This window comes from Osmerus eperlanus, chromosome 6 (genome assembly GCF_963692335.1).
Source record: "Osmerus eperlanus chromosome 6, fOsmEpe2.1, whole genome shotgun sequence".
NCBI classification, from domain to species: Eukaryota; Metazoa; Chordata; class Actinopteri; order Osmeriformes; family Osmeridae; genus Osmerus; species Osmerus eperlanus.
In genome coordinates, this window is record NC_085023.1 from 14,843,987 (window position 1) to 15,117,453 (window position 273,467).

General features: G+C 44.0%; 18 protein-coding genes and 1 long non-coding RNA gene across 35 annotated transcripts in view; 12 read left to right on the forward strand and 7 right to left on the reverse strand.

Annotated features, from left to right (window-relative positions):
• Window positions 1-9,799: 9,799 nt before the first annotated feature.
• On the reverse strand, window positions 9,800-27,568 carry sgms1a (sphingomyelin synthase 1a). 6 transcript variants are annotated; one of them, XM_062463818.1, is made up of 6 exons: window positions 27,391-27,568; window positions 16,207-17,131; window positions 15,861-15,978; window positions 14,167-14,320; window positions 12,949-13,115; window positions 9,800-12,631 (listed from the first exon to the last, which is right to left on the reverse strand). In XM_062463818.1, exons 2-6 carry the CDS (start codon window positions 16,827-16,829, stop codon window positions 12,455-12,457), a joined length of 1,239 nt encoding a protein of 412 aa, XP_062319802.1. In that variant the 5' UTR covers window positions 16,830-17,131; window positions 27,391-27,568; the 3' UTR covers window positions 9,800-12,454. The 6 variants fall into 6 exon arrangements, with proteins under 6 accessions (XP_062319802.1, XP_062319797.1, XP_062319800.1 ...); XM_062463813.1 differs by lacking the exon at window positions 27,391-27,568 and adding an exon at window positions 27,159-27,363; XM_062463816.1 differs by lacking the exon at window positions 27,391-27,568 and adding an exon at window positions 21,207-21,403.
• Window positions 27,569-28,257: 689 nt separating this feature from the next.
• Window positions 28,258-32,560, forward strand: LOC134022336 (multiple inositol polyphosphate phosphatase 1-like). The gene is made up of 5 exons (XM_062463781.1): window positions 28,258-28,896; window positions 29,069-29,263; window positions 29,726-29,823; window positions 30,247-30,377; window positions 31,881-32,560. Exons 1-5 carry the CDS (start codon window positions 28,326-28,328, stop codon window positions 32,254-32,256), a joined length of 1,371 nt encoding a protein of 456 aa, XP_062319765.1. The 5' UTR covers window positions 28,258-28,325; the 3' UTR covers window positions 32,257-32,560.
• Window positions 32,561-33,064: 504 nt separating this feature from the next.
• Window positions 33,065-42,505, forward strand: LOC134022337 (bifunctional 3'-phosphoadenosine 5'-phosphosulfate synthase 2-like). The gene is made up of 12 exons (XM_062463782.1): window positions 33,065-33,294; window positions 35,604-35,718; window positions 35,873-36,108; window positions 36,262-36,400; window positions 36,595-36,713; window positions 37,411-37,524; window positions 39,522-39,633; window positions 39,737-39,942; window positions 40,629-40,764; window positions 40,986-41,254; window positions 41,330-41,559; window positions 41,728-42,505. The coding sequence occupies exons 1-12, from the start codon at window positions 33,103-33,105 to the stop codon at window positions 41,867-41,869; spliced, it is 2,010 nt and encodes a 669-aa protein (XP_062319766.1). The 5' UTR covers window positions 33,065-33,102; the 3' UTR covers window positions 41,870-42,505.
• A 1,312-nt stretch (window positions 42,506-43,817) lies between these two features.
• On the forward strand, window positions 43,818-52,647 carry LOC134022338 (phosphatidylinositol 3,4,5-trisphosphate 3-phosphatase and dual-specificity protein phosphatase PTEN). Of its 2 annotated transcripts, XM_062463783.1 has the most exons (10): window positions 43,823-44,714; window positions 48,122-48,206; window positions 48,334-48,378; window positions 48,473-48,516; window positions 48,756-48,994; window positions 49,161-49,302; window positions 50,690-50,758; window positions 51,401-51,567; window positions 51,856-52,152; window positions 52,295-52,647. In XM_062463783.1, exons 1-10 carry the CDS (start codon window positions 44,636-44,638, stop codon window positions 52,478-52,480), a joined length of 1,353 nt encoding a protein of 450 aa, XP_062319767.1. In that variant the 5' UTR covers window positions 43,823-44,635; the 3' UTR covers window positions 52,481-52,647. The 2 variants fall into 2 exon arrangements, with proteins under 2 accessions (XP_062319768.1, XP_062319767.1); XM_062463784.1 differs by lacking the exon at window positions 50,690-50,758 and having other exon boundaries at window positions 43,818-44,714.
• An 11,824-nt stretch (window positions 52,648-64,471) lies between these two features.
• On the forward strand, window positions 64,472-68,097 carry fas (Fas cell surface death receptor). The gene is made up of 9 exons (XM_062463785.1): window positions 64,472-64,653; window positions 65,112-65,247; window positions 65,352-65,486; window positions 65,615-65,732; window positions 65,897-65,991; window positions 66,074-66,166; window positions 66,356-66,393; window positions 66,536-66,554; window positions 67,420-68,097. Exons 1-9 carry the CDS (start codon window positions 64,609-64,611, stop codon window positions 67,740-67,742), a joined length of 1,002 nt encoding a protein of 333 aa, XP_062319769.1. The 5' UTR covers window positions 64,472-64,608; the 3' UTR covers window positions 67,743-68,097.
• Window positions 68,098-74,282: 6,185 nt separating this feature from the next.
• LOC134022774 (cholesterol 25-hydroxylase-like protein) lies at window positions 74,283-75,426 on the reverse strand. The gene has a single exon (XM_062464523.1). It carries the CDS (start codon window positions 75,424-75,426, stop codon window positions 74,617-74,619), a length of 810 nt encoding a protein of 269 aa, XP_062320507.1. The 3' UTR covers window positions 74,283-74,616.
• Window positions 75,427-76,049: 623 nt separating this feature from the next.
• Window positions 76,050-79,546, forward strand: itprip (inositol 1,4,5-trisphosphate receptor interacting protein). Its single transcript, XM_062463786.1, has 2 exons — window positions 76,050-76,146; window positions 77,243-79,546. The coding sequence occupies exon 2, from the start codon at window positions 77,309-77,311 to the stop codon at window positions 78,920-78,922; it is 1,614 nt and encodes a 537-aa protein (XP_062319770.1). The 5' UTR covers window positions 76,050-76,146; window positions 77,243-77,308; the 3' UTR covers window positions 78,923-79,546.
• Window positions 79,547-79,830: 284 nt separating this feature from the next.
• On the reverse strand, window positions 79,831-82,237 carry LOC134022342 (glutathione S-transferase omega-1-like). The gene is made up of 6 exons (XM_062463788.1): window positions 82,129-82,237; window positions 81,216-81,324; window positions 80,895-81,117; window positions 80,657-80,758; window positions 80,399-80,499; window positions 79,831-80,305 (listed from the first exon to the last, which is right to left on the reverse strand). Exons 1-6 carry the CDS (start codon window positions 82,154-82,156, stop codon window positions 80,155-80,157), a joined length of 714 nt encoding a protein of 237 aa, XP_062319772.1. The 5' UTR covers window positions 82,157-82,237; the 3' UTR covers window positions 79,831-80,154.
• Window positions 82,238-82,355: 118 nt separating this feature from the next.
• Window positions 82,356-93,256, forward strand: cfap43 (cilia and flagella associated protein 43). Its single transcript, XM_062463822.1, has 38 exons — window positions 82,356-82,441; window positions 82,705-82,958; window positions 83,059-83,155; window positions 83,287-83,454; window positions 83,563-83,713; window positions 83,836-83,980; window positions 84,087-84,169; window positions 84,277-84,408; window positions 84,499-84,615; window positions 84,711-84,791; window positions 84,892-85,040; window positions 85,153-85,256; window positions 85,359-85,517; window positions 85,726-85,889; window positions 86,007-86,171; window positions 86,277-86,407; window positions 86,611-86,782; window positions 86,898-87,002; window positions 87,654-87,731; window positions 87,822-87,947; window positions 88,027-88,131; window positions 88,253-88,369; window positions 88,472-88,672; window positions 88,807-89,013; window positions 89,244-89,333; window positions 89,451-89,531; window positions 89,672-89,800; window positions 89,911-90,030; window positions 90,109-90,216; window positions 90,471-90,557; window positions 90,649-90,737; window positions 90,873-91,089; window positions 91,284-91,396; window positions 91,564-91,723; window positions 91,917-92,081; window positions 92,479-92,559; window positions 92,684-92,837; window positions 92,936-93,256. Exons 1-38 carry the CDS (start codon window positions 82,413-82,415, stop codon window positions 93,109-93,111), a joined length of 5,010 nt encoding a protein of 1,669 aa, XP_062319806.1. The 5' UTR covers window positions 82,356-82,412; the 3' UTR covers window positions 93,112-93,256.
• sfr1 (SWI5-dependent homologous recombination repair protein 1) lies at window positions 93,125-94,681 on the reverse strand. The gene is made up of 3 exons (XM_062463821.1): window positions 94,238-94,681; window positions 93,664-94,008; window positions 93,125-93,566 (listed from the first exon to the last, which is right to left on the reverse strand). Exons 1-3 carry the CDS (start codon window positions 94,331-94,333, stop codon window positions 93,375-93,377), a joined length of 633 nt encoding a protein of 210 aa, XP_062319805.1. The 5' UTR covers window positions 94,334-94,681; the 3' UTR covers window positions 93,125-93,374.
• Window positions 94,682-96,567: 1,886 nt separating this feature from the next.
• Window positions 96,568-111,768, forward strand: col17a1b (collagen, type XVII, alpha 1b). Of its 5 annotated transcripts, none has more exons than XM_062463797.1 (56): window positions 96,568-96,739; window positions 98,296-98,366; window positions 98,726-98,767; window positions 98,896-99,006; window positions 99,127-99,519; window positions 99,610-99,657; window positions 99,774-99,809; window positions 99,976-100,026; window positions 100,131-100,280; window positions 100,480-100,671; window positions 100,757-100,839; window positions 101,050-101,125; window positions 101,214-101,357; window positions 101,583-101,672; window positions 101,815-101,859; window positions 102,037-102,195; window positions 102,416-102,718; window positions 102,935-102,985; window positions 103,118-103,144; window positions 103,309-103,335; window positions 103,448-103,510; window positions 103,621-103,725; window positions 103,834-103,896; window positions 104,012-104,047; window positions 104,181-104,234; window positions 104,348-104,383; window positions 104,496-104,531; window positions 104,625-104,687; window positions 104,893-104,928; window positions 105,062-105,133; window positions 105,239-105,265; window positions 105,420-105,455; window positions 105,548-105,583; window positions 105,722-105,802; window positions 105,922-105,957; window positions 106,056-106,148; window positions 106,309-106,371; window positions 106,496-106,546; window positions 106,634-106,696; window positions 106,844-106,903; window positions 107,048-107,074; window positions 107,205-107,255; window positions 107,361-107,438; window positions 107,524-107,571; window positions 107,654-107,767; window positions 107,867-107,983; window positions 108,136-108,264; window positions 108,436-108,552; window positions 108,681-108,797; window positions 108,973-109,134; window positions 109,251-109,397; window positions 109,558-109,758; window positions 109,976-110,140; window positions 110,251-110,331; window positions 110,480-110,560; window positions 110,946-111,768. In XM_062463797.1, the coding sequence occupies exons 2-56, from the start codon at window positions 98,306-98,308 to the stop codon at window positions 110,993-110,995; spliced, it is 4,884 nt and encodes a 1,627-aa protein (XP_062319781.1). In that variant the 5' UTR covers window positions 96,568-96,739; window positions 98,296-98,305; the 3' UTR covers window positions 110,996-111,768. The 5 variants fall into 5 exon arrangements, with proteins under 5 accessions (XP_062319781.1, XP_062319783.1, XP_062319779.1 ...); XM_062463799.1 differs by having other exon boundaries at window positions 98,299-98,366; window positions 100,757-100,840; window positions 101,054-101,125; XM_062463795.1 differs by having other exon boundaries at window positions 98,299-98,366.
• A 124-nt stretch (window positions 111,769-111,892) lies between these two features.
• slka (STE20-like kinase a) lies at window positions 111,893-130,125 on the reverse strand. Of its 3 annotated transcripts, none has more exons than XM_062463801.1 (19): window positions 129,585-130,125; window positions 126,530-126,694; window positions 124,610-124,658; window positions 123,672-123,821; window positions 123,012-123,084; window positions 122,356-122,550; window positions 121,935-122,016; window positions 121,505-121,636; window positions 120,118-121,356; window positions 119,792-119,922; window positions 119,308-119,431; window positions 118,935-119,114; window positions 117,139-117,231; window positions 115,024-115,153; window positions 114,673-114,797; window positions 114,321-114,512; window positions 114,018-114,143; window positions 113,795-113,908; window positions 111,893-113,588 (listed from the first exon to the last, which is right to left on the reverse strand). In XM_062463801.1, the coding sequence occupies exons 1-19, from the start codon at window positions 129,732-129,734 to the stop codon at window positions 113,442-113,444; spliced, it is 3,597 nt and encodes a 1,198-aa protein (XP_062319785.1). In that variant the 5' UTR covers window positions 129,735-130,125; the 3' UTR covers window positions 111,893-113,441. The 3 variants fall into 3 exon arrangements, with proteins under 3 accessions (XP_062319785.1, XP_062319786.1, XP_062319787.1); XM_062463802.1 differs by lacking the exon at window positions 117,139-117,231 and adding an exon at window positions 116,342-116,413 and having other exon boundaries at window positions 129,585-130,124; XM_062463803.1 differs by lacking the exon at window positions 117,139-117,231 and having other exon boundaries at window positions 129,585-130,124.
• A 2,673-nt stretch (window positions 130,126-132,798) lies between these two features.
• On the forward strand, window positions 132,799-171,424 carry LOC134022348 (SH3 and PX domain-containing protein 2A-like). 2 transcript variants are annotated; one of them, XM_062463804.1, is made up of 14 exons: window positions 132,799-133,191; window positions 134,878-134,958; window positions 139,983-140,058; window positions 140,791-140,867; window positions 142,054-142,145; window positions 146,067-146,098; window positions 152,827-152,955; window positions 161,080-161,193; window positions 163,647-163,730; window positions 165,521-165,638; window positions 165,819-166,150; window positions 166,306-166,355; window positions 166,468-166,587; window positions 166,696-171,424. In XM_062463804.1, the coding sequence occupies exons 1-14, from the start codon at window positions 133,120-133,122 to the stop codon at window positions 168,646-168,648; spliced, it is 3,330 nt and encodes a 1,109-aa protein (XP_062319788.1). In that variant the 5' UTR covers window positions 132,799-133,119; the 3' UTR covers window positions 168,649-171,424. The 2 variants fall into 2 exon arrangements, with proteins under 2 accessions (XP_062319788.1, XP_062319789.1); XM_062463805.1 differs by lacking the exon at window positions 163,647-163,730 and having other exon boundaries at window positions 132,800-133,191.
• A 1,120-nt stretch (window positions 171,425-172,544) lies between these two features.
• LOC134022351 (E3 ubiquitin-protein ligase NEURL1-like) lies at window positions 172,545-194,982 on the reverse strand. Its single transcript, XM_062463812.1, has 6 exons — window positions 194,776-194,982; window positions 191,329-191,570; window positions 190,433-190,754; window positions 180,189-180,929; window positions 176,054-176,233; window positions 172,545-175,662 (listed from the first exon to the last, which is right to left on the reverse strand). Exons 1-6 carry the CDS (start codon window positions 194,807-194,809, stop codon window positions 175,418-175,420), a joined length of 1,764 nt encoding a protein of 587 aa, XP_062319796.1. The 5' UTR covers window positions 194,810-194,982; the 3' UTR covers window positions 172,545-175,417.
• Window positions 194,983-201,706: 6,724 nt separating this feature from the next.
• On the forward strand, window positions 201,707-204,106 carry LOC134022890 (zinc-binding protein A33-like). Its single transcript, XM_062464632.1, has 6 exons — window positions 201,707-202,318; window positions 202,495-202,590; window positions 202,719-202,949; window positions 203,046-203,068; window positions 203,168-203,286; window positions 203,399-204,106. Exons 1-6 carry the CDS (start codon window positions 201,869-201,871, stop codon window positions 203,917-203,919), a joined length of 1,440 nt encoding a protein of 479 aa, XP_062320616.1. The 5' UTR covers window positions 201,707-201,868; the 3' UTR covers window positions 203,920-204,106.
• A 641-nt stretch (window positions 204,107-204,747) lies between these two features.
• LOC134022343 (zinc-binding protein A33-like) lies at window positions 204,748-209,457 on the forward strand. Its single transcript, XM_062463789.1, has 6 exons — window positions 204,748-205,317; window positions 205,707-205,802; window positions 205,927-206,157; window positions 206,256-206,278; window positions 206,362-206,483; window positions 206,653-209,457. Exons 1-6 carry the CDS (start codon window positions 204,904-204,906, stop codon window positions 207,204-207,206), a joined length of 1,440 nt encoding a protein of 479 aa, XP_062319773.1. The 5' UTR covers window positions 204,748-204,903; the 3' UTR covers window positions 207,207-209,457.
• A 1,065-nt stretch (window positions 209,458-210,522) lies between these two features.
• On the reverse strand, window positions 210,523-225,622 carry dlk2 (delta-like 2 homolog (Drosophila)). 3 transcript variants are annotated; one of them, XM_062463791.1, is made up of 6 exons: window positions 225,466-225,622; window positions 218,173-218,269; window positions 213,868-213,949; window positions 213,225-213,355; window positions 212,948-213,092; window positions 210,523-212,255 (listed from the first exon to the last, which is right to left on the reverse strand). In XM_062463791.1, the coding sequence occupies exons 2-6, from the start codon at window positions 218,249-218,251 to the stop codon at window positions 211,457-211,459; spliced, it is 1,236 nt and encodes a 411-aa protein (XP_062319775.1). In that variant the 5' UTR covers window positions 218,252-218,269; window positions 225,466-225,622; the 3' UTR covers window positions 210,523-211,456. The 3 variants fall into 3 exon arrangements, with proteins under 3 accessions (XP_062319775.1, XP_062319774.1, XP_062319776.1); XM_062463790.1 differs by lacking the exon at window positions 225,466-225,622 and adding an exon at window positions 221,256-221,392; XM_062463792.1 differs by lacking the exon at window positions 225,466-225,622 and adding an exon at window positions 219,476-219,555.
• Window positions 225,623-235,660: 10,038 nt separating this feature from the next.
• On the forward strand, window positions 235,661-255,523 carry LOC134022357 (uncharacterized). The gene is made up of 3 exons (XR_009930637.1): window positions 235,661-235,992; window positions 251,773-251,960; window positions 254,862-255,523. It is a non-coding gene; the product is annotated as an uncharacterized LOC134022357 (long non-coding RNA).
• Window positions 255,524-257,274: 1,751 nt separating this feature from the next.
• The window catches only part of tjap1 (tight junction associated protein 1 (peripheral)), a 25,022-nt gene continuing 8,829 nt past the window's right edge, over window positions 257,275-273,467 (forward strand). The window contains exons 1-5 of one of the 2 annotated variants that reach the window (XM_062463807.1): window positions 257,275-258,739; window positions 261,007-261,035; window positions 265,555-265,716; window positions 270,503-270,569; window positions 272,634-272,663. In XM_062463807.1, coding sequence (XP_062319791.1) covers window positions 258,590-258,739; window positions 261,007-261,035; window positions 265,555-265,716; window positions 270,503-270,569; window positions 272,634-272,663 — 438 coding nt within the window. In that variant the 5' untranslated portion in view covers window positions 257,275-258,589. The remainder of the gene's footprint in view (window positions 258,740-261,006; window positions 261,036-265,554; window positions 265,717-270,502; window positions 270,570-272,633; window positions 272,664-273,467) is intronic. The other variant, XM_062463808.1, reaches the window with a different exon arrangement.

Consider the following 273,467-nt stretch of genomic DNA (forward strand, 5'->3'; position numbering starts at 1 on the left):
AGAGAATGAATCACATGTAAAAATCACATTTTGACAAAAACTGCTGTGAGGGCAAAGCACAGTTGAATGAATGTGTTATGTAAGCAGGAGAGAATCCCGCACATATCCTAGGCTTAAGACAATAAGCAGACTTCTGTCATCTACCAGGGTTGGAACACACCGCTTACAACAAACTCATGTTGTGGTGGAGAGACATGGGTTTAAGTACAGGTTATGTGCAAAATGAAATTAACTTGTTGACACCTCTCATGTTCTTCTCAAGCATTTTTTTCTCACTATCTCCCTCTTTCTGTCTCCATCTGTATGTGTGAGTGTGTGTGTGTGTGTGTGTGTGTGTGTGTGTGTGTGTGTGTGCACATGCCTGTCTGGATAGAGTAAGAACCCAGTTGAAAAGGTCACCCCCCATACCATACTGTTGTATTCGGAGAGAGAAACTGACAAGAAAGACAAGTAGCTGTGTATTTTACCAGGAGCAAGAGGTATGTGGGGTGAGAAATGATGTGTCTTCTCAAGAGATTCCTGTTGCATACTAAAGCCAAACATACCTGATGAGTCACACAACAAGATCACCAGGTGCTCTGATACGGTTGTTACGCTTTTGAAAAAAATGTGCTAAATGTTGTCATGTCTGAGAATGTTTAGAAAAGGTTACAGAATAGTGCGTTAAATGTGAACGTGGCTTGGAGCCTAAATCTAATGATTCAAATGAATTACATTTAACTTCAGCTTTTGAAACACAGCCAGAACAACAGTTATGTTGGCAAGATGAGTTAACGAACATCCATTTCACACATGCACTCTCTTCTGAGGGGCATAACACGTCTCAGCGCGCACCATCCAAACATGGCCGCCTTGACACAGTTAAGGGGTTGGCATCTCGGGCATGTTTATCCAAAAGGTAGGAAATGTCGTTGGTCACGGCGCGGGCCTGTCGAGAGTGTCTGGAGTGAGCTCTGCCCGACGTCCCGGCCACAGCACTTCTTCACTTAAACACTCATAAAAGTCAATGCGGCTAAAGATAGACGCAAGCAGTTGGAGGGACAGCCGTAAATCAGTAGGCCCCCAGGGGCCCTGCGGGGAAGGGCCCTTAGAAGGGGTAGCTGGTGTTACTTTGACCCTCAGCCGCTGATCTGCTGAACACAGCCTGTGTCTGCCATGCATTAGCGAGCCTCCGTTCTTAAGTATTTTTCAGCCTCTGCTGATGCTCTGACTTTCCCTCGCCTCTTCAAACCTCTTGTCTGAAGCTTGGTCAACACTGATGTTCCCCTGTTCCTACTAGAGAACAAGCAGATGTATGGTACCGACTCTTCTCTTCCTCCCCTGGTCCCTGTGCAGTAGCCCTCCTCTCAGCTTTCTGGTGCCCACAGGGACGGCACATTCCTGGCTCAGCTGGACACTCAACAGGCCGCCACCTGCACCGTGTCAACAACCGGGCTGAACTCAGGCGAGGTTAACTATTTCCCCCTTGCTGTTAAAGCATTTTACTACCTACGCAACCAGTAGCAGTTATGAACATGTGCCTGGAAATGCCCAGAGGAATGTTGAAAATGTCACAACTTGATAATGGAGACAAGAGGAGAAAATGACATATTAGATGGAACTACTTGCACAACCCTAGGAGAATGCGCAATATTACTACATTCATTTGGTCCTAATGTTTCTCAGTGAGAGGTAATTTACTACAGATATCCCCAATACACCTTTGGCTGTGTGTGATAACGCTAATGAGTCAGAGACGAGCCCTCCTCTCTCAGCTGTCAGTTCACCGGAGGGGGAGGCAAAACTGCATCCTGATACGTCCCTGGGTCACTGAGTCACAGTCTAAGACTCTGGCACACACATGAGAAGGTTGAACAACCCAACAGAGAGACAATGTATAAGCAGGAGTCTGTTTATTTGTGTGTTTATGTGTGTGTGGGTGGGTGTATGTGCGATTGTGTGTGTTTACACTGTACATGTGTTTGGTTGGAAAATGTGACTATTTCTAACTTCCGGTAATATAATGGATAAAAAATCACTATATATCTAAAACATTGACTAGAATGCTCTCCCAGCATCAACAGTTCAATCTTAATTTGCCTGAGTATAGCACAAAAGCAGTTCCAGCTTTGATAGGGTACAACAAAGTCAATGTCACGATTGCTGGTTGCTGTTTACAAACAAAATTAAATGTATTATGCAAGACAAAATAAAGAAAACACTGATTTGTGATAGGGGTCGTGGTATCTTTAACTCCTTTAATGTTGATGCTGATTTGCGCTAGGCTACTGTTGCCTGGGAGCCAGTGGTGCTCACTTCTCCTCTAATAGCCATCACACAGAGCCTGAGGAGTTCACTATCTGCTATGTCCATGTTCCGCAATGAAGAGAGGAATCATTCCCTCATTAAAGCTTATTGCTGCTGTTATTATGGCTAAAGACTGTCTGAACTAACTTCATGTTGATGCTCATTGGCTTTGAGCCTGGTTCCTGTACCTAGGCAATCCATATGTTAAACAAAACACCACAGGAAGGCTCAGTGACTGGGAACGATGTCTCCAGACAACCGCCCCAAAATCTGATAAAACATAATAAATATGGACCGGCTTTCGTTTTCACTACAAATATCACTGAACAGCCGAAAGCTAGAAAGAGTGGAGAGAGTAAGAGGGAGGTATGGATGGATAAAAGAGATTATGTAGAGATGCTTGAGATAATTCTGTCAGTGCATTGCATAACACTCTCACGCTGAGTCCAGTCAAGAGTTGGTGGTCCTTGTGATTCTCCAGCTATGCAGTAGGACAATGTCCTATGAAGCCTGCTAACCAGTAAAGCCACAGTAATACACCATACTGGGGAATGACGACATGTGGATTTGGATGCTATGCAAGAGATCTACACTGATCACTATCTCAAAGGAACCCGTCCTTTGGTTTGTTTTCTTCCTGAAGTGTAGTAATTACAGACGTGATGTCACAAGTACGGGAGGGAGGTGGCTGAGCGGTTAGAGAATCGGGCTAGTAATCAGAAGGTCGCTGGTTTGATTCCCGGCCGTGTCAAAATGACGTTGTGTCCTTGGGCAAGGCACTTCACCCTACTTGCCTCAGGGGAATGTCCCTGTACTTACTGTAAGTCGCTCTGGATAAGAGCGTCTGCTAAATGACTAAATGTAAAGTACATAGTTCCTGTAAACCTAGTTAAGTGTTTTATTATCATTCCATAAACGCAGTGACAGGAGCAGTATTTATTCTTTAACAGAGGAGCAAAAGGTGATTTTCCCAAGAACAGTTTGGAATTGTCAGCTCACTGCAGTCAGCTAGTGGGTCAAATACATAAATTAGCTTCAACAACACTAAAGATGAAAGAGGCTCCCTAACCTGTCTCTTGCTACCAGTGCAAGAGACTTTCATTTAACCACAGAGCTGATACACAGCTTCATAAATTGCAAAACACAAGACAGTGTTCGACAGTGTAGATGATGATGCAAATGTTTGGCTTGCAGAGCCCCAGATACATCTACAAACACTGGCTTCAAAGGTTTGATGTAAAGTTTGATATAAAACCCAATCAATCATGTTTGTGCGATCAGTCTTTGTCAGTGAGCAGTCCCTCCAGGGGTATTTCGGAGCCATTGGTTCTGTTGAGACTCAGTCAGATCTCTAATGGAGTTGTATGAAACCACTGGGAGAAGAGGGCCTCATTGGACTGTAAAATCTTCATAGCGTTTCATCTCCTGTTTGTGAAGCTCAAACTGTTATGTGACATCAAAAGTCATTGGGGGGTCAAACAGAGCGTTGTTAGACCAATGTGGTCTGAATGCATTGGGGACATGTCCCTGCATGCTTGGTCTCTGACCCAAGTGACAGGCCATAGACCAGCCTCCACAACAATCGCTGTGACCAGACATGCCCAGGAAAAACATGTTCCATTACCAGCATTTATGTTAAAACCAAACATTTAGAAACGTTTTCCAAACTTTCAAATCGTCATGCATTTTTTAATTTGTTCTGTGCTGGGTCTGCATTCCAAACAAGACACTGTAGATACTTCAGATATTTCTAAAATGGTTTTTACACGATGAATGGTGATTACACGATGGAAATGTGCCAAAAGAGCTATCAGGAACATGTGACGATCAATACTTTCCGTGCACACAGAGATGAGCAGCTGCTATGCCATGGGCCGAGGTTGGAGAATCATTAATGAGGTGACAGTCTGACAGGCAAGCTCTGACAGGCGTCGCTGGAGAGCTAGACAAGCTGACATCTGCTCCATCAAAGTGTCAGCAACATGTCCCACTTTTGCCCCCCTGACCAAAATAAACTAGCCCAAAAGCCTGAGATGAGATCAGGGGCTTTTTGGGTCAAGGAGGATTGATTGAAGCTCCTCTCCCTAACAGAATGTTGAGATTATGAGCGTAAAAGAGTGTGTCGTGTGTCAGAAATTCGTTGACAGATGGATAACAGCTATTTCTGGGTATCGTAAGAGCTCTGTCACTCTACTCAAGTCCAAGACCTTTGGCTGTGTCACGTGAGCCGTGATGTCATTCTCAGAGCGATGCGTACCGATCTGGCACATCCAGGGACTCCCTTGCCTTCGGCTGAAGCCCCTTAGAAGCCCTACGCTTTCCAAGGTCGCCTGCCTCAAAATGTCATTATGCCTGTGCTGCGCATCGCTGTTAGGGTTAACACACCTGTATGACATTTTGACAGCACATGCTTCACATATACCTTTTACCTCACCAATAAGCCCTTTACTGAAAACCTTCATTGAGCTAAAGTGTATCAGCTGAAAGTGCTTCCCACCAAATCATGATTCAGATGATTGGTGTTTAGTTTTGTGGACTGGCTATTGCTTCAGTCATGCTTCAACACAGTGAGCGGGAAGGGATGGAGTTGTGGTTGGCACTGATAGCGCATGCTGCATGCGCATCCATTACCTTTAACCCCACTGTTTGTGTCCAGTAGTGGTTCTGCCCTTGTGATGTCACCCCTCGTTGGCTGGACTTCAGTGTGTGTGGTGAAAATCTCCCTTCTCCAGCTGAGTAGTCATGACTTCTTCACCATCTTCAGACAGGGTTTTTCCAGCCTTCTCGACTGTTGTCACACTGCTAAACAATTCAGCGCAAAGAAGAGATGTAGCACATCCTGACAGCTGAGAAACCCTTCTTTAGCTTTTTTCTGTGGAGTGTTTCTATTTGTGGCAAATGAGACCCCACATTGCAGAGCTGTCAACAGCGTCCATTCAGCCGCATACAACAGCCATCAGGAATAGATATTGATTAGTGGGAGAGCACTCTGATTCATGCACCCTCAAACCTCTCTATCAAGTAGTGCTCTAACAACAATCGGCGCATTTTAGAGAAAGAGGGAGAGAGGGACAGAGAGAGAGAGAGAGAGAGAGAGAGGGAGAGGGAGAGGGGGGGGAGAACATAAAAAAAGACAGATGTACAGGGACAGAGACAGACATGTACAGAGACAGACTGGGACAGTCATTGGATTCTGGTTCCTATAAAGTAAACTCCAATCGGCATCCTCCTCAACACTAACATTCAGTCAGGGGATCCATCAGTGAACCCAGCCAATGCATCTATGCTGTAGCTCCATATTTAGCCCCATCCGTACAGCTTTCAGATCATCGAAAAAGAGGGACAAAGACAGGAAGTCACAGCATGTCGGCTAAGATAAGCAAACAGAGAGAAACACGGACAGGACTACTCCATAGTCCTGTCTGTGCTTAACCCCGTGGTGGTTCTGACTGACCCACAGATGACATGTTCCCATGCTACCCCCTTTAAAATGTTGTCCATTAATAGATGTCTCCACTCGCTCTCCAAGAATTGGTCTCAGACTAAGTATGGTATTAATACTTACGGATAAAGACCTACTTAGAATAGAGTTGGCTTGTGAACAGTGTCATGTTAGCTTTGGCTGTATATTACTACGGAGGAAAAAGTCAATTTGACAGCAACCAGCCAGACTCACTATAACAACACTCATGAACAGTAAATTGATGTCTTTACATACAGATCGGACTAGTGAGTGGACGGCAGTAGAGTGTGCCCAGATTGATAGGCAGGCAGATTGATCCTGTAGTGTACAGTGCCAGGACAGACTGTCCTCTCTTAATGGACTGTTGCCATACACAAACATGAATAGTACACACGCGCACACACACTCAACTGAATACCGTACACATGCCGACAATATAAACATGTGAACCAACTGTGGAGTGGCTGCCTCGTCCTGAAAATGGTTCTCATGAATATACAGACTCCCCGAAAGAGAGCACGTACTGGCCTATTTACTGAAGTAGACTGAGGGTGTTTTGACGATGCAGCTCCCCTGCTGCCCCTCCCTCATCAGGCTGTGGTCGTGTGTGGGAGTTGTGCTTGTCTGGCCAGTACAATCTTTCCAGAGAGCCAGCAAATACTTGAGTAAGCTGAGGACCCAGCACTGTAGATAAAGTAAGTAAGTAAGTAAGTAAGACTTTATTTATATAGCACATTTCATACAAGGATTGTAGCTCAAGGTGCTTTACATAAAATCAATAAAAACAATAATACAAGTGATAAACAATTCAAACAAAAATAAAAATCCCAATAAGATCTCTGTTCAAGAGAGAAAACAACTTTAAAAAGTAGCCCTTTTGAGATAAAATTACTTAAATGCTTCGGTAAAAAGGTAGGTTTTAAGCTGTCTTTTAAAAATGTCTAGAGTGTTTGCTTCCCTAATATTTATGGGTAATTTGTTCCATAGTTTTGGGGCGTAATTGACAAAGGCCGAATCACCAATCTTCTTATGACTGCTTCTGGTGACCTCTAATAGGCCTGCATTTGATGATTGCAGTGTTCTAGCTGGTGTGTAGTTTATAAAGGAGTTAGCAATGTAGCTAGGTCCTTGTCCGTGTAGAGCTTTGTATGTTAGGAAAAGGACCGTAAAGTCAATTCTGAAGGTAACAGGGAGCCAGTGTAAAGTAGCTAGGACAGGACTAATGTGTTCTCTCCTTTTAGTTTTGGTTAATAATCTAGCTGCAGAATTTTGAATGAGCTGTAGTCTTTCAGTGGTTTTCTTGGGAAGACCAGTGAAAAGTGCATTACAGTAGTCCAGCCGGCTGGATATAAAAGCATGAATTAACTTCTCTGCATCATTTTGGTTTATGAATGGTCGTACCTTTGCTATATTCCTCAGGTGCAAGAAAGCTGTTTTGGTCACTTTATTAATGTGAGAGTTGAAATTCAAATCTGAGTCCAGGATTACACCGAGACTCGTCACCTCTGGTTTAAGACAGGGGGTTAAGCCTCCAAGATTCTTAATAAGCATCTCTCTTTTGGATTTGGGGCCACATAGTAGGACTTCGGTTTTGTCTTCATTTAATTTAAGAAAGTTATCATTCATCCATTTGTTTATTGCCAACAGGCAGTTGGTAATGGAATTGATGGCCGTTGCATCGTTGGGTTCAGTGGATATATATAGTTGTGTGTCATCCGCATAGCTATGGAAATCTATGTTATGTTCTCTGATTATGTCGCCGAGTGGTAACATATAAAGAGAAAAAAGTAATGGACCTAAGGAGCTTCCTTGAGCAACCCCGTAGCAGTTCTCATGTTTCTTGGACCTATGGTCACCTAAACTAACATAAAACTTCCTTCCTGTGATATATGATTTCAGCCAGTTCAATACACTATCCGTGAACCCAATAAGCTTTTCCAGTCTATTGATTAGGATGTCGTGATCAATTGTATCAAATGCTGCACTGAGATCTAACAGGATAAGGATAGAGACTTTATTTGCATCAGAGTTTAGTCTGAGGTCGCTAATTATTTTGGTGAGAGCAGTTTCAGTACTGTGATATTTCCTGAAACCTGACTGCGAGACTTCCAGGATGTTATTTTCTTCAAGAAAATAATTTAATTGGACTAAAACTATCTTTTCCAGTACTTTACTAATAAATGGAAGGTTTGATATTGGTCTGTAATTTGCAAGTAGACTGTTATCTAATTTGGGTTTCTTTAATAGGGGCTTTACAACAGCTGTTTTGAAGGCATCTGGGAAGACGCCAGTTCTAAGGGATGTGTTTATAATCTCTAGCACCGGACCTGAGACACTGTCAAACACTCGCTTAAAGAATGTTGTGGGTATAGGATCAATATCTGAGGTTGTGGAGTTAGATTCGCTGACAATTTTGGTAAATGTGCTCATGGTTATGTTGCAGAATCTACTGATGTCAGTTTCGACCCCACTATTAATAATACTCGCTCTGATCAAAGTTATTTTGTTCTTGAAGAACAAAGCAAGCTCTTCACATTTAACTGCTGAGGATGGAGGTGGGGCAGGGACAGTGTTTAGCAGCTGGTCAATGGTGGAGAAAAGAACTCTGGAATTTCTGGCATTTTCTGTAATAATGTTGGAGAAATATTCTCTCCTTGCTAGACGGATGGTTTTGTTATAGGTGGTTAGTGTATCTTTGTAGATATTGTAGTGGATAGTGATCTTTGTTTTCCTCCATTTTCTCTCTGCTGCACGGCATTTTCTTTTCGTTTCACTAACATTTTTATTTCTCAGCCATGGGGAGGTTCTGCTTGTGCACTTCTTTTTGGTTTTCAGTGGTGCAACAGAGTCTAACACAGATAATAGTGCATCATTGAGGTTCTCTACCATTTCATTCAGAGAGCAATCATGGTTAGTCGGCTCATATAGAGCAAATTGTTCAGAAAATGTCATCATAGCTGTATCGTCTAAATATCTTCTATGGACTAAGAATTCTTTTTTGGTTTTTGTTAGGATAATTTCCACATTAAAAAGTATATAATGAAGGTCTGAGAGGGGTAGATCAGTTATTGAAATATTATTGATATTTAGTCCAGTTGTTATCACTAGATCTAGTGTGTTTCCGTGCCGGTGTGTTGGGTCTGTTATGTGTTGAGTTAGATTGAAACTGTCAAGGAGATTTAAGAGCTCAATAGTTCTTGGGTCTGCTTTTTTATTTACTTGGATATTTAAGTCTCTGTTTAAAACTACTTTGTCATATCTAGTGACACATAGTGATAATAGTTCAGAGAATTCTTGTATGAATATTGGCGAGTGCTTGGGTGGCCGATATATAATAACAAAAAGTATTGATTCGGTTTTGAGCTCTATAGCAAGATATTCATATGATGTGAATTCACCTAGCTCAGTGATTTTGAACAACAGTTTAGAGGAGAAAATAGCTGCGACTCCTCCACCTTTTTTTGATGTCCTTGAAACTTGGTGAAAGCTGTAATCAGGCGGACACGCTTCTATCAAAGTTGCTGTTGCCGTGTCATTGTTTAGCCAGGTTTCTGTTAGACAGATGCAGTCTAAGTTGTTTTCTTTGACCAGATCATTAACTAGAAATGTTTTGTTATTTAGTGATCTAACATTTAGAAGGGCCAGTTTCATCTGTGGGGTATTAACAGATAAAACAGGGGTAGATAAATCTGTTGGAAGAATATGGATAGTTCTGTGACTTCTAACACTAGTTTCAGGTTTGTAACCATGCATTTTACCATGCCATTTTCTGAAAATGAAAGACCATCTCCTGTTTCTTTCATCCAATTAATTTGATTTCAGGTCTTTCAACCTTTTCCCAAACTATTAAAATGACAGAACATGAAAGATGCTACCTCACTGTGGTAGAAACCTGTATTGGATTGAAGCCATGCAAGTCTTTGTGTCCACCTAGTGGCTAATTAGTGCACTGTTCCATACTGGTCATCATGGCAGTGTCAATGGTCAATTCAAGAAACCAAACTGACATGAAAATTATCGACGGACACCATAACATAACACTGACTGAAATACAGAATAATAAACGCTTTATTGGAAAGCTTTCCAGGTAGGTTCCTCTGTCATATTCAATTAGCATACATCTTAAAAACATCTGGTAAACACATTATAATAAACAACAGAAATTACAACATGAATTGCTGATTCACATAAAATTAACATACAGAAATACATTAACTTTCATAACATTTTTTTCCCAGCTTGCTTGGCAAACAAGTCTGTCTTCCAACACTGGAGTTAGACATGTAGACTACAACCATTCTAAAACACAAAAATACATGCACACCAAGGTCATGATCTGGAAATTCTCTAGGTACCCATTTTCTGTCCAGCACATGGAGCAAACCTCTTATGGACTTCTGGCCCCGTGTGTTGGATTTGCAACACATGAATAAGGATTTCTGAAATGGTTTCAACATCCCAGCACTGGTGGCTGCCCTCTGTTAACAAAACAATGTTACAGGAAGAAGAACGTTATCCAACCTCGCTCACATCACATGTATAGATGGCTTTTAAGGGATCAGCATTAGGTTAGCCTCCAGTACATGTAGACATCCTTCATTGGCTACAGTAGGTTTTACATGTACTAGCAAGCGGTCAAAGTACAGTATACTGTATCTTCATGCCATAGATAACAAAACTAAGCCTAAACTAGGTTTAAGAGGGTTTATAACACCTTCCAAACCAACATTACATTAAGTATGTCTACCATACAGTCATTGCAAATTTCATATCATATCAATGCAGGATTCACCAATTCCTTTTAGTGATGCCTTTCTTTGGGACAACTGAGAGAATTGCAATCAATACCATTCAAATTGTTATACCTATTTGAAGGTAACTTAACCGTGACAATGATATAACTTGCTCAGGTTCAGCCTTCAGTTTAGTTTATAAAATGCTGTGTCATTAGTTGAGCCATAAAAAGGTAATTGAGCTTGGGCCATTTTTTATTACACAGCCCTATTGGAATTTCACGTGCAACTGTCTCCACAACCATAAACAAAGACCATAATTCCCATTCATGGAGATCATGCTACAGAAGGACATTGCCAGTCTTGTGTTCTTACACCTTACATTAACGTTTTGTCCTAGCTCTGATTTTTCCTGAACCACTTTGCAATTTTGGCAAATGACCAGCTCGTAGTAGTGACTGTAGTTGGTTTGGCATTGCATTCCACACAACTAACATTTTTCTCAGAGCCCGATACTAACCAATTTGGAGAGGGCACAAGTCACACCATGACCTGACTCCTATTAAACTAACCCTAGATGTGTAAAGACACAAGACTGATGACTCCTTACAATGACATGAGGATGACTGTTGTGACTGTGCCTGACAGCAGGATGGACACGCTGCTTTGCTCCCCTCATAGCTGCTAGACATCAGGGAAGGGACTGGATTTCTATCAAAGGCTTGCAGTAGTAGATCCAAGTCTTTAGCCCCAACCTTAAGCAACCAGGAACAGTCCATCAACTACACCATTAAGTTCCAGAGATCTGAGACAACCAACATGATAATTACATTAATCATAGGTTTGTTAAAAGTTAGTGAGAATTAAAGGAAGTACAACAATGACTCGCAAGGACCCGATTAGAACATCATCACAGTCAAGACTGGGTGATATTCAGGATATCACCAGGGTGTCAACAATCAAGTTAACAGTCAGCTGCTTCTGTCATAATAATCTTTGCTGACCAGGAAAAAAACTGATTTCAGTATGCTGCCATGAACAAACAGGACCTTTTACTCATCTCACTGTGGTTAATTGTGGGAAGACAAATTTGAAATAAGGCTGGCAATATTACTTGTACATTCATGCGAACAAGACTATGCTTTAAGTGCTCACTGCCCTAGACGCCACAGTGTGGACAGCCAGACAGAAACACGAGAGGCAGAGGATCACAGACACAGGTAGTACAATCAAGCTAGCTAAGGAAGGCACTAGAACAATGCTAAATACCACTTTAGATTCTTCTGTTCTCAGCTTTCTGTTTTGAAAAAAGTAGAAATCTAAAAATATTCTTTTGGACATTTGTTTTTGAAAAATAAAGTTGAAATATTTTACAAAAATCCTTTTTTGTTGTTTTTTTGGAAACGCACAAGGATATTTTACAAAAAAACAATTTTGTTAGAAAAGAAGTTTTGAAACTCTCAGTGACTGCTTATGGCATTTTGGTTATTAAATGTAAATGAACATTTCAGTGACACAGCTTGCACTTAGTAGTAGACCTTATAAGAACATGGAGGACCAAACATGCATATTTGCAACAACAACAAAGACCCCTAAAGGGAATGCCTAACCGAATAAAACAACTTAAACATGATATTCAAATGCTAACCAGATCTGCAAAAAAAAAAGAAAAAGTAATTGCATTGTGGCCCAAAAAAAAGAGAACAAAATGATGATGTAAGTAGTACTCTCAGTTTTCGTTAAAAACCACATTTTCCCCCAAAGACAAAGAAATAACAAACCGAAAGAAATGATGTTGAGAACCAAAGAGGAAGAGAAGGGTCACAGTGCTAGCCAGTTGGACATTAAATAGTCAGACAGTACAGCTACAGTGACGGGAACAGCGCCGGGTCGGTCAAGCCTTTTGCCATTGGTCAGAGCAGCACTTTAGTAGTCTTTTTGCACAGCCTCCACCTCTGTCACGTGACCCGGGTCACTGAGTGTCAAGTCTACTGTACTTCACCCCCCTGCTCCACAGCGGCGCTCGCCACGACACCGGCAACTGATAGTTCCGAGGGACGATGCCCTTGACGTTTTCCTCAAAGTACTGGAAGAGGCGGTACCACCAGACCCTGGAGAAGGGGTTGCTCTGTGAGGTCTCCTTCAGAGACTTAACACACACAAGAAAAGAAAATATAAGGGGTTATCAGGGTTAAGTGTTTTCTTGCTACAACAGTCAAAAACCTGTCACAAAACGATACTGTAACTTATAATATCAGAATAAGCATAACATTCCTGTTTGAGAGGTAGTGTATTACATGTCAATGTATGGCTATGTATATTGACTGCATCAAATGAACCACATTAAAAACCATGAAGTGAAAATGGATTCTACCATAATGGAATTCTGCCCATATTTCCATCTGAATGACTAAAACGTGGGATGAAAAGGGACTGGGACTGGTTGAGTCCAGTGGAAGTACCCACCTGCTGGTTGGCCAGGGTGTGATACCACCAGAAGAGGCGAGTGGTAATGAAGTAGGCCACCACCACATCCACAGTATAGTGGTCATGGGCCAGCAAGATACAGAAAATACCCACGGCACTCAGGCTCCAGCACAACCAATGGTACCACCAAAGCCTTTTAGGGGAATCTGGAACACAAACAGGAAGAGAGAGGATTATTGAAGTCATGGTGCCACAGTTAATCTAGTAGACACCAAATCGTGTAATTTATTAATTTAGCATATATTAATTTAGCATATGCACAGGAGGAATTTGCACGGTGACCTCTTGATCTAGAGTCGATTCATAACTTATAGTTAGTTATAACTATCCACCTGTCAGGAAACTATCATGAAAAGCAAGAAAAGCAATTCCTCTTCAATCCACTAGATGTCCCTACTGTACTGCACAACTCAACCATAGCGGCAGCATTATTTTGATTGCGCAAAAGCTTTTTCTAAAAAAACATTATGTGACACCGACAGCATTGTTTACACAAAATGCACACAGACTAAATCGACTAATCCTTCCTCCTGCTTGAGTAAGCAATGGCTTTCTCAAATCTTTGTAACAACAGCATAGGGAGGCCTACACAACGCAGGAAACACTGTGGATAAAGCATTGTGGGAGGAATCATTCTAGCAGAGAAAGGACCAAAACACATATTTGAGAGGAGACATATCTGTTGTGAATGGATTTAGGAGACGACTAAGGTGGAGCTTTGCCATCAAAGCTTTGCTATCAAACTGTTAGGTAATGGACTGCTGAACCTTCGATCTCCGCTATCTGAAATGTTGCAAAGAGGGCAATGCCGTACGTAGAGTCCATTCTTTATCATGGTCATATGATCAGCTTCTTACCCTCTATCCCTTTCTGAGGCCTCTGCGTTTCTATGCTGAGGACAGGAGAGAACAGGAGAAGACAAGAAAAAGAGCCTAGGGCCAAGGACTATTGTTATTCGAGAGAGAAAGAGGGCTCTTGCCTGGACAACTGACAGTGAGATAGACGCAGTGAGAACGCATTATCACGATGGTAGTTTTGTATTTCCCTCTCCTTTCACAGTACAACACGTGAAATACAAGTGTTCCTAGATTAGATTCGTATCTGTCTATTCGTTCTTTCTCCCCCCCCCCCCCCCCCAAAAAAAAAGCAGTAAGCATTTTCAGCAAACGGAGGAATGGGTTGAAATGCCGTACTCACACTCTTTGATGAAGAGGTAAGTTAGCGTTAGCATGACGGTGTGTCCACTGTACAGGTAGTCTCCGCACATGGTGTGAGAGCCGGTGATGGACAGGCCCCCGCCTGCAATCATCTTCATGATCCTCCGAATCTGAGCCTCCCAGTCTCCAAAGAGCTGGAATGACACACACACGCGTGCACGCACGCACACACAAACACACACACAACAGGCACTATTTAATCACCCTGGCAGCTATCTTTTTCAAAGCTCCAGTGACTTGGTCACGTGACAAAATAAGACGTTTACACAACATTAAACCAACAGGCATCGTCTAAGACTTAGCGGGAGCAGCAGGTGCAGAGTGCAAGATTAGTGAAGGTATGACTCAATCACAACAAAGCACACACACACACACACACACACGAACAGGAAGTTGCCACACAGCAGGTCTGTCCATGAAAGGGGGGGAAGGGGAGTTGCATTGATTCAGATAGAGCAGTGTTTCAACAGGAAACCAAACCCAGGGTGTACAGAGGGAGCTTTCTTTAGGTACAGGGGGCTGAACATCTACCCCCCCCCCCCTCCCCCCCGGCCTCTGGCAACACAGAGAGAGACCTTTTACACATGGACGATTAACTATGTGGATCTGGAGGTTGGTGATGGTTCAGATCCTCTGATACTTTCAAAAGAAGTTACTAGGACATGGAGATAACTCTTGTTTAAAAGGGATGTGGGAAAAAGCCTTCCATCTCTTTTTACGTTTCAGACACACACACACACACGCCAGCTCTTGTGAAGTTCTCTTAAGATCTGTGTACCGCAAAGAGGGACGCAGGGTAGGGATGGGGATGATGCGTGCGCAAACCAGATTTTTTTTTTTTTATGAGCACAGTCAGTGTGTGTGAGTAAAGACTAGCCTCCCCTGCCCCGCTGCTGATCATTCAAAACATAAGTCACCGGGAGCATGGCTCTGTGGGCTGCTTAAGCATCTTGTTAAACAATAACAGAGACAGAACAAAATAGGGATGAGATAAGGAAGGTTTGGGTTTGGTTAGCTGGTCACTTCGCTAGACCGCTAGCCTTTTGTTGAAACTTTTCATAAAGTCTTGAACAATGACGGCTTGTCAATGTCACTTTTTGTCGACCAACCAATCACAGTCATTTATACTACTTACTCATCCAGGTTGTGGATAGTACATCTGTAGTTGACAATTGTAGATTTAGCCAGAGCCAGGATCCATTGTGCCAATATGTGCTCCTTTTATCCAGCCTCCTCCTGAGAGCAACACGTTCCCCTTGTTCTATTTGACATCTGTTTTACTTAAGTTATTGTTATAAATGTTGTTCAGTAATTTTGTTTACATAAAGTGTCTTGTTTACATAAAGTGTGGCGTGGGTAGTATGGATGCTGCTATGTTTAACATTTGCCAATTTCATTCATTTAGATGGTGGTTAGCTCAAGCTCACCCCAGAAAAGTATCGATAGTGGTATCGATAAAGACTCGGATCGTTACGCCGTCTCGAAAATGGTATTGATATCTATTAAAATTAACGATCCCCATCCCTAACGCAGGGTCTGTCGACATCAGAATTCCACGGTTGTGCTGTGATTTTCATGAGATTAACGGCAGGCACCAGAGCCAGTTCGGAGCTGACGGTCTGACCCCTAGCTACGAAGACCCCCGTAGCTAGGGGAAAGAGCCGGTGTACATACCTTTGGAGAACACTTGAAGTGCATCCCTGGAACGGGCAGGGTGGTGATGTACATGGTGACACACCTGTACAGGTAAAGGGTCCCCACGATGAAGAAGAATCGACGTCCGATGATCGACCTGGACACAGGAGAGAATGGAGAAGGAGGCGAGAATGAGGGTAACTCACCAAGGCGAATCATTCAGAAGACTCTAGAAAGATCCACTGAGCCAAGTGAGCCAGACTTTAGAAGTACGACAGTTGTGGACAGTCGCTGCTCTGGAGAGCTGCTCTGAGCGGGTCCCTCGGACCCCCCCCACTCCCAGAAAACCCGCCCCAGAAGGCTTCCGGGGTTTCCTCGTTCGTACCTGTACTTGAGCAGGGTCCACTGCAGCAGCCAGAGCCCCACCAGCAGCATGCCGTTGATCTCGCAGATAGAGAAGGCCCACTCCACCCGGTCAAACAGGTCAAAGAACTTGTCCGGGAGTGGCGGCGTGTGCTCTTTCGCCGGCACCCTCTCGTGGACCACGGAGATGACCACGGTGGTGGTGACGAAGCACACCACGGCGTACAGGAAGGCCACGCCCGTCTTCCCCCACTCGGAGGGGAAGGCCACCAAGTATTCCGAGTCGCCCATGGGGATGGGGATGTGGACCATGTCCTTCCGGTAGCCGTTCTGCCCCGACGCCGACGACGAGCCGTTCCTCTGGGGCTTGCCGGTGCCGTTTGGCAGCCCCGCGTGCCCGTTGGCGTGCCCGTTCTGGTGGGCCTCCATGTGGGTCTCGACGCACAGCGTCTCCAGGCGCTCCAGGAGCCGGCGTCCGTTGTCGGAGGAGACGAGCGAGAGGGGCGGAGTCTGGAAGTCGGCCTCGGAGAGGCGCAGGAGGGCGGGGCCGTCCGCGCGGTGGAGGGCGTCGTTGTACTCTTGCATCCCCTCCTCGTTCAGCCAACGGGAGACTTCCTCCGCCGACCACTGGCCCACCCTCTTCATCTTCGTCCAATGGGCAGCGGGGGGGGGGGGGGGGGGGGGGTCAGAGGGGTCCCGGGATGGAGGGGGAGGGGGTGCAGGAGCGAGGGCAGTCTATGGAGTCGTGAGGGGGCCTCTCCAGGTGTGGCTCATGGCGCCTCTGGAGCATTTGAGGGATTTCACCCAGAGGACCCAGTCTCCTCCTGGGGATAGGACACAGGCAGTGGCTGCTCACGTAAGCCTTTAGCGGGTAGTAGAGAGCTCCTTCAGCCTCCTCCGTCCTCGCTCACCTCATCACTTTACTGAGCTTCCCGTGTGCCTCCGTCCTACACAAGGACATAAACAAAGACGTTAAACACAGACGGGCGGACAATTGTCTGAAAGGACGACCAAATACAGGGGTATAGCCTGAAAAGCCGACCTTGAATCTCTCTGGTCAGGTTTTAACAGGTAGGGTCTGCTAGAGATGAGCTAAATGAACTGTTTTCAGGTTTGCAGTCTTTTGTCTGTTTGATAATCTTGTAGGCTACTCCTGGCATCCTTAGATTAATCCGAGTAGTTCCTCTACCATAGTAAAGGGGCAGGTGATCTGTATCAGTCATTTATTTGCTCAGTTCAATCAATACAACATACTGAAGTCAACTGATATCCAGTACAAATATTGAATGTACTTAATAGAATTTCAGCTGCTTGATTCCTGTTAGCTAACTTTGCGGAAGGTCACTTGAAAGCAATGTCAGTTCCGATGTAAGATACATCAAATAGATACAAAGGCATCCAGCAGACGTTCCTCTTTGATCTCTCCAGTCGAGAGTTTTCAGAGAACTGATAAACATCCCGTGTGGCTTTGACCTTTATGAAAACCACTGACAAACAAGCCTGGGATATGATATCATGCGCTTTCATTGCAAAACCCGATTCTTGTTTTCCCGTAAAAAACACAAAGGCCAATCTCCAGGCCAAACCCAAACCCTGTTCTTTGTCCTGTTACCTTCCCTCAATATGAGTTTCCAGAATACTGTAAAACCATTAAAAAAGTATTTTCAACAATCCATTTTCAACATTGTGATAAAATGAAATCACACAGAAAGCATATCCATCCACTGTGGTTCCAATCTCCCAGCTGAGTTACCTCCCACTAAGTTCTCCCTGGGCCTTGAGTGCTCAGCTGCAATCAGGTCTCAAGACAGTTCACACACACACACACACACACACACACACTGCTTGTCCAGCTCCTCCACTCTGGCAGCGGTTTGTTTATAGAGCATGCTGACAGCGATGGACACACGCTGGTTCTGCTTGTGTTCCAGGGAGAGCCAGGTTCAGATGGGGGCCAAGGCTGATAGGCTGGAGGGTGGAACAAGGAGGCTTGTGGGGGCAGGAAGAACTCATAAATCAGCCAGCTGGACGATCCGTGCCGAGCACAGCTCAGCTCTACCACTCATGCCTGACAGTGGGAAACCAGCCAGCCAACCAGCCAGTCAGACAGCAAGCCAGCCAACCAGGCAGTCAGACAGCAAGCCAGCTAACCAGCCAGTCAGACAGCAAGCCAGCTAACCAGGCAGTCAGACAGCACAGCCTACAGGCTCCACAAGGCCAATCACAGCACAACAATTATTCATGGTGTTTAGATACACAGTGCATTTGATCCAGGGTCAGATTGAGGATCCCCAAACAGGGCCCACTAACAGATTCAAACTAAACTGATCTGAAGTCATCCGAGACCCAACGGAGGCTCCACTTGACAGAAAAGTCTGCAGCACCCAGTTTGAAGGTGAATGCAACGTTCGTTTCATTGTGTACCGCAACAATTGAAACTAGGAGGTGACCGTGTGAAATGGGTTCGAAGTAGGCTAGGTGTGTGTGCCCATGTGGGTATTTGTATGTGGATACACATACAAATACATACAGGGATACACATAGTGTGTATCCCTGTATGTTTGTCTGAGTGCGGGTACGTGACTGAGCGTGTGTATATTGAGAGAGATAAGACAATGGTTGTCATCGAGTCAGGGGGAGGATGTAGAGAACCTCTGCTCCATAAATCATCTTAAAGGGTAATCAGTGTGTTGATAATCCAGCAGACCTCAGCACAACTTGTAGGGGTGACAACAAACATGCTATTTATGTTACCCTTATTTCCCCAGTGGGACTCCAACACAGGAAACCTGCATACGGAGGATGAGGACAAACCTTCCACCTCACTCAACCTTAAGTCAAACTTGATTTGCCGACGGGCAGCTTTGATCCAATACCGCGGGCGCCAGGGTTAAGGACAGCCTACGGAAATATCCAGCGGGAGAGTCAGGATGCACACCAGGAAAAGACTCCAGACACAGTCAGCCTACTGTGTACCTCCTGGCACTGCAGAAAACCCCCAATCCTCTTGATATTTAGAGTCTTTCCGCAGGGGCTAAGATACTGGAAATGTGGGCCGGCACCGAGACGCAGTGAACTATAATGCTGAACACACCCAACCCCCGAGCTTTGGCTTCTCTGCCGGACTTTGTTGTGAGCACTACTTCCAGAATTCGTTGGAAACCATGACAACCGTTTTGTCATTCCTATTTACACAACAGTGGAGATAACAGGCTACGGTAACTAGGCAAAGGGTCCAGCTGACCCGTATGTTTGTGTGTGTGTGTACACATGTTGGTCAAGCGAAGAACCACACTGTCCCTGTTTACAAGCACTCCATTATTGACTCACAGATCACACATCTGCTGTGCCCTTGCAGTGGCGCTGCTACCATGAGAGAGCATGGAGAATCCCAAATGAATGAACCAGGGGATCGTAAATGACTTTAAAGCCCCAGAGAACATGTCATGCTACTTTAAATCTAATGGGAAATTGATTTACCGTCCATGTACATCTTTTGCAATACACGAGACGACACCCTCAAGCCTCCACATGATGCAAGAAAAACGCCAGGGACTTCTCTTGTCATGGTCTTAGACAAACTCTCTCGGGTCACCAAATAAGGGGGTTACCATGAGCATCGTCTGGGAAAAAAACAACGGTACAAAAACAACACCTGCTGCCCTGCACCCACCCCCCACCCCCCCACACCTCCTCCTCATACCAACTTCTCCTACCTAAATAGGAACACACAGACAGGAGGGAACTCAAAGGGTTAACGACAGAACCCTCACACACACACACAAAGCCATCTGCCTCTGAGAAAAAGTCACAAATTCTTTCCCTCATAGATATCGCACTACATCTGAAGGGTGGGGCATCATTCTCGTATCAACTCTAAATCCACGCTGTAGAAGTACGGCAATAAATGGTACTCTTCTTTCAACAGGTTTTACCACTCTAAAGATTATTTCTGTCAAAAGAAAAATAGTCAGGGAGCTTCAAACTGCATTGGAAAAAATCACATCACAATAACACACGTTCCAACCCTTCTGAGCTCTGTTGGACGGGAAACTAAAGGCAACATGTCTGACCTCACCGGCATGCCAAGTCTAAATAAGCACATACAGTTCACAACCCTGCTTAACACAGGCATCACCCTGCAAGGAAACAGACTGACTCACTCAGTTAAATGTGTACTTCACGGTGGTGGGTGAACTCCACTGAGAACACAGACGTGAAGCTGATTCAGTTGTAGAGTTCAGAACAGCTACAAATGTCAAAAACAAGTTGTAAAACAAAAAGTCTGGGAAAGAGGGTTGATTGAGGGTTCCTGGAGCAACGCCAATTCCCATGGCCCAAAGTTACAGGTCTGATGTCTGAGCTCAAACATGAATTATGCCAAGAAAAACCTTGAACCTTACCTACTTCTAGTCACCGCGCGTTCTCTTCAAGCTGCAGGTCCATGACACATGACACTGACAAAAGGAAACCTTCCAACCGAGACGGGCCACCTCTCTCTTTCTCAGTTCCCCTCCCTCTTCCCCTCCTCTTTGCAGTTTCTTTCTCTTTCGAGGAGTCTAAATTTTTCTCTCTGTCTATGTAGTCTCTGGAGATAACCCCACCCATTCCGGGCTCCACATGAAGGCTCTCTACACGCGCTTCACATGCATGCGCATGTCTCTGTGTGCAAGTTATCACAGTACTACTTGCCATATGCCCACTGCACCACTGTAAGGTCATTCGTGTTTTTATTCAGACATTCAGCCCCGAGCACCAAGTTACAGATAAGGTGCCACGCAAACAGCGAATTGACAGACTCACACAGGAAAGTTTGAAAGGTATCCATTGCTAATACAGTAAACAATAAAGTAAAAGTAAAAGTAAACAATAAAGTTTCATTTTTTCAAAGTCTGTCCCAGGTTAAAAAAAAATTTAATACCTGCCCTATTCCATCTCCTTATTGGAAAACTGTCACAGTAGTCTCCTATTACAGAACTCAACTTGTAATAAAAGGGTGAGAATATCAAGTTGTCACCTCACCTGTATCGTTTCACAACCGGTCCACTGCCTCGTGTGCAGACAATACTGGACAAATATTTACAGCCCAGGTAGCAGTTGGACATTAAATATTAACAGTCTGCAGCTGTAGCCTAGCGCCTAGCGTTGAGCCGTTGGCTTGAGCCCCGCGCAAACACATACATAGATACTAAACACAACACACACACACCACTGCAGAAGTAGGCTAACAGAAACATATCACTCATTACTGTCCTTCCTGGGTCACACCAAACCTACATCGCAGACCACAACTTAGACCGCCATGGACTGTGTGATGTTGTCATTCACACTTCAATGAAAACCAACATGAGAAAGTGTGTAGACCTTTGCTCTATGAACAAACAACAGATCCACATCCACCATTACAGCAAAGTACGGGGCAGTTCTACTGTGTGATTGGATTTCTATGGCATTACACTGAGGAAATAGGCAATTGAGGTCAATAAGGGGATGTTGAAAACAATGTGTACAAGGCATCACTGGAACCACGGCGTACAGTAACAACACATCTTCCAAGATAATGAAAAGGGAAACAGACAGCTTTTTCAAAAAGCTCTTCAAGCTCAGTCCAACAGGCGTCTTCTTTCCAACCTTCCTTCCTTCCTTTCCTCAGTGACACATTTGCTTTCCTCTGGCCAATCTGACTGAGACAGCCTCTTCCTCACAGTGGCAAAACGACAGAAAACTGACGACTGTACGTACTGAACAGGGACCTGTCTTTATCTTAAGGTCACAAAGCGATAGCCTACACTATTGTCCTTTGCACGCTTAAAGTAATTAGTCAGCACAGCCTACACGGTCAGTGGGCAGAAGTTATCTGACCGAAAACAAACAACACCAGTGGCCTTCTCATAACCGCTGCATGTCACAGATCTCTCCAGAAGCCTGGGGGGTGTACTCCATGTACTCCTGCTGTGCGGGTGGGCGGGCCAACCGACATGACTGAACGCATCACCTACATGGAGCTGTTCGGCCTGAATCCAACGCCTTTGTGCCAGCAGCTCTGATGACAGCGATGTGGGAAACCGTCAGAGTGGCGTTCTAATCTATCTCGTTCTAATGTCAGGCCCAACAGCTGACGACAGCAGGCCGGGGAGAGCGTGGCGAGTCTCGGCGCGCTGAACAAAGGCACTCTATTACAGATAACAGGGGTGGTGTGCGGGCTTTGAGGAGAGTACAGTTGGTGCCATGCTGAGGAACCTCAAACCTTTAGTCTTGACATAACACTGCAGTATTACTCACCTGTCACCTCTGGACCCTGAGAGATTAGAGGCAGCGATAAATCAACGTGCCCAGGCCTATCTACCTGGCTGGTCCAGTCTGGTTTGCAAACTCAATTGAAACGCTGCCTGTTTGGATTCCAATCATTAAGAGTCTGAGTGTGGAACCAAAGATAAACCTCATTTTTAAGTTGTGGTTTGGCAACACCGCAGTCTGCTGGTTAGGTGTCACTTGCTAATGAGGACCCACCTGTGGCTTCATGACAACTTATTATTACCATAGCAGATCGACACAGACCAACACAACTTAATATGAACACGGTAGGGGTGTAACGATACACTCAGCTTGATTTGATACGTATCACAATACTGGGTGTACGGGGTGACCCGGCAATTCAATCAATTTCCCGGCACATTTGCAATGTAATGCAATGCAGATGTGCACACCGCTCCCTACCGAACAAGATGGGTAGCTCGGTCAGCAGGGAGTTGAAGAAGAGCGGCTACTGACGTCACTCTGCTGCGCCGCTCAGAATGCTTTTTCGTTCATTTTGCATTTCTGCAAATGCATTTGAATTTGAATTGTGGTCACGATTTTACAGCCAAGTTCTTAAAATGAAAATGCATTTCTGGAAATGCATTTGAATTTGAATTGTGGTCACGATTTTGCAGCCACTTTCTTAAAATGAAAATGCATTTCTGGAAATGCATTTGAATTTGAATTGTGGTCACGATTTTGCAGCCACGTTCTTGAAAATGAAAATGCATTTCTGGAAATGCATTTGAATTTGAATTGTGGTCACGATTTTGCAGCCACGTTCTTAAAATGAAAATGCATTTCTGGAAATGCATTTTAATTTTCAAATTTTACATTTCAAATAGAATTTGGGTATCTATTTGCTGGGGCATGTTTTGAAAATTAAATCTCAAATGTCTATTTCTTTTTCATTTTAATTAAGTGAAAGATTGAGCACTCTTGAAGAAGAAAATTAAAATGCAAATAGGATGATTACTAATTTCATTTATGAGTCAAATAATGCAGCCACATTCTTAAAATGCAAATGCATTTCTGGAAATGCATTTGCATTTGAATTTTGGTAACGATTTGCTTCCATAATAGGCAAGGTAGACACTGCCTACCCTGCCAAAATTCAAACGTAAAAATGTTTTTAAAAAGCGATCCTGTATTCTTCAACATGTACGTTGAAAAGCACAACTCTGCTGTGCCTTTGCACGTAAATATGTTATGCCAGTAATCACCTACGTTACGTATCAAACATGGACAAATTAAAATCGAGATATTACTGGACATTTGCGCAGCTAACGTCATGACACCAGCTACAAATTCAAGTCAAAATGACATATCACGGAGTTGAGGAATTTCTCCAAGCTCGATTTTATTCAAAAAATTAGTTAATAGCAAGAGGGAGGTCTACGCCAGACCTAGATGGACTACTGCAGCAAAAGGGACAACATGTTCAAACAGACTGGTATGAAGAAAAGATTGGCTATGTGGCTGTGCTAACAGTCAGCGGCTGTAGGCTACTGCTTGTACTGTTTACTGCGTTTACTGTTTTTACATATTAGCCAACAATAAATTATGTAATCTGGCTTTCATAACTCAGTGCCTAGCCTCTTTCTGACATCACCGCACGTCACTGGTTGTGTGGTATGTGAGTGGAAATACATCTAACATGTTAACGCATAACGCATCATGGCGTGTGCTAAATGACTAAAAATATCCGACGCCATCACCCAGGTTTGCCAATCACTGGAACGAGACAAAAAAAACTGTCCAACTTCTCCTCCCTACAGTGCTTAACCAGCCATTAGATTCACATACAAATAGGGCCAAAAAAATCACTGACGCAATCGGAATTTACATGTCATCTTCAATGCGCCCGTATTCACTCGTAGAGGAACCTGGTTTGTTTTGCTTTTCCCTCCGTTGTACCAAACTCGTACCGAACCGTGATGTCTGAACCGCGGTATGAACCGTACCATGACTTCAGTGTACCGTTCCACCCCTAGTACGATACAATACGTATCACGATATTTTGAACATTTTTCATGAAACAAATTCAATTCACAGATTTTTTCCAAAACATGAAACATTTGCAATCACTTTCTTTGTTGTACATACAATTTAGTTCACTCAGTTCAAGCGATTTCTGTGAATGCAATGAATGCACGCATGACGCAGGTGCAGAGTAGGTCGCACACTGGTATCTCAACCAATAGGATCAAACGGACGTCATATTGTAAAATATTGCCATAACTTTACGATACATATTGTAATGTTTTTGTATTGCGATATATTGTTCCACAAAATATTGTTCCACCCCTAGAACATGGTCTACTCTACTGCACAAGCAGTACTGCTAGAACTAGTAAGTTAAACCATAGCGTTGGCAACGGAATATCACGCATCCACTACAGGCTACTTTATGGATACAAGCAATGTCAAATAGTTACATCCGGAAATAGGCTGGTAATAAGCTGCTAAGTCAACTGGGGATGAAATTGAGTTTATTTAGACAGTACACATTTGTCACTTGATATTTGAGATTGAAGGAAACAGTCACAGACAGATAGATCTTGATATGTGATAACCTTATTCTGGCCACAATCTATATTTGAGCTATCCATGTCTATGACCATTTTTGTTATGTAGGCCAAATCTGTAAAAAGAAAGAAAAATCAGGACATGGTGACCTGTACTAATAGCCCAACTGTTTTTATACTGTAGACCCTCAAGGATAAAGATGCAGAAGCCACAACATTTACCCCTTACCCCTTCACAGGTGTAAACTAATGACGAGATAGATGAAAATGTCCTACTTCCTCTTTACAGAAGTAGGCTACTCCACTTCAAATGTTCAATTTGCTGCATATTAAACACTCTCTAGGAGGAAACAAGAATGGCATGTAAGCAGGATAGAGCATCAGGAAAATAACTTCAGAAAACACAGGTGGAGAATAAGGAAGTATGGGGATAGCCTACTTACATACACTGTCATGGTGATCCGCATAGGCAAATATTTGTATTATTAGTTTTGCATTTTAAAGTTTCTAAAGCGTTCTGTTTTTCTAACCCCCCACAACATGACAATTACATTTACTGTGTGAGTTGGTTTATTAAATTACAGTTTTGTATCCAACAAATGTTTGTAGGAAATAGGTAGGCTGACATATTCAAGGAATAACAAAAAAACGTAACTCTAAATTTGATTAGATTTGCCAACATTCTGCATAGTCTAAATTCATCTACAAAAGGACATTCCTGGCAATTGAAACTAGGGCATAAAATGGGATTCACTTAAACAGGTTTTAAATTAAGAGGTGACCGGAACTGACTGTTATAATAGTATTATGTTCTCTTGAGAGAAGCCTGCTGTGTGCTGAAGTAGAGTCAAATCAATTGCTAAATGCTAAACAAGCCAGAAGTCAAATTTTTACTGAATACTGGCTGTGTTTGGGATAAGCAAGTTAGTGTGTGACAATGTTGGTTGGTTGACAGCTGGAACGTTTGCTCATGCTCATCTAAACTATGCTTACAGCAATCACATTTTTTCAGCAAGCATGCAAACATCCACTGACTTGTCAAGTCAGATGGGCCTGTTTGCTTGTTCGTAGTCAGATACACTTGGCAATAAGGCTTGGTCTGCAAAACTGGAACTGCTGACATTAACCAAATAACTCTTTCTAGTGTTTGTTGACATAATGCTGTCTGATCCCCCCAGCTCCATCTTTCCAGTTTTCTGTGTTTCTGTCCATATAGACTTGAACACTTAAAAACTTTTAGGTTTCCAATTCACAGCACAAACTGTTTCTAATATGTTCTTTTGTCTCGCTGTGTAACAGAGATATGTTTGGGACATTTGGATCTGTTAAAGTTCCTCTCCTCAAGGAAGAGGACCATATCGACACGAGTAGTAAATGATGTATTTCTCTCTCTCTTGTGTGTGTGTGTGTGTGTGTGTGTGTGTGTGTGTGTGTGTGTGTGTGTGTGTGTGTGTGTGTGTGTGTGTGTGTGTGTGTGTGTGTGTGTGTGTGTGTGTGTGTGTGTATAAACTTACGTTGGCTCAACATTCAAACCAGAATTAGATGCAAGGGTGCAAATTAGCACATTGGCCCGATGTGTGAGCAACAATGACCTAAGAAAATACGAACTAAAATTTGCGGATTTATTCTGACGCTATATGTAAGTTGACTGCCATCTTATCTTATCACTCGACCACTAGTATTGTAAAGCCTGGTGGTATACTGTAGTATCTCACCCAATATGCTAGTTTATTACACAGCCTACCTGTGCAGGCGTGTTGTTTACAGACATAAAAACGCTTCTAAAATAGTCTATTGTCTTTTACTTTTGTAAGACCACGGTGTATTTTGGTGACAAACCAAGTCAATACAAGATAATGCATTATCCGTCACAGTGTAAGACTTTACCCCGAATCCAGTCGATTCAGGACAGTTAGCTAACGCAGAGGCGAGGTTAACTAGGGATTATGTTAACAAGCAGATAATTACCATGTAATAAAGTACAGACAGCTAGACAAATGAATGATAAAGGGGACTACTTAGTTATAGAAGATAATACAAAATCATGCATAAATAATCAAATATATCTGGATGGTCCATTAGTTTTTTGGTGCTGATACTTTCCAGCTAGCTACTACAGTACTATAGCTAACGTTAGGTTTTTACTTACCGCATAACATCACATCGCGGCGACTTGTAGCTGTCACACACAAGAATTGAATATGGCAACGATGATCCAGCAAACAGAATTCCAGGGAAGATTTCTCCCTTGTATGATTCAAAATTGCTTAATCCTTTATCAAGGCTGTTTTAGTATTATACACACTACAACACAATCACCTGTACAACATAAACGTTAGTATGGTGTTGTTTTCATGGGAAGACGGTTTTATCTGACTCACTATTCGTTTTGAGTGTCCGGGTCGTCTCGCGGTGCACCGTTTATTGAACGCTTGTGTCCTAGGATCCTATATGGTGCAATTTTAATAGCATTGTGCTAACATGTGTAGGATACGCTCCCGTGTTATTTTTAAGTTCAAATTTTTTACCACAATTGGACAGTTAGTGGACAGAAGCCTGTCTAGGCATAACAGATGCCCCTCTTTCTATGATCAGCGTCTCGCCCGCTTTCGTTTAGCCTAGACACGTGATGGTCTTTCAACTATGATATATAAAACGAGGGTCCAACGATCTGCGTAAAGGAGGGAGGGGGAAATAGGGTCCGTTTTAGATCGTCATATTACGCAAAGCGTGCACTGTTGGAAGTCCAACCAATATTGTACACAGAACCAACCCATTGGGTTAGATAATGTTAGCCCTAAACCTACACTAAAGTTATTAAATACATGAAATATCAGGTATTAAATACTGCTGATTTGAGGGCTCTATATTCAGAAATGTATCTTGTTGTTTGTGTTGGTAAATTTCTGGCACAATGTCCCATTTGTATAGATTAATTAATAGATTAATTAAATAGCACAATTGGTCCGTAAATGATAGTCTGGGTTGTCAGCACTCTTAAAATAGTGATTTGTGAAGCTGACTAGAGTCAATGCACCAGCAAATAGGAATCATTATTTGCCTTCTAGGCCTGCATAACATTGTAATCAATCAATTAGTAGCTGTTCCAGTGTTTGTTTAAAACACTAACACCCCAGTATTCTATGTTTAAGCCCATTCCGGATCAAATCATTCTGAAACGACAGCTTGGTAGTCCATAGAAACACAGGGTAAAATACCGTTAGGTCATCTGATTTTTATTTGGCATTTACAACAACGTTATTTCCAAACGGGGACAGTAGGACTTCAGTTGTGAACAAGTAGCTACGCCATAGCCATGTGGTTTACTTTTTCTTTCACAGTGTGTGTCGCTAATTTCTTTTGTAGTATTTCTTTTGTTAATGCGTGCCATACGACTGGTACAAATATACCAGTGATTGCAAAATATTTTAGCACTAAAGGCAGGTATGAGGAAGTAAATCCCTACTTGATAGAGGACATACTGGCTGTAAACAAATCTCTTTTACAGCCCCCATCTCCAGAATGTCGCGGAATTCATCTGACCGCGATTGTAAGGCACGGTACACGATATCCAACAAGCAAAAATGTTAAAAAAATGAGGCAACTCCACAACCTGATCGTGCGCGAAGTCTCGGACCAGGAGGTGCAGCGTGAAATAAAGCAATGGAAAATGTGGTACACTGACGAAATGGACGGTCGGTTAGTACAGAAGGGTGTGGATGATCACAGGCATCTAGCAGTCAGGCTGTCAAAGTTATTTCCCTCATTGATAACCGAGGAAAAGCTTCGAGATGGTAATATCAAGTTTATGACAAGCTCAAAGCACAGATGTGTGAACAGCACTATGGCTTTCAAGGGAGGATTGACACAGCTGTGGAATATTAAAGGTAGAGGATGTTCGTTTGGGGAATTTGAGTTTACTATTGAAACGAAGTAAACAATTCAATTGCAATATCAATGCACACCCCCATTTACATTACAGATATCATTGTTCAGTTGTCTAACATGTTGCTTTACCTGTCAACTGCTGCTTTGACATTGTTACAATTTCCTCCATAGATCAAAATGTTGACCACGAGGTTAACGATGCTCTTATGAGATTCTTTGACCATTGTACCAAGTTTGTGGAGACAGTTGAGAACAACCCACCTGCTCTGGCTGAGTTGGATAAATTTAAGTTGGGGGCAGAGATGACAAGGGTCCAGGAGAAGATTGCAGACCGACTCACTGTCCCTTATTCACGCATCACTGCAGGTCAGTATAAATTGCAGTTATGTACAAGTTGCTGTTGAAATGCCGAATATGTTGGGTTGTCTCTCTTCTTTATTGTAGGCCTGTTCTCCCGTCCAACTGTCAGACTACAGTATGTGCAAAGACTGGTAGGCTATATGACGAAGTTCTGGACTATCTAGTCATTTACTGGATTGCAGGGGCTTATAACAATAGTGGATCTGTGTTTATATTGACCTATACATCTGTATTTTTATTGCAAAATCACACATGTATTACATAAGAAACAATCATAAGAACCACTTCCTTGAAAAATAGGAAGTGGGCAGTAGATGGAGACATTTTCTCATTTGTGGGTTAACTTACAAGTGTCACATGAAGTCACATGAACAAACAAGTTCTTAACAATTATTGAATCTGTGGAAATTCTGAACCTTAAAATATCAATTAGACTTGAATCTATATTCTGTAACCTTTCCCCTTAAGATATGGCTGAGGCTGCATTTTACCTGTGTGCGTACGAGTTTGCAATCAAGACGGAAAACTCTCCCTGGTGTCAACTGTTTGATGAGGTAGACGCACAGGTACTGTATCCCACCACATGCTTTGAGATCTCAAAGCATTCTCAATACATAACTCTGAGTAATGACTAGGTAAAGCAAATATGCTTGCTTGATTTAAACATGCTTAATCTAGTTATTAAAGTGAAAAAACAAACATCCACTGAGACAGTGGGAAGCATAACCAAATTCATTAGAGGAAAAAAATAATCTACTGATCCTCTTACAATGTGGCCTGTTCTCTTCATTATCTAGGCCTATGTCAGAAACTACTGGACATTAAATGGGGGTGTATGTAATGTTGATCTTCAAACTGACAAACTCAGATGGCCCACACATATCTAAATATTACCACATAAAGAAAGATTCACTCAAATCCCTGCTAACAATCTGCAATGTTGCACAGTATTATTATTAAATATAAGGCTGCATTTACCCTAACTTTAGGTTTTGGAGTATGCAAATGATCTGAAGCAGTTTTGGAAAAGAGGTTACGGTCACGACATTAACAGCAAGACAAGCTGCATCCTCTTCCATGATGTTTTTAGTCGTCTGGAAAGAGCTGCCGGAGAAAGCAGGTAATTGGCTGTTGGTAACCCAGTGAACTACACACTCAATCTTTGAGTATACACTCTGGATATTCATAGAAGGCACTGGGTTAAAGGGAAATGTACACATTCCTGTTTCTTCATCTTTTCATACAATGTGTGCAGTTAGAAATGTCATAACATATTTTGTAATGTAATTCTATTGGAATCCCAATGGAAAAGACTAGGTGACACACCAAATGGATAAACAGTGAAATGAGCTATTTAAAAAAGCTTAACTGTCAGATACAGTGTCTGTTTCGGTCATTAACGGCCCTATTCAGAGGCCTGTGCAAACCGGACACTCATCCTCATGTGCAAGGCAACTAGTGCAAATACTGTTAACCATATCTTGGTTGCACCGCAGTCCACTATCACTATACAACCACTAAGTCAAGTACAATTTGTTGAGAAAATGTATACATGTACATGTACCGACACTTACAGGAGAAAATTAGAAAAACATGGACATCACACACATCATTCCCCATTACTGTATGAAACTGGCTGGATGTTTCCCCATGATATATATCTTTGGTGTATTTGTGTGCATGTGTATTTTGAGTACAAAATGAACACATTTTCATCATGACACAACACCCCTGAACTATAGCAGTAATTTCACAATGATGCAGCAGAAATGTGTTATCTTTCTCAAAGAAACTGGATGGGTGAGTTAAGCATGCACATTGTGTGTGTTACAGAACATGCAATACCATACAGTACACAGAGAGCTTTTTTCCCCAAGTTTGTAGAGTAGTAAAACCTCAATCCACATTAGCGGTGCACAAATAACCGTTGGTTAAAACACACTGAGATAGATGATTGATGTTTTTGTATTGCTTAAAACATTAATGCATCAGGGCAAGTGTAGACACTAGAAAAAAAAACATTAAGTCTCAAAGAAAATGTAAATTCACAAAGTCTCCCTTGATGTTTTAAAGTGAAATTAAAGTAAAAAGAAAGAGGAATGTGTAATATTTTTTCTCTAGGGCACCAACCAAATAATTATAAGTGTAATTTGAGATTAATGAATCCAGTCACCAGTCAGTTGCGCACACTGTTCAAAGGGCAGGTGACTCTCCTCCTACCTGTGATTAACAGGCCAACTGTTCCCACAGAACAACGAGTTTTGCAAGTCATAGTGATGCAAGCATTGTGTGTATGTGCACTCCTCAGGTTGGTTGCTGTGTCAATATGAAGAAAATACATATTTTTGGCAGGAAGGTGGTAAGAAGTTCTGATAAAACCACTCAGTAAACTAGTAAATTATGCCGTTTAAAATGTATTTTTAAAATGCAGTAAATTCAGTGACAAATGACTTTGCTACTTCGTTTTTTTTGGTATAGACATAAATGTCAGAGGTTTTTTGGTACTAATTATTTAAATGTGATGTGAGCTTATTTATTATCAATTTGATGATCTTTTGATAAGAATCAACACTGGACATATAGGAGCACCCCCTCACACTGTATGTACCTTGTGATCTGTCAGATCCGGGGAGAAAGTGACAGAAGCTGTTACCATCCAGGTGGGCCATGCCGAGACACTTCTGCCCCTGCTTACCCTCCTAGGCTTCTTTAAGGACAGTGAGGCCCTGACCTCTACCAACTACGCCACACAGAGCCAGAGATCCTTCCGCACCAGCCAGATGCTTCCCTACACAGCCAACCTGCTCTTGGTGCTCTACGACTGTGGGGACCAGGGCCTGAGGCTGCAACCATTCCTGAACGAGAGGCCCCTAGCCTTCCCAGGCCTGGGTGCCAACAAGGGCTATGCCCCACTCTACAAAGATGTCAGAGAGCACTATAAGTATCTGCTAGATGGCTGTGACTTTGAAACAGAGTGCCAGCTGTTTCCACCTCATTAAATGGATCGAATGCTATCAGGCATCCCTATTCAGGAATTGAATAACAGTGTACAATGCTTCATGATAGTCTGGTTGAAAAAGATTGTTATACCTAAACATAAGTTAAACGTTAGCTACCATAAAATTATACAGGATGACTGAAAACTATTTGGAACTGTCCACAGATTAGACACATAGGTGACCAATTGAAATGAGTCCTTTCAGATCTTCAGGACGTGTTCAGACGATGCCAAATCCTTCCATTTTAAGTGTTATCAGTTGCTTTTGGAATGTAAAACTCCATTAAGTGATTACTATAATATACTATAACATGTTGGACATACTTTTGCTATTATGGCTATGTTTGTGCTGCTTTAATGTCCAAAGTAATGGTTATGCTTATGATCAAAGATAAGACACACCGTATGGAAAACCATATGGGAAAAGGCCATTTAATTATTGAGAATGGTTTCATCTAAATGCTTTGTTGATTGTTTAAACTGGTTTGGTGTGTTTTAAGAAAACCAAATACTACATAACAAGTGTTATTCATGGGTAATTTGTGTGGATATTAATACAAATAATAATCAAACTAACTAAATCTAAATGTCTACTTTATTTACAATACGGTTTGGAGTCAATGGTTCTTCTATTGTACAACCGCTTCTTACTCTTTGAAAACATCGCATAAGCATGACTTGGTTAATGGTCTAAGTCTACCCTCATTCTGGGTCAGCCCCACTACTGCACATTTGTTTGACTTTATGCAAAGTTAGTTCCGAAGCGAAACTACCATGTCGTGAGCTGAAAGTATTGGCTGGTATTCAGGAATATGCAGATTTCTGGACCTTGGAGAAGAAATGGAGGATGGGCCACAGAAATGCAACGTGTCTGGGAAGTCTCTGGGAAAAAAACAGTTCTATATATGACCGTCGGAGTTGTGATTTGAAAGCGACAAAACGACACCGGCAGTCAGCGAACTATTTATGCCCTAGGTCCAAAGTTCATTGGTTGCAGTTACTATTGTGCACCATGTCGGAAGTTAAAAAGCTGCGGACGGTAAGTTGCATAGAACTATAGAATTTGATGGTGGATTTTTTAAAAACTTTTTTTAACTTTAACTTTAAGCTGTTTAATAACCATCTACATTCAGTATGGCAATATCCTACTCTGGTTCACTGGACGATTATGAACCGTTTTTTCTTTTGTCAGTAACAAAATACTTGCACCTTACTCTGGTTCACTGATAATTACCAACACTTCTGTTCAGGTAGGCCTACATAATATTAATAATCATCATAATTGGCTAAATTTACCCATAGCACACACAATGTTTGATAAAACTATTACATTCTAGTTGTAACTCATGGCATCTTACATGACATACTGTGGTGTTACTTGTCTTGTGAGGAGGGATGCCATATCATATGGAGTCAGGTGGCTGAGCGGTGAGGGAATCGGGCTAGTAATCCCAAGGTTGCCAGTCCGATTCCCGGTCATGCCAACTGACGTTGTGTCCTTAGGCAAGGCACTTCACCCTACTTGCCTCGGGGGAATGTCCCTGTACTTACTGTAAGTCGCTCTGGATAAGAGCGTCTGCTAAATGACTAAATGTAAATGTAAATATGCTAGTAAACCAGTGAAATATGGGATTATCATTATTTCACTGGTATGGTATGGTATGGTATGGTATGATAAACAATCCAACGCAAGAATTTGATTGTTCACTTATTGTTGAAAACATTCAAAATAATCTTGTATATGAAGACAGGTAGTGACCATCAAAAGCCTGTTTCATAGACATTCAAGGTAGCTTTTACTTTTGAGGTTGGAATACGTTTGCTTTCATATAGTGTAGTATCTCGCTTAAAAAATCCCTGCAGGCATCCAACTGAATTTGTTTAGCGACCACATACAGACACATTTGTGTACATCCTTTGCAAGTCAACTGTGTCCACCAAGGGGATCTGGAAAATGTAACGTGTTACATAATATGGATTCATAGGCCTACACAGCAATAAAAAGACTGACAACATGATTGAAAAAGCTTTCAGTTATGGAGAGCAAGAGAAAGAAAGGCAGAGTCTAATGTGTACTGCTTCTCATACTGTATTGAATGCAACTCATGGAAGGATGGGTGATTAGAGAGTAGTGTTTGCTCAGGCTGACTGAATGCTACTAATGGTTTATTTTCCTTATATTCATTCTGCTATGCATTTTGGGTGCATATTGTTGGCTGGTTGATAATTTGTCAGATGTTGAAGCACATTAATCGGTGTGGGAATTGGACTATATTATTCAGAATTACGGTTAGGTTGAAGCAGTTGGCTTCCCTGCAGCTTATTTTGCATACTAAAACAATTACTCAAATCCACTTCATTCATAACAGAGACTGGGTTGTGTGTTATGTCCTCCTCAGAGACACACCTTAGTGTGTCAAGGTTGCTAGCATGCCGGTTCTGCCAGAAATGAGTGGTGCAAATGACGAGAGGATATGTGTAGCCCACACCCAGTGGGATCACTGTAGCTAGTGTAGTGGCTGGTTGTGAGAATTGACCAAAGAGGAGGAGGGATGCAGGGAAGGAGGGAGAGGGTCTACAGGAATGGGCAGGCGTGTGGACATTGGGTCTGCCACATAATTTCTGGGACTCGGCACACTGGACACATTGTCCAGCTGGTTCCCTCCCAGTCAGTAGGTAAAACAAGCTCCATCTGACTCTGCAGGAGTCCATTCAGCTGTGCTGAACTTACATTTACATTTAGTCATTTTAGCAGACGTTCTTATCCAGAGCAACTTACAGTAGGTACAGGGACATTCCCCCCGAGGCAAGTACGGTGAAGTGCCTTGCCCAAGGACACAACGTCATTTGGCACGACCGGGAATCGAACTGGCAACCTTCAGATTAATGTGCTGGATGAAACCCAGACACATCAGGTTGAATGGAAGATCATTTCATTGCTATGCTGTAATAAAGTTGTATCTGCCACACTCTGGATTATTTTAAGGACAGTCTGGTCCGGACACCACCTGATACATCAACATAGACTGTTAGTTTGGCGACCATAGATACTAAGTAAATAAAATAGGTTAATTTAATGCAATATGGAAGCGATTTAAAACAGAAGCAGATCTAAACCTATTGGATTCCCGTAACAAAACTTGCTGATACAGTAAATTGCAAGTCATTCATAGCACCAGCTCACCTTAAGCTACATGACTTAAACAATGCTGTAAAATGGAGAGAGCCACAGCTATAAACTTGAGCATCTGAGCTGATCATTTTCACATCTGAACTTCTACTGAACCTTTTTTTGTTTCTTTTGAGTTATAAAAACAATGTTCTGACAATGTGTTCTTTTGATTTCAGGTTCTGAACAAATCCACCAATGTGGTGTACCAGTCCCCAAATGTGAGCAGGGTCAAGAGAGGCCAGGTGGTGGGGACCAGAGGAGGCTTCAGAGGCTGCACTGTCTGGCTGACAGGTAAACACTCTTGGCCATCGCTCTCCCTCTTGAAGCTTGGACATGGGTTTCTCAGGGTGTACTTAGGACTACTGTACCCCTTGACACCTCCCTAAGAGAACTTGGCTTTCGTTTGGCAGGGTATCTTACACTCTATCTCCTCTCATGTGTCCAGGTCTGTCAGGGGCTGGGAAGACCACCATTGGCTTTGCCCTGGAGGAGTACCTGGTCTCCCATGGCATTCCCTGCTATTCTCTAGATGGAGATAATATTCGGCACGGCCTCAACAAGAACCTTGGTTTCAGCGCCATTGATCGCGAAGAGAACATTCGTCGCATCGCAGAGGTGGCCAGGCTTTTTGCCGATGCCGGCTTGGTCTGCATCACTAGCTTCATCTCCCCCTACACTAAGGTACATACAAGGCGTACACACTTTTCATTCTCCAAATCTTACTGTTGATGTCTATCTGAACTGCTCTTTCTTTAAGTTCCCACAGAGAATTTAAATAACATACCACATTGCAGCAAATAGATTCAGATACTCATGAGACTACTGTTTATAAAGGATCGTGATGATGCCAGGAAGATACATGAAAGTGCTGGCTTGCCTTTCTTCGAAATGTTTGTCAACGCTTCTCTGGAGGTGTGTGAAAACCGCGACGTAAAGGGACTCTACAAGAAAGCCCGAGCTGGGGAAATCAAAGGTATTTGTTAGGAACTGTCCTTAACTTTCTTTCTCCTCTGCAGAACTATGCCATCCTTAGATTTGAATTTCCGGCTTAAAATGTAACACACCTATAATATACCTTTCCTCTCTTAACTTGAAACATCTTCTTTCTATTGAGAATGTAATTTTCGGTAATGATGTGATTGATAATGCCTTCCACCTGTTTCTCAGGGTTTACCGGAATTGATTCAGAGTATGAACATCCTAACACCCCAGACTTGGTGCTGAAGACTGGAGACCTAACAGTCAACGAGTGCATTCAACAGGTGGTGGAGCTGCTTAGGGAACAGGTGGGTCTGACAGACAGACACACACCACGCACACAAGTCTTCCAGAAGAGAAACTTATTTGCATCTCATCCATAAAAGAGCCACAGAATGTCTAAAGCAGACCAAAGACGCTTTCCCACCACATAGTATCAGCTCATATCAACTCGACTATACTCTCTTAGTACCAGGTACTTTGCTTTTCACAGCAGATAGTACCTCTCAATGTAGCTGGTCATCATAGCGATGCAGCATGAAACTGCCGTGATGTCATCTTCAATGCGACAAACACCACTCTCACTGGATCCTTTTGTTGGCAACAAAATAAAGGATCATCTGCTCAATGTGGTTTGCCAGTTAATCAAGTACTCGGGTAAATGAAAACATTTGTGGAAGCTATAGTAGCAGCTTGGGTATTTAAAAATGGCAGATTTGTGCGGGATGTCCCGTTTCGCAATTTTCTCCCATAGCTGTCTGCAGTGTTTTCATGTCACCCCTTTGGTATCGCCTCAGTTCTCTTAGAACCTTGAAGGAAGTGACACTAAAAAAAGTAGCCTACCAGGTACCAGGTTTGCCTAGTAGAGTTGAGTCAAGCCGGCACCATGCAGTGGAAAAGCACTATATCACAAAAGCATATATTGACAGTTCACCAGAGATATATATTTAAAGTACAGTCATGAATACTATTTAATCATGTTTTACTCTATTGCTACTTGCACAGAATATTGTGCCCAATGGAATCACGGAAAACGTGAATGAGCTGTTTGTTCCAGAGAACAAGCTGAAGCTGGCACAGTCTGACGCTAAAACATTGCCAACCATCAGCATCACCAAGGTAACACTCTGACCCATAATCCATATCTTTTTATAGGGTCCCAGATGGACATGGGTCAATACTGGACTGGAGGCAGACCTGGCTTTTCACAACCTGCTGATCAGCCATTCTGTTTAGACTTTGTATTTTTTACAATGTGTTCTTACACACTGAAATCCACTTAAAGTATGCCCTATGCAGCACTGTTCAGTATAAATTGGAGCAAAGTGAAATCTAAAGAACATAATACTCAGAATACATTCTAAATACAGTATATATATATACAGTTAGGTCCATAAATATTTGGACATTGACACAATTTTCATCATTTTGGCTCTGTATACCACCACAATGGATTTGAAATGAAACAATCAAGATGTGCTTTAAGTGCAGACTTTCAGGTGAACGGTGTAGGAATTACAACACATTTTATATGTGCCCCCCCCCCCTTTTTAAGGGACCAAAAATAATTGGACAAACTAACATAATCATAAATCTAATTGTCACTTTTAATACTTGGTTGCAAATCCTTTGCAGTCAATGACAGCCTGAAGTCTGGAACCCATAGACATCACCAGACGCTGGGTTTCGTCCCTGGTGATGCTCTGCCAGGCCTCTACTGCAACTGTCTTCAGTTCCTGCTTGTTCTTGGGGCATTTTCCCTTCAGTTTTGTCTTTAGCAAGTGAAATGCATGCTCAATTGGATTTAGGTTAGGTGATTGACTTGGCCATTGCAGAACATTCCACTTCTTTGCCTTAAAAAACTCTTTGGTTGCTTTCGCAGTATGCTTCGGGTCATTGTCCATCTGCACTGTGAAGCGCCGTCCTATGAGTTCTGAAGCATTTGGCTGAATCTGAGCAGATAATATTGCCAGAAACACTTCAGAATTCATCCTACTGCTTTTGTCAGCAGTCACATCATAAATGTGATAAATACAAGGGAACCAGTTCCATTGGCAGCCATACATGCCCACGCCATAACACTACCTCCACCATGCTTCACTGATGAGGTGGTATGCTTTGGATCATGAGCAGTTCCTTCCCTTCTCCATACTCTTCTCTTCCCATCATTCTGGTACAAGTTGATCTTGGTCTCATCTGTCCATAGGATGTTGTTCCAGAACTGTCCAGGCTCTTTTAGATGTTTTTTGGCAAACTCTAATCTGGTCTTCCTGTTTTTGAGACTCACCAATGGTTTACATCTTGTGGTGAACCCTCTGTATTTACTCTGGTGAAGTCTTCTCTTAATTTTTTACTTTGACACAGATACGCCTACCTCCTGGAGAGTGTTCCTGATCTGGCCAACTGTTGTGAAGGGGTTTTTCTTCACCAGGGAAAGAATTCTTCTGTCATCCACCACAGTTGTTTTCCGTGGTCTTCCGGGTCTTTTGGTGTTGCTGAGCTCACCAGTGCGTTCTTTCTTTTTAAGAATGTACCAAACAGTTATTTGGCCACACCTAATGTTTTTGCTATCTCTCTGATAGGTTTGTTTTGATTTTTCAGCCTAACGATGGCTTGCTTCACTGATGGTGACAGCTCTTTGGACTTCATATTGAGAGTTGACAGCAACAGATTCCAAACACAAATACCATACTTGAAATGAACTCTAGACCTTTTATCTGCTCCTTGTCAATTAAATAACGAACTCCCATGAGGGAATAACATACACCTGGCCATGGAACAGCTGAGCAGCCAATTGTCCAATTACTTTTGGTCCCTTAAAAAGGGGGGGGCCACATATCAAATGTGTTGTAATTCCTACACCGTTCACCTGATTTGGATGTAAATACCCTGAAATTAAAGCTGAAAGTCTGCACTTAAAGCACATCTTGATTGTTTCATTTCAAATCCATTGTGGTGGTATACAGAGCCAAAATGATGAAAAATGTGTCAATGTCCAAATATTTATGGACCTAACTGTAACTTCATGATCTATATCACCTCTCATCATTCATGTGTAATGTAATGCATTGTGTATATTAGTGCCGTGTTTTAAGGGCTTTTCCATCCTTCCTCAGATGGACCTCCAGTGGGTGCAGGTCCTGGCGGAGGGCTGGGCCAGCCCCCTGAAGGGCTTTATGAGGGAGAGAGAGTTCCTCCAGGTCATGCACTTTGGCAACCTGCTGGACGGTAAGAGTGGGAAGGCGTTTAAAGGAAGACATATTATAAGAAGATTATGTTACCTAATATCCAACTCAGGTCACACATCCAATGACATCATTTCCTGCCGCAGGTGGAATCATAAACCTGTCAGTCCCGATTGTCCTGCCAGTTACCATGGAGACCAAGCAGAGCCTAGATGGCTGTGCAGTGGTAGTTCTTGAGTATCAGGGTTCCAGAGTGGCTATCCTTCGAAATCCTGAGTTTTATGAACATCGCAAAGAGGAGCGCTGTGCCCGCCAGTGGGGCACCACCTGCCCACAGCACCCCTACATTAAGGTGACTTTTAGCTTGTTTTTGTCTTTGAAAAATCAACTACTCTAAATAAACTACTGCAGCCAGAGGTAAAATGTACAGAGTTGAAGCCCTTATTTGTATATAACAAATGTTGGAACTATGTCTTTGTAGTATTATAACATAATAGCATTATGTAACGTGTAATTGTATCGGCCAAACATCCAAACTATGACCCTTGATCTAATGGAAGAGGGGTCAACACCGGACAGTGTATTAGTATTTGTTTAATCATTTGTTTCATAATATTGCAAATTAATTTAATCAAATACAAGACTAACAGGTTTAAAATTGTATTTACTTGAGCATGATTATTGTAAATCAAAGATAGAAAGAGTAAAAAGAGTAAAAAGATAGAAAGAGTAAAAAGAGATCAATGAGAAGTAGAAAGAGAAGGAACTGAGGGGAAGAACCTCAAGAGAAGAAGAATCTAGAGAACACTGTTACACATTTCCTTTTATACCCAACTATTATCCGTAAGAACAAACAATCAAACCAAATATTGACCCTTGCTTATCAACTGAATGACTACCAATGAAACAGTAAGCCACACAATGAGGTGTGAGAGTCATCAAGCAAAAGAAACTCCAGTCTTTAGGCGGGGGACAGAACATCTCCAAGCCTACATAATTGCATATTTAGTTAATTTAAGTGGCAAATACTTTTTCCAGATGGTGATGGAGGGAGGTGACTGGTTAGTTGGTGGTGACCTTGAGGTGCTGGAGCGAATCCGTTGGAATGACGGTCTTGACCAGTACCGCCTTACTCCACGGGAGCTGAAGCAGAAATTCAAAAAGATGAAAGCAGGTTAGAGGGTCCTCTGCACACTACTGGACATAAAGTCTCCAGGGAGGGAGGGTCAGTATGCAGAGGTTGAAGGATGAATGCATACATCTTCTGTATGTATAATCTCTTTCTACACTTGACAAACACTTGACAAAGCACCATATACAAACATACCTCAAATGGTCATTTAAAAAGGCATGGCTGATAGAGGGTTTCTCTTTCTGCCTCGGTCTTGTCTGCAGATGCCATTTTTGCCTTCCAACTGCGGAACCCAGTTCACAACGGCCACGCCCTGCTGATGCAGGATACCAAGCGTCGTCTACTGGAGCGTGGCTACAAGAACCCTGTCCTGCTGCTTCACCCTCTGGGGGGCTGGACCAAGGACGATGACGTACCTCTGGACTGGCGTATGAAACAGCATGCAGCGGTGCTGGAGGAGGGAGTACTGGAACCTAGCAGCACCATCGTGGCCATCTTCCCGTCGCCCATGATGTACGCTGGGCCCACCGAGGTATGTGTAGGGCCTGGACAGTTGAAGTGTGTAGTGGTGACTGCTGCAATCCTGGTATGTCGTTCTCTCCCTCAGGTCCAGTGGCATTGCAGGGCCCGGATGGTTGCAGGCGCTAACTTTTACATCGTGGGTCGTGATCCCGCAGGCATGCCCCACCCAGAGACCAAACAGGACTTGTATGAGCCAACTCATGGAGGGAAGGTCCTTACCATGGCCCCTGGCCTCACCTCTGTAGAGATCATTCCTTTCAGAGTGGCTGCCTACAACAAGTCCAAGAAGGCCATGGACTTTTATGATAATGAAAGGTAAGATGGATCTTTATTTGTGGAGAACACAATAAGAGGAGAACCAATAGACAATACCAACAGTCAAAAGTATTTCTCACTGTTTTCCTCGTTTCCTACATTCTCATTCAATCTCTCTTTGTTTCACGTTCACACTTGTGACCTCTCCTCTTCTCCTTTCTCTCTCAGACATGCTGAGTTTGAGTTCATCTCAGGAACCAGAATGAGGAAGCTGGCAAGGAGTGGGGAGAACCCCCCAGATGGTTTTATGGCTCCCAAAGCCTGGAAGGTCCTGACAGAGTACTACAGTTCTCTACAGAAAGACCAGTAGCCAGTCCAGCCTGGAGGAAACAGCACTTATTTCTTATACCAGGCTTTCCACTAGAACAGCCAGTGACCTATGCACCAGAGCTCTTAAACTAAATAATCCCAATGTTGTATAATGATTTGATAGATACCATGTTGTCACCTATCTTTTTACATTTTAAACTTCCATAATATTTATACTGTATGACTATCACTTGAATGAGGCATTTTATGTTGCATGTGAGATTAAATTGCATTTTAAAAACCTTTCCAGAAATCGATCTATATCAAGAGATCATGAACATTTAATTATTGTTTATGCATGTGTAGCCATACTTTTTCACTATCAGGAGAAAGTGCCTTTCCTATTGAATGTAAACAGTAAGGAGCTACTGCACTGTGGAAATGTTTCTTTAATCTGAAAGGACTGAAATGAAGACCCCATTACCTAATGGTATAAGTACTGTGAAGTGGCTTTCATCTCTCAATACATCATTGTTTATGTTTTGGCATGGTCTCTGTGAAGACTGACAGCAGTGGAGGGGAAATGTAAAATAAAACAACAATATTACTGCATTCAAACAAGAAAACTGCCCCTTCATAGAAATAATGTGTCAGTCAGTTATCTGTCTATACATCGATATATTCATTAAACATTGCAAAATAAATTATTAATCAATGTGATACCAGCTTAGAATATTTTGTTGAATTAATTTTTTTAAATTGTCCAGGACGTGTGGATCCAAAACCCAAGTTGAAGTTGAAATCCAAGATCTAAAATCAATGCAAGAAGAGAAACTGAAGGGTAATCCTGCCATCTGCTGGTAGTAAAATGTAGTGGAAATACAAGGTCGGTACACGTAAACTGCACCATGCTTATAGGTGCCTAGAGCTAAGAAACAGTAAGACTGGCTTTATCTTCAAAATTATAAGGGAAGGGAGGCTATATCAATACAGGAATATACAATGGTAAAGCATATTAATAACCTGACTGGAAAAAAGAAACAATCAGCAACTCTCATTATGATAACTGTTGGAAGTCACCTTTTCCCTCACTGTTGGAAGTCACTTTCTTTCCTTGAGATAGGATGGTTTTATTAAAATAACAAATTTCTCATGTTGACAACATCTGTGTATAAACAATACCACATACAATTTCATCAGTCTCTGTCATCAGATAGGCAGAGGCTGAAAATATTCGAATTACATCCTAGAGTCAGATTGAGGCAATGATGAAATATACGACTGGCAGTCGACTGCTAGTTGATGTAAGGTGAATAGGGGAATGGTCTCTCTTTTCCATTGGCTTTGCAGGGGATCAGATCAATGAATATGCTGTTCCAGGTAACCCCATTAAAATGTAAGTGCACCCTCAGTGCTTTACATTATAAAGTCGACATGCGGTGCATCAAATGTTTACATGATGTCTCATAATTTTGCTCTAGCCGTACGCATGGTGTTAAGAGACATCCTGTGATTCAGTAACTTAGGGTGTTGTCAGTTTTACCAAATAATTATAACCCATACGTAACTTTTAAAATGCCTACAAAGATAGAACTGCACATCACGGCCCCCGCAATCACGTATTTTTTTAAACTATTGAGCAAATCATGCAGATTTTTCCTTGAGCGTGTGCACGGCTCCAATCATAAACCCAGGTGATCTACAATTCATTTAAATCAATCGCAATCTGATTTGTTTTTTGTAAGCTGTTTCGGTAAAAACAAATATATAATGAAAAAGTGAAAGCGCTACAAAGTTTTTTTCAAATAGGCTATCTGACTACAGCAACGCAAAAAGTGACATTGATTGTTAGAAACTTCGCTAATTACAGACACACGTGATCACTTTGACAGGAGGGGAGTGTTGCATGCGCCGTAATTGTGTCCTTCCGCTGCCAACATTGAACTAGCTAAGCATTAAATATGATATCTGAAAGGGCACGTAAATATCAAGCGACCGTACATTTTTGTCTTTCCATGAATGTTTAATATATTTTGAAGTGGAGAAACCCGGTTTTGTTTTATTTAAAGGACTATATGTTCACGGCGGTAGGATATTTCTCCTAAAATCCTAGCCTGCTCTACATTATTTTTTCCTCTGTTGGAAGCCATGATGGGAGCTTGAGAGTTCAGCTGGAGAGAGAAACGAGAAGAGAAGATGATTCCCCGGGACTTAACTGTCACACGAATCTGTGCATATAATTGATCTTTGTATAGCCATTATACAGTGAAGGTGGAGCCTGTCAGATTTTCAGATGTATTTCTGCAATCCATTGACGACTATGTTGATTCGCTAGGAGGGTTTTGGATCAAAAAGCTAGCTAGCTAGTTAGCTAGCACTAGCTAGCTACGTCTGAGTGGATACTGCCTGCGAGGGTTGTCTTGCTGAAATTCTTCTAGCGCTGGAGAGTTTTCTATCCTTGCTGTCAATCACGTTGGCTGCTATTAAGCCAGGGGACTGGACCGTGTCTGGTATCTTACCGTTCGGCGGGAGGAGAACTGTATGCTTTTTCTTTGGAGGACCTGCAAGACAAATTCCAGGATTGGAAAGTCGGGCCTGCACAGAGGAGCAGAGCAAGGCCCGTCTTTATGATCCAGAAGAAGAAGCCATTCTAATCCTACTCACAACGACAACCACTGCTAGCTAGGCTAGCTAGCAGCTTGTCTGTCAGTGCGTGGAAGGGGCTGTCAAAATCAAGAGAGCAAAGAGCGATTGAGAGACAAAGCCATTGTCAGCGAAAGCAAGATTTCTTTTAATCATTTTAAAACCATAGACTCCTGTCACTACAATGGCTGCGATTATAAAAGAAATGGTCAGTCGGAACAAAAGGAGATATCAGGAGGATGGGTTCGACTTGGACTTAACATGTATCCTTTGCGCCATGTAACTGGCAATTTTTCTTGTACAATTGCAATGGGTATTTCCCTGCTGTCACGTTATTTTAATTATCTTTGTCAGTTAGACTAGTGTTTATGTTGTGTGCATCTTCACTTAGCTAATGAGCTAAAAAGCGAGTAGGCTAACGTCATTTCGCTAGCTACAGTACCCAGAGCAGGGTTTAGTTGTCTGGCTGTTATTACTACCAAGTTTAAACCAGACACCCAAACGCATGTGTGGGACACGTTGGATCTAGCTTCAAGAGCATGCCGAAATGCCAGAATCAGACTATTATATTTGGTAGAAAGCTAGACTAAGTGCCAGATATCATCAGAACTTTAGCTGTGCAAAGTCTATTGTTCCCCCCCCCCACACCTAGTACTGTACGAACTGGTTGACTACAGCTTCAGCAATGATAATGAAGTATAGGAATAGCAGTCGTAATAAGTGGACATTTGATTAACTTTTCTTCTTGGCACATATTGCATTTGTAGGTACATGATTAGGTAATGCATTTTCAGTTCATACACACACTGGCATGGATTCGATAATGTTTCAGTTGATATGTAGGGAGCAGGGAGTCAGGTGGCCGAGCGGTTAGGGAATCGGGCTAGTAATCCGAAGGTTGCCAGTTCGATTCCCGGTCATGCCAACTGACGTTGTGTCCTTGGGCAAGGCACTTCACCCTACTTGCCTCGGGGGAATGTCCCAGTACTTACTGTAAGTCGCTCTGGATAAGAGCGTCTGCTAAAATGACAAAATGTAAATGTATGTATTCTTATTCATACTTATGTATTTACTTAAGTGTTTGCATGCACATTTGACTAGATCCAACATCTTTCAGGCATGCCTGTCATGCTGCCTAACACCAGCCCAGAGCTGTCTACAGTATCGCAAGTGAAAGAATTCTAGCAGAGATGGATCCAACTGCAGTCCTGGATAGTGTATTTTCATTTTGCTGTAGTATTCACATGAGAAGAAACATAGTCTCTGCGTAACCAATTTCATATTGGTTGTGATCTCAATTCATTTGACGGTGTGAGTTGTATCACAGCATTGATTTGGTATCTGATTTTTATCTTTGGTGGGGTTGTCTAGTAGTGTTGTCTGGTAGTGTTGTGTCTTGTAGTAAATTAAGCAAGAAATGTGTCTGCAGTTAATAAGACTATGACCACAAGTGACAGTTTCCGCTTATCCATGTCTTGTCCGCTGGATTGAATAATCCTGTGTATTTTTTTTATTTTTATTTTTGGGGGGGGGGGGGGGGGGGGTTTCTTAAAACAATATGGAACCATCGCAGTTATCTAATACACTGTCACAGTTCTTAGAAAAGCCCTTAAAATAGAGCAGCAGTGATCTTTTATCAGCATTGTTGCCCAACTAAGTGCCCCCCATACACACACACACCTTACCCACCATTGCTCTTGCTCTCCAACGATTCTCTCTTTCCTTCCCTTGCACTCATCCCTTGCTCTCTTCTTGAGCTTTCTTTTTTTTCCCTGTCCTCCCCTTTCCTCCCCTCTGGGTTCTCCCTCCTGCTCTCTCTCCCACACTCGCGCACAGTCAAGAAGTTGGCCAGAACACTGAGTTGAGGCAGCCCTGACTTTGGAGAAAAGGCGTGCCTGAACACGGACCCCCCCACCCCCCGCCCTCCTTTTTCTTTTTTTAAGAAGCTTCCGTCGGGGGTCCTGCATGTGTGTTTCCTCCCAGCTGCAGAGAGCAAAGCCCCCATGCCCTGGACTGGAGCTCTCCTGGGAGCACTGGAGCTTTTTCAAAACACTTAGAATGGTTTGACTGGAATCACTCTGCCAGTATGACCAAAGGTTGAAGCCTATTAAATGTCGTAGAGCATTGCTTTTGGCTCCTAATTAGGTCTTTGAGGCATTAATGGAAATTATGTTACAGTATGTATAGACAGTCTGGTAGGATCAAGGCCACAGAGAAGTAGCCAGGCGTTATGCAAATAAAGTATCTCTGCTGTGTTCGTTATATTAATGCATTGCATTATGATTAAAACCTCAGATCTGTTGGCTTTAAAAGCTGGTCTTGTAGTTACTGCATTCGTCTTAACAGAGATAACCCCCCCCCATTTATAACAACATAGATACTCTTGAACATTTTTGCTAAAAGAATTGTGCCGTATTGAACCTTCTGAAAGGGAGTTCAGCTGGTTGGCATTCTGACATAATCACTCGTCCAGCATCGGGGCAGTTTTTTATCACTCCATCTACAGATGGAAGCACCCTCCATGACGTGAGGCAGCTGGGAGAGACAGTGCTCTTTGTCTGAGGGAGTGTGCAGGCAGCAGGATGAGGAGTCTGCAGAGAGACAGGCAGGAGGCTCACCTTGCTCACCACCACAGCTGTCAGAGGCGTGTGTCGAATCTTTCCGACCAGTTTGAAAAACGAATTTCTGCTCTCTTCTTTTTTTTGCCCAGAGAAGAAGTTGAACTAGAAATGAAAGACATATCCAATTAGAAATGTTTAGCCCTTCTATTTTTGACACTGTGACAGAAAATGTAAGAAAAGGCTGCCCTTTAGTCAGTGGTTAAAGTGCAAAATCCCACATCTTATGTAGACACGCAGACTGCAGTAACAGGTAGGCGTTGAGACTGAGCTGAGAGAATATGCATGCCAGCTCAATTATTTTTTTCCAGTGCTAACGCATACAATTGGACATGGGTATTATACATCATCAAGCTGTTGGAATAAACAGTAATTGGATAAGACATCTTTCCACTAACTGTGAGAACTTCAGTTCACCGATACGCTCCGCAGACTTTGCAAAATCCCGAAAGATCGTTGCAAGGGCAACAAGGCGCAGCTGAATGGGACCGCTTTAACGACCCTCTGAGGGCGGATACATGTCTGAAGTCTATACAGGTCGGCCTGTTGTGTCTTGTAGACTGCAGACCCACCAGACTTGTGTTTTCCTCTCCCCGCTAACGTCTGCGCGGTTAGCCGTGGCCGTCCTAGGCCTGCGTTCGATCCGTAGAAATATTCGGTGTGATTAGTCTGAGCTCGCGGGAGAGATAAGACCAACAATTTGTGATGATCTCAATATAACTTGGCCTCTAAAAATACATGCAGGTCAAGCAGCGGAGGCTCTCCCACATGTGGGCCCTGCTAAAGTAGGAAGAGAGTGCTCTGCATCGCACAGGCACGGCCATCTGTACAAGCTCTCTTCTGGCCTGCACTCATCTCACCTGTTGCTGAACAATGAGGTCCACGTTCAAGCAAATGTTATCCGTTTTTTTGGTGGAAGGAGAGTGGTGGTGGTGTTCTAAAGACACGCCCTTCCCATCGCTACAGCGACTTGGGTGTTGTTGGCGTGATGGGAATATGTGGGCTTGTGTCCAGCACATGAATGCATTTGTCCTTGACCCTGCAATGAACAGATATCTATCCCAATATAATTGCAATGGGCTTTCCTGCAGAGAGACTTGAAGGAGTGTACAGAAACAATATAGATGATGTTGTACGGTGAGTACCTGCTGCTCAGCACAGGGTCGACTATTGATTGACATGATTTGATTGACAACTTTAGTTGAAAATGTGGACCGAGTGTGTTTGGACTGAAACATGGAATAAACTTTTCTTCTTCCAACAGGTTTCTTGACTTAAAACATAAAAACCATTACAAAATCTACAACCTGTAAGTATTGTGCCTGTTTAATCTGTCTTTTGTGTTCAGAGCTGTTTAAATTCCCTTGTGCGAGCGCTGACATCAAATGTCCTTCCCCTTTCAGCTGCGCAGAAAGACACTACGATGCTGCCAAATTTAACTGCAGAGGTAGGCCATGGCAAACAGTACATGCACAGAAACGCACACCGCAGTCACCATGGCAATTGACCCTCACTCTCAGCCGGGCATACTTGTGCATGTTTCGGGGAGAGCAAACGACACACTTTGTTAAAAAGAAAAAAGAAAAGAAGAAAAAAATCTTGGTCTTTCTCCCGTTTTACTCCCCATCCCTGTGTCCCTCCCCCGTCTCTCTCCTGTCTCCCCCTCCTCCCCCGCCCCTCCATCAGTTGCACAGTACCCCTTTGAAGACCACAACCCCCCTCAGCTGGAGCTCATCAAGCCGTTCTGTGAAGACCTCGACCAATGGCTGAGCGAGGACGACAATCACGTGGCCGCCATCCACTGCAAGGCAGGGAAGGGCCGCACGGGCGTCATGATCTGCGCCTACCTGCTGCACCGCCGCAAGTTCCTGAAGGCACAGGAAGCCCTCGACTTCTACGGGGAAGTCAGGACAAGGGACAAGAAGGTCAGTCACCTGGGCTCGAGAGACATATTCTCGAAGTGGTAGTTTTTGCAGAGTAGGCAATAGTTCTCTGTCTCTCTCGCACGTGAAGGCCTAGTTTAAACTGATAACTTCCCTTTCCTTAGAACCGTTTTAAACCTGTGCCTGTTTTCCTGTGGTTGTTGTCCAGGGAGTGACCATCCCTAGCCAGCGTCGCTACGTCTACTACTACAGCTACCTTCTGAAGAACCAGCTGGAGTACAAGCCCGTGGCACTCCTCTTCCACAAAATGGTGTTCGAGACGCTGCCCATGTTCAGTGGAGGCACCTGCAGTGAGTTTCTCTTTCACTCTTTTCTTTTTATTGTTCTCTCTTTTTGTGTCTCTGTCGTTTGTTCAATTATAAATCTAACCGGGGCAAAAGCATATCCTCTTCAGATGGAAGAAAGAGTGTGTGTTTACGTACAGCCTTCCTACAATCTAGTGGTGCTCGTGTTAGTATGAGCAGTAATCATTGTTGGCTAAAGATCCTGGGTCATGTGTCGGAAGTGTAAATGGATTCTGTCCTCGTTGGTGGTCTTGGTATTGATTAGAATGAGGGAATGGTAAGCAGTGTTAACCTCTCTTCTGACAGCTGTATTTGCAGCAGGGCCTGTGACCTGTAACTGGAGCACGATCCTAAAAACCAAGGACAGAGGGTTGGTTTTTAAGACTGTTTTAGGTTTTCAGGTTTTTTCTTTCGGAAACGATCCATGCTTAGTCTACCAGTTATCAGTTCCTGTGGGGTGGTGAATAAGTGCCACAACTGCATGCCTCCTCGTTTTTGCTCAAGGGGAGTTTCAGACTTTTCTACTTGCCAGTCTAGTTCAGATACGAGGGTGTGGAACGAGGCTATGTACTTCTATAAACAGAAACCCTGGTGCAGACTACAGTCCTGTGTAGTCCTTTTGCCCAACCAAAATCTTTTTATCAAATAAATCTGACGTATTTCAATGTGCATCAAGTAAGCCAATCATTCAGTTATGTGCTTTAACTTTTTGGAAGTCATGGGTCATCGCTCTTTCTCCTCCTCTCTCTTTCTCTCTGGATTTTTTTCTGGAAGGTTCCACCGAATGTTGCTTGTAGAAAATGTACTTCTCTCTTCCTCATGTGTGGTATCTCTGTGCTCTCTTCACCCAGCTAACACCCGAATGTCCTCTTTCCCTCTTTAACACTCCCCGAAGGCCCCAATCTGAAGTTTGAAGTTCTCCTTTTTATCCAGGCGGACACATCACCCAGTTAGCATGCAGCCCCTAGCCACATCAGCACAGCCAAGGCTTATTGGAAGACGAGATCACTTTGAAAATATTAGTTTGCCACCCTTGGACAAGGATCAGACGCGAATGAATGCACAAGGCCGTATGTGGTAGATTTAAGAGCGGTCTAATCTACAATCTGGAGTTTCCATCTCTCCCCCCCCCCCCTTATAAAATCTGAATGTACAAGACCGAGTACCAGGATCCTTTCGGACTAGATTGAGTCAAGATGGCAATCTCCCTTTGAAAGCCATGTATGTTGTTTTTATCTGTGTGGATGCCTGCAGTATGTGCATAATTGATATCCTAACATTCATTTATAGAGATAGGACTGCTGTGCTGGGAAACCCCTGCTGGCCCTGTGTGTGTGAAATGTTTGCGTGTGTGTGGTGTGCGTGTGTTAATCTCCTTCTCTCTCTCTAAAAGGGGACAGTACCGTTAAAAACAGGAGCGAGCCAACCCCTCAGGGCTTCAAGAAAGGGAATTGGCATTGGGGTAAATGAGACTTTCATCCATTTTTCTTCATCCATCCACTTGTATTGCCCCTTCGATATCAGTACCAGAACAAGCCGACGGGAGTCTGATGGTAGGAAGCAGATGTAGGCCTAGCTTGCTCTAAGTTAACCCCACAAGGTGAAGGCCTGTGAAGCACTATCTCCTTAATTTCTCCAGCTCTGTTTGGGTCTCGCTACAGTAATGTCTCGGGGCCTAGAGAGCCAAACACCATATAGAAATAAAGACCCGCATTTTCCTTTTTGTTTTCGTTGCGCCTTGCGTGTTCTTAACTTAGCATACGGCCGTGAATCATCAGAATAGGGCTGTAGGCCTTGGTTCTTGGTCTCCCTGGGTGGCCTTTGTTTTCCCCTTCTTTCCTTATTTTTCCGTCAGAGGTTTTGACAGGGCAGTCCTCTCAAATCGCACAATCTTGTCAAACTGCTTACTTTACCTGGGGATGTGGCTGAAACTCTGAAACTAACACTGGTATCCTCTGTCTTCTACCTTGTTGGCCTCTCTCTCTCTGTCTCTCTCTCTCTCTCTCATATGCCCCCCCCCCCACACACTCGCGCACACACACCCACCATCATGCACTTTGATCTCTCCCTCACTCTCCATCTCTCTCTGGTTGACATGACTCAGACCCCCAGTTTGTGGTGTACCAACTGAAAGTCAAGATTCACACGTCCAACCCGGCTCACACAAGGCGCGAGGACAAGCACATGCTCTTCGAGTTCCCCCAGCCACTGCCAGTGTGTGGAGACATCAAAGTCGAGTTCTTTCACAAGCAGAACAAAATGATGAAGAAGGTAGGTCACCTTCGAATGAGTCAGTAGTCATTTTTTCGATTTTATTCTGGTCCAGAACTGCACTGTGGCCTAGCACGGTAGCTTGGACTTCCATGACTTTAGGTGTACCAAATGGATCACTCATGTTAGTCTCCTATGCCAGTTTTGTCAGTCATATTCTCATCTGGTGAACACGCAGTGTCTCTGATCCAAGATCCCAGAGAGGCTACAGACATGACAGCTAGTAACTTGCACATCCCTTCTCTCTCTTTCGCCGCCTCTTCCTCCGCCTCCATGTCCCATTACCAGGACAAGATGTTTCATTTCTGGGTGAACACCTACTTCATCCCCGGACCATCCCTGGAGGACATCGGGGAGAAGGTGGAGAACGGGTCTGTGGTGAACGACGTGGACCCCCTGACCACTCCGCCTCAGCCCCCGCCGCCGCCACCGCCGCCTTCCTCCCAGGGCCAGGGGCCGCACCCCCGAGCACCCCCTGAGCGCATGGACAGCGACAGGGACTACCTCATTCTGGCCCTCACAAAGAACGACCTGGACAAGGCCAACAAAGATAAAGCCAACCGCTACTTTTCCCCCAACTTCAAGGTGAGGGTGAGCAGGGCAACTTGTAAATGTGCTAGAACTGTGGCTTGGGGAATGATGATCAAATGTTTTGTGATACCTTCAAGTCATTCGAATTTTTACTAAATCTGCTTGTGCAATTGTCTTTTATCCCTCACGGCTGCAGGTGAAGCTTTATTTTACAAAAACCGTGGAAGAGCCTTCGAATTCCGAGGCAAGCACTTCGACATCCGTCACTCCGGACGTTAGCGACAATGAGCCGGATCATTATCGATATTCCGACACCACTGACTCTGATCCGGAAAACGAACCTTTTGACGAGGAGCAGCATACACAGATCACGAAAGTGTGAAACCTTTTAACAGCAAAGGAAAAGATACACCAGAGGAAAAACAAGGAGAAAACTTGAATATGAACATGAACTCAAAAGAAGAACCTTTTGTCCTTTCCCTCCTCCCCAACGGCAATAGAGTATCATCATGTCGAATGCCAATTTTAGGAGAAAAAAAAATTATATCCTGACCAATATATAGTTTTTAATATTCTTTTCTTTGGCACGGACGTTTACCATGTGCGAGGTATTGACACTGTTGCCCCGTGGGAAAAGGTGTTGTAGCTGTACAATGTGTGCATGTATATACATATGTATGTGTATTATACACACACACACATATGTATATACATATATACATGCGTAAACAAACTTTTTTGGGTGTCAAAGACAATGGAAAGAGTAACACAATCAGGAGATGAGAAGTTGACATGTGGGAGAAGTTAGCTAGAATGATATAGGACTATGCTGCTCCTTCTCCTGTTGAAACCAAGGCCAGTGCTGCAGTCACTTTGTTTCTCTCCCCCCCTCTTCTCCTCTCCTCTTCTCTCCCTCCCTCCACCTCCCCTCATCCTCCTTTACTGTGAATGCTTCTTGTGCTCTTTGCAGGCTGTCCCACGCAACTTTTTGCCTTTTTGCAGTGAAAACTGCATGCAGGCAGTGGTCGGGGGAGGGCAGGGGTTATGAAGAGGCTGTGATGTCTAAAGCATTGCCATTCCTTTTCCCACTGTGTATATGTTAAATTATGCAGAACAAGGCATCCCATGTAATTGTCAATGTTTTTTTTGTTTTTTATCCTAAGATAATAAAAATATAATACACGAAAAACAGCAGGGAGACAAGTGTTTGCAATAATGTCAACACTACATTTAAAAGACAGTGGTGGTGTGCATGTATTGGAAGTAGCGTCCATTCCTAATAAATGTATGCAATGTTGTCTTTTATTCTAAAAGAAGCTTTCAGATGTCTCAGCGTGGGGTTCCCCAATGCATTGGATGAGTCATAAAGACCTTCCTGGTGTGTTAAAAATGAATTACATCACAGGGTTTATGTAACCTGTTCCCTCTGCCCATAATAGTTAACCTGTATACAGGAACATACTGACTGACTTGGATGTGTAGGCTCAGATCTATAGATCACTACAGGTAAAGGATAAACTGTAGGTGTTTGTCTTAATGCCTGGACCTCACATTTTTTCTACTAGTTTACGATCTGTAGCAGTGTACCATGATGTGCTTCTACATATTTTATTTGAAGACGAGGGATTCTTTAAGGAGCATATTCCTTTTTATATCAAGTTCTTCTGGTTGTTGCTCATTTGCTTACTGACAGAATTGACTTGTTTGGAATCTATGTACTTTTGATGTGCGAGTTTGGGTGAGAGGAATGGAGTGTTGCACCAGAGGATGAGAAAAATGTTGTATAGCAGGTTGATATGGCTGCTGCAAGAAAGTCTGTGTGCTCACAGCAACTTCCTGCTTAAAGGTCAGAGTTGCAAATACTGGGTGTGACCTGAGGTAGCTGGGAATCAACTGCTGGAAATGTCTGTACAACAGTGACTGGAATAGTGGCATACAAGACAGACTGCAGAGTGATGAAAGACTTGAAATTGGCTTTTTTTTTTTAAGCCATCCAAAACAGAAAGTTGTTGATTATCAGAGGAGGAACGAGACCAAGCCTGGGTAATTATTTCCCATTTTGAGATTACCAGCACCTTAAAATAGCATTTTTGTATCTACAACTAGTTGATGTAATACCAAACCATCATAATGAAGTTGCTGAAGATTTGTTGCCATGCAGACCCACTCCCATCAGAGTAGAGGGATGAAATTACTGTAGATTATTGAGTCTTGACCTTGGAGACAGTGGCCCTGGGTCTAAGAAGCCCTGCTTCGCATACACACTTCGGTGCCTCCCCAAATGAAAGAGTAATGGGATTAGCTGCTGTGTCACTGTGATAACAGGCAGAGGCAGGTCCATGGCATAAGCAAGACCCCGGGTCCTCCGACTATAAAATAAAAATATGAATAAGAGTACCAAAAAAAAGAGTTTCTACCCCAGTGGCAGTCAATCCTCTAATCCTCCCTCTGCTCTATTAAGACTCCCTGCCCCAAGCCACCCCCCTCCCAGTCTCCTCATGTTGATAGAGACATCAAAGACATCCAGCACAGCAGCGAAGGAGACAGGCTACAGTCACTGGGGCCTTCCTGTAATTGGCTGGGCTGAGAAGGAGAGAGTGAGCAAGAGAGTCCCTGGTATGTTAGATTAATAATGAATGTGCAGTACTGTGCTGGCTTGAGAGACAACAGAGAGATGCCTCAGCCCTCTCTGGGCAAATAATACTGAAGTGATTGAGCACCCTGGAAGACAGAGCTCAATCTGGAAACCCACATGTTGTTTTTAATTAGGTCTACATGGCAGAGATCTATGTAGAATAGAATCCATCAATCCATAGTTTGTCACAGTATAGCCAAGCTAACTGCTCCAACATGCCGTTTGCATGGCTGTTTCCATTTCCTTGTATCATTGTGAACTACAGTAAGCTATTCCTGTGCTAGCACTGGAGCACTGGTGTACGGTAGAAACAACATAAATACAGATTTAAACACAGTATTATGTACAAATGGGGGGTCAATTTGGCCTACAAAGTGGAGATAAGCCCAAACTGGCAACCCCTTTTCCATCCATCTGCTGATAGCATTTGCAGAGCCTGGCTCAGCTCAGCAGGACCTGGCAACCCCTCCCCCAGTCCCTCGCTCTGGCTGAATGCACAGCTGTGTTGCGTTTGGATTAGGCCAAGAATAAAACAGGAAGTAGAAATTAAACAAAAGCTTTAAAAAAAACAAAAAACACGGGCTCTGTAAATGACCAAAGACTCGGCAGCACGACTCTGACAGCCTGTGGAAAAAACACACACACACACATACTGCTTGCATAACTACATGTTGCATACATGATCATGTTGCAAATAGTCACATATGCACACCACTACACACACTTCATCCAGCCAACTCAGAAAGTCATTGCATTACTGTTCTACTTACTCATGTATTCTACCACCAACTGACACTCATAGACACACAAGCATTCCCTTGCCCACACTCACACATATGGTCAGTTCACATGCAAAGTGCCTTTCTGTTTTTCTTCCCGGTGTAGTTTATTGTAGTAGCTGATGAAGGCCATAGCAGACTATCAGATGCTCAGAATAACAAATCTGTGTTACGTCTGTTGAGAATCACTGTCATGTATGTGAGTGTTTTTTAGAGCCTATAACTTCAATAATAATATACCTGTTTTGGATATTGATTTCATTATGACTATGGCTATGAGTAGTTCTATTTCATTCTTCAGAGTCAACTTCGGAGTTGTTAGGCTCTCAAATCTCTAGTTACAGCAGTTGAGGGAATTATACAAATCACAACTATTTCTGTCATTTCTGTTTCACGCCCTTACATGAAATTAAGTAGGAAGTAGAGTAAAAGAGGAAGTACAGATTATGTTGAATATCAGGGAAAGAGTAATGTATTGTAGCTTACAGAATATTGCCATAAAGTCGCCATAGAGCTGAGATTTCATTTCTGATACTGAAATTACTGTTTACAAATATCCAGTAAAAATGTTGTCTGTGGTTAGTGAAGCCTTACTGTAAAAGTACTAGTCACCTTATGACTCAAGTATAGTGAAAATGTGTAAAAGGCATATGGAAACAATTATGGCTGTCACACATACACACACACACGCACAAACACACACACACACCCTTCATCAGGGACAGGAACTTGCATTGTGTTCAGTTTGGCTGTCTCTGGTAGGAGTCAGGTCTCTGCTGAGTTGTGGCCTGGTGTCCTCCAGCTGAGCCTCGGCATTTATCAGCCTCTACTGTGACAGGACATGCTTTCTACCTGTCTTCCACCGTGACATCTTAGAACAGGCATAATCCTCCCCCCAAGCTCTCTCTCTCTCGCTCTCCTCTTTATCTAGTGTCTAATCCTCAGTGATAACTGATAGTTACCCACACTCTGTAGCCTCAACCCTCAAACTGAGATCAGCCAAGCTAGGCAGCCAGCCAGCCAGCCAGTCAGTCAGTCAGTCAGTCAGTCAGTCAGTCAACCAATCAGTCAGCCAGTCAGGGAGTCTGGCAGCCAGGGCATTTTAAAGGGCCTGTGATTTGACAGAATCCCGTGGGGTGAAAGGGGGATTAGGATTAGCAGCTGTTTCCCCTCAAACACTGGAGACGATATGCCATGGCTATGCCACACTGATGGCAAATTAATAGATGAATAGAACATGCGTGAGTCGTCTCAGATAACATACTAAAGCCCTCCGCTTCATAAGCAGCGAGGAAGGTGTCCTTTCCTTGAACCCAGCTGTGTGAATCTTCTGTCACACACGCAGTAAGGCAGAGGAGAGGAGAATCCATATTAAGACCGTGAGAAAAGGTTTAAAATATCATCTCTCTAATCTGGGAGCACAAAGCCAGCCACCAGATTATGCTGCTGGCACTTCTCCTTCCCAGCTACTCTGCTGCAGATCCGGTTCAGATGACCAACAGTAACACGCTGAGAGACAGGACCTTCCAACCCCGAACAATCTAATGACGGGAACCTGATGCTGCCTGCCTGTCAACAAATGCATGCACGCATACACACACACAAACACGCATAAACAAACTAAAAGGGGAAGACGACTCATGACCACATCAATTTAGTGTAGGTCATGTTCCTCTGAGTCGAACCTTTGATCTGATCAGCATCTCATCCATCAGACTCGGACAATACAAGGACTCTGTTAACTATTTTTAATTGATTACACTTTTTAATAAAAAATGTAAATGTAAAGTCAACATTATTGTATAGAATTGTCTGCCTTGTCAAATAGCAAGTTATGTGCAAAGAATAGTTTGGCAAACTATGAAGGGAATTGGCCTTTCTCTATGTTCAATCTACTTCTTGCAATGATAATGGGGAGGTTGAATAGCAGGATATCTGGATAATGAACTCCAGCATGTGCTGGTCTGATCTGACATATGAACTTCTGTATCTCCTTCCTCTTGACCCAGGCCATGAGCCAGACTGAGCAGTTCCAGTGGGCCAATTGATTAGCGACCTGAGACAGTGTAAGTCAGCTGATTCTAACCCTCCAGTTAGTGACCTTTGATAGACAAAACAAGCCCTGTTACCTGCATTAGAGAGCTGAGCCAGACTAAATGAGTTAGGGCAGATCCCTCACTCAGGCATGGGACTGGCAGGGCTTTGGTAACTGTCTTCACCTGAGTACGGGGCAGCGCACAAACGGCATATTGTGCACCTACTAGTCCTCTCACACAAATAGGAAACCTCAGCCAGACAAAATGAGTTTAAAGAAAAATGAAATTATAGTGTTTACTTAGAAATGACATGGCATGAAAGTGATTGCCTAATGATTTGAATCACTCTCATGGGTTTGTTTGTGATAAAGTGACACACTTTACTAGCTACAGTAGCATGCGGTTTGAGGTGCTGGAAACTGTCATAACTGAGTATAACAGTGTTTGAGACAATTCACTACGTCAGACTACTTTAGTCAAGAGATCATCTTTACTTTAAACCAATTCCTGCATGTTTAACTGTTTTCATGAATTAATCAAAACCATTATCATTGACCTATACTGTAGGTTGACCTTTTCCAAAGACAAAGAGAGAGAAGGAAAGGGTATGGTCAGAGTGCGAGATGACATGAGAGGAAGGAAGAAAAAAAATAGATAAAAAGAAGAGTGATTTGGACAGCAGTTCACCACAAAACACTAGAGACCAGTGAATGATGAGTCAGACTGTAGTGGGACACTTCAAAGAGATTAACTAAAAGAAAGAGGAAAATGTGTGTGTGTGTGAGAGAGAAAGACATAGAAAGAAAGAAGAAAGAAAGAAAGAAAGTAAGAAAGAAAGAAAGAAAGAAAAGAAAAGCAAGAGTTGGCTTGGGTTGTCATCTCTAAGGACAGTTTTTACCATCCTTATTCTGCAAAAATGGAAAAGATACTGTAAGCAAGACCAGAATAGAGCAAACCCTGACCATGAACTAGGTACAGCAACATTCACCCATTCTTCAGAGCAGACAAATGCTTCTCACGCTTCATAACTACAGTACCTAACCGTACTTGTTGAATGGAAAACACACACACCCTTTCTGCTAGTTGCTGGAGCTAGTAAGAGCACACCCTGACATTTCCTGTGCCTCCAACATGACCAACATTGACGTGTGCATGTTTGTGTGTCTGTGTGAGTGAGTGTGTGTGTGTGTGTGTGCGTGTGTGTGTGTGTGTGTGTGTGTGTGTGTGTGCGGTGGGCATGTGTATCTATATTTGTGTGATTGTGGATTTGACTGTGTGTGTACATGATATGCATTATGTGCAGTGAAATCTTTACACTGCTGCATAGCAATATGCTGTCAACCATTAGCATACACATGGTAGTTAGACAGTGCACTACAGTTCCCATTCATTTCTAACAAGATATCTATTTCACCAGTGACAAAATCCATTGTAACAAGCCAGGCATGGGTGTCATTTTGATTATGTTGTGAGCGTATATGTTTGCATTTATGGCCATGCTTGGATTAGGGTCAGTATGAACTCGGGATTCACGTTATTCTATTAACCATCATAGAAGGCTGAATCAGATATATATGAACACTGAGGTTTTCTATCTTCTGACTTCCTCTCTGATTTTGGAGAGAGCAGCCTGAACGCTCACCACCACCACAAATAAGTAAGATTCATCACTTCCTTCCTATGGTGTATGAATAGTGCTCAAGAACACATGGTGTTAACCCAGAGCTACAGAACTATCTCCACCCATCTGTGTGTTCGTGTGTGTGTGTACGTACATGTGCATGCGTGAGTTTGTGTGCGTATTTCAGCATTTGATTGTCTGTGTGAACAATGCTCCCATATATGCTTGGTACGGGTGAGAGAGGGGGAACTCTACTGTATGTGGAAAAGGACCTCGAGAAGCTGTGCTCTCGACCTCTAGTGCCATCTGCCAGTGACAGGGCAGAAATGCAAATCAGCTACAGGGCCAAAACATACGAGACTAGAACCATCTCTTTCCATTAGAGCAGCCTACACAACTAAAATAGGTCAGACAGACCAGCAGCCAGCTGTGTGTCTGTGTGTGAGAGAGTGAGTGTGCGTGTGCCTGAGTGTGTATGTGCATACATGCGTGTTCCTGTGCCTCTGTGTTTATGTGTGTACATGCGTGTACATGTGTGTGTGTGTGTGTGTGTGTGTGTGTGTGTGTGTGTGTGTGTGACTATAAGAAGGCACACGCTCATGGTCCCTTTGTGTGGGGTGGCTATACGTGTGTGTGGGGGGGATGGGAATTGGATTGGGCTGGATGCAAGCCCTTCAATATCCATGCTGTCTGTTTGTAAAGCAATACCCAGTGCTATCTGATGGAGGACAAAGCCCTGAAGCAGCCATAATCTGGCCCTCTTCAGGGAGTTTTTTGAGTCATAGAACACAATGCATATGGTCGCACACTGCATGAGACAAAGAAGGCGACACTGTCAAACAGCAAGTACGGTACAGCCTCTTATCTGCAACTGCAACAAGACCACATCCTCAGCATGACGGATGAGGAACGTGTTACAGTCCTGAAAACCCAACACCCAGGAGGATGATGCAACGTCGAGGCAACACGGGCGTAATGCAGGCAGACGCATCCTCTCTCATATCGGTGCGACGCCTCTGAATTATGAATGAGGCCTTGTGCACCTCCTCGTTGCGAGCGCTTTCTTCAACCCCAGAACACACATCTGTTTTCATTAAGCATCACACTTAAATCCACCGCCGTCTTGCCCAAGTTTTTGTTACAGCAACAAAAAAAACGGAGCAATTTCGGCACCACAGTTTTGCGACACTCGATCTTTCATTGATGACTGCACCGTGTTTAGCTTATCCTTCATTTTACCCTTCTCACTCAATTTTCTCGTTTCTCTTTCTCTCAACAGGAGGTGGATGTAGTCTTGGATGGACAACGTTTCTAGTTGACTGTGGTTACAGCCTATCCACTCGCGATAGCCCTCTAAGGAAGAAGGGCTGCATTCATTTGCTCTGTTTCCCATGTGTGTGTGCATGTGTGTGTCTGCATGTTCTTGCACATGCATGGGTTTACCATTTGAGCATGCATCTATGGTATATTTCTGTGTGTGCGTGCAGGGTGTCAGATGAGAAGGTTATGTGAGATGAAAAGGTTAATACTTTCCAGGCTCGTGGGTGGATGGTAAGAGGTGATAGGTTTGTGTGTGTGAAACGTGAAAAGGAGAGCAAGAGAGAATGAGAACTGAAAAAGAGAACAGAAAGTTTCGTGGGAGAGGTTTAATGGAGCAATCAATGTATTGACACCGGCTTCGCACAAAATAACTCCGGTACAAATACATTATAATGTGAGAACTATGGACTGTAAGTCGTATAGAGTCTTTTGTGAATATTTGCAAATACACAGATGTTTACCCAAAAGTATCAAAACATGAACAAAGAAAACATTGCACAGTTCCAGTGTACAGAGAGTGTAGTGGACGTAGAGAGAGGGAAAGAGTTATAAACAGTGACAGAGCGAGACAGAGCGAGACAGAGAGAAGCAAAAGTGCAAGGGAGAGAAAGTACAACGACAGGTAAGATACAGCAGGATGACAGGCGGAGGACAAGGAAAGGATGTTTTGGGAGGAGGCTGAGTAAGCCTTGGCCTTGCTGCCTGGCGTAGTGGCTAAGTCTTTTATGTCTATCTCTGCTCTGTGCTCATTAAGTCCCTAACCGGATTTCTCCAATACCACCACTCTCAATAAACCCATCTCTATGGGATATTCAGCTGGGATTATTCCTGGCTTTCTCCGTACTGAAGCAAACCCTTGGCAGACTCTGAAACAAGCCATACAATCCACACTCCTCTCCATTGTCTTCCACACCAGACACCGGCTGACTGAATGTTCCCCACCAAATCCCCCTTCGTTGCACAGACACACTCACCCATAGATACACTCAGCTTTAATTAGCCAGACCACTGGAAGCACTGCAGCCGAGACTCTCTGTTCAGACATACAGTACTGTCTATCGACAGCTTTGAGGAAATCTGTCTGTACATCTTGTTTTTCTGAATATGAGTGAGTTTGTGTGGTGGGGAGTTGGAGGAAAATTGATCTGAACTTCTGACATGATGCCTTGTCTCTAACAAAGTGATTGAGTGACTAGTGACTGTGTGAGAGAATGTGTGATTTTCTCTGTGAGTTTCACATAAAGTTCACGTTCCCTAAGTTTACCAATATTTCAGTGGTGCTCTGAATTCATCATCATAAACAGTGAGGGCATTTTGTTTGACAGCAGGCATGTATTCTTGTTCCCTAAGACTCGTCACTTCTCAGCCTGTTTTAACAGCTGAGAGAGCTCAGAAAAAAGACATTGGCAATATCCAACCTCATAAAGTAGGTGAGTTAGGCAGATTCCATAGATCACAGATTTTATGCTGGACGCACTCCAAGATCAGAGGTTAAACTTGCACAGCTGAAGACGAAAAGTTTAAATTTACAAAATATACAGTTAAAATACACAACATTGATAGACCTCGATTACTCTGTTGATTTGACCACAGTACTGGATGTCCCGTTTGACTTAATTTGACCCCCAATAACTCATCTCTCACAACCAATCAACCAAGTCATGCACAGTACCAAACCCTTTAGTGCAGGGCAACATATTTGACCACAACTCTCCTCCTCGAAGTGGAGCTGCTACCACGTTCTCTATCTCTTTGCATCTCTCGCTCTTTATCTGCTCACACTCTCAGGGGAGTCTTTGCTCCTCTGGCTCTACCAGCAGCTGCCTACACACAACAACAGAGAGAGCTGTTTTCATGCTGCAGCATCCAGCTCCTCTACCTTCTTCTGCACAGGACCTGGGGCCATGTTGGTGGGTGGCACATTTTGGCCGTGGATGAGAAGAGGTTCCCCAAAGCTGATGATGAAACCCATGAAGTCCACAAGTGCATTCATTCTATTGTAGCAATACCATTTCAAGCTGTGCTTCAGGAGCACAGTATATGTCTGGTAGTAGTTATGGTAGTAATACCTTGGTTCAACATTAACTTTATAACAGTATGCATTGTCTTTATAAGAACAAATATATGATACAAATATGAATCTGTTTACTGCAAACTAAAACTCTAGAACTAGTATACTCATACAGTGTTCAGACATTGCCCTTGATGCAGGTGTGTAGAAGGGGAAAGACAAACAAAAACATACAAAATGTCAGCGAATTTACATTTTAATTGTCTTTTATTAATTGTAATATAACAAGCATACAGTAAAATAAAAGAGGTGTTTCATCTTGGTTCCTGGTTGGTTCAGATTCTCTTTCAATTCATTGTTATTTTTAAGTATTCCCAGTGACCTACAGCATGTAGAACACCAAGCACACAACTGCAGTGTTCAACTGAGGGTTTCAGCATGACCCTCAGTGGTGTGTGCTGATTTGTTACAAACTGTACAGAAATATTTTCATACAGCTGTGTCATTGAGAATTGAACATGTTAGTGTATGTAACTATATAGTTGAGGTTATCTGTTGTACCTGTACTGTACGTCAGTTTTACTTTGCCCTAGTGGGCCATAAGAGCAGACATCCGCACAAAGCCGGCACTTCTAAGAATTGCTGAAACTACAAAGGGCTGAAATTTGATACACTTGGAAAAACAACCAAATCCCACAGGAGCTCTCCTTCAAGGAAGTTCTGATTCTCCAGCCAAAAATACTTTTTCTCTAAAGAGAAAAAATTAACAAGAGGCCTTTCGTACAAATGCTACAAAATCCTTGTTGACTCCAGTTGGTTGAGATCAAACAAACATGAGACATTATGTTTAAAAAAAAAAGACTGAAAGAATGAAGATAAAACATTTTGTTTGTAGTTTTCAAAAAGTACCAAGAAGAAAGGGGTCACAGAGAGAATTTGCTGCAACATAAATGATTGTTATAGCTGAGTTTCCTGCTGTACGAACCTCCTCCCCCTCCCCGGCCACCCAGTCTAACATAGCTTCACAGGTTCAAAGATCGCATGAACGATGGCACACATTTGTAGTTTCACTTGAAAGAATAACATTACATGAATGAATGAATGAATGAATGAATGAATGAAAGGAGTCTTCGTGGTAGGTGCCTTTGGTTGAGGTGGATTACACCTGGGGTCTCAGTCATGCTTACTCAGAGCTCAGCACATTCCCACAAGGTGCCTGGATTGCCAAAATAGTTGGAGAGCAGAGAAGGTGATAGGAAGGGGGTGGCATCTGAGAGTAGAAACAAAAGTATCAGGTATGTGATACTGGGATGACAGAGTGAGAAAGTGAGGTGTGGTCTTCTACACACAAATCCAGATTAATCTAAATCCAATGTGGTGTCTATTCATACCATGCCATGTAGAACCAAACAGCTAGCTACATTTGATTCCACATACAGTACAATGGTTACAGTGACTCGTCAGTAATGCACTATAGTAACTATGTCATTTACTGTAATATCTCTCAACCCAGCAAGAGTATATGAGAGACATTGCAGTTTGCAAGATACATTGCAGTATCTGTCTATTTAATACAAGAGATAAATCAACTGCAAAGGCATGTTTTGTCTGTATGCCAGATAAACAACCCCAGGCCCAGACTCATTCTGAGAGTTACCACCCCATCTAGTGGGGGGAAATGTTTTCTAGTGGTTAAAATGTAATTCCCTTCAAAGCTGGTTTCCCACATCAGAACAGCATCAGTCAACAACCTAGGCTGAATATTCCATGCGTATAATGAGACAGAAATTCTAGGCAACAGCTTGACACATTATACATTGTTTGATAGGGTTTGTCATTAGAGACTGACCTAAATATCACTTCTGTGAGCCACAGTACACCGCCCATTTCCCAGATGAGAAGGCTACCAAAGACGTCTTGTAAAAAGCAACCTATGAACAGGTGGCACCAGCTTTTGAAATCTAGCCATTGCAGGCATATGTCTAACCGTTCAGTGTTTCTGTCATACGAGTTTTATCTTGTCTTCCGTCACTTTGGAATTTAAGGGAACTTCCTGCTGCAACCATGAGAGGCTGCTTGATACTGCGACAAGGAAGTCTGAAAGCTAAATGAAGGCGATGTTAGCAAACATGTTAACTTTACTTTTATTTATGGTGAGTCGGCTGCATGTTTATGATGTTTGGGAAAATGTTATCGTATGTTTATGCTATTTATTTTGAATTGTATTTTGGTATAGCCTAATTCAGATAATTAGTTTCACTTTCAGTGAAGATTATAAAAAGTTTGCTTATCGTATACGAGTCATTTATATTATATGATTGTATTATATGTATACACGTTTTAGGCATTGCTACTTGCTTAAACATTATCGAATAATGAACGAATCCATAAAGCACCCATTGATCCAATTGACTTGCAATTTGTGAACATGTAGGCTAGCCAACATGTCTTACCATTATGGTATAAAACCACTACAAAAACGTTAAGAAGTCCCCATAATACTATGCATAGTATGCCTATCTACTATCTTCTATTTCTTTTTGCTAACTTGGTGAATCTATCCCCACTTTGTTGACCCATAATGCCACTGGTATTCTCTGTTACCTTCCAGTGTGTGGCTCTGTCAGTTACACTCAAGGCCGAAGAAAGTTCTGAACGCAACCTCAGCTTGTTACGCTTCAAGAGACAAGATTGTCCAGATGGTACATATCAACATGAGGGTGTTACATGTTGTCGTTGTGCTCCTGGTAGGTTTCTAATGTTTCTTCGTGGTTTAAATAACTATTTCAGTATTAGATGTCACCATGGCCTGTATCAAGAGAAGTCTGTTGTTGTCTGTTCTCGTGTCTAGGTCAACGACTACAGAAGCACTGCACTCTTAAACCAAACGATCGAATTTGTGTCTTCTGCAAAACTGAGGAGACCTACAATAGTGATCCCACTTTCTTGGACTCCTGTGAACCATGCAGGTCCTGTGACCCTAAAGGTATACAGACACAATACACTTACCTCTGGAACTGGACAAAAGTACATTGTTGTTTTTGTAAATAAAACATTAACTTAAGTGTGAGCTATTGGCCCCTACTTATTTTTGGATGTGGATGTCTTCTGAAGCTAACCTTGAGGTGGAGGACAAATGCACTATCCGCAAGAACACCGTGTGTCGCTGCCAGAAGGACTACTACTGTGACAGGGCGAAGGAGGACTGTACAGCCTGCCACCCTTGCAAAACGTAGGTTTAGTTCCTCACAGAGTAGGCAGGTCTGGACAGCAGAAAACTTGGTATAGCTCACTTCAGATCCTTGCAGTCTACTGTATGTGTTGCAGTGTATACTGTATCCTTGCTGGGATGAGAGGCATTTGGAATTTCTAAATAATTTGTTGTCTTTCCTTTAGGTGTGGAGTGAATGTTGTCAAGGTTCCCTGTACAGCCACCAACAACACAATATGCCATGAAGCCCAAAATAATTCTGATTCTGAAAACAATTATGGTACAGAGAAAAATCATCAAGTATTTTATCTTTGTGGTTATATTTAACTTTATGCTTGATTTTTTTTCTTTCTGTTTCATAGCGGTGGCTGTCACAGCTACCCTTGGTTCTATCCTTATTGCAGCTGCTGTTTTTTTTTGTTTTTGTTTTTGGCGAAAAAAGAAAGCACGTTTTGGTAAGTGTTTCTCATTGCGGCACCTAATGTTACCATATAGATCTGCAATAGGCTGTTCTTCGATTTGCTCCTAACAAGGGAAGCATGTTTGAAGAGTTATTAATATAAATGTATTTCAGTAAAAATGTTTATTCATTTAAATGTTGGAATTCAATTTTAAAAGGTGAATATTTATTTTATCTATTAAAGCTCCAAAGGTTAAATCAACTGACAGTGGAACAGGACAGGTAGGCAACCCTTTAGTGTTATTTATTACTCTCTCTATAGTCTTATAAGATTCTCTGTGACCCTCACCGTGAGTTGTCTGTACCAACAACCCCAAATAATGCTTTGCTACGTTTATTTATTTGATTTTTTTGTCATTTCCAGGAAATACCACTTCTGATAGGTAAGATGTTGCAGATGACCTTCCATTCAGTAGTAAAAATTTAAAAATGTCATTTTACAGATGGAAACAAAAACCTTTTTTTGCTAACGACTTTGTAAAGCTTAGGTAAGTAAGGAAGATCAAACGTTAAGGATGTTTGAAGCTGTTTGGTCTATGAAATACTGAATGAGGACTGTATATAATTTTCTCACATTAGTGTACAGTAGGTTTGCTTCACTGTCCATGCACATAGTAGTAATAGAAATGGCCAGTTTGGAAGAACAGTCGGGGTCTTTGCTCCATTATTGGTAAGAGCAGATCATGTTGTGAGAGCATCCAAAAGATGACCGATGAGTCAATTTTAAGATCTTAACCCTTGTGCTGCCTTCAGGTCACATGACCCAAAGGTTCATAACGAACCACCGTTGTGTTTACCCAATTTTACCCAATACAAAAACAAATAAAAATAATTTTATTTTAACCATTGCAATGTGGGGGGTCTGAGACAGCCCAACAGTTAAAAGAAAATGCTTCACTTTGTTTTTGTAGGAGGTAAATTTGTCGCAATACGACGGTGGGTCACAATGACTGATGGGTCAGAATGACCCAAAGATAACACAAGGGTTAATTTATGATTCCTGTGCTGTACCTAGGGGGTTGTATATAATGAATGAGGCCGCAAGTATAATTTTTTGATGTGTTCGTAGAGAATGTTCATAGTAGAGAGATCAATCGAAAATAAATATAGTTTTAGTGTCATAATGGAGGTGAAGACAAATGGTGATTCTGATCCCCTGTCTGGGAGAGACAGTTTACTTAAACCTGTGTTCAATCCCCCCCAAAACGAGTGTCTTAAACCTGTTGCTCTCTTGTCCCATCGAATAAGGTGTCAACCTCACGCCGCACGTCCCGGACATTGCCAAAGAAGTGGGATGGAAGATTATGAGGAACGTGGCCATACGCTGTGGGATGAGTAACGCTGAAATTGAGACTCATCAGCTAAACTCGCCAGACGTTAATGAGTGGTGCCAGAGCCTGCTGAGTGCCTGGGTGGAGAAGGAAGGGTCCCAAGGAGCTGAAAAACTGGTTCAGAACCTCCGGGAGATGAAGAAGAAGACCACAGCAGAGAAAGTGGAGTCAATACTTGGGGCCAGGAATGAAAATGGGCACAACAACAGAGAGGGTAAAGAACAGGTTGAAGAGGCTTGACCTAGTTCCATCTAAACACATGGACTAGGGTTCTCTCAAATATATATGATATGTGTGGAGATGTTCTTGGAGCAGGTGTGACCCCAGCCTGTGTGATGGAAAGGCAATGTTTATGTATGTTATATGGACAATGAGGCTATTTTAGGGTGATTTAAATGGAGATGCAGCTTGTATGGCTTATAGCATGGTGGAGACTGCATAATTTTTGTCTGATGACCATATCCACAATTACAGTAAGTGTTAATGGCCCTCTTTTTTATAATGTCTGGCCCACACCCTCTGGGAGATGATCTCAATAGTTGGCCTGATGATCAAACACTGTGTTTCTGTAAATATAGTTTTGAACGATTGGGCACATGTTAGTGTTGTATGATATGTTTGTCTTCCAAAAGTGTCATATGTGAGCTTCTCTCACAGTTGAGTTATGATGGGTTTACATTAATGTCCCCCAAAAGAGTGAGGCCATTGAGTCACAATTTTACTATTGTTTTTGACACTCCACACACATCATAGTGTCAGAAATATTAATCTTTCCAGGCATGCAACTGTCACATGGCTCTTCTTTCATTGGCTCCCTTGCATAGATCTTGCGTGTGTGTCAGTGTGGGCGTATTTTCGTCTTGAAGTGGCCCTGCTTAGGCTAACTAAATGACATGCTCGGATAAGATAAGGCTCTTCCTGGTAACCTAAGCCTGGTCCTTGCCTATGGTTCATTTGGGGGTTACATTCTTAACTTTTCTGACACAGCTTTTGGTGGTGTTGTATATTTTATTGTGGCTAAACTCCATAGTCTTAGTCTGAGTGTATACTGAAATCAAGTGTGGGATACACACACACAATATACATTGTGCCCAGGGTCGGACTGGGACCGAAAAACAGCCCGGGACTTTGAAACACAGACCCCCCCCCCCCCCCCCACACACTTTCTTTTTCCATACTTGTCTCTCTTTCTGCATCTGCTATTTGATGTTGCAAAAGAACAATAATCAGTTAACTATATTCTAACTAATAATGACAATCAATTCAACAAACTAATTTCCATATAATAACCCTGTTAACAGACTGACTCTTGTGTACAGTTGCAGTGCTGCACCTGTCATAGTCTCTCCACTGGACCCTGTCACCACAGCAGCCTCCATCTCTTTCCCTGTGTCACCTATGCCTGCTTTAATACACAGAACAGAAAATCAAGACAATTGCATTTGAGCCACATAGCACATTTATTATTTAAAGCCAAAAAACATGTTGTGCATATTTAGATGAGTGCCTTTTTCTCTTGGCCATTTATTTTACTTAATTTAAAATGTATAGCCTATATATTGGCTAACATACCAAATGTATAATGTTTTTAGAAAAATTAAAACAATATGGTTTGGAATTATATTTGAATTTTCTAAATGTCGAAAATACAGCTGCTTACAGCTGCTTGCACCTGGCGCCTCTGATACAGCCGCATCTTCCGGCTGCAAACTCTCTCCTCCGTCTTTTGACGGCCTAAACATGTATTCTATACTTCTACATTGTGCAGCATTTGCTTGCAGTGCCCGTTGTTTTTCTCCTTTTCTTTTAATTTCCATTTATTTGCTAAGGAAACAACGATGTTAGCTAAAATAGCTCCAACGAATTGGCTGTACCCGGAAAACGATTGATTTTTGACCAATCGTGATCTGTAAAATGGACGGACAAGTGCACCGTTCAAGTTTACACGGGGGAAATGCCCACCCCCACCCTTTGGATTTTGGATCGCTCCAGTTAAACAGTTGCTTGGTATTAAGCAGAGCCATAGAAAAAGAGAGTTGCGACACTTCCAGACTCCCATTGTTATCGAGGAATGCGGAAGTAAAGCGTGTCACATGCGACCTGTAGTTCCAAACATACAAATACCGTTCAACCCCATTCATTTTCAGTGTCTCCGAAGCAAGTTAGCTGGTAAATTGATGAAAATCCTTCATTTTTTCATATTTTTACCACCACATATCAATTGTTATTAGTAGTATTTCATATAGCTAGCTTTAGATAAAGTTTATCGTAAGATTATAGCTTGTTTAATTCGAAACGCAGTTAGAGCTAGACTGTAGGTCTAGCTAGTATCTAACATAAACAACACTTTTACTGAAGCTAGCTAGAGAGCATGTGTATCATAACCAGAAGTCAGTTGGCTTATAGTCTGTCAAATTAGTTCTAATTATTGGCGTTCGTTGGCATACAAAGTAAGTCTTCTATATATAGCTCTTATTAGCGTAAGTTAGTAGAGCTAGCAACAATGAATTGCTAATTAAGTGGTCAGAAGCAAGTTAGCTGGTAAATTCACGAAAATCCTGAATTTTTTCATATTTTGACCACCACATATCAATTAGTAGTATTTTATATAGCCAGCTTTAGTTAAAGTTTATCGTAAGCTTGTTAGATTCTAAATGCAGTTGGAGCTAGACTGTAGGTCTACGTAAGCAACACTTACTCTAGCTAACTGTACGTGTATCATAGCCAGAAGATCACCGGATCACTACAAACAAAAGGAGTGGAAGAACACAGGACATATTGTACAATAAAATGTTTTATTGAATGCAGTTGGTTGCCTTGTTTATTCTGTTCTATTTACCAAACTCCTTTCTTGTCTTAAATTGAGCAGTTGCTGGTGATAATGGTTAGATTCAACTTGCATCAAGTACTACAAATATAAGTGTTGTTAATGTGGTAGGCTAAATTGTAAGTGGGCTGATGAATAAAAAAACGTTTAACAAGACCCATTTACTTCAACCGTCTAAGGTTAAACGTTAAGTGGAACAATATAGTCCTCATTAGGCTACTGTTTGGTATGTACAGTATGGTACATTACCGTTTGTACAGTATGGTAGCTAGCATAGCCATTTCTAGCTCTGCTTCACAATATTGCGTTATGTATAAGTTCATGTAATACATACATGTTAATAAAGTATCAGACATACATGATACAACACACCAGTAACCAATTGACATTATGTGTTAATATACCGAAAATGTCCGTGAATCGAGATGGTGCTGCCGTCTGTCCCGCCGAAAACCATTCAAACAGGTTGACAGCAGTGGGGGCTTTGTTTAACTACAGGGAGCTACCGGAACCACGTGACAAAAAAGCTCTAACTTTTTTCCTGTGTTTCACTGGCAGTGAGTGTTCACAATGCTGTATTTCACTCCATTCTACACCAAACACGTCAGGGAGGACTGCCTTTTGTAGATACGAGTCTGCTGAAGATAGCCAGAATATCGGATTTCTTTAACCGAGCCTGTTTCATTCATCATTTGCCTGAGAAAGCGACTTCCGTTGGCCAGCTTCATTGAAAACCATTCAAACCGGTTGACAGCAGTGGGTTTTTTGGAACTACAGCGAGCTACATGAACCACGTGATCACGTGTCGGCGAGATCAAAGCGTGTCGCAACTCTCTTTTTCTATGGCTCTGGTATTAAGGCCGTCCTCAAAGTGAGCGTAAACTATTAGGATTTCTTTTCTTGAATAGTGCCATGGCCGTAGCGTCCGTTTATTGACCGGTCGTTCGGGAAATCTCCCGAGTCTCCCGATGGCCAGACCGACCCTGATTGTGCCACACCCCACTGTATAATGTTTGTGTTTCATTTACATTAACATTAGCCTTGACTTCCCAGGGGGAGGCTCATTTGAGAGTTCAGGACTTTCCCCAGTCTAGTCGGTTAGCGGCACTGTCTGATGATGCAATCTCTCATAGCTTTGTGTAAAACACAAGTCTTTCAAACTTTCCATTACTCTTCCTTCCTACCTTCCTTACTCTTTGGTGAACACACAAACACAGGAAAATGACAAAAGCATGACCCATGGCTAATTGTCAATGTAAGATGATGGAGATCCATGGGGAAATCGTTTTTTTTTCCACTGAACTTTTAAATATGGAGTTAAATGTTGAGGCAATTAAGATCTCAAGATTATCTTGATATTTGAAATTATTATATACCACATCTGGATATTTTTCCTCTTATCCTGTTGACTTAAGAGGATCCTCTTCACAATTCAACAGGGTACAGTTATAGATCACCAATGTTTATGTACCACACATGGAAAATGTGCTGACTTGGTGCTTTTGGGTGTCATGTGTTACCCAGAAACTAATTTTGAATGTCGAAACAGTATCCGCCTCCTTAATTGAGACAGGTCATTTGTTCCAGAGAAAAGGTGCTCTATATGAGAACGACCTGCCTCCAGCAATTTTTTTCTTAATTTTGGGAAACACCAGATAACCGTCATCTTGAGAAGTGTCCTTGCGGGGGGATAGGGTGCAAGGAGACCAGAGAGTTAAGGTGCTTAGCCTATATACCTATATACACCTGGGCGATATCATATGACGTGCGTCACAATCAATTAACATGCTCATCCGGTTTTCCCCTTTTAACACCACTTTGACATGACACACTCTTCAACTGTTGAGATCACCTCTCCAGAGGTGTGTCATTAAAGTGTGATTGTCATTTTAGAATTCATGCAAATCAACGACTGTCCCAGTGTCTCCTTAAACAGGCTCTGGTAGTAGCTGAAGCAGACAGAAGACGAATTGATGTTGTTGATATTTTGCCTTGGAGATGTAGTGACGTCACCAGTGCAAGTGCAGCTGATTGCTCTGACAACATGGCGTCTACTCCAGATTCAACGTGTTTGATTTGGGATCTTCCCACGTATTGTTGTAGTCAGGGCAGGACTCAGGGGTGGGGGCCCCTGGGCTTAAGTCATTTTCGGGCCCTACCTTCTATACATGACTTTAAATAGAACAAAATGATACATACACAAGCTATGTTTGTTCTGGATAAATTGAGAATACAATAGAGATCACAATTCTTAACAAACAACTAAACAAAATAACATTATTTATGTTAATTGCTGAAGTCTATTTAAAATGTTAAAATAATCTGAATTATTAAAAAAAACGTGGTTTGAATGAATGATTCAATTACTCACTCAAATACTTCACTCAGCATTTTTGAACGAATCTCCTGAATGAACGATTCAATTACAAATATTTTAAGTCATTATATCCGGTGAATGTCTGGGTGAATACTCGATTCTGATTGGCTGCAGGGGTGTCCATTATTAGATGATAATGTACACCTACTAAGTAGTTCCAGCAAAACTGTCTTTTCACCATTCTAAATTATTGCGCTGGCTACATAGCATGAGCAAAGAACTACTCTTTGGTATGAGCCTGTACAAAGTGTCTGAAATAACTAGCTAACCATAACAACAGGGACGCAGTCAAAGCCTCCGTTTACAATTTTGAAAGACTTTAACAAGCTAACATGTAATTACAACAATGAGTGACTTCAATATTTCTTTTAACCTATTTGGAAAATGTTACCTTTCTGAATTTACTGTGTCAGTGTCACGTAACCGCTAATCTCACATCCCATTCGCTATTCACCTCGCTAGTCAATTTAGACACGACATGCCGATTATTTTGTTCGTAAAAATCTTGATTTGATTTGGGAACAATGACATGGCTGGATAGCTGGCTAGTATTGTTGTTAAACATACGGTCAAATTATAATTACTGTTTGGAGAATATGTCAACTTTGATACGATCATCTCACATCCATTTGCTATTCAACTCGCTACAGTACACAGGCTGCGGCCGTACTGTAGCTTAGTACTAGTTAGTATATGTCCGATATCTTGTTCGTGAAAATCTTCATATTGATTTGGGGACAATGACATGGCTGTTTAGCTAGCTGGTCTTCTTGTCCAACATATTGTCAAATTATATTTACTATTTGTCAACCGTACACAATGTTATTGCCTATGAATCTTGCTAGCATAACTTAGCTTTCTGGCTAATAAATAGCTCAGTCCTCCACTGCGCGTAATTAAATACATGTATTCTGGAACCTTTGTTGTCAAAGGTTCCAGAATACATGTATTTAATCTGTACTTTATTGAAAAAGAAGCTTGCTTCTCAACATAGGGTGCATAGACTGGGGGTCCTGCCTGTGTGTAATCTAAGCAATGTTTGGCATACATCTGCCAGACATGTGGTTTTACGTACTGTGATGGGATCTGAGCAGCACATTCTGGGGATTTTGCCTATTGCACGGTATGATGTCATGGACTGCAATGCATTGGACAATCCAATCAACTCAGCAGACCTGACCACACTACGTAGGGCCTTGCGGTCTCTGTCCGTGCAGGAAAGTACCTTCCCATTCCTGCTACTATTTAATGTTACACATTCATGAATATAATCACATGTGAAAAAAGTTTACTTAGGATGAATGAGTATTCTACTTGACCTCTGGCTGTTTTATTGTGGGTTTGTTTTGATCCACAAAACCACAGACCTGATAACCTGTTAAATACAACCTGTTAAACCTGAGTCACAAGGTGTAATATATAAGAGACATCTTATTCAGACATCAATGTAAAACTATTTTTTTATTCATATAAAACAAGGTTATACATACAACATTTATGATCACATAATGTTTTTCACTTTCTAAATTATCATAACAGTAAAACTTTAAATATAATATTTTTAAGTCAGGTGGTATATTAAATAAAATATTGCACATTTATTTCCAGAGTTGACAGAAAAGTCTTATTGCAAAGACACTGTCATACAATAAGTACATAACATAGAGCAGAATACACAAAAACATTATACAACAATAAAAACAACAAAACGTTGCCAAAGAAAATAGGGTAATATTGAAACATTCATGAAACACTGAACTGGTAACAAAATTCACAAAAATAATACCACAATGTACCACAATCCTCCATTTTTTCAAAACTCTAAATCTTCAGGTTTGAGGAATCAAAGAAGTGTATCCAGTCTTTTTCTTACTTTCCTCTGAACTGAATCTGCAGTCTTGTCCAGGACTTCATATTGTTCTCTTTAGCAGCACATCGGATGCATCAGCTGTCTCTGTGTACAGCGTGCCCAAGAGCCTGTCCCAATGAGTGAAATACGGTGCATAGTTGACATTGAACTTTAAGTGGTGCAGGTCATGGTGAGGAGCTCCACCGTAAAGACCAAAAGGCACCAATCTGTGCGGGGACCAGGGCAGGTCATAGCCAGAGTGGTCTTCAACGGACATCCATATGTTGAGAGAGAAGAAAAGCATCTTGGTGAGCGGGTGGCAGTCCAACAGGACAGGGGTGACACCCGCGAAGAAGCCCAGACTCAGGGTCTCCCAGACGCCCGAGTGCTCGGTGGTGAGGGCGAAGGTTGCCGTGTAGCGGTGGTGTTCCTTGTGGAAGGTCCGGTAGAGCCAGGGCACCTTGTGATGTAGCATATGCCACACAAAGTACTGCAGGTCGAAAAGTAGGAGGCAGGCCAGCACGTCCCAGACAGCTGCCCAAGCTCCAGGTGCTTGGGCAGGGAGGACCACGGGCCTCCAGTACCAGTGGAGGACACCCAGAGGGAAGATGAACACAGCATGAGTGTAAAGGGACTTGGCCAGACAGCTCCAAGCCATGGCCCAGGTCACTGTGATGTGGGGCTGAATCTTGTAGCAGCGCACTAGAGCCACCCTGGTGGACAGTAAGTCTAGATAGAGGTAAGGCAGGCAGCAGACCAGGTAGACGGTAAAGGAGAACAGGACAGGGAATAAAGGAGATCGGAGAAGGTAGTCTTGTTCTCTTATCCTGTCCCAAAAGCTCTGCAGCAGAAGGTGAGATGCTGGCTCCATTCTGGTTCTGTCTATGAAATAAATCCCCATGTGCGGGTTCTTAAAGAGAGGGTGGAGAAAAGAAAGTGACGTTTAGGAAGTCCTTACACTGCTATTCCTGGGGAAATCCCATCGAAGATGACATAATGGAAACAGTCGAGAGCAACATTAAAACGTGATCACCACTTTTAATTAGATCATTACATCAAGCATACCTCAACTTCAGTACATTTTGTTTAATAAATGTTCATGTTTAAATTAACGGCGGACAAATAGCCTACTATTATGTTTTGTCTACAGCGCCACCTTGAGGGCATATATTTCAAACATTCTTAAAGATGCAAAAAACAAAACAAAACTTTTTATAAATATGTAATCTTAATAAATAACATAAAACATTTTTCTTTGTTTGTAGGCGTATTATCATGTCTCATATTAGAGGACCTTGTCCTCTGGGAGTTTACTTTGTAGGTTATTCCACATCATTTGAGATGCACGCATCCTAGGGTTAGGCTACAATAAAATTGAATATTCAATTTTATTGTAGCCTTTTTCAGAAGTTAAATTAAGAAACAATTTGTATGTAATTTTGCACCATGACATGGGCGGAGCGCTCACGGTCTGGAAATGCGTGGTAACCAATGCTTCCTCATTGCATATTTGAAGATCGACTTTGTGAGAATAGTTTTTTGGGGAATAGAATAGATAATGATTTTTACGTCCCTTTAAAACACGCCAAAGGTAAGTAAACATTTTTCAAAGTGACTACTTTTATATACTTATCAGGCCTACTCCTTTCGTTGAGGATACTGAGTGCTTAGGCTACATCAGTCGATTGACAATAGCCTATTTAATTTATTTTTAGTCAAGTAACTAACTAACGTCATTTACAACAAGTATTTACGGGACAATATGTTTTTCAAAATATTAACTAAAAACAATTATGCGACGTGGGAAATACAGAACTTCCTAAGCTTGGCATTTAAGAATGGAGTGACCATCATGCTGTTTCCATCCATTGAGCACACTTTTTAGATTCTAGGAAAACTTGAACAATTTACGTGATGTTGAGTCATTCGAACTGGGCCATGTTGGCCAATTGCGACAAGTATTTTGTGCATTTGAATACAGTTTGAGTAGGCTACAGACAACCCAATTGGCATTTTTTGAGGACTGGATGTCTTTTCATAGTAGAAAGTGTATGTTTGTTACCAAGTGAACACTGGCAAACGGACACTTCAAGCATAATGTTACCACGATGGTCAACTCTTCATTATGGGTTTCTTGACTCTTTTGGGGTTTTAGGATAGCTTTCATTCCAGGTAATATCAGAGCCTGCATTGGGTAATATTTGAAGTCAGATGGGAAACAGTTGTATTGTCTTTGGTTGCATGCTTACACGGTAAGGTATCTCTGTGGTTAGTTTTGTAAACTTAGCCCAAAATTGGTTATTTACAAATTGTAAATAAAGGTTGTTTTCTAAAGGTTTTACAGAATGTAGATATTACTTTATGGTAGAATGTAATCAGCTAAATTGCACAGAAAAAGTCATGTAAGTTCCTCTAAAGTAGGCCTACTGTTTCAAAATATTATCTTCCTTCCTTTCAGAGGGTGCAGTTTAATACTGGACAACAGTGCGTCACTCCTGTACCCACTCTATATTTAGTGTAGGAGGCTTTTCGCTTCCTCAGAAGGGGTGGGGCTCTACATGGAAATGACATGTGAATGTGAATTCATACCATGATTTTGACGTTTTTCAGAATTCAGTTTTGTAACAACTTCCAAAATCAGTGTAGGCCTACATGTGAAATTGACATATTTTCTGTTTATATTTCAGGAGTTCAAATGTCCATGAAGAGCCACAACAGAGGATGGCTTTGTGTCGTTTGAAACCTTAGCAAGGATGCAGGGGGCCATTGCCCGGGTATGTATGGTGGTGGCAGCGGCCATCTTAAACCACCCCTTGCTCTTCCCCCAGGAGAATACCACTCTCCTGGAGCAGGACGAGGAGCTGCTGGTCCGCATGAAAGAGCATGAGGAGAGGCTGGAGTTGGAACAGATGCGGCTGGAGAAGGAGCTCTCTCATCCTGATGTCGAGGAGCAAAACCTGGACTCAGGGGAGAGCTACAGCTGGTACTTCTGGAGCACCCTCTCCCTAGTCATCTTTTTCACCATTGAGGTGTGTAGACAGGACTTGGCTGACATGGAGGCCCAGTACCTGGAGGACGAGGATATGGATGCTGAGACTGGCTTCATCAGCTCCAAGACTCTGCTGCTGGACAAGGGCATCCTGAGCAGCTTCTGTGACCGGTGTATGCACACCATGGCCCATGAGAACTGGAGGGTGAAGGAGTTTGTGGAGGGTTTTGCTGATGACCTGCTGGAGGCTCTGAGGAGTGTGTGTGGAAGGGAGGCTGACATGGAGGTAGGGGACTTTGTGGGGGTTGGAAGCATGTTTGAGTCCTGGAGGGCCAGCAAGCCGCTGATGTGTGACCTCATCGTTCCTTTTACCCCTCCCGAGCCAAACTCCTTCCAGTTTAAGCTGTGGTGCAGCCCCTCCAGTGATGTCCCCCCAGACATGCAGGGCTGTGGCAGGATCAAGGTGAGCAGAGCTGGGGAGAATAAAGAGGACTGTCTCTGTGGCTCTGCCAATTTCGGGGAAGACATGCTTTGTCTACTGCACAGAAATACTGAAAGGCCGAAAGCAGACCAAACCTCAGAAGACCTGCTGTGCTCCAAGAACACTGTCTACCTGGCCAAGGACCAGGTTATGAAGTGGTTCCAGATCTCTGTAACCAAAGCCTGGGGGCGCATATCTCACAAGTACGAGTTTCAGCTCACTTTTCGCAACCTGGACACTGCTGGGGCCCTTAAGATCAGGTTCCGATCAGGGAAGGTTGTGGTGATGAACATTATACCTGTCGTCCAGCTGGAGGACACAAGCGCCTATTTTGTCCCACATTTCCCCTCAGATGGCACCAGCTTCTCTGACACATACTGGCCCCTATCCTTCGCTGTCTATGAAAGGAACTTCCTCAAACATGTGGCTAAAGGCCTTCCGGAAAATGCCTGCCACCTGCACTGCCTTCAGATCCTCACTTTCCTTCTCAAGAAGCAGACAGGCTTGACAGGTAGGAGTTTTCTAACTAACTACCACCTGAAAACAGCGGTGCTCCACCTGTTGCTGTGTAGAGCCTCATCCTGTTGGGGCCCAGGCTGTCTGGAGCTCAGGCTCAGGGATGTGCTTGGCTTCCTGCAGAGGAGTCTCCAGCAAAAGAGACTCCATCATGTGCTGGTTGGAAACAGCCTGGTACCCACAGTTATCCAGGTTCCAGAGATCTTTAGTAGATCAGAACCCATTAACCTGTTTAGGTCACTGGTTTTACATAAGGAACTTTACGCACACACGCTTCGGCACTTCCAGGAGATGCTCAGGAACGCTCCTGTCCTGATACAGGAATACACTCCTGTCTTACCAAATGGAGATGTCCACCATGGACTAGACTCAAGTTTATAGTTCATACTTTTATATATTGTTGTATTAGGAGATGGGCATATTGTCAGTATGACATTATATGTTACTGATATAGAATAATGTACACCCGCACTGAAACAAAAGTAGGCAATGTCCTTTTTAGATGTTTGTTACAATGGTTTTGCAAAAAGAAGGAAACAGCGTTATTTGCATACTCATCATACTTACCTTTCAGTATTGCTATTTGACTTTTACAATATTTTATTTACTTTGTTTTGTATACTTGTTTGTTTTTTACTGTAAACATATTTATAAATGCAGAATATTATATATACTAGCAGCGCATGATGTCTTCCACATCATAAAAAGGATAATTGTGTGTTCATGGTGCAATATTATCCGATTCCTTGACTCGACCCCTGTTGTTCTGACATCAGGTTATAAGAATCCCAGCAAAAGGCATTCAGTAGACATTCCTTCCTATAGGTACTTGAGAAACATGATAGTGTATTCTTAGCAAATTCCTCTTCATTTGTTTCATATCGCTTGCTAAAGTAGGCCTACCTCTTACACTTGCTGCATTATAAATATGTATTGTATTGCAAACAGTTACATAAATGGTGAACACTTAAGTTTTCAATAACACGGATGGCAGCTATTAAAATATTTTTTGCCATATATTGTTAATTTCTTGGGATTTAGAGTAAGCAATTAACATTGGTACATTAAAACAGTGTTTCACAGTGAGACATATTAGACACTTCCCCCATCTTAAGCAACTCCACCCTTTGGGAATTACGCCATGCTTTGAGTATATATGCTTGGTACAAGTTTGAGAGGACACCCAGTGGGGAATCACATTAGGGCAGGTCATCTTCCCATAAGAAAACATACTGTACATACTTGAACAACATTTGACATGCAAAATAACTGCACCACAGATTATCAGGAATGTAAATATGTTGTTTGAAACAGTTTATTGTTCAATTAACAAAGAAGAGATTAGCCTTATCACACATGATCCAAAAGTTTCAATTGATATTCTCTAACACCAATGAAATACCACATAATCAGTACTATGCTCAGATTATTCAATTACCTATGGCTAATATAATATACTAAGTGCAATTAAAAGGTAGGTAGAACAAAGATAAGAATGTTTCTGAAACATTTCATCAGAAAGACCACTGCAGATTGTTATTTGGACAACCGCTGCAATGAGGATGGGAATATAAAAGAACTGGACGTGTACAGAAGTCTTTATTGACTGGTGTCTACAGACCATAGTCGTAATTTGGTTGTCCGTCAATGTAAGTCTTGTAGAAGGCCTTGTAGATATCAGGGCTGTACGATGCGGCCTTGACTGTAGGATCCTCCATCATGCGCTCGGTCCACTTCTTCAGCTCAGGAGTTCCATCCAAACATCTGGAGACAGAGATACAGTATGGAGAATTACACTGACCAAAAGGAATAGAGGCCTCATCAATGTCTTGAATTTGAGAATAGGGGACTACATACTGCTTTAAATCGAACATCTCCAGCCTCTCAAACCATGGCCACATCATGTAATCAATCATGGTGATGGAGTTACCACCGTAGAACTTCTGCTTGCCAAGGGTCTGAAAGTGAATGATCAGACGTGTAGACATACTGAATCGCTATACACATGGTTCGGAAACCAAGGACAACTGAATGAGAGGCATATAACTTCCTTTATGTATTAAACACTGAAAACAAGCATGTTCATGACTTACAACACTAGTAGAGATCACTTACATCATTCAGCTGGTTAAATTTCTCCTTCAGCTCCTTTACTAATGTTGATACATCCTCTCCTTTTGTTCTGCCCATTGGTATTTTGTAGAAGTATGGTGTGATCTGGAAAATAATAATAATACTTAGTTAATGTACATTTCTAATGAAAAGTATTCACCGTATTACACATTTTGGTCTTTGAATATAGTTGATATTTAAGAAATTACAAGTACTTGGCCATACAACAAAATGAACAGACCTTGGAGAAGTTCTCCAGCATCATCTTCTGCTGGGCCTTCTCAAATGGATCGGCTGGCAGCAGCTTTTTCTCTGCATAAACTTCATCCAGGTAGTCACAGGTGATTGGTGACTCGTAGATCACCTGACCACTCGCAGTCTCCAAAGTTGGAACAAGACCGAGAGGGTTCTTCTCAAAGTACCAATCAGGTTTGTCTTTTAAGTTAATGTTGATGGTTTCATGCCTAAGGAAACAAAACAAAAGTAGAAAACAATACACAAAGTAAAAGAAAACTTTCATAGAAAATATTACAGTGAATGTATTAATCCATAGTTGCCATACTTGATTCCCTTGGCCTGTAGCACTAGTCTGGTCCTCTGAGCAAATGGACAGAATCTCATACTGTACAGCCTGATGTGTCCCTTGGGCACTGGACCAGGGGCTGAGGAACCTGGAGAAAACAAGTGCAAAGGTTATGTCACTTTGATTTAATCACTACATCCTTTGGTACCAAACATCTACGAAAAACCAATAGTCTTCTGTGCATTCTCCTTTGACAGGCTCATTGACCCTTGATTTAATCCGATACTGTCGGCATGTGTGGCAAATTATGCTTAATCATGCAGTCACCCACTGAAATCCAGTCTGAAAGTTATTTAAAGTTAGTGTGAATAAAGGTTACGGCGTATAGGCTACATTTCGCTTTCTTTCTTTCTTTTGTTTCACAATGACTTAGCAAAAGTCAAACCCAGCCCATTTCGCTTTATCATGCAAGCTGAATTTTGTCTCCTCAAGATTCCCAAACTCATCACCAATTCGCAAATTGGAGTTTGGAGGCACGATACTAAACACGATCATGTGTTGTAACTATGGTTGTAAGCAAGCAGACAAGTAAGAACGTTTAAAGGAAACGTGCTGAATTTATTGCACTTTCAGTGCATTAGTTTCGTTGTCAGCGTAGCTTGGTTTATGATGTAGCCTAACAGGAAAACAACATCCGACTGGGAGGGGGAAACCAAATATTATTTGGTCGAATATTTGAAATAAATTTAGATGGTAGTCATGCAACCATGCTTGATACATATTTGGCAGAACGATTTGACATTGATGATCCTTGATCAGACGTAGCTATCAATCTGTTATAAAATATAGTCAATATAGTTATTTACCAGCGATAGCTACATAGCCTTTCAAGCAATCTAATATTAGTGCATGCTAGGAGTAGCGAGCATCCACAAACAAAGTTAGCTCTTACCGTTGGCGAAACACTTTTCAGATGCCATGCTTCTGTAAGTAGAGCTTCTTTCTCAAGGAATGATCAAGCCGTGACCGATCACAGGATCGACACAACTTCCCTGGGCGTGAAATGGGGTGTTTCAACGAAGGATTCAACAGCCAATCATTGAACCGTATGCAAAGACAATCATGGAAGTTGTGGTTGTCAAGGATACACAACCAAACGTTTTTCGCTGATGTAAGCTATATGATAGCCTTTCTTTCTGTCTAGCTAAATATAGTTAGCTACTTGGTTTATTTGATATGGATGTACTGGGGAATTTAGAAGTCAGGTAAGAAGCACTTTGTTCCTGGCCAAGCCTATGGAACTAGAACTTGGCATAATGTGTATTTGTTATTCATGAAGCTACTGTATACTACCAGTACAGTACTACAGTAGTAGCAACCACAAACATAGTTAGTACCAATGTTACTGTACAGTGTTACTGCACTGTACAGTAGCCTGTACTGTAGCTCTACATTCGACAGCCAGATACAGTAGCCGTAGTTATCATGGTTATCAAGGTTTGCAATTAAATTAAAGTATTTTTTCTAGGTGGGCACAGGGATTGACACATCAAAATGTTGAATTTGTTGACAAGAAAACAGTGTGTTACATCTGTGGGAATTACATCGTTTTCCTGGACATGAAGACCAAAAATCGAAATGTGCTGCAAAGTCCTGGAAGAGGAATAGGTACCGTCACTGCAAATAGCAATTGTAGAACTCTAGCGTTCTCTGAGCAAAGGCTGAATCCCTCCATATTTGTGTACAACTACCCAGGACTTGGGTTGAAAAACGAATTAAAGGGTAAGAACTTGTCTTTGTACTGAGGTTTGTAGATACCAGTGGTTAATAGGTTTAGGGCCTAGTCTGCAGAGCTAAACGAATGTGGTTACATTTTCTTCAGGAACAGCCAAACTATCCTACACTTCTATAGCCCTAAGTGATGCTGGTCCATATTTGGCCTGCTGCTCATCACTTCCAGACCACACCATAACAGTATGGTGAGCAAATTACAACTGGAGATATTACAATTCCCTATAGCTATTGAGTTTGTATTCCTTCCAAACATTCTGTTAACAGTCTGTGTGTATTCACTCAACCTGCTCTCTCACTTCTGTATGCTCTATTTTAGGAATTGGGAGACTGGATCTCAAATTTGTAAGCAGTCACAGGCTGTAATGGGTATAACATCTTTGATATTCAACCCTCTGAACTGGCTTCAGATTTGTGCTGTGGGGGCTGCATCCCTAACTGTTTGGAACATTGAGAAGAGTGACAACTTTCATATCATGAAACCAGGGTGAGGAAGGTTGGGAAGTTTCTGTGTAGCCTATCTAGTACAACGTTGTACTAGACATCTGTCTAAATCTGATGTATTCAATTGGACCCTTTCTCTGTCACATCGAAGTGTGATAGATCTCCCTGCTACTGATGGCACCCTTGTGGAGAGGGAGTCGAACCCCTCTCATGTTCCCAACGGCAAACTCACCTACTTTGGCCCTCAGATGCCTAATACTGCAGTCGCAGGGCTGACAGGAGACAAGGCAGCATGTTTTGTGGTAGGATGCTGCACACCTCCACAATACTAAAAAGGAGGATTCTAGCATATATAGCTTATCATACAAATGAGCAATGGTTCATTGAAATAACATTTCCCTGTGGTGCCTCTGTGTTTCCACAGCCTATGAAGTGGATCAGGAGCAGACTAAGCCCTAGTGCTGTCTGCTGGACAGCTTCTTCAGAACTTTATGTGGGATGTAAGGAAGGTTTTCTGTTGCAGGTCGACCCAGAGTCTCTCTCCATCACTGTCCTGTTCAGCCCCACAGGTACAAGCAAAAGAAAGGGAAACAATGTTTAAAAAAAATGGCTATACAGTACAGTCATGAATAGCCATTTTCGGACAACTATGTAAGACTGTTTTCCCTATTTTAGCTGCTGGAGATGTAACCGATCTAAAAGAGGGAAGCTTTGAAAGCTTTGCTCTACATAAACATGGACTCTTTGTTTCAGGAAAGGTAAACAATTCTGCCTACTTATTCTCTGTAATGTGTGATTACAGCACTTTGACTGATATATTGATATATAGTCGCACTACTGTAACTATACTCTTGCTGTTTTACAGGAGAGTCTGTTACGCTGCTTGAAAATCAAAGGTGACCACGTTGAGGTCACACAACATTGGAATTTAGATGAACCAGCCTCAACCATCACATTCTCCCCTGACTATGATACACTTATGTTAACATCTCATACTGTGAGTGATTCAGTACATTTGAAATGAAAGTGTCCATACATTTCTCTCATTTCCAGGCTGCAATTACTAAACTGCTTTGCACTTTTTTAGGGGCGCATCTACAAGTACGAACCCACAAAGTCAGAGAAGGTGGTTAATGTTCTGGATGTGCTCAGTGGCAACTTTGTGGCGGCAGCTTCGCTGTACACAGAGAGAAACGTCTGTGTGGTTAGTCCAATAATAATGCAATATATTTATACTAACCTCTATACTACTTCTTTGGTCCAGATCATGATGCTGTTGTGTTTGTTTCCTGGGTGCAGTCGGTGAGGGACTCAGGAGAGATGCAAGTGTGGTCTCTAGATGATGGCATTTGCATCGGAACCTTATCTCTTCAAGTAAAGGTTAGAATAATGTGCCAAAAAGCAAACTATTTTGTGTATGATGCATTGTAGAATGTGTTGAATGTCTTGAAATCCTTTTTGCATTGTTTTTTTTGTACAGGTGAGCAGCTTGGCCTGTTGCCCCACAGCACAATACGTTGCCGTGGGAACATTTTCGGGTCACATCCTGTTAATCGAGCTTACCAGGGAGCAGGAGCCTCGCCTGGTCCACAGGGTCCACCTCTACAACGCTCCAGTAGACCACCTAGTGTAAGCCCCCCAATCACCAACAGGAGCTGAGGAGATGGGTTTGGGTCTATATCTGGGTTTATATTTATATAATGTCATCAGGATCTCACTGAGATGTATTTTCTTTGTAAAGCTTTGACCAGGGAGGACATTTCCTCTTCACTGGTGCCTCTGACTCCCTAATCTATGTACTGGACTCAAAGCCATCCAAGAAGTTTGAAATCATCGGCTACACAGGTATACTTGCACACAACTTCATGCAGGTTTCTCCAAGCATTGCAGACAGATGTATGCAAGACGGCTCCCTGACAGGCGTCATTGCTGAATGTGTTTGTCCAGGTGTCCACGGGCCGGTGGTCTCCATGTCTACCCAGTACAACCGGGACAGCAAGCAGGTGAGGCTGCTGGTCCTGTGTGCTGGAGTGAAGGACACCAGTCAAGGCTGTGGGGAGGGCAGCCTGCTTACTCTGCTCACACTGCCCGTACAGAAGCTCACAGGTACAGAGAGAGCTGCACAGTCACTCCTTCTACCCGGGGGCCCGAGTTTGGGACATGTTTAATTTCATCATCTTGTATGTCAGTTCAGTCACTATAGAGTCCGTTTCTGTTGCCATTCAGCTCGATAAAAAAACAAGTTATTATAATGAACTCAGTGGTACTGATGCATGTATGTGTAGTAGTTCTTACGTGCTTTGATGGTTAGCAGAGGGAGCAAAGTGTGCAGACCTACGGGGTTCCCTGTCTGATGACATCGTAAAGAGCTGCACCTACAAGGTCCCTCACTCACTCAGCTCATCAGTCCTGGGGACCAATAAGATCTTTGCTTACTGCCACAAGAAAAAAACTCTGCAGAGATTTCCGATTCCTGAGGTAAAGATCTATGGCAGTTCTCAGCTGACTGAGGTAGCGTGGTTCTGAAGATAGTTTGCCTGGTTTTGGAGAAGTGTTTGTTCATGGAATCTAAAAATGGCCTCCATATTCTCCCAGAGCACTGAGAGGTCACCTGACCAGGAACTGGACCAGATAAGTCCTGATAAGGAGGTGGAAGGTCATCCTCTAGGTCCTGCGTCTGTTCTGCTGTCACCCCACCAGAACTGGCTAGCGTCTGTAGGCAAGGATGGCCTGCTGCGCATTAGGGATATCTCAAGCCTGGTATAGCCTCTCCTACAGTGCACACCCAGTAGAAGCTATTCTTATATATTATAGATATTGCCTTTATTTTAGATGATGATGATTCTTTTGTGATGCCATGCGCAGGAGCGGTATGTTCAGATGCAGTGTCATTCTTGTTGGCTGGACGGTATCAGAGCAGTGGCCTTCACCTCTGACAGTCAGACTCTGATCACTGCAGGCCTCAGAGACGGCTCTCTGGTCTGTACCAGGCTCAAGTAAGATATTTTCACTATGTTATCTCAACCTGGACACCAGGGGGCAATTGTATTATCTAAAACTTGACACCAGGGGGCAAAATGTTCAAATTTGAATCTTAAAAAAAGCGAATAGTTCCATAAGTTTTACATTGTTATGATGTTTTTAGGGTTTACACTACTCTTAATGTAACTTACAGTCTACATTTTCTATTCGTACGCAGGTTCAAAACCACTGGAGCTAGCAAAGGCAATGCAGCTACCCAATACAGCCAGTCCATGGCTAAGTCTCTGGAGAGTGTTGTGACATTAGAGAACCCTGTCCTCAGTCAGATGGCTGACTGGAGCTCAGGTGTATTGTCTCCCACTGGCTCAGCTGACCTACTTGAAGTTGAGGTACTCCCAGTTGATTCAATGATGTTACTTTAACCCTGGTGTCTCTCTTAGAACCATTACAGAGATCAGATGTTACAAAGTTGTATCAAATGGGACAATGCCATCCTCTCTGTAGGCCAGTGACAAGAGACAGCCGGTGGATGTAACCGAGCAGGATGAGAGTTACACCAACCTGCCCCTGGCCACAGACTCCACCTGGTTGGACAACAAACTGGAAGCGGTCAGTCACACTCAGACATACTGATACCTTTCCACATCTGGTAGCAGTATGGAATAAAAGCACAGCTCCCAACTTGTAAAACGCAAACAAAATGTTGCGAAATGTTGCTGGCAACTCATATAGGACTTTTATATTGAAAACAGATTAGATGCCTTTTCGATACCTCAAGCAGCTGTGTTGCTCTTGGCAAATTCCTGCTTTATGAAAGCAACACATTGGTCTTATTTATTATGTGAAAGGATCAGGCACCAAATGATACAGTAGTATGACAGATAAGCATTTCTAAAGAAAATGTTGCCCCAACAGGACTGTTGATAACAGCCAACTGATATGACAGGTGTGATGTGGTATATTGGTTTTCTTGTTCACAATTAGTCTGATATGTAATAAAGACAAGAAGGTGCATGCTATAGTTAACCCTTTCTGTGCATTTCACGTTTTGATTTAGTGAGGTAAGCGACTTGTGAGGTAAGCAGCAAGTGGTTATGTTATTGTGAAACCAATATTGATAACACAGTTCATCTCCATGTCAGTTTGCCAGCAGAAGTACTGTATGAAGCTGTTCAAAAAGTGTACGTTCTAAAAATCACAACACTGTGTAAAAACACACACATTGAAGCAAAACGAGCCCCACTTTTCATGTTTCCAAAGGTCATCAAGGAAGAGAGTCAGCAATTCTCTGAGACGAAGAAGAAGCTGAGGAAAAGAGTCAAACAGTTGCGAGACACCGTAAGTGAGGCTTAACTACTTCACTACCACAATCCCTCTCCGACCTTGTGATTCTTGCTCCTAACCTCTTGATCTTATGCGCGAGTCCAGATCCAGGGGATGATGCGTGAGAACGAGAGCCTTCCCGACATGGAGCGCCTGGAACCGCAGGAATTCAACCTGGATGTGGAGGAGCAGAAGAGGCTGCAGGCTGAGGGGGAGCAGGAGGTCACCAGGGTAAGACACACACACACGTTCACCCACCGTCAGACGTTTCCGACGGTCAAGACATTTGGGTTTTGATTGAACATTTCAGGTCCGAAATGAGATAGAGCTGGAGAACCTTTCCAAATGCTACTTGCGTGATGTCCTCAAGAGAGAGTGTTGGGATTCCATGAAGGTCAAAGGGCAAGCTATCAAGGTAATAAGGACCGGAATTACAACTAACAGAGTTTTCTGAATCACACAAATAAGATAATTGTAGAATGTTTGACAAGAAGGTGAGATAAGTTTCTTACTGTTGTCTGTGTACTGTATCTCAGGCCTTCCACTCTGACCACGAGGTGAAGAACTACCCCATGAAGGAGCGCACACAAAAGGAGCTCGAGGAACTTGAAAGGGTGCAGTGTATTAGGAAGATCGAAAACACAGACTGCAATGTGAGTTGTGCGTCCACAGTATCGCGTCACGGCAGCAGACTGTGCTTCTTAGCACCAAGAATCTTTGTTCATTCAAGACGTTCCTCTCTGTCTACGACCCAGCTCCAACAGGAGATTCTGGAGACGAAGAGCAGGAACCCTGTGGAAAAAGAGGAAGAGGAGGAAGAGGAGGGACACGAGACAGAGAGCGCCGTTCACACAGGAAGTCTGAGCGCTCAATTTGGAGGTTCAAACCCCTTCCTCTACAACCAATTCAGCCTGCACATCAGAGAGCAGAAGATCAACCAGCTAACCCTGCTCCAGGTACGAGGCGACGACACGACTTTTGGCGAGTGTGTATCCATATCCGACCCAAAGATTCCATGTCTGAATCTAACAAACGAGTTGCAGCAGTGCCACACCTTCATTTTCTCCACCTGCCTCGTCTTTCTGTCTAGGATGTGATCTACAAAGTAAAGACGGCCTTCAACACCGAGTTTCTGGCGGTGTACAAGCAAAAGGAGCAGGAGATGAACCGCGTGAAGGATAAGAACCGACGTATCGTGGAGATCATGGCTGAGCTGGATCTGAAAGAGAAGCTATGGGAGTCGAGCCTGTCAGACAACGAACGTCCTGAGAGGGCGCTCACTGTACAGGACTCTGAGGTAACATAGCTGCACAACCTCACAATTTGGCCAATATGTAATTTTAAATATGTCCTTAATTGTGGTGAAATGAACTATAAAATCTTAGAGACTGTGAATGTGGAAGAAAATATAGATCATTTACACTCTTACCTACTGTATTTACCATAACAGTTTGTATTTCCATCAAACACTTGCATTTGTGCATGTCAGGTGATGATTTACGAGTAGCACATTCCTATGCATTCTAGATTCAAGTAGAGAAGTACCTCTCCCCGGAGCAGAGGGCGATGAATGAGGAGAAACAAAAGGCAGAGGAACAAAGACGCCTGGCTGCTAAGGTACCGAGTCACACCTTTCTCTTTCAACTCACCCTCACCCATTCTACCTTTCCAACCCAGGATGTTTGGGCCTTGGGTAATAGCTGTTTTGGGGTCTTTTTGTTGTTCGGACTCCAGGTCGACAACATCAGAGACAGAGCTCTGGATGACATGATGGGTGGAGTGCTTGAGCTGAAAAAAGAGGACATCCTGAAAATGGTGCTGTCAACAGGAAATTGTTCTCAGTATTACGGCAGGCAAAATAATACAAAGCAAAGAAACCTGTGGTTTCAAACTTTGAAACCACAGGTCATGAGAAGGGGCACTGTTGTCCTGACCACATGCTTCTTAACACACAGGAGGTCCCGCCGCCTGAGTTCATCTTGTCCAAGTCAGACATCCAGTGGACTGAGGAGGAGAAAAAGATCCACAAAGACTATGAGAAAAAAGCAAAGGAGCTGAGCGAGGAAAAGGAGAAATACAGAAAGGTTGGGAGAAATGAGCCCTGCTCTTCAGTCTTCTATTACATATGCAGGACGTTATTCATTGGTCATTGTCAATATAAATATTTGAAAGGGAGGGCATATTTTCATTCCAGACCTTGGAGACTGAAATGAAGAAACTACAGACATCTATCAAAGAAGCCACCCAGGGCTTTGATGATACCTTGACTAAGCTGTTTGAGAGGAAGGTTAAAACTGAGATGGTTATTTACCAGGTGAGACGCACACCCACCATCTCACACACACCCACACACTTATTTCAGTATCATCTTTATTGAAAACATATTTTCTAGGAGGAGCTGAAAATTGCCAACCTTGTTCACTCCCTTCTCATTGAGGAAGAGATGCTCAATCGTGAGAGAGAGCTCAACGTGAAACTAGAAAAGGCTCGAATTTACAAGGTAAAAAAAGGTCTCGCACAGAATGAAGGTTTTTACCATTGCTTTATCTCGGTCGTATTTCATGATGCTCTGTTGGCAGCCGTAATATTACTAATTCAAATAAGATTCTGGGGCGTAGCCCTTAGTCTTTTGATTGACATGTTTTTCAAGAACTGACCTGCGGGGCATTTCAATCTGTCTCCTCTCTGAGAGTGTTTCTCCATTCCCAGTACTTGGCATTCCCATCACTTAACAGCCTTGCATTCCTTTGACAGAATGATATTGGAGAAGAGCTTAACAGACACAAAGAGGATGTGGAGCTCTTCCGTGACTCTTATGACAACGTTGTAGCAGAAGATAAAGTAAGATATATGTAGCCAGCACTCCAGATAAGATTATCCTAATATGACCTCTCAATGCTATCTAATAATCACATTCCATATGTCTTCCAAGATTCTGGATAGGGGATTCAGGAAGGAGTTCATGGATGTGCCAGGTCATGTTGTTGATCATTTGTACAAGCTTTACAAGCGCAGACCCAGGTATAGCAGTTATATGGAATCAATGAGTGATTTATTCATTGTCAGTGTGACATAATAAAAAAAACATTTGCCCTACTTTTGATTGAAATGGAGATGGGCTTTGAGTCAGTGTGTAACAGAGGCTTGTGGCTCCAGGGTCCAGAGGATAAGGACCCAGGCAGAGAACAGCACCAGCCCTTTTAAAGAAAACCTTGGGCCTGAGTCAGGCCGTGCAGCGGCTGAGGGGCTCTGCCAGATGATGAAGGCCATGGAAGAACTGGACACTCCAGAGAACATGCCTGACGGCCTGGACCCCTCTGTGTGGGAGAGGTTCTGCCTAGCCCGCAGAGCCAAGGTGGAAAGTGAACAGCAGGTCATTAGATTAATACATGAATGAACTACAACGTGTATGTATTCCTTCCTGGTTAAATGTTTCTAAGATGAGTGGAAATGTGTGCAGCATGCAAACCTCTGAATGTGGCATGAACAAGGGAAGTTGCATATAATAACACTGTAACAGTTCTTCATTTCCATCCAAACGTATTTCACCGCACCCGTCTTCCACAGGTGAAAATGAAGGCTTTGACTCTAGCTGAAATGCAAGCTTTCCTGCAGAAGAGGATTGATGAGGATGAAAGTGCAAAGATGGAGATAAAAAACCTTATCGACGATGTCAATGGGTGAGAATGCTGTTGTTTATACAATTTACACACACCTTTTTTGATGTAAGCGTAGGCATAAATAACATTTATTAAATCAGCATTTACTATTTTTACTCGTGAGAGATGTATCAGTTATGCTGAGAGTCTAATACTGAGCTCAACTCCCTGGGTTAATGTTTCCTCAGCCTGCGTGAGGAGAAAATGCGTTTCCGTCTGGACATCATGGTCCAGATTCTGATGAAGCAGGGCCAGGTGGAGGTGGAGCCGGGAGACTTCATCGCTGACTACTCTGATTCCCTGCTGCTCCCCAGGAATGTGGTGGAGGACCTCAATGGCACCATCAGGGTAAGGCACATCACACCAGCCTCATATACTGTACAACTCGATTGTTAGTATGTGTCTGAAACTTGATCACTTCACATTGCATCAAGTATAAGGGTTTAACCAGCGTTTCAACATGTTCTTCTTTTCTTTTTACACCTTTTATCATTCACAATATTACTCGGTTTTACTTTTGTGAAATGTTTCCCACTGGCAGGCTTTGGGAGAGCAAAAGATAGCCAAGATGGTTGAGTGTAAGGACTTCCGTAAGGGCATCATTCAGCAAGAGTGGGAACACAAGAGGATGCGGATGCAGATGGAGGACCTGAACACCAAGGCCAGGGACATCCAGATGCTGCGTGTCTCACAGGAGCTACAGGAGGTGGGGCTTGGTGCTGATAGGAACAGGAGCCATCATTCTACAGAGAACTAAACTGAAAAAATTGAATGAAAGGGTCTGAAATGTCACACTGGTAGCCTGTGGCAATTAAACTTCTTATCTCTAATTAAAAGGCTCATTGCAGCAGTTCTAGAAGGTCCTGTTATGTTTCTTTTTTTGTATGGTGTTCAGAAGTCTATATCGACTTAATTTCCATCAGAAGGCAACTTAAAACACCAGTTAAATGAAAATATTGTTCACTTAAAATCCCTTGGTAGTGTTTATTTAATGTTGTGATTAAACAGCACATTGTCCTTCGGGACTTTGTCTTGATTGGAATATACAGTATTGTACACAACCTGTATTAATATTAATATTTTTGCTCTTTCATTCTCTTCAGTATCTCAGTGAGACAGACCATGACAATCGAATGTCAAAAAAGGTTTCAACTTTGGAGAAAACAATAACTTTACAGGAAAAGGTATTTCAAACATTTAAATATTAAATTATTTATTATGTATATACTGTATGTTGGGTGTCTGATTTCCAAAGTGCTCTGCAAAACAGCTATTATGAACAGCTATTATGAAATTCTTATGTTATAGACCCACACAAAGAATGTAGAAAACTGCAAGAAAATAATCAAGCAGCTGAAGAGACAAGTGGCACTGAAGACAGAGAAGAATTCCATTTTGAACCAGCAGCTGACTGTCATGCAAGTGACTGTGGCTGAAAGAATGCACCTTTATGAGGCTACAGGTACAACAGTGTTTCCCAATGCAACCATCTCACATCCAACGTGTTTTCCATTAGTAGCTGCTGAATCCGATGAGCCATTCTTGTACATGTTTTTCCAGCCATGGAGGAGAACAAGGCAAGCGATGCTGAGGAGCGCTATCAGGACATCATCCAGAGGAAGAAGCTGATGGACCTGGCCAGGCAGCAGGCCGAGGAGCTAGCCATCCTTAGGGCCGAGGTGGAGCGCATGAGAAAGAAAACCTTCCCAGCACTTGCTAACCTCAAACATGAATAACCAAAAGATCAACAGTGCCTTATATCATATTCTTTATAAAACAAACCTTTACAACATAGTTCTGTAAACTCTAAATCTGTTCTAACTTTGTTATGTAGCAGCATGAAATAAAACATTAAACAATGTGTTTACTGTCATAAATATTTTGGAGTGAGTAAAAATTCTCATGAAACAAACAGTGTGAATATAGCGTTATCATCCAAGAAGAGGAATGAACAGATAACCTAATAGTCAATTGAACAGTATGAACAAAGTCAATGTACTCATGCATCCCTGAAATCGTCCTCTGTCCGGTCAAACTGCAGTATGCTATCCTCCAATCCAAAAAGGTCTATGAGCTGAGCTAGACTCGCTTTCTTCCCATCAACCGGTAGATCCGTCTGGAGCTCATACATTGCAGACTGACAACAGCTTCGCCATTTGCCGATCAGTCGTGTCAGTTGGGTCAGGTCATTCTGGAAAAGAGAATAAAGAAGAAACTTAGCCTTTAAACTCATACCAAACCCAGATATTTTAAAACATTGACAAGAACTGTATTTAAATTGCAGCTACCTTGCTTCTATACATCTTCACCATCTTGAGTCTACGGAGAGTCTCTGCCCTTTCCTTCACTTCTGTTTTTAGTTGGTGTATTAATCTGAGTGGGTCTCCAGGCGTGGGTCGCTGTGACTCAGGCATACTACTGGTAATATCGTTTTCTCCGAGAATACTTATGTTTGCCCCTATGTGAACATCTTGTGACTCTTCTATGCCAACATGTACGTGCTTGTCTTGTCCAACATCATTTTTGTCGTCATCCTCGATATGAAGGCGTTTGGCCACAGACATGGGCGAGGTGAAAGAGCGCCTGGACCTTTTCAATCTTGCCTTTAGTGAAGCACTCAGCTGCTGCTTGGGCTAAGCGTGGACAAAGGTAATCCCAAAAGTTATAAAACATCTGACCGGGCTAACCCAACAGGGCTTCAAACTTTTAAATCAATTATTCGAATTTGGTAGTTTAGCGCTGCTCATTCGTTTTCAAGTGACAAATCATACAGTTAGTGTAAAATCAGTTGAGGGTCATCTACAGATTAACTCCTGTCTCGTCTTGAAATAATACCTTTTGTCTAGCTAATTGATTCTTTACCTTTCCCATGCTGACCTCACATGGACTTGACTCTTCTTCATAGCAAGGCGTACCATAGACGGACTTCCATTTGGCTGTCTTGGGTGTTGTCTCCATTATGAATGAAACGTTTGACTAATATAGCTATGCAGGCATATTAGTATTAGTGCCAACTAGCTCCCTGTCGGTCTCGGGAGACTCAAGTAAATGATAGAAAAGTCAAATAGCTGGCTCGAACACTGTGTTCACAGTTTCGTGTGAACAGCAGTCTACTGTATCTTACCATCTACGTAAATGTACTCGGCAAAACATTTGTCCGTTTTTTCAGTGTCGACCTATCTGTAAATTTAACATGTATCCCGACTTGTTTTGTTTAGTGCTAACCTAGCTTTGTGACTTTCTTTGAATTTGACTCTTTTCTTCTTCTTCTATCGATTCTGGTTTGCGGGTCGCATCTAACTGAAAGGTGCTTACACCGCCACCTACTGGGCTGGAGTATATGACTAGTCAGGCCTACCATTATCCGCTACATAATCCAGTGGTTTTGATAAACCTAAGCAACGCCCTCCACACCCATTCTTCACCACGCCTGTGTGAGCTGGCACCCAATATGCATAAAATATGTATTTATTTAGTCAGCTAATTATTATATTGTTTGGTTATTGGCTGAATTAGATATTTATGTTGTAAAGTAACATCAAAATCACACATCTGAATTATGACAACGTTTTCAGTTCACTTAGCCTGTATAACAATAATATGCTATTAGCTGTGCAACGAAACTTTTTGTACTGTTTGTCAAAATAAATAGACAAAGTTAAAACAAATCTAAGCATTATTTGTATAAGTAATTTACTATCATAATGTGTTATGGCAATATTATCTTAAGGGGTTGTACGTTGAGACTGCCTGGCTTGTCAGGACAGTTATGTCATAAGTCAGCCGTTTTATTCATCCATCTAAGCAAGACAGATTTCTTCCCATGCTCCGTACTGTATATGAATTCTCTGAGTTTGTGCCTGCACTGATTAAATTGTGTCTTTCTGTAGCCTTGGGGAGAAAGGTGTGGGTTGAAAAGGTATCTTGTCTTGACTTGAACATCACCAATTGGTTGTCTGATATTACATACCTCGGGGAATAGAGACATTTCAGAAATCAGTTCAATGAGTTAAATCACTTGTGTCTATGAGTCAGACTGTTTGCTTGGTTCCTGTTGTGTTGTCATGTGATACTGCAGGACACTTTGTGCAGTCAGAACAAAGGTCTGAAAACGCATATATTCAGGGAGGGTCTAGTCAGTAGGGTTAGGGTTAGACTTATTGTGGCGTGAATTCCCATTTTTTACCTGCTATCTTTTATAAATTTCAACTATTTCAAATTTACTTTTGGTCTGCATTTTGCTTTTCTGCTAGGTAGTGCATTTCTAAATACCTCGAGGTGATGTTATATTATTATAGTTATTTCCCCTGGGACTTGAAGAAAACAAAGAAATGATATATGTCTCAGTACTAACTATAAAACACCGTAGAATTTGACAGCATGTCATTATCACTTTCTTCCCTACTTCAAACTGAGTCATCATCAGTGATGCATCATGCAGTTCTCCACATGCTTGCTGGAAAGCAGAATTAATTCTCCAGGGCATGGTCCAAAATGAAGGAGAGGTGTAGTGTAGTCATACTGAGTGGGTGGGTGGCTGTTTGAGCAGGGTGTGGTGGGGTGGGGATCATGCCCTCTCAAAAGAAGAGGAGATAAGGAACACATGGCCCCCAGGAGAGATTGGGAGAAGTCTTGTGATGATGACTAACAGACAATATGCATTTAGGCCTCACAATAAGGTCAATGCTATGTGATAAACTGCAATAAACTGTTCAAGTTTAAGTCAAGTTCAAGTCTTTTATTGTCAGATTTGTCAGAACTTTATTGTCAGAACTGTGATTTACAAACAGATTGTATGTTGATGCCATCGCACAAAGATATATAATGCAAATGTGCAACTTTATCATTATGTTCAAGACAGTTTGTGTCTGTATTTGTTTTTGTAACCTTATTCCCAGGCTGTGTGTGTGTATGGAAATAGAGGGGGTTCTCCCACAATAATTAAATGCTGTGGAAATGACCCCCCTAGACTGTCAAATTGATGTTTTTTGTTTGCTGTTGTCATGTTAGATCGACTTTGTTTATTTGAATATGTTCAAGAAAGCTCTGTCTGTCTGAGTTTAAGTCAATTGGCCATTCCCCAGGGCATACCTTTTTAGGCGTAATTCTTTTTTACCTGCCAAGAACTAGATGGGCGCGGCTGGGACAAAAGCAACGCTGCCCTGTTTTGACTTGCCTGACAAAGTCGAGAAAGAAAATAAGAGTGAAAAAAGAAACATAAGGACACACCATCCCACAAACGTTCAGTAGCAGTTCTCATATTTAAACAATTTCTATTTATTGACTAAATTCAGCGATCCACGGAATCAGAAGATTTAGCGCGCACCTTTCCCCAACAATCGTTCGTTTGGAAAGCTTTTAAAGGTAAGATATCCCGTTTACTACAGCTCGAAAGGAGCAGAGTTTAACATAATTTAACATCTAAAACTATGCTTTCAGGTAGACTACCAGTGAGGCAAATAATTATGTTTGGCATTGTGATGCTCTCGTTGGTCCACCTGATGTTGCTGACCATGCATGACTGTGTTTAGCCTGGCACTGTTTTATAAAATCATGACCAGTAGGCCTATCGTGCAGTCTGTTTTAAGACTGAAAAGTTGTTTTCGTTTATTTGTTTATTTATGGAAGATATGTAGCCCATATTTTTGTACTTTATCAATGCTTTTACCAGGAATATATGCACTTTCTGGACTAAACAGCAGTATATACAGCGGCGTTGTGAGACATAAAACTATACTGGGGCACATCAGGCCCCATATTCATTCCTTTTTTTCTTTCAAGCTTGCTGCACACAATGCAATACTCGGCTATAGAAACTCCCCTTGCTTAACCCACTATACCACAGTTCAGGTAAGCAAGTTTGATATCAGATTTGGCAGGGACATCAATATGCAAGCGCACACATTTTTTTTGCATTCATTTGAGCGCATATACCGTTTTTTATTTATTTAATGTAATATTGTTTTTATGTTTTAGTCAAAATAAGATGATCGGTAGGCCTATCATTTAGAGATTTAGTTATGTTTTCTTAGCCTACCTCAATTGACTTGTGTGCCGAGTCCAACACCTGGACTTCTGTGTGTGTGCTGCAGCTAACATGGAATTCTGCGTGCATCGGTTTGTGTTTTCGGTTTGTGTTTTCGGTTAAAACTGCTTTGATTTTACAAGCGTTGATTGGCATAGTGCGTTTATTTTTTCCGGGATTATCAATCAAAATGAATGCACTGACTAATAAAGTAAATTATTAAAACTCAAACTTTAAATTTTACTCGGGCACAGCATATTTATACTGGGGCACGTGCCCCAGTAAAAGGGGTCTAACGATGCCCCTGAGTATTTATAAAGGTGTAACAACTTTTCAATAGCTTTGGAATAGTCATGGCCTTTCAGTAAGCTGTTGACAAAGTTGGGCAGAATCTCCATGTTGCTAAAAGTTTATTATTAAATTGTTGCATTTGAAACTGAATTTCTGCCTTTCAGATTCCTTTCATGATTAAATACACATGTGAACTGATTGTGTGCACAATCTTTTTCAGTGTCGATGCTGTAAGGGTGTGGTCTTTGAGTTATGCTTATGGCTTTTTCTACATTGAACTACACAATAGTCCTCTTTTACCTCTTTGTTAGCCTGGTCCTTCCAAATAAGTTTACAAAGTTATTTTGGTCTGCCAATTGAAACCTGTTTTGATTTCTTTGATGTACAGTAGGCTACTGTTCTGTATGTCTTGAATGCAAAGTGAGAAGTTTGCTTCTGGCACATACTTCCTCTACTTGCTTTAACTTATGTATGCTTTTTAAAATCCATTTTGTTATATAAATGTATCTTATTGTTACTCCAACATGTTTCTTGGTTTGAGATGTTACCAAGGCAAGTCCACAGTAATGTAATTGTGGTGTTTTTGCATGATTTGCTGTCTTAGTAGCTATGGAATGGATGATTTAATATCAACAAGACATAGAAACCACTCAGGAGGCAGCTCAGGAGGAAAGGGTGAGACACAAGTTAGGATTCTTTTACACACATACTTATACAGTATGTATATTATTAACTTGTATATTTTGTAAGTTGGTTAGTATGGTGATACATTCTATTGCAAACTGATATTATCAACAAATTTCGATTCCTAAACAGAACTCCTGCTGCAGGGTATGGGCTATAAAAGCAGACTTGTGCTTGAAATTAGATATTTTCACAAAGCTGCAAAAGTTGGCTTACGGGCATTTATTATCATATAACTCATTTTAGACAGGCCATACTCAATGTACAAAGTGTCACTCAGTGGGTACTGATATTATATATTTTCTCAATACTGAATAATGTTGCTTTTTTTGTTTGCTTGGCGATGCCAGAAACTACAACCTCAACGAGTAGACTGACATCTCTTCCACCGAGTGAGTTTGGTTACTTGCTTGTCCAGATGAAATGATAATGGGTCTGCTTGCATATAATAATCAAGAAACTAATTCATATTATGTATGTCTGCCATGCTTGACTTCCCCACGTGTGTTCTTATCACCAGAAGGCACTAGCGGATCTAGTTCTCACAAGAGTATGTCCAGCAATGCTGGAGGCTTGGGGTTGGAGAAGAATGTTTTGATTCAAAACAGCAGTGAAAGTTATTACACTTCCTGTGAGATATTTCATAATTCTTTATACGTTTATAACTACATTCATTCCTGCAATTAGTACACAGATTTGTATTGCCCTTTAACACTAGCCGTAACATTTGAGTGTTGTTCTCTGCCTCTAGCCTCTGTGGGTGTCAATGCCAGTGGATCCAGCCTCTCCTCTGGGGTCTACAATGGAGGAGACTCCTATGGAGGGCAAAGAGAAGGAGTTTGGAGTGGAGGAGGTGGAGGAGGTGGAGGAGGAGGAGGAGGGGGAGGAGGTGGTGGAGGAGGAGGAGGGGGAGGAGGTGGAGGAGGAGGAAGAAGTGGAGCAGGGGGAGGAAGTGGTGGTGGCGGTGGCGGAGGTGGTGGAGGTTACTCACTAGGATTGTCAGCTGGAGGGAGCTCAGGGTCAAAGGTGAAGTCGAGCTCATCAGCGGGCACCAGGAGAACCCACAGCTCTGCCTCCACAGGGGGTCTCTCCCCAGTCCTGCTGGACAGGAAGAACATGAGCAGCCGCTCTGGGGGCTATGATGGTGAGTTAGAGTCCAGACAGCCAACTGCATAATGTGATCAATTCACTGGTAACTTCTGATGGCATAACGTGTCCTCTCTCCTTCTCTCAGGAAGCTCAAGTGACAATTCCTCCCCAGAGTTTAAACGCAAAGACTATGGTAAATAATCCTTGAAAAAGGGGAAACCGTATTCCGAGATCGTATTGTGCACAACTGGCTATTATACACTGCCTGTGTGTGTTTGCGTGTGTGTGTGTGTGCATGTTTATTTAAAGGTTCGGGAGCCACCAGGGGACGGAGTCACACCAGAGGTACAAACAAACCAGTGCCCCCTTGCAACAGCAATTGAAACACGACAGCAACATGATGTTAAAGCAACTTTAACTCATACTAAAAACTCCTTCCCTTTGCCCGTTTGGTTTTTGCGTTGACATAGTAACATCTGTACAGCTACTAATATGTTATCTTGTACCTCAGAGAGTGAGATCCGAGCCAGGCTGCAAAGTGCTTCTCCATCCGCCTCCAGATGTGAGTATAGTTTTTTTGGGAACTTTGAATTTGTGGTCTGTGCAGTGTGTAGGCTCCGTCATGTTTACCGTCCTGGAACCGCTAACCCTGTCGCTTCTCTGTAGGGGCGGAGCTGGAGGATGTGAAGAGACTGCTGAAGGGAGGGCGCTCCAACAGTGTCAGCCCCACACGCTCCTCCTCCACGTCCACCACCCTGCCTGTCCCCAGGAAGGCTGTTGTGGAGACCAAGATACGCACTGGGGCCTCCCAGACAGGTACAGCTTCACCTAGTGGTCAAAGCACCCCTCTGCACGTATGCACTCTATGCCCCATCTTGTGGCATCTGAACAGTTTGGTTACTGATTTTTCGTTACTTGGTGTTACTGGTCATTAATCCGACGTATTGAGAGTAGAGAGTGACAATTGGGTAGGTTTCCTTTTGATTGTATGAACTGCTTCCGTGGTTCTCTCCAGTGGCAGGTCAATATGAGCCCACCACTCTGGACTCCACCCTACCATCCTACTCCTGGTCCAGCTCCACCCTTCCCTCCTCCTCCAGCACCATCGTCCCCAGCAGCGGCCACTACGGTTACCACAGCAACACCAACAACATGTCCCCGGGCTCCTCCCCGCTCAATGCCACTTCCTCGCCTTCGTCTTTGTCAGGTGACGAGTGCTCTTCACCAACTTTGCACTTTCATCAGTGCAATGAAAGCACTGTGTCTTTGAGCATGTTTGTGTTTGCTTGCAGTGTACGGGTTTCAGAACAACCTGTCTCCCACATCCAGTACTGTCCTTAGTACCAGTGGGGTCAACACACACGCAGGGATGTCAGGTATGTTGGGCAATAAATACAAATTAAATGATTATCCCCTTAGATTTGGATTTGTTCCCTCATCTGTGTTTTCTTTATTTGGGCCTGTGTGTGCATGTTTGTGGTTACCGTATGTATGTGTGTGTGCATGTTTGTGGTTACCGTATGTATGTGTGTGTGCATGTTTGTGGTTACCGTATGTATGTGTGTGTGCATGTGTGCGTGTGCTTGCAGGTGGATATGGAGTACAGAAGAATGGATCAAACAGTGTGGGTCTTGTGAGCACTGGAGTTTCCACCTCAACAAGTAAGCCTGTTTTGTTTGCTTGCGTTTGTTTTGTAAGGGTTTACCTTTACACTGTCAAATACTAAATCAAGTCCCTCAATTATGTCAGACTCTAGGTCAGTAGCTGATGATACAAACAGGAAAGATTTCAAGTACCTGATTCTGGAAAAAGAGAATTATCCAGGCAAGAGGGACACAGAAGTTCTCCTTATGTCTAAAGACAGTGGGAAGAACTTCAGCAGCACTACAGCAGGTGAATGTGCTCCTTATTTCTCACTCTAAGTTGTCATCAGCTACTTAGAACCGGTTTTTATCCCGTTATACATTTGTAAAGGAAATATTCTATAATAAACTCACACATTGCTTAAACTGTTGCTTTGGCAATACCTGGGTTCGTTTGTATTAAATATTGTGTTAATACAGATTGTTTGTACATTTTTTACGTGTTCTAATTGGGCTGTTTTTTGTGTTATTTCAGTTTCCCTCTCAGACAATTCTATGAAGAAAGGGAAAATGTCATCGAGCTACACTGAGACCACTCCACTGAAGTCTGAGTCTGGAGCTTATTGTGAGCACTATCACTGACTATATTGATTGTACACTAGGAGCATATTGTGAGCACTATCACTGACTACATTGACTGTACACTAGGAGGAGGCAACTGTTCAAATTGATAATTTTTTTAACTCAAGGAAATGTTGTTTGTCCAGATGGATCCCCCATGGTGTCAACGAAAGACAAAGCCACATATGCAGGTATAAGACAAATGATGCATACTGCCTGTAGATCGTCACATACTGTATATAGTATTGCTTGAGTGAATCATTGTTGCGAAAGGAATCGACATACCGCGATGTTGGTGTTTCAAGTTGCTATTGCGCTGTCTCTGAGGAGAACGTGCCCAAAATCTTATGGCAAATGGTGTTCCGCAGAGATCCATAAAGAGGGGGAGTACTATGGAGGAGGAGGAGGAGGAGAAGGAGGAGGCTGTGGCTGTGACGAGTCCTGCTGCTCCTGGTGGAAGTGGCTGCTGGCTCTGCTGCTGCTCTCCCTGCTCCTCCTGGGGCTGCTGTTTGGCCTCATCGCTCTGGGTGAGTCCCTCTAGCCCAACTCCCCTCCATAGTCTTCTAGCAGGTGATGTCATCCTAACAAGACACGTCCTCGTTGTTGACGAGCTGACTAGTCGGCGTCAACACAACACCTAAACCAGGGCTGCTGTTGGACTCAAAATGAATTTGTGGACACATGAAATCTACTAAGTCTACTAAGGCTTGATCCTTCATGACCCCCTCACGCCTTCCCTCTCCTCAGCCGACGAAGTGAAGAAGCTGAAGTCTCGTGTGGCGGCCCTGGAGTCTGAGTCATCCGCCAGCTCTGCCCGGACTAGTCGTCTGTCTGCCTCTGCCAACGACGTCAATACACTGCAGTCTGGTTCTTACATGGACAGCGGGGGCTACGCCCGTGCCGATAACGGCCTGAACTTGGGCACAAACCTAGACACAGGCACGGGCACCTTCCTGGGCACTGGTACCAATGGGCAAGTAGACAATGATGCCCTCCAGAGGACCATCCAGCAAATGATGAGGGCTGAACTGCAGTCACAGTCATTCAGAGGTAGTGCTCAAGCATAAAATACTCTCTTAAATTCTCTCTCTCTCTCTCTCTCTCTCTCTCTCTCTCTCTCTCTCTCTCTCTCTCTCTCTCTCTCTCTCTCTCTCTCTCTCTCTCTCTCTCTCTCTCTCTCTCTCTCTCTCTCTCTCTCTCACACTCACACTCACACTCACACACACACAAACACACACTGATAGTGTGTAATTTCGTGTTTCACAGCCCTTCTTACCTCGTCTGTGAGAGGAGAGAGGGGAGAGCCAGGACCCAAAGGTGAGATCACAGACATCACTGTATAAACTATGCATACTGGATCATCAACATGGTGGTACAGGAGGTAGTCGTCTGTAATCACAGTCACATGACATGGCAGTTACTCTTGGTAACTTATCCTTTCTTTTTCAGGTGATATAGGAAGTCCTGGAACTAAAGGTTTGTGGATAAGTATTTATAAATATACAGCATTCATTGTATATTTACCGTTGATTATATTTGAGCTAGTTTGCTCTCATCTAGCATAATACGTCATAGGTAAAGACAATCATTGATTCCTTTTCTTGTATGTCCATTATTTCATTCAATCACCCATGTTACAGGTGACAATGGTTTTCCAGGACTACCAGGTATGGACATCATTTCAAAGATTGTGGTATTTTTGAAAACACAATTCTTTAACCATTCTTTGTAGAACTGCTTAGTAATCCAGTGGTGACACACTTTGACCTCTGACCCCAGGGCCTCCAGGTTCCATGGGTCACTTTGGACCAGAAGGACCCAAAGGACAGAAAGGAAGTGCAGGTACATGCATCACTTTGTCCGCTTATACGGCATCATCATTTTTAAAGTGTACTAGTGTGTATTATGAATTGATGTACCACAAATGTGTGTGTCTGTGTTGGTGTGTGCAGGGGACCATGGAGCAGAGGGACCCTCAGGACTCAGGGGTCGTGAGGGACCAACAGGGCCCAGAGGGGAGCCAGGTCCCTCAGGGTTTGGAGAAAAGGGGGACAAAGGTACCGCAGGAAGTAAAACACGAACTGATCTAGTATCAATTACTTCTCCCAAACTTTTTACTTGAAGCATACAGCGTAACAACTCATGGTTGCTTGTGTATCTCCCAGGTTCTTCTGGAGAACCGGGGCCTCCTGGTTCTGCTGGTCAAGTTGGTCTGGTCGGACCCAAAGGTAAGTCCCCGATAGTGTTGATGTTTCAGATCCACAACCATGCTCCGAGAGTACACTGAGAACGCTGAAGGACTGAAGATGTAGAACTGTTAAATCACTCCTTGTTGTGTTTCAGGCTCACCTGGAGCTTCTGGGTCTCCTGGCACTCCTGGTCAGTCTCTTTGATTATCCTCCACCTACTGGACAATGGCACTGTTAATGTGTATGATAGATATGTATGCTGTGTAGGCATGAGTACGCACTTTTAAAAGTTTGGATTTAACTTTACGTTTGTGTTGTTTCAGGTCAACCAGGCCCTCAAGGCTTCCGTGGGGAATCAGGACCAAGTGGACCTAAGGGTATGTCCAAGATTAATGAATGAGACTTGGTATCATAGTTGATGAATGACTCATAGATATGAGATCAGACTGATGCAGGGGTCTTAAATGCTGGTCTCATCTCTTCTATGTAGGGGAGAGAGGCACTGCTGGATCTCAGGGCATCAAAGGTTTGTTACTGCATGACTGCAAGTCTTGGTTTATCATACGAACGCACAATTATGTTCTTTGGATCTTGTGACGGATGACTGCCAATTAATTCGCTTGTGTTCAATATCTCAGGTGACCATGGAGAGAAAGGACCTCGAGGTTCCCCAGGTGAGTGTCTGATTACCAAAGACAGTAAACGGTCAGTATAATGGGTTTTGCCATCACCATGCTCTCCAACCCACTTCTCCTCTGTCCCTTCAGGTGATCCAGGGTTACCAGGACTGTCTGGGACAGCTGGAGAGAAAGGCCCTAAGGGTTCTGCAGGTCAGTAAAAAAACAAAAATACCAATAAAAAATATAGTCCAGCAGACGAAAGTTCATTATCTGCGATTGGGAGTAGGTAAGGGTAGGGGACTGAATTACTACTTTGTGATGCAGAATGATGACATCACATCAGCACGCCCACAATTGCGTATAAGGACCAAGGACCCTCTGACTTGTCTGTTAAAACACTTTGTTTGTCAAACAGGAGCCTCAGGAATTGACGGTGAAAAAGGACAACGGGGTAATGAACTGTCACCTTGAGATCTACTGTATTCACATTTAGCCATTTTGACCTCTGTGATATTGTTCCATCAAGCTTAAGCTTCCTCCCAGGGTCTCATATTGTATTAATAATGATATCATCCTGTTCTCAGGTGATCAGGGTCCTACTGGGTTACCTGGGATTCGGGGTGCAGTTGGACCTCCTGGAGATGCTGGCCTTCCAGGTAACAGATAAGAAGGATAAGCGGTAGAACATATACCATGAAGCTGTTTAACGAGCATTAGTGTTATGGTTGAAAGTCATTAAAATGTCAATCCTTGTACTTTAGGAACCCCTGGGATTCAAGGACCGCCAGGTAGATTATGTTTTACTGTCTAGACTTAGAGATTCCTCTCCTATTTGTAATGACATACATGACATTTTATGATCGTATTGACACTACGATTGGGTAGCAATGTTTATACTGTGTATTGTTCTGTTGCTCACAAAGCTCTGTATCCTTATTCTAGGAATAGCAGGAATCCCTGGACAGCCTGGACCTAAGGGTAACATTGACCAACCGTAAAAACTTCAATACAATTGACCGAATGCAAAATATACACGCTCTTATGAAGGTTTATGTTGCTGTTTATTTTAGGAGAAACAGGCGAGCCAGGAAGAATTGTCAGTGCAGGTAACAGACACTACATGAGATTTATTCTGTACTTTTGATTTGTATGAGTTCAAATTAATGTTGTATGTTAGAACCTATCTTCCAGCATGTTACAATGCATGTTAAAGATTTCAAATGTTGACCTTGGTGATTTTCTAGTGGGTTCTAACTCTGTGGCCATCCCTGGGCCCCCCGGCAGCCCTGGACCCCCCGGCACTGCTGGCCCTCCTGGCTTATCAGGTCAGACACACACACACAGATTACCAAGTCTTGAATTCACTTTTTCGCCCTCTGGATGAATGAAACCATCTGAATTCTCAAGGAGATGTGTTTCTCATAGAACTCCTCTGTCTTCACAGGCCCCATTGGCCCTGCTGGTCACCCTGGTCAGCCTGGTAGGTTATCTCATGCACTTTGCCAGTACTAACTGGAGCATGGATGTGGCCAGTTGTTGGGCTGGGTTCCATAGTATATTGAATATGTGAATCCTTAGGTCTTAAAGGTGACAGAGGAGACAGAGGCGAACAGGGAGAGGCAGGAATCTCAGTGAGAACCACAGAAACAGTGAGCTCATCCAGAGCTGACAGTAAGTACCGTATCTTGTGAGGAGACACTTTGTAGTAACCAAGTACAAATGATATTAGATTATATTATTATGATATTATTAAACTCATATAGCCTTCTAGAACGTAGGTTTCGCACCAATCAATATTGTTTCCAGGGTAACCCCTAGGTTTCTCTTCCAGGACAGTTTGGTTCTGCACCAATCCCAGGGCCACCAGGCCCTCCTGGACCCCCTGGATCCCCTGGTAAGCTCTTCCACTGTCAGCAAGCAAACAATTTTTACAGTGTTTGAAAGTGGTTCTTGATGGGTCTATACTCAGACCAAATGATGGCAAAATAGTATGAACATTTTCTGAATATAATCTTCAGGAGATAGCAGGTCAGGACCTCCCGGTCCTCGTGGTCCTCCAGGTGAAGCAGGTGAGCTTGACATCAAAAGCCAATATAACTTCCTCAACAGTGCGGACATAAGAAAATTGAGTTGTTCTGCCATTTCTATAACTGTAGGATACGGTAGACCTGGTCCAAGAGGAGAGAAAGGGGAGCCAGGAAGCTTTGTGCCCAATTCAGGTATGCAATGAACTACACTACCAATAATCCCCCAGATGGGTAAATAACACATCCTGTAAAGGCAAGCACAAATGTTGGCTTGTGGATTGTAATTTAATCTGGATGGTGATGACATACTTACAAGATGCATGTTGGTCTTTGACTCAGGAACCTTCTTTGCTGGACCTCCAGGACCTCCTGGTCCAGCAGGGCGCACAGGGTCACAGGGTACGTCAATGGAAAACCTCCCTCCACACTGAAACGTTTTTCATGACACGCTGTTCTTCGCCTTTATCGTCATTTTTCCTCAGATAATTTACAGTTTCCGTATTATTGTATTTACCCAATGAAACATTCACGTTTCTCTCACAGGTCTACCTGGGCCAAGAGGATTCCAAGGTGAGTAAGCTTTGAGTAGCCTTTTCCTTAAGAGGTACCAAAGTACAATGAACCAAGAAATACAATTCCATCATAATCTGAATATTTACAGTGATAATGCAGTCAGACATACTAATCTTCTCTCTCGTAGGTGATGCTGGCCAGCCAGGTCTGCCAGGAAGACCAGGAGGCTCTGACAGAGGTGAGATAGTCACCACCGTCCTCTAAAGCAACACAAAACTTCAATCCATTTCAAATGTAATGATTGCAGTGTCACATCACCGACCATTGTATTTGTTCCCCTCAGGAGAATCGTACAGCACAGTTCAGGGACCACCTGGACCCCCCGGTCCTGCAGGACGGCCAGGACCAGAGGGACGGAAAGGTAAACAGTTAGAAGCTCAACCATCTTCAAGTTCGGCATTCTCTATGCCTTTGGTTAAAGCTCTGCTTGTTTTGGTTTTTCCAAGGGGATTCTGGAGTACCCGGTTCTCCTGGTATTCCTGGCTCGTCTCGAGGTACGCTCTCATATTTGACCATTGGTTGTCAGTCACAATTCTCCTTTAGCTCACGTCTCTAACTCTGTATAATATTCAACAGGCGCAGCCTCAGCCACCCCAGGACCTCCTGGTCTTCCGGGTCCTCCTGGCATCCCAGGCATCCCAGGGACCTCATCCTCTGTTGATATGCGGCAATACATTACCGACTATCTAAGTATGAGCTTCGTAGCCATCACTGTCCCACAGTCACATCACTGAACCATTCAAACCTGTTGTATAGTGTTGTGAGGTCTTGCTTGTGTGCCTGTTTAAGGTAGGACTCAAGGTTCTGCTGTCTCTGGCCCCCCCGGCCCCCCTGGTCCTGCTGGAGTGCCAGGATCTTCTGCCTCAATTGAAGATATCTCTCAACATGTCATCGCCTTCCTGCACCGTAAGCCAACAAATGCTCTTCACTCTACCACATCGTGTGGCTATTACTTGAGACCACAAATACCTCTGATTAGAATAAGTCACATGATATCATAGCTAATTCAGTACAGTGGATGACCCCATATAATGAGTGTTTAAATGATGGTGTTCCAGGTTCAGGATACATTGGCGTTAGCGGTGCCCAGAGCTCCTCTGGATCCTCTGGCTCCTCTGGCTCTTCTAGATCATCTGGATCTTCTGGCTCTCAGCTCTCATCCTCAGAACTCATTTCATTACTACAGAGTGAGTCATTTTAACTCAACCTAATGTTTCATTTAGAGACCATGTTATGTTCACAAAAAACCCTGGAAAAAACCTAAACCTTTCTTAAAGACGTTTCAATGTAAGTTGCTGTATCAAAGACATCATGCTTCACTTCAAATACCCCTTCCTGAATATGGTGTTTGTGTTTAGGGGAAGATGTGAGGCGGTATATACAAGGTTTAAATGGGGCACATGGAACAAGGACAGGCGTCGCAGATAAGTACAACCCACAAGAAATCGCAGAATACGTCTACAGAATTGTGACCGGTATGCACAGCTGACCCTCCCTTCACAACCATGCTGCACTAGAGTCAGTGTCAAAGTGTGTATTGAAATCTAAGGCTCATTAATAGTTGAATTGTACCGCTAACCTCTCTCATGCGGTTGTTTTTCAGAGCGTGGTATTGGTGGCAGTCAGCCTGGACCTCCGGGTCCTCCTGGATCTTCAGGTCCTCCTGGGACCCCAGGGTTGCCTGGTACCTTTACTGGTGACTACTCCTCACTGTTGAGAAGTAAGACTCTCCCCGCGGACACAGCATCCCAGACTGCCTACTCACAACCATGATGGGTTTAACCCCTGAATATGTTGCCTCTTGATCAGAAGCTCTGGTTGGACCAGAAGAAAGGTTGCAATGCTCTTCCACCTTCTTCCTCTTCTTGGTTTGATCATTTTTTCATCTTCCCCAGGTTCAGAGTTCCGTGCCATGGTGAGTCGTTCAGCGGGACCCCCTGGACAACCTGGTTCCCCAGGCCTCCCTGGTCCCCCTGGCCCACCTGGCAGCACAGGAAGGTCAGTCAGCGTGGGCTCAACTGGCTACAGAGTGGAGGACATCCAACGTTATCTACAGAGTGAGTCTAGCTGAGAGAGCTTGGAGAGTATAGCACTGTCGGTTTGCCAGAGAGAACCTCCTAAACAAAATCTTGGTGTTGAGAGTGACCTTTTAATTCTTTCTGGTCCTTCCCAGGCTCCGGGTTCAGTGGTCCTCCTGGTCCTCCTGGTCCTCCTGGACCCCAGGGACCCCCAGCAAACTCCAGGGAACTTGTGCCTGATGTCAGCAACAGGAACTACCCACGAGAGCAGATTCGGGCTGAACTCCAGGAGTACTTGTCCAGTGAGTTACAATCGCTAACAATAAGCAACACTCAACCATCCATGTTATTGTTGTAGGTTATGTCCTGTTTCGACTATTACATTGGGGAAACTACACATTGTGTGTTTCATGGAGTTTTTAATGGACCTAAGACCGCTATGACAGATGGCTTGTTTTCTAGGTGATCACATACGGCGTTCCATGGTGGGCTCCCCAGGGCCTCCTGGCCCTCCTGGCCCCCGCGGCCTCAAAGGGGACAGTTACTCCCAGGGAGACCCTCGATACCACCAGGACTCTGAGCGCTCCCAGGCTGACGTGAGGAGACTCAGTGAGACCCTGGACTACTCAAACGTGGCCCTGAGAGTCACAGACTACATCCGGAGTGAGTGGATTGCAGCATCTGGCTTTCTATCTAGACTTTTTAATGTTCTCAATAAGCTTTCAATAATATTATTAGGTGGAAATCCAAGCGTTTTATTGCTTTGTGTTTGTCACTCCAATCGGACTCTAATATTTAATCAGACTGGGTTTGGGGCCCTGGGTTTGGACTCTGACCTCTAGTCTACACTTGTAAAACAAGATAAATCCTTGTTGTCCAGACCAAGGCTTACTGCAGGACTACCTGGTTGAGGGCCCCCGACGAGGAGGCATTATGGAGGTCCAAGGTCCACCAGGCCCTCCCGGCCCCCCTGGGGCCCCTGGGTACAGCCGTGTCATCGGCTCCTATGGGAATGTGACAGCTGACCTCATGGACTTCTTTAGAAGTGAGATCAAATTAGTTCAATTCTATTCTAGTTTAAACCCATCTCTTCTAGTTCACACCAGTAAATAACGGTTTACTTCAGTTTAACCCAGTTTCCTTCTTCTCTTATAGCGCATGGCACCATTGTTGGCCCCCCAGGCAGGCCTGGATCAAAGGGAGACAGAGGATACCAAGGTCCCAAAGGAGAGAAAGGTAAAGTAAGAGTGTGTTACAAGGTGGCATTAGCCTCAGTGAGTGAGACAGCAATAGCAGTCATTCACCAGTAAAGCGTTGTAACCTGGGTCAGCTGTGTGCCAAGGGAAGGTCAGTATTACTGGGACCTGACTGATCTCATCTGCAGGTGACATCGGCCACCCAGGACTACCAGGACTGCAAGGGTTCCCTGGTTATGACACCTCCAGACTAGAGACTGTCCAGACAGGTACAAATACATACCAACAACAACAGCCTAATGTCACTCACATGTGCATGTGTAGCCATTAAATCTATCACTGTGATTACTATGAATGACTACATAACTACATAGCAACACTGGCATATAGAAACATAATATTTACATTGGAACGACTATGTCATTACAAAGTTTCTACAGTTTAGATATGTAGGTAGGTGGGGAGGGAGACTCCGATGGTAAGAAGATGTGTTACAAAACCAAGATTAGTATTAACTTCTCGAACTTATCTAGTTAGAGAAGATTTCCCACCCCGATTTCTTCCATACAGATAGTAACCTCGCAGTAAACTACTAATGTAGTTGCATAGAAGTTGCTTACTGGTGTTAACAACTCACTTTGATTTGTCCTCCAGATGGCGTACGAGTTGGTCGTTATCGTCAACGTCGGAATGTTGGAACCTAATGTGTATTTTTCTAGCTTCAAGGACAAATTCATTAGATTCAGTCCTGTTTGTAGATGGAAATAGAGCAGTGTGTATATTAGATGCTGAATGTAGAGAATACTTCTTGCCTCACAAATTATACAACTTTGGATTTGACTGAATGCTGTTGAGTGGAAGGTTTGGGAAATGTATTGATGGGACTAGATTGCAATGTGACAGCTGTCTCAGTGAAGTGATTCTTTTGGTTGCAGGTCAGTGAGGTTGTATTTCTGTTTACATACAGTACAGGTGTATGCGGTTGTATTCTGTTTACCTATCTTTCTATGTCTCTTTATTTCTTAAGGGTATACACATGGGAGATTATACATTTGTAGGATATTAATGGTGATTAATGTTTCATAAAAATATATTTTAATTGCACTTATCAGTCTGCCAATATAGACAGAACATTTGACAATAAACGTTTTACTTGAGCACCCTTGTAGGAACGTCATATGGTACAACAGCTGTTGGTCACAGCATGAAATGTCATGGATAAAAGAATCTGCTAAATGAATACATTATTTTTTTTCTACCACAAGCTATTATCCACTATGACAAATGTTGTATTCTTAGTCAAATGTCACATGGTCCAACCTTATTGACCCAAAACTGATTGGAATGTATATTTTTATGACAGCACTGAAATTTACTTCACTTGATGTTGAAATGTTATTCCGATTTTCTTTTAACAATCTATTAATGCTAAATAAACGTGATTACCATTAAAGTCAAAGTAATTTAGAAACTGACATCCTGCCTTTTTCAGCATGTGAAAACTCAACTGCAAAAACTGCATTCATGGACGTGTTTGGAAACCAGTTCTAGATGGGAGTTCTGATTGCTTGAGTCAAAATACACACACATGAAAATCAATCATTAAAAAAGCCAGGTTTAATATACAGTTAATATTTTATTTACATAACAGATGTCCATTTATAAAGACATTGCCAATATATTTACCTAAAAAATGCTATTATTGAAATATGTTACGATGCCACACATTCTGTCAACGGAACATCCTCATGGCAGGCAACTTTAAATCCAGCCGTGTAGAAACATCCAACTTGCAATGTGTTGTATAAGTGGATAATTTGAAAAGAAGCCCTTTGAATAACTAACAAAAAAATGCAAATACTGAAACTGGCTGTGCCTGGACATGGAAATGCTTGATGAATGAAATACAACACAGTTCGGACTGAATTTCAGGATTAAAGATCATCCATGCCTATGAGATGAACACAGAATTCATCTGTGCGCTACAAACATTAACACCTGTCATACACAGCATCACAACATGCATTGATATGTCCGGTTCTGGAATGTTTGCCATAGAGAGACGAATAATCAAGCATGTTTCTGGTCTTGAAGTGATGTCTTGTCTATATAGTGACATTCAGCGACAGCACTTACATTCTTGATGACTTCCATGTAAAGGAAATATAACGGATTTCAGCAATAAAAAGACAACAAATCAGCAAAACACTGAGAACAGGTACAACTCATAAAAAAAGAAATGCTATCATAGAACAGATGGGGAAATAAACAGTAAAATGATATGTCAAAAAGCATGCAAGATGTTTGAATGGTACAGCATATCTGAGGAGAGGAGACTGAATATTCTTCCTAACTGACACACTACTGCATTATCTCAGCTCATTTTAAACAGTGCAAATACATGATTTAGAGCTTTACATTCCTTCAACAAAACAAACATGTAAATGTACCAACCAATATAGAATCCATGTGTCCAAGGCCAATCCGAAAACATATATATAAAATAAATTGTGAACTTCCCAAAAAATCCTGCATCAAGAGATTACCTTTTTTATTCATCAAGGTTTAAACATCAGAGAATAACACTACTCATATCAATCAATGTGATATGCTGTTACGCATTCACCTCAGTTTAAGAATACAATAATCACCATCTACTTCAATGAATAGCACAATCTCTAAAAAATAAAATCACAACTTCATACATGTACATCCACTGACTGAACACATCACTTTTTACCAAACAAGTACATTCTTTTGTGTTTCACCACGTCCTTCCCAACTACGACAGGAGTTCATTAAAGCACCATCTTATTTATTATTAAAAATAAATGTATGATGTTATGGTTTGTACAAATTCCCAGCCATTACTGTAAGTGCAAAAAAAAAAAATCGGATTAGAAAGTAACATAGCAGGCCCCTAACTAGCCAAGTCAAACCATTTAGGCACTGGGTTCTTTGTGTCATTTTGAAGAACATTCCCCAAGGATCTAACAGTGGATACTGTGTGCACAGGATGGGATGTGTGAGAGTGAACAGGTGACAGCCAGAGACTTCCGGAACACTAGGGGGTAGATGCAGACTCTGAGCCGAGCCACGGTGCATTGCGGCTGAGACGTGGGGCTGCTCGGTCGAGGGAAGGCGTTCAGGCTACAAGCCCGAGTTGTGCACAGTAGGAATGGGGTAGAACTTGGAGACTCGGCTCTGGGCAGTGGGGTTAAGGCATTCAGACTCTCCGCTCATCTTGAAAAAAACCTCCTGCTCCTGAAGCTTGCGGGTGAACTCCTCCTCAAGAGCCTACAGGGGGCAGTAGACAGACAGTGCCACAAATGACGTCTTACGCTGAAGCTTGTCACATAAGATGGCCTAGCCTAAAACAGCCCCTCACTCCAATTTACAAATGAAACCTTTAGTGGATACAAAATAGACTCATTGCTGAACGCTGCCTTTCAAGAGACTGAGAGAGCGCAAATACAATTTAGACCATGTATAGTCTTGTTCACCTTCTTCCTGGGTCGTAGTTTCTCCCGCCACTCCTTCAGCTCCTGGCTGTGCTCCTCATCCAGCTCCTTCAGCTTGTGGGTCTCGTGCTCGATCAGAAGATGGCACTTCTCATTCTGCGACACACACACACAGCATCGACTCGAATCGGAGACCGACTGACTTCTGTGGTCCGCGACGGGTGAGAAAGTAAGTGTGTGCGTGCGCGTGCGTGCGTGCGCCTACCTGTAGCTCGTGCAGCTCCCGGATGTTGGAGTCGCACTGCAGCTGCAGGTCCCTCATCTGGTTCTCGTGCTTCTGCTGCTGGTGCAGCCGCTCGTGCTTCTGGCGTCGGTCCTCCTGAGATGCAAACTGGACAGACAAGGGGGACGTCTTAACCCAACCGCCACATGTTTTGCGGTACGCTCCTGTTAGATGGCCTGGTAATCCTGCCGGCTCTCCCCACCCTTCTCCGAAACCCTAAACACCAGTGGATGAGCCCTGGTTTGTGTGTGTGTGTGTGTGTGTGTGTGTGTCGTGTCTCGCCACCTGTTTGATCTTCTCCCTCTCCTGCTCGGGGGTGCCTGGGGCGGCGGTGATGCGAAGGCTCTTCTTGTACATGGCCATGCGCGTCTTGGCATCGCTACGCTGGAACTTGGGCAGGCGACCTCTCTCCTGGGTCTGTCTGTTCTTCATCTCCTCAATCAGGCGCTGGTTGTATCTCTGCATCTGCTCCATCTCCTACACACGCGCGCGCGCGCACGCACACACACACACACACACACACAGAAAGTGTTTCAGGAACAAAGTCTACCGAAGCACCGTCCATCTCAACGTTTACAGAGTCGTCCGGGAGAAACGAAAATACATTTTGCGTGAGACGCCACCTCCGGTAACAAACCTTTTCGTGCCTCTTGAGAAGCTGGTGTCTCTGCATAAAGTACTGGTCTTTGAGCTGCTGCTTGAACAGCTGGTGTTTCTCCTGCAGGTGGCGCTCCTCCAGCTCCCACATGGCCGCCTCGCGAGCTGGAGAAAGAAAACACAAACACAAGAGTGTGAACACACACACACGCGCGCACACACACACACAGTGTGAGTGTGTGTTCTTGAACACGCCCAGGCAGGTTTGCATGTGTGCTGTATTCTGACGAAACTGACTAGTCCCCGAGTGAATCACAGAGGAAGTTGTGTCATTTGTAACACATCTCATTGGAGGGCAGTTCTCCATTTTCTCTGGCCTCATTGTGACTACCTCTCATGAGCTGCTGTTTATGGTTGAGACAGTCCTTCTCGATGGTGGCTATCTCATGTTTGTGCTGCTGGATGATCTTCTTCAGGGCTCCATCCAGCTCCTGCTGTTGCTTCTGCAGAAACTCTTGCTCCTGAGGAAAAGTGATAGAGAAACAGAAACATACAGAGAGATAGATAGAGAGACAGAGAGACAAAGCGAGAGAAAGAGAGAGACAGACAGAGAGACAGAGAGACAAAGCGAGAGAAAGAGAGAGAGAGAGAGAGAGAGAGAGAGAGAGAGAGAGAGAGAGAGAGAGAGACAGAGAGAGAAACAGAGAAAGAGGGAGTGTGCGAGAGTGTGCGAGAGAGAGTGAGAAAGAGAGAGAGAGGAATAGGGAAGTACAGAAACAAAGAGAAAAAAAAAAGAGAAAGGACGAGAAAGGCAAATGGAGCCACGGAGGAAGGCCAAGGATGGGGGAGAGAGGGGACAAGGGCAGAGAAATGTTAGGAACATATAAGCCGTGATGGCTTACGCATTAGTTGCAGCACAGAAACATTAACAATACTGTAGCAAACAAACCACTACTTGAGTTCAAATGACAGAGAAACACTGCACTAGGAAGGAAAACAGCATCAACAGCTGGATTCAAGAAGAGAGAGACAGTCAGAAGTCATGGCATGATCCAAAATGAGGATAGAAAGTGGAAGAGAAATATGTTAACACAGAGTCAGACCTCACGTTTTCCCAATCGTGACAACATCAAAATGAATATTTACAGAAAAAGTGTATTCCCTGGATGCACGGCAGTTCATTTAGAATTAATAATTCATCTGGTACATCTTTTTGAAGGGAAATTACTGAAAATATAAAACACGCACACTGCAGGTCTCCAGACGCGCGTCTTAAAACGTCTATACAAATTCCTGTTACGGAAGTGAGGGCTGGGCTGAACAAAACCAATTCCCAAGACCTCTTCAGATCTTCTCAAACTACTTTACAGTGTGACGCTCTGGCATGTTCCAGACCTTCTACCCGTGTGGTGCGGTGCAGCCACAGGTGTTGTGTAACATAGACAACATGTACAGGACGTGTAACTTGGCAGGACAGATACCGAGCAGGAGGATAGGAACACTGCAACGACACCGTGACTACAAACACTCCAAAAACATGGTCGCCGGCGGGCGTTCACGGACCCCCCCGCCCTCCATCACTGCCGCTGTGTCGCCTGACCGCCTGCAGTGCTGGGGGGACGGAGGTGGGCTCGTGAAGGCACGGGGGAGGTAGAGAGAGGGTGTGTGTGTGTTGAGGGGGGGGGGGGGGGGGGGGAGTGATCACTTACATCCTGCATCTGAGCGTTGAAGAGTGCACATGAGGACAACTGAAAAGACTGTATCATAACCTGGGCCACGCCCTGTGGAGGAGAGCACACAGCGCACTCGTCCAGATCAGGGAGGGGCCTGGGGGTGAGGGGGGGACATGCTACACAACAGGCTGAGGGGGAGACACATGCATCTCACCACCAACACACACACTCTTGCTCTCTCTCTCTCTTTTTCTCTCTCTCTCTCTCTCTCTCTCTCTCTCTATCTCTCACACACACACACACACCTCTTCAGTCAGAGAGACATGGAACAGGGGTCTAGCTGTAATAAAGTCTTAAAAATCCCTTGAGTTCCTTAAAAGGACCTTGGCATTGTCCATTTCCACACTAGGAGTATTGGTGAGTGAAGCCACGCAATGCAGTTCGATGGGGATGTTACGACGACGTCTTTTAGAGTTGCCTTTTTCATGCACGTTGAGATATAGAATGCACAAACGATTAGTTCTGTTTCGGCTTGAAGAAGGGCACTTACGTTAGACAAATATCCATGCTGGTATGGAACAGTCCTTCATAGGTACAGCTATATTTGTACTTCACTTGTAGACAAATGAAAGAGCAAACCTTTTCACTGTCACCTCGAATTTTTCGAAGAAGCTAATTGCGAAATGTTAGGTACTTAGTCAATGTGAATGCAGGGTAAAGATCTTTGTCTTAAATGGAGGTGGATGTCCATTTGGAAGAAATAATGGGTGTTTGTGTAGGAGAAAAGGAGAAAGTATGCTTGAGAGAGAGGAAAGGAGAAGGCGGCATTTTACCTCTTCATTCTCAATGAGTGAAAGGTCGTCCTTTAAGCGTTTCATGAGCTCTTTTCTCATGTGTTTGGGAGACTGTCCAACTTCCTGTTTCACCTAATGTGTGTGCAGAGTGGAGGACACTGGCAGTTGTAATTGGTTGTCTTGAAAACGACATTAGGAAGCCATGTTACCTCCTCATGCACAGCCCTGCAGTAGGATCCCCAAGCTCTTAGAAAGGTTTCGATTTCAAGAGAAAATACTCGGTTTGATTAGTGGAAATTTAAAAAAAGAATAGAAACTCCACTGATAAGGAGTTGATAAAATTAATTTGACAGAATCGTGGTCATCTTAAATCATGATGAAGTGTTGACCAGGGTAATATGTTAGTGTCTGCCTAGTAAGCATCAGGCTACGAGCAATGCTAATCAGCACAGGGCCTCCCATAGGAAAATCATGTCTAAGGAACCAGGATCTTAGATACTTTATATAACTGTTCTGAGTAACTGTAATGGAACCAGGTGATGAGAACGTAACTTCCGAGGACAATGGGGTTTTCTGTGTCAAGGCCCTCCTTTCATATTCCATGACAGTTACTCTTATAGGCGAAGGGGGATATTAAAGACATGTTTCATAGCCTTATCCCACAACCACACCAGAGATGTTCATCCCACCACCAGACCCGACACCCACACGCTCTCAGTCACACGGAAGACAAGGTTAGGTTACAATGAAACAACAAGTACATTCTTACTCTATATTTGAAGAGAAACAAAGCAATACGTTAATAAGTACAACGTCATCATTCATAACTATAATCATCTGTGACAATCATGAAAGGACAACATTTCTGTGACTAAATGCTATTTTAGACTGTTGGAAATATCGTGCATATAGTCACGAGGCAGGCTAGTCATGCACGATTGAGAAGTTTAGGTCTTGTTCGCAGTTGAGCATAAGCAACCGGTTGGTCAGTCACTCAGTCAAGTCAGGCCGAGTCAGAGCAGGTCAGACCCAGAGGAAGGCCAAGCATGTGAGAATAACGCCACACTGTGCCAAGTTGACCACAGTGCTGTCCATGTTAACAGAAGCCTGCCAACCATAGCATGCTGGAAGCCCCCCTGAGCCGCCCAGATAACACCACTCAGAATGTAGCTCGACAGAAACCTAGGTACAGGAAGCCAAATGGTTACGTGAGTAGCATGGAAATGGGTTAAGAACTATCCCCCCAAAACAAAGATGACCAAATAGCTCAAACTTTTTAACTGAAGTGGGAAGCCGTCCAAGATGCAGAGATGAGAGTTACAGTCACTGGATTAGCACACACCCCTGATGCAAAATGACGTTGCATGCTTCAACCATTAAACTGTCCGAGAGCAGGAATTTATAAACTACTAAGTGGTTTTCTAAAAGTCAAGAATAAGACTAAGCACACAATGTTGCTTGGTAACATGGAGAGGCCTTAGGAAATATGAATAAACAATAGGATGCTACTTAGAGGGGCATCTTGCACAATCTGTCAGTTAACTGTATACTAATGTGGACACACTAACTAGACACTATGTTAGGATTATCATTTAATATGACTGGTAGCAGGCAAGCTGTTGTCTACACGGTATGTTGTTTTGAATGCCTGGTTACATAATTAAATGTACGTCAGCTCCAGCAAGCAAGCCTGTAAACCAAGCAACCACCAACAAGCAAGGACCAATATGACAGCAAAGCTCTAGTTCAGATTGATAAAAGCACCTCCATGCATTATCCTGAACCCCGCCAAGAGAACCAGCCCACGGGGCAAGCAGATGGTTCTGGCTCCTTACCTCCTTCTTGCGGTTCTTGAGCATGTTCTGGAACTTGGCCAGCTCCTTGTCCTGGTCGGCCTTGATGCGCTTGGCCTCGTCCCTCAGGCGGTTGGTGTGATCCTGCTCCAGGCGCTCGATGGTCTGCTTCTGTTTCTTCTCCAGGTTCTCCACCTCCAGGTCGTACTGACGCTTCTTACCCTGCATGGAGAGAGGAGTCAGACAGCGCGGTCTCCTGCCAGGAACCTGCACAACAACTAGCACCAACAGAGAGGTCAGACAGGAACCAGAAGCCCTTTAGCCAGACAGGAGCACAGCCAGGCCAGGCCAGGCCAGGCCAGTCAGAGCAGAACAGGCCAGTCAGAGCAGAACAGGCCAGTCAGAGCAGACTCACTGTGGTCTCCTGTTCAAAGCGCCTGTGCATCTGCTCTCTCTGCTGCTGCAGCTTGTCGCTGAGCTGCTGCTGGGCTCGCTGCTCCTCCTTCTGCAGCAGACGCAGCTCTCGCAGCTCCTGGCGCCTGTTCAAAACAACCAGGACTCAACTTCAGACCCCAGGTCCACCGTCCTGTCCACACTGTCGATGGGATTTCGCTTCGGACCGAGCTCCCAGACATAGCGTATCAACAATGTGTCAATTGTACGATACCAAGAATACAAAGGGGACAGTAGGCCCTGTTTTTCAGGGCAGAATTATGTGGAAACACTATACGAGTGTATGTACTGCAACACTGTACCATGTCAATCACAGCCGTTTCTTCTAGAGTGCCATATGCTCGTAGAGCTAGGGGGTAGAGGGATCCGAAAGCTAACTATTTCTGTCAGGCGTCGTATATGGGTCAGCTGCCATATTTAGGCCTAACAGAGCAAAGAAGACCCACCTCAGGAACCTCATCTCCTCGTTCTTGGTGTCGTTGTCGGTGACGATCTTCGACGTCGTCACGCTGACCTCCACACCATCCACCATGAACTTCCTGGTCTTCTTCAGGGTCTTCTTCTGCCGCCTGGTGTCCTGTTGAACACACGTTTAAATGCCTTTTGCTACTAACTGGTCGTGAGGAAACATTTTCACAAAAGGCCAAGTGTGTTGGAGAGACTGACACCTTATTTCAAGGAAAAGGAGAGGTGTCAAGCTGAAAGGACAGGAGGTCTAGATACAAGTAGAGGAAGCCACTACTACCGACATGGAATTATGGGAAACTAGTACCTTTAAGGACACAGACCCCCCCTCCTTGCTCTTGGACAGGAAGCTGGAAATGGACAAGTTGAGGTCCATGCTGTTGCTGTCGGCTGCAGAGCTGCTTCCAGAGTCTGAATCTTTCTCCACGTCCGATCTGGTCTTCACCGCAGGGCTTCCCTGGGCCATCTTCGTCTCTGATTCGGCCTCGCTCTCCGGAACAGAAACAGCATCCTGGACTATGGGTTCCTCTTCAGCAGTAACCTTCTTCTCCTCCTCTTCGGGAGCAGCATCGGGTTCCACACCAACTTTGGCTTCTTCACTAGGACCATTAATGGATTCTGCTTCTCCGGCAACCTTCAACTGTTCCTCCCGTTGGTTCTCCGCTTCTTTGTCTGGTTCCTCTGGGAGAGTTGACTCAGCCTCCTCCAGATCTTCAGCGTGGTTCTCCCCCGTCTCTTTGGCTGGTTCCACTTCTACCGCAACCGTAGACTCTGGTTCTACACTTCGACATGGTTTTTCATCGGAATTCTCATTCTCATCGGCTTCAATGTCAGCTGGACCATTAGGATCTGGCTTCCCTTCTTCTTCTGCCATATCCACTGTTGACTTGTCCTCTGTAGTGGCTTCATCTTTCTCCTGGTCAGGTTTTGCACTGGCCTCTGTTGACAGAAGCTCTTCTGAGGCCCCCTTCAGCTGATCTCCTGTTTCTGCCACAGTTTCTACATCCTCTGTTGTTTGTTCCTTTTCCATCTTTTCCATCTCATCCTTCTCGTCTTCCTTTCCCTCACCTTCTATCCCCGCCGCTGTTACCCGCAGAGGCTCGTCGCCGTCGTCGCTTTCCTTTTGCCCCTCTCTCTCCTCCTCGCCCGTCTCCTCACTCACGAACACAGGCGGCGGCTTGTCTGACGTGTCCGGTGGGGCTTCTGGTTGTGAGGTCACCGGGCCTTCAGGGGACTCCATCGCCTCCACTTCCTCCGCGCCTTCGCTTTCCTTTGGATGGGGCTCCGTGACTTCCTCTGTCAGCGAGTCCTTGTGTTCCTCTTTTCCAGCAGCCGTGTCTCCAGGGCTGGCTTCCTCAGACGCCTGGCTGAGCCTCTCTGTCCTGTCGCCCGCGTCGGAGAGCTTGTCACTGGTGCTGTGCTCCGGGGCCTCGGGCTCAGTCTTCTCGGTGACTGGCTCGAGGGTGGAGGGGGTCTGGGGCACCTTCTCGTCCTCCGAGCTGGCCATCATGGTGTCCGATGGGGCTCGCTTGTGGCCAGGAACCACCTTTACACAGTCAGACAGAGGAGGACAAATTGACAATGGCAGATCAAATCATGAAACTGTTGTTTCATGTTTCCCTGTTGTTCCTAATAATGATAAAGGTTCAGGGTTGCAAACATTTTTGGAATCATTTCATGTCGTACTACCATACCAGAGATGCATCTTGCTCCTCTTCCTCCTCCTCCTCTTTGCCCTCTTCGATCTCCTCGGTGACTTCAGCCTTCGCCTCAGCGACCAGCTCTCTGAGCGGCCTGTTATCCACTACTCTGCTAACAAATGGATGCTGAACGGGGAGAGAGAGTCAAATGACCCATGTCAGTGAACACACTCGTTTTTTGCCACTGAGCAACACTAAATCCTGAATAAGGTATCACACGGCGATCGAAACAGTCAAATAAAATATTACAAGTAATGACTGGTACCCGGCACAAACAAATAAAGTACATTAGCATTCCAATGGAAGGTTCAATATTCCATAACATCAACTTCATTTGAGACAAGTTTCGGTCAGTAATTTGGTCAATAATTGGCAAATTGGACGTCTATATCTAGCACAGGGCGAATATGACAGAGCTGGTCACCTGTAAGAGTTGTGCGGTGCCCCACCTATTGTCCACATTCTTATCCAAAGCCTTTCTTAGAAAGTCACTGAACTCTGGCGACCTGACCAAAACAAGAGAAAGTAATGTGAATATAAAAACTTCAAATAAAGACATATTACTTGTGTGTCCTTATCTGCAAAAGCAAGAAAATCACTGTGTCACCTTTCTGTACCTTTTTGTTTTTGTTAGCCGTTTCTATTCTAGGTGAGGCGTTCAAATGTGAGTAAGTGGGAACCAGAGGGCGTCCTCTGTTAGAGGTTATACATACATATAACACAAACGGTATACACATCTCACTCTGCCTGTGTGTCTCTATCTTACTCATCCTGACTCCTCATCCTCATCATCCCGTGCGGCCTCCGGGGGGTCACACTCAAGTTGTGGCGGTGGTCGTTCTCACCAGCGAGAGGGCTGCATGAGAGTGGGCGGCTCAGACTTGGCTATCTTCAGCAGGACCCTCATGGGGTTCATCTCGTGGTTGGGGGGCTCGATCTGAGCCAGCTCGATCAGGGTCACCCCCAGAGACCAGATGTCAGCCTTGTGGTCGTACGGGCGATCTTTGGACGTCTCGCACATCACCACCTCCGGGGCCATCCTGGGGGGGAGTCGGGGAACCAGGAGGTGGTTGGTGACTGTGAGGATTACCTGGCACGGAATGTGGGCATGCACTTGTTTTGTTTGCGTGGGTGTAGGCCGTAGGCGATATAATATGAACTAGCAAATTGGCTTGTTGATGTGTGTGGTGCGTGTAGTGCGAGAGGGTTTTGTGTCGAACGAGTGCTTGTCGAGCGTCTGAAGAAGTGTTCATTGCTTCAGAGCAAGAGAAAGTAAACAGTATTTGGAGCAAGGGTCACAAGCACTTAAATGCATTGAACACCATGCAAACTTTCTAATTCACAGCACACTTTGGCAGAATGAGCTTGACATCCCAAAGACAATTGATTATTCCATGGGTGTAAAGTGCTCCTTGTGCATGCATTCATCGGTCTGTTAAAATGTTAGACACGAAGCTAAGCACATGCACTGTGGCATGCTGGTCCTGTGTGGATGACTCACCAATATGGAGTGCCAATGAAAGAATCTCTTCTCTGTAGAGTCTTGGTATTTTTAGCCGACACCCCAAAGTCAGCTAAGAGTAGAATTGATTTAGACATTTTTTATACATGATGATCCATCAAACGTATTATTAGTGATAATGGTAGAACACACACAAGAAGCTAATTCATCTTAAACTAGCCAACTGTATATCACAACCTTGACTACTGACTACAAACATACACAATGATGTGATCGTTGTCAGGGTTTGTATGAATGTCTGGGCTCAAGCACCCATCATGTCCATGTGAGAGGTAAAGAAGCATGTTACATATTATACATGCATGGTGATTATAATTGCTGCGCCAATCACGACCCTCTGCCTACAGAACATGAATCATCATTGAAAGGCCAGCGCGTATAGATATTCTCCTTGTTAACCAGGAGCACATTAAGGTATCTGCACAACAGGACACCTGCTTATTTTCATGCATTAGCTCGAGGTAAAGAGAAAGTCACACGAAACCTTTCGTGTGACTTCTAATAGGCTAAAGCCTGTTAGAAGTACCACCCTCGGGGAGTTAGGAACTCCTTTTTATGGCCTCGACTGTGCGTCTCATCCAAAGAGCGTGAATTCACTGTACTGATCATGGCCAAGAATGGATGGAGGAGAGCCCTTACCCAGCTTCACATCTCCTTCCAGAGACAGGAGAATGTTCCCAGCTTTCAGATCTCGGTGTATGACCTTGTTCTCATGGAGGTAAGCCAAGGCCTCCAGGGTCTGCTTACAAACCACACGGATCTGGGGCTCAGTCAGGGATCTCTCAAGCTCTGGGAATGCGCACGCACACACACACACACGCACACACACAGACAGACACACAGAGGCAGACAGACAGACAGACATACACTTCTTGGTTATTTGTTGACCTGAACTTCGGTTTATAATTTCTCTGCTAGCTTATGAACGGTGTGTAGTGAATACCATAGCAACTGAAACATCACACCCTACCAATCCAGCGACCCAGCCCTCATGACTGGACCAGCCGTGTAAAAGAAAACATTGAGTCACACCATTCTGGTCTTCGAAAAGAGGAGGTTACACCTCCATCTACTAAAGGCAGCCCTACATACATATCCTCTTAGAGCCTGTACATCTCTATTGCTAACCTGAGCTGAAGATTGTTCTATTTCTAACAGGAATTATAAACACTGGTATGTGGTGGCTGATGTCAATCGAGAACGTGGTAGTCAGAATGAAACTACTGTGATTGGTGTGACCTGGGAGACTCGGGTCATGGTCTTTCGCAGACATGCCTCGCACGGCATCACACATAAAGCAATGATTAACTCCAAAGACGTCGAGCAACAGTGAATGTAGCTCACTTGAAAAGCATCCCGCACCCACAGAAAGTGCTGCGGCACTGGAAGTGAACTAACCCCCTCCTAGACATGGAACTATGGTAATTACATACTGGAACCTTTCTGAGAGAGGATGAGGAGGCAGAGCGCTCCACTGGATGGGATTAAAGGAAATGGCTGTGGCGCGCTTGACTTCCCTGGAGGGAGATGGAGGGACTCCATTATTTCCAAGTCCTGTTTTCGTAAATAGTACTCACCCAGCATGACTGCGTCCACCGCACCTCCCGCACAGAACTCAATCAGTATCTGAGATGGGGAAACAAAGTGATAGAAAGTGAGTGTCGGCTGCACTGGTATTCTCCAATGAGTGTAAACGCTTCCCCAACCAACACTTTCTTCAGTTTATTCTTCTGAATTCTCTCCGAACATGTTAAGAGTTAAGAGAGACACATGTTTTCATTCATTCGTTGGGCGAGTTAGCAAACACACGCATGTTTCTGAGGACACAAGTCACTTCTAACAACTTGGGTAAAAAATATTTATGTAACACTCAGGCATGCGCCTGTTCTTCATAATACCGGTACTTCCCTTTTTAAATTCATTAAAGATTTGCAGTTACACAGGAAGAGAGTCATTGATTCCTGTAATGCAATACTGGTTTGGCAATGATTTTCAGCACTCAGCCCTGGGCACATCTAAATGTCAACAACCTAAGGGTTCACATACCAATAAGGTTTCACACAGAGACTAACGGTGTACTCTGATCATTTCAGTCTGTTTATTAGCTTCATAAATACTCTTCTTGATCATTTAACTAGAGTAACCCAACTCGAAGCTGTTTCCTGAGTGTTCCTGGTAGAGATTGGGGGTCCGCCCTGTTAGCTTTTCTCTGTCAGCACCATACAATACTTTGCTTCCACCCGAGATACAAATCTGTCGACAGGGTTTGCTGCAGACCGGTCTAACCGTAGGTTCTAACCGCAGCCTTGTTCTCAACAGTGTGGTCAGCTGCCGGTCGGATCCGACCACGGTTGTTGTTGAACAGGAAAACTTGGAGGGAAACTAGAATCTTAGCATTGAAGTCTGATCCTGCGTCCTACTCATGGCCTGCCCTCACACAACACAGGCCCTCACTGGCTCAGTATATAAGGACATGCTCGTACAAATGATCGTGTCCTACTTATGTGGCCAAGATCTCTGCACAGAAAATCACCGACATCGTTCGACGTCATTTTCAACAGTTTTTTGTGGCGGTTGCCTTACAGACTGATGTGTTAAGATGACGTCATGCTGATGTGGTGAGTGAGATGTGAAACCGACCAGGGTCTGACCTCGGTGATAAAAGCTGGTGTAAGCTACACTACCACCTCATCCATGGAGATCTAGCCTGGCGCATTTCAGTCTGCAGCCTGTGGTATCAGATGTTCAAAACAAAATCGATCAGAATCCCCACAGAGACACATCCATGAGAGGCAAGTATAAGAGGCGGGACAAATACATCTATACATCTCCATGATCCTACTGGTCATATCCCTGTACATTTCCCACTGTGATAGTTAGGTATAAGCTCAGTGGTAGAGCGTCTAAGTGCAAATCAAGAGGTTGTGGGTTCGAAACTCCCTCTCTGTACGATACTTTGGGTAAAAGCGCCCGCTAAATTAAATAAACGCATTACATCACATAACATCCATTTGACTCCACGAAAAACAAGGGGGAGACTAAACACACATCAGACAAACCCGCCCGGGGAGCGAGGGGCCGGAAGCCCCACATGAACCGCTCTCTCCAGAAAGGATCTGGGGGACACGCAGCCCTGAATTATTCATAAGCACTTTCTCCAGCCACCAGTAACCAGTCCATTATCCTCAATACATGCAACCCTCAGAGACGGCAGTCACATGATACCACCTGGACATAATTGCTCTGGAGCTTCACACACACAGACCAAAGGATCCACTGACTGGGTTCTGATGGCGTCTGACAGTATGAGGTACGGGCTTAGGACTTCCTGGTCACGTTTGGGGTTGAGAAGAAGAAAGGATGAGAGCCCTTCGCCGAACACCTAGAATCTCTGTTGTGTTTTGCGCTGGACAGTGCCTCTACTGCATGGTTTCACCCAGTCCAACCAGTACGTGATTCCCTACAAGACCAAAACCTCCAGGATGCGGACCACTCACCCATAGCTTGCTCTCGTAGTAGAAAGCGTCCAGGAGCTTCACTATGTAGTGGTGGTCGCAGGAAGCCAGGATTTCGATCTCCACCATGTAGTCCTCGAGCTCCTCCTCTGTCTTGGTGTCAATCACCTTGGCGGCTGCCAGAATCCCTGTCTGCTTGTTCTGGGCCTGTGGGCAACAGAGAAGCACACCAGAGATTAAAGTTCTATTCCTATGAGGAGAAAGGAAACAGGGTTAGGTGCACATAGAGAGTAAGACTTTTAGCTTGTTTATGTATTCAGAGTGGCTGAGCTATCATCTTTACTGTAGCAATTCCGGCCATGACCTGTGGTTATGCGCACATTTTTCATAGATAACAATGTGGTGGAAAGGCCACTGCCATTTTGGAGAAGGAGAGTTTGGCAGTGGTGAGGTTTATGGTGGCACAACTGAAGGCAATTTCGTAAAGGTCATCTCCTCCTGTGAATGCATTTCGTTCTAACATCAAATAAGGCAGGGCTGTATGTTTGAATAAGAAAGTGTTTCAGAGGACATCAAATTCCCCTCTGTGATCAAGACAATAATAGCACGATACTTGGCTGACCCACTTCAACACAAACAGAACTAGCCTAACCTCAATCTAATCTCGAGTCTCTCTGCCTTTCGATAACTGCTGAGTGAAAGCACATTTACATGCACACAGAATATGTGGCAATCCTCGCTAACGGAAGAGGTTAATGGGAAGAGTGACACGTTCCTCTGAGCCACATTTCCACTCTCTGACGACTCGCACTGCTGCTATTCTGGGCCCAGCTTTGGGCTTCATGTTTATGGATACAGACACAATCTCTTGGAGTTAAGGGAAAGACGGGAGTTTAGCTAACCAGTCTGTGTGTGTTATATGTTATGTGTACACCGTTTCTACGTCGCACCCAGTCACCTCGTACCAGCCAACGCCTGTCTGAGCCTAGGCCTTTTCACAGATACAGGCTATGTATTGGGTATATCTAGCATACCACGGTGTAGATTTGCCTTCACTGATGGGTAGATATTCCTTCCCTTGAGCATGACTTTATTGCCTTGTTTCATGGCCCATTAAGTACCATCTGTGCGGCTAGCCTTTGGAGAGTTCATAATAGGAGGCACACAGGAGAGCAATCTCCACCAAAGCATAATAACTAGATCAACCTTGATTCCAATCACCTGAGCTAAAGACAAGACCTAATTAAAACTACTGGCATTTGTGGCAATGGATGTGCCAACCAGGTTGCATGACCGAAAACGCCTGCCCAGGTTAAACATCACACTGAAGTCAGACTATAGACACACCCAAAAAAAGTCCCCATCATGGAGTCAAAAATGACCAGGCTATTTAACCTGACTAGCAGGGTGAGTGGACAGCAGGTTAGCAGTAGCTGTTAGCAGTAGCTTATCTGGCTCTGACACTGAGCTTGGGCATGCGCTCACCCCACCTCACACCCACTCCCGAGGTCAGATAAAGCTCCACCAGCGCCCGTCACGCTGTGTGAGCAGTGAGTCAGGGTGGAAGCTACAGATCACTCTTAACAGTGCCCAGCCAACCCCAGCAGCTGATTCGCTAGGTCTCTGGAGCCCCACCACACCTCATTGTTACATAGCTGCCAAAAGGCCTAAAATAACTGATCAAGTGTCCCTGACTAGATGTAAGGTCTGATTTTGTCCCCCTCAACACATTACCTTGGCCAGAGTCATTCTGTGGCGCCTTAGTGAAATAAAATGGCCAGGAAGCCGCCCCTCCCCTCCCTCTCCCTGTGCTGGTGTTACAGTAAAAACCAGCAAGAGTAAAGCTGAAGGCCGTAGTACTGTATGTTCTGGCTTTCATCACAGCCTCCTAATCAACTAATTGAGGACTTGGGAAAAGCAGCAGGCAAACAAATGCACCAAATACATCAGCAGTATTATTTGATCAGCCAGAGGGCCACAGCCAACACTGCAGCTCTCTCAGGCTGGTCTGAGGGACTGCTGGTCTATGGGGAAGCATCTGCATGGGACGCCCATTTGCTTTCATCAACCACTGATCCAGCATTCGTGCTGGAAGATGATTCACCTCAACATTGTAAAGATGAATTGTTTTGATGAAGGAAATTCAAGAATGTGTGTTCTCCAGTTTCAAATACTTTTTAGACTGTCTAATACTTTTTATTAACAAGATACAATCTATGAACTTATCAGAAAACAGCTAAACGACATATCTCTCTTCCTGGCTTGCTGAGAGCAACAAAGATGACCTCAGCTTACGAACACTCCAGAAAGCAAACCTTTAGGTACAGATCACTTAAATGTTGACTGCATAATGGTTGTTATTGACAATAATGTATATGTGTATTAATAATTACATTAGATTTTACATTCCTTTACTACAACACCTTCCAAATTCCCACAGTGACAGAATGTTCTGTCAGAGATAAACATCCTGCTCTCCCATGACTACGTAAACATTGTACCTGTTCACTAAAGAGGTTAGAGATAAGATATCGGCTAAAACCTGCTTATAGGGGCTGTTCTACAACACTATATCATAGTTTTAGTGGTTGCCCATCAACATTGCACTTCTCTTTTCCTACGTTTGTCAGTACATGTATTGGCTGTATTAGCATTGGCTGAGAAAAATAGCACGTTTGGTATCAGTTTGGCAAAGTGAACTACAACAATATATTTGGATGACCTAAAATGTACCTTCTTCCATAAGAAAATAACATGGTGAAATTATGTCTGGAGGCATGCACATAAACCCTATTATTTGCACCTGAGGCCAAACATCAGTCGTTCAGGATCTTTACTGAAAAAGACTGCCACTCCTTCAAAACTAACATGACAGCCTGGTTAATAACGGACGTTGTTTATGTCAATTGAACTAACAACATTATGAATTGTGAAAGGTCAGCAAACTCACGTCCCGCTGTGACACCAATTTCTATTCTACAGACAATAATAAGTAGCACTAAATCTAATGAAAATACTAAGTAGTAGCCTAGATGTTACTATGGGGCTATCTTGAAGAGACATTGGTATGTATCTAAATTAGCCTCCTGTACGATACCTTGTACACTTTCCCAAAAGCTCCATCTCCCAGTTCCCCGATGATCTCCCAAATTTCTTCTGGGTTCTCGTCCCTGTGGACGTGTTCATAATGTTTCTTCTTCTTTTCAGGTCCCAGTTTGAATATTTTTCGAAAATTAAAAAACGACATATTTAACTGCCGACAGATCACTTCGGTACGTCAAGACAATATTATCCCAGTATAATACTGTATAAAAGTGACTATCGACTTAAAAAGCTGTACATGAGCTCTAGTATGTAGCATGCTATTCCTTAGACGTCCATCCTTGATATCCTGCCTCCGCGTGAGTTCTGATATTGAACTCGTAACATTGTAACAGGACGCTCACAGACCAAGATGTAGCTTAGCAGTAGGTCGAACCAAACTGTACGCTATGGGTTTGATATAATCATTCATCAAATCCACAAATGTCACATATAACTGACACAATTTTAACAGTAAGGGGTCAAACTGAAAATAAATGTATCGGTAGGATGAGCATCGGGGCTAACGATAGCTGTTTCAGGAAACTCCCCTGAATTAGGCTATGATCATTTGCGAGCCACAGTCATACGCATGCTGACAAAAGGTTCAGTTGTTTTGAATGAACCTGTCACTGGTCATTGACAACTGCCCGTTTTATTGCTGAGCCCCGGACTTTAGACGTCCTTATCCCTTGTCAAATAGCAAGTGGTAACACATACGCAAGCAAAACGCAATTCATCAGAACGGTATAATGGACCGAAATTCTACGTTTGCCTGATCAGAGACCGTCGGGTACACCGCTGGGCGACATAAAAACTGTAAACGAGTGTACTTTTCTGTCGTCACGGAGAGGAAAAGAAACACGAGGATGAAGTATACATATAGCTTACTAGGCTGCATTCTATTCCTGAAAGTTGTTCCTTCCATCACCTAGTTTGACGGATCTAGTTTAGTCTAAATCTAAAGGAGCAAGTTACATAAACCTAGGCATTTGCCAATCTGATGTGACCACGAGTCCATTTATAATTGTACAGTTTACTTGTGCTTGCTTCAGTGACGTGTGTGAACAATTCCATCACATCACCATGCGTTTTTTTCTGTTTTAATTAATAATGTAATTTAATCAGTTCACTTCTGGGAGGATAAAGAAAAGACGGCCTATCTTTTTCTCTGAGATCTAAGTCGCTTGGTCTATTCTGTTCGTGGCGATGAAATCAAGCAAGTGTCCACCCCAAAGTCCGTTTCCATCCCAGTAACACTAGAGGGAGGCAAAACCAAGAACACGTTGAGCCATAAATCTGATTCACTGTGGTGATGACAGAGAGTAGCTACTAAACAAACTAGCTTGAAACATTAATGGTTTCCTTTCCAACATCAATGAGACTATTTGTCCAAATAGTAGGCCTAAGTGCCTCAACGTTAGCGAGGTGAAGTTTCATATTCGACATTCGACATTCGTCTCACATTCGGAAGACGCAACTTTGCAGCGTCGCGTTAGGGACCGGGTGAAAACTAACCGTACAATTTAGAAAATGTGTTTCATTATATTTCTATGGATATAAAACCTCTAACTGTCACCAAATTATTCTAATAATGTCTGGCCTACTTCCACAACCTTTACTTTTTCATAAAAATTTCAAACAAAATTATAGAAAATCGCTAATCTCTGAAAATAGCATGAAATCCTCGCTAATCTTAATAACTTTTTCAAAATTGTACTGAAAAATCTCAAATTGACACCATATTATTCTAATAATGTCTGGCCTACTTCCACAACCTTTACGTTTTCAATTAAGTTTCAAACAAAATAATAGAAAATCGCTAACCTCTAAAAATAGCATTAAAGCCGTGCTAAACCAAATTCAGACCAATGGCCACACAGCTACAGGTCAACCAGGAGCTAGTCTGTGGTTTGATTATGACAGGATAACCAACGTGTATTTGCACCAATATGCTTTCCACCAAATGCATCCCAGGACAGCCAGGGAGATGGACAGGAAGGGACGAGGAACTCTGTGTGGTCCGTCATAGGAGACCAAAGTCCACTTGGGGACTAGGTCCAACATTGTCACACCAGCAACCAGGCCGATGTTGACAGCTCAACCCCACCCACCCCCACACACCACAGGGGAGGTGAGGTGGGCAAAGGAGAGAAGAAAATATAATTAGAGAATGCAAAGCAACAAATGAGAGATTTGATGAGATTTTTCATTGCTATTTCAGAGATTAGCAATTCTCTATCATTTTGTTTAAAAGTTAATTGAAAAGGTAAAGGTTGCAGAAGTAGGCCAGACATTATTAGAATACTATGGTGTAGATTTTAGATTGTTTAACACACATTTGAAAAAGTTATTAAGATTAACGAGGATTTCATGCTATTTTCAGAGATTAGCGATTTTATTAATATTTCTTTTAAACGTAATTGAAAAAGTAAAGGATGTGGAAGTAGGCCAGACATTATTAGAATACTATGGTGTATATTTGAGATTTGTCAATACCATTTTTAAAACGTTATTGAGTTTAGCGAGGATTTCATGCTATTTCAGAGATTAGCAATTTTCTATCATTTTGTTTAAAACTTAATTGAAAAGGTAAAGGGTGTGGAAGTAGGCCAGACATTATTAGAATAATATGGTGTATATTTGAGATTTTTTTGTACAATTTGAAAAAGTTCTTAAATTTAGCGAGGATTTTATGCTATTTTTAGAGATTAGCAATTCTCAATCATTTTGTTTCAAATTTAATTGAAAATGTAAAGGGTGTGGAAGTAGGCCAGACATTATTAGAATAATCTGGTGTATATTTGAGATTTTTAAATACAGTTTTGAAAAAGTTATTAAGTTTAGCGAGGATTTCATGCTATTTTCAGAGATTATCATTTTGTTTAAAACGTAATTGAAAAAGTAAAGGTCGTGGAAGTAGGCCAGACATTATTAGAATAATATGGTGACAGTTTGAGGTTTTATATCCATAGAAATATAATGAAACACATACATTTTCTAAATTGTACGGTTAGTTTTCACCCGGTCCCTAACGCGACGCTGCAAAGTAGCGTCTTCCGAATGTGAGACGAATGTCGAATGTTGAATATGAAACTAACTTCACCTCGGTTTCAACGTTATCAATGTCATAGTCATCGTTTGTCGTAGGCTACCGGAGCCTACATAAATAACCAGACACATCAGGTACCCGCCCCTCATAGATCGCCTGACGCTTGTTTCATAAAGCCCACCCTTCTCTTTAACAAGGAGGATTGTTCTGTTTTCACGCCAAACTTGGCCTGAGTCATTGACAGAAGATCTGCAGAATCCACTGGCGACTGGCGACTGGCGACTGGCAGCTGGAATAGCATGAATTCAATTGTATGATCTGTGAGCGTAGTTACGCACGATGCGATTTTGAAAACATTTTCCTGCAACGCTGATTTCATTTCATTAGTCACTTGGCACTTGCATCCCAGTTATGATTAAATCAGTATGACTGGCCTCCGAAAACTTTCTTACTGATCGGTAACCTCAAAATATTTTATGTGCAAATAACATTTACCAAGATGCAAGTCCGAACTGTCCTGGAAGTTAAAGTTGTCGATGTACAGAAGAGGCGGAATCCTTCCAAACATTATGTGAGTATCTATTTTTACTACACTGTTAGCCAAATATAATGAGGACTTTTTTTATTTATGCCCAATATGCTCAAAGGTTTTTGATTCATATTACAGAGACGCATCTTTTTATACTGTGTATAGTCTGTTATAAAATGTATATGTTTATCAACACATTCCATACCACTACACTCTCATGATGAATGACTGTGCAGTCGTGTTAGGAAGATGCCAAATAAAGAATCTCATTGGGGAGGACGAGTAAACAAGGCATGTCTCTGTGGACCTAGTAATCAATCAGTTCACTGGGTTCAATAGTAATAATTAATCTGAGAGAGGATCAGATTGACCACCACTTTTGTTGCCATTGCAGAGATACCCTGGGGCCCCCAAACCCAATGTAAATCCCTTCCCTCGGGTGTAGAGGGAGATCTTTGGCGGTCCCATGAGATAAGGGGGGGCAATCAGATCTAATTATCTATGACCTAGGCAACTGAAAATGCCTATCCTATTTTAGACAGAGGAAAGAAGCAGCCCTTTGTTTTTTAAAGTTCAAGTGGGACTTCCTTGCACTAGAGAGGACTCTGGGCACATTCAGGAGTCCATGGCATCAAATACATCTTTACTGTTAGAGGACTTTAGCCCTATGTCCCTCCTTACTGCCTCACCCTGAAACAGAATGTTAAGAAACGTATCATGTATTTAGTATTACAGCGTTGATGTTCCATTATATATACTGTATATAGAGTTGGTGTGTATGTGAGAGAGAGAAAGAGAGAAAGAAAGAGAGAGCGAGAGAGCGAGAGAGAGAGAGACATTTTCAGATAGGACTAAGTCTCACCACAGTCCATCTCTGTAGGAGCACTGTTGTTTACTAAACTCAGAGCACTTGGTCATGCTCTCTGTGTCTAATTAGCTGCACGGGAACTCTTTCTGCCTCCCAACGCACAAGCTTTTCTCTAATGAACCGTGCTGTAAAATCAGGGCTCGATTTCGAATGGAACACAGATATTTACAGATCGTAGCCACATGTGTATTTGTGTAATACGCCTTCCATAAACTTTCAGTGTCATACACTCATGTGGAACTGCAGTGACTTTATGCATCCGCTGTAAACGGGAGGGTGCGTCCCTGTGTTTGTGGGATGCACTGTGTATTCTCCTCTGGGGAAGCTTCGGTCAATATCCTGTTGCAATAATAGTTATGCTAACTGTAATAGTCCAACTAGGTTTTGATGAACCAAAACATATATGTTTTTCTTGAATTATGAACTGAAATCGTGTTATTTTCCCGTGTAAAATATCATGGTCCTTCTGGAATCTGCAAGGCAAAGCCAATCTTATGGAATTGTATCTAGACTGATGTACAGAACATAAAGGGCCTCAAAAGGGAATCCAAAGAAATGTAAATGGTTAATAATTTCCTCTTAAAGCTGAATTATCTGACTGTGAAAGCCAGCATTAAATAGGTAATAGTTTAAAACCTATTGACCTACACGGTGACCCCTCACAGTTTGCTAATGAGGTGTGGCTGAAACAGACAAGCATAATGAGTTATTTTGACCTCCTCTGACCTCTTGAAGTTTAGTCTGAAGGGTACGCAGTTTGAGTCATTAGGGTCAGTCTACACCAAAGTGGGGCCATGGCTTTGACAAATGTGACTCAGTTCCTCAGGAATCAATCTGTTTTGTTTGTTTTCTCCCACTAGGTTTACCTCATCAGTGTCACATACTCTGACACTGCGTGTCATGTCATCTACAGGAGATACAGCAAGTTCTTTGACCTACAGGTAAGGTTTCCAGGTATTTTCAAACACCTACGATCTACAAATACATTAATAATGCAATATAACAATGCAATAATAATTTAATACATAGGACAGAGATACATTATGGTTAAGGCTCCAAAACCCAATTTAATGGCCTTGAGGTTTACCTGGTTGGTTCTTCTCACCACAAAATGCTTAGCAGTCAGAATAGATTGAACTTTGAATCATACGGCTAACCTTATGGCAGGACCGCCACAATAACCTCAATGGCCTCAGTGTGTCCCCACAATATGGTGCTTTGGCCAGGGGGATGCCCCTCTGAAAGCTCCCATTGAAGACCACTGGACCTCGAGCGGAAATGGGGAAAATCCCATTCGAGGACAAGGCACACATGAAGAGAATAATGAAGGGGAAGGAAAGAATGACCTCATGATGTAGAGACATTTGGTGAAGTTGCCCTCCTTCTGAATGCTTGTTGGAGGGACACCAATACCCCAAAGGGAAATTTTCAGAAAAGCCAGCTGCAAAGCTATAATTGAAACCGTCTTAAGGGCACAATGTTTTGTCTTGTATGTTAGAATAGTGATGAGGGACGATAAACAGACCTCCTCACCAAATCTTAGTAATGATAGTGGCTGGGAGAATTTGTTGTATGTGCATGAATGTACATGCAGCCCAGTCTGTCTGTGATTCACTGCCTTCTCTTACATTCCCCTTCAGCCAGGCTCTGTCCTGGAAGTTTGGTGACTGTGTTAAAGGCGGCAGAGGAAACCCTTTGTTCCAGGGACCCTTGCTAATAGCAAGGAAAATCCCGCTCCGCTCTGATGGAAACAGAGCTCCTGTCCTTGCCGTCTCTGTAAACACTGGTCCTGTCCAGAAAGTCTTTCCTTCTCTGACTGACTGCCTAGCTCACTGGTTTACTAGTTGGCTGACTGAGTTAATCAGTCAAGAGGGACTCTCAGCAGCTGTCCACACACAATGGGTGGGGGTTCTGGTGTTCACCAACTCCCCTTATGGACATAATGCAGTCATCTAGCCAGTTACAGTATTGTACTATATGTGCATGTGATTCACTTGCTTCTCTCTGCTACTCACTACTTTCTTCTCTGTGGCTACTGACCAGTACTGTAAATGTACAGATACAGAGTCAGATACTGTACAAAACACACATTGCCTTCATTAAATACAACCTAGAACAGCCATTTATAGAAGAAATCTAAAGAATCAACACCACTGAAAGCTGGAAGTTGGTCTTCCTGGCTGTTAAGATTAGCTCCAATGGGAGTTAGGAGGCAGGTTTAATACCAGAGTGGCTTGGGTGGATAAAGGGAGGGTACCAGGAACAGGAAGGGGAGGTGACCTCTGGGGAGTAGATGAAATGACCACCAAACTGATGAGTGATGAAGATCTATTCCATTCATCACAGGAGCCTGAATGTTTAGTTTGTTTGTACCCAAATCCTCTTGGAAAGATATAGCAAAGCTGTACACTGGAAGCAATAGTGGATTCACTTTTCTATTAACAAACAAATGTGGCTCCACACTTGTTTCAATCACATAAATCATGTCAACATGAATATACTTTTTTTATTTCCAAAGACAATGGAATCCTCCTCTGCTGCAGCTCAACATCTGAGGCAATTTTTCCGTTAATTCTTTTTACTGCTTGCCCAAATACACAAAGCCTTTCTGTCTAAGTTTGTGTTTCTGCCAACAAACACCTCCAGTTCATTTCAGACTCAGTGCTGCTCTCTGTCCCTGCAGTACAATCACACGCCTCAGTTAGAATCTGGACAGGCAGAGAAGCATGAACTGTCTGCCTAAACTCTTACACTTTCATTTGATATGCATTGTTTTGGTATGAGCGAATGCAGTCTGAGCTCAGTGTTTTGAGGTTGATGGGAACTGGAAGCTAGAAGCTTGGGATGAACATGGACACTTGTGTATTTGAAACAGTTGTTTGTTCATCTCTGACATACTACATCCAGTTTTGTTTTGTTTATTCTATGGCACACCGTGTATTGGTCCGTGGTCACCCGGTCATTTTGTTCGTAAGATAAAGTAGCCCTGTGCAATGGAGTGATGATTAGAGTGCACTTACTCCCAATGTTCTTAGCCTTGCCAGTGTTCACGTCTTACTCCTAACTGCTCCTCAGGGACACAATCATCATGAATCACTCCAATCCACACTCCTCTTCATCTGGTTCCTTCTTTCCTCCCTCTCTGCTGACTTTACACAGGCTGTGTCAAACACGGGGAGTGTTCAAATACATTGGTTCCCCACATTCAAGTCATTTAGCTCCATTTGTTTTGGGGAAAATGTTGCCGAGCTGGCACTCTCTGCTGCACCGTTTTCTAGTGTCTGAGGGAAATGTTTTGAGAGCCACCAATGTCGGAAGCCAAGAGAATTGCGGTGAGTCAAACAGAGTTTACTCGTAGAGAGGCGAGCTCTCATCCCCTCCCATCCACACCCTCAAACCACAGTGGACAGAACACACTGGGGTCGGGGCATTCCTCAGGGGGATTGTGGCAAGCTGGCCTGGCTTCCTATCCTTCGTCAGCTCTTTGGAAACTCCTCCACAGGAACCTTAGTGGCCTTATTTTTGAGTTGAGGTATTGGACCAGAATCAGAACTAGCCTGTCTGCAATGTAATTTGTCTGCCCTAGATTACTATCGTAAGCCAGCCTGGAACAAGGTTTTAGTCCTTAACACTCTCATACCCTGAGTCTGAGGTATTACTGCAAGAGTTGTGGGTGTGAACGTACTAATGGTGCTGTGATAAATGCAGACAGGTTTGAGTAAAGTGATGGATTGCGGAATTAATAAACTGTTTGAATATTGACCAAGCATAATTATGCTTTTAGTGACATAAGGGTAAAAGACTGAAATCTATTTACTTCTGATGCTTCCCTGTGTATTCTGCGTTTCTTTACATACTGTTATATTAAGATATGTACAATAAATCTTATGTGAGGTGAAACATTTTACCAAGAGGGATGGATTTCATGCAGTAAACAACTGTGCAGTGGATGGTAAAAGCCTGGAAAAAACCCATGGAATAAGATTGTCTTCCCACTCTAACATTTCCCCACCATCCCCCTGTCTGCGTTCTTGCACACTGAACAAACTCATTGTTTGACTGTTCATACATAACTACTGTTATTCTCCTATTTTTTCTTTTCTCTCTCTCTTTTTATTGCTCTATGTCTTTGTTTTGATTCCTGAGTAAAAAGTGCTGTTCAGGAGTTGAAGTAACATTTTAGGGATGTGGGAGGGAAGAGATAACAACCTATAGAAACACCTGTTGCTATAAAGCTGTGTTCATTTTGCTAGTGACTTGGCTGACACAACATTTTTATACAATTTTACATCTAGCCAAACTCTAGCGTAAGTAAGTAAGTAAGTCTCCCGGGAAACCACTACAAGTAGCTGAAACAGGAGAAATGCCCACAAGGCAAGTTGTGTTCCATGCTTTTCGACCGTTGCTATGGGGAAGATTTTCCCACCTGTCCAGAGAGTATCCAGTCAGCCCTCAGGGGATTCTATCATCACTGTGGTCAAGGATGGGAACGGTCTATACGAGCCAGATATATGTCAGAAGCTGTGAAGAGAATTCTCCCAGCTTGTATTGAGTAGAAGCCTGATGGCCAAGAGAAATACCGAAAATATGCTAAAGGGTGTGTCAAACAAAGTGACTTATTATATAGGAATAATGACCAGGTTCTCCCTTTGTGGATGGTTGTAAAAGCACTCCCATATAGCTTTTGTGCAGGCAGAAGTCTACCATTGGAATCTTCCTTTTCTGTTTTTACATGTCTTTTTATTGAGATGCATTGGTTGACCGACACAGCTCTCAACATTCAGTGTTCCCTCTTACCCTCAAAGCACAGTAATGTGGGGTGACCTCTTCAAAGGAAACCACTCCTCGTTTGCTGTCTGTGCATCAGAGGAGGGGGAAACGCCAAGGTCCTGGAGAGATTTAGACTTTTAGCAATGTTAGCATAGAAGGGGCAAGCGAGACAACCACAAGAAGAGAACTAATCCAGCTCTCTCTCGTATTGTAGTCCCACATACTACAACTCTTAAAGACCCAGACAGAACGGGCCCAGTTCACCCACAAAGTGGGTCGAACTTTGTTTGTCCACCTGGTTCTGTTTGGCTCATGTTCAGCTCATTCTTCCCACAGGCCTAGATGTGTGTGTTTTAACTGACTATGTGCAGCCTTCGTCACATCTGGATCGAGGCAGGGCTAGACTACATGTGCAGCCAGACAGAAAGACATGTTGCTGTACCGTCCTGCGTGCATTTATTTACTTCCGTGGGTCGCAGTGATTTATTATTTAAGGAAACTTGAAACTCAGTGAGCATGACGTAAACACTTAACACTTATGCACACACATGTCAGTACAAGGTCTCAAACTTGCACGGGTGCCAAATGTGCACACAGCTCAAGCAGGTAATCTATCAGAAGAGAGAAGCATTTATCTAATCTCCCCATGAAAGACCACATCATGCAGTATGTATTTGATGCACATCTGCTTCTTGGACTGAATGACTGTGTGTAATCGGGTTATAAAATGTTGTGGACTCAGTAGCTGCACTGATAGGCGACTGATGGACTATCTCCACTGAGATGTGTACTGAGTGTATGTGCAGATGACTAGAAGTGACGTTACTCTGTCTGTCTGACGCCCCAGAGATCAAAGCGGGCCTGTGTCTGGTGTCTTTACATACTGGCTATGTAATTACACCCCTTATTGTGGTCATTTAACCGAGTGGTCTTCTGAGTTTATGACATCACCCCCCGTCCCCACACACACGCGCGCATACTAAAACAGAGACCCAAGCTTGCTGCGTTTTTTTCTAATCTCTTCCAGTTCCCTCTGCACAGATTCATTCTCTTTGTTTATATGGTGCAATTGGAGAGAACACATAACATTTGAGTATTTACCTATGAATCCAATATTTGAGGTACATTTTGGGTTCACCCAGGAGTTTTGGGGTCTAAAACGACCATGTTTAATCCCCTTCTCTTTTGATTTCAGATGCAGCTTCTTGACAAATTCCCAATTGAAGGAGGACAAAAGGACCCTAAAAAGAGGATCATTCCGTTCTTACCAGGTGAGCATGCAGACAGCGGGCGTTATACACTCACTACAGCATAGACAAGTCCATCTTCTCGTGGATTGCTTGATTTCTGTGTTGATGTCTGCCTGTGGATGCTGGTGTATGACAGTGGAATTCTATACGCTCAGTGTTGACATATAGCCGGGTGTCTTTCAGTAAGTAATGAATCTGTTTATTCTAAAGTGCAGATTTCCAACAACTTTGCTCCATCTAACCTAAATAAAGCATGGTGTGGTGTGACTGGAAGAAGCTGGGAGGGGCGGCTCGAGCTAATCTGATAACCCTAGCCTTCCCAGAGGACTGAAAAGTAACATTGTCAGATAACTGAAGACTGGAGCTCCAGTCTGGACAGTGTTGTTTACCTCTGCTGTAGGACCTAGATAGCTAAACAGGGAGGGGGAATCTGCCTGTGCACTTATCCCTGCAGAAAGTAAACCTTCTGGCTGGCAATGGATGTCATACACCCTGTCAATGTATTCACATAGACTCACTGTATTTATTCAGGAGTGAACTGAACCACAGTGAGCCCCTCACGGTTGTGTTCCCTGTGGATTTGCTCCACAGTAATAGAGACAAACTGAAAAACACACATAGATTTTCCCTATTTCCCTGCAGCTAATGCATTGCTGTCCTCTTGTGCTATTGTTTCAGTCTTTGGAAATGATCTCTTTGCCACCTGCAGGTACTTTCTTGAATTGCAACGAAAAGTGTTCTGTTTGGTTTCAGGTAAAGTCTTATTCCGCCGGAGTCACATCAGAGATGTTGCTGTCAAACGATTGAGACATCTGGATGACTACTGCAGAGTAAGACCAAGATCTCTTCTGAACTGGCAACAATTAACCGTTTGTCATTGAAATGTTCGCCAGTGGACATTATACTGCACAACATGATGACATGACAATGGTTTATCAGTTTTCTCTATTTCCTGTGCCTTGCAGTACGACATTTCAAAAGAATTCACACATATCTGACATCCAGAAAGTCCCGTTATAGAGTCCTCTGTGTTCGTGCCTTCTGTGGACTCAGTGACAGTCCCCCTACCTCCCCCCCCTCCATCCCTCCAACCCTCCCTCCCTCCCCATCAGCCAGCACAGGAAAGCCCAGCTCTATCTGTGCCTGTCATTTCCTCTCAGAAATGTAAATAGCCAGCGTATATAGGAAACGGGGAACTGGGGGGCACAAAGGACAAACCCAGCTTCCGCAGAACAAGGATGAGTCAGCACAGGAGGAGGCGTAGCGAGGGAAGGATGAAGAGGAGGTTGGGAGGCAATACGGCTCACAGCTGTACCTGACCTTGTTACCTTCATTGGGTTACAGTCTGGAATGTGGGGCAGGCAGAGTGCCAAGTGTGTCAGTATTTTCAAGAACACGCATAAACTGTAGAGAAACACAGGCCTCTGTATAGTATGCTGACAAAGTAAAACTTTATTTTGAAAGACAGATTCTTTAGTCTAATAATACGTCCTATAACTTCTTTACATGAAGTTCTCTTTTTTCTATAATTTTTCTTTACTATTAAAGAGCTTGCTCACTTGTGTATGTTTGTTTACATGCAGCATGGCCATTTGTACTTTTCAAAGCAGCCAAGCTGAGTCCCTGTTCTGGCAGAGCCCAGTGTGGCTGTATATCACCCTCCATCTGTTTTCCTCTGTCTTATCCTCTCCCCGGGCTCTGATCACTCTTCCTTCCCTTCCTTGCCTTCCAAACCTCCCCTTCATCCTTTCCGCAGCCCAACGCGGCTGCACTGTAAACTCTGTCATCCGCAGCAACACTAAAACGACAACTATACAGCAGCACACACACACAAAGAGAAGAACACATGCATATATGTGTGCCTTACACTTGACAAAAATAGTTGCAGGACAAATTGTAGATCCACAGCGGACACTGGCTACTGTAATTGTTGTATTATTAATGATCATTATGCGTAATATTGTGTCCATAATGTAATACTGTCTTTGTCATGTCTTCTTCTCTTCCTTGCTAAAGGCCCTCATGAAACTTCCTCAACATATTTCCCAAAGTGAAGAAGTTCTCAGGTTTTTCGAGACCAATGCTGAAGATCTGAACCCTCCCAAAGAGTAGGTTTCGCTTTTCACATACAAGGAGAGTGGCTGCTTTCATCTGTAAATTAAATATTCCATGAATGATGTTTGAAATGTGTTGTAGATTTGGAAATATTCTCCCGTATTTCGGTTGTTAAACACTGCCCCCGAGTGGATTCCACGTAGCAAATGTTTGGAAACGTTTGTCATGTGCCTGTGTGTGTTTGTGTGTGTGTGTGTGTTTGCTGCAGCTGGTGCAGATGTCTGCCCCCACATTGTCCTGTGATCTCCGAGGTCACAACATGTCTCCCAGATGATGGATAGTCATTCTGGTGTCTGGTGTTTTATTAATGAAGAGATTTTGGAACTGACACATGATCCCAGCACAGTACTAAGTCTTCAATGAGAGGGAGGTTGAGTTCAGGTATCAGGTCAGAAACGGTTTTGCTACAACTCATCTGTTATACTCAGTCCTTAGTCAAGGCCCTGGGCATGGAATCAAAGGGAAGCGCTCATGTTAGAAACTCTGAAATTAGCCTTTTCTAGTGTTTTTTTTTGCACTTACCCAATTTATCTTGTGGCCCCTTCTGCATCTGTTTTCTTAAGGGTTATGTGCCTAAGCAGTGTCTCTGTTATCCTAATACATCAGCATGTTTTGAGACCTCCTAATGTTAAATATCATCCATGCATCAGTTCATGCATTGTGTATCTCTGCTGTTTCAACATATTTCTTGGTGGTCTCAGCTAACCAACCGAAAGGCCAGTCTCACTACCCCCATTCCCTTGTGAACACACAGACAGGATAATCCCACTTCAAAGTCAGATCCCCCCGCAGTCTCTGAGATGGCCCTGTACAGCTTTATCTTAATGGTCTGGGAGCAGAGGCCATACCACCCAGATTGGCCAGCTCACTTTGAGTACAGACTTAAAAAGGAGACTTCAAGAGAACATACCAGAAATGTAGGAGGGATTAGCTGGGCAAAATAACTGGAGCTTTTCTCTGCTGCCACCTCCTGGAAGGGAAAAACACAAGTCTGTTTCTGACAGCGACAGAAAGGGAATACTATACCTACGCCAGAGGGAGCTGTGTCATTTCAAATGAATGAGATAAATCCAGGAACACCGGGAAAAAAAAGTCTGCTAAAAAGCTACATTGCCTCAAGGCTTTTCTCCTAATTAGGAACGAGGACCTTAATGGCTTTGTTCCTCAGGGGACGCATTGGAATTCTCCAGTTCAGGGTGAAGGGGTGACTCTGGGTGTGTGTGTGTGGGAGGGGGTATAAGGTTCACTCTGTCTAATCAGCAGAAGTGCTTTTGCTGCTGCATACAGTACATATCAATGACATAGTCGCGTGTAGACACACATATACACACGTCTGAATACAGCACTGTGAAATGGACTTCCCTCCTACTGTGAAATGTTGATATAGAGGTATTATTAGCAGTTGATTTACGGTCTAGAAATCTCCATCATTTGGTTACCATGACTAAGCCTTGTTCAAAAGTGTGGTGTCTGAGGCATGGGTTTTTTCCATCCTTTGTGAGTATTCAGGACTCTAATGCCCCCCTCCCCACTCATCCAACATATATCAGCTGTCATTGATCATAATGACTTCCTGCCTAATGAACCCTGCCCTGACCTGGGACCAGGGGTCACGCATGCAAGGGTCAGACTTGTGTCAGACTCAGACTGGAGTTCCTCTACGGAGTTTAGTTAGAGCAGACCCTTCAGTCTTATGGCTGGAATCCAACTGGCTCAGAACTGTGAGCAAAAGACTAATATCTCACACATTCCATCCCTAATGGGCCCACCTACAGAGATTGAGCTGCAGTTATGCACAAACAGATGGTTATTCTCAACTCCGACTCGGGATGGACCCTGTTTAATGAGGAATGTGTGTGTTTTATGTGTGTGCGTTTTGTATCTTTGTCTGTGTGTGTGTGTATGTGTTTGTGACAGAGAGAGAGAGACTGAGCAAGAGAGATGCTGTTAGACTCGTGGTAGACGGTGGAATCGACAATACCCTATTTGCGGCTTCAGCTAGTGAGCAAGAGGTTAAAAGTTTAGCAAACACGTCTTAAGCATTTTAATAGCATTTGAACATCGTACCTCCTCTCCTTCACCATCCCCACATCTATTAGATTTTACTACTTTCGGGAACGTAGAGAACCAGGGTTATGTGAGCTTTCACCCCCAGGGAAGAGTCGAGTTCCTGCTCACTCACTAGCTTGGCTGCTCAAGTATCCCTCTGGTCCCTAACTCCACCTAGCCCATGAGAGTCTCCTCCATCCCTCCACCCCACTCCTCCCCATCTGGAGGCTTCTGAAGCCCCCCTGACCCTCCACCTAGGCCCGCCCCTACCCCCAGCCCTCCACGGTAATGCCTTTCATATGCCACTGAGGAACAGGCCCATAAAGAGCTCCAGAGGCCAGCACAGCCTAACAGAACAGCTCTATTCTCCCTCTACTGAAGTATTCTCACTTTATCTAGGCTGAGGTGGTTACCTATAGAGATTATCTATGGACAGGAAGTATGGCTATATTTGGAGAGGTACTCATGTTTAAATTATTTAAATGAAATTATAGACAATTGTATTTTCCATCATTTCTATAAATAGAACAACAAAATCAACAAATAAGGATTTGTTAATTGAAATCCTGTGTGTTGTATTGTCATATTTAATTAATATTGAATTACGTATAGGTTGGCCGAGTCAGTGTCAATACATGAGATTGTTTAACCTCCCACAGATGATATAGCAGTGAATAAAATGATTAATAAGCACAGCACGCTGGATTCTAAGATAAGACATGAAGAAATAACACAGAAAAGAGTTGTATAACACTACAATGACAGCAACTGGCAATGGACTTGCAGCTCAAGAAAGGCTTTAATACCCCTCAAGAGAGACGACTGTTCGCCGATCATTCACATCAACTGACTATAGAAGTTACATACAAGTTACAATGTAGCTTTATGCTACAGGATGCCAGCACATCCATCAAGACAGACCACTACAGATTTGCTTTTGATTGAAAACCTGCATTGTTCCCATGTAAAACTCGAGGTTGACAAACATGGAAAATATTTAACAGAGTTCATCCAAATAGGAGGTAACTTCCATAAATTCTGCCTGTCCTCCAGTCCTGCCCCCTGCCTCACCTTTTCATCCCCCGCCACCTTCAGTCTCTCAACACTGTGTTCACACTGCAGTTAACCAAATGAGTATGTGCAGACAGCCAGCATTTCCCTAGCACGGACACAAAGTGCCCATAAACAACTACTGTTCACACATTCACCCTCATACACTGACCTGCACGCACGCACATACTGTACACATAGACACACACACACACACACGAGACTTACTAGACAAATACACAGAACACAGGATGAACACAGCCAGTCCACTGTTTCTTTTGCACTGTCAACTCCATGGTGTGTTGTCTGACGGTTCCTTTTAATGGTTAAAGCTGATCCATTCATTAATTCAGTCATTCAGAAGAAGACGAAAGTGTCTAGCACTGGCTTTGGAACAAAGGGCTTATTTCCATCCGCGGGAATGGGACAGCCTCGTCGTATATGATACCACATTGTCCAATGACTTGACCATTCTGTGCGGTAATGCCAGCTGCCACAAGCACATGCACGCACATCTCAACACAAATGTGTGAAAAAACGGAGTTCACACAAGCTCTCGTTCCATGTCACTCTCCTTCACAAGCGGAAGCCCTCACCGCCCTCTCCTCCGTCTATCTGCCTCCCTCCCCGCCTTGCATGCTCAGAATGGGGTGTCAGTGCATTCTTAATAAGGGCTTGGCTGGTGGCTTGTGGCTTGTGTACAGTAGAACGCAGTGCACTGGGCATGACAGGACAGTAGGGTTTCTGCTGTGGCAGTCGGTTCCCTCTATCTGTCTCGCTCTCACAATGACTCTCTGGTTTTGCTTCTCTTTCAGAGAATGTGGAGGCTCCTCGAAGCGCAAGTCAGGTAAGACGTCTTCACCCCGTCTGTCTATTGAGAGGCTTTGAACCGACACTGCGCCTTTTGATTAATGACTCCAATCAATTAACTTTTAAATATGTGTAACCCTGATGTATGAACTGTCTCCAATATCAAATTACCGACATTGTTTAGTGAGCTCTGTGGTAGTATGAAATTCTATAATGTGCATAACTGTGTGCAGCGCTTTTATGGAACAAGACCAAACTTAAACTCTGATGAACACATTTCCCACTGACAGCTGAACAAAGCAGCAATGAAACCAATATGATAACATATCAGCCCTGTGCTGAGGACACGCACCCGGACCTAGCCTGGCTTTTAGAGATGAAAGGGTTAAGCAAACAGTATTGGATGGGAGAGACCACCTGTTTGTGGTGCTATGCTGTGTATCCACCATGCTAGGGTTGGGTGGTAGGGTTCAGACGTGTGTGTGTGTGTGTGTGTGTGTATGTGTGTTTGTGGTTGGTTGGACTCGTGGGTGGGTTTCACAGAGGACTCAGAGGAGCTGGAGGAACAGCTGTGTATCTAAACTATGACCATGAGTGTGTGTCTGTGCTTGTGTGTGTGCGTGTGTCTGTGCTTGTGTGTGTGCGTGTGTCTGTGCTAGTGTGTGTGTGTGTGAATGCATGTTATTTTTGATTACCGTGCCACAAGAAATATAGGATTGCACGCTTTGGGCTCCATGTGCTCCTCTTAATTTCAGCCATAGGCTGTGGAGGCTTCTCTGAACTTAAGTTTTGCAAATGATCCTTAACACAAGCCTGTTGTAATCATTACTATAATTGACTTAGGTATGTATTTGTGGTCAGACTTTTTTTTATCTGGCCGCCTGCACTTTCTCTGCACCTCTTTTAGAACTAGGGCATCTGCATTGAAGTTGCCACCAAATGAAATAAGACTCCAAGTTCATTTCATTATATACTCCATGGTATTGGGCCTTTACGTAATAGCAAATTCCATTGACATAGAGAAATGGAAAGACTGCCTGATTTCAGGTCTGTGTGTCTCCTAGCCTACATTCAGTCGATGCTAGAAATGAGACGTGTTTCAATGAAGATGGAGATTGGAGGCCTGGGCTACGCTCAAAGTAGGAGAAGTATGTGTGACAGTTTTACATTGTGCTCCTGATGTAACCAAACGTCACAGTATTCCCTCTAACCATCTCCTGCTGAGGTCTTCCTTAGAAGAGAAACGCGAACAGTTAACCCTGCTGAGAGATATGAATTTAGCTCCAGTGAAGCAAGACAGCACAGAGAGTAGAGTGAGCAAGCATGTGGCCAATTTCTTGCTGTATCTGCAGCTTATGGTCTCTGTAATGACATGCTGCGGGTCTCCCTGAAGAGTTGAATGAGCCTCGACTCCAACAGGAAAATGCTGCCCCTGGCCACAAAACTGCAAGTGGTTTCAGCTGGGTTTAGGAAGACTGTGTACCTGGTAAGGAACTGCCGGAGCTATGACGCTCTACTCAACATCAACTTCATCATCATGCTCTCTCTCTCTCTCTCTCTCTCTCTCTCTCTCTCTCTCTCTCTCTCTCTCTCTCTCTCTCTCTCTCTCTCTCTCTCTCTCTCTCTCTCTCTGTCTCTCTCTCTCTCTCTCTGTCTCTCTCTCTCTTTTTTTCTTCCTCTACCTGTCGCTTCTTCTTCTCTTCCTCTCCCTCCCTCTCCTCCCCCTTCCCTGTAAACTGCTGCCATTGCAAGGGGCATCCCTGTGTTGAGTCATCTATGGATAAATCCTAGGATACAACTCAGATAGTGTGGTGAATTGATTGAATGGGAGTGATACACTGTCCGACGAGTGCATTGCTCCTTCATGTGGTTTCAGTAAGGCTCTGGCCTGCAACTCCGTTATTGTTCTTCAACTTCAACTTCCATCGCAATCAAATCAAGAGCCCTATGGGGCTCTCCACTGGAAGCAGTCCACTCACAGTTGAGTCAACATCATATTCTTGCTCTTTATCTCGAGAGTCATGAAGTAACATACCTTACTTGTTGTGCACTGTTTATCTTAGCGTTCTTTCGCACCAGGCCTATTTGTTTTGTGAAGTAACTTGTTTGTTGAGCTCGAGAGGAGCAAGTTAAAGTTTAACCAAACGCACAACATGCAAAATGAAAAGGCTCGCGACTGTTTGCAAAAATGTTGACTGACAAAGCACTGGTTAACTTCTGGTTAACTCTCTGTTTCTCTACATGCTGCATGTGCGCAGTTCATTCACAGGTGGGCAAATACTAAGCAGCTTATGGAACAATATTACGCGACAGTGGATTTGCGCAAACGTAGGAGGCGAAGAGTGAGAGAGGGAGAAAAGGAAGGCAAAGAGAGGGGTGGAGTGAAAGAAAGAGAGAAAAGGGGGAGAGATGGGAAGAGGAGCAGCAGAGGGATGGAGAGGCACATCGAGGGGAGCGAGTGAAAGGAAGGCCGAGCACTCGGGGGCGCAGCGCATGTGAAAAGCAGATGGAGAGAGAGAGAGAAGGTTTACGTGGCAAGTGGAAACCATTTCAGAGTTACGCTCGGACTGGGGGAGTCTGTGCACGTGTGCAGCCGCGCTGGCTTAAGAGGAGCCGGGGGACTCGGGAGGCTTCAGGGAGCGCTGGGTGTGTTTGTGCGCGCGTGTGTACGTGTGTGTGCGCGCATGTGCAGAGGAAGGGGGAAATGTGGGGTCAAGGTGTTGGTCTACACAGGGGTAAAGGGTCGTTCAAGAGGTATGTGAATGTGTGTAGGGCACAAATAAGTGTTTGGCCCAGTTCAGGAAATCATTATGGAGGAATATATGCTCCTCTAACTCTTGAACAACCATTGACTGTGTCACACTTCTCTTGATAAACACCCATTGAATACTGAGCCCACCTTCCAGACAGGGCTTTTATTCACAAACCGCCAGCCAGCACATGGCACCTGAAAGATTGAATTCACACAGACTCACTTGGGTGAAACGTCTCTCTTATAATGACGGTCTCAAAGGTCAGAGAAGGTTAACCATGCCATTATATGTGGAGTCAGAGTAAGTCAACCTCTTAATAAACTCTGAAGTTGCAGAAAGAAACACAATTGTAAATGGTTACGTCTCTCCATGTTGACTGTGTCGTTGAGGGCGCTGCTCACAGCCCTGCAGGGGCAGTGTTGAGCAGGTCCACTCCAACACTTACACTGACCTGATACTGAATCGGCTCTCCGATTTCCAACCTGGAAAACCTTCCACCTCAGGAGCAGCTAGCAAGCTTATTGGGATAACTTCACCAATTGGGGTAATCTTCAAGCACAAAGCTTGGGCCGGTAGGGACATTTAAGGCAACCAAAGAACACAACTGCAGAAACAAGAGAGATTTCAAGATTTGGACAGATGTTATGGATCTGCATGTACAGTATGCATGTGGAGATAATTTATAACAGTCTCTTGTTGAGTTCACTAACACAAACAGAAACTTTCTGTCTTTGTGGATATCACATTCAAACAATCGAATGTAAGATTCAACAGATTCAATTTCCACCCGCAGAGGATTGAGGAAGTTAGAAAATTGGCATTGCAGTTTAGTGATGTGATTGCATCTGTGGATTATATTAAACAGTATCCCTCTGTGTCCCCATACACCTACACACTCACAGCTGATGGTCCAAACAAAGACCTCTCCCTTTGCCAGTTCCTGTCCACATATGGTCCTACACTCTGCTCTTGTGAGCTGCATGGAACTTGCAGCCTACAGCTTCATGTCTGGGAGCAGCAAACTGCTCCACAACCCAACCCTGAGTTTGATCTGAACGTCTGACAAGGAGAAAGAAAAGGAGAGAATGCCTTGATGTAAACCAACAAACGGGTTTTGAAATCCCCAACTCCCCTGTTTCCTTCTCAGAAGATGCATTCTTGCAGAGTTCCCAATTGTCTTCCTGCACCGGGCTGCTGTTGAGGAGTCTGTGCGTGTGTGGGTGTGTGTATGTAGGGAGAGGGTTGGGGGGGGGGGTAAGACAAGGTGAGGGGGCGATAGGGAGTGCATGGGTGGGGGCAGGAAGTGTGTGTATAAATCAGAGGGAGGAGAGACATAAACAGAGAGAGTGGCCAATATGGCTATCTGATCACAGTCTAACGTCTGCCGGAGAAAGCTCTCTTTTAAGAGCTCATAAATAGCTCTGTGCTTTGCATATGGGGGGAGGGATCACACACACACACACACACACACACACACACACACACACACACACACACACAGAGGTCTATTATGGTTAAGGCTGTTTCACCTCATTTTTCTCACACTTGTACGTCTTGTCCTGGTCTTTTCTTCCTGCTGATGCAAAACATTTCATTTCCTGAACAATGTTGAAATATTAGCTTTTGTTTTTCAGCCCTACTGAGTGTGCTGACAAAGCCTTTACTCATTCATACAGACCAAAGTTTAGAGGGTTTACCTCCCTAGGCAACATCAGGCTTTCAGCCATGTGCTTCAACAACATGATTTGACGTTGTTCTACGTGAATTCCCAAATTCTGATTGATCAGACCACGCCCCATTGGGCTTCACACGTGTGTCAGGAAATGACATCAAGGAAAGTGACTGATTTCCCATATTTGACAAGTTAGTGTCCAGAACTTTTAGGAGATGGCATTTATTTGATTTTGGGCTGTCCGCCTTCCATCTTACTATCGTTCATGACAGTTCATAAAAATTCCTTGGTTTTTCTTCCATTTCAGGAGCTTGGCTGTGATGAATAGACTAGGCTCCGAATTTGGTGATTCAAAGAGGTATATCATAAAACATGTGGGACCAAAGACAAAAGCCAGAACTTTCCAAAGCAGGCTCCACTTTTGAAAAACCTCCAGTGAAGCTGTGAAGGTTGTGGGCTCTCAGTAAGGTATGCAAGCAGCGTGGGGGTGCGATCCTGCTCTCTCTGATAGGATGAGCTCCTCTCTGCCTACCCACCCAAGCTTGCGGTGAGCAATGCTTTTTACGCAAATAATGTGAAAGCTACATAAACCACAGAGAAACCACACTGATTCAATGTCAGACTCTGGCAGTATCTGCAGTTTGGATTCTATTAAAGTCAAGCTCATCCAGATGATTTATGAGTTCACTGACTTTCCCGATTTTTTGTCTTTCAACAATAAATGGCAATATAATCCTAAATTACGGAAATGTGCATCTTCAGTCTCAGTTAATGTCATCAGGTCCTCTCTTTCGAACAGCACCTTTATCCAGGCCATCTTAATCACCCCTTATCTAAGTCCCTGTTTATTGGATGGGATTGCAGTTATTTTCCATCATTTATGTAAGAGGGTTCTTGTACCTTGTTCCAGATTCTGAGTTTACCACCATTTGAATTGTTTTTATTACATCTTGTTTGACTTGCGTTTCAATTTTTCTGCCCATTTTTCTTTATTAAGTGAGCTGAAACTGAATATCCCACTAATTATCTCAAAGGTTTGTTTGACAGTCAGTAAAACAAAAGCTGTCAGAGTGCAACCTGAACCTATGAGTTCTTCATTTGGCAGTCATTCTTGCCCTGACCACTGTAACCTAGAACAACAGTAATTGTGAAGAACTACTCACATTTGGTGAATGTTACCTACATGTACAGTGATGCTGACCTTGAGCCAGAGGTGATTGGGAGCCAGCAGTAATGTGTGAACCAAGTCTCTGCTGCAGCTGACCCTGGTTAGTTCTGCTGCTCAGATGGGTTGTCTCCGTTTGAGGTACAGCTGGATGTGCTTTCAGGCCATTTTCATGGTTTCATGGTGTGTAGTGGTGTGTAGGTTTCTTAGAAATCATGCAACAGGTAGCTACTTTTGCGCTTCAAAAATCTGAACCTGGCACTTTCAAAATCTAGCATGTGTACATAAACAAAGATGGACAGTACACAATCAGATTAGTGATATAAACAAGTTACATTTAGTGCTTACAATTAGTAGTATGATGTAATATTTCCACTAATTGACTGATTAAGTGCTATTTCAAGTGTCAAGAGATCCATTAAAAAGACTGCTTAGGGTTGTTGAAACTAAGCCATTGCTGGCACCTAGATGGTTAACCCAGAGAGGTAGCTGTCCATTGGCCGGACAGAGTGAGAGTCAAGTCTCTAGAGTTTCACAGCAGCAGAGGCTCCGCCCTCCCAACTCAGCTCCAGCCCCCTCATCTGGTTCTATTTAAGGCCTCTGGTGTCGACTCTTTTGATTGGTGTACACAACCCCCCTACTCGTCCTCCAGCCCCAGCCCCACAGAGCAGCAGGAGGAGGAGGAAGAGGAGAAGGAGGCTTTTTAGCAGGCTGTTTATTTTCCAGGGGAAACCGTTCCTCTCTTCTAGTCCTCTGTTCCGTCCACAAGCGTCTGCAGCTCTCTCTCTCTCTCTCTCCGCCCAGCCCTCTCCTCCTTTACGACCCCTCTCTAGCCGGCCACATCCACTCATCCATCTCAGATCTGCTGGACTACGGATGAGGCCCCCCAACGCAGTAGAATGGATTCTCTCTAGCCAGTTGCCGGACAATTTTGGACTTTCTGGGAGCCGTGGTTTCCCCTGGCCTCTGCTCTGCCCCGGGTGTCGGGCTGCTGGGTGGTGATCCATCTATATGGCCAGACTCTTGGGAAGATGCACTGAGCCCAGCTTGTGTTCCAATTGGCTGAGCTCCTCTGACAAATTGGCCTATGGCGCAACGGGTGTCCGGCGGTCGCTCTCGCAGGCCCGCGGCGGGCAGCAGCTGGCTGACGGCATGTTTTTTCCCATCCACGCCAGGTCTGGACGGCGCGGACCCCATGCTGCTGGAGCAGTACGTGGTGGTGGCCAACTACGAGAAGCAGGAGAACGCGGAGATCGGCCTGCAGGTGGGAGAGGTGGTGGACGTGATTGAGAAGAGCGAGAGCGGTAAGTCGCCTCATCTCTCCTGCGCAACCTGGCCGCTCCACACACAGCACACCCAGGCCTTCAAGGCACTCTCTCTCTCTCTCTCTCTCTCTCTCTCTCTCTCTCTCTCTCTCTCTCTCAAACACGTACGTGCACAGCCGCCGAGATGACGCCCTCCCGTCGCCGAGGCAACCCTCGTCCCACTAACCTGTAACCTCTTCCTCCTCTTGTCCTACTGCTCCAATTCTTCTGGTTCCTTTTTTCTCCTGCCCTCCTTGTCCTCGGTCCCTCTTCCCCCTCTCCCCTCCCTCTCCGTCCATCTCGTTGTGGCGTAGCCCCATCTGGAGGCTCGATTTGGCCTGCTCTCAGCCCTGTTTTCCCCCATTGTTGGTTTAGGCCCGCGGCCAGAATGTTGCCTTCTGCAGGAGGAATGCCTCCCAGACTCGTATATTAAATCTCCCGCTCACTTGCATGGAAAGAGAGGAGGACATGCTGGATTTACTAATGCCAGCTGCACAGAGTCCTTAGTCAGCTCTTTTAACCCCCGAGGATGGCTAAGAAATAAACAGTAAAATCACGCGGCCTTCAGCCCGGCAACCCCAAACACAGTGAGCGCATCGAGGATGAGGGTGATGTTCTGTCCCTGTACAGCCAAAGGGAATACCCAAAGGGCACCTGCCTGAGGCTGGCCCTTTAAGAGGTTACCTCCATCTCCAGAGCGAGCTGAGAGTCAGATGGATGGGCCCTGTTGCTGGGCCCGCCGTCCAGCTTTAATGGTGTGCTGAGACAGTAAAACAGTAATGGGACTCATGTGTTCCTCCGAGAGAGAGAGAGAGGACAGAGAGGGAGAGAGAGAAAGAGTAAAAGCGGTTTGGACTTCGGTTCCAGGACGGGTGTGAGTGAAACCCCATGCCACGGACGCCTGGAGGAAGAGAGGTGATTGAGTCTGGCTGCTTTGTACTGCCCTCCCTCTGAGTGCCCCTGTTTGTTTTTCCTGCCTGGCCCAGGAGGACTTCACCCCACTGGGGAGCCAGTCAGGAGCGGATATCCCAACACCTTGAAGTCTCTCTGCCAGAGGGCCTTATCATGCCTGTCCTCAGTAATAGGTTTGAACCTCTGGACGGTCCTCATGCTCCTCAAAGCCGTGCCTTTGACCCCCATGTCATTACTGACTTGATCCTGGTGCCTTTCATGATAAACTAAAGTATGTTCCATTATGGAAAGGTTCACACCTGGTTGGCATTCCTCTCTCTTTTTCCCTCTCATTTCTGCGCTGCAGTCGGTTCATCATTAAGAGACCAGAGAGGTCATTCCCCCGATAATAAGTTTAAACCAAGCTCTGCTAAACAGGAACGAAAAATACAGACCATTTGTGAAGGAGGGTTGTATTCACGGGTAAAATACAATGGATTCTTTTCCATGGGTAGTTTAAAACATCCTGTGGACACAGGGACACTTTTATAAGCCACTGATGAAGTCTTTTATTGAAGTAAATACTGTTCAGACCTCCTGGGTAGAGGGCTGAGGGCAGTAGAGCACTTCCCATCAGCAAGCCGGACATCTTCTGCACTGGATGTAGACTGAGGCACAGAAACGCGGGTGACATCACTCCCAAACCCTCTGCCAATTGCGAACAAATCCAGGTGCGCGTAAAATATTTCAGAGCTTGTTTGGTTTAGCATCCATTTCTAGCAGGATAAGTGCGCTGCTTTTATGGCTCCTGACAGACTGAGCTCTGAATCACAGGCCTAAGTAGTGAACATGTTGGCGATGTGTTCTTTATGCACTCATGTGGCTCAAAGGTGTGCATTACCTCTCTTTGTGATCACTAAAAGGTGCTGCAAGGTTTTATAGACCCAGGAAATATACACAAATCCTCAAGGTTCTGCCTATTGGTGGCTATGTGTAATTTGGGTTGAGAAAAGTGTGTTGTAAATTAAATTCATTACTATTAATGTCTTACACAAGAGAACCTGGATCGGAGTTGAGTGTTATTGCTGTGGAAGCTATCACATCAATTAATCATTTCAGTTTCGACTCATTTATTGTTCGCAGTGCGACTTGATAGTGCCGCCAAAAACCCTTCTAATTTAACATGCTATTGCTCATAATTACTTGTAATTGGCAATCATTGTCAGGTATAGCCACACGTTGCTCTGAGCAGACAGGCATTAGCTATAGTCTGGCTCTGAGACAAACAACTGGAATATACAGAACAGTGAGTGCTGCCCAATGTGGTAATGGAGATATTTCCTTACCTTGTATTAGATAATATATGCCTTTGACGGGGCACTGAATCTAGGTCAAGTCATAGGCTAGCTCAGCTCTCTGAGTTTTCCATGCTGCTATTCCAAGTCGACTTACTCTTTTCCGTTGCAATGGTCTGATACTGCTTTAGCATTTTGGCCTATTTACAGTTGAATGTTATTTGAAATGATCCATTACTGTTCGTAATGATTCATGTTTTGTAGAGTGGGTATTGGGTAAGGCCTGTTTTATCTGCGTCAGGTGCATGTTTATTCAACAGTGCTTAAAAGGGCACAATATGTTATGGATGATCTTTTCTAAGAAATGTTTTTCTGGTTTTCAAAAGATGATTGCTCAATGTTTTTTTTCCGGGAGTCATTAGACTCCCGAAAACCAACTGGATCTTCAGTACCAAACCCAGAGAAATCTGTCAAAAGTAACATGTTTACAAAGTACCATTGAAATCAATTTTTCCTATTTGTTTGGTTGTGTTGTCTTTATTTCCCTATTTATGGAGAGCTGGCCAGAGACAGACCCTTGCTGGCTGAGGAGGAGGGGAGAAGAGAGGAGTGCAGGCAGAGATTCAGGGGGAATTTGGAAAAAGCCATTTCCTGCCAAAGTTAGCGGTTCAGAGAGGTTGGTTCATTATAATGGCTTAATGGATCCTCCAGGATGCCTCCTCGGCTTACAGTGTGTTAGCGAGATGCTAACCAGAGCTAAGCTAGCGCCACACACCCACTTCTTACACTGTGGGTCTGGGTTCACTGTGCACTGTCGTCGACAATTGGGTTTCAGCTGCTAATCATATAGGAAAGGTGAGGAATTTGTGGTCTGTTTTCCTCAGTGACTTTGCTGCCTGTCTGCCTGCACCTCAAAGGCAGTGCTAGGCCAGCCTTGCCCAGTCTAACCCATAATATATCCCTCTGCCTCTCCTCTGACTGGTCTGAGTTTACTTTGGCTCAGCTCCAAGTCAAGATCAGCGTTTCTGAATTGTAATTTGCCAAATAAACTCCAAGAATGTCTGTCTGTGTGAGGAGAGGGCAGCTCAGATACTCCTGCCACCCCCCCACCCAGAACCCCCCCCTACAACAGCCCTACAGTATGTGTGTCAGTGTAGAAACCAAAAGCATGTGTCGGTCAGTAGTGAAGTCTAGGAACAATGTTGTTTTTGGAAGACTTGTTTCAATGCACTTCATCGGAGCTCAGCATCATTGTATGACCAGTGACGGACGTTCAGGTGATTAATGGCCTACGATAACATATTTATTTGTTTTCCTCTCAGAACTGTTCATATTAGGTAGAGCTACTCTAGGTGAGGAGAAGGAGCTGTTGAAGTGCACTGTTTAACCACTATTGGGCGACAGAAGGGTGCTGTGTCCAGACTGTGGACGTGGACACAGGGTTCCGCAAGGCGCCTTTCACTTAAGAATGACCATTAAAGTTAAATAGCGTTTTAAGGGGTGGTCTATCAGTACTCAAGGATTCCTGTGTCTGCAGGCTGCACTGCTCAGAGGCTGCAAGGCCCTGCTCCAGAGTGGGCTCCATGAGGGGACCCTTTCAGGTTCTGGGGGGGGGGGGTGGGGGGGGGAGGGGGGGGGGTTGTTCCTTAGGTCAACATTAGTTCTTAAAAGTCGTTTTGTGTCGTTTCTCGCCCACTTCTCGTAAAAGAACCACCCTGGTAATTGGAACCAGTGTTTTATGAAAACTGGAAGTGTGTATATTGAAGTGGATATGTTTCTCTGTCTTTGATACTGGATACAGTGCTAATAAATACAGAAGCTGGAAATGAATGGCTTACTTCTCCTACAGTTCCTCATTCTGCTATCAAATATCTACAGGGGGGTTGAGGCTCTGCACTCCATTGCATTTTAACATCTCAGAAATGCCCACCAAGCAAATATAAAGTTACAGTCAACATATCAAATCCGGTGAATGAGCTAGTATTAACCAAGAAATTGTAAAGGCTTGAAAGTTGAGTTTAGTACTGTACTGTTTACCTAAGAATCGGGCTGCTAATAATTATTTTCAGTGGCATTGTAGAACACATTAACCATATTAAAAGATACACGTTTAATATTTTATTAGTGATACGTTCTATGCATCTTAAGAAGTTGTTTCAGCTTTCCAGTTCAGAATTTCGATATGAGGCCTCGTCTTACCCTCAGATGAGCTCTGATTCTGTTGCTGGTTAGTGTTAAAAAGCAACCTTGAGTGTTTAGCCTGATAGTGTTTCCAGACAGAAGATACTCTAGGGAAGACAAATAGGGTTCAAGCCCTCTCCAGCAGATAATGTAGGTGCCTCTCTCTCAACTCCTTTCTTATGGAGAAAGACCCAATCGGCAACAAGGGGTACAAGCACAACTTTATCACTTTGAAGTCTGGGCCAAACATCTGCACTCTTGCTATACTTTCTCCTTTCAGGAATATCCATTGCAGCTCCATCACAGTTTCAAGCTGACCTTCTCCTCTCTTAGCTTGCTGCTCAGATCTCTCCTTCAACACGTGTCAAGCTTACATAATCATAGTTTATAGTCATGCATTTTCTTTGTAAACCACATGTTTTTTTTTTCCAGTGGTGTTTGCAAATGTTCTCTGAAGTATGTGTTTCAAGCTGTGTAATGAGGCTGACTCGGGCATTTTGTTAAGGTGGGAAGAGCCTAATTAAAACCGTCGCAATCACGTCATTCAGCCAGTCCGGTTTTTGTAGCTCACAGCAGGCCATGTCAAACATAAACTCTCAACATACCAACAGCTCTGCGATCATGCTGATCATGCTGTTTTTGATTATTTCATTGTAGTACAAACAGCAGTGTTGTCAAGACAATGGATTTCTTTTTTCTCTGTGTAAAAGTTGCGACACTGAGGTCAGTGTTGGTGGTTTAGATTGTGTGGTGTGGTGATGTTACATGAGAACATCTCAACAGGGCTGTGGCTCGAAGTATTATCTAACTGAACCACTGACCAACAAGAGAGAGCTCAGTACTGCATTTACCGGTAAGCCTGAGGGGAGAGTAACTTGAAAGAGCTGAGTTTAAACCTGAAAGCCATCTTTTTAGGTGTGCATACTGTATTATGCGTCATTGGATAGGCAGACATGTGTTTCTAGATTTTATCCATATTTAATATACACATAATGATGTGTGTAGAGATAGATGTGTGTAGTTGCAGACTGGGATAAAGATCCATGCAGAGCTGTGGAAGGAGGTTCAGACTCAGGTCCGGATACAGACTAGAGGTGAACTGCAGATAAAAATGCAGGTGTAGTCGTATTTCTCTCCACGTAGGGCTCTCAATCTCTTTACTTCTGGACTGTGTCCAAACTTTCTGGTCGATGGTTCAGACGTCCACATACATACACTAACACACACATTTTTATTCAGCGACATCTGCACAGACATTTCCTGCAATTCTGATAACAGGCGAATAAATATTTCCTCATATTTTATTTCCACATACCATCTCACCTTTCAGAGCTTATGAATGACATCTGGGTTGGCATTGTCTGTACTCTACAAAAATGTCTGGTAACAATTTGGACATCATCTTTACAAATATGTTTTTGTGTTTGTCTTTGAGTGTGTTAGAATGAAATTCACAAAAAACAAGGTGACAAGTTTTTGTAAATAAAAAAAAAAACACGTTCTTAGATGATTCACACTTATATGAAATAAACCTGACTTGGCCAGGAAACCGGCACTTGTGTAGTGGGTGTATGTTTTAAAGCTGACTTTTATTGACTCTTTTGAGGTTGGGTGAACTCAGCCTAAGCACCTGCCATATGTGTGCATGGATGAAAAATACAGTCAAGCCAGTCCCAGCCATCAATAATAGTGTATATTTACTCAAACCTCTTAAAGTGACAGTATTTTTTCTCTGAAATGTATATTCAGACGTCTAGCTAAGTGCTTTTAATTAACATACTACCTAACATAGTACTAACATAGGACATTCTTTCACTGTATACTCTTATTTGCTTTTCTAACTGCAGCTGCCAATTTGCAAACGTGCAAATGACATAATTTCTTAAGTTGGCAAGCCAATATAAAAAGGAGAATTTTGTGTTCTGAACAGTTTCTTGAATTGGAACGGTAAAATCCCATTAGCAGGTTAAAAGTTATCAGTATAATGGGTACTGTGAAACGTATGTTATAGCTATCCTGTGTGGTTGTCCTGCGGTTTGTCAGTTCCAACTGTGTGTTTATACATAGTTTCTTGCTTAAGGTCTCAAAACCTTTCCCTCCAATTAAGGCAATAAATATCAACAAAGAATGTTTTTTGCTTATGTTGGAACTCTTTCATATCATTATTAAATCCACAAGTTTGCAATCCACATGAGAGGAAAATGTCTCAGTGTTAGGGACTACGTTCTATAGACACTATTTGATTTCTTGTAGCTTTCAGTTCTGAGTCTAATTTATTAGTGCAGTTTTTTTCTGAAGCCAAAGCTTTGGTGTAAAGACTGAGCACATTATATGGCTTGTTAGGTCCTTGAGCACTGGCCAACGTGAGGCATGTAGCCAGGTCTCAACAGTGAGGCCTTCTCCTCTGGACCCACACACAACTTCACTAGAACACAGATGCTCCAGCAACACTGCCACTGGCATGTGTTGTATAGTTCCCAGGTCATCAAGTTCAAAAGAAATGCATGCTTATACAGTACCTGTTCATATTTAAAGTATGAAACATTATCATATTTGTATTATATTATATATAATACAATACATGTATTTATTATAATATATTCAGTGCCATGAATTGTAAATGACACATACGGTACAATAGCCATGTAATATTGTTTAATTTCCATACAACATAGCCAAAATCAAGTATTATAACATTCAGTATATCTTGAGTATTTATGCTGGAGCTTTGAGCAGCAGAACAGGCTACAGAACAATCTTGTCCTGTATGGGTTGTCAAGAGTTCTTGGACACTTCCTGATTCCTGTTACCACAGCAAACAGTGCAGACGTGGAGCTTAACATCAGACAGAGAGGTTGCAAGGCTTTTGTCACTGTGTCTCCTGCTGTGGCCAGATGTGCTGTCTCCAGAGCGGGGGGACACAGAGAAGGTGTCACGTGGCACCACTGCAGTTTGGACATCAAACATAAAGCGACTGTAGTGTTAGGTTAGTCCCTGAGGCCAGCAACAGTGGCCTGTGTATTATTTGGCGGCACAACTCATACGTACGTGCTCATACAAAGTAATGAAGGACTCACATGACCTAGGAACATAAAACTGTATTAATCAATCGTATTAATCAATACAATAGTAAAACTTTACCCTATTCGAGAGTTTGATGTAGTTATTCTGTGCTCACAACCGTTTCAACTCAGGCATTTGTCCGGGAAGGGGTTGACAAAGCAATGAACTCATATCCCCAGGAATCCAATCCTATCAGCTTTTTGACACTGTTATTGGACATTTCATAAGTTCTGCCAATGATGTTCCACCCTTTTAAATGTTTTTTATGCTGACAATGTCATGGCTAACAAGGCCAAATCAGGGTTGAAAAACAAGACCAGACAATCTTCACTGGGATGTTTTGGCCTTAGTGACAGCCATAGCCTGTGGTTGCGACAGACACAAGACTATGTTTTCCTCATGTCCACGTGTCTCTCGGTCATTCCTGGAATACAGAGACTGGATTCAATCATGGCTAATAAACGGACACAGACATCATTCCGGAGATGGAAGAAAAACACCCCTCTCATAATGTAGCTGATTTGAAAAGAAACTGGACTGAATGATGCTGTGTTAAGTCACAAATCTTGCAAAAATCTGTGTAAAATAAAGCAAGAACTAACATATTACACAAAGTTCAATTTTTTATTTGCCACCACCTACCTTAACTCACCCCACTTGTGTAACCTTGTTGACCCTCTCCCCTCTCCCCCAGGTTGGTGGTTTGTGAGCACTGCAGAGGAGCAGGGCTGGGTCCCTGCTACCTACCTGAACTCCCACAGCGGAACACGGGACGACCTGGAGCTGGGCGCCTCCAGGGCTGGAGAAGGTGAGACCACAGCCTCCCTCCACTTCCTACCCCGCTCCACACACACCCAACACCCCGCACCCTACCCCATCTCTGTCAAGGTAGAGTGGCCTCCAAACCCAGACCCACCGCCGCCGCCTGACGACAGTGTCTGACGTGCCGCTGGTGTGAACAACCCCCTCTGTGCTCCTGCCACTGTAAGCACTGCTGAACAAGCTGAGGATTCAGCCTTGAGTAAACACCTACTGTAGGAGTGGTAATATACACACACGCGTACTGTGTACACACACACACACAAGCCGCAACCCTGGGCTGAGGTGCCCTGAGTGACGTTTTGTATCCCTACAGTCCTGCCAGTCCTACAGTACAGTACTGCTGTGTAGAAGGCAGCAGTGATACAGTCCAATAGTACAGTACTACTGTGCAGAGGGGAGCAGGGATACAGTCCTACGTTCGCCGAACCGACCACCGGGGAGCTTCTGCTAGTGGATGGTAAACTTATGAATGAGGTGTGTGTTTACACTGCTTTAACGGTAGGGATTGAACTGTGAAGATATTTACGAGTCATGCTCCACACTAAGGTCAGGTCTAATGTTTACCATCCCAGGACCTGAGGTAAATCATGTGATTCCCCACACTGAGGATAATTATCTCTCCAGATGAGAAGGGTAAGGTTACTGTAGCTCTTTGTCCTGCGTTCTACCCTCACAGTGCTGTCCAAAGCCCTGATAAGAAGCACACCTAAACATGTGGGGTTTGCCAAAAGACCATGACCAACGGATCCAATCATGCTGTCATCCTAATTTACCCTCCCCGGTGACTTACAAAGTCATCTAGTCCAAGCTGTGTCACAGCCCAGTTCCTCTCCATGTTATCTGAGCTACATTGCCTTTGGCGCTGTGCCTGTGCAATGTCACTCTCTTTGGTCAAATACATGCTTCTTGGATTTCAACATTGGATTTACAGTGCGCACAGTGTTATCTACAATACCTACACTACCTGCAGTGCCTTCAGTATGCCTGCATGTATTCTTGTTGAACCCCCCCCCCCCCCCCCAAAACTACTAGAGGCACACGCTTAATTTGCTTGCATCTTACACTTCCAAACAAAAATTCTGATTTTCCAGCAGTGTTTCCAAGACTTTAACTGTACTTAATTTTGACTCCAAAACAATGGGTCCCGTATTCCCCCTGGCATTGTATATCATCAGGGCTGAGAGAGAGAGGGAAGCATGCTGGATGTAACAAACTCTATATCAGGATGAACGGTTCTGCAGTTTCACACAATTCTCAGTGGTATTTCTCTTCCCTAGCTTTATCTACATAATGCTAATTTATTCCTTATGAAATGCTGCGTAGCCGCAAATACTGACAGACAAGAAAACACACTCCACATGCACACGGACACACACATAGGTTACACAAGAAGCAGATAGCAGACGTTGCCAGAGCGGTTAGGTGACAATATGTCCGTGTAATTAGCCTTCCTGTGTCTACTCAGTCATGGGAACGACCAGGGCCACATGCAGCAGCCTAAACCACCGCTCTGTCACAGAGATGGAGATGGGACTCTGTGGCAGGGATCTGGAACACATGATACGGCCTTAAGAACCGCGACAGACAGTCTGCGTTGTGGATCTCTCCCTCTGTGTGATCAAGAGTCCCATCATGACAGATAGCTGGATGTCTTCCTTCTTAGAGTGGTCATGTTTCAGACTTGTAATTCTTTGTCATGGCTTCTATGATATGATACTTCTGATAGCTATAATATTTGAAGGCTCGATGTTTGGAGAGCTATTCTGCTCTGGATACTTCTAATTTGTAATTATGGACGGATTAAATATGTGGGTCAACTTTGATTATCAATTTAAGTTTTTCAAAGAATGAAACAATTTGTTGTTTTTTTTGTCATAATACTTCCAATTGACCTTGCAAGTTCAGTCTAATGTCTTTGATGGCTGCTAGACATTTAACTGATGAAAGATGATGGGAAATTATTTTCTTCAATTAGACAATTATGTAATTTCGCATCAAAACATTACTCCAAAGGGTGTTTCCCATCTCCAGTACGCAAAAGTCGGAAAACGTTTTGATCTGCGCACTGAAATCCTGTTTATTTAATCTATTGAATAAATGGCCTGCAATGTGTGCCCCAGATGCTTCTGCAGGACAGGACAGGACAAACATGCAAACAGCTTCTGCTAATTACAAGCCACAGCCAACATGGCCCCTTGTTTTACGTTTCCTGTGTAACACTTGTCCATCCTCACCATCCACCACTGCAGCGGGGCCGCACTTATTTTATACGTCCTCATCCTTCCATGTAACCCACTAATAATGGTCTGTCGACGGAATCCATGGTGTTTGTGATATTTGTGCTCTCCTTTCATGTTGCCGTGTTTGTGTGTGTGTGTGTGTGTGTTTAATGCGTGTGTTTGTGTGTGTGTCTGCTCGCCATGTGTGTCCCTCCATCAGTCCCTAAACGCCGTAAGGCCCATCTGAAGAGGCTGGACCGCAGATGGACGTTGGGGGGGATGGTCAGCAGGCAGCAGAGCCGAGGTGAACCAGCCCCAACCTCAAACTGTGTTTAGTCCCCTTCTCTCTGTCCACCTTACCCGTCCACACTCCTTCTGCCTATCTGTGATGCTCGCCTTTCCCCGTGAAACTCCACCATCTTGAACCAACTACATGCCATTAACTCGCGCGCTCATACTGTAACTTTGTCAGCGAGTAAGGAAAGAGTATAATTCAAACTCCTGTCAGTTCTGCAAAAGCAAATGTGAACTCAGAAACTTTTATATCAGTGTTGGAAAAGGAATTTACTTTCACATCCTGAAATTACCTCATGTACACGATTTATTATAATTAACCTCAGCGTGCAATACCAATCTTTTCTCAATTAAAGTTAAACTGGTCCACTTATCAAACTGTTATTGAGTTATAGACCTTGGTAGACCTCATGTAACATTTCACCACATTATTGGAGTTTTATGAGTAAATGAAACATGTACGTTCATACTTTTGTGTGGGGCCTCGACTTTATCGAGCTGAGGTGTTGAGAGCAACTTGGTCAACTGATAAATGAAGCCAATAAAGAGTTTTATTCATGTGTCTGTCAAAGAAAGGGTGAAAAGTGTTTGTGCTTGCTCACATTACCCTCTCCAAGGCCAAGCTTCGTTTTTTTTCTCCAAAAGATATGCAGTTGAACAGCTCACAGATGAGAGTTGATACTGTAGGCTGTTGGAGTCCAGCTCCAAGGTTTGTGCTTGGCAACACTGTGGACGGAGCACACAAAAAAAGTGGCCTCTGGAGTAGAAAGAGGTTTTCCACTGAAGGAACTAAATCTTGCTGAAATAGTGCTGACTGCAGGAAAATAGTTTATGAAAGTTATGCAGGCGATGCATGTTGTGGTTAACATAATATCTGATTCAGAGTTTCCCCCCCTGGCGACTGTGTGTTGAGGGAGGGTGAAGGAGGGTGAGGGAGAGGAAGGGGCGGAGAGGGGAACCACAGGAACAGGGTTGCCCCTCCAGGGACCGCTCTGCCAGGCCTTTAAACACACAGACCGGAAGCCTCACAGCTCTGGAGAGAGGAAAGCAGAGCAGGCAGGAAATGTCCTTTCTTCCTCTATTAACATGGCTGTACATGGACCATAGTTTTTCCATGTAAAGGGAATTCCTATTACATTCCCATTCAGGTCTTTCATATTCTTACAGGATGATAGGCAAGGACTTTTAACACAGCATGCCAATATCCCGCAAACTCTTTCTCTCTCTCTCTCTCTCTCTCTCTCTCTCTCTCTCTCTCTCTCTCTCTCTCTCTCTCTCTCTCTCTCTCTCTCTCTCTCTCTCTCTCTCTCTCTCTCTCTCTCTCTCTCTAGTCCTCTTTCTCTTCTCTCCTTAATCTCCCTGGTATCGTCTGAGATGAGGTCTCTAATGACGAATAATTACTGTCACTAGCCCAATAGGAAGTTACAAATCAAGATGGCGCCTGTGTCTTGCTAAGTGTTGAGATCCGAAAGACTGACCGCCACAAATCTGTTACCCACGATCTGTTAATAGGGCTATTCCCCAATGTGATTTCGATCGGAGACTCTTCACATTCACCAAAACATTTTTGAACAGTCAGCACCCCTCCATTCCATCCTTTAACGCGTTGTCAGGTCTACAGGACTGTTTGCCCTTTCTCTTTATTTTTCTTTCAGTAATGCTTCATTTTCTTCTACCTCTTGTAAAACACTTCAATTTTTTCCATTGGTTTGAATAATGGGTTGTTATCGTAGCGCTACAGTAAGGTTGAGAAGCTGACAGTGGCCTTTGTGTTCCCACGCCCTCTGTTGGGCCTTGCAGAGGAGAAGTATGTGACGGTGCAGCCGTACTCCAGCCAGGGGAAGGATGAGATTGCCTTTGAGAAAGGGGCCATTGTTGAAGTCATCCAGAAGAACCTGGAGGGATGGTGGTTTATCAGGTAAGAGAGACTGTGGGGTTTTAATACTGTCATAACAGTGAATGACCTGCCAAACAAAACCATCTTCTGTTATTATGGCTCACGTTTACACACGCTCTTTATATCTCTCCCTCTCGCCATCCTTCTCCCTCTCATCCCTCCCTCCCTCTCTCTCCCTCTCTCCCACTTTCCCCTTCCCAGGTACCAGGACAAGGAGGGCTGGGCCCCGGCCTCCTACCTGAAGAAGGTAAAGGATGACCTTTCACCCCGTAAGAAGACGGTGACGGGACCGGTGGAGATTATTGGAAACATCATGGAGATCAGCAACCTGCTCAACAAGAGGACCCTGAGTGAGAGGGACGTGCAGGTGGAGGGCCCACCTGAGGAGAGTCCCCAAGTGGCTCGGAGGGAGATCAGTCTGCCCATGCCCTGCCCTGACTCCTGCCCAGGCCCCGCTCTGCCGGAGAGCAAGGTCAAACCTGAGCCTGCCTCCCCAGCCGTAGCCCGCATCGCTCCCCACAGGATTGAGATTGGTGAGTTGTCGCCGGAAATAATTCTTTTGGATTTGCATAACTGTATTTGTGAGTTGGAGAATGAACAGAACATATAGGTTTGATAATAGGATGTTATCAACTATGTCGCTTCACTGATTACAGTTTGAATGATTAATTCCTCCCTCCTGTTTTAGGCTCCCCAATCCTTAGGCAAAAGCCTCCTCCTCGAAGAGATGCAACGCTGGTCAGTGGCAAATATGTTTATCAATTCTAAATTGAATGTTTATATAAGTATCTGTATAAAGTTTTAGTGGCACCGTTTTAAGTACTGTGTGTGTGTGGTTGTCTTTACCCAGGGATTTCAGTTACCTTCTCTCCCAGAGCCCCCTACGGTTGAAGCAGAGTACTACACCATTGCAGAGTTCCAGTCAGGCATAGCAGATGGAATCAGTTTTAATGGAGGACAGAAAGCTGATGTAAGAATTTTTGTTGAATCTAAAATAATATAGTTTTATTGGTCTGAATTCCACTTGTTTTGTGAGAATGGCAGAATAGCTTGTGTGTCTGGATGTCTTGTTACTTAGGTGATAGAGAAGAACTCAGGGGGTTGGTGGTATGTCCAGATAGGAGAGAAGGAGGGCTGGGCTCCCTGCTCCTATATCGACAAACGCAAGAAACCCAACCTGAACCGACGAACCAGCACCCTCAGCAGGCCCAAAGTCCCGCCCCCAGCACCGCCAGTCAAGAAGCAGGATTCTGAGGAGACAGCACCTCCCAGCAGCCCTGGCTCTGAGGCCCCAGAATCCCCTGTGTCTCCTGGCCGACCAGTATACGAGGAACCAGAGTATGACGTGCCTGCCATCGGAGACCTGGACATGGAGTCTGAGTTTGAGTTCCTGAGGGGAGACGGCTCCTCGGTGGACGGAAAGAATGAAGACGCCTCCTCCTCTCACCTGTCCTCCAAGCCCTCCCCGGCCTCCTCCGTCCACAGCGCCTCCTTCAAAACGGACGAGTCGTTTGAGGACGTCTCCCAAGAGGCTGAAGAGGAGTCGGAGGCGGTGGAGGAGTGCATCTATGAGAATGACGGATTCAGGCCCTTCAGAGAGACGTCACATACACATTACAGTGGAGACTCTGACTCCCCCAAGACAAATGTCCCTTCAGAGACAAGCAGGCCAGCTAATTGTCACTCCACCCCAGGGGGCAGGAGAGCGAGCAAGAAGAACCAGCTGGAGCTCAATGGGAACCAGATTCCTACCAAGCCGGAGGGAGGAGCCACCAGTCCCAGAATCGTCTCCTCAGACTCCACCGCTGACCTCCCCAAACAGTCCAGGATGAAGAAAGAAAACAAGGTGGAGAGTAAGATGGCAACCACTAAGCCTAAGCCTGTGGTCAGACCCAAACCCCAGCTGGTCAAGAACTCCAGTGCCGAGAAAATGGACATCAGCAGTTTGAGAAGACAACTGAGGCCTACGGGGCAGCTGAAAAATGGCACCTCCAAGGCAACCAAAGGTGAAGACTCCGAGACAGCCTCAGTCATCTCCTCAGAGGACTCCTTCTCCTCCTACAGCACCTCCGACCTCTCCTCCACCTACTCCAAAGGCAGCCGGGGTGACTCAGACCTGGAGAGCTGTACCCTGTACCGCACCACAGACCCCTATGAGAAGGTCCAGGAGTCTGAGGTGAGCTTCCCGGGCGGGGTGGAGGTGGAGGTCCTTGAGAAGCAGGAGAGTGGCTGGTGGTACATCCGCTGGGGTGAGGCAGAGGGCTGGGCTCCCACCTACTACCTGGAACCTGTCCGGCAGCCGGACGACACGGCTGGGTCCGAGTCCGACGGGACCCCCACTAAGCCAGGCAGCCTGAGTAAGTCCAACAGCCTGGAGAAGAACGAGCAGAGGGTCCAGGCCCTTAACAACATCAACCAGAACCTGAAGCGAATCACCCCGCCCATCCCCTCCAAGCCACCAGGGGGGCTATCGAGGCCCTTGGGCCTGTTCAATGGCTTTCAGAAGCAGAAGAATGGGACCAAGCAGCAGTTGATGGTCCGTCCCCAGTCAGTGTTCATCTCAGCCCCCATCATAGACGCTCCCAGCCCTGTGGGGTCCCTCCGGAGGGGCGAGTCTCTCAACGCCACAGACCATCCCCGCTCCAGTCCCACTGTCAAGCGCAATGCCTCCTTTGATACACCTCCTAGAGCACCGGCACCAAAGGGTAACGCGGCATCATCCAATAGGAACACATCCAGTACGGGCAGCTCCGAGTTCTTGGGCCGTGGGCCTCAGAGAAACGACCTCACCACATCCACCGTGAAGCCCAAAACCATTGAGAAACACCACATCATCCACAACAACCTGAGAGAGTTGTACGTCTCCATAGCGGATTACCATGGCGACGAGGAGACCATGGGGTTCCCAGAGGGCACCAGTCTGGAAGTTCTAGACCGGAACCCTAACGGTTGGTGGTACTGTCAGGTTCTAGATAGTGGCAAGCCCAGGAAAGGCTGGGTCCCATCCAACTACCTGGAGAGAAAGCCATAGGACTAGACACTTACAGTGGATAAAGAGGTAGAGTTTGGGCCAGAGACTGAGAAGTTCAAGGTGAAACGTTTTACTAAAGGCATTATGAAGGCATTATGTTTGAATAAAAGGTAACAGGAATTTCCAACCTAGATGGCAACCTCTTTCATATCTAGCAGCAACAACAGTATCCCATATTAATTAACACAGAATCCCCCAGTGGAGAACTGCTTCTTGAAGAAGACATTTACAGTTAGAAGTAAGATGCCTTTACACCGCCCTATGATTAGAATTGAGCTAAAATCATTGCTAATAAAAAGATCCTTAAGTTGATTTATGATATTCTACTTTTCAGTTTTTTGCATGTTATAAAGATTTGTTCACCAACATTTTGGCCCTGCTTTACATGAGCATTTTCTCAATGTTTTGTATTTTAAAGATACAGTACGTCAGTCTATGCTTTTCATATTAAGAAACATCTGCATGTTTAGAAATAACATTTCTTGTGAGGATTCATGTTACTTAATATTTGTGTTGTTTGTAATTTTTTTTACACCATCTGGTCTTTTGCATCTCTTGTAAATCCCAATCAATGTTTTAAACCAATTCTCAGATGAGCCTATCATACACATTTTCAGTAACGTGTTTGAGAAATGTACTTGTTTCCCTTCTTGTTGATACCAATATTTGTGTCCTTAGAGACGGCTGCTGGTTGTCTGCCAACACCGTTGCTTATCCTCTTTCATATGTTCTATATTAATTTTTGCCCCAGGTTTCAGGAAACAAATATTTATTGAAAGTAAGTGGGATGAAATACAGTCATGAGTTCCTTTGAAATAGATTTTTTTACACAAACGATTTAAACTCAATCTTAAAGTGCCCCCTTGTGTTTGGAACATGTTAAAACAATCAAACAGTTTCAAAGTGAACGCTTCTTCAACAATGGGTTTTTATAATGCCTGACACAGATTGCTATGAAAAAAATTATTTGAGTCAAAATATTTTGATGTATGTATTACAATTGTGTAGATACGGGATATGAAAAATAAATTACCAACATATCCTCATTAACTTCCCTTGACGAGGGCATTATGTAAACTTATACTACAATAACTGGCAAACCTCAATTCTTTGAATGAAAACCATGCAGTTTCAGAAACTGTTCAGTTATGTTGAATCAATCCAATAATTACAAATCATTTCCATGTGTAAGCAACTATTCTTTCTTTCTTCTTCATTTTTACTTTGGAAAATGTTTACAGTATGTATTTGTAATACAATATGCTGCCTGTTTGTGGATGGTTTCAGTATAGCATAATGACAAATTAAGAATAATTCAAGTACATCATACAACTGATTAATGTTCAGTATGTTTTGTGTTGTATGAAATGCTTTAAGAAATTGAAATGAGGAATTGTGCAATAGGACGGACCCACCATTTCAGATTAGAGACATAACCTTGAATCAGCATCTGACCAGCATTTAGGATTCATATATGTACTTAATGTGTTTTTATTTTAAAGTGTGTAGCTTAAATGGGCCTCTGGTATTTGATATATGGTTGAAAATATCAAATCTGCATTAATTCATATCACAATCAGTAGTCATGACAAGTCATCTCACTTCAGTGCACAGCCAAAGACAGCTTATAAAAGGTTTTTAAACTCAGGTCCTGTTTATAAGCAGAGTCACTTAAGAACTTAATCATATTATATGTTGACCGTATATAACCAGAAGCCAGTGTTATAATGTTTGGCTAATTTATCAATAGATAAGATGGACGCTTTTTGTTCAACTAATTTCAAAACCATATAATTGAATTAATGAAGAGAATGATTAATTAACTTCATGCTAGATTGACCTAATGACTAATTAGTCCAGTACTCATTTGTGTGAAGGTTGGGCATCTATGTACAGCTCATTCCAGCTCATGTACAGTCTGCATTAAAGTGGTTCCCTATGTCAGACAGTGTGGTATGCTGATGTAAGTAGATATTGTCTTCAACAGGACAATATTTACAACCGACAGGATGAGTTGTGGTCCTCTCTTAGGCTGTTCCCTCCACTGGGAAACTGAGGCTAGACTTCTTCAACTTAAAAGAGAGTTACAGCTGTCTGCTCTGTTAACAGTGTGTGTCTCTGTGCATGTGTGTATACCTGTGTGTGTGTGTGTGTTTGTGTCTTCTTGCATGTGAGAGTGTGTGTGTGTCTTCCTACATGTTAAGAGTGTCTGTGTTTGTGTCCATGTAAGGGCATATGTCTGCACTTGCGTATGAGAGTGTGTGCTAAGGTTCGTGTTTTCACAGCTGTACACAGACTAAGTCTGGTGACTTTAAAGCGGAGGTGTGTGTATGATACAGTAGGTGCTTAAAAACATGCATTTTGTGCAAACGACCAAATATTTGCCGTTATCGTAAGGTGAGCATAGAACAGAGCTGATTAGCAGTGCCAGAGTATTAAAGAGATCTGATGCAAAACATAGGGGCCCAGAGGAAGGAACCCATCGAAAACCTACCTTCACATATCAAAACCAACAAAGATCAGTTCAGTTACTATCAGACATGCATATACTGTATGTCTACAAGGGGATTTTACTTGTTAACATGAGTGAAATGAGAAATTAAATGTTTTTTAATGCGACCTTAAGGTCCATATATTATTTACAGATGCCACAATATGTGAATTATAATGTTCTATGTTTTTGATCCTTGACTTTCTGGCTCCTTTTGATAGTGAAGTTTGTCTATGTGGTGCTAATAACTTGTTTTCCTCTGTTGAAAATAAATTATCAATTTCATGCCCAGTGCTTTAACTTCCACTATATCTGGTTTGTCCTCAAGAGGGCAGCACAGCCTTTAGGCAGATCAGGGCCCCATTGTCCTTCAGAAAAGAAATTAATTGCCTGTCTCTCTGCTGCTGGTGAACATCTCATGCTAAATTCAGCCAGCATCTGAACTTTAATTCAATTACATTAATTACCAAACATATATTTGTGGCATTTTACTTCTCAATTGGATACGGACAGTTAGAGATAGACAGTAAGGGCAGGAACAAGTTAGGGCCCGGAATCTAACCCATGGCCCGAATTGGGCTGGAATTAAACCCGGGCCCCTGCTTTAAGGTTTCAGCCCATATGGTAGGTTTGCGCCCCCAAACAAGGACACAGAAAAGTGCTTTCTGAGGCCAACATCTGAATGTCCAGAGGCTGATCTCCCCTACCCTCGTGGTCACAACAGAATACAAGATGCTCTCTTCTTCTATGATTAATGGATATCTGGTTGAACAAATATACTTTTCTGCTACATCACACTCACAAGACACAAAATGGCTTCCAGTCCAGGTTTCTTGGTAGAAGGAAGCCTAGGTTCACTCAGAGGTCCGAGTGGAAAGTGTCTTGTGTGTACAAAGCATTGAGATATACAGTATTCATGTCACTTTTGCAAAATGTGTCTATGTATCGCTCCTCACCTCATAGAATTGGTGGTCATAAGCAATGGTCGCTGCCGCCTGTTTCATGTCCAGATGTCATGGTCGGTCTTTGTGCGTATTGGAGCGCTGTATAATAGTGGTGTTAGCCAGGCTAGCAGGGTAGTAAATAACTGATGATGCTAACCCAGGCCAGGTCTACATGCCTATGCTCTAAACAGTCTCTGTGTGAGTTACAGCTGTTTACTGAAGCACTCTGCTTTGTTTTTTATATGCTGGGAAGTTACCCAAGAATACTACTGTGCAGAATCAACTGACTGGATATTGAAATGTAATTTTCTATTTGAGAAGTTGAAAATATAGCTAAAGCTGTAATAGCCTAAGCGTTATCATTCCTTACCTTACAGTTTTTTTATTGTTTAGTTAGGATGGGCATATTTGTTATTCTCCCAATGTCATAAGAAGAAGTCCAGATAAATCCTAACTTTGACCACATCATAAAACTTTATTGAAAGTCACATCCATCTGACTCACACAGTGAACATAATTGCAATTCAGAAATTCATAGTAATCAACCACTGAGTGGTGTTTTGTGTACTGTAAGCAATCACATAGCTAATGGTCCTTACAAGTTTTCTAGTAGCTTTTTTGCAGGCTTAGATTTGACTGGACTCTCAATATTTTGTCCCAATTTGACTATTAAAACTGTGGTGAAACATTTTCCATAATGCCACTCTTCATATTAATTTACTGATCAGCATTCAGCACATTACAATAATAGGCTGTAAAACTGAATCAACTGCAGAAGAAACAAAATCAAAAAGTGTTCAGATTCAACTTTTTATCTGATGAAACACTGTAATAATAATTTCTAATAAGAAGTCAAATAAAAACAAATGCAGTGCCGTACAAATTGTTGCCACCTCAGTGACAATACAACGTACAAAACATTTACAAATATCATCAGACATACATTGAAATACTGAAAACAAAACTGTGATAATTCATTACAATAGAATAGACTTGACAAAATAAATATATTTCATATTACACTGTAGAGTAGCATCAGTATTTTAACCATATTATCTTTAGTATATTCTCAAGTCAAAGTATGTCTAATTTGGTCTGACAAATAAAACCTCACCAGTAGAAAAGAAAAAGCAGAACACGTCCAAAGCGCAGTAAAATTCCAGTATTATGTAATGCAGTTACATACTGTAGGGGGCAAGGGTTAGTTGGACAGTTTATAACAACAGCACTGAATAACTTCATACAGTTATATTATGCACATTAAATTGTTGGCTTTAAATTGAAGTGTATGACCAAACAAAATTCACTTTACAAAGCAGCCTCTGACATTGTACTAGTGGGAGGGTGAAGAAGGAGAGGTCTGACCCTGAACATCAATCATACTGGACATTAACCCCACAGTGGGGTATCTGAGCTTGTTTCAAGGCACAACAAACACTACTCCTACATTATACTCTAATCCAAATAAGAGAGGGAGAAGGATGAGATGAGTTTGAACACCATGGACAAATGTGCCACATCAGATTCACCACCATTCAGAATATCACTGTGTTTCTCAAACCTGAACAATGGCTTGTTTTACCTGCAGTAACCTCTAACATATATATGACCTTGTTTTCCATTACGCAAAGTTGTGAAAATGTGCTTACGAGACAAAAAGCTGCATTTAGGAATTTTAATTGAAAAGTCTAAAGCTCACAAACAACAATGCAACCATAACCAGCTAGATACAGATAACCTTGTGCCATGGCTAACACATTTGAATACACAAATTAGTTTGTCGTTGTGCAAACACTGTATGAGCACATCTGACAATATGTTTGGGTGGGTGTTCTCTGTCTCGCCTTTCCTTTACAAAACTAATACTGAACACGTCTTTACAAAAACACAGAAGCACATGTCCTTGCTAATCAAATAACTGGCTAAGAAAACCTTAGGGTAGCAAACATTTAAACTTCATTGCTCTGAGAAATACCAAACAGACCTGTGGGATAATAGAAGATTCTAGGCTGGTTCATCTCATAATGACAATGGTTCAATATACAATAAGGCATTTAAGAAATGATATTCCACATAAATATGGATGCATTTTACCCTAGACATTTTTGTCCTCATCGCAACCATAAAACAGACTGGTAGCCGGCCACATTTGTTAGGGAGAGTGTCAGGACGTTGGATGTACAACAGTCGAGCCTTCAGAGAGTCGTGATGTATCTCTGCCGTGGCTCTGAGTGAACGGTTTCTGTGCGCTGGAGGCTGTGCAGACGCTGAGCCAAGGTGCCTCTCATCTGGGGCTCATCTCTCTCCGTATGCATGCAACATCCTCTTTCCCTCTCCCCCTCATTGATTTACATCCACTTTCTTTGTGACCTTCTATGGTGACTCCATTCACACCTTCTTCTTCTTCTTCTCTCTCTCTCTCTCTCTCTCTCTCTCTCTCTCTCTCTCTCTCTCTCTCTCTCTCTCTCTCTCTCTCTCTCTCTCTCTCTCTCTCTCTACCTCTCTCTCTCTCTCTCTACCTCTCTCTACCCTCAAGAGTTCCAGTGAATTGTCCCACACCTTCTTCTTCTTCTTCTTCTTCTCTCTCTCTCTCTCTCTCTCTCTCTCTCTCTCTCTCTCTCTCTCTCTCTCTCTCTCTCTCTCTCTCTCTCTCTCTCTGCACCACGCTATTGTTCATAGACTGGGGAGAGACAGGAGGCATGTGGGTGGGTTTATAATGAAACAAGACCCCTACGGAATCAACTTCCTGTGGGTTTGCACTGGTGGAAAAACCCAAACACTCATTGTCAAAATAAATTCCAGCACCATTTGTGCTCTCTTATGCAACACTCAGGGTACACTTGCTTCCGTCCAATCATGGTGTGACTACTTTAATCCCAACAGTTGGTTTATTTTTCCTAGAGTCTCATGATAGTGGCATACCTGAATAACCTCCATAGTGCGGTAAAAACAACAAACGTTTTCAAAAGCTGACTACCAACAGTTCTGATATACAGTATATATTCATACACATGAAAGTCCAAGTTCCTCATCTTCTGTCATTTTGAATTGTAGAGTTGTTTGTCCTGAAAACAGGTATGGTCCTTGCTTTCAGGACAGCAACAGATCCTAAGCAAACAAGGCCATTCATATGGCTTGTATTTCTCTCCTCCCTTTAGCATTGTTAGCATGTGTACAGCATGTGTGCTGTATGTCTGTGGAGAACCTCACCCCCCCTGGAGTGTCTGCGGGATGTTCTGATGGCCCCGCAAGTTAACCGTGTCACGACGTAAGACATGTCTATGAAGGTCTTTGACAAAACCTACACGAGTGCAGAGTTTGGCTCCGCCTCCGTTTACGTGCTCCTGTAGGTCTTTATGATGTCTTTGATTGTCCTCCTGCAGATGGGGCAGCAAGCGTTGGCCATCTTCTTGAGCTTGAGGCCACAGGCGTAGCAAAGACACATGTGACCGCAGGCATACAGCACAGTGTCCACCATGTTCTCATAGCAGATGGTGCACTCGTCACTCCACGACCCTGAGCACGATGGGAAGGTAGGGGATTCTGGGTGGCTGGAAAAGGGAGAGCTGGGAGTCGTACCTGTTGGAGAGGTTAGATCATTAGTCGTTCCATATATACAGTGCCTTTCAAGGACATCCTGGTAACAGCATACACAACTGTACACAATGTAACAGCAGTAATGGTATACTATTTACTTGCAAAAAATGAATCCATTAACAGTAAAAAATGTTGCCTTTCATGGTTATTGTATGTACACTTTATAGACACATTATTTTCCCAAACAGAGGAAGATAGAGAGGAGAAAGGGGAGAGGGATCATGGGACTATACTGTAAATATAGACTTTTGTTAGAGTTGATGTACAGAAAGAAGCACGACAGTATGAAGAAGGTCAATTACGATACATAATAGAACCAATGACAGATAGAAAGAGAAATGAGAGAGGGCTGGAAAAAAAGGAAATATGTCACCTGTAGAGCTGCTGAAGGGGGGAGGGTAGCTGGCGTTGAGGTTGGTGTTGAGGTTGATGTTGAGGTGCGTGTTGAGGTTGGGCTCAGAGCTGCCACTGCACATGAGGGTGGGGGTGTTGGGAGTGCAGGACGGAGAGCTGGGGACAGAGGGCCCTCTGAGATCCGTGTGTAGGGACGTCCCTGGGAAGAAATGGTGCAAAGTCAAATGCCATCCTGGTGAAAATGGCTTCTCTCGGTTGAGTCGATTTCAATCACTAAACCGGATTTCAATCGACGCTGACAATGAGCAGAACCTATGTGCCACGTCAGTGCCTGTGTGAGAACGTGCACGAGGGGCCGTGCAGACCTGCACACACACACATGCTGACTGGAGATGTGTGTACGTGGTGTGTGTGGGAGTCTGTGAGTGAGTCAGACACTGACTGTCCCTGTGGGCAGGAAGCAGTCTCAGCTTGGTTGCCGTGTCTGTTCTGTACCATTCCCTTTCTGCTCCCAGCACTCAACCTCACGTTGGCATAGGTCTTCATACTGGCAGCTCCCTTCAGGACAATAGCTGTGTCTATTCCAAATACACAGACCTAGTATGTCTGGTTGGCACTCGACAGTTCTATTGACAGTGTCCTTCAACTGTCGATTGTAAATCAGCAAGGAAACTGTCAGTTGCCTGGCGTAACAGGTCTCTTATGTGGCCAATGGATAAACACTTTAGATACAGCCAAACAAATGAGACATGATTTCCCCATTTGATTCAGTACCCTCTACCTCCATATCTCGCTGTAAGGACTTGACTGATTTCACTAAGATTAAAAGCAAACAGATAGTCAAACTAGAAAGAAAATCCATTTGAGACACATTCTCATAAACCCTATAGCTATGACAAGAATGTACACAAGCTGATGTGTACTGTAACAGGCACTAGTGCTATAGAGAGGAGCCAGTATTCCTCCCTGTAACTAGACCACCCTAACAGGTGATCTCTCAGTTTCAATCTACATAAACAACCCTTGTTAGTCTTTTCAAACTGAGCTTCATATGGTGGCCAGGTTTCTGCCTGAAAAACTGAACTGGGTATTGGAGAATGGGAGGAGGAGAGGGAGAGCAGGGTCAGGTATTGCTATCTAAACCTTTTTAATGGTTAACTATGCAATCTTTTACACACATTCAGACACCCGTTCAATGCAGACCCTTCATTCGATGCGGGTAAGGGTCGGAGGCAATCCATCTCTCACTTGTCATCGTTTGCATCCTCTCTCAGAACAAGACACAGAGGGCTCAACCATGTTCCCGCCCTCATCTTAAGAAAGTGACAAATGGGTATGCTACGCACATTTTATACTTTGCCACATGTTCAGCTATACACCAAATTCTTCTAATTTTGCTAGCGTAAGACGTCACGTGTCTGGAGTCTTTGCGGTTCCTTGTTCACAGCCACAACAGACTCCTACAGTGTTGATAATAGAACTTTACACCCTTAACATGACCTCTGAGTCTTTCTTCACAGCTGTTAGTAAACATCCTGGTCACCTCTAAAAGTAGATCAGATGCCCTTCATGTCTATTCATAACCCCTTTCATCTGAGCCAGCTTTCACATTTGACCATCATACGAATGGCCTCGTGGCCCTTTCATCTGGAATGGGCAGCCTGTGAATGTGTTTGGGTATGCAAGCAGAGCGGGAGGTCTGTGTGTGGAACCAGATAAATCCACAGTGGTTATGTAGTCTATGCATGCCGGCTTTCACCACATACTTATCTACATGAGGGATCTGTGCCTATGTAATGGACTCTTTTTTTGGTGACCACATCGTTATTGAAGAGATTTATAGCATTTCACCACACAAATGCACATGCAAACAGATTCACAGACAGAACCATTCAGATATGCACAGGTATACAAAAGGGCTCCGGTTTTATTAGTGTCTGTAGACTCAATCATGTTTGGTTCTACTAAGATATTCAAAATGACTGAATAAAAATGAAAGACATTACAGACTGGATGACCCAGAAATATTCGAGGAACTCCCATCTGGTCTATTTCACAACCACAACAACACCCGCCACTAAAAACTGCCACTTTCCGAGGTGGCTACATGTTTCCACGGCAACGAACAGTGTGCCGGTAGCAAGTGGGTGGAATGGGACGTCACGAATGTGCTCCCCACAGCTATGGCGGCTAACAAGGCGCGCTCGCTCCCTCCTCAGTGTCTCTAGGTGACTAGGAGATAGACAGAGAGAGAGAGGAGACAGAGGGTGAGAAAGAGAGAATGAGGGAGAGGGTGAGAGAACGAGAGAGAGAGAACACGAGGAAGGGAGGCCTGCCGTTAGAGGGACATGGCGTGGGTGGCAAACCCGATGTCTGAAGACTGCAATTATATTGTAATAATGCAGATGGAGGGCAACATAAGCAGCAGCTAGATCCAGCATCCCACTCCTGATAGATGATGCTAGCTGGCTGGCTGCTCTGGGCCCACGCAGGCCAGAAATAACCTCCTCAGCCCTCAGCCCCAGTCTGACACACCACTGGAGAAGAGAAGAGAGAACAGGTTATGGCAAAGAAAGGGGAACACGAAATTTAATAACAACTAATCGTAGCCCAAAATCTTTTATTGATCAGATATTAGGAAATATTTCGTTTCTCTTTGATCCAGTATTTTGAAAGGATTCAAACGGATTGAGTCAGAATCCTCCTCATTAACAAGTTGGCCAGAACACAAAGCCAGGCTGGGAGAACAGGGTATTCAAACCCGGCCTGATGACAAATCAACGGAGCTTGTTAACAAACTCAAGAGCACTCACATCTGTGCTTACAGGCTGCAGGCTGCATCACAGCCAGTTCAGATCGGAGTGATAAATTGCAGAATAAGACTCCATCAAATGGATGGCTCTACAAACAGGGTGACTTTGAGACAAACCAGACACCGTGCCTGGTGCCACTGAATCACGAAATATACATCATCTATGTTCGTTACTTTGTTTCAATCTGTAAACAGTCATTTCAATTCAGTACAATTCAGTTTGTAGTGGAGAATCTCCAGCAAAAATAACCTCTTCTCCTGTTCTCTGGGTGTGGTGAATAGCAAGGCTGCTTACAATACACTTCCACTCTTGAATCAAGTGAAATACTGTAGCAGAATCACTGAAAAGCCAAGTGAAATGAAATACGACTTAAGCCTCCATATCTTGTCATTAATTCCAGCACCCTGGGCTGTCAGACGTTATTTATGGCATGTTATGATTCGGGTAATTCATCATGCGGGGGTCCTGAAGCCCCTCATCTGCCCCCCGGTCTATAGGCCTGGCACTACAAAAACAGTGGGAGATGGCTTCAGTCAGTCCTACTGTACGTTTAAGTTCTCAAGACATAATGGCCTGCCATTCGCTGTGCTAGACTGCGCATCATCTGTTAAGTCTAAACTGGGGACAACTCGCAGCTACTGTTTGGGTGAGATGTGGTTTGACTAACAGTAACGTGTTCAACAGCATTTGGTTCAGTGCCATTCCATGTTCCATAATTCACATATGCCTCCTCATAGTCCTAATCCTATCAATCCATACAATTCCACAGTCCATTTTATTTGAATACCAATAAGTGGCCCTGTGGGAAATTTCCATTTGTTAAAGTCACATTCAATCCTAAATGATACTAAATCGAGAAACTGAGAGCAAGTGAAGATTGAGCACTTGCCTTCATTATTAAACTGTGGGTGGAGAAGAGAAGTGCCAAGAGAGATGTGCAGCTCAGAACAGAGGGAGAGGAAAACTATTTCATGACTTGGCTATGCAGGAATTCAACCTCGGCAGGTTATTCAAGGATCAGGCTCTGCAGTAATTAATTCTTAATGGAAAAAGCCACTTTGAACTGGGAGGTTAGTGCTTTCTAAAGTCAATTTCATAGAAACCTGACATAGAGATCAAAGATGAATTTGAACGGTTTCAAAATGTCCATTAGCAAGGCACATTTTTGTTCACCTAGCATTAATGTCAAGATTTCAAATTCAAATCTGTGTTAATCTAATGAGAGGCTAGATTTGTGAGAGAAAAGTATTATTATACTACAATAATATACTTTCAATTATTATAGAATTTTTTTAAATGAGTCAAACTTACAAAGATACAGGCATAGAGAATTTCACTCACCTAGGATCCTGAGTTGTGTGAGGACTCCATGAAGGCCAAAGAACATCCAGAGAGGTCTGGAGTTGTCCACACACACCTGCATCCCTGCGTTGACCCCATTCTGGCTGAGCAGGACTTCCCCCTCACTGTTCACCACGAAGCCCAGGATGTCCCCACTGTGCAGGGGTGCTGCGACCCGGCACACGGCCCAGAACTCCTTCCTGTCCACCAGGGCCTCGGGGTTGTAGGGCAGGTCACTGGGCCGCAGACAGCCTGGGTCACATGACGTCACGCCGTAAGACAGGGAGCCCTGGCGCACGGCCGACCCCGCCTTGGTCACCTTGACGAACACGCTCTCGCCAGGGCGGGGCGGGCGGCTGGTGAACACCAGCGTCCTCTCCCCCTCGCCACTCCTGGGCTCCAGACGCACCGCCGTGTGCTCGTCGGGCAGCGCGGCGTGAGCGCCGTGGAGCGGGTGGAAGTGCAGGTCGCTGTCCAGCAGGGGGGGCAGGAGAGAGCACTGCTGGGAGTTCTGGGAGTTCTGGGGGACGTGGCAGGAGGAGGTGGAGGAGTGGAGGGGGTGAAGGCGTTCCTCCGACCCGGCCTCCTCCTCCTCCTCCTGCAGCTCCTGCTGCTGCTGCAGGCTGAGGTCGCACAGGCTGATGGAGAGGCGGTGGTCATCGGGGTCCCGGCGTAGCGAGGTGCGGTGGGCGGGGGTGAAGGAGCGAGGGTGGAGGCAGTCCAGAGGAACCATCTCACTGTCTGTAGACAAGACAGAGTTAAGCTCTTTAACGTGTGTTTTCCTATAAAGGATATTTTGATCAAATATTGGGATATATATCATGAAGCGTAGCACCGCTACTTTGGAGTATGTGCATTTGCATATTTTTCCTCACTAAGAGAAAACATTTAGCGCCCAGAGATAAACAAATACCTACAGTACATGTTGGTGTGTTCCCTAGTTGATGTGTTAATGGGCGGACATTGCTGGGGGGCAAACACCATATCACTATAAAGATAACCGCTTCATGTACCAGCCACAACATGCATGATTCAGCTGAAGCCATCATAATGTCCGTGAAGCGCAACTGATATCTGAGAGCTACAGTTGTAAGCGCTAGAGTCTACTCATCCCAGCTGTCCACTCACTACAGCTGAACCACACCTAAGCACGGTGAACTTGGATTCCACCCTGTATAGCCATCCATTCCCAGCTCACCAACTCTGTCGTAGAGAACCAAACTCCTCGTATCCACACACACAGTCTCGATGGAATGTTATGAAGGAATGCACCCGCAATTAGAGACCGGGATCTGGAACGTGGATTTTGTAAAATGTACTATATGAAAAGCCTGTGGTTAATAATATTTTATTGGAGCCCTCGCTCATTTGCAATGACTAATCAAGCCACAATAGCCTCATTATTCTTTTCAAAGAGAGGCACATGTCAACTCTAAACAAGTTGAAACCATGTGAAGCTAGAGGTCTATACTTCACATCCCATACAGCGGCCACAACTAAATTCCCGCTATATAAGTACTGTAATGTGCCTCACCTTCAAAAAGTATCTGTATGTGTCTAGGTGTTAAAGGCATGGTCCTTTCCGGTCACTGAGAAGAAAATACATTTTTAAAACACCGCAAATATCAGCTTTCCTTTGGCCGTGCCACAACTCAATAAATCACCTGCTGCGGTCTAATTTAGCTTGCTGTTGAATGTAATCCAAACAGCAGTTCATAGATAGAGAAAGCCAGCCAGCCAGTCTGTCCAGGCCGAGGCCCAGGCTTGGGTGGTAGCGACAAACTGAGGTGCATCATAGCATGCTTTGGGAATCAGCTGCCAAAATTAACTTGGCCCTCCAAACGTTGACTAAAATTAGCCCCATTGGACATGTGAGAGGAGTGCGAGGTAGTGGCCAGGGGTTGACTGAATGACAGAATGGCTCGGAGTCACTTCATGGATTTGGAAGGATGAATAAATGGAAGCGTACTTCCAGAGAGTACACATTTCCTTTCTCATGCTTATTATTCTGCCTAACCAATTGGGCAGTACTATACATACACAAAACTACTTCACAGGCTCGGCCATTTTATGATGTCAAATGGTATGTTCTTGTGTAGGTGACTATGCTTAGCAGGCATTTGCTGCTTGATTGAGTGTCCATCCGCCTCATCTCTCTCCCTTAGGAGAGAGAGAAGCTCTGCCACCTCAACCCTTTATCATGCATGGCCAGCACATCTCCGGTCCCAGATAAACTGCTTGACCCTAATTACTTCCCTTAGTCAAGAGTGCCCACAAACAACCACCAGGGTCAGAGAAGTAGCTGCCTTATCTACTTCAAGGCAAACTTAGCTGAAATTGTTTGCGAGATAAAACGAAGCCTAAAGATAATGTTGCCTGTGCAGCCTCCTGCCTCACACACGCAGGCTCCTCAGTCGTCTTCAGTATACAGTACGTCTGGTACATTAGCTGTGCCAACAGTGCAGTATTATACAGTAGCTGTTGGAGTGTGTTGGAGGTCATGATACCTTCCTGTTTCCTGTTTGATTAAAATGGAAATGAAGGGGTAACAGGTACACGATGCACTGGAGCATGTCACAATAATGAGATCCATCCTGCCAACTCTCATCTATTACTGGGTTTCAGTGCAAGAGTTTGTCTGTGCGTGCAAGCAAGAGATGCAAACAATTGTTTTTATTACATCCTAGAGCATCACTAACTGCTTCCACTGTCTCAGTTTCTATCTCCTCAGCCTGGGTGCTTTGGGTAAAATCCCTTGTCGCTGTTTGATATTTATATTAATATCATTCCAATGGCACATTTACCACGGCAAAATGGAAAAATTCTGTCTTGGCTCAAACTAAGGCTGTTTTATTGCAGCTGACACTAAGCCAAGTGTGATTAACATGGGAGCTGAGGGTTTCGAGTTGGGTTCCTCTCAGATGGAGTGCTTTGTGTTTCACTGGCTCCCCTCATTAAAGTGTCAATCATACACAGACAGGTGCAGGCTTGCATCATTTGTCCTCTGATGTTGGTTTGAAGCTATTGTGTCGGAAAATGAAGCGCGGCATTCATTGTGGTCTTTGGTTTTTACTGATTCATTTGGCCACACTTAAAATAGGGCTTTATAAGAATAATGGTGATTAGACTCAACTTAACATTTTAAAGTGCAAGTCCTTGAAGTTCTTGAATGGGAAGAGAACATTTTAATCCCATTTTCAATAACGTCAGAAAACAATGGCAATGATTAAGTGTGTGAATTCCTTATGTGAGTCTCTGAATAGCTGTTTAAGGTACAGTACACAGCATAGCCAGTTCTATTAACAATTAAACAAACTAAGCATTTCTGTGAGCCATCAAACACTGATTGAGCTTTTGGGTTTCAGTCACTGTTTGTCAGTATTGACGGACAACTAGTGAGTCCTAAAAGTCAGTCCAGGATTATTAACCATATATAACTATGTCTGGAGGGGGCTTTTGGGAGAGGTGAGGTGCCCCTTAGCTGACAGAAGCATGACCAACCAAGTGGAGTGAGGAAATGGAAACTGAGAGACTCAGTCGCCACAAACTAGTTAGACCAGTTGAGGACTGAAATGTGAAACTCTGGAAAAGATATGGAGGTAGAACTTAGAACTTGTTTCAGTCAATACATGTCCTACTCTGTCTGAATTGACATCCAAGGTGGACTTTAATCTTAAAACAGGCTTGGAAAATTTATATTTTTCCAGGTGTCTGTAGCTTATGTACAGTAGTTCTGTTTGTTGTACAATTAAGTCCAGGTAGAATGATCAGTTGGAGGGAGTAAAGTAATAATAATTTTGAGTTTAAAGTTTAATAAGCATTTTTCTCATTCACTTGGATGGATCTACTCAGGCTGTACTCAAACAAGCTAGTCCTGTCTCTCAAACTCAAAACAAGAACAAGAACAAGCAAAATCCAGATGATTCCTGACCCCTGTATTTCTTCATCACTGCCATGCAAAATATGGATCTGAATGAGTCTCAGTATTACTTAGTGGGAGAGTTTTGCAGGTATCCTTTTTTAGTCTTCCAAAAACGCCAGAGTGGAGCCTTGCGTGCAGCTGGGAGCAGCCTGAGACTGCTTGATTCATTCCTTAGCATAGTCTAACTGGATTAGGGGGCTTTCGGGAGTTTTAGCGAGAGTGTGGCTGCAACCTCCACAAGGTCAGTGTTCCCTAGTGTTAGGTGTCTGTGTGTGTGCGTGTGAGCGGTGGGATTTGCCATAAGTATGCATGGCTAGAGGGCCTCGGCGCTGTCCAGAGTGAGTGAGGTCATCCATCAAGAGAGAAAGAGAGAAAGGGGTGAAGGAAGGGGGGGGAAGGGGGGAGGGGGCTCTCGGTCCCAAAAAGGAGATAAAGGGGCTTTTGCTTATCAAGAGAAAAAAAGGAAGGGCCCTTGGGAGAATCCACATCGATGAGCTTTTAAGGAGTGGTATCCTAGCTTAGATAGTGGCAGGAGGGTGGGACTGTATGTGGGGGGGTGTGTGGGGGGGTGTGCGTGTGTTTGTAAATGTTTGCATCATGGAAAGGGTGTGGAAGGGGATTGGAAGGGTAGATGCTTGGTATTGACATGTATGTACATGCCGTCTAGGTCTATTTGAATGAACTCCGATACTCCAATATACCAAAAGTAACAGGAGATACGTAGCGCTTTTGCGAGACCAAGTTGAAATTCTTTGGTTGGGTGCCAGAGGCTTCCTCTAGAAAGAGTTGCAGGTTGATACATTGCTGCTTGAAAATAAAGGGTGCACTTTAGGATGACACAAGGGAACAGTGAATGTCCCATCTATTATACTGGATTTATTTAGGCCTAAAATGTTTTGGGTTAAGGGTGAAGGGTTTTGATATTTTCAATGGATAAATGTTTCTTCAACTTTTCGTACATGTTTGATCGTTCCTATTTGAATTTGAACATTGGATATTTATGCTGTATTGTATGGGCTATGTCTATTTGCATAACCCTTTTTACGGGCTTCGTAGCTTTCTACAAGTAATGGCTTCAACTGGCTCTTGTTGTTAAAAATGTTCAGGGATAGATAATGTTTCCTTAATTACAGTCTCATCTCATGTAATGGCCAAGAAGAGACACGGATGAACCCCAGAGAAAGCTGGAACCTTCTCGAGGTCTCTATGATACTGGATTCTCTGGCCATGTGAAAGTGATTAGGTTCTCTCTGAAGGCTTCTCTCTGTATAGGCAGAGCCCCCCAGATTCTGACCTGACAGAATCCATTACTATTTCCATTATGATTTCACTGCAAATCTGGTCGATTCCATCCGGACTTGAGGAGCAACAGCCTGCCTGGAGACATTTATTTTTGTTTAACAAATCAAATACATTTGAAGCGCTGAGGTCATTTGAAAAAGAGCTCTCTCTCAAATACGCATACTCTATTGTAGCTCACGTATATAAATGGATTGCAAATAAAGTTGAAGGAGAAACATTCTTTCCAAATTTGTAACTGTAAAATTTACTTTAATCCAAGTTAGATGAAAGTACTATTTATTTCATGCTTTGTTATATGGCAATGATTATACCAAAATTGTCCCTTAATCCTTGGGATATCACCTTTAGTATTCATCATTTCCAAACATCCACAAACCTAACTTTCTCAAACCTTCATAAGAACCTTACCAAAGAAGGTAACGATGCAGAACTTTATAAACATCAGCAACCTGCAAGTTCTTTTTCCCAAAATCCAAATGCAACTCTAATCATGTTTAAATGTCCAATCACTGAGACAGACAGCATTTGTCCATGATGAATGACTGTGATCAGTAGGCTCAGGCAAAACAGGAGAGAAAGAGGGAATATACAAAGAAAGGAGTGGGGTAGTGAGAGAGAGTGCAGGGCAGTATGATTCATGATTTCAACCTGATTCTGCCACAAAACTCCTGCTCAGTGAATTAGCAAAATGTTTATATTATGTAGACACTTAACATCCCGTCCACCTCTCCCTCTCTTGGACAACTGGCTAGACTTTGAACAGATGAGTATGCACATTGTTAGTTCCTCTCTAAACTACAGTTTTATTACTTTTGGACGATACTCTCTCTGTCCCAATAATTAGAAGTATTAGTACAGATTCGTCTCACCGAAAATTAGTCACAAACCTCACGAACTTCCATCAATCATCACCCTGTTCCAAGTCCTGTTCCAATCCACTAAGCTTAGTTGTTCCAGCCAATGAACAGTACACTGCACACTACACATCATTTATCAGAATAAATACATGAAAATATTTGTATTGAATTTAGTTTAATGGCTTAAGTGTTGCTGGAATATGCTCAGTCGAATGGTACTGTATTGCTAATGCTTCAAGAAACTATTTTGTCTCACCCTTGCAGAACAGACCAGCTTAGTCTAACTCGGTATGGCTGGCTGGCTTACGGGCTGGTTGGTTGACTGCTGTAACTTGATTGTACCTATCGGATCTTTTGTGATTTAAAGCTATTTATATTCTCTGATTAAGACCATCTGCAGCCATTAATAACATCCCTAGTGATGACATGTGAAAGAAAGAAAATCCTGTGTCTGCAAATGCTTACAAAACTAAACACAAAAAGATAGAGCTACATAATAGCAACCAGCCGAGCTCCAAAATGTATTTTTGCATTAAAACAGCTTTTTGTAAAAGTGCATCCATAAAACTGATTAAATCTGATCAAAAGTTTGTATGATGTGAGGGCCCTTGTCTCAGCATTTCCCTTCAATGCCTCTGAAAATCTGGCCACTATTTTTGAATCCTCACTGATGACTACAGGGACAGATGTTAGCTATCCTTAGCTTCAGGCCTCACTTACACTTTGTCAGTGATAGTGACTCATTTTACTTCAGTAAACAAACTTATTTCTCTCAGCGACCCACTTTCATCAAAAGAAACATATTCACTGATGAACAAAGTGCAATATTTACCCTGTAAGCAAGCTAGCATACCTGTGACCCACTGATATCACAAAGACTCATTGGTTCATCCAAAAAGTGTGTATGCTTAGACCACAATCATCTCAAACATTCTGTTTCATCTTGAGAAACAGATGACTCATTCAGTGACATGAATTTGGTTTTGGTTCCCATACACCTCCCTAGAAAAGCAGCTACTTTATCTAAAACAAGAAGGGGGACTTTTTGAAAATATTTTTAGACAGCAACATTTGTTTAGACAGCAGTTACTGTTGCCTTCAATATAACAATACCTGTGATAAGCAACCATAAAAACAAAACAAAAGCACCAACTTATTATTGTAAGGAAATAGCCATTTGTTCCCCCTCTTTTCCTTCTGAAAGCACATAGCTATGTATACTATTGCTCGCAGGAACATTCTGAATAGATATGTCATTCAAGCAAATACTGTACAATGTGCTGAACGAGCTTTGAAATACCCATTCTGTATGAAACATAATGTAATGTATGACAGGAAACCTTTTCCAAGTCTTTCTAAAGGTCTTTTGATGTGTTCCTGCATGGTGCCTTGAGCCAGGAGGTCTGTACCATGCAACAAGCATACTTACTCTGCCTGTATTGATATCTGTGCTAGTAGGACGAGTGTGATGATGTAACAGATCTTTCTTAAAATTGCATGGGCAGCATTGTTGGTCTGGACTGCCCCCTCCCCCCCACCCCCCAAGGCTCAGTTTGATTCCAGCAGATTCATTTAGCTGCCCTCGTTATGCAACAGCATCTCAGCTTTCAAGCAGTCTCACCAGTCTGTGGCTCACCTCTGACTCCCTGCATGGGTGGCTAGCTACTGAGATCTGCTTCCTTGGTAGCAGCTTAGACAGGGAACAACAGTGTGCCTGAAACCTCCTCGAGGGGCCTGAACGAGACCCTTTCAAAGCAAGTGCAACTGCACAAGCACCGTTACTAACATAAAAAAACAAGGTCGAAGGAAAGCTTATGAGTGCATTAAGGGAACAAATGGTGAGTGTTTGGTGAAAATGAATGTGACATGCTTCAACAATGTGACATATATCAGCGTTTGTATTTTTAATGTTTTGGCGGTATCAAATGAGTTTAACCTTTAAGTATTTTCATTCCGAATCGTCATCTTTATCCCCTTATACAACATAACCCTGCATTTGCCCATTTCTCCAAACATCAGTCAAATCCCTCTATCATCAGGAAGGATATTCATTTTTAGAACAGCGTGGTTTCCTAAGGCCTGGTGCTGCACTGAAGAACTGCAGTGGTTACACTAACGTGCCCTGACATGTGATCAGGGACACTTGAAAAATCAATCCATCAAATAGGAGAGGCAGAGTAGCCACCTATTCAGAGACAGGACATGAGCAGCTACAGCCTCGCACCAACACTGGGCCCTTTCCTGAGAGACGGCTGAGATGGTTGGTTGAAGCTCAGTTAAAGGCAAGGAGTTAAAGATGCGGTGTTTAAGTCACTGACATGGCATGGTGCAGGCATTGGTTCTGTGTGGGGATGTGGGGAGTAGAACTAGTCTGAGGATGATCACGATTATTTCGATCATCTCAAATGATGTCATCGCTTACTCGGAACACTGTGTGTCGCAATCATAACAATGAAGCCACCCGATGACTACGATACTCGGTTCTTATTCATCACCATGTTCGTATGTGCTGACTTTTCAATTGTTTTCCATGTTACTTCAAAAACCCAATCAAGGTCATCTGTCTGGTCAAGTTTAAAGCAGTGTTTGTTCACTAACTTCACTCCATATGGTCCCTGAAGAAAACAACTTCGATTGGACTGAAAAAAAAACCTGCATTGCAGATTTCATGATAGGTTGACCCAAAACAGGTGAAATTTGTCCACATTTACCAGCTGTCGTTGCGTTAATGTCAGCCCTTAGTGTAAGCATCATTAACTACAGAAATGTTCTCTCCCCTTCCCTCCTGCCCCGTTAAAGGAAATTGAGCACATGCACCAGTTCACCAGGGCAGCCTTTGATGTGGCCGTCCATATTTCAGGAACTAAGTGCTTCTTGAACTGCCGCCAACTGCCGGGGCAGTACTAGGCCTTTGAGATATACCATGCTCTTGACTGGTGACGTTCTCAGGCTATACAGGAGGCCTGATAGTGAAGTGACCCTTCAGTTGATGCAGGACTAAGACTCCTCTGCTTTATTGGGGAGGGGACTGTGTTCACACTGAAGAACTGGAATGTACTTGTGACCTACAGGCACAATGTATTCAATTGAGGCCAATCCCTCATCACACCCTGAAAGTAGCATCACGCCTTCAATAACTTGAAAAATGTGTTAATTTCTCTAAATAAATCTGGTCATACGAGGCTAATCATGCAAATGTATAGTTACAACACCCTGGAGGTGAGCTAATGCTGAGAACCAAGATCTTCAACCAGGACCAAAACCCTAATCCTCACCCAACATTCCACGGGCTGTCACGTCTGGGAAAACTGCCTCAGTCTCCTTGTACGCTGACATAATCTCACCCCAAGTCTGTCGAGGAACCAGAGCTCTGTGCCATGTCATCGCAGCTCGCTGCCATAAAGCCAGTGAACTCCAGATAGTGGCACTCTGGTGCTGGATAGCACACGGCCAATAAGGAGATAGCACGCGGCTTGTGTCAGCCAGCGCCATCAGAAATAAGGTTAAATGGCACTATCTAGACAATAGGAGCCTCTTCTATTTTTATTAACAGTGATGACAGCATTCCTGCTTGTAGAGAGGGGGAGTCAATTCTTGGAAACGATTGACTAAATGTTGATTGAGGTATTAAAGGCCTTGGAGAAAATCTCCTACAATGTACTTCAGGTTTGTTCAGCTTTTTTCACTAAACAAAAGTCATTGTTCAGCACATACCAGTTTGTCATTTAGCTGGTTGAAACTCCTTTCAACGGTCAACTCAATCTCAATCAACTAAACACAAAACAATCTTAAACCAGTATTTGAAGTCTGGGTGGGAAAAATGCCCTTAACTACATCAACTTGTTTGAGGTAAAAACAGGATGGTTTACTTTGGTCCTGACATTCCCAAATTCCTCTTTTGTGGAATTCATTTGATTCTGGCAACTCTGCACACAATCTTATCTGTCAGATTCTTTTTTTTTCCATTGGACTAATTTGATGTGGGAGACCTTGTGTGTGGGAACCTTTATGCCGTACTGCATCGGTAACAGGACACTCTAAACACAATTTACTGACTAGACTGTGATTCAATGGGTTGGACTTCACTCAGCCCTTCCTATCAGGTGTTCTGCAGTGCATTATATAAAGAACCTCCACAAGCTTCCCCCCTTCCACTAACTCACCCAGAAGCTGGACCCCTCTTGTCAGGCCGTAGACATCGATGAGGGCCCAGAGGGGCTCAGAGGCATGGACCCCGCTGAAGAACAACATGGGGCTGGAGTCGTTGATCCGGTAGAACACCCGGCCCTTCTTGTCTACCCAGAAGGAGAGAATGTTGCCCTCGTTGGAGAGCTCCTCAGGCAGGGCCTTCGCCCAGAAGCCTGACTGGGAGACCAGATCAGGGCAGGCGTACTTGGGAAGATTGTCTGGATTGATCCTGGATGGGTCTTTGGAGGTGAAGCCCAGACGCAGAGCACCACTCCAGCAGCATTGCTTCTTTGTGATCTGTAGAGTAACAATGTGTTCAGGTGATTGTACTGTAGTTCAAAGACAGCTAATACATCATGTATGTATTATTTGTGTCAATCAGCAGTCAACAGAAAAGTATGTAGTTTCTTAATTGTTCCAACCTATAACAGAGCATTGTAATGGGGAATTGTAATACAATATAAAAAGAGAACGACAAATTCTTGTGAACATAAGTTGAATGTAGTAAATAAACAACAACCAAAATAACAAGAGAATCTATTTTTGTCTTGGTTTATCTAATTTGAAACAACTATTTGTATTGCATTTGCTGTTCGAGATAACAGTATGGCTCACATGGTAATGTTTGTCCCGCTCTTTTCCTTTTGAGACAGAGATGGATTGATAGGTGGAGTGGAAACTTAGGATAAGACTCTGTGGCCCACACAGGAGTAAGGGCATAAGAGGACAGATGGCAGAAACCGAGAAGGAAGAATAAGTACGTGCGGGAGAGAGAGAGAGAGAGAGAGAGAGAGAGAGAGAGAGAGAGAGAGAGAGAGAGAGCAACCCCCTCATCTGGAATAGGATTTTCCCCCAGTCATGGTTCACATACCTTCAGCCTAACCTGCTCGTACACGGCGATGGGCCGGTTACTGAAAGTAATGGCGTTGCAGAAGCTGCCCTGCCTCTTCACTGTCCTCTGGGCCAGGTCCATGATGATCTGAGATCCCTTGGCACTGGGGTGGAAAAGCAAGGGGAAGGAGGCCAGGCTGCCACACTGAGGCAGAGGCAGGCAGCGCTTGGGCTTGTGATGGCATCGATGGGAGGTGGTCGGGAATGGCCCACCCAGAGAATCTGGAGGATCAATATGGGGGCCGACAATTAATTCAGAGTAGATATCTATCCAGGAGGGATGTTTTACATGGTCTGGTATCTTAATTAAACACCAGAATGAAAGAACCTTCTCCATATCACCTGTTGTATGCAATGAGCACAAAGGTATGAATTCATGGAATGTTAATATCATAAGACGCCATATAGATAAGATCCATCTCATCAACTAATCATTCCTGTGGCGCATTTAAACATATTTAAATGGGATTCTGTTTCACAAATTCAGCGAGGAGTGAAAGCTAAATTGAAAATGGGTCTATTAGTCATCTAGATTTTCTCCTTGGATGAGAAAATATAAGGATAAGAGCTGTTCTCTTGGTGCCCAGAGAGAATTGTGCAGCTGTGAGAAACTAATTCAAAATGAGGTAATTTCAGTAATTGGTAATCTCCTGTAATAACACCATTCATTTTTTTGTTATTCTACATTCAGCCAAGTTGGCGCTGTTTTGTAAGCCCCAGGTTTATCTACATTACAAAACAAATCTTCAGAGCATTAGTAAGCAGCAACTTAGACACTTCATGAGAAGGTGGGAGCAGTACCTTGTAGATGAACTCACCAAAATGCCTTCAGTAAGCCTAAATCTCTAGATAAATTTTTAGTTGACAATTGTTCTTGGGTTGTAGACAGTATAACAAGTCTGTATGGACTGTCACAGTAAATCTGATGGCTATTCAGTGTGCCTGTCCATAACCATTCGGCAATGTGAGTATCATGAGTGACATTCAGTTTCCTCTCATAAATCTGTCAGCCTAACTTCATTACCAGTGACACAAAATAGGCTTTTCACATGTCTGGCTTTTTGTTCCAGTCTGATAAGACTGGCTCAGAGTCAGTATGAGCACTAAATCAACAGTTACTCCCCTAGGTTAACCTAATCTCCCTTCCATCCATTTACTGCCTTGCATCTTTCTTCAAAGCATTATAATAATGCCAAGGACACCGGCATAGAGGTATTTCTTTGATCATTTCAACAAATAACAATCAAGTCTACATTCAAGGCTTTGTATTGCTGAAGGATTACCTTGGAAATTCCAGAGAAGTGTGCACGTCATGCCTCCCATGATTGTGTGTGTGTGTGCTTGTGTGTGTGTGTGCTTGTGTGTGTGTGTCTGTGTACGTAGGTGTGTAATCTAGACATATGTCCTTAGGAACCAAGTTATTCTTGCTCATCTCCTGTTGAACTCTGAGGGTCAAGAGCTGTTCAGTGTACCCAGGAAACAAATCAATTAGGCTGCTGACTGGTCACAACACGCATACAAATTCCAACAACTCAGGCCATTACAATGTATAATTTTAAGCTCCAAGCCAAATCATTTTAATCATCCATTAATCAAATTCAAATATGCATAAGATCAATTTAAAATTTGATGAGTACATTTGATTGGGCGACAATATAAGAATGTTCTAGAAGAAAAGACGTACTAGTCCCCCTGTTGCCAATAGCAATGGCTGAGGAAAAGTACAGAGCATTTGTACAGTGGTGCCTCACATGCTTTTTGTCTGTGGCCCTGAAAAACAATGTTGAATGACTGTGTATGAAGTCATAACAGACACAGTTACCATACTGTATTCATGATGTCATATCATATGTGATGTCTTGACGGAAACAGAAAAGCAGTGTATTGTATTCAACCACTGACCTAGCGCAGGATGATGCAGACCATGTTGAAACTTGGAAAAACAAACACTTTGTGTTGGGACATAGCCCTCTTGGGAGAAGCCCACATAGAATAATACCAGGATTTCTGCGACTATTAAAAATTCCAAATGATTATCCCTTTTCAAAACACAGGAATCACAGGGAACAAGGTCAATGTACGTATACCACTGTTAATGTATGCCTGTGTGTCTGACCTGATAATGGTGTCAGGTTTAACATTCAGCAGAGTTTTGCCATGATAAATAAAGCTCACACACACACACACACACAAGGCTTCTGGAGTCATTGATTGGTCAGGAGTCAGAACAAACAAAAACATCAGTGGGAACACAGAAACCAGGACATGGGCTCTGGATAGATCTGGGACTTTCTATACCCTCATCTCACTGAACAGGCATCAATTTAGCGTGATGCATCCTACATAGAAGTCTTAATGGGGATTAATATTCATATGCAAGGTGCTGGTGGCTCTTGGATGTGTTGTTGAGGCTCACAGATGGAGTCCTGGAGACCCCAGGGCAGGTGTGTCTGTAGGGCAACACTGGGAGGTACAGGTGGTGGTGGCAGAACTGAATTCAAACTAGCTTTGGTTTTAACTCGCTGGTGGTTATTGTAGTACCTCTGTGTAACCACTGGGGAAACTACGCAGGGGTGTGCCCGAGAAGATCAACATATTGTAATAATATGAAAATGCTTATGAAAATGATTATAATATATTAATATTCATGCTCAAAAATAAGTTTCGTACTAAGTATGCTATTGCTTTAATACAGTGTACCAATAATGAATCACGACCTACAAAAAATGCATTACAAACAACTGACTTTGTTGGTTCCAGTATGATCCTTTTAAATTGGATTTGGCATTGAAGGGCTATGGTCAAATTAGGATAAATTTATTATTCATAAGGTAAATTAAATAGAACATTTACATTCTATATGCCTAAATCTGAAGGAAACGAACGCACACTACTTTGTTATAAAGCGGCCAAATCTAAATTGCCAATCTATCAGTCTATCAAAGCAACGATTATTTGCGTGTTTATCAACGAGTGTTCAAAATATTACATTAAACATAAGAGTTTTGTCATACTCAAGACAAATTCAGCTCAGATCAACACATTCCAGTTATACATTATGAGCAACTTCACTGTTATTTGCTCAAATAGATATGATACAATCAACGATGTGTCAGGTCCAAACGGACCCAAAACCTTTTTCGACTGCAATAAAAAAAAGCAAAATGTATAACACACTAATTAGCCTGCTACATTTTCAATCTGCATTTAAGATACTTTATTCTTTGCATTACATTTTGCTTCCTGGTGCTTACACTGCAAGAAGGTAGCTTAAACAATGCTTTCGTCCCACACAATTTCCTGATATTTATACATTGCCTAAAACATGTTTATAGACTACTGTAAATTAAAATCGATTTAATTTGGGGATTGTTGGTAGAATACTTGTAGGTTATCGAAAATCTGTCTTTAATCTCAAAATCCTTACCGTACAAGGTATTCCTGGTTATCTGACCTCCCATTATCGTATTCAAGGTGAATTCTTCTTAACAAGCTTTACAGTCGATAGATATTCACAAGGAAACGTGTTTCATTGCTGTCAACATAATTTCCTTCTGTACGTTCATAGAAGTCCCGATGCCGTTTAGCAACAGCGAATCGTGAGTGGCCAGGCTCATTCACATTGCATACTACAGTAGCAGTAGACACACGGGTCCGCACACTGAAATCACACGAACATTTACATAAAGATGGTGGAGGTGGGGCTTCCACCTAAATGATGAACACAAAATATACTGAATGTCAATGAACTACGAATGATAACCACGACGTTTCCTCTGAGTTAATTGAGTTATTAGGCAGAGCAAGATTAATTTCATGCCTGAAGCTGAAGGAGTGAAGGTCCTTACATTTGCTGCTACAGTACATGTATGCTCGGCTTTTAAATACCTGTCGTTGGTAGGTTTTTAACTTAAACGTTTTTAATCAAAAGGGGCATATCTTTCTTTACAATGGTGATCATTTGAAATGCACTGCAAACTAGTTGCCAAAGTGACAGCTGATTAATTTTGAAAGATGTAACACGAAAAAAACAGAGTGCTGTTCGCCAGGTGTCTGCCATACATCGAGGGGTGATGTTACCACTGGCAGGTACCTAAACTTAAAGTGACTCACACACTGCCCCAGCTTCAGAATCAATGATGTTGTCAGCATGACAAACATTAAAGCATGCTTCTTAATTGTGGCATAGTTTCTTCCAAACGAATCAGAAACTATTTCTCAGATAAAGGGAAGTTTGTATTTCTTTGACTGGTCTGCAGACTGCCTGGGTCGACTGTAGCTGTGCCAAATTGGAATCACAGCTAAGGCTGCCAATGGGCGCCTCTCAGAATCATAGTTGTCGCCTCAGCCTTTGCGTAACACAAGGTGCAAGCCAATTCTGAGAGATACTGTAGCTTGGCTACCAGTGGGGGCATTGTGTGAAGTCACATTGCTTAATAGGCAAGTGTTTTATGGTAACAGTCTTGGCACAAGAAGGGGATTCAAATAGGATAGCAGAGTTTTTGTTGCATAGACCCCCGTGGCTTCAACATTCATTGATAATGGAGTGTGACAGGCCACCTGACCAGTGGTCTTTACAGTTATTAAACTGATTTAGTGTTTCTGATAAGGATGGGGATATTTTCCTGGGGTAATTCCACAAACGTTAGAGCACAAAGATGGGACCAGCTTTACCATCTGCTTGAATCAGTGAACAAAACAAAGTCCGTAGTCTTTGAGATGATTCAAAAGACATCGATAGAAAAAAAGAGAACGATGATGGATGGCATGTCACAATGAAACAAATGCTATCCACCTGGTAGACTGTACAGACATATACAGTGCATTATTGACAAATAGTGTCTGCATTAATAGTTGATATCATACTATAAATATCAGTGTGTGAATATGAAAATGTCTTTCTTGGTGAGAGCAGCACTATTTGGACTCCTAGGTATCCACATCTTTCTTATTTGAGGGTAAGACTCTCCTCTCAGGTTGTATATACATCGTGTACAGTCTGGCCTGACGGACAGGTCTCCCTACAGAGGGGTGTTTTTTGAGCAGGAGCTGCCCTGGCAGCAGCTGCTTAGCCTGGTTGGGTGAGTTGGCATGGGGCCTCCCTGGGACATCTTGACAGCTTGGTTTGAGGTCGTCGTACGCCTGTTCTCTCCTGGAGTGTCCACAGGGAAATAAAAAGACCATTCAGCCAAGAGCTTGGATCCCAGTCCCGTGGCCATGTGTAAAACATTACAAAGAAACACACATGCATCATGTGATCCTCAACAGAGGGGAGACAGTCAAATACAGCCCGCTCCTCCAGCCAAATTATGAGGTGAAGAGGGGGTGAAAAGTTTGGTTTGACAAATTCTGTGACAGGTCGTTTGATAGTAATTCAGCAATTATATATGTAATCATATACATAGAGACTGTAAACTGTGTTTGCTGGCAGAAACAATCACAAGCTCATGCTGTTACCAGGTTTTTATGATTGTAGGATTGTCCTGGGGCAAAGCTACAAAGTCTTCCTTAGTGCAATCGATGAAGATTCTTTAAACATTTTTTTTATTAACACTTTATGAATTATTATTTTCCATAATCAAATTGTACGATTCTTAGAGTACAGTCCTGTATTTATGTTGGCACAACTTTCCCTTTCAAATTCTCAATCATCCAAAGACTTTTTCGTACTACCCAGGGTCTGAATAGCTTGATTATCGCAGTTTATATTCCATCTAGATTAGCATGTAATGAGGCAGTTATACGCCAGTACAAAAAATTGAACCATCACTGGAATATGGATGGAGATAATGAACTGGACTGTTGAGTTACTCATTGAGAGAAACCAATCACTTTCCTTTCTTCCCAGATATGAGATAATGAAGGAGGGATGATCAGGCATTATTTATTTCACATCTCCACAAAAGATGGCGGATAGGGTTGATAGGTCTGAAAGAAGACACATATTATGTTGAACTGGAGCAGGCTGTGAGCGGTTCGAGCTACTCAATGCAATGTTACTTTTGAGGACAAGAATGACTTTATATTTGCTTAATCACTTTTATCACACAGAAAACTAACTCCTTCAAAAATAAAGATAAATCCTACTGGATCTTTCCCACCCTGTAAGCCAGTCCTAGAGTTTATACAAGTTGGCATTTGACCAAAGTGGCTAAACATGCTGAGAAGACGCTCCCTACTCTTTCTTCTGGGCAAGGACTGACACATTCCTTGTACGGTAACTAGGACCCCAGACTTAAGGCTATATCTAGGTCCCAATGTCAAAATATTTAGACTGAAAGAATGCTAAAGTGGATTTAATATTCAACAATGCTTTCCATAATAAAAGACTCAGTTTGGTTTCTAAAGAGGTGTAAATCAGCAGAATAAAACTACTTTCAGAAACCGAATGGCACACTTACCAGGCGATGTACTGGACTACCGTACTTGAGTGTGCGGCATTTTTGTAATGTCAAAAGTACAGATGCTTTTTAATGTCATTGTCCTTCATGCCAAAAAATCAATTCAGTATGGATCTCATTATAAGCAGAGAGAGGTATTGTGGTTTACTGTACACTACACACACACGCCACATATGGTTTGGGTTTCAGTTGGGGTCTATCTTGGGCTCAAGGCCTGACTAAGAAATTGTTCTGTGAAGAGTATCTCCTATGTGTGTTCATTTGTTATGGCAGCTATGTCCAGTTACATGAGATGTTTGCAAAAAGTTACTGTCAGCAACCAAAAAGCAATTGAACCGCTGAACCGTTGTATACTTTATTTTCAGTCCAATGGGGAACATTTCATCTCATCATCTCAATGTACATGTTCAGATGTCACGAGGGGATGATTGCAGCTTCAAATCTGGGAGCAACTAACATGATGTTGATTCTCTGGTCTACAGAGCATCAGGACAAAACCAGCGGGGCTGGGGAAGTTTAGAGTAATCAGTCTTTACTGCACTGTCAGTGATAACCAGGACATCACATCTTACTGTATACCTTGTGGATGACTTGATTTTGTCGTGTCAAGGTTGGTGACTGATGATTGAGATGGCTGTTACCTCTGCAGCTTTGTGTTCTAATAGCTGTCAGGGTCTGGTTTCAAACACATTTTGCATTAAAAAATAATCCCTGAACTCTCGTCCCTGATTTAAATGGAAAAGAGTGTCACATTAAAAGCAACATAAATATAAAATTCTCTCCCAATGAACTCACACTGACAAAAAATGTAAAACAAATGCATTGATTTATAACACTTTAAAAGATTCTCAATCCTAATATTTGTCCAAACTCATTTGTTTCAGATACAGGCGATATTTGATTCTGTGTTCTCCTCAGTGTAAATCTCAGAAGAATACAGTACATGAAACCAAATATTTCAAGAAAGAGAAGGTACTTTTTCATTTGAAGTTTTATTGTTTGCATACAGTTGGATTTCCATTCTGCTGCTAAAAGCAAATCAGAAATTTAACCACACAGATTCACATCTAACATAGTGTTAGTGTTTATCCTTAATTGGAAAATACCCTTATAACAAGATTATTTCTCATCATTGATATTCTTATTCTCAGAGAGAATCGGTGCATGCAGGGTAGAGTTTCTACTATGGTACAGTGCCGTTCGGCTACAGTTCCATGCAATTCACAGATGTTCACATTGACTCAGCGCATGTGGTCCATTTGATGCAACACAACAAGCCAGATGGTCCCACCAGCACAGCTCCAATCCTCTAACGGCAGCCACACTGCAGCCATCCAGCTGGGGACACAGTGAAGGCGATGGAATGGGAAATAAAGACTGCTAATTATTGACTATTCTGCAGTAAACCTTACAACAAGCATCTGTGCCCTGAACTCAATGACTGTGATGGTTTTGGAGGTGAAAACGTGTGTCTTTCCAGTTATCCTAAAATGGAACTATCTTTAGTTTCAGAGTATTGACTATTGACTTGTTTTCTGGCTTGTGTCCAGTATGTGATGTTTTGTCGTGTTCACACCCTGGCTGGGCTGAAAACAAGGCTATTGCAGGTCCACATTGAGAATTCCAGGGACCATTTGTCTTGCCCGTTGACCTTGAATCCCGCCAGCGTGTGTAAGGGTGCATGGGAACACAGCCCTGTGTTTACAGTCAGGCAACCCCCCGTTCGTCCACTTTATAAACTGTTCAACACCATTCCAACAGCCAGTTTAGACCCTGTAAAACATTTCTGAACTAGTGTCTGAATGTTATCCCTGGGCTAAAAGTAAACTGTTCATGAATCTGACGGAGCAGTATTCTTTTGAAGAATAGTGTTCACAATGTACACGTTAGTGTTATTGACTATATAAACACGAAGCGCTGTATAAACCAGCATTCCCACCACAGAGTCCATTTGCTTCACTCCATATATACTGTTGAACTCTACTTTACTGATGTATTATCAGTTCTAAGTTCTCAGTAATTAAACCATATTCAGAGACTTGAAATCTAGGAAGTTTGTTTGGGGCGAGGTCAGAGCCTCGAGAGTCAAAGTTACTTGAATCTGGCCTAGCAGTGTCAACAGCTGCTCTCGAGGTAATATAATAGGGGTTGCATAATATCAACATGTGCCAAGTCCAAAGACTTTACAATGTCACATTTGACATTCTCATTAGGGAAGTACCTCCAAACCATACAAATAACATTTTGCCAAAGCAGCTGAAATTAGGATTTGGTACAACTCCTTATACTGTAAGGAGTAACCATAAGGAACCGTGTTTTGCATGGGGCAATAGTGTCTTCTTTACTGCCTGCTTGGATTTCTGTGACTCACTGCTCGTGTGACATGGACGGGGGTATAGAACCGAAACAGCCATCTTTCCATTCTGTGATAAATCATTGGTGGGAAGCAAAGGCATTGAGGGTTGGAAATGCGATAGAGAGAGAGAGAAAAGATAGATAAAGAGTGTGTGTATGACACAGAGAGAAACAGACAGAGACGGGGTGATAAAGACACCCATTTTTTTTCTGTACTTGCAGAAACAACTTTTGTGTATACTATTTTATACATCCCAACATGAAAGGACATGTCTGGTAAGCATGTTATAGAATGTTTAAATATAGCGTTTACAGCATAGGCTACAAGTGGTTATTTCAATCAGCATTCGTCCTCATCAGAATACCTCCCTTGGGCCAGCAATGACTGAAAAGAACTATTATAATTGTGGCCAATGAGATGCATGGAAAACAGTTGTTGGGATTTTCTCATTTCTCTGAATAAAATGATACGGAACTCAAATGTGATTTTCATGTATGTGTAATGCACGGAAAGGGATACTATACTTTAATTTGTTTAAAATAAAAACAATCAAACATTAGTTGGTTTCACAGGTTGTTTAATGTCAAATATAGTCTCTGCAGTCTAGTTTAATCGGTGCTGTATTGTACTTCGAAGTAATGAATTCCATAAAACAAGTTGAAAGAGAATTTCTCCTAAGTATTGATTTCTCTGCGACAGAAACGGATGTTCTGACATTGGCTCTGACACCCAATCAAATAAGCTCGACTTTGAGGTGAAGGCCATTCAAAATCAGGTTGGCAGCAGTGCAGCACTAAATACAAATGAGTTTAATCACTCTCTCAGCTTCACACACGTACAATCATTCACACATACACACTCTTAGTAAACATTGATGGAAGCCAGGCTGGTGGTAAGAGGATTAATAGATAAGAGATCAAGTAACTCTATAAATAGGAGAGTGAGAAAATATAATTTAAGGCATACTACGTTTTTGAGGATTTTCATTTTATAAACAGACATGATAAATTCCAGTATTGTGATTGTGAAAACCTTGCAACAAAAATAAACTGTGGGGTGACTGCTCCATCTAGTGGAGTATCTATCTGTTTGGTCATGCAGAGTGAGTTTATAGCAAGGTGGACAGAGCATATTTCTGGTTTCTGGTATTTGATCATTGGCTCTGCTGTTCAAGTCTATTCAAATATCCTCTTTGGGCACACTGATCAAGTAATCCGCCAAGATTATTATCATTGGTTGCCTGCTGTTCCGCTTCAACCAATGTTAAGAACCGTAAATCCCAGTAACAGCTACAATGCCAAGGAAAACTTTAGTCTTTTGCAAGAAAGACTTTTCAGTCATACCATCAGGAATGGGACAAGTGCTCACCTGTCCTAATTGGCTCCATTCCAAGCTGCGGACATTTCAGTCAGGTGGTACACAACAGCCAGGGGTTGCATGCTACGTCATGTTCAGTAGGGCATCAGATTACTAAATCATGTGAATTGGTTTGCCAAGATGTTTAACACACTCCAGGCATTGCAAGATCTGGCAGGCAACTGGTAACATGGGAAACCTATAACGTGTTAAATTTCAGTTAACCCCACCCATAGGTTGGGTTCAGATAAAATTTGTTTCTAGGAACCTGTAATCAGCTAACAGTAGGATCAAATCTAACAGCGGTCCAACCTGAAAACGCACTTTCCACAATAGACTCTTGATTTATTTCAGTTCATGCGAAGTAGTTTGGGATTTTGTACCAGAGAACGACACAGTGGTTGAAAATGGCATCCAGACATTCTTTCCCTGAAGAGGATTTCACTTGTCCTGTGTGCTTTGATATCTTCGACCATCCTGTCATCCTCACATGCAGCCACAGTTTCTGTCAAACATGTCTTCAGGAATACTGGAAAGAGAAGACATTTCGGGACTGTCCTGTTTGTAGAAATGTATTTCTAATGAACGAGCCTCCCTGTAATCGGGCTTTGAAAAACATTTGTGAGGATTTTTTGAAGGAGAGGATCTGGAAGGTTCCAGCAGAGTGTGAGGATTTAGTGAAGGAGAGGAGTCGGAGCACGTCAACAGGGTCCGAGGTGCTGTGCAGTCTGCACCATGAGAGACTCAAGCTCTTCTGCCTGGAAGACGAGGAACCCATCTGTGTGGTGTGCCAGACCTCCAGAAAACACAGATCTCACGGCTGTATTCCATTAGATGAGGCTGCTGAGGATCACAGGGTAAGAGTATTATTTTTTTTGAAAATCTTTGTAAATTGTCTTTTATTTACTAGTGAAATAACAAGTACTATGTAGTTGAGGTGTTTGACATTTTGTACAATTGGGTTTTAATAATAATGTTTTTCTGCACACTGATCGTTTGCAGTGCATCTGTAATGGCCGTTTTGTGTTTGCAGAAGGAACTTCAGACTGCCTTACAGCCCTTACAAGATAAGATGAAGGACTTGAATAAAAGCAAGCAAAGCTGTGATGAAACATCAGCTTACGTTATGGTACTAGCTAAAAGATCATAAAGAATGGTTTATCACTGATTATATATACACGCAATATTATATACAGTATATATATATATAGTTTTTGTTGAGTTTGCACCAATATATGTTCTCCACCTCTTTTACAGATCCAGGTAGAAAACACAGAAAGGCAGATCAAGCAGGAATTCAAGAAGCTTTACCAGTTTCTACAAAACGAAGAAGAGGCCAGGATTGCAGCACTGAGGAAAGAGAAGGAAGAAAAGAGTAAAAAACTGAAAGAGAAGATTGAGGGAATAAATAAGGAAATAGCATTAATTTCAGACCAAATGCAAGCCATAAAGGAGGAGCTGAAAGCAGATGACATCTCCTTTCTGCAGGTAAGCATTGCTTAATTTGTGCATTTGAAGAACTCATTCAAAATCCACACCATTGCATGGCTCATTAATCTTCTCTTACTGTGTGTTCTTCTTTAGAACGTTAAAGCCACCAAGAGAAGGTAAATCAATTCCTGAGCTGCCTTTCATATCTCTTCTCTCTTTGGTTCTTAACTCATCCCATCTACAACGTTGTCTCATTCATGCATGTGTGCTTCCAGAGCCCGGTGCATACTGCAGGTTCCACAGCTGGACTCAGGAGTGCTGATAGACATGGCCAAACACTTGGGCAACCTGACGTTGAAAGTCTGGGAGAAGATGAAGGGAATGATCCAAAAAAGTGAGTATACAGATGTTGCAGATGTACATGTTATATATACAAGGATCCTACCTTGTGCGTTTGAAATATATATACTATCTTATTAGTACATTGCTTCTGTCTTTGGTTTCAGCTCCTATAATATTAGATCCCAACACAGCCAACCCCTGGTTGTCCCTGTCTAAGGATCTGACCAGAGTGAAACACCAGGACAGATGCCAGCAGCTCCCTAACAACCCAGAGAGGTTTATGATGTACTATAATGTCCTGGGCTCGGAGGGGTTCGTCTCAGGGAAGCACAGCTGGGAGGTGGAGGTAGGGGACCATCCTCGGTGGACTATGGGAGTGGCTCAAGAGTCGGTAGACAGAAAGGGGGAGATATGCATAACGCCTAAGTATGGAATCTGGCCTATACACCAGAGGACTGGGGAGTACAAAGAGGCTGAAGGCCAGACCCTCACCCTAAGGAGGAGACCCCAGAGGATCCGAGTTCAGCTGGACTTCGACAAGGGCGAGCTGTCCTTCCACGACTCCAAGGACATGACTCACATCTACACCTTCAAACACAAGTTCACTGAGAGAGTGTTCCCATTCCTCTCCATTGGAGCAGCTGGTGATGCCAAAACCTCAGACATACAGATCTGCCAAATATAGAATCCAAGTTTCCATACTAGTAAATTCTAGATGTCCCTAATAAGTAAGGAAAGTCTAAACTTGTGATTTACATGTCTGCCATGTCTCTGACAGTAATGTCATCCAAGTGGGTGTGTTTGTGAGTGTAAAAATAAAATGTCATAGTCATTGCAACAACGCAATCTTAAACTAACTTGTATTAAAACTGTAACAAGTGTCACTGGTCCTTTATTTCATCTCCATTATAGTTGTTCAGCGCCAGATCCTTTGTCAAATGGCACTTTAGTTTAGTAGATTTACAACAGTGGCCTACATTATGTTAGCCTGGCTCTGCCCTCCTACGTACTTCCGCTCAATCTTGTCAATGGAGCGAGGCCAGACTCTCTGTACAAATGCAATGTACGAGAGTCTTTGGAAAGGCATAAAATAATTGGTCAGTCTGTAACACTTAAACACCGAAGGGGTGTGTCACAAAATGTACTACTCCTCCCTATCCTCAAACAAGCGTACTTATCGCATTTAAGTTTGGGTTATGTTTGAGGGTGTGGGTTTTGAACTTTTCCTCAAAGGTTGCCGCTACAGGACAGTATGTTCATTCTGTATTCGTATTCTTTGTTGTTGTTTCTGTTTACAGTTTGAAGGTAACTTCACTCGCCTCCTTTCGTATTGGGACAGCAAGCACTATCACTTTGCAGGAAGAGCTTATGCCTATTTATGTTTTTTGAGGAATCAAATCAGTGGTGATCAAGTCGAGGTGAAATTTTCTGACTGATGGGACACATCCACACACACAGAATACCTGTCCAACCACTTTTCATTTCCTTGAAACACTCCCACACATACCTTTGGGAGACAAGTTCAGCACACAGAATTTATTCTTCGGGTGATCATCTACTGTATTTGAATTTCTTCTTCACACTTGGAACCAAACTAAGAAAACATGATCAACATTCATTTTCCAAAACCATTGTGTTGAACTGATACACAAGAAAGGAGGGAAAACAGATGAAAATGGCTTCCAGATCATATCTTCCTGAGGAGGATCTCATCTGTCCTGTGTGCTTTGAGATTTATAAAGATCCTGTCGTACTAACATGCAGCCACAGCTTCTGTAAAACTTGTCTACAAGACTGCTGGAATGACAAGTTCAAGGAGTGTCGAAATTGTCCTGTATGCAGGAAAAGGTTTACACTGGCTGAACCTCCCTGTAACCTGGCTCTAAAAAACTTGTGTGAGACACTGGAGAAGAAAGGCTCAATAGTTTTAACGGAATCTGAAGTGTTCTGCAGTCTACACAATGAGAAACTCAAGCTCTTCTGTCTGAAGGATAAAGAACCCATCTGCTTGGTGTGTCAGACCTCCAGAAAACACAGATCTCACACATGTGTTCCAGTAGATGAGGCTGCCCAGGATCACAGGGTAAGAAAAAAATGAAATAGGTAATGATAACTATGTGATTTTGGGGGAGCTTTTATAAAAAAAAAGACAGATTTGTCAAAGTTGATTGTAGATATGGTCGCGATTACTACTTCCTTGTCATACCTGTTGTAACCATCTATAGACTGTCTTGTGTCTTGCAGCCTCCCTCTCTCCAGATAGTTTAGCAATGATGCTATTAGTTCCCAACATGCCTTGCAGCAGGACAAAGGGGACTCATTTGGGGGGGGGGGTTATAAGGAGCATTGTTAAAAGTGTACATGCCTTAAGATTTGTGTTTGTTCATGGTTGAGAGTTTTTCTGGTTCCCTTACTCTAACAACTGCTACAATACTGATTAGGACTGTAAACTTCTGCTATGTGTCATTGCAGGAGGAGATTCAGACTGCTCTGAAACCAATGGAGAAGAAGTTAGAGTACTTAAAGAAAATCAAACTAACCTGTGATAAAACTGCAGGACACATTAAGGTGTGTTTGCTAAAGTTATATTCAACAGACATTAAATCTTCATGGCACAATGATTTTCGTTAGAGCTTTCATACATTTTAAATATTTACAGGCATTATACAAACAAATCATTATGTTATTACAGATGCAGGCGAATTGCACAGAGTGCCGGATCAAGATGGAGTTCAAGAAGCTTCACCAGTTTCTACAACAGGAAGAAGAAGACAGGATTTCAGCACTAAAGAAGGAGGAGAAGCAGAAAAGTGAGAAAATAAACGAGAAGATTAGAGGAATAAATAAAGAGATAGTATTACTTTCATACACAATCAAAACCATAAAGGAGGAGCTGAGAGCAAAGGATGTCTTATTCCTGCAGGTATGTAATACTCTTGATGTGATCTATTACACTCCATTCTCACTTTATGGCATGTCATTGGATGAAAAGGTAATTAGTGACTTACTGTGTTATTTCAGAAGTTCAAAGTCACAGAGGAAAAGTAAGTACATTTACAATCCTACTCTCTTAGATTTCTCTTGTAATCTAAATAATAAACAAAACTGATTATGAACTTTCTTCCAGAACCCAGGTCAAACTGCTGGATGCTCCACACCTAGTCTCAGGAACACTTTTAGATGTGGCAAAGCACCTAGGAAACTTGACCTTCAGAGTCTGGGAGAAGATGCAGAAGATGGTTAAACACAGTAAGTACTGAAATAAAGATTACAGATGTTTTTTATGTTGTACTATTCTTGGTATACAAAACTAATGTCCAACCCCAATCCAGCCATACTGCATTATGTTATTACAGGTGTAGAAGCATACTGTCCAGAATGTCTGATGAGTAGATTGCTCCTGTCCTTGTTTTTGCAGCTCCTGTGATTCTGGACCCCAACACTGCAGCCTTCTCTCTCTCTCTGTCTGACGATCTGACCAGTGTGAGACAACTGGACTCAAAGCAGCAGGTCCCTGACAACCCAGAGAGGTTCACGGAATACGCTACCGTTCTGGGCTCTGAGGGGTTCAACTCAGGGAAGCACAGCTGGGAGGTGGAGGTGGGGAACAACCCAATATGGACTTTAGGAGTGAGCGAAGAGTCTGTGAACAGGGTAGGGGAGATAAAAGCAGGACCCGATTATGGACTTTTTGCTCTGACAAAAGATAACGGCACATTTACGGCAGAAGGTAGGACCCTCGCTCTGCAGAAGACACCGCAGAGAATCAGAGTGCAGCTGGACTTTGACAAAGGGGAGCTGTCCTTCCAAGACTCAAAGGACATGACTCACATCTACACCTTTAAATCTAGGTTCACTGAGAGAATGTTTCCATTCGTCTGCATTGGAAAAGCTTGTGATTCCAACACCCCTGACATACAAATCTGCCAGTCAGAGGTGTGTCTGAAGGTAATGCCATTCAAGTGGCTGTAAGTGTGTGTGTACAGAATGTGTTTTTGGTTTCAGTTTGTGTCTACGTATTTTTTTCAATCTGCTAAGGGAGGCGGCAAATTTTCTATCTTAAATGTTTTCCTGTTTTAGATTAACACAAAAATATAACCCTCTGTAGTTATATCATTGGGAAACTCTGTGATAGATCTGAAAGAGGACATTTAGACTGTGATAACCTCATGTGGTCAATCAGAGAATCCTTTTTGTTCGGGAGCCCCATTTTATTTGGCAAGAGGTAATGCAAGATGCGGACAAAAGGTTTGACACTAAGCCAGTCACATTCCCACACACACCCATACACAAAACACACACACATACAAACCTATTCTGTACCTGTCTTACCGGTTTTGAGGTTCTGTAAATACCTCTCATTACTCTACTCTAATCAACATAGATTTATCTAGCTTCCTACATAACACAATGTTGATCACATATATATTTAAACAGAAACACATAATCACACACTATAGTGTGGTGTGACTATACAGTCAAACCACTTCTTAAAAAAATTATGCTATTCCTTGATTTGTTTCTGCAGAAGAACATTCATCTTAAAATATAATCCTCTACTTTTTACAATTTGTAATTCTTGATTTCATTATTACATTTTTTAAAGAATTCATACTGTGCTAATATAACTTACGTAATTAGCATGAGTGCAAATAATCTGTTAACCTGAATGTACTGTTGACATTTGACATTTAGTCATTAAGCAGACGCTCTTATCCAGTGCGACTTACAGGAAGTAAGTACAGGGACATTCCCCCGATGCAAGTAGGGTGAAGTGCCTTGCCCAAGAACACAACGTCATTTTGCAAGGCCAGGAATCGAACCGGCAATCCTCTGATTAATAGCCTGATTCCCTAACCGCTCAACCATCTGACCCCCACTGTCTACTACTTCTCTACTACTGTAGAGAAGCACATCCATTAAACATAGCTATAGACTTCAGAGAATGCCGCATTGCTTTTCTGTATAACACCAAGTCTTTCAAGTCAGCAACTTAGGAAATGTGATTGTGTGAAGAGAGGAGCTTATGTGTTTGGCTTGTATATTTGTGTGGGTACATGTGGACATCTCTACACTTACACAGCCTGACCAGTGCAGTTCCTCCTACTACCACAGGAGGGCTCTAGAGAATAGGGAATAATGCTATGATGAGTAAGATCCACCAGCAACACCAGAACTCATTCCTTGCAGGTACATCATGTCTTAGGCATAACGCTCTCCACAACACAATGAATGACTTTGCTCTTTAAAAAGAAATCACCTTTCTTTAACACATCTGTTACTGTGACACGATGATTTTAATCATTTCATTCATTTGTGTAAGATAACTGGGGACATCTGAGGACTGAAAATGAAAATGCCATTGGAACTGTTTATACTAAATGAGTGCTTCCATTTGAGGACAGGAGTAAAGCAGAGTGGTTCACCGACATGAATATGATGATGATTCAGAAAACCATCTGCTTCAGGGATATCATCTCATTGTCGGTAATCAAGGCATCCATATTGTGTTCAGCAGTTAGAAATGGCCTCCTTAATAGTGAGAGAGAGTCTGTTCACTCCACTCACACTGCTCTCCACAATGTAACAGACACTCTTCACACTGCCGGAACTTTCTCTCTCATCAAACGTTTCACACAGTTAACAACCAGATCTCTGCCTGCACCCAGGACCAGCTGAACAGCACAGTCTACTTTCACCAGGTTTGCAATCCTGTTTGATTGCTTTTACCTGGTGAGGCAAGAAAATACATCTTACCTGGTGAGGCAAGAAAATACATCTGCCCAAGTTATGCATTCTAACCACTGGTGGTTCCTTTATTGTTCATTCTGTCTCCAAATTTCATTGGTTTTACAACATCCTCAAGGGGTTCCTCTCATCTTTGCTGCGCTGACAACACTGAATACAAACACCTGGGCAACTCCTCGACACCGTAACATTCAACAGTGGTATCTCACTGTTACCCAATAGAACAGGTACATTTGATATGTATGTGAAGGAAAAATAAGCCATAAGCATGGGCTCATATCTCTGACCCTTACAACATGTTTATACTGTATTTCTTTATATGGCCTGGCACTGGTATTGCTGATGCCACTTGATGTCATAGAAGACTCTACAGACATATGGCTGGGATCTACAGTAATTCTCTCTCTCTAGACAAACATTTGTATTCTAAGTAGCTTTGGATAAAACTGCTTAATGACTAAAACATCAAACATAAATGTGCATTTGATCAAAGCTGTCCTTCACTCGTCCATTTTCTCTTTGCTTGATTTTTGAAGACACTGATGTATAGCAAGGGCTATCTTGACAATTGTGATACGCTCCCAGACTAGCCACTTCATATAAGCAGTGTGCTGAAACAGAGGTTTTAATGATATCAGTGGAATAGTGACAATGAGGCATGGAAGGTGCTGTGGTGCGCCACCCCCATAAACGGGAGTTGAAAGAGGACTCCAGAGCCTGACTGTGTGGTGGAGTGGATGAGAGAGAGAGGGAGGCAGGAGGAGAAGCAGCGGGAGACAAGACAGAGGTAAGATATCTTGCTTTCTTTAAAGAATCTTCTGGTAGCCTTCCTGAGGTGGGACTTTGAGCTGTGTTGCTTGTTTTACTTACATGAGCTGTACAGTCAATATGCACACGCACACTCAATCAGCAAAAGTACTGCATATCCACCATTTTCTGCTGACTATGAAGTAATAAAACCAAACCTTTTGTGAGGTACAGTAGAAGTTTAAATTGATATAGCATATTGATTGTTTGGACAGGTTTCATGGCTACTAAACACAATGCAAAAACCATGTGCCTTCTATCACCATGTATAATACTGTACTGATAGATGTAAGAGTTAAGTGCATTTTCATATTTTACTGCTTAACCTTTATGTTGGTTCAGTTGCTCTAAGATAAAAGTATTAATACTTTTTACAGCATTCAGGCCTCCATGTTGTTGAGTCAATCTCCTGTGTATGGAGTGTGTGGAGGGAAGCTGTCAAGAGCTCATCCCACAGGAAGTGAGGACTCTAGTTTCAGTTTATTCCTGGGTTCTCTGTAACTTCCTGTGCAGGCTAGTGTATCAGGAAGGGATTAGGTCATGTTTCATGCACACTAGATATGATTTGGCAAATTCATGAGCTTGTGAACTGATGGATGCCATTAAGGGGGAAGGTGCCTTCAAAGGAAAACACCCAGTGTTGCTAATGTTGTCAAACCATGATTGATTGGAACACCACAGGCCTCTTACTTTATTAGACACCATTAGAGAGGATTGGCCACTTTTGAAGGTATACGGTCAAGACATTTATTGCACAGAATTATGTATAAAAAATAAGACTCATTGCAAAATAGGTCACATACATTGAACATGAATAAATTACATAAATAAATTACATTAACACTTTTTGTTAAACAAAATACTGTGTACAACATAAAGCGATAAACAGAACACAATGTGTTTTTACTACTGACAACTTCGATACAAAAATACTTGATCAATGTACAACTTGAACAAAACAGCAAAATGCATCTTATCATCTAACTTGTTGGAGTACTTTCATCAGACATATTAAAAGTACATACACATAAAGCCTGTACATAATGTTATATTTCCCATGCCTCCTGATTTGAATTCAACACTGCTGAATATCGAGTTTATTATTCAAGTTTTATATTCAAGGGCATGTTTCTCAACAGTGGAAAACCAGAAATTCCATTTTGGCCTGACATGTTGTCAAGATTAACTTTATCAAGAAAACTAACTGGTGGATCTTGTTTCTTCTTGGATAATAATATGAAGATACCCGTCCTAATGTTGAGCATCAGCAGACTGATGAAGATTTGAGACATGTCCTATGGATTTGCAGTGAAGACATACATGGATCTCAGTATCCCAGGGTTTTTTCTCTATCCTGCCTTCGCCCTGTTGTTCAGCAATAATCCACTTCATCAGTACAAGGCCAGGACTGTACAGTATCAGGACTGGCCCAGAACAACATTGGGACTAGACCAGGACTTCATCAGGACTATTGTGGGACTAGACCAAGACTCCATTAGGGCTATGCCTCCTTGTCACAGCGTGTCCCAATGTTCACCCATGAACAGACAGGGTGATCTCCCCATGGTCCTCCACCTCTCCAATGACTCCAGTTGGTCATTGAGGCAGGGCCAGTGATTAAAAGTCTGGCTTTCCCCGTCTGTGGTAGCAGTGACCTGGGGTTGAACCTATATCACTTCAGTGTTCAGTCTCTTCTTTTCTAACTCTGGAGCCGGCGGGGTATGCAGAAAGCTAATCTTACACTCCGGCTCCCCAGTGACTGAATGACTCTGCGTCGGGCACTGGTTCAGCTGGGAGGGAGTGCCACAGCGGCAGCGGGCACAGTGGTCCTGCCAGTGCCCCCTGAGCACCAGCCCGGCGGTGAGCGCCACCACGGCCAGCGTCATGCCCCCCAGCACCAGCAGCACGATGAGCTGCACCTCCGACAGGCCTGTTGAGCCACGCTGAGTCACCACCTCTTTAATCTTGAACAGCCTGTCCCCTCCACTGGCGGCCCCCCGGGAATGGTTCCCCGAGGTGGGCTGCTGCGGCGTCACTCCGCCCTGGCCCCCTCCGCCCCCTGCCCAGCCGTGAGAGTTCCTGATGGAGGCGTGGGAGTCGGGGCTCTGAGAGGCGGAGCCCTGGTCCCTCAGCGGCACCTCACAGGTCCTGCCTGTAAAACCCGGCAGGCAGAGGCAGTGGAAGGTACTGGCGCGGTCCAGGCACCGCCCGCCATTCACACAGGGCTGGCTCGCACAGTCGTCGAGGTTAATGGTGCAGAAGCGGCCGGCGAAGCCCTCTGGACAGAGGCAGGAGAAGCGGTTGATGCCATCCAGGCAGGTGGCACCGTTGGCACAAGGGCGCATCAAGCAGTCGTCCATGTTGGTTTCGCAGTGGCGGCCCGTGAAGCCTGCCAGGCAGCGGCATGAGAGCTCGGGAGCGTAGCCACCATCATCCTCACACAGTCCGCCGTTCTTACATGGCGACCTGCGGGCAAAAACAAGGATAATCACTGTCGGCCTGCCGGGAGGCGCTGAATACCCTAATGAGACCTCTACCATTCATTCTCTGATCGATTGTTTGTCGAGATGTTTCACCGGTGTGGTTTGTAAGCAGTTGTAGGGTGTTAAAATGTGTTGATTTCTGATTACACCCAAACAAGCCCTGATTTGGTACCTTATGTCAAATCAACCTTTGGGCAAAACCTAAGCTTATGGTTTCCTTGGAAACAGGTTAAGCAGTGATTCGAGGGCTCCGGGGGAGCTGTCGAGCTAAAGTAGGAAGTTTTTTCACAGAGGCCACTCATTGGGCCGATAATGAGTTTCATAAAATCACATGATTGCCCTCCCGTGGATACAGATTGACCAGGCTGCTACATGGCCTGTGCCAGTACGATTGTATTTGACTGCCATCAGGGGACCAGCTGGAAAAACATGCTGTCAAAATGTTTCCCATACACACACACACACAGGCACCCACACAGACACACACACATCAAGTGCTCTCTAAAAAAGATTCCTGTCATTCACACACAACCACCTCCCACCACTTTGACATGCGAGATTTCCCATTTGAAAACCGATGATGCTAATGAATTGCATCTGTTAAGAAATGTGTTCATAGATTCGCAACAGGTGTGTGAACAATATGCTCTGCATGATATTTTCCAAAAGACTTACCTGGTTTTCTGACAAGGTCCTGTTTTCAGCTCACAGTTCCTGCCATGGAAGCCATCAGGACAGAGGCAAGAGTATTCTCCTGAGTCATTGGTGAAACAAGTGGCTCCATTTTGACAAGGCTCCTCCCTCGAGCACACATGTATATCTGCATCGCCACAAGAAAGTTCAACGTTGACACAGTCAGTAGAGTTGAGCACAGTAGCAAAGTGTCAGCTGTGAAGTCATTTGGACAGTCCTAAACATGTATCATTGCTGATGATGATGTTGTTTTATTCACCTTTGTCACAGAAGCGTCCTACCCATCCCGGCTCACAGCTGCACTGCCAGGGTTGGTGGCAGGAGCCATGGACACAGCCTGGCATGATGACACACATGTCACACAGCGGGCCCTCCCAGCCCGGATCACACCTGGCAAACGACACTCACCGTCACTATCTTCCCACAATCTCTTAAGCTCAACATTCTTTATAAAATCCTTGTTGTACTTCATTGTTGAATAGGGGATGTCGTGTATGGCCCAGCAGTGGCAGTATCAATTCTAGCCACGAACACAGGAGGGCGCCCATACTAAACTAAATAATCTTGCAAAGTATTGCTCGAGACTTAAAAATATATACTATGTACATGTATTTTTAAGATTCGTGCACTTGTCTGGTGAGCCATGAGGGCGCCCCATTTCTCAAGACTTTAAAGATGTACACCATTCCTCTCTTTGATACAGTACTCCCTACCTTCTTGGGAGATACTTGACACCAGTAAAATATGAGGTCCTATGATAGCTTTATAGGTTGGTCATATATTGGCTTTCCATATTCAACATATTCAGACACTGCGGATTTATGGAGCCAATCTATTTTCTTTAGACACGTGCAACATATAACGTATGACGTAAGATTGAGACAAATCAAGGTTCTTCTTACCTGCACACCTCATTCTCGTCACACCGGCTGTTTGTCATGTTGCACGTGCAATTCCCAGTAGGAGAAGAGAGGAATGACACACCTGAAAGAGAAAACAGTCCCTTGCTTCAGTCACTCGACCAAATACATGACCCACACTGCTTTATTTCAGTCCAATCCAGTAAATCCATGAAACCATGAATGCATGTACTCAGTCTGTGATATTGGTTGCCAAATACAAAGTTTAAACTGCATTCATCCATGAAGCTTGTTCAAAAGCACGGACCTTCCTGCTGTCGATAGGGACATCTCTTGTTTCAAAACAAAGACAAGCACAGGGTTTGTTCAGGGCTAATCAGATTCATGCCACCAGTCGTTGAGAGGTGACAACGGCCAAGAGGTGTTGCCAGAAGGAGCCTTGATTGGATGACAGCTGCTGGGGCCCAAACAGAGAGAGGATTTCAGGCTTCTGTTGGGATCCCACAACCCCTGACGCGCCGGCTGTGGGCGAGCCACGTGTATTTGGTGTGTCTTTACAACAGCTTGTTGTCCACCAGCATGGCGGGAGGATGCCTTCGAAACAGCTGGCGGAATCTATACATGACCACTGGTGCCCATTCTGACAAGAGCATCTTGTTTTGAAGTTAGTCGTGCCCAAGTGTGCATCAGGCATTGCCCATATGAATGAGTCACAGGCTTAATTGGAGTGTCGCAGTTGGTCATATAGAAGAATGAATTCGCCTTTAGGCTATTGCTTTTATTGATATAAATAAAGGCAACCTTCCATTAGATGATTCATCTTTACTTGTGTTGTGTTGCCAGTGTTGTTTTTCTGGCCCCAGGCATACCTGTGTGTGTGTGTGCTGTCTGCACTCAGTCTTTGTAAATAGTGGGTTATTGGCTGGTAGGGCTATGACTATGCGTGTCACAGCAGGGAGCATGAGGGGAGCGCGTGCAGCGGGAAGGGAGGAATGCTTCACAGTCATGTCTCCGCAGCTCTGGCTCTGTCCAAACACAACTGGAATTCATAATCTCTCCTTGTTATACCTCCCACAGTTCTCCAAGCACTCTCCTTGCACATCATGAAGAGATGTGCTCAACTATATAATAGATGAAACAATGTCTGGAAATGTGTGTTCTGTAAAGAGTTCCTTCCCACCAATTCATAAATAGAAAGATTCCTTGGAAAAGAAAAAGGTCGGGGCTATTGATAATGACCACTTCTTTGCAATTGGATAATATAGTTATCCTGGGGTTGCATCCATGTTCACAGTCATTTACTTGAGAGCAGGAATGGCAGGCATTTTCCATGGCCAGACCAGTGGCCTGCAGTAAGCTTTGTGGCCGTGGGAACATACTGGACTTTGAACAATGAAACGCTCAGCTTTCCTCTCCACCGTCAACAGAACAGCTGAGACGTCCTAACCGTTATCTGAGAACGGAGACGCAGCCCCCAAAACAACGACACGAAGAGTAATCTCTTAAATACAGACAGCTGGGAAAGCCTAGGATTAGCTTGTGTATTCCAAACAGGGAGGCTATAAAACAATCCCACGTACAATGGGATAGCCTACCACAGTAAGCCGTTACACATCCACAGACCTAATTTATGGTGTGACATGGAGGAAAGAAAAAGTGCATGAGGTGCTGCACGCCGTAAAGAGCTGACGTGTGTATCGTCTTGGATTTAGGACCATATCTGATCGAATCGGACAAGTCATATTTATTCAGCATAGCATGTTTATTTACTGATCTGGTCCCATTTTAGTGCCGTGTTCCCACCAAGCGGCTGTGGGAAAAGGGATTTGATTTTGTAAAAGGGAGAGTTGGCGCATGTGTCTTGCTGCTCCTTAGCATGTCCTGTAATACGATGGGGGGAGATCATGTCGAAGCACCTGGAAAGTTTTGGAAGGTCAAAGTAACCTGCCTAAGCTTTTGGGTGAAAGCACCCAGTTCTGGAAATTGCAGAGCAGGAAATAAGTCTCCAATTTCCGCTCTCCCTGGAGGTAAGGTAGAAAAACATTCAAACTTTTCATTACACAACTGATGAGTTACTTTCAAGGCCTCTAGTCATGCCGACTGGAACCCAGGAGGACTGACAGGTTGTGACATCAGAGCATTGAGTCAGCCTGCCATGCCAGTGTTACTGTAGCCAGTAACATCCAAGTGACATTTTAAATGACCACGAATAAATAGAGAAAAAAGAGACAGAGAAAGAGAGAAACAGATTCACGACACTACGCAGAATGACCCTGTATAGGCTGGTGTACCTGACACAAGGAACATGTAGGAACCTGTAGTCCTATCTAAAGTTAGTGGGAATCAAACCGACAGCCTTGATGTGGCAGGCATCATATCCAAAGACATGGGTAGCCAGACAATGTGACATCCGTCCTCAGGGAGGGACAGAGCAGGCAGGCCATGGTACACCGCCATCTGAGCACCGCAGAGACAGACTGATGAGTCCCAGACCACTGAGCCTGCTTTCCAAGGTCCAGGTCTGAAACAACGAGCTGGCTGCCTCTCATTTCTACCAGCCACATACTGTGGGCCGTTCCCAGTAGGCCTGTCTGCCCAGAACCCCAGCCCTGGTTTAAGTCTCAGTGTCTGGGATGGGCTCTCTCTGCCAATGCCTTCCTGTTCAGGATTGGAACAATCAACAAACAGCAGTTCCAGGAAAAGACCCAAGGCTCAACCCCAGAAACAGGCAGTGTCCAGGGTGATGGATACTGCTGGAGGCTCGTCGACCAAAGAGATGCTTGAAATTGGGACTCTTTTGAAAAAGAGATCATTTTGAAAGAAGCAGTGTATTTGTGTCAATTTGCGCTTTCTAATGCAAATACACATTATTTATTTGTTTTGTTTCCTTATATTCTGTAAATGAGGCTGTTTTTGAATGTCAAACCCACTGGTTTATTTGTACAGTCCCAGAATACAACAACATATCCAGAGCACCAGTCATGTGAGAGTACAGTGTAAACAATAGCTTGAATATACAGTACTGTTTTGTTCTTGGAAATTCTATGCCATGATTGTTCTAAGGCCAGGCCTTGAACTGTAGGGCCTTGTCACCAGCTAGTTTATCACTCCTATAATATAATGACCAGACCACCAACTGTTCAACAACAGTGTTCTTTGTTTGGAGTGGTATTCTTTAAATGCCTGTGATTGGTCGCCTTATCAGGACAAACAGGTGCTTTTGTGTTTCATGGCCCGCCCCCTCCATGTGGGGTCATAAGCAGGCTCCCTAGCGCCCCTCAGGGGGGGTACCACCTCATTTACTGGTTGCGTTGAGTTCCTTCATGTTAAAAACCAGAGAGATCTAAATTTACCCTGCCAATGAAACCCTATCCCTGAAACTCTCCCCTCCCCCATCAAGTCGCCCAAACGTCTTCCCTGGCCTGTGCCAGGGTCAGTGCCTTGGTGCCAACTAACCACACAGGTTTGGGTTTCTTCCATTTTGATCCATCCCCAGACCGGCTGTGTGTCTGCCGCCAGGCCTCGCGCTGCAGAGTGCGTGCAAGCATATATGTGTGTCCAGATCAGAGAAGAAGGGAAGGTGAGGAAGGAAGGAAGGAAGGAAGGAAGGAAGGAAGGAAGGAGGAACTGACCAGGGGTTGTAAGAAAAGGCGGGTGAAGGGGGGGGGGAGATACAGCACCAAGTGTCTCAAGGAGCGGTAACCAGACCCCTCCCCAAAAAATAAATTTGATCTGGGTATCCACTCAGCTGCTGCCGGCACTAGAAAAATATTTAGGCAGCGAGAGCCTAAAGAGGATCCTGCCGCCTTATCCCTCTGGCTCCGGGGCTTCTGGGCAGGCCAAGGCCCGGGACTTTATCCTTAGAGGAAACTCCCCCTGGCCTCCAGAGGTCAGACACCTGTCCCCTGCCACACGTGTCACACACCTCCTGACACTGTGGCTCTTATCACATCATGACTCCCCTCTGCAACCCCAGGGGCCTGCAGCAGAAATTAATCACATTCTTTAACCAGACAGGAATTTCACAGCTGAGTTCACAAAGAGGGAGAGAAGTTTTTAAAAAGGGCTCATCTCTCATCTTTAATTGTGTACAGCTGACTTGCACAACCTTTATTTGAGATATATGATGTAGTTAAAAAATGCTGAGGTTTTAATGGAATGAAGATAGGTTTTGTGTTTCTCACAGTTTTTTTTATTATCTTTTTCTCCAGCATGTTAATCCAAATCATCTTTTTACTTACTCTGAAAAATCCAAACAATCTAAATCATGCTAAATCAGAAAATGTCAATGCAAGGTATTCTGTCTAATACTGTGCTGTTGTGGCTGGCAAGTCATGCGGCTCTTACCTTGACCCTGGGATTGGTTGAGGAGCAGGGAACAGAAGCAGCTCCAGAGCAGCAGAATGATTGGTTCTCTTTGAGGCATGACTATAACAGCAAGGATCTGGAAAGCAAAGCAGATTTTTTTCCACTTTAGAACTTTGGCAGGGTTAAATCTTTGACGATCGTGTCGAACACACATACGCTGGAATCAAGCGTTGGTTGCGTGGGGGAGTTCTGTCTTGGGCTCGACATACATCATGACCATAAGGTAAACAGGCCAAGGGCCACAAAGGGATCTGGAAAGGTTACAGAACAGGAGTGAAGCATTCCGACTGCGCAAGGCTCGCAGGGTCATTACAACTTGGCCCACAAGTCTTATTCCGCTGTCATCATTTTGATAAAGGGCACTTAACCAGGTGTCTCAGTGATAAATCAGGCTGGCCATCATGGCATTCCAGGACATGTGTTGGTCCTGGAGAGAGACACCTCCAACTGCTGCCGATGCCTTAGAAAGAGATACTATGGCTACAAGACAGATTATTTTTACTAGTCTGAAGTGTTGCTTGGCTGCAGTGGGGGGTTTACTGAAAACCAAGTCGTCCTGTGATCCTCTGATACTTCCTAATGAGACAAAAAGAAGGTCGAGTATGAGACGAGTTTGATTCTTCGGTTGGCCATTTTTTGAGTTTAATGTCCTATACCCAAAGGAGTGGGGTGTATTTACAGGCATCTCCTTCTCTGCAACACCGCCCCCCCCCCCCCACCACCCCAAATCAAACACAGCGCAACATGATCACCTCAACAGGGAACAGACACTCTCTTCATAATTTAGGAAGCATCATGAATCTTTTACGTTGGACATATTCAACAAGACCGCACCACTCCTACATCACCCTTCTCCTGTCAAACTCAATTGTTTCTTTCAGACGCTACAGATACAAGTACAGATATGAGCTTTTAGCTCAGGTGTCCCTTACATACTTCTGTTGCTTTTCTTGGTAAGGTAAAAGAGCATGGTGTGTTCTGGCTTCTCTTCTAAGAAGAAGACTGCTAAAACCATTAGGAAAACCACAGTATGCAATGACTCGAGGATATCATGTTGACATGACCCCCCACTGCACTTGAACTAGAACTTTTGATGTCCACCTGGCAATCATCCATACCCAGGTCAATCTAAAGGTCTTATTCAGATGAAGGTGCCGACCTCACTTTTCAATTAATCTTTAAGTTAACCTTTCAAGTTCTCCCAAGAATTGGACTAGTGGGAAGCAGAGAGAGGGGGGGGGGGGGCGGGGGGTTAGGGGGGGCCAGGCGGTCTATTCCTTACAGTCTATCCTTGGCTGGACTTTTCATATCCTGCCCGGTAATCTCTCAATTGTCATTCCGGGATTGTTGAGATGGAGGTTTTGAATCCGGCAGCCGGACAACAACTGTGCCTCCCCCCTGTTCCTGTTGCTGTGGTCTGATGCAGCTTTCTCCTCACCTTGCTAATGAGAGCACACACTGACAAGGCTTTGAACGTGAAACCCGAGAGCAGCTCCAACGTCCATAATAGGAGTCTTTCTCTGTCACGCCACATTCAACTGCTGCGGCCCATTGTCCTTGATGCTCTGGATTCCACATCAATTATCACCTAGAGTGTGTGTCCAAGCTCATGTGCAGACGTGAACATTTTGTAATAACCCCCATACAAATATAGAACATGTAGATAGGTGTCCCGTGTATATGAAGACATGTCCACAGAGACATTCCTAACCCTATTCTCCCATGTCTTTGTCAATCATGGCACTGAGTTTGAACTGTCCTTGTTTCCCATGGTCCTCCTTTGGAGATAAATGTAGCATGTCTCTCGTGTGTTCCTCAAAGGTATGTTGTAGGTCCCTTTCCTCTTTGCACATGTATTGTGTGGGACCAAAGGTGTGAGGGATGTCCCTGGAGCTTCACAGCTTGAGCAGCTGACGGAGTCCAATGCCAGACACCACATTCCTGATTTCAAAGTAATTATGACTGAGTTCAATAACCTATCCAAACGCTCCTTTGTCTCCATCCGAATGCATTGCTTTTAACACATCACTCAACCACCTTTTCTGGTTATCACTGTGTAGTGTGTGCTTGTAAGAATTGACATAAAAGTAATTAAACACATTTATATCCTAAATGTATATTTTACATTTGTGTTCAAAAGGATGCGCTAAATTGGCAGTGGTGCCAATTGTCTGCTGTATGTTGATTCATGAGTGTCAACTGTCAATAAGGTTTTGTAACTACAGTACAGTATGAAATGGCAGAGTGAGAGTTTGGTTCTCCTGTGACAGATTTGATACAATTATGAGAAGTCCCATGTTTTGCTGTTGTTCCATGTTCTGTACTGAAAGTGAAACCAGCCTCTGTAATACTGAACCTCTCAAAATAAGGGAGGTGAAAAATTAACATTACTGTTCAATGAAATTTTTTGTCTTCAAAAACGTTTATGAAAATAGAATGTCAGACCACCTACGATGGTAGCAATCATTTCTATACAGGTGTCAAAACACCACTGTGCCAACTAACACTGCTGGTAGCTCCCATCATCAAAATACAGCCAATTTAGGGCAATTGAGTCTAACTGTGATCATTTACATTTACATTACATTTAGTCATTTAGCAGACGCTCTTATCCAGAGCGACTTACATTAAGTACAGGGACATTCCCCCGAGGCAAGTAGGGTGAAGTGCCTTGCCCAAGGACACAACGTCAGTTGGCATGACCAGGAATCGAACTGGCAACCTTCGGATTACTAGCCCGATTCCCTCACCGCTCAGCCACCTGACTCCCCGCATTTATGCATTTAGTGTCTGATGTAGACTGAGAGACTTTCCTGCCTTCAAAATACATTCCGACTTCACACATATGCAACAATACTGTAAAACCAACTATTTCTGGATGTCCAGATATGATGTGCCATGGCCTAGTGGGTTCCAATTTCCCTGCATCTCTTTCTTCACTCTTCACTCTTTTCTCATCACTAACAGGGTATCTCTCTATCTCTGACAAACACTCTCCCTTAATCTCTATGACGCACACAGATGGACACACAGGAACATTACACGGTACATGTGCTACACACCTGAGCTGAAGGTGGTCACCACGGAACAGTAGTAGTCCTCAGGTAGAGCGAATGTGGCCACATGCACCATCAAATATCAAACAAAGCACAAAGAGTTCAGCTAATCCCCAAAACAAATGTTTAGGAGCCGGCAAGCATTTATTTAATGCTTGCCGTATCATTTATACACAAGCGAGTATTGTCGATCAAAAAGACTGTCAGAGAAACAGAAGCAGGAGAGAGAAAGACAAGGAGGGATCCACCTCCCCACTTAACAACACAAACCTGACTACAGACCAGCTCTTAAAGAAACAGGCTCCATTTACATCCCCCCTAACATAGTCATCAGACAGCCATCACCTCAACGGGAACAGATCCAATGTAATTTTCACCTCTGTCATTTTTCCTTAGTGGGAATATTCGGACAAAATGCAATACAATTAACAGGTAACATGAAACAAATGCATTTTACACTGCAAACATTTTGCATTATTATGTTTTCACAGCCATGCCATATTTAATTGGTTCTTCAGAATTCACAAATTATACAATCTTCAGTGAGAATATTATAAATATTCATATATATCTTGATATTAAATATGATCAACTATTTCAGCACTAATAACAAGTAAAGAAGCATTACACCTCAGCTACTGTAGATCCCACCACTCAGTCAGACTACATGTTTGAATGTTAGATTTCTGCCACTGGCCCTTTTGATGTCTGTTCTATTCAGTTGGAAGGAAAGAATAGAAATCAATCAGGCCTCATTGTGTGTTTGTTGATGTTCTGCCCCTTCTTGAGAGGCTCCAGCATGGAATAGAGATGGTGGAGAGGAAGGCTGTTGCTGTAGCGACAGCCCCTTAGGTTGGAGGGCTGCTGTGCCCACACGTTCCTCTGCAGGCTAAAGCCAGAAAAGGATCATTTTTCAGGGGATTATCTCTACAATATCACTGCTGTGTGCCTGGGAAGACAGGCATCTACATGCCTGCATGACTTGCCGTTGTGAAGCGCATACTGCTTCACTGTGTGTCTATGGTGTGCTTTTATTCAGCGGTGTCCAGGCTGGCTGCCTGCAGGGAGAGAGAGGGAGAGAGAGGGAGAGAGAGAGAGGGAGAGAGAGAGAGGGAGAGAGAGAGAGTGTGTGTGTGTGTGCATGCGTGCGTGCGTGCGCGTGTGTGCGCATGTGTCTGTGTGTTTATGTATCTTTAGTTGATGTGTTTGCATTCATTTCTGCTTAAGGCACATAGTAAGAGTAAGCTCATTACCCTGGACCACTAAATTCAAGGAACTGCAATCTGCTCCTACAAAACAACTCATATTTGGAAGGTTGAGCCGGCAAACTACGGTGGGAGCACTGTCATCAAATGGACATCTCTGCTAGTCCACACTTGTCAATGTGACACTTCAAGGACTTCCACTTCACTCGAATAAACATAGAACAGCATCTGTACTGTTGTGTGCCTGGCTGCCTCTCTGTTCAATTCAGATGAATGTTGAGATGCACTCAACTGTTGCCGTCTCTGTTGCCGCCTATTTGCCAGCTCGCCAGCCAGCCAGCATGTCAGCCTGCCAGCCTGCCTGCCTGCCTGCCTGCCTGCCTGCCTGCCTGCCTGCCTGCCTGCCAGCCTGTGTGTGTATGTTTATACTGGGATAATGGCCTTCCCATTACTCTACCCACCCGACCGGGTAAAGCGATGTCTACATTTGTGAAAGTCTCTTTTAAGACAGGATGATTATGACACATCTGCTTGGAAAATCAGCAACAAAATAATTCTCTGAGTTCTGAGTTCTCAGCTTTCAGATGATATATGGTTGCCCTTATAATTTGATTCAATAAGGCTGGCAATGCCTCTGAATACAAAATGGCAGTCATTATATTTCAATGATGCAATTTAGAAAATTGCTAATGTTATGGCTTTCTGCAATGCATTGTATAAACATAATGATTAGTTTGGGAGGAGCGTGGCTTTGTTGGCATGTTGTGTTTTTAATGCATTTTCTTTAAAACATGAAATGTTTCCAAATGTTAATTCTCACATTGTTATTTTTTTTGTAATCAGCTGCAAGTTAATTGGAACAAAACAATTGCCTTTGTCTGATATATGGTGCGGTTTCCTGCTTCAGTTCTGATTGGAAACACATTGTGTGTCCCACTTTCATTTTCCCTGTGAAAGAAACAGCAAAGAGGAACTTTCATGGCTTCAACTTGAAATATTTGGGCCTGAGAGAAGCCGATATGTTCGTTTTCCCACACTCTCTCACACACTGTTATCACATCAGTTTGGGGGAAAAAACATACCAGACCTCCTTCTCATGCAACTGCCCTGTCCTGCAGAATGTCTTGTCTCTATCAACAATGGATTTTTTGCGTGTAAACGTTCACTATATAAAAATTATCAAGAAACTTGAACCCTTCAAGAAGTTCTACTTTACATTGACACCCCACCTTCTTGTTTTTCAGCAGCTTCATTAGTGAGTGCCACGATTAGATGTGTAAAGCCCAGGAACATTTGAATTTGTTTGTCAAGCTCACATCTCGTCCACCAGACATAACCAAAGCAACGGTATTGAGAAAAAACACACCAAACCCAAATAAAGTAGTAACATTCCCTGTGACGTGCTCTTGCAGGCCTGTCCTTGCATGGATGTCGGATCTAATTTCCTCCTCATTCATACTATGTATCGAACTGTTCAGGCCTGTCTTGTTACGCACTGTGCTTTTACTCACAGGGTTGTTACACACAGGCAATGTTGGCCTCCTTTAACATGAATCATTCTGCTGTTTTATAGCCAAAGGAAAAACACAGTGGCCTAGGAAAACAAAAGCTTGTCTAAACAATACAAATATTGGCATAAATATTTGGTTTGTGCACTGTAAATGTGTACGTTTTCTTTACAAGAAAGACTTTAAAGGGTTCTCACATACTGTGAAACTAGGAGGCTTGTAATCTGGTTACTAGAAATCCAGCCTAACACAGTTTATCTCCACAGCCGCCAACAGTTGCCTAAGCAACAGAGAACCAGTGCTGCCGATGTTTAGGGCAGCAAGCGAGAATAAAATGTTTTTTCTGTCAGGGGTTTCCCATTATGTTTTCTTTTCTTTTTTGGATTACGTATTTGTATACATATTGCCAGTTTATTGGGTAAATGGACCCTAATGGCTGACAATGAATTCCCTCCTCCATTGTCATCAAGCTAATGTTATAACCATTTCTTAAAAGTCTGACTCTAACAGTGATGGGCAGGGAACCCAAGACCTGAAACTACATCAACTACCCGAATCACCAGGGCCTACAAATGATGACCAAGAGTCTGTAAGAGAAAGAAGGCAGGAGATAACTGGAACAGTGTCTGTGTAACTCTGTCGGAAGAAAGTGGCACAGGAGAATGTTACTATCAGAGCCAGAAATGTAGAAGCGATGAAGCATTGGCAGATGTCTGCTTGAATGTGTCGCATCTAAGTAAGCCTGATACTCATCTCTAAGATTTCTGTGGATGTGTCTAACTTGTCAGTGTGGGGTGTTAATGACAGACATAAATCAAAGACAACATTTCTAAGACAATAACTACCAAGCACAGGAACTGGCCATGTCATATTATTTCATCTCATATCATTTTGAAAAGAAAGAAAACGACTAAATTCCAGTAATGGTCTTACAAATGTATGATTCTCTGCCCTCTTGTCTTCTAAATACATGGATACACACACACCTGTCTGCGTCAAGCAGAGTGTGTGTGGTGCGATGCCCTCTTGTCTGACTCCAGAGAATGCATTGCCAGTGCCAGAGACTGGCAGAGAGAGTACAGTAAGCCATTTATTAGGAAGTCCAGGTATTTATGATGTATATTTACTGGCCTCTGAACTTTGTCTTCGGAACAGAGCACATTTGCTTTGCACATGGCTTTTGATCTTGACAGCAAATCAAAAGGAAGAAGAGCAAGTCTCTTCGGCATGAATACAAATCAACTCTGGCAATAAATGTTGCAGAATACTGTATCCACTGGGCAGGAAAGAGTGGGACTGAATGTTAATACAGCTAGAAAAAGTATAAAATTTAAGCTCTTGAGAATTTTGCAATCTCATAGGCTGACAGGTACTATTGGACTGACCTTTACAAGTAGCTTAACAGCACAATTCAGTTCCACACGTTCTGTGAAGTACACGTGGCTTACAGCATTTACAGTTAGTCACTCAACTCAACATTGTTTTCATGAATGAACTTCTTACCTCTTTTGAAAAAGCACTCTTTGTCTTCTGCAATTGTAATGTCGAAAAGGTTTTTAAAAGAGAGTCCTTTGTGTGCACTTTTACTCCAGTCGGCCAGTCCACGGTGTAGCCCTCTGTCCTTGAAGTGTGTCCAGGCGTCAAACACACACACGCTGGCTTGTTATTTTAGTGAGTGGCGAGCTGCAGACAGGCTGCAGTAGGCTGTGCCCCCCCACCCTCCAGATAGAAGACAAGGAGACGCACGCGCCCGCCCCACTTCACACCCTCTCTCCTCCCCCCTCTCCCTTGGGGGACTGACCCTATGGGCCACACTCTTGTACTGTATCAGCGCTTGAGTGTGATGTGTGTGTATATGTGTGTCTGTGTGTGTGTGTGAAGGGGGACCCAGGTGTTTTCTGTTGCCAAGTGCTTTGGCAAAGAATGTGTTTGCAGCAGTGTTAAATGAAGCTGTGATTAGAAGGCCGAACCTGCATCGGTGGGGGGTTGGGACACGCTAAGGTCTTCACCCCCACCTTTACTCTCCCTTTGTTCCTCGGAAGTGTAAACATTTTCTTCAACATAGTAATGACTGCAATAATTGATTCCAGGAATTAATGCCAGAAAACCCTTTTCATTACATTTAGTCGGTCTCTCAAAAGGAAAAACCAAGCTTTCTCAATCTTCCAGATGTGAGACTACTCGTCTGTTTCCAGATTGTTAAGCCTTATGGTTAAGGTGCAACTGTACCAACCTTGTTCACTGAAACCCAACAGAGTAACATAAAGCGAATGAACACACACACACGGCAGACCCACTGAGTACAGGTAATACTTTACACACCTCAGCTGTGTCTTGTGAGGCCAAGGTAGTTTGCTTTCTCTCCTATGTGTTTTAAAGACGTTTGTTTTGTAAGAAGATAGTGCCAGTCATTAACACCTTCCACCCCCCCACCCCCCCCCCCTCCTGCCTCACAAGCAGCCACGGAGAATTAACGTTCCATAGCTGGGATTCCCTGCTTCAATCTGTGGAGGTGGGCAGGGCAGGTGGCAAAGACCCAACCACCCTTGCTGCACCATGGCCAATATGGTTGACCTCCCTCCCTCCCACCATCCCCACCCTACCAAATGACCAGAGGTGGGGCCGCATCCCAGGGGGCTTGGCCTGGTTGTCGTAACCAAATCCTCAAGGCTCATTGTTACGATGGATAGGGAGAGGTTTGGTGGGGGTGATGGGGGGCGGGGGGGTTTGGGTCTATATCCGACCATGCCCATCGGACCACTTTGAAACAGCCGCCCTTCAAGGGGGGCGGGGGGGTTGAGAAGTAGAGCCTATTGAATGAGACGCGTGGTGTGTGCAGCTGCGAGAAGCCTTCTCCCCCTAAGTGCAAGTAATCTGCACACAATGCAGAGCGATGGAGGGAGGGGGGGGGGGGGCCTGGGAGGGGGGCATCTGTCAACATGAAGAGACCTTGATGGCTGCAGGTATTGAGTGACACTCAAATATGACCGAGATGCCCCCCACCAACACTACCACCTTCCAACCCTCCTCCCGACCCCCCCCCCCCCCTCACCTCCTCAACCATCACCGACTCCCTGAGGCACCTGGTCTGCTTGCCTGTTTATCTTGGGATGCGAATGGGGGGCTGAATTGTGGGAGGGGCAGACAACAAACATTCCTCACCCATACTAGCCTTGACCCGAAGCAGCTGAGGGTTGCTGGGAGGAAAGCCTGTGGAGACTGTGCACACCGGAGTTCCCGGGATGGCCGACATACAGTACAATCTTTTTCCTGCGGCATGTTACGTGCAATGGTTGTGTTATACCTCCAGAACTACTTCAGGCCTCACCGATCATCCATAAGCACTTAAGTCCTCATAAGCTTGCCCCAAGTGCCTTGTGCATTATGTCCTCACCATGACCAATTGGAGGGTTTTCCCAAAGCATGCATGTCTTTGTCTGTGTGTTTGGATGCTAGTGTGCTTGTGTGCATACCCTACATGTATTTATGTGGGGTTTAAGGGCAACATAGAGAGTTGTGAAATTCCAGGAAATGCTCACAGAACAATAGGCTGGATATGGGAAACAATTTTAGCAGACTGAGCAATGGATAGTTCTGCTATATCCAATGTTTGCAGTGCTCACTGGGACTAATTAGTTTTTAAATAGTTTTGAAGGATGCTTGTGTGTTCACGTTGTTTGACGGTTTGCACTTGCATATGCTGGTGTGTACGTATGTGAATTTGTGTGTATGCCTCGATGCACAGCATGCGTGTGCAGCAGTGTGTCTGTGTACACGGTGTGTGTGTGTGTGCGTGTGTGTGTGTGTGTGTGTGAGGAAGGACGTGTGGTCTCCGTGCTAGTGGCGAGGCCAGGGCAGTTGGTGGAGGGTAACTGGAGACCATACTCCTCCAACAAAGAGACAAACAGTCTGATTGATGAACATGGTGTGTTTGACCTGTTCACCCCAACATGCGCCATTCCACTCTGAGGACAAACACAGACACGCTTGGCCTCCAAGACGGCAGCCGTTCAGCCCACAAGCCTCCCCTGGAGACACTGGATATCACTTTGTCCAATTAATAATTCCAACTTTATTCAGAGCAGAAAGCTACAGTTGTCTTTTTGTCCACCGACCAATGATAACTATGTTCAACATGTGTTCTGCTCTCAGGCTTCCAAAGTTCAATATGCCATGCTGATTTAAGGTCTATTCTGCATCAAAAAGACTAAAATCGTCAGAAAGTAAAAGAGGTACCAGATTACAAGATGGCAGACTTCCTGACTGAATCTCATTGAAAACCTTTCACTTTCCTCTGATGATTCATTTGATGGTTGTTGCTGGGGCCATGTAACCTCTAAAGAAAGAGGTTACCCAGCTTTCAAGGCTGTCTTCAGCCAACATGAAATATAAATGTACTTCTGTACATTGGAAAGGTAGACACCACTAGGCAGTGCGAGGCAGGGAGCAATGTATGCAAGTGGAGTACAGTAGCAACTGGTTGTCCTGTGAACAGCCATTATAGTCCATGGGGGCCCGACAACTGATCCACCTTGGACATTACAGTGGGCACGATCAGCCTGCATTATTAATACCTGCTGAGTGGTGATGAGAAAGGTATGCCTTGGAATCAAACCAGCAACCTGGCCGTCTAGTGTTGAGAGACCCTATTAGAGCCTCTGTTTCAACCTGCTCTGAGGCTTTAATGGAGATGTTTTGCCTTTTTACAAGGAATGAGAAAACCTCTGTGCTGCATTGTTGTTGAAAACTACAGCAAAGGGGGCTAAGATAATAGCTTCCCTGACAGTCCGAAAGGTTTTGGTGTGCATGGTGTGTTTTTGTTCCCGACTACACACAATGAAAACTGGTAAAATAATTAAATCATGCAAAAAGCTTATGTATTTAAATATAAATGATGTGTACTTACAAGTTTGCTGGGCTAGAAGCTCATAACATTTCCATGAGTGTAAAGGTCGGAATGTGCTGCATATTTTATAGATTGTTAGGGTTTTGGGTGTTACAATGAATGTTTTGCCATGGTTTAACGATACAACACAAACCTCACAGACTTTTTTTCTAATGTGCTTATTAAAGGGTAGATTTAACAGCCTCAAAAAGCCATATTACCCAGGGCAACGCTTCCACCAACTATGCTTTGGATGCCCACACACTTATTACCATAATTGCAATGGTGTGCAATTACAAGGCATTGAAAAAGTGAGGATGTACAGACCAATTCAAGCATCGTGAAGGCCTACAAGGTTAAAACGAGAATACTGCATGGTGCGGGACCCAATTAAAGGCAATAGTTTTCCACCATTGATTCAAAGGTTTCACATACTTATTTGATATATTTAACAATTGGCTAGTTGAGTCCCACAGAGACACTTCACCACCACACATCATGTTTATGATCAAAATACACAAAACCGATCATATGTATTCTCACACAGCCAGCCTGACTCCTTGTAATTTTTTTATTCCCTTCCTTTCAGAGACAAACTGACACATTTAAACTCAAAATGCTGTGCACTATCTTTGCTGAAGTGGGAATTGCACTTTGTGGCTTGATTTGAATAAAATGTGGGGTTTAATCCCGGTGTTTGACTCTTTTTGTCTTGAAAAAATATCCTTTCCGCAATCCGCCCACTCTCCTTCATTGATTCCGAGAGAGATTTAATACCTTTGTTGGAGTCTTCCTTTAGAACAGCGAGCAAAGGCGACCCTGCAGCCTTTTATGAATGTATCATTAGAGCCTCGTCACTCCCTTTACCACATCAGCAAAGAGAAGAAAATGTTCAAGAAAAGGATGTTTAAAGCCTGCCCCTGTACAGCAAGACAATAAATCAGTGCAATTTCCAGTGCAAGGGAAGATAGCTCCCATAGGTGCAACAACAACAAACATTTAATGGATTTCACAATTTTTTTTAAACAGACAGGAAGTTCTGCTGTCTTCCCTTGATTGGGAATGTTTGTATATTGTAGATGTTTCCTTTGAGCACCCCATTCCATGGAGTCCATGTAATGATATACTATTCAGTAGAATCAGAACCTCCTCAGAAAAATTATGTACAACACACCAAGGAATAAGTACTGGAGAGGTCTGACTTCACTCCCTGCTAAGTGACAGCCAGGTGTCGGAAAACAAGAGAAAGAGTTGAGAGCTTTAGATATACCCACCATGACCTGTGTGTTGAAATAAAGATGAGTAAAAGGAAAAATAAAAAATCTAAGTGAGGGTCTGAGTCGACGTGAGCTTGTCAGCCAGTTCACATGTCAGACCTCTGATGTTTCCCTTTAAAAATACCCCCACTAGCTATTTAAAAGGAGTGCCAGATTTCAAGGTGGACGAAGAGAGCGCTGAGAGGTGCTCCTCTTCTCAGGCTTCTCCTATCCCCACCCTCCCTCCCAAACACCCCCTGCCCCTCCCCCACAACACCCCTGCATCACCATCAGACTAAGGGCTCCTTTAATAACTGTACACTTGACACCGGACTAGAGGGAAGGAGGGAGACGCCTCAGAAGAGTGGGTATCAATCATGACGTTGGAAATGGAAACAAGGTTCAGTGCAAGTGCACCAGTGGCCTCAGTAAAAGGCTTCAGGATGATTGAAGATGGACTGATGTTTTAGATTTCGCTTCTGACTTCTGTCAGAAGTACGAGAATTGGTAATTCTCACTCCCTTTTCTCTTTAGGCTTTTTCTTTTTTACCATCTCTGAGAAGACGGCTCATCAAGGTTGCTAATTGACTATCTTGTTTTGTCATCTACAGTTTGGTCGACCCATTCTTCGTCTCTGTGTGACCACACAAAAGAGAAGAAAGAAGAAAAAAACTGAACAATCTTCAAAGGAACCTGGTCAAAATCTGGTCGGGAAGATTTGAAAGATATGACATTTTCTATTCTTGCCTTCAGTAAATGGGGCCAGCAGGTGTGACTCACTCAGTGTTCAGCATACACCTGCCATTAGCATTAACTGCCATCTCATCTCCTTGGGACATGACTGTTTTCCCCTCTCCTTCCTACCATTTACACCATATGTGTGAAAAACAACACCCTCAAAAAGGACAGGTTCCATTAAAATCCCTCAGCAGATAAGGCCATGAAAAGCCTTTTGTAGCCACACCAGACAGCGTAGTATGATGGAGAAATAATAATCTATGATTCATAGACAATAATAATCTATGATTCATGATAATATTCATGTAATATGATGAGAAAATGAATCTTTAAGCACTTCTCATTTCATTTTTTATGGATTCATATATCTGTCACCTGGGTATACGGCTTGTGTTGTGTTTTCCTCACAGAGTTTGGTAGTTGCTCTTGTCCCTGTCTCTCACCGCCCCTGGAAGGATTCAAGATCAGTAGAGGGGGGTTGTTGGGTTGGGGGTAGGGGGTGATGAAATGTGTCGCTATTTCAAGTCAGACGTGGGACACTTTGCCTTTGAAGTCGAAACTTCCATGAGATTACATTTATACCCGTGCTGTCATCTTCCATGCTGCTCCTACACATGCACGCACAAGCACGAGCATGCACACTGCGCAGCACCTGACCTATGTTCGATGGAACATCTAACTACTTCTGATATGACCAGCTTCCATTATGCTGACCAACGCGCTGCTTGTAGAACCTGGCCTTATCTGGACCTTGCCCCCAAGAGTGTTGCTCTGTCGTAATCGATGCATCAGGGAGAGAAAAGCACTGAAGGCTGTCTAAAATAAAAAGCATTGTAACAGCATAATGACAACAACAGCTGCTGGGAGTTGGGAGTCATTCACCAAACTGATGGACATACTTGCAATAGCTTCCATTGCAGGAGATGGCAGAGATGGGACTCAGCATTGTTCGGGACCAGCTGGATTTAAACTGGACATTGTCTTACAACTCCCAGCAGTGTATTACTGCTAATCTACTGCCAAACAGGTGAAGAAGTAGGCTACTGTATAGATAGATATCGGGGAGGAAGGGGAATAGAGAAGTAGGGGTGGGGTGGGTGTTGGGGTGGGGGGGGGGATATCTGACTAGATTTACAGAAGGGGGGGGGGATCCTTGTCAAGAAGGGCCAACCTGTCATCATCATCTCTAAAAATGGCCCATCGCTGGTGATTGAGGGATCTTCTGAAAGCAGGCACCTTCACAGCTGCACTGGTGTAATCACACAGGACAATGCGGGGCAGATTAGGAGCAGATAGCTGATCACCAATAAGTTTAGGTAAGAGGCAAACTGTTGTTTAATGATTAATAATGAATAAACCCTCCCACACGCCGAGTTTCAATTGACTCTAGATGGGATAGCGGTCGGGAGCCATTTTTTATTCCATCAGAATGAGGCCCTAAGCAGTGTGGGTAACTGAAGCAGAGATAATGATCTATTAAAGTAAGGGTTGTCCTTACTTTAAGTCTGTGATTACATTGTCTGTGTGTGTGATGTGTCTGCGTGTGTTTGTGTGGTGGGTGACATTTCTTTGTATTTTAGGTTTTCACTCATTGTCAACTACTATAAAAATTACATTAAAAAAAACAGATATTCAATATCATACAGTGACTATGCCTTTAATGGTCACACAAAATGTAACAATGGTCTAGTTTGTGTAGAAATATATACAAAGAAACTTAAATGAGGGAATGTTGAGGATTTTCCCCCTGAGAATGTTAAACTAAGGTGTCAATTTTATCTAGTATAGTTTGTAAATTTATGAAGACAGATGGTTACAGTATAACTAGTAAGGGTAAGGTCACCAGATGAACACACGGTATTATCTCCTGTAGGAAACCTTTAGGAGACAATAATTGCTACCTACCCTCCCCTTGTGGTAGTTAGCAGTACTATCACAAATAAAGAAAGGGAAACGGTATTGATTTATTCCGAAATATTTTACACATGTCCAATTCAATTGACTGAAGTATGCATCAATGACAAGATCTTCCTTTTGTATCTAGCAGACTTCAGCCTTTTGCCCTCCTGCATATAACTTTGCCTATTTATCTCAAGTGAAATTCATCCTCCAAAAACCTTCACATCCAAGCCTCAGATCTTGCCCACCATGTACACCATAGATCAAAGCCTCACAGATATCCCCTTATTCAAGATCAGATATTCATAACATCCTATCTGACTGGGATTGCAGATAGCTGTTTAGCTGCACTTCCGCCTTAAGAGGAAAGTACATGTTGGTTTTGTAAGCCATATGACGCTGGATCAAAACCCTGTGGGGGGCAGAGAACGCAGGTCTGGCTGCACTGCCCTGCCCACATTAGTGACATGCAGCTCTGCCATGCCACACTACACCCAGGCGGAAGAGCAGCAGATTTTCCTGCTGTGCCACGAATGGGTTTTCCAGCAGCCCGGAACACTCTACAATGTACAAAACAACATAGCCCAGGGCTAAACCTGCTGCTGTGAACAGAGGAGGTGCCAGCCACAGCTCTTGTGAGCCCTACTCTTCCTCACCTAAAAAACATGGTGCATTTTTCATCACATTTGTTATGTGCACTTTTAGGATTTGCTTTCACACTATCCGAACCAGCCTATGATTTAGTAAGTGGGCATAGTGGATTGTCTTGTATAAATAATTAATTTAGCCCCAAATTGAGACACCAATTACAGTAGGTCTCACTCAATTGGAAACAGTGTTATTTTATAGTTACAGAGGAAGTTGAGTTAAATTGCACCGCAGCCTACACAACACAAACCCCGATCTTGACAGCTCTGTGTGTTTACACACAACATCAACTCTTTCAAATGTAATTTCAGACAGATTGTTGCAAAAACAAATCCTGCTATGGCCTCCTGAGCTTCTTACAGCTTTCATCATATAAAGTAAATTAACCAAACACCCATTACTGTATGCCTCAATAGCACTGAGCTTTTATAGGATTGATTCATTCTACTGAATTGTGTAGATTTTCTTTTAGTCCCCTTGAGAGAAGAATTACTCTGAGTTTTTGTTTGGAGTTATTCCTTATCTGAGAATTTAGGTTTAGTTTAGCAGTGGATCTGTGTATAGTTGTGTGTCTGTGGGTACCTGTGTAAAAGGGTGTGGAGGAAAATGGGATTTCCTGTGTCCTTATGTTATTCACTAATCAACAGAACTCTCACCAATCGATAGAACTGGTCATTGGAGACTAGTTAGTATGTTAGTTAATGAGTTTGCTATTGATAAGTGTTGATTGTGTATTTGTCAGGTTGAATAGATGCTCAGGGTAAGGAGAAAGTAACTATGATCTCTCTCTGCCCTGAGTGTGAATCTCTTTCTCTGTGACTGTTGTAATAACATGCACACCATAACACATGCAGTTAGATGTGGTTAGATTTTACAATACAATCTGTCATGCCCTTCTGATGAACATTTGTTTTGGGCACGTTTTACGTTCAAAATGTGCCCTGCATTTGCAGCGGATTTATCTCCCCATGCAACTCTTTAAATATGCTTAAATAAACAATGGATCAACTATGTAATTGAAATTTCTAATCCACTTCCCACTTCTGCTCAGGCCCAGTATAGACATGTGCACACTGTCCCCCCACCTGAGCAGATTTGAGGAGGATTGAGTTTGATGAGGAGACACACAGACTACAATGCTTCGCTTGGCTTATTTCCGCAGGTGTTGAGGGTGGAAATTATTCATGCTGACTCTGTGGATTACATTTCTTCTACTCCTCAGCTCCCTACCTCACATGCAAATGGAGGCCTCCTTTGCTGACTCTCCCGTCCATCATGGGGGGAGGGCTTGCCAAGGAGTCAGGGCCAGTGGACTCTGACCCTTCTGGCATGACACGTGTTATGCCTTCTGTTCTGGGGTCGACTGTCTGCATCTTTGACAGGCAGGTAGAGCATTAGTATTCAGCCTCCTGCTAGGTCTGTCAGGAGAGGGGCATCTTGCATAGATAGGCTAGCAATCCACAGACACTGCGTTATGTAGAGGGATAAAGAAAATGTAGCAACAGGAATTTCAATTAAACTGTTTGTCACAAAGGGTATATGACAGATTTATAAAGGCTAGCTAACTCCATCAGTGATTCAAAACATTCTTAACATACTTGCTGTCTTTTATCAAGACAGTCGTGTCTTGGTCCATAATCCTTTGGAATCTGGTCATTCAGTTGAAGAGTGATGTTGATCACAATGGATGTGCCGACGTTGTGGAACAATCGAGTCAGTTTGTTGTGTCTAGCAGGAGGGGCATACCGGAGAGAGACATTTCATTGATGAGACTGACTGAAGCGGTATGACTATAGTGCTCATGGCTCAGCTGGAAAACTGACTGATGTCAACCAGGATCTGAGACTGCCACCTGCTGCTGCAGTCTCCTACTGCAACACACACTCCATGAACCCCGAGTGCCCTGGAGCACTCTCCTCTTTAATCTCTTTGTTCTGGCACACAATGTGAAAAAAAACTTTAGTGTATGTTACTTCTGATTTGTTGGCCAATATCATTGTCAGTTTTTACACTTTTGCACACTTGTTTTTCTGTGGTCAATGTTTGTTTAAATTGTTAATCAATGGACAGACTCAAATAGGTTTTTCCAAAGTGGACACTACGGACACAGAACACTAATCACTTACGAATTAACTGTGCAGTGGCAAAGTTTGACACAAAGTCTTTAAATGCACCTGCCTACTAGACAATCCCGGGCATGATCCCGGGCAAACAGACGTCAGGACGCGCAGTACGTGGGGATTCCTAAGGATTACCCATCGTACCCCGCGGGTAAAGATGGCGATAGATGAAACGGGTTGGAGATCAACTTTATCCGGGAGCAGACCTATCTCAAATCTAGTTTGAAAAAGTAGTAGTCTTCTTGTGGGTTAATGTGTAGCAATTATATGCGTTCACACCATATTCGACGTATTTAGTGCTCCATTTGCTCAAATAATTATTGAATTGTAGCCGTGCACGAACAACCTCGCGAGCAATTGCACAGTGCAGTCCGTCCTGAGAGAAGAACGGACAAAGTTTATTACGAGGAACGAGTCGGTCTTCCGCTGTGACACTGATTTTCGAGATTACGTTATCGTTCATAAATGTTAGGAATACAACGAGGTAAGTGTAACGATTATTATGTGGTTATAGATTGAGAATGATTTTAATTGCTCGTACTAGATGATGGCTATTATTTCACAACCGAATTTGATCCACACCTCCTTTGAAGTGGGCCAGATACAGAACCCACATGAATGCGTTGTCGAGACCTATCAATCAAAACAAATCAATATATTTTCAATTGTAGCGTTATTAGTAGCTGGCTAACAATTACCCTATATCATTTTGCTGTAATAGACTCGCTATCGAGCAACATTTGCTAAATCATTTGCGGCGGGTGTAAATCATTTAGCAGTCGGACATTGCCGCAGGCTGTGTACGTCAAGCTAGATCGACAATGAGTGCCAGTCTACTTGACTCATGCGATAAATGCACCGTTTTAATAATATTGATGACACAGGCAGCAAGTTGTTAAGCCTGACATTTCAGAGCTGTCTCATTGAAACAAGTAGGCTACATTGCGTTCAAATTAAATGTCAGTCTGCACGGTCATAGACGTGTAGCCGTCACATCTTTTGATCTTGGTACCTGTTATAGCCTATCAGTTTGCAGCAGAAGAGACAATGTCGACTCAACAAAGTAGGCTTCATTGCTCCATCAAGTAAAAAGAAAAATGATTAGAATTCACTTTTAGTCATTGTGTTAAACCATAAACATTTCACCAATCGATGAATCCTTTATAATTTGTTTCCTGACATACACATCTAGTCTCATAATCTACCCTTCAGAATTGCAGACAAGAGGATCCAAAATATGTTGCTAACGTTTGACAGTTATGTAGCTATCTATGAATCAGCATTGGAAAGTACATTTGTGATTATTTCACAGTGTGAAATAGTCTGTGTGTTTTGCCAAAGTGAAGTGATATGAGGCTTAATTTATTTATTTATGAGTTTGTGGTGATTGGCTTGAGAACATTTTTCATTCCAATATGTCAGGAATGGGTCTTTGGCTATTTGGCAGGGGTGTAACAAAACTACAGGACTGTCAAACATAGTCCTTTCATTTTGCCATCCTAATCTTTATCAAGCCTTGGACCACATTAAGATACTATCCCTCAGTGTCACAATCTGTCACAATGAGTGTGTTGAACTTACTTTTTTCTTTGGGTAGTTGCCCGCAATTTAAAACCCATGCAAGCCAAAGTGCTTTTGTCTGCCTGCCTGATGGACAACAGCTATGTTGATGGGGACTTCAGTGTGGACAGGACTTTACTATTCTGCTATCATGTATGGGCGGGTTGGCTGACGTACAGTGGCTGACATACAGGCGAGTGAGTGGGGACAGTCTCGGGAGGGCTGCAGCCTCTAAAGAGCTGTCAACACTGCTCAGCATCTCTCCTGTCAACTCTCCCCAGAGTGGAAGCTGCTGCCACCCGTCTCTAACAGCTGTGGCCGGCCAGCCTGTGGAAGCGTCCCTTCACGAGTGGTGCCCACCACTGCCAACATGGCACTGACACTCCCTTAGGAGGTTTGGGGTTGGTGGCAGGGAAACACGGGCTTGCCCCAGAAATCAAGGAGGAAGAATTGTGAGCTTTTGAAACGGAAAAGAAAAAACGAAATGAGGAAAACATGATGTAGCATTTGTGCCAGTTGGATGTGTATTATCGTAAGGCAGAGCTCTGTTTGGCTTTTGTCAGTGGTTAGGATAGGCGGTTTTGAGGAAGTGTTTGCATTAGGATTTGGAAGAAGATTATACTGTCAAGTGTGTCTGGGTATTGACAGAGATTTGTGAATTAGCATGATAAGGGCAGGTGTATAACAATGGATTTAGTGATTTATACATTGTGACATAATCGTATTGCACATTGTTGACGCACAGGCAGATATGGCTGTCAGGAAAGATCATTGCATTCAGCTGGCAGAGGAGACCAATGAGACTCAAACTACCCTCCTTTTCCAAGTCTGTTTTGCCGTTTGACTTTTAAAATGGATTTGGTGATCCTCGTAATTAGAGCTTGTAAAATAAAACGGTTCACCACTCTGTGGAAATTATATCGGTGTTGCACTTGTGTGTTAATGAGGAGAGCTTAGCTTGGGAGTCTTATGCTCTTTATAACTGAGTCTCATATCCAAGATTGTTTGTAGTAAATGTTATGTCTCTGAGGCTCGGAAATAGACCAGACATCGCAGAGCCAACAAGTAGGACGACGGGGTGGTTTTGAGACTTCTCTGACCTGCTGGATTCATCTTTATCCAGAGTGTGCTCTGAACAGGCTAGACTGTGGGGCATTTCGGTCTCTGCACAGTAAGCACAGTAATCTCTTAATGAATGTTTGTTATCATGGCCTTCCGAAAGACTGCTACCAGCGCATGGAAATGACGTGTGGGTGTGTGTCTAGAGGGGAAGAGCCAACGGGCCGGTGAAAGGGAGTCTCCCCCTCTCGGAACACAGAACTATGTCTAGCCGCCCTCTGTCTGCCCCCGTTTGGATGGAATGCACTTCAGAAAGCACCATGCGATTCTTGTGCAAATGTACCCTTCAGCCACACGGTCCTATTGTCAGCCTGGAAGGGCTCTTTCTTTGTTTGTTTGTTGGCCGGATCAAATTATCTGTGACCTGGCTGCAACATAGGACTACTTTCCGGTTGGTTTCAGACAGGGGCAAGGTACAATGGTGAACCCATGGTGTTGAGATATGCTACTCCTCAGCCCATAAATCAGCTATTTAGTGATTGCATCTAAACATATTGGCCCAGTTTGGATAGAGCAAAGACCAATGTCTGGATTTTAATCTTAAGCCATGTTTATTTTGTGTTTTTGTTGTTTTTCCGAAGGTATTCGCTTGTCAGACAGCCCATTTTCACCTCCTCTCTTCCCGGCTTGGGCACATCTGTAATGCTCATGTATTGTCAAAAGTTAATGAAGTCACTTGTTTCCCCATTATAACTTGTTTAAATGCCTGAGTGAAAGGTCATCTCTTCAGAGGGGGGCAGTCTGTTTTCTTTATTAAGAGCACTCTGTCTCTCTTGAAAAGCAATCAGCCCCAGCTTAATTGGTATCATTCAACATGACTGCATTCAGAGTGCAATGAAATGCTTTGGTAAGTGGGAAAATGAGTGACAATGAATAGACCTAACTCTGTTGCACATTTAGTTAATTTAGGATTTAGCCTACAGTACGACACTGCCATGTTAGTCAGGTGCTTTAGTTGTCACGGGAAACGGGCCACTGTATTTAAGAAGTTGTGTCTTGCTAGCTCACAACGGGGTTATGTAGCTAACAACCTTCAACTAAGGCACATAATCCAAACTACCTCAAGGTAATCTTTGTACCTTTTTTAAAGGTAGATCTTGATTCCAACAGCAATAGTGAGCTAGCTACCCACATGACTAATGGGTTGTAGGCTTACTATAGCCAACTGTCAAGGTTAAATTCAGCTAGCCTAATTGCTGTTTGATAAGAAATTGGGAAATGCACATGAGAATGCCCAGACAGTTTAACAAGAAGGACTAGCAACCGGTCAGAGTCAATAATACAGTATACCACAGGCACTGCACTAGTGTAGCAATACTAAAACCCCAAACAATTATTTGTATGTGAGCATGCATTAAATGGGACATTATTCAAGTGTTCAAAGTGAAGTGGCATAAAGGACAGCGTGAGGTGGCTGCCGTGATTTCACAAGGAACACAATCAACAAGCATTCAGAAGGCCTTTCCCTCCCACCCCCGCTGTCCTACCTCTCCACCAATCCTTCCATCACCTTCCGTCAGTCAGTCCCCCAGCTTACCTTCTCTGTGTGAACTCCAGTGGTGACGGAGAGCGAAAGGGAGTGAGTCAGAGGCTGGGAACGCTAATCCCTTACACACAGTCCTACAATCACAGGAGTCGCCCAGGCCTTCGCTCCAGGCTCAGCCCTAACAAGGCTACCTCTCTGCGCCTGCCACCAGCTGCTTTCCACTGGAGGCTTAGCTCCCCGGGATCCCCTAGCCGTGCGTGGCATGCCTGGTCTGGTCGGGCCTGTCCTGCCAAGCTGCAGTAGGGTGTGGAGTTGAAGAACCCATCTCATTATAGAAATGCTGCAAGGCCTGGCCGGCTGTGTCCCGGCTGCAGTAAGCCTCCCCTTTTCTCACCCCGATGCCACCGCTACATCCTCCACTGTTTAGTAGACAGAAGTTAAATACCAGCTAGCTAGTTACCCTTTTCCAAAGCCCAGGTTTAGCTTGGCCTGCGTTTGTTGTTCCTCACTCATGTCGATGGGCACTTGGCATTTAGTCGATTAGCAGCCATTTTTGTATACTTAAGTTTGGGCTGCCTTCGTTCTCGTCTGACCTACTGTGGATATTACCTTTGCACATTAGGAAACTTTGTGTGGTTATTTCATAAAGGATACCTTGTTGTCTTTTGAGTTCGGATCTTCGTCTGCCATGAGTGGATATTTGGCAGTGCTCCCAACAACCCCTACGTCAGAGCATTTTCTGACTCATTTCCCAGGAACTGTCTTTCCCTCCATATTGTCCTATTTTTTCCTAGATCACCTCCTTCCCTCCAACCAGCCAGCGTCCTCCCCAATCACTGTCCTTGTTTTGTCGGGTATTTCCAGATACAGTGAACAATACTCTTGTTTGGTTTTTGTGTTTGTGCATTTTAGAAACTTCTACAGCTCCAGCTCTTTATTCTTTTCTTTCTTTCTTAAGCACTTAACTTGAATTTGGGCCAGTTAAGTAAAAAAAATTGACTGATTACTGGTGGCTTGGTGTGAGTGGGTTGGGAATATGCATAGATTACTAAAGAGAGAATGGTAGCCAGGGTACACAGCATGTCTGCAGTCCCAACTTCACTGTTTAGTCTGTGGCATAATCCGAAGATATCATGGCATTATCCGAAGATAATGCCACAAGTTCAGGAGCTCTCCCAAGGTCGCCCCAGGCCGGAGTGATTCCAGTGACCACTTTGATTTCACATTATCGGCTGTCATCCTCCCACACCCCACACGGTGTGCTAGTGAATCAGCAAGGCCTGAAAGAGCCACATCAGCATTACTCTGACCTCTCTCAGATCTGGTGCAGCGACACGGGTCGGCCATTCCTGTAGAAAGTAGTTATTGTGAGCTAGCACAAGGGCATAAAAGTGACTCGTTGAGGTGTATTGCTTAAACTCACCTACTTACTTACACACGCACACACACACTCACACACCATCACATTCTTAACCCTTGTGTTATCTTCGGGTCATTCTGACCCATCAGTCATTGTGACCCACCGTCGTATTGCGACAAATTTACCTCATACAAAAACAAAGTGAAGCATTTTCTTTTAACTGTCGGGCTGTCTCAGACCCCCCACATTGGAATGGTTAAAAGAAAATTATTTGTATTTGTTTTTGTATTGGGTAAAATTGGGTAAACACAACGATGGTTCGTTATGAACCTTTGGGTCATGTGACCCGAAGGCAGCACGAGGGTTAAGGGACGCTCCCGGTTTCCATGGTGAATAGACGGTTCTCTGCTCTTGTTTCATTCAGTGCCCTGCAGCAGCAGTGGAGAATGACTAAAGAGAAGACATTTACAAAGGCAGTACTCCAGAGACCATCCTCCTTCGGTCCATCTTTCTACTATAGCTACACCATAGCTTTCTACTATTATTAAAACACAGCCATTTTTGTATTCACATAAGAAGAATTGACAGGTCCTCCTCCTCACAGAACATCAGTCACCACTAAATCGTTTACTGCTCAACATTTTAGGGAAGATATTGGCGCAGACCCAGTTTGTTGTCTTTGGTGCATGGCTATTACGATTTCCTTTTCCCCTGAGAATGTGTGTGTGTTTGAGAGCAGAAAGTGTGTGCTCACTCCGTTTGTCTTGTGTTATGTACACACTTAATGCCCTGGGCCCAAAGATAAAGATGACCAACATGAACTTTAATGGAAAAACTCGTATTTTTGCCTTTTTCAAGTCTGACATTTAATGAAAAAGGATCTGGTAAATACCACGTAATTGCATCAGCATTTGGGCCAATTGTCTTCAATTATCTTCATGATTATCCAGGCTTTTCGGATGTCTACAGTTCGACTGCCATACATAGACTGTTTAGCTCCCCAATGCGTGTGTTCTTGTGTATGAAACCACTATTTGTGTTGAATCAGTGCCTTGTGATTGCAGGGAGAGAGCATGGGGTTTGACTCCAGGCTAGAAGAAAAAAAATAAATAAAGAAGAAACTGTATGCAATAAAAGGAACTGCTCTACTGTGGATTAGATGTGTCCATGTCCAATATTCCTACAGGCCTCCCAGGAATGTTCTGGCCCTAATTTCTATGTGAAGTGGTGGTAAAGCTTCACATGTCTCCTGGGGTGTAGCCGTGATATTGGACTTCTGATGAAAGGGTCTCGGCCGTGTCCTGCTCAGCCGGCTGTATGGGGAGGGGTTGCTGGCAAGCCTCAACACAGAGCCCCTCAGTGCACAGACACAGGCCTATTTACGAGAAAGAGGGGAGGGTGTGAAAGACTGGGAGATGGGTATACAAAAATCTCAGGGAAAAAAGAAAAAGAAAACAAAGAGCTGGAGAGATTGTATGGCAGAGAAGAAGGGAGTACAAAATTAAGTTGATGATTTATTTGTCCTTGATATAAAATTGCTTTTACAGAAATGTATAGGTAGACAGAGTGTTGTTCAGATGTTCTTATGCCAGGCTGGACCTTAGGAGCTGGACTGAATGGAGTCAAGGTTCTCTGAGATTCATAAATTCACGGGAAACAAAGGATATATTGTACCACACCAAGCCATGTCTATAACATCCCATAGTAATCTCTCTTCTCCCAAGATGCACCAGGGGCCATTACACAACGATGCCGCAGATAAAAACAACAAAAAACATTCAAGCATACAGTACAGGAAATAGTTTTGTCAGTGTATTTCCTGTGCTGGCGACAGCAAAAATCACTGTTACAGAAACCCTGATACTGCCTTCATACCCTGACAGACTGGAGGTGTGTGCTATTGTGCGCTAGCGTGGGGTTCAGATGTCCAGTGTGCCAGGACCCATCTATGTTTTCATGTGTCAAAGTAAACAAGGGCTGCGTTGTGATTTCAGCACCCAGCAATCAAGCCCTCACATTCCTACTCCTTCCTCAATATTGCAGTGCCCGTGTATTCCTAGGAATTCATACATTGTGAAGCATTTCCCGACAGCACTCTCAATTCCCCATTGTTGCAAGCCTATGAACATGTCCAGTTTGTTTGTGTTCCATACAGTTACGATCCGTCCGGGGTTGTAAATAGGGATGTGAGCGTGGCCTGATGGATACCCCCCCCCCCCTCTCTCTCTCTCTCTCTCCTCTCTCTCTCTCTCTCTCTCTCTCTCTCTCTCTCTCTCTCTCTCTCTCTCTCTCTCTCCCGCTTTCGCTCTCTTTTCTCCCCCCCCCTCCCTCCCTCGGGAAATAGGCGCTGGTGGCTGATGCTTTTTTTAAACAGCGGCTCCACTGTCCTAGCGTTTCAAGCTCCCACTCGAGACAGTCGTATGAGGTTCTGCTCCCTTTCGAACAAACAGCGGCATGCAGTGACGTCTCCATTCGTTCTCTCTGACCCGTCTGTCACCGTCTCCCCGTCCATCATGTCTCCCCGAGCCTCTGCTTGGCTCGTTCCCCCTTTCAGTCCCCCTGTGTCGTCGTCAAACAGGAAGCTTCTGCGTTCGACTCATCTCAACACTGATGTGTGTGTGTGTGTGTCTCAGTACCTCCATGTGCGTCGTGCACACAAGCACGTTGTCTGTATATTTGTGTGCTGACTCTGCGTCAGGTTAATGAGAGAGAAGCACGAGTTCATGCATGGCTGGGAGTTAGCATCTGTCCCTGAGCTTTGGGGTAGCACTGCTCAGCTAAGCAGGTAGATCAGCCACCCTCCACTCTTTGGAAAGGGATCCCACTCCCCTCCTCCACGGCTGCATTCCAGCAGGACGCTCCCAGTCTCCCCGTGGGCGGGCTGGCAGCTGTAATTGCTCTGTAAATAAATGTGTACTCTTGCATGCTTTAACCCTCGTGCTGCCTTCGGGTCACATGACCCAAAGGTTCATAACGAACCATCATTGTGTTTACCCAATACAAAAACAAATAAAAATACTTTTCTTTTAACCTTCGCAATGTGGGGGGTCTGAGACAGCCCGACGGTTAAAAGAAAATGCTTCACTTTGTTTTTGTATGCGGTAAAGTTGTCGCAATACGACGGTGGGTCACAATGACTGATGGGTCAGAACGACCCGAGGAGAACACAAGGGTTAATGAGCTCTTTTTTTTTTGGGGGGGGGGGGGGTTGTTGTTGCCCCTCACTCTCTCTTCACAGACCCAGACCACTACATTTCACTAGACTCGCCAGGCTCTGATGGCCTTTTGTGTTTGCTGTTAAATGTCTATTTCCCATCCGTGGGGCCCCAGACTTTGTTTCCCTGGTCCTCTACATCTGGGTGGCGAGGCCGTGTTGATGCTGTGTTTCTGAGCTGGAGTGGAGTCAACACTGGGGACATAGACACATGGCTTGTCCCTTTTGATTCCGAAGATAACACTGCGCCGTTGGCTACTGCAAGATGGTCGCAGTATTTTCATGAATCATACTGTAGATAATGTGAAGCGTGTCTGTGTGCGTGTTTGTCTGTGTGCGTTTTGAATGACAGAGACCATGTTTATAAGACCAACGGTGCCGATTCAGACCTGACATTTCTAATATTCCTCGTCTTGTGACAGACACCCGGAGTTAGTCAGCAGCTGCCGTCATGGCCGCCGAGCTCAGAGGGGGTGATTTGGCTGGACGCGAGAGAGTGACGGCCGTGCTATTACATGCGCGCACACACACACACAAATGCCCTTTACATAATATTTATTTCTGAATTATTTCTTCCTTTCATGTCAATGTCGCCGCATTAGTCATCCCCGCAGGTAATATTGAAGACTTTATTAGTTAAAGAAACTTTTGACTGACATTTATGTACTCCATATTATTTCCCTGCTAATGGCAGGGCACCTCATGCCAGTGATGGATTGCGGGCAGGTCTGCCTTTGGCGTCGCCGACATTTCTATCTAGGTCCCCCCCTCGCCCCCCCCCCCCCCCTCGTCCGTCTGTCTGTTCAAGTCAAGACCGCAGTCGTGGATTCAGTTAGCAGTATAATACACGCAGGAGTGAGTTGACCTGGAGGGCCTTGAGGAAGATGGAGTGTTATTCAAAGGTCACCAGTCATGAAGACAGTACAATAGCTCTCCTTTGGATCGCGAAACCTTGACAACTGCATCCAGAACGAGTCCACGGTGCCATGAGCCATGTTTTCTCTCTGGTTCTGAAGCCCAGGTCTGGGCCATGTGCAACACGCTCTCCGTTGCCGTTTGACCGTTTGAAACACCCCAGAAATAACAAGCATGCTCGTCTAGCCCCAACGGCGTGAGCCTCCGATTGTAGATCCACCGTAGTCAAATAAATAAAAACTCCTCTGTTTTAAGTCGGAGGGCTGAGGCCAGCCCTTTACAGCTCACTGCTCACGCAGGGATTGATTCAGTCCATTTTCTAGTGGTTGTGTGAGCAGTGTCTGGGCGCTCCCTCTTTCGTAGCCGGTTCTTCCTTCGCGCTAGACTTTGAGGCTGTATCTTACTATCGCCAGCGTTCCATTTCAGCTTTCTGTGTCGGCTCTCTGGCATGCGATAGTGTAGAGTTTCAGTAGGCCAGACCTGGAAGGCACAGAGATAGGCTTGGGCCTAGGCTTGGGCCATCTCTTAAGTCTGGGCTCCTTGCTGATGGTGTTCTCCCTTTACGTGATGACATGGATCTCCCTCCCGTCACATATCTCAGAGAAAGTATTAGAGGTCTGTCTAAAACCTCATTATTTTGTATTTCAAACTGATGCTGCTCTGAGTTGATATTTTTCCCTGTGGGTTAATGGATTTTTATCCAGAACACTGTGCGTGACTCAAGTTAAGTAATACTAGGCTCAATTTAGAGATGGGCTCACCTAAAAGCCTAAATTGTAACACCTCTTGGTAGTATTTTTCAGTCAGTGTATCCATGGCTACACAGTTATCCGCACCGTGTCATATCTGTCAGTAATATGAGATGAAGATTGTTCTCGCATAGGGTATTGACTAGTGTCATTGTCTTAATGTCTAGTGTATGGCTGTCTCTGAACTACTGTGCTTCAGAACAGAAGCTGTCTCCGGAGACGCAGCCCAGAGGAGACCAGCCGCCAGGGAAAGATGAACCGAAGGGATTGCTAATTTAATTTAATCAGGGCCTTGCTCGCCAACAAAAAAAATATATATATATATTAGCTGTCAAGAAACCTGGGGTCACATTTACATGACGGGCTCATGGAGATTACCCTCTGTGTGTCCGAGTTGTTTGTGCTCCTCTTCCGTAGCAGGCCTCAGAGACATATGGGGACGGCCAGGACAGTGGGTCTTAGAGGAGGAGGAGGGACAGCCAGGCTCATTAGGGCCCTCATGGCTGCTCTTCTAGGGGGGCTGCTGGGGCCCCCAGAGGACTGCATGTCCCTGGCTGTGTCCACCACCGCCATAGCCTTCTGTGGTGGTTAGTTTAAGCAGGATCTTTTTCTTTTTTCTACCACGGCTTTCAGCATTTGCCAAAAGCTGCAATTTATGTCAATTTAGTTTATTTTTCAGTCTTTTTGAGTCATAGCTCTGGATGAGAAGTTTGGCAGGCTCTGACCTGAAAACAAGTAGACGGCGGAGAAAAAGGCATCCAGATTTAGTCGTGAGTGATGTCCTCCACCTTTTCCTCATCACAGCTCCTCCAGGCCCTCGTTGACCTTTCACGGAAGGGATTCTCAATAATTCAGCTGGCTCCGAGCCTGACTGTTAGATCGCCCCGGTGTGATAATTGTTAATCCCTCATCCCAAGGTCAAGTGCTCATCACTCGTGTGAGTGTGTGCAAGCTCTTCTACAGGTGCCTGCTGGTGACGAATCCCACATTCTCATTAAAAATAATGAGCAGAGAAGAAGCAAATGGAAGAAGCATTCGTAGCATCAGGACCAATGCAGCGAGAGCTCTAGGATTCACTGAGGTTTCTGCCAGACTTGCACTGATATACGACGCTAAACTGCTACTGTGGAACGAAGCGTATGTCTCACCCTCACACCAAAATCTGTTCAATGCTCTGGTTAAAAGCCTCCAACAAAGGCCTACTTTGTTTATTCAAGTGCAAAATGAAGAAATATGCTGAAATGTAATGTTGGGGCTGTGCGTGATGACCATGCTTTAGTGGTGTGGGCAGACATCCACCACGCATTGAGCCAATCACATATCCGCTTTGTGGCCTGCAACGTGTCTATTGACAAAATGGTGAAGTCTTTCAGCATGCCAATGACAGGACAATAATTTGGATTTCAATCTGCAACTTTGTATCGAGTGGATATCATCCAAGCTTTTATTGGTGATTCGAGGGCTGATACGTTGATGAGATGAAACAGGCACCAGCCAACCTTCAACTGTAATAGAAAATAAATGCTTACATTGTCACAAATGAATCTGATCAGACGACAGAATCAGTGCTAAGTGAATGAGTGGATTCCAGAGCTGAATATTGAAATGCCTATGGCATGTGCGTGCGCCAACTCACTCCTATTGGCAGGAAAGTTGTCATCTAATGCGGGCTGGTCTTCGAAATAAGCAAGCTGCGTTATAGTGTCTGTTGTGCTGTTGTAAGAGCAAAATCCTCGAACCGTCTCGCAGTGCTGCCTCAGAGAATTGTGTATTGGGTTAGTATTGATGGAGCTCTAGATAAAGGCTCTCTTCAAGTTTTTTTGTTGGGGCCAAGTTTGCTCTGCTTTGCAGTGGATTGATTTGATTTGTCCAAGATCAGGTCTAAACAGAGGATGAAGGTCTAATATCCTTTCTTCTTTTGTACTTCCCACGGTGTGTTAATTAAGTCCTTTGAGAACGTTTTTATGTTGTACCTTGAAGTGACTACATCTGGGCTGTAAAAAAAACTAATAGAAAATAAACAATGTACCGTATTGTCACGCAATAGAAGGTGGCATTGCGGCATACAGGCTCAAAGACAAAGACCCTTGAGGGTTTAGGTTGGTTGAGGGGCAGTTCTATGGGCGTATGTGAAGCCCTCTGTGACATGCTTGCGTGTAAAAAGGGCTATACAAATACATTTTGATTTGAAAGACTTGTGATGTTGAAGTTTCAAAGTTGTTAACTTTTAAATATCTGATCAATCCAGGATAGATTTGTATGCAGTGTCAGTGCAATTCACAGCATTACTTGGAATATTTGCTCCACAAACCCGGCATGTTTAACCTGTTTTTTGTTGTTACTTATTTCCTAGATGAAGAAAAACTGAAAATGACTAAACAGGCTAGCCTACTTTATCCTAAATATTGTCCTCTGAATTTGTTTGTTTTGTGCTGGTTGGACACTTGTTGATTGTACATTGTTAGTCAAGAGCCTTATCGAATGAGAGGGAGTCGCTATAATAGGCTGGGGAAAAATAATTACCATTGCACAGAATAAGAGCTTTATGGGAACAGTTCAAAGCAGAAAACTGTATTAAAGTTTCCTCCAAACGACATCAACACTGCACAAATTAAACACACCTGTCAGCTACTGGTAATCGTTTTCCCCTGTAAGCCAAGCTCGATTCATTGTTCTTGTCAGAGGTTTTTATAAAAGTAATTTTCCATTTCAGCAAAGTGCAAATGATTGCGATTATAGATTTGAAGTCGAATTAATGTTTTCAGGTAATGTTTTGAACATGGCGGTGATGAATATTTCTGCACATGCTCTGTTAACTCCATGGCCCACAATCGATGCAGAAGCATATTTTACAGCAGAGAAAGTTGGGCATTGACCTAAGGAGAGAGGATTTCAAATGGAAAGCCAGCCTGCTAGCCAGCCAGCCGGTCCCCAGCCTGTATTGTGTGAGCAGGGGGCGGCTGCCTGCTGCCGTATGCCCAGGAGGGTAACAGGAGGACCGTCTTTAGAGTTAGGAGTCTCACACGCATTGAGCTGACAGCTCCTAGACCCGACAGGATGGACAGGTCACTCCTTCTCTCGTCCCGTCTTTCTGACCACTCTCTTAGTTCTCCATAGCCCCAGGCGGTCATGACTCACTGCTGCCCTGCGCCCTGGCAGGGAGCAGCGTTCCCATTGCACGTATGGACACACTAGTCAGTCACCTCCGGCAAAGGGTGTGTCTGTTTCCACTCCCTGTCAAGGCCCTCGGTGTGTGTGTGTGTGTGTGTCTGGGTCCACTCTTTCTTAAAGGTCCCATGACATGAAATGTGAACTTTAGGAGGTTATTTAATATTAATATGAGTTCCCCTAGCCTGCCTTCGGTTCCCCAGTGGCTAGACATTTCGATAGGTGTCAACCGAGCCCTGGGTATTCTTCTCCGCCTTTGAGAAAATGAAAGCTGAAACGCTCAGTTTTGAAAATGCTGGTTTTATGAAGTCATAAGAGCGAATGTTACCTCCCCTTTCTCTGCTTTGCCCACACAGAGAAAGTGGCCCACCAATGAGAAAATGAGCTACGACCGTGCGAGCGCGATATTGTTTTTTCTCGAGACATCATGGCTTGCAAACGACCGAAGCATGGAAGTTAGCCCCGCCTCTTTCTTCCTCATAGCATTTAAAGCTACAGACACAGAAACAGCACTTCCTGAGGAAAGCTCATTGTGGGACTGCTCGTAGTGGCTGTTATTCTGCACCAAGGCTGAATTTCGGGAAAGAAACTTCAGGGGACCACTAAGGCCTATATAAAAGCATCCAAAAACAGCCTGTCATGTGATCTTTAAGGCTTGTTTGCACTTGTAAACGTGTGTGTCTCTGGGCTGTGCCACACACTGCTGGAGTGGAGAGACAGTGATGGGATTACGTGTGATGTCACTAGCACAGAGCGAGGAGAGATCCTGTGTCATCGGGGTCAGGTGACGGTGAGATCATGTGGTATGTACGCCCTCAAAAATAATCTCCCGGTAAAAATATGATTTCCAAAGCTGGACTAATCTATATCGGTCCACAAAATATGATTTTCCTCCATGTCTCATACAAAGCAATAAGCCTCGACTAGATCCTCTCTTTCTGTAAGTGGTCACAGTTTGACTATTAATGCTTTAAAAGGATTGGCAGATTTCTTTGTCACTCCCCCACATAAAGTACATGATACAGGCCTTTCCCCCCACTACCCTGTGTATGATGATTTGAGTGTGATCCATTTACTCTTCACATAAAGGGGAGGGCAGCTTAAAACTAATGTTTCTAATTCTGCTCAACAAACAGCCTCAACATTCTCTTGGTAAATGATTGTGATTGTATTGACTCTCAGAGCCAAAGGCAAGTGGTTCTGGAGTAAAAGGACTTTGCAGTCACCACCTAGGCCTACTTCTGCCCTCCACAAATTGGCCATGAATCAAAATAAAAATGACGTCTATTTTCTTGATTCTGTGGCCTATAACACTGCAATGACGCAAATGGATTTTCGACACCGTGGAATTTTAACATTAATTTTTCTTTGTTACAACACTCACAAAAGAATCTTTGAGGTAGTTTCGTAGCCCATACAATATTGATCTTCATCAGCAACGTATTGTGAAAGATGGAGCCTATCTTACTTTGCCACACAAGCACCCTAGGACAATGGTTTATCTGTTTGTCTCGTGTCCTCATACAGTATCTTATGTTCTTTTTCAGACAGGTCACTGAGCTTGTCTCCACAGGACAATTGCTCTGATTGGTCAAAGCAGCTCTGTAATGGACTTTAATTGGGTTTTCAGGGCTGGCTGTTTGTTAGTCCAGTTCCCTAGCAGGCTTTGTTCTCCAGTGCTAAAAAACGAAGGAGTTCTGTGTTTCCTGTCAGAAATGTCCCTGCCTTACATCAATGTAAGGTGTCAAATCCCAGTATATCCCATGTAAGCTTTCATTATACGAGGGACAGGAAATGGAACTGGGTTGGCTGTCTGCTATTGGACTGAGAGGTATTAGTCCGACTCTGGCATGGCATCTGACTGCGGTGACCTCACTTCTGAATGAATGAGTTTACACACTCAACCAACAGGCTTATCTGCTGTGACAACAAAGTGTCCACGACTATATTAAAAGAGCCACGATCATCTGTGTGCTTGTAGAAAAAGAGCATGAGAAAGTTCTGCAATGCAAGGTCATATCACTTGGCTTTGTTTTGAAATTGTGGTTAGCTTTGCAATCATAGTTTGTAAAGTGGTGATACACCCAGGTAGACTTCAATGCAAGCACACATATTCTCAGGTCTCAATGTATTCTTTTGACACTGAAACTAACTATTGGAGTGCTGCGCATCACAATTATCAAAAAGCTATCCCAAGCCTGTATTTTTCTGCCAAAAGTTGAGGAATATTGTGACATCTGTGCATTAAAAAACAGGTGAAGATCTGAATTTGTGCTGCTTTAGAACCCTTGACAGTTAGAATGTTTTCAGGAGAACCAGTGCAGAAAAAAAATACCCCTTTTTGTCATCCGTTTTCTTCTTTAACTAGTGTGCAGGCTATTGTACGTTATTTTCTTGAGTTAAACACAGGGATTAAACCGTTAGCTCATAACATCTCCATCAGGCTCATCAAGTGAGTGGCAATGCCATGGTGGCATGGTGCCAGTTGTTTTTCTATGCACGCACGCACACACGCAGCCTGAAGAAGACTGTGGTGAAGATACAGAGTGGAGAATGAAACAGGATCCAGTCGGAGAGGCACGTGCCCCCTGACAGGCGTGCACCCTGGTCCTCGTAGTCCTCCCGTGGTGACTGACAGCTCTCAGAAGTATCCATGCAGGCTGTGTTTTTCCATCCACCTGCTTCTGTTTCAGGTCATCAGCGGCCCGACAGGTTCACGTGCCAAGAGAGGTAGGAGGACGACGAGAAGGAGGGGTGAGGAAGATTAGGGAGATTGGGCTGCTGCCGCCGCGACTGCTGCTGGATTGAGTTCCTCGCCAGCAAGAGGCACACACACTCACTCCGGGCGATGACTCTGGAGCTGGCAGTCTACACTGTGGAGGTGAGGGCCGCTTCTTTCACACTCTTCACATCCCACACAGACCCTTGTGGAAGTTATTCCGAAATTGCCGTATCCTCCTATTTTCCCTCTGTGCTGTGACTTAATCTTTCATGCATGGCTGTACAGACCTAGCCAATACATGGAGGGCCGTGCACAGGCGCATTTTGTTTTTCCTTTCTTTTTCACTGCAGATACAGGTCTCTCGTCTGCAAACACCTGTCGTTACTGTGGTCTTGTATTCAATGCCTTTTGCTCAAGTAAAGTGCAGCCTGGCAAAACTGTGGGTTCAGTTGGGTGTTCTTCACCACATCCCTCATGGGAGATTTCTTTATAAGAGAACCTTGTTGAACTTGTTTATTAATTAATCGATACAAGAGGACAGCACAATGTAACGTGCTCCCGGCAGTGTGAATGAAAGCCGGTTATACCAGTGTTCTTGCTGCAAATGTCTATCCTGCTGTGGGAGCCAGACTTTGCCTGGTCCCCAATGGCAGAATAGAGCCACTCACCATGTCAAGACCCTGAGTGGAACATAATGACTAAGGTTATTATTATTTGTATTATTCATTATCTGTGTGCGGTGTGTGCGCACCCAACCCCCTGTCCTCCAGCGTCCCTGGAATATAATAACATCTCTCTCTCCTCCACTCTTTTGGTTAGGCTATGTGAACCATGGCCGTTTTCTGCCTGTTCTAAATTATTCATGCTTAGCCCAAACAAGCCCAACCATAGCTTCTCGAACACGCCTCCATGGCACAAGACCAGGCCAGGTGCTTGTTAATAATGGAGCGACGCCCTTCGTTCACCTCAGTGGAAACATTTGTTCAATTCGTGAGCTTTCTGCAAACAGCTCTCACTAGGCTGGGTTTATGTTGTTTCTTTATTGGACCAAATCAGGTGACCTTACCTGGGCAACAGCTGTAGTGCTCTGGCTGCCGGTCCTAAAGCCTTTCATGTTCCAGAACCGCTGCCAACTGCTTCCCTAATTGGTTGTGGTTTTGTAACGCTGGCCCTCAAAATGTCAGCACTATCAATCAATTAAACAACTTTGGTGCTTTTACAAAGTCATTTTACGTAGTGCTGAGGGACACTTGGGACTTAACTCTATACAGGGTGTGCCCTTAACAGTGAGGAAGCCAGTGGTAGTTACACTGCTTTTGAGCTCAAGCCACAAAAGCAGAATTAAATGGCAGAAGGGGCACGGATAATTTAGACCTTCACCTTTATCCCAGCACCTTTTAAATGCGTTTTTTTTGACGTGCTAATTTTGGTCGAGTGTGACTGAAATTTCAAGACGTTTTTTTATTTTATTCGGTTAATAATTCGGTTAATAAGTCCATGGAAAATAACACATTTGTATACATGTAAAAAAAAAAAAAAAAGTGTCAGTGTGACTTGTAAAAGGTCTCTGACTGAAATCCTGAGTTAGTGGTCCTGTACAGGAGTAGTAGACCTATGCTGTGGTTTAAAATGTAAACTCGGGGATCTCCACTCCCTGCGGGTGGGGATTGCGAAGTGCATGTGACCTCTGACACAGAGGCCCAATTTCCTCACATTTACACACTGGGTGATCACACCTTATTACTTGACTGTAACTTTATTAAAGGGGCCATAGGTGACGTCTCCTGAAGCAGCAGTATTGGGCTGTAAGCTGCCAAGTCATGCGGCGTGCGGAAGTTCGATTAAAGGAGCTATAGGACTATCATCCGAAGAGCTTATATCTTCACCTCAGAGCAGGAGACAATATTTCCCCATTCATTATTTCCATGGCTGTTATCGACATGGATGGAGTTGGGTTGGATATTAAATATAGCTGGAAGCTCCTTTTTAGAAGCAGCTCTGTTAACTCTCTGTGATCCGCAGATCGTTATTAACCCCTGTCGCCCAGCCTTGGCACTGGGAGAATTGATTTTAACATGTTGTTTTTAATGAGTTTCATGGCCTGGCTGTCTCCCATAACCCGTGGGGTCTATTGTGGTGGGTGGAGGGGCGGATGGAGAGTGTGTAACTGTAGGGCCCAGTTCCTCGTGTGTGTGCGCGCGCGTGTGTGCGCGCGCGCGTGTGTGGCTGTGATCCAAGGCTCAACCAGCTGACTGTCATGCATGGCTGGAGGCCACAGGCCGTCACATTTGTTATTCTCTACCACATCATCCTGCAAGGTTTGCTTATCCACAGCAGAAGGCCCTGAACACTGCAAAAAAAGAGACCACTTTTACACTGAATAAATATTGTATGGTATGAGCTCAAGGCAGATAAACACTCTCCCAGAGAACAGAGAATGCAGTAGGAAATGTCATGCTGGCAACTTAAAAACTGCATTTGGCACCAAACTATGTAAATTTGTTGTCTCATTGGTGTTCACATTAGCAAGATGCAGATATTGTATACCTCAAGTCACCCCATGGGTGTCAGACACCGAGGGGGGTTAAGTTGTGCAGCATGTTGATTTTAAAACAGAATAAATATGCTTCCGTTGCATTGTATACTGTCGCTTTTCATAATTGTCAAATTATCAAACGTACAGCAATAACAAAGTTCCTAAGAGGCAGGTGTTGAGTGTGGAAACTTACAGTGCATCTCACACCCCTACGCAAAAGCTTTTGGCAAACTAAGTTTTTCCAGTGACCTGCTTTTTTAGACCTGCTGTTATTGTGCGAGATGTCAAGCAAATCCCCGCAGACACCATTAGGTGAGCGAGGGCTACGAAGCTTGTGCTAATCACAAACACAGAGCGTTTGGGTCTCAGATGACATAAGCAACCCCTTTCTGGAAGGAATGACAGTCCCAACTCCAGAGCAGCACTAAGCCCTTTGTGTTCCATGCAGAGAATCACCAAGTGCTTAGCAGCAAGTGTTTCCCTGCTGTTAATCTCAACCCACCGACACCTCTCTTGTTTTCCAGAATGTCAATGACCTGATGACCTGTGGATGAGGACATCGCTGGAACACCTCAGAACTTGGGTATGGTCACTATTCTACCCGTTTTGTGGATGCAACTAGAAGGCATTAGCATTGCTATGTTTTTGTATAGACACGCTGTCACCACAGTAATGTTTCGCTCGTCTTATTAGCATCCAGAAATGCCGGTAATTGGTGAAACTACACAGCTCGGAGCAGAACTCAACAGAACAGGTCCCCTATGAAGCTCCATTGTCTATGTAGTGACGGCGAAGGAGGGGCAGAAGGCCCTAGATGTATTCTGCATCAGGAGTGGGCTGTGTGTGTGATAAGACACAATTGAGGTATTAGAAGATTGTACTCCCAGAGAGATGACGGTGCTTGGGCTTTTATTATCTGCAAGAGGAAGATAAATGAGTCGGATGATGATGGGTTTATTTCGTCAGACTTATATAAATTCCGGCTTTCTTCCTCACACAAGGGATTCAGTCAACTATCTGTGCCATCAAGCAAGAAAAAAGGGAGTGATGTTGACAGTTGAGTTCATCTCCTCACAGCAAGGTGTCCATTAGTGACCAGCCACTGTGTGCTACTGTTAATCTGGCCCCACGTCCCAAACCCTGACAAGCTGTCCCATTGGGAGATGTTCCCTTCTGCTTCTTTCTAATGAGACGCCAGAGCAGCACACCTTCATCTGATTCAACTAACGTCATTCCTCGGCATCGAGATGAACACCTGATCCTTCATTTCTCCACTGATGAACTAACTCGCTCGTTGAGCCAGAACCCCCCCCTTGGCTTGTTCACATGCAGCCTGATGCTGGAGACACATTCACACTCCACTTCTGTGAAGTTCCAGATGCTGTGATGTCACCTTCTCTGCACGCTGTTCCAGCTCATTCACGGGCTCTGCTTTAGCTCTGATTAATATATTGATGCCTCAGTAAATATGATATGAAGACTTTATAGCCAGTGTTGATCTTCCATGTCACAGCATGAGTAGTCAGTCAGGTTGACTCGTCAGGCTGTTGAAAGAGCCTGCTTAGATGTACTGTGAGAAACGCGCACTGCACACTGGATCTGACGTGCAACAAACTGTTCGGAAGGAAAAATAGCAGGTTCATTTATTTAATAGGGACATTTAACAGTCCAGGTTGCTTATTGCAATTGAATATGCCAATCTCGAAAGGGAGAGAAAGAACGACCATGCAGTTGCCAGTCCTTCCATGACAGCCTGCCAGCTTGACACACCCGAGACCTTCTTTGTCGAGAGTGTGGAAAAGTACTGCAAAATCCCTGCAATCAAAAGCTTTTTTTTTTCCCCTTCTCTTTTTAGTCATGACCATTCCTGAGAGATGCAGCAACACAGCTGCAAATACTGTTGATGTAGAAAAGGTGACAGGAACCTAGCCTTAATTGGCTTTCCTAACAGTTGTAACGATTCTAAAGAGCTCCACACATCCTCCCTTACAGTCGTACACACACAGGTCCATGGGTGGCTTGATTGATCTGCCTATTTTAGTCATGGGGAACAAATGGGGTGCCTTCCCAGTGCCATGCATTAGCCTACCTCTATCCTCCTGGGGGTGACTGGGAAGATGTAGGCAAAGCCACTGCTCAAGGCACTGTCACAAGATATCGCTTTCTCAATTCATTTTTGTCTGCCTTGATAGAAAAAACGAGTCTACATCTCCCCGTGTCCTTTAAAAAAAAATCAAATCGGAACGCATGAATGTGTAACTGGAGACTCGGACTCACCTCTCCAGTTCGGACTCGAACTGGAGTCACGGACTGAACAATGCATTAGCGTCTTAGTGTGGTACTCTTGAGAGGGAGTCGAAGGACGGTTGGCATCATTTGATAAAACGTTGAATGTGGTCCTCCTCCACCGTATCTCCAACTCCAAGAGGCTAAATAGGGGGCATATGGAGATGGGCAGTGGGCACGCTCCATTGGTTGACGTCACAATCAGTCGCTCTTGTCTGAACCACGTGCCCCCACCTCCCCCGCTCACCACCACCCCCGTCCCCTCCGCGGCACGAGCCGTAGTCCCAGGGAGGGGCATCGACCTTTTATCGCTGTTCCATTGTGACATCACAGCCATTTCCTCCTTTTATCTCCCCATTGTACCAGTCATGCAGTCATGGAGGGAGGCTTTAAAAATAGCAACGTTAGCGTCACCAAAGAGAGAGGAGAGAGTGTGTGTTTGTGTGTGTGAGAGAGAGAGAGCTGGGGCATAGAAGGGGACCTAGGCCAAGGTTGGGTCATATATGTGACACAGGAAGCGTTAGAGATCGATGGGGGTGGGCCAAATTGACCCCCCTCCCCATCACCCCCCCCCCCCCCCCCCCCCCGAGGCATCATGTGCATTCGCTTCTGAATGGAGGCAGGAGACTGGTCCAGCCCTCTATTGGAATGAACAGGGAGTCTCCTGACCCCCCTGTGACCACTGCCTCTCCCTTCATCTCAGAGTTCTATCCCTCTCAGGACACACGGGGGAGATTTCCTCCCGCCCAGCATCTGTCTGACCATTTTATGTGGTGCGAGATAAATCCGAATACAGACGGGTTCATCGGGTTGAATGTCTCTCAGTGCTTTCGACTGGGGCAGGACGGCCTCTTTCACTCGAGAGGGCTGGATGAGGTTCATATGGGGCTCATACACTCAGGTTTCCTTATCTTTACTGGCAGGGAGGATGTGCGTCTGAAGTTCCTCCACCCTTCTCTTCAGCAATCAGATCCACGGAGGAATGACTCAGCATCACCCTAGTCATCAATCAGGACCTGGTGCAGTGACAGGCCCTTCTCCTGTTTAGCCCGAGACCTGGTTTCATTTACATCTCTTGTGTGCGTGCATGCCCTGTGTCTCTCAGAGCATGTAGCCGTCTTTACATTGTGGATCTGTTCCTAGGCTTAGCTTTAGATGAGATTAGATTGTCTTCCTCTCCAATTTGCCTGTTTTTCACACTCTAAACTTAGCCCTCGAAAATCAATGCTGCCACTCAGTCGAAGTGTAGTTTAAGAGTTGCTCTATTGGAAACATACGTCTGCGTGTAGCTGGCTTGAGGGCAGGCTCAGATTTTCCCCTCTCTTTCTCTTCTTCACGCACGCTCTTTGTCTCTCACTCTCTCCCGACCACATACACGCCCATCCAATTACAAATACCGCCGCTCCATCTCCATCTTATACATATGCAAGCATACAGAGAAGCTGCTCTTCTGAGAGGATTTTTTGAAAAATCCCCTCCACATCACGTCGCTGTCAATTGACATGTGGCTGATGTTCATTTGAAGTGGCGTCCCAAATCTCCCTGCATCGCTTCCTCTCTCCCTCCCCCTCCAGTGCTGATCAACTGCAGCAGGCTGCCCACTGCCACTGGTCTCATCAAAGCTTATTGATTCAAACCACTTTTTTGTTGCAGTCGCTTTAGGGGGAGGGAGGGATAGAGAGAGAGGGAGGGAGAGAGAGAGAGAGAGCGGGGTCAGGGAAGTAGAGAATGTGAGGGAGAAAGTGACTGAGAGAATGTGCTAGTGAGAGAGACCTGGTGTGTGGGGTAGAGTGAGAGAGAGAGAGAGAGAGAGAGGGGGGAATCGGACAGAGATTTTTCCCAGCTCGCTTTTTGGTACAGGGCAGGGCTCAGGGCTGGTGCTGGCATTGCTTCGACCACTTCTAATGCTCGTTTCCCGGCAGGAGCAACTTAACCAGACCGTGAACGGACGCCGAGCGGCACAAGCATGACGAGCGCCGCCCCGGCCAGGAAGCCGTACCGCAAGGCCCCGCCGCAGCACCGCGAGACGCGCCACAGCCTTCCCGTCTTCCGGGAGGACGTCAATGAGGGCACCCTGCCCGCTGGCGGCCCCGGCCCCCCGCCCGACCCCAGCCAGGTAAACCGCCTCCAAAAACACACCTCCGTTTTTCAGCGAATGCATTTCACGGAGAACCGCCCCGAATGCCCCGACAGCCCCGAGGGACAGGACGACAACGTGTTCTCCTCCTCCTGGTCCATACGGTCGGACAGCGACCTGGACGTCTCCAGTCTGTCCAGCCTGGACCTCACCGCCCTGCCCCCGCCTCGGATCTTCAGCCACGGAGCCATCGCCGTGGGAGTCACAGCCAACCAGAGGCCCAAGGACCGCCAGTTTATGAACCGCTTCCTGAGTCGCAGCGAGGTGCTGCTGGCTCTGTCGGGAGACCCTCCCAGCTCCGAAGGATCGCAGCGCGAAAGCCGCACCAGCTCCCCAGCCCGGTCCAGCCGCAGCTTCGAGCGCTCGCTCGTCTTCAAGGAGAAGGCGGAGATCCTTGCCCCCAGAAGAAAGTCGCTGCAAGCCTACCAGATACCTTCACTGCCCCCTAAGGGAATCTTGAAACAGCCCAACCAGCTTGGCATCAAAGCCTCTGAGAATCTCCGGAAGACCAAGTCAGCGGAGATGCTGGGCCAGAGCCGAGGCCGAGGCCGCAGCCGCAAGCCCCAAAGCGTGTCACTGGACAGGGAAACGCCGGGGAGGCAGGAGTACGCCGGGAAGAGCAACTCCAACTCCTCTTCCGCCTCGCCCAGCTCCACGCCCCCCAAATGGAAGATCCAGAAACTGGAGGCGAAGCTCAAATTCTCGCACTTCCTGGACGAGATCACCAGCCAGGTCCTGAGTCCGGCCAGCCTTCAGATGCTGGGAGGGAAGCAGCAGGAGGCCTCCGGCAGGAGAGGGAAGGGGCCCCAGGCCGACGCACGTGCCCACAACCCACCTCAGGCCCCGGAGCCCAAATTCCGAGGAGAGAGGAAGCAGGAGAATGTGCGACCCTGGGACGACTGGGTACCGGCGCCGGACCGGTCCGCGAGGAGAGGCAGCGAGGCCGGGCCCAAAACGTGGCACATCCCCCTGAGGAAGAACAGCTCAGACCTGGAGTCTGACAGGCCTGGAGCGAGCCCCAACCGAGAGGGGGCCAGGCCCAAAGCGGAGGTCCCCGTCTACAGCAGCGTAGGGGGCGGACGGGACTCCAGGCGCAGCAGCGAGACAGAGTGGGAACACAGGAGCCAACAGGGCGGTCATTACCACCACCCCCATCATCATCATCAGCAACAACAACAGCAACAGCAGCCTCCATCGTCCCAGCTGGATACCCGGGCACAGCACAAGCACACTATGGATAAACCTCTGCCCCCCCAATACAGTCCCCAGCCCGCTCACTCAGACAGGGAGACAGTCACATCACCACCCAGCTCTTTATCTATCTTATCACAGATCAAGGTATGTGAGGAGGAAGGGTCCCCCACCTCCCTGTATGGCATTACACCCCCATGTGTTTACTGTGTAGAAGGTTGGCTCCACACTGGGGTTGCTTAGCTACGACACTCGCTGATGCAAAAATAGGGATTACATTCGTCGTTATGTTATCATAATTAGGAAATGGCGTTTGTTCCACAATAATGCATGGTTGCCTTTTTGACAGCTGTTCTGAGAAGGCCATCGAAGTTAGGTTTTCTTGGGCTTCTTAAGACTGAGTCTTGACTTATCCTATGATTGTAAGAGCCATGGTTACTTTTTTTCTATTCGTCATACTGTAAGCAGCAGGAACACTCTCTTACAACAGGTCCTATAACAAAATATTTCATCCTACTGTGATTACAGTACACTTAGCCTTCAGCTCTAATACTTACATACCCTAAGTACAGTTCTCTCTACAGGGGCTGTTAACTAGTAGCGTAGGTGAGCAGAAAGAGCCATGGTGGGAGATGATTGCTCTTTAGTTGCCAGAATGACAGGCTGTCAAATTGATTTCATGGCTCCATGAGCTGAATATATATTGACCTGTGCCACTAAGAGGACACATCATGACAATGTTCCCATAGTCCACTGTGCTCTGCAAGGCTATAACCAACCCTTTGGCCACCCCTACTCATGTTTGATAACTAATAAATTGGAGTTAGAGCCATTGTTAAACATTGTTACGCTAAATAAAGAGGAATTTCGTTTTTTATTTCGTTTGTCTTGTTCTACAGTGTTGCCTCAGCATGTATGGTGTATTAGACAGTCCCCCTACTGTAGTTGATTATAATTTCACCAAAAATGTTTTGCTGCTGCAATTATTAATATATTCTTGGTATGCCTACTTGACATTCCAATGCCGAGACTAAATTGATCATTTTTGTTTGCAGGACTCCTTATCAGATGCAGACAGAATCAAGTAAGTGGCTTTTTTTAAATACTTATGCTTTATTGGCACCTCTAGTGTTTGCAAGTCACGAATGCTTCGGCAACAGAATAGTAGCCTGTTATGATACCCTGTTCTGGGGGAGTTTTGGTCTGGCTGGGGTCGGGCGATGGCTTGGTGAGCTGACCAGGCCGAGCCAGCACACCATACCCCTTACACACACACACACACACACACACACACAAACACACACACACACACAGCTGCTCCCTGTTCCCAGCAGGGCAAGGGCTCCAGACACGCATATGGCCTTTCAATCAGCTAGGTGTGAGATGGAGGGTCCCGGGGACAGCAGAGGCACAGGTCAGGCCAGGCCGGCCCAGCTGGTGCCTCCCTGACTGGGTTGGTGCCGTGTGGCTGGGGTAGGGGAGGCTGTGACGTTATTGATGGTGCACAAGTGGGCAAGCGAGAAAGAAGGAGCAGGATGCTGCAGTCGCTAACGTCTGTCCCGAAGCCAACGTCTCCTGGATGATACCATAACCTGTCCAGCCACTCTGTCTTTCTTACTCCTCTCATCCTCCCCACATTCAGTCCTCTCCCTCTCACCGTCTCTGGGCTCCCTTCTCTCCGCCGAGTGTGAGCCGGCGTGATCGCCTGGCTCGGCCCCCCCTCGGTGTGGTCCCTGCTTGGCATGGGCCTGCCACAACACACCTGCACCTCAGGCAGCTATTAATAACCCAGACCAGAGCTCACGGCACCGCCACCGTCGTTATTCCCCCCTCTGTCCTCCCCCGCTCCACTTCCTGTACCGCCGGAATCCCAATACGCGGCTAATTGCTAGCAGATCTATCAAGTGTAACTAGCACGTTCAGGAAACTAACTTCTCACACAGTGTCCTACTTTACGTGGTAGCGTAGACTCCAGCATAGCCAGTGCTAACCGTCTGGCCTCATCTTTATGGGGGGTTGTCACATTGTGTCAGTTAGTGAGCTGTGAAACGTTTAAGGGTAAATATTGTGTCAACACTGAACAACTGGCAGCTGACTTGGTAACAGCTGCATCTGCTCTCTCTCTCTCTCTCTCTCTCTCTCTCTCTCTCGGATAGATGGCTTGTGGCACAGGAAAGTTCATTGATTGGCCTAGATGCTCGTGTGTGTGTTTGTGTGTGTGGAGGGAGTGGAGTTGGATGCTGAGTGATGAGTGGGGTGGGTGTGGAGAGAGATGGTCATCCCCTCGACTGTTTGCCTACATCCCACATGAGTTAAGTAGCAGCTGGAATGACCGCTGCTCATCGTCAAATTCCTCAGGGCCCGAGCCCTTGTTGGTGCCCGCGCTTAGACAGCCTTGCCCAGTAGTCGAAGAGCTTTGTTGTGCAGTTGTACAGTAATCCTGACTGGTTGACCCCTGGTGTACACCGCAGAGACAATCTGTGAGTTTCAGAGATGAAAGGGGTAAGCTTTAGATTGAATGACAGGCAGCCTCTTCACTTGCTCACAATCACTTACTCCCTTCCTCTCTTTTTCTTTGCTCTCTTTCATGCCCCCTCTTTTCTCTTTCCCTTCCTGCTCCTCTGTATTCCCTTGTCCAAAGCCAGAGAACTCGTCCACAACAGCCTCGTTGTCTGGCAGTCTTGGCAGAGAGAGTTTACCTCTTGTCCTCTGAAACCTCGCAGGGCCCAAACCGAGCTGTGATTGCCCTCTGCCCTCTTGGCCAAAACTCCTCATTGCGATTCATCCGGAGCTTGCTTTTGTTTACCTCCACCCGTAGACCACGTCTGCCTGCCTGCCTGCCTGCCTGTGTTCATGGCTGACTGGACAGGGTGAAGCCTTTTTTTCTTCTTCAATATACCTTTTCCTGTCTCCGTTTCACATTGTGAGTGCCTTTCTGGGTCTACACCAAGGAGAGACAAATGTGATGTCATGGCTGCGGTAATGTGGTGGCCAGCCCGTTTAGTTTTCTTTCAACATCCTGTAACAGCAGAGGTTTTGAGGGGTGCATTTGTTAATGGGGTAGTGCTTTTTACTGCCCAGGGTACTTTTTCTCAGCAGTGCTGAGCACTCTAACTAATCCTTCTTGCTCGCTCAAGCACACACTTTTTCTTTCCCTCACACACACACACACACACTTATTGCATCTTTTGTAAGACTATAAAGGACCAAAACTCAAATGAGTGTAAAACCTGCAAACCTCTGAGAATGTGTCTTAGAGGTAAATTGAAAATGCATTTCCCGATCTCGCTCTCAGTGGCTTCCCTAGTACTACTGTGAACCTATTTGCTCGTCATCACGCTTATTTTCCTCTCTCCGGCACCTTGGTGTACCGCCCCTCCATCCTCCTCCTCCCAGACTTGTGGAGCATCTCAATGGGGTAGACTGTCAGAGAGGAACTTGGCAGGCAGGAACCATTACCTTGAGAGAGCCACCATGCACTCAACCACTACATTCTTTAATCATCCTGGAATTTCCAGCATATGCTTTATGCCTCGAAATCTCAGGAGTGGAATGTGCCAAAGTAAAAGTACACAGATGAAGTACTCCGGTTATACCTTGTGCTGTAACATGCGTCTATTGACAGCTGCCCTAGCGAAACATCCATATGCAATCCATAATTCAGTTGGATTCCGGCTCGTTTCTTATCGGTGGCCTATATTTGTGGAGCCGTGTTGTTGGATTAGGCTTGTCGTCGCTGTGCTTTACCGACAGCGTAGGCCTGGCCTCTTTATCTACACTCCCACTCAATGGGCTTTAATAGGCTCTCTGCACATGATCACTTCTATCCTCGTTTTTTCGCAGTTGGCAAAAATATGTTTGTAGATGCACACACGTGGTAACCCATTTATGTAAACCCAAGACATTGTGTAACACCAACATCTGGGCCAGAGACCTATTGTTTAGACGTGTTTTGCTTGTCAGTGAATTGCGGGGCATGGACAAGGATGAAGGGTAGAAATCCTGTTTTTAGAATGAAGCGCTCCATGCATCATTCATGTTCCACTCTCGAGTTAAGGGGTTGGCAGGTGTTGCGCACACACGTGGTTTTTCCCTGCTGTCTCTCGTTCCTACCTCTCTCTCTCTCTCTCCGTCTCTCGACCTTTCCCCCGGCTCCTGGTGAAAGCGACCTTCCTTGTGTGTCAGGTGTGGCATCGATGAAAGATGTAGTGTCGGGAGAGAACTCCCATTGATTTTTCCAGCCGGCTGAATGGCGAGGACGGCCAGAGGCGGGGCCGAGGGCGCACTCATTTGATTCCGCCCGCCGCCACGCTCGCGGATGCACACGCCGCCTGGTTCCTCCTGTTGCGACCGCTTCCCAGGCTCTCGCCGCCTAATCTCACCCCACTTGGGAGGCTTTGCCTCGGAGCGGCAGTCAATGGGCAGCATTTAGGAGATCGCTTGCTGCTAAACGCCGCCCCGCCCTCGCATTCCCCGCCTCCTCTGTGCCTGGCCTTTCATCCGGCGGGCGTCTGCCCTGAGTGGCGTGTCCGATGTGTCAGATGTGTCGGCAGCGGGTGGCACAAGCCTGTGCCTGAAGACCCCCTTTGCGGCAGTGTCTCCTGGGAAGAGGAGTCTTATCGGAGCCAGAATGTGGGCGGTGGAGGAGGGGGGACAAACAGCGTGGCTTTGATAAGAGAGCACGGCGGGCGGGCGCAAGCTGCGTGTGCGGTGTGACGCGCAGGGGGGGGACAGGATCCCAGACGCCAGGCGGTGACGGTCAGCAGATCTGTCTTGTCCCTCTGCAGCTGCTGCTGTCCCCAACCTGTCATACTTCCTGCTCCCTTTTATATATACAGACACAGGGAAATGGAGGGGGGGAGGGGAACGGAGAGGAACGTGGAGGAGGGCAGGGAGAGGGATAGGCAGGGGAACAGGGAGATTGAAAGAGAAGAGGGCTGAACTTGTCCGGGCTGGATGGCTGAGACACGGGCATCCTTTAGACGGAAGAGCGCAGTCACGCACACAAACGCCCACTTTCGCTTTCGTATACACACCCTCCCTTTCAGCCACTCTAGCAACCTTGCGTGTATGCAGGAGCAGGCCCACACGAACACTTAAGAACACAAACATACTATGTATGTTCCCTCGTGCGTCTAGAAAATCATAAATTATGGCTGCACAGGAAGTGCTTCCATACTCTACATTGGTGCAATTTGTCGCATATTCTACTGCTTAGCTGCAAACTTGCAGCTTTACTCTCTAGTTTGTTTTTATTTTAACATTATAGTTATACAATGAAGGAGTATTTTGTTTTCAAGGGCAAAGTCTCTGGCTGAAGCAAGACAGTGTGTGGAAATGTATTCCGCTATCTGTGTCATTTTGTTGATATATTATTCAACCTTGTGCACCTGGACTGACCAATCCTCCTCCCCTTGTGTCTCCCTTCATCTCCCTCCTCTTTGCCTCCTCCTTTCTCCCCCCCTTGTCCATTACTCTCACCCACTCTACCCCCCCCCCCCCCCTGCTCTCTTCCTCCCCCCTCTCTCCCCCTCCTCTCTCACCCCCCCCCCTCCTCTCTCCTCCCCTGCTCTGCCCCTCACCCCCTGCCCTCCCCCTCCCAGGATCCTGCAGCAGCAGAATGAAGACCTGCGCCGGCGGCTCTCGCACACCACCCACAAGATGGAGGCCATGGAGACGGAGTTCGAGACCAGCCGGCACTACATGCAGGCGGAGATGGGTCGCACGCGCGACGACCTGGAGAAGATGAGGGACAAGTTCCGCAGGTGCGAGCCCCCCCCCCCCCCCGGCCTCCCTGCCGCGGCTCCTCCCCCTTCTTCCTCTCCGAATCACCAGCCATCTTCTAACACATCCCTGTGATAGTCGTCTTTTTGATGCAACGCGCCAAGCTCGGTCCTATCCCTCCCACCACCCAGCTTTTTCCAAACAGAGAAAGATGAAATGAATACCTTCCCCGGCCATCTATTTTTAATGGATCTGATCAAAGCTGTTGAATTAATGAGAGCTTAGGCCGTCTGATTATGCATCTAGCTGTTACTTTAATTCAGTCAGCCTCCGGGGAATGGTCTGGGTTTATAGCAAGGTGTGTGCACACGCATGGATAAAACATGTAATGTGTGTGTGCAGAGTCAAAGACGTTTTGTGGGGAATATAGAATTGTTAACCCAGAAAGGCGTACGTTTCTTCAACAGGATGTAGGCACTGTTTGTCTTTGATGCATCTATTTTTCATTGGGTCTTTTTTGTCTCTTGGATGGGAGGATTTGCCAAGGGGCCCCGACTGTGTCCCCAGCACACTGCTGCTGTCAGGCCCGGTTAGACTGACGACATCAGGGTCCTCACCACACAGTGGAGCTTAGTTTGTCTCACTCACAGTCTTGCCCTCATTATAAATACTGTACTTTGTTGCCTTTTAAAACTTGTTTGGAAAGTGTTTCCCATTCAATCCAGACCTGTGCGTTTGTACCTAAGAGGCTGTAAAGAACCAATCATTTTGAACAGGTTTGAGTTATTCAGGTTTGTGTTTTGCATTCCCTTGGGGAAACACCAGCTATCTGCCTCCCAGCATCTGATCAAGAAATCAATAAGTTCTCTTCAGACACATCTCCTTGTCAGTCAAGCTGAATGTCAGGATGAGGCGGCCCCAGTCCCAGCTGTGCGCACCCCTGTGGCTTGTTAAGTATACATTGCACCGTTTATGGAACCGTTTACAGCCTTGTTAACGGGAGAGTTTGATATCAAATCAAAACGTTTCTGTCGAAGAACAGCTCGGGTAGCTTGGAGATACTTTTTACAAATACTTTTTTGAGTGCAATTTCCTCCCGATCTTAATTTGTGAGGCTAATCGCAGGTTTGAGGACGTGGTAATAGCGCGACAGACACTGCTGAGACGTGTGTGTGTGGGGGGGGGGGGGGGTGAAGGTGCATAATCCGTCTAGTAATTAGTCGAGGAACGATCAGAGAGTCTCGTTAATGAGATTGTAAGCTAATGTAATTATGAAGCGACATGGTAATGATGAATGAGGCCCCCCACATAGGCAGCGGCCGTGCCAGTATTGTCAGTGTGGAGACAGGTAGGAGAAAGACGGAAGCAAGCTGTTAAACCCCCCCCCCCACACACACACCCCTAATTCAGTAAGTCTTACTGAATTAGGGGTTAGGGTTTGGGCGTAGATGATACTAGGAGGGCCCATTCCTGAACAGGTAGGTGTGTGTGTGTGTGGGGGGGGGGGGGGGTGGTAGTGCTACTGTGGGTTCAGTTTAACAGCTTGCTTCCGTCTTTCTCCCACCTGTCTCCACACTGACAATACTGGCACGGCCGCTGCTTATGTGGGGGCCTCATTCATCATCTGACTGCATTAACAAATCCAGTTAATGCAGTCAGATTTACAGATTGGTATTTATTGCTGTAACCTACATCTCAGACCACTGGGCTCACTTCTTATAAAGTGTGCCCTCTTTGTTTTATTGGGGGGGGGGGGGGGGGGGGATTTCTGCCTCCCATTATGTTTGTAATGACTAGAGAGAGAGAGAGAGAGAGAGAGAGAGAGAGAGAGAGAGAGAGAGAGAGAGAGAGAGAGAGAGAGAGAGAGAGAGAGAGAGAGAGAGAGAGAGAGAGAGAGAGAGAGAGAGAGAGAGAGAGAGAGAGAGAGAGAGAGAGAGAGAGAGAGAGAGAGAGAGAGAGAGAGAGAGAGAGAGAGAGAGAGAGAGAGAGAGAGAGAGAGAGAGAGAGAGAGAGAGAGAGAGAGAGAGAGAGAGAGAGAGAGAGAGAGAGAGAGAGAGAGAGAGAGAGAGAGAGAGAGAGAGAGAGAGAGAGAGAGAGAGAGAGGAGAGAGAGAGAGAGAGAGAGAGAGAGAGAAAATGTAGGGGAGAGACAGGAGTTGACATGCAGCAATATTGGCCTTGGCCAGATTTGTACTCAGCCCTCTGCAGTAAGGCCTCAGCCTACATGGTATTCACACTGAACCAGTGAGTCTGACTTAACATTTAATATGGTGCTTTTTTCCCCCACATTGTCTTGTATGTACATGTGGCAAAAGCAAATTGGGTGTAGACTATCCATATTTATAGGTAATGTGTGTTTTGCCCTTGGGCATATTGTGCTTCTGATTATATATTAAATGTATAGCAGTAAGTTTGAAAGAAGCATCTGGTGAGTGGTTGGTTAAAATGGGTGTGGAACTGAAAAGCAATCATGCAGTTTATCTCCAGTCTCAAGGTCTGTGCTCTGCACAGAAGACACTTTCAATTACAGCAGTTTACCATTTCCTTCATAAATAAAAAGAAGTTCTGTTAGATGTGCTGTATGTCTGCTCTGCTCCTCTGGGTCTCCCATAGGCACATCACATGACCCAGTACAGAGTCAGAAAAGAGAATGATTCAATTGGATTACTCTGGGCTAATGACTATAGCCCACTCGTGTGTCTTATCTGATTATGGCCCAGCACACAGTTAAACAGATTCTTTAGCAGTTCAGGCAGTGTGTCTACATTTGAGCAGGCTTGGGAATGAAAAAGGCCAACAGAGTAATTATGTTTGCCTTTTATTTATTTATTTGCTTATTTATTTAGTTTACTGCATCCCAAGGGTTACCCCCACGTTCAGTCAGTTTTGCTCTCTCTCACGCTCTCTCTCTTTCTCCCTCCCCTTTCCCTCTCTCAGAACTTTGATTTAATTTGTATGCGGCTGCAAAAACAATTCAGATTTATTTTTTTGCTGCCTAGTCAAGTGATGGCAATTGTTTGGCACATTTAGCATTCCATTAGCTTTAAGTTACATGAATCTTTCTCTTCCTCTCTGTCTTTGTTTTTCTCATTCTCTCTTTCGACGTCTCAGCGGGAATCACTGTGGTTTCTGCTTAAAATTCGTTTGTTCATTTTTTATTGGGACAAATAGAGGTAAAATTGACTGCGGTAAAGGGTTTTTGATTACCAATGACGGAATAAGTCTGACTGACAGTTTGAGTAGTGGCTCTGCTTATGGGAGTGAGGGAATTGTTGCTCATTGTTTGTTTGTAGGAGTTTTATTTGGATGTCCAGCGGCTAGAGAAAGAGATTGGCTATTTACAGTCATATGGGTTGTAATCGGGGCAAGGTTAGACTAGTGTGTGTTCTGTGTGTAATATTGTTCAATCGGTATAATCAATCAATTGGCCTGTTGGCCCCAGGCTGTGGTTATTATAACATGTTGTGTTCAGTATGGTCAGATGGGATGGCCTGTATGCACACACACGAACACAGTCTCTCATCCTCTTTGACACGGCAACACACAAACACGGCCACATGCGTTTTTTTCATCGAACACACGAACACACAAACATAAACACGCCTACACACACACACACACACACACACACACACACACACACACACACACACACACACACACACACACACAGGCTTTAGCTCAGCAGAGCAGGAGAGATGAGAAGAGAGACCAGCAGCTTGTGATGGTGTGTAGCGAGATACATGACAAGGCCAGGCTGTCCCTTGCTCTTGTAATCCTCTCTGAATGGAAGACATGCTCAGTCAATCCTCGTAGCTGATCTTGTTACACCTCTGTTGGATAGGAGGGTTGGGATTTTTCGGTAAGTCTTCAATTGTGTGCTCTCAGGTCTTTGTAATGAGGCCATCTAAGGGAAGAGCTTCACAAAAGCACAGTGAGTTTCAATGGACACGGACAGAGATTCAGATTTGCAGTTTGTCTTGAATGTCCCAGTGTGCAATTCTTTGGTCCTTTTCTTGTGCTCTGAAGTGTCATAGGAAAGGATACATGTTTAAAGTGAACAGGATGTAGTCTCAATTTGACATCTTACATTCAAATGTTCAGCTTTCAAATCCCAGATGAAACTCGGTCGTTCCCAGGTCCTGATTACAGCCCATTATCACATTGAGAGGGACAGGGGATGATAATGATTGAGGCTAATAATCATTCTCTTTCTCTCTCGCTCTTTCTCTCTCGGGGCGCTCTCTCTCTCTCGGGCGCTCTCTCTTGCACACGCTCTCTCTCCTGCTTGCTTCGGCTCTAACTTGATCTCTCTCTTTCTTCTCTAATTTCCCCCCCAACTTGTCCAGAAATCTGCACTTTGCCACTTTTATCCTTTTGAAACGTCTTTGTGATTGCATTTTCGAGAAATCCACAAACGTCCCTTCAGAACAGCTAATTTATCCAGCCAATTTAGGTGTATAGGAGGGGGAAAATAATTGCTATTGGCCATATTGAAAATGGGTTCAATTCCACAGTCTCTTGTCATTTTCTCTCTGCTACCCCTCCCCCCCCCCCCTTTTTTGGCATCACTTGTAACTTGCACTTCGTAGCCTGTTTTTTCACTCGTATGACAAGCAGCGCTGGCCAAGATGCACACGAGAAGACAGGGGGGATAATCGGAACTTTGATGGAATGTGATTGCGCCGAGAGATGGCGGAGATGGAAAAGTGGTCAAAGGGGGGAGGGGGGGGAGGGTTCACTGCCGTGCTTTGCTTTATTACACTGGGTGTGTTTTACTGGGAAGCACTTTAATAAGGATTTTCCCCAATGCTGCTCTCCTCCACAGACTCCAGAACAGCTACACTGCTTCACAGAGAGCCAACCAGGACCTGGAGGAGAAGCTACATGCCCTGGTAACCTTGCGAACTCTCAACTCGAAACCATTCACTTCTCACCCGCCACCCAACCATCTGTCAACATGGTGTCTTCTAGTTTTGTACTATATACATATCCATTGTCTGTTAACTGAATTTTAACTGCGTCTTCCCTTTATTAATGACATCTTGTATGGTAAACTGCTTTGACTAAATTCTTTCGGGGACTTTTCAGATTGGATTCCATTTCTCAAATATATCGTTTTCCTTTTGACCTTTGCCTGGCCTGTCTAACAGCAGCAACATCGCAACAGTCTCCTCAGACTGTCATGGTGTCCAATCGTTTCCAATTGAGACTGAATGTTTCGTGTGTCACGTCAGGGTACCACAGTTGTGATGCAGTGTGTGGACAGAGGAGGCTCTTGTCTGCTGCAGTGTGGGGCCTTTCTACATTCATAAATGTACCTCCCAGCAAGAGCAATGGCCCCTATCACCCTCATTATACCATTATGCCATGCCCGTCAGCCAATTATACAGCAGGATCTCAACTGGAGAGGCTGGGGCGTTCCACAGCGCTGTAGGGGATCAGCTCCGAGAGGAATAGACTTCGGTGAAAGGCCAAATCACTCCATCACGTCATGTTTCTGCTAACCCCTCAGAGAGAGAGAGGCTTGAAAGGTCCACAGCTCTGGGCTGGTGTATCCCCCCCCCCCCCCCCCCACACCTGGTAGCATGCCAAGCTAACGTGTGTGTGTGTGTGTGTGTGGTGTGCTCAGTTCCTGCACCACTGTTGTGTGTTTGATGGTTCTTTGATGCGCCATTTCTGTGTGCCTGGTATGTGGGTGTGCATCGGTGTGTGTGCGCGCAGTATGTTCCGTTTTTCCGATGCTACAATCCAATCTCACTCCGTCCAAAGCGGACCTGCCCGCTTGACCAGTATCGATTCCCCATAAAGATGGAGATTAAACTGAATTTTAAGATGCTTTTGCAACAGTACTCTGCTGCTGGCTGTGGCGTGGGGCTGTGGTAACTTCAAAGTCAAACCCTCCCATCCTAGGAAAACCCAGTGAATGAATACATCCTATGAATCATTGCCAACTGTGGGGGGCGGCAGACAATTGGGCAAAACTAGTTAGCCTCTCCCCTTTCCTCAGGCATCAGCCAATCACAGCTAGAACCTTTCATAATAGTTTCATTTCATTGTACATGATGAAAATCATGTACAAACATGCATGTGGTTAAATACTTTTTCATGTCCCAAGGTTTATCTTAAGCCAAAGCCCCAGATATTAGAGGCTGTGTAGGTATACAGGGTGGCCTAAAGAGAGATCTCCTCTGGGGGGTTTAGAGTCCCAGATAGAACAGGTGGCCTTTGCTGGGCCATTCCCCCGTACCATGGTTTAGCTGATGTGGTCGTCTCCTCACTTAGCAGAAGGATTATTCTCCTAAATTATAACTACAATGTCCACCAGTCCCCGTCCCCCTTGTCACCTTGGGAAAGAAAACCATTCACACGAAGCACTGTTCATTGCACTAGTCCTAGAACATTTGAATGCGAGTTTGAGCTCCCTTTAATATTTCGTTCAAGCGTCCATATCTCTCCAATAAAGCTATTCCTTTGGTGTTGAAGCTGAAAGTAATTGATTTTACAAAATCGTCTTTAGACCATGAAACTGTCAAATGGCTGTTACCCATATTAAATGCATATGCGAGCTCTGCTGTCCAGAGGGGAGAGGGGTTTTTGATGCGAACGAAATACGAGCCCCCCCACCCCATTCACACACAAAGAGAAATGTCACCAATATTTCAAACTATTTTCAAGGGTGCTTCTCGCACCTGCCAGAGTAGCAACTAGCTCTCTGGTTGCTCCAACAAAGTCCGTTTGAACAGCAAAATAAATGTTTCAAAATGTTATGTTCTGCATTGTGCTGTTGTCGTTACTGTTGTCTCTCACCATTCCTTCTCTCTTCTCTCCATCTCTTTTTTTTCTCTTCTCTCACACCCCTGTCCTCCTCCTCCGCCCACCCCCACCCTCACCTCCCCCAACCCCCTCCCCCCCACATGCTGCTTCGTGACGGGCTGTCTCATCATCATCATCATCAGGCTGCTATCAGTCAAACTTGGGTCTACGCAGTTGCGTCCTCATTCTTCTTTTTTTCCTCCTCTCCCTTCTTCCCCCCCGCCTCCCTTTACATCATTTCTAACTGTTGTTGTTGTCACCCTGCTCCGTGTGCCTGCCTCTGATATCAGGGGCCTCTTCCTCCTCTCCTGTTTGGGCCCGGCAAGCTGTCTAGATGTGTAGTCAGAACCTCCAATGTAGCTCTGTCCCGCTTGTTATGCTAGCCCAGTGCATGTGTGTGGTGGTTGGTTGTGAGCATGATACTCAGGTGGATTGTGTCCCTGTAGACGTGCCCGTGACTCAAATACTTCCAGACTCCAATGTCATGCGCAGTGCCAATGCTCCAGGGATAACTAAGGTGTTTTACGGTGCTGGCTTTGCTCAGTTCAGCTGTGACTGTGCATCGAAATGAAGGCGTCCAGCTTCCTTCCTTTTTTTTTTTTTTTTTTTTTTTGCTTGTCTAGCACATTTCACTTCTCCTCACCCATCTCTCCAGTCAAGCTGGAACCATATAGATGATTGCTCCATTATTGATGTGGCAAGCAATAAAGGAGGAGGAACGTTCTGGATCTCAGTCGCTCTCTCGCTCTCTCCTCTTTCTTTCTCTTTTCCTCTTTCTATATGCCTCTCGTCTCTTCTCTGTTTCTCGTTTCATGTTGTCTTCCAATCCCTCTCCCTCCACAGACAGGAGGCAACTCTCAGGTCTCCTGTTCTTCTGGTGTGATGTGGGTGCTTGAGAGGCGGCCCTACTCTTCTGAGAGAGGGGATTTTAATTATTCGATTTATTTCAATGCCCTCCATGCTAGTTAAGTTAAGGG

Bases quoted from the DNA above. Each gene is read 5' to 3' on its own strand.
- sgms1a (XM_062463818.1), bottom strand. From the start codon at position 16,829: ATGAAGAGGGTGGGCCAGTGGTCGGCGGAGGAAGTCTCCCGTTGGCTG. The intron at 14,321-15,860 runs GTATGTACACCG...GTGTCATTCCAG, and splicing joins ACTTCAAGTGTTCTCCAAAG to CTCTTTGGAGACTGGGAGGC. The intron at 13,116-14,166 runs GTGAGTACGGCA...TTTGTGTTCCAG, and splicing joins TTACCTCTTCATCAAAGAGT to ATTCCCCTAAAAGGCTTTGG.
- LOC134022336 (XM_062463781.1), top strand. From the start codon at position 28,326: ATGTGGTTTACTTTTTCTTTCACAGTGTGTGTCGCTAATTTCTTTTGT. The intron at 29,264-29,725 runs GTCAGTATAAAT...TTTCCCCTTAAG, and splicing joins TTATTCACGCATCACTGCAG to ATATGGCTGAGGCTGCATTT. The intron at 29,824-30,246 runs GTACTGTATCCC...CCCTAACTTTAG, and splicing joins TTGATGAGGTAGACGCACAG to GTTTTGGAGTATGCAAATGA.
- LOC134022337 (XM_062463782.1), top strand. From the start codon at position 33,103: ATGGGCCACAGAAATGCAACGTGTCTGGGAAGTCTCTGGGAAAAAAAC. The intron at 33,295-35,603 runs GTAAGTTGCATA...TTTTGATTTCAG, and splicing joins AAGTTAAAAAGCTGCGGACG to GTTCTGAACAAATCCACCAA. The intron at 36,109-36,261 runs GTACATACAAGG...CTGTTTATAAAG, and splicing joins TCATCTCCCCCTACACTAAG to GATCGTGATGATGCCAGGAA.
- LOC134022338 (XM_062463783.1), top strand. From the start codon at position 44,636: ATGGCTGCGATTATAAAAGAAATGGTCAGTCGGAACAAAAGGAGATAT. The intron at 48,995-49,160 runs GTCAGTCACCTG...GTTGTTGTCCAG, and splicing joins TCAGGACAAGGGACAAGAAG to GGAGTGACCATCCCTAGCCA. The intron at 50,759-51,400 runs GTAAATGAGACT...GACATGACTCAG, and splicing joins GAAAGGGAATTGGCATTGGG to ACCCCCAGTTTGTGGTGTAC.
- fas (XM_062463785.1), top strand. From the start codon at position 64,609: ATGAAGGCGATGTTAGCAAACATGTTAACTTTACTTTTATTTATG. The intron at 64,654-65,111 runs GTGAGTCGGCTG...GTTACCTTCCAG, and splicing joins TAACTTTACTTTTATTTATG to TGTGTGGCTCTGTCAGTTAC. The intron at 65,733-65,896 runs GTAGGTTTAGTT...TCTTTCCTTTAG, and splicing joins GCCTGCCACCCTTGCAAAAC to GTGTGGAGTGAATGTTGTCA.
- LOC134022774 (XM_062464523.1), bottom strand. From the start codon at position 75,426: ATGGAGCCAGCATCTCACCTTCTGCTGCAGAGCTTTTGGGACAGGATA.
- itprip (XM_062463786.1), top strand. From the start codon at position 77,309: ATGCAGGGGGCCATTGCCCGGGTATGTATGGTGGTGGCAGCGGCCATC.
- LOC134022342 (XM_062463788.1), bottom strand. From the start codon at position 82,156: ATGGCATCTGAAAAGTGTTTCGCCAACG. The intron at 80,500-80,656 runs GTAAGTGATCTC...ATTCACTTTCAG, and splicing joins AATTTAACCAGCTGAATGAT to ACCCTTGGCAAGCAGAAGTT. The intron at 80,306-80,398 runs GTATGTAGTCCC...CTCTGTCTCCAG, and splicing joins GAGATGTTCGATTTAAAGCA to ATGTTTGGATGGAACTCCTG.
- cfap43 (XM_062463822.1), top strand. From the start codon at position 82,413: ATGGATGTACTGGGGAATTTAGAAGTCAG. The intron at 83,455-83,562 runs GTGAGGAAGGTT...GTCACATCGAAG, and splicing joins TTTCATATCATGAAACCAGG to TGTGATAGATCTCCCTGCTA. The intron at 86,408-86,610 runs GTAAGATATTTT...ATTCGTACGCAG, and splicing joins CTGGTCTGTACCAGGCTCAA to GTTCAAAACCACTGGAGCTA.
- sfr1 (XM_062463821.1), bottom strand. From the start codon at position 94,333: ATGGAGACAACACCCAAGACAGCCAAATGGAAGTCCGTCTATGGTACG. The intron at 94,009-94,237 runs GTAAAGAATCAA...GTCCACGCTTAG, and splicing joins GTGAGGTCAGCATGGGAAAG to CCCAAGCAGCAGCTGAGTGC. The intron at 93,567-93,663 runs GTAGCTGCAATT...TCTCTTTTCCAG, and splicing joins TGAAGATGTATAGAAGCAAG to AATGACCTGACCCAACTGAC.
- col17a1b (XM_062463797.1), top strand. From the start codon at position 98,306: ATGGATGATTTAATATCAACAAGACATAGAAACCACTCAGGAGGCAGC. The intron at 104,688-104,892 runs GTCAGTAAAAAA...TTTGTCAAACAG, and splicing joins AGGCCCTAAGGGTTCTGCAG to GAGCCTCAGGAATTGACGGT. The intron at 108,265-108,435 runs GTGAGTCATTTT...GTTTGTGTTTAG, and splicing joins ACTCATTTCATTACTACAGA to GGGAAGATGTGAGGCGGTAT.
- slka (XM_062463801.1), bottom strand. From the start codon at position 129,734: ATGTCGTTTTTTAATTTTCGAAAAATATTCAAACTGGGACCTGAAAAG. The intron at 119,115-119,307 runs GTGAGTCTGCTC...CTCTCCATGCAG, and splicing joins GCTTTGAACAGGAGACCACA to GGTAAGAAGCGTCAGTACGA. The intron at 113,909-114,017 runs GTAGGCGCACGC...TGTGTGTCGCAG, and splicing joins GGGAGCTGCACGAGCTACAG to AATGAGAAGTGCCATCTTCT.
- LOC134022348 (XM_062463804.1), top strand. From the start codon at position 133,120: ATGCAAGTCCGAACTGTCCTGGAAGTTAAAGTTGTCGATGTACAGAAG. The intron at 133,192-134,877 runs GTGAGTATCTAT...TTCTCCCACTAG, and splicing joins GGAATCCTTCCAAACATTAT to GTTTACCTCATCAGTGTCAC. The intron at 152,956-161,079 runs GTAAGTCGCCTC...CCTCTCCCCCAG, and splicing joins GATTGAGAAGAGCGAGAGCG to GTTGGTGGTTTGTGAGCACT.
- LOC134022351 (XM_062463812.1), bottom strand. From the start codon at position 194,809: ATGGGAGGTCAGATAACCAGGAATACCTTGTACG. The intron at 180,930-190,432 runs GTGAGTTAGTGG...TCTTGTCTACAG, and splicing joins AAGAGGGGTCCAGCTTCTGG to ACAGTGAGATGGTTCCTCTG. The intron at 176,234-180,188 runs GTGAGTGAAATT...ATTTCTTCCCAG, and splicing joins CACACAACTCAGGATCCTAG to GGACGTCCCTACACACGGAT.
- LOC134022890 (XM_062464632.1), top strand. From the start codon at position 201,869: ATGGCATCCAGACATTCTTTCCCTGAAGAGGATTTCACTTGTCCTGTG. The intron at 202,319-202,494 runs GTAAGAGTATTA...TTGTGTTTGCAG, and splicing joins AGGCTGCTGAGGATCACAGG to AAGGAACTTCAGACTGCCTT. The intron at 203,069-203,167 runs GTAAATCAATTC...GTGTGCTTCCAG, and splicing joins GTTAAAGCCACCAAGAGAAG to AGCCCGGTGCATACTGCAGG.
- LOC134022343 (XM_062463789.1), top strand. From the start codon at position 204,904: ATGAAAATGGCTTCCAGATCATATCTTCCTGAGGAGGATCTCATCTGT. The intron at 206,158-206,255 runs GTATGTAATACT...GTGTTATTTCAG, and splicing joins AGGATGTCTTATTCCTGCAG to AAGTTCAAAGTCACAGAGGA. The intron at 206,279-206,361 runs GTAAGTACATTT...ACTTTCTTCCAG, and splicing joins TTCAAAGTCACAGAGGAAAA to AACCCAGGTCAAACTGCTGG.
- dlk2 (XM_062463791.1), bottom strand. From the start codon at position 218,251: ATGCCTCAAAGAGAACCAATCATTCTGCTGCTCTGGAGCTGCTTCTGT. The intron at 213,093-213,224 runs GTGAATAAAACA...GTGGCGATGCAG, and splicing joins AGGACGCTTCTGTGACAAAG to ATATACATGTGTGCTCGAGG. The intron at 212,256-212,947 runs GTAAGTCTTTTG...TTTTGCCCGCAG, and splicing joins GGACCTTGTCAGAAAACCAG to GTCGCCATGTAAGAACGGCG.